General features: G+C 40.3%; 2 protein-coding genes and 1 long non-coding RNA gene across 5 annotated transcripts; 2 read left to right on the forward strand and 1 right to left on the reverse strand.

The window, feature by feature from the left end:
* Positions 1-3379: 3379 nt before the first annotated feature.
* Positions 3380-106384, forward strand: cd2ap (CD2-associated protein). Of its 3 annotated transcripts, none has more exons than XM_080882921.1 (19): positions 3380-3704; positions 29465-29622; positions 43287-43455; positions 46546-46646; positions 47467-47596; positions 49112-49290; positions 50738-50825; positions 57994-58088; positions 59135-59233; positions 60900-60953; positions 65406-65442; positions 66500-66562; positions 73223-73370; positions 90431-90531; positions 99434-99549; positions 100244-100324; positions 102607-102785; positions 103255-103318; positions 105622-106384. In XM_080882921.1, the coding sequence occupies exons 1-19, from the start codon at positions 3701-3703 to the stop codon at positions 105661-105663; spliced, it is 1908 nt and encodes a 635-aa protein (XP_080739047.1). In that variant the 5' UTR covers positions 3380-3700; the 3' UTR covers positions 105664-106384. The 3 variants fall into 3 exon arrangements, with proteins under 3 accessions (XP_080739047.1, XP_080739046.1, XP_080739048.1); XM_080882920.1 differs by having other exon boundaries at positions 3381-3704; positions 100232-100324; XM_080882922.1 differs by lacking the exon at positions 60900-60953 and having other exon boundaries at positions 3381-3704; positions 100232-100324.
* Positions 106385-124091: 17707 nt separating this feature from the next.
* On the forward strand, positions 124092-206390 carry opn5 (opsin 5). Its single transcript, XM_080882748.1, has 8 exons — positions 124092-124240; positions 159891-160029; positions 163672-163818; positions 175203-175322; positions 200823-200993; positions 203031-203365; positions 203466-203701; positions 205135-206390. The coding sequence occupies exons 1-8, from the start codon at positions 124163-124165 to the stop codon at positions 205199-205201; spliced, it is 1293 nt and encodes a 430-aa protein (XP_080738874.1). The 5' UTR covers positions 124092-124162; the 3' UTR covers positions 205202-206390.
* On the reverse strand, positions 156807-157729 carry LOC308397125. The gene is made up of 2 exons (XR_013971692.1): positions 157648-157729; positions 156807-157353 (listed from the first exon to the last, which is right to left on the reverse strand). It is a non-coding gene; the product is annotated as an uncharacterized lncRNA (long non-coding RNA).
* Positions 206391-288358: the final 81968 nt, after the last annotated feature.

Here is a 288358-nt window from a genome sequence, read left to right on the forward strand (position 1 = left end):
ATGAATAACAGGTTTCGCCTCCATCCGTCTCTCTGCTTTGGTTTTCTTTCTCTCTCCTATGTCAGTTGTTATTGTCTGTGCTTGTGGGCGGGATTCATCCTGGATTTCCACCTCTGGCCCGATAGACCTGCAGTAATCACACACCTGTCTCCGATGATCTCATCAAGGCCACTTCGTCAGGCAATGGCTGGCAGCCAGTCTTTTCTAGAAGGTTGAGCTACTGTCAGTGAAACCCTGGTTGCATTGTTGCTATGTAGCCACACTGTTTCTGCGCTCCCTGGATACTCACCATGTGCTTCTTCTGTTAGGATTCCTGAATTCCCTTCCCTGGTGTGTTGCTGGAAAGAGAGTGTTAGTTGTGAATAACTGGATGTTTGGACTCCCTTTCTTCCTGGAGCAGTAGTCTCCGCTTTTGTGTTTTTGTATTAATAACCTCACTTTAAATAAACTGAACTGAACAGGTGCAGTAGAGGGGCAACAATGAGACAACCCCCAAAACAGAAATGGTTTTACAGGTGGAGGCCACCTGACATTTCTGCCCTCCATCTTTAAAGTGTCAATACCAGCACTAGTATAAGTAGTTCAGAGTAATACTAGATGCTAGATACATTGTTACTTTTTGTTTTTCCAAGTGCAGTATTTAGCCCAATGATTTGTGTTAATTAGTTGTTTTGGAAATGGAAAAATATACCTTCAAATATGCACTATGAGAAGTGTCTGAAGCTTAGTGTGTGGACTGTTATGTCTATATTTTCCTACAGTCCATTTAAAAAACAGAGGAGGATCCAAAGTGCTTTAAAGAGAGGCACATTTCCATTCCAGCTCTGCAAAAAAACAACAGTCTCAAGTTGCACAGAAAAACTGAAAAGTGTGCTCTTATTGTGTTATTGTAGAAAGTAAAAATCACAGTGAGTAAGTACTCGTTAAAATGTGTTGAGAAGCATGCATACATTTATATCTTAAGCTTGATAAAAGTGTTTTCCTATTCTGAGAAAGTGTTTTCCATTAATGTGGAAAATAAAACCAAAATGATAAATTATTTACATCAGTGATCACAAAAGAGGACGGCTATGGCTCTCATAATCCCATTCAACTGCAGCCAACAGTGAGATATGCTGTGTGTGTGTGTGTGTGTGTGTGTGTGTGTGTGTGTGTGTGTGTGTGTGTGTGTGTGTGTGTGTGTGTGTGTGTGTGTGTGTGTGTTGTGCTTCTGCGGTCAGACACATTTGCATAGCATTTGTGTTTTGTGCTGCCTTTTGAAAACTTGTTGACATTTTGCTTAAATGGCTCCAGCCAGGATGAATTTACCCTCAAATACTTCCTCTCCTAACAGTTCATTCTCTGGGATCACAGTAAGCCGCAAAAGCCACTGTCCCACTGCAGCCACAGCTGCGGAGCAACAGCTCGGCTCAGAATGGCAAAGGCAATGACTGCAGAGTAGGGCAAACAGTTTTGTCTTCAGAGTTTAAAAAAGAAAGGTAAAAACAAAATCATATGATCAGAAACTGCAGATATGAAACTAAAGTGTTTCCCATTTCCCAGTCTCTGCGGTAAACATTCCTGTCCTTCCCGCACATACTGAAGGTAAAATGATTCCGCACTGATACTTTGTGCCAAGAATGTTTCCTTCATTTCCTTCACTGCATGGTTTGGGTTGTGGTGTGAATCTTTCACATTGCATCCTCAAATGCCAAACCGTGATATTTACAAAACTCCTGCAACACATGGGATCAACGTCAGAAGCATTGATGAGTCGTTGTCGTGCATGTGTAAAGAAACAATGTGTTGAAATAGTGGAAGGAAGTAAATAGTCCTTCCCAACTGTAGTAGGTGTGGAGCAGTTATGTACAAGTTTCAGCAAACACAAGCTGGTTAGTGCTGGTTACTAAAATAACAACTCTGAGTTTCACTCTGACCTACAGACCACCACAGATGCTCATACTGACCTATGTCTCAGACTTCATTACACAACACAATATAATAACCTGTTTTTTCCTTTAACAGTCTTGTGAAGTAGTGTTCACACATAGGCTACACATAGTATATTATACTGTTTTTAATGTCATTCTAATTTTTCCATTTTATCCCAGTGCTTACATTACATTACGGCTTTGCACATGTCTTTAATTGCTGGAGTTAATTGCTGCCCTCATTACTTACTTCCTGTGCTAGCTTTTTGCTCTTTATACATTACAGTGGCAGCCTGTTTGTTTGACCTGCCCTCTAACAACAGTGCTGTTACATTGTGACAAGTCACAGCAAATTTAAATACAACAGACATTAACAAAGTGCTACACTACAAGTAAATCTACCAGCAAACAGTGCTAAACAGAGCAGATAATTAGAGAATAAAAAATAATATAACAAGAAAAGATACAACCTGTTGAAATAAAGTAATAAAAGAGGCCTATTGGGGAAAAATGACACTGTCAGAACCTGAAAATGTTGGGACTTACATACTGTTAGTGAGGGAGATGATCTTTTCTGAAGAGGGAAGAGGTTTGGAGCTGAAAATGAGAATACCCGGTACAGGCAGTGTCAGGAATCTGCATTACTAAAAGATGCTGATCACCAGCAAATGTATGCAAGACTGGTTGAAAGTGGTCTCCAGCTGCTGCTTGTGAAGTTGACTTTGTGATTTCGTTGCCCTTGTTAAAGCATCTGACACAATATTGACGATGAGCCACAGCAGAGTGAGTGATTGAGTTCTTTTATTCTGTTACAGCTTGAGTCCTCGAAGAGTGTCAGAGACCGTGACTCTGTGAATATTATTACTATTCTTAATTTCTGTCAAACACTTTCTCTTGTGTATGGTATCAGAGATGAGTGTAATTAAATGTGTGCACTGTGCAGTCATCTTTATTTAAAAAAACAACAACAAAAAACACCCCTTTATTGCCAGCACTATTGAGACAGCTGAAAACTGTACTGGGTTGTTTAACATTATGTCAACACCGAGTTTCAGCTAAATTAAACAGGAAATGCTACATGTCTTTGTGGCACCTTGCAAACCAATGCACACATACTATAGGGAGACACTATCACAATATTTCACTTTGGTACTTCATTCTGTTCACATAATCTACTAAGTCTCCCAGAATTATACTCAGATCAGACGCGTTTGGGTCTACCAGTGCTACTTTTTGCACTTATTGCTAAGTTATGGCACTGGAAGGTCTGCTATCGTTCAAACGGCCCAAAAATTATGGGCCTGACATTCATAACAGCGTATGTTGTGTAGGTTAGATGTGGTCCCAAATGTCACAAGACATCTGAAATCACAAAGTTAACAGGAGGAGGTGGTGGTTGGGGTGTCAACATTCCATTAACCATTCCTCTCGCGGGAATGAAACATCGCGAAGTTTCCTGCTATGTAGTGTTTTGGTAGCAGCAAGGATCAGGCAATCGGAGTAGCAGCGAGCCGTGGAGGCAAGTCCAAGAAAGGTGGAGACTCCTGGGTAACGTCCTGCACTCAACTCTAGAAGCACTACCGAGAGACACAACCAGGGAGGCTGCTGCCGCTGCTGAAGCGAAGACGAATGGATATACCCCTCATCTGGCTTCTTTTTCATCAGTAACTCGACTAGAAAACTCTTGGCGGTTGGCCGTGCTCATCTACCTGGTTAGTAGTTAGCTAGCAGCGAGGCTGCTGGACGACAGAATCCCAGCATTTGATCGCGAGGCGCCGAGAAGGACAGGAATGGGTGAGTTTCCATGATGTGGCGCTTGTGTGTGTCTGTTTGTGTTCATACGTTAACGGCTTTTTATTTCCCCACCCAGCCCGCAATCGCAACCCAGACTGAGCTTCAAATTAAGGGTCTTAAGTCACGCTGTCAGCGTCCCCCCTCCCCCCTTTTTTATACCAGCAGGGAGTTAAAGTTAGCCAGCCTTGGAAGCTAGCCTAGCCAGCTAGCTGACTGCCTGGCTGGATAACGCCACCTCCATCCCACCAACGGATTTGGCTGTGGTTGTAGCTAATGTTACCAGGAGCTTCGAGTGAGCTCAAGTCCACACGGCCTCCGCGAAAACACTCACTGTGCTGAAAATAGCGTAGCAGCTCGGAATTCCCATTTTATTCCCACCCGGCAGAGGTAATTATCCAAACTGAGGATAGAAGTACGCAGACTGGAAACTTGTGACGTGAACCTGGCGTCTTTGGCTCTGAAAGGGTATTAATAACTTCCTTTTCTGACGTTTGCTCTAAGCCTGATGTGATTTGGAAGTTTTCCGTGGCATACTCTCCTTGACTTCCCACACCCTAATGCATGCCATCCTCCAGTTTCCTCTGCTTCGTCTTGCGTGATCGTACACCAGGGTCTTTTTTTTTTAAGGTGGACTCAATATGATAGAAAAAATGAAGTGGATTCTTCCAGACTTAAACAACTGTGTAACTGCAGCTTTTGATGTTGCACACATCTCTGTCAAGGAGAGTGTGGTGCTGCTGTTGTGACCGTCATGCTGCTTTTGCTGTCAGCATGCAAAGCAAACCTCTGATGTGTGTGTGTGTGTGTGTGTGTGTGTGTGTGTACAGTGCAGACCTCCCCTGTTGTATCATCAGACTGCAGCTCTCTGTAGGCTGTGGTTAGTGTAGCGGTGTGCACTTGTTATCTCTGCGTGAAATTTTACTTATTTACTGTATGCTGTAAAACCGGTTTTAAGCTCAGGCTTTTGCAGCTTTGGGTGTCTGGGACTTTTTGGGATTTTCAAGTGACAGAGATGCTTAAAAAGACCCACAGCCACAGGGCTTTTAACTAGCTTAGAGTTACTGTGTCTGACTTTGCTATGCCTTTGATCAGGTAGCTCATTCATAGCTGCGTTTGAACATGTCCCAGCTATGTGAGTGAGCCCCCTCACTCACACTGTTTGCTTTCCCTTCTCTTAGTTTAGGCTACAAGCAGTCAGCCTCAAGGTGACAGATCTCCTGGTCTTTAACTTTTAGCTTTTTTATGACAAGAAAGAAAGGAAGATGGGTTGCCTGAGATGACAAAGAAAAAGCAGTCCCCAGATATCAGCATAGAACTTTTCATTACACACATAACTGGAGCAGCAGGATGTGAATTCCACAGCAGAGCCTAAATCAGTCTGGACATGGGCCAAACTGTTTGATTTAATATTAAACCCAATCTCTGCTGGCCTCAGCCAGTATTTAACAGTCTGTCGTCAGTGTTGACCTCCCACCCTGGCGTTGGTGGCGTTGGGAACGATCATTTCTCTAGAGCCGTGTCTAGATATGTTGCTGTTTTTGTCAGCCTTTGAAAACATCTAAAGACAGATGTAAATGCTGTCACCTGTCAGCTGATATCTGTCACAAGTAAGGGATTAAGGTAGACTGGATCATTCATGGCCATATGGAGAGCATTGACTATCAGTGCTCTTTAACAACCAGCTTCTAATCCAGTGTTGGGGGTTTCTGATAGAACAAGCTCTCCTACATTGTGTTTAAATAGTCCTTTTTCAGTATGTGTCACTTTAACATCAATAGTTAGCATTGATGTAAGTAGGGCTGGGTATCGTCACTGATTTCTAGAATCGATTCAATTCCGATTCACAAGGTCCCGAATCGATTCGATCCACGATTCGATTTAATTCGATTCGATTCGATTTAAATCTGGGAAATTTTGACAGTCAGAGATATAATTCAGATCAGGACATTTACATATTTTTGTATCTATAAAAAGGAAGCTGACACTCTCAAGACTTTATCCAAGGTGTGAGCATCACAGCAGATGCCTTTGTGTCAAAGTAGCTGAAGATAAAACACAGAAAAACATGTAGGTGATTTTCCTGGCCTGGGATTTTATAAAAATATTCTGCAGTACATCAAAAACGAAAGAAAACGATTAATTAATGAACATTACCTCTGACGTTACAGCGGTTTTATTAGAGACATGGCTAAGCATTTTGCATTTTGAATAATTTTAAAAAGTTTCAATTTGTTCAGTATTGAACAGCAGAAATTAGGTTTTCTTTTCGGAAGAATGTAAAAGGGGAAAAAACAGCGGCCGACAGCGCTGTAAGCAACAGTAGACTTGTGTAACAAGCAAGCGAATAATGAAGAAAGCGAAACTGTTCGAGAGAGAGAGGGGGGGAGAGGGGGAGGGAGAGAGGGAGAGAGAGAGAGCTGCGCATCGCAATGGAAGCAAAACAGTAAAAGAGTGAATTCATGACGATGTTTATGTGAAGCGTTTGGATCTTCTTTTGCTGCTGATTCGGTCAATATTGTTTGGAGAGAGATCAAACTAACAGCTTTAGAATCAGCGCATAAAGGGCGTGAACACAAAGCGCGGACCCGGATCAGCGAGCTGTCGGCTTTCAGCCCCGACTGTGAGAAAGGCGACATCTAACTGATTCTGATCCGCGGGTCGCGCTGTATGTTTAAGTCTATGTGCAGAATCCCTGTACCTGCTCTCATTTACTGTTTGGTGGTTCTTGAAATTTTGTGAGATGTCACCAGAGATTCTGGCATTTCGGACAAAATAAATTTATATTAAAAAATCGATTCAGGATTTTAATGAATCGATTTTACGTTATCCAAGCCAGAATCGATTTTAATCGATGAATCGATTATAAAAACCCACCCCTAGATGTAAGCCATCTCAGACTGCCGGGACCTGTTTGACACGCATACCTGCTGTTTGCTTATAAAGCTACTGGTTAAGTCCCTAGTAGAGCAGGACCTGTTTAAATATTAGCTTAAAATAGGGGTCCCACTGAAGGCGAGTTTGACTAGTTGACTGAAACTTAAACTCCATTTGTGTTTAATGTGTGTTAAGGCGTCAGTAAAACAACCTGTTAAGCTGTTAAATGGGGAGAGAATCCAGGCAGTGAGTGTCTTTTCTCCTAGCAGCACACTGCTCTTTGTATCAGCCACCTCTCAGATCAGGGGGGAAGGAATGCAGTTATGAGTTTCCTCCTTACTGATCGTGTGTGAGTGACTGAGTGAAGCACGCAGCCTGCCTGGCAGTCGGCTCGCTTGCGTGGCCTTGTGTACCCCCCAACACCCTTCGCTCCTTCCTTCCTTTCCCCCCTTTTCTCTCTCCCCTGTAACATCCTCCTCTCTGTCATCAGCTTATATAAGATCCCAAAGTCTTCACCTGCGCCGTGCAAGGCGAGTCAAACCAGTATAGCTCGTCTATTGATTGTGAGCTCACAGACAGGACATATGGTGGGAATTTGCTGCTCTTTGCATTTACGAATTTGATAGCTATGAGTGTAGTTGGGATATGTATATTTAGATTGAATAATATTTTTTCCCCAGCTGAGTTGAATCAGAATGCGCAATGACTAACCAGAGTTGCAGCAGAGGTGGACAGACACTTCACCTGGTCTGGGTTCTTTCCTCTTTTTTTTTTTTTTTTTTTTTTTAAATTGTTCTCTTGGCACAAAGACAATAATCATTCTGACACATGCACATGTGAAAACTATTCAGTCTGTTTTGGCTTCTCTAAAATATACAGGTAACAGTTATCACCTATGTTAAGTTTGGAGGGTTAAGGGATGATTTTCCTTATGTATGTTTTAAAACCTTGTAATGAATGCTTGAAAAAGTATAATGAAGTCGTGTGGTTTAATTTCAGTTAATTAATTTAGTTCAACTTCAAAAATTTTTTTTATCCTGCAAGTCAGTACTTTTACTTGGTAAGCAAAAGGTCACTGGTTCTATTCCAGCCGGAGATGGAAATCCCCTTTGGGGTTGCGTAAGGAAGAACATCCGCCATAAAAACTCTGTCAAACAAAACATGCAGACAATACCTGCTGTGGCCAGTAGCTGCTCCTTCTTCTATAACTGGGAAGAGGTAAAGCAAAATGGACAGCTTCCTGATTGAATAGAAAACAAATATCCTATCTGTGTTAGCTCATGCCATCTGCAGTGTGTCATGGTACAGTTAAATGCAGTTTATCCTACAGCGCTAGACTGGATTTATGGAAGTATTATTGTCATGTGGAGCTTGCAGCAGATCTTCAGAGTAGAATTGTTACTGTTGCCATAGACTTGAGTTGGAATTCATTTGACTGTCTTGATTATGATATTTTCGGGCATTTGCTGATCTGTTCGTCCAATGAACACCACTTTGTTTACCTAATAAAATATTGGTGATGGTAATACAGCCAATCACAAGTCTTCAAACATAGGGAAGATGGTTAAATATAGGCCTAAATGACAGTTGGATGTATCAGTGTCTGGTTCTATAGGCAACCACTTTACAACCAGTAGTAATTGCTTCAGTCATTTTCCTGTGTTGAAGAACTTGAGCTCTGAACCCACCTACTGTGCTTTGCTGCATTTCATTGATATTGCACGGCTCCTGGTTGCTAAATCTGCATTGGTCTGTTCCTGTGTGAACACTCCTTGATAACTTCAGAACACTTCACTGGGGTATCTGGACGTTTAAAGAGCAACACTGGACTAGCTTACAGGACTACTAGTTACTCAGAGCTGACTTGCTGGGACTAAATACTTTAAATGATCAGGCCAGTAACAAAGCAGCCATTCAGTTAGTCCATCAAGAAGTGTTGCTCTTGTCTCTTGATATGAGAAGATTTAAATAGAAGATAGAAACTTAGACATTTTAAAAATTTCTTGTTAACTGCAGTAAAATTCAAGGCCTTTAGATCATCATTGGATTCAGTTTTAAGGTGTCAATATTAGGGCTGCACGATTAATCGTTAGAAAATCGCGATCTCGATTCATACTTATGTGTGATCTCATTTCCAAATGACAACGATTTAAAAAAAAAAAAAAAAAAAGAAAGGGAAAAAAAAGACGACGATTGTACCGCATTTTGATCCGGGACGTAATCTGCAAGAAAACAAGCGCTCACTCTTCCTGCTCAACAAATGACAAGGGCGGAGCCTTATACCACGTGATACAGAAGCTGTGCCGTGTGATGCTAAAATTAGCAGGGAAAAAACAACGGAGAACACGTCAGGGATGACGAGAAAGTGACAGGAGAAAATCCGTCCCGGTCAACCACCCAAACATCAATAACGGGAACCTTATACAGCGCTTCCCTATACCCGTCGAACTCCCGCAGGCACAAAGACATTACAGAGGCTATCACTTATCACCTGACCAAAGATATGGCTCCTATCAACACTGTGCAAAACGAGGGATTTAGGAAAATGATCAACACCCTAGACAAACGCTACACAGTGCCGTCCCACAACTATTTTTCTATTGTTGCACTACCTGCTCTATACACGCAGTGTCGAGCAACGGTGGAGACGGAATTTCAAGCAGTACAACATTTGGCAATGACAAAATGTGAGACATTTGTTGTTTTTATGTTTATTTATTGTTTTTATGTTCAGTTTCAACTGTTACGAAGTTGATGTGCAGTTAATAAGCGCAATAAATATTTATACTGGAAAAGAAAATCGTGAGAGAATCGGGATCTCAATTCTAAGCAAAAAAATCGTGATTCTCATTTTATGCAAAATCGTGCAGCCCTAGTCAATATCCATTAATGCCATTATGGTTGTCCTAAATTTGATCCTCTACATGGGACTGGAACTGAGCTTGGCATCTAGTGGCTATTGGCTCTGTAAACCCTGACCCACTTCAACACTTTGCTGTGCAGATGTACAATTTTTGCATTCCAGTATAACCTCTGAATACACATGACACACAAACAAGAAGCAGCTGTTTGAGTTAATATTCAGATTTTAAAAGAATACATGTTTGTTAATGCAAGTCTAGTTTTAGTGTCCAGCTGGATCAGTTGTTGTAGCAAATGACCCAAATACAGCGGAGCTACATTTGAATGAAGTGGAGTCGTTTCACGTATTAGTGAATATTTAAAGACCCAGATCAGAGCTGAATGCAGTGAATTATAAAGGGGACCTGCTGAGTCAGCGTTTCTTTTATATCGCAGTCCCAAACTCTGTCGTGTGCGTGTTTCCAAAGTGGATCAAGTCCTCAAACATAAGCCGTCTCCCTCTCTCACTAATGTCACAGCAGCAGCAAATATGTCAAGAATCCTTAAGTACCGCTCCACCACGCCTAGGTGTCATCACACTGTTACCGTCACTGTTACTGGTTTTTTTTTTTTTTTTTTAAATTTCTTTCCTAACATTACTTTTGCTAGTTTTTTCACACCCACATCAGAGACGGCTGACTTTGCTTTCCCTGTGTGGCCGTGCTCAGTAGTCAGTAGGGCAGCAGCATGGATGTGTGCATTGTATCCACTCAGAGATGTGGTTGCATCTCCATAGAAATGCCGTCTGTTGGCTGTGAGAGTGAGGCTCCGTGGGTCTGTTGTACAGCCAAGCAGCGTTAAGTGGTTTGTAAATGTTAATGTTTCCAGGCATTCCGTATCATGATCCATATCTATCAGAGACAAGAAAAGGCCTGAGGGAAAGGGGTTTATCACACATGTCCGTAAGTGCGGTGAGTCAGCAGCAGCTGGACCTGCTGTTTTGTCTTGGATTTACACCTGGCTTACCAAGTGCAGTCTGGCTCATTCAGACACATCCTGCTGCATTTACACACTTTGTTTTCACCCACCCAGATAACATACAGAATGCTGAGAGGTGGTGTGACAGTGTGCAGTTGCCCATATCAGTACACACATACAGTTTCCCACACGTAGACTATGCTCGTTGGTTGTCTGTTTTGGAGATGAAATGGATTTGTTTCTTATGGATTTTGATGTGCAGAATCCAAATACGACACTGGTATTGTGGTCACTTTGCAGGGCGTTTGGGATGGACACCCAATTAATGGAAACAGGTTAGGGTTATGGAAATGGTGGTTAAGAGGAGATGAACACTGTTATGAGCTGTGGCACCAAACAGGAGGTGCTCTCTGTCATCAGCTGGAGCTCCTCTGTTTTGACTATTCCTACCATTTAATTGCTGTGCTTCTGGGAGCTCTTGTCTCTCCGTTCCAGTTGTGCATTTAGAGCAAGACAGTAGAAGCACTCCTGCAGCAGGGATGTGGCTGCCGCTGGCCACATTATTGATGTATTCTAAAAACTTGAGGTGCTTTTACCCCCACCACTAGAGCAGGGCGATATGGCCAAAAATATTTATCACGATATATATTTGAAAATTTGCGATAACGATATAACTGACGATATAATTGATGCGAGACAAAATACAACTCCACAACATTACTAGCGCAAAAAGGCAACCTTCCATTTATTTTCACTTAAACAAGAAGCTGGTTTTTATGTACATTAAAGCTTTATAAAAATTTAACAGTGCAAATGCAAATTCCTTGCTGAAAGTTTAACCAAAAGGCATTTCCAGTAGAAATGGGCTGACATATCCTGAGCATAACCATGTATAATATCCACTGAAGTTAAAAAGAGGTGCTTTGCAACATTAAACTGCAGTGTGCAGTACGTATTTTTCGGACCATAAAGTGCACGGGATTATAAGGCACATTAAGCGAAACAAAGCAGTCAGATAAATCAAACTTTATTAAACTAATTCTTCTTGCTTCCTCCACTTCTGTACCATTGATTCATTAATGCTGTATTCTATCACAGCTGCTCTATTCCCATGTTGTTGCAGTATATTAATGACTAACCTCGTATTGTGGATGGATTATCTCAGTTGTTCTCCTGACTGAAGTTTGGTCCGTTTACAGCATCCTGCCATGCGATTGCATTTGTCTCTAACCATGAAGAACCTTCACGTTAACTTTTATCGAGTGGAAAAGTGTTAGTGTTCGTCCTCCAGCTTCACTGTTTATGTTATGCTAACATAGCTGTGTCGCTACCGATCAGGTAGCACATCATTATATACCAGCTAGCCCAACTTCAGTAACCCTATAAACGTCACTGCTGTTTAGTTTCCTGTCTTCATTTATGTTGGAAGTGATAGCAGAGCTGTACGTTTGATTTTTTTTCAGAAATCTCTATATCATGCTTAGGTAACTAGCGAAACTAGCGAGCTAACTTCCGCTAGCTTCCTGCTAACTTCTAACTCCGTTAAATGTAATACATTTTGTTTTCATGGATGCCTGGAAGTTAAACTTCATAGTTACACCTGGTAAAGCAGCAATGCTGATCGTTTTAATAAAGATGAAAGAATTTAGACAGTTTTTAACTCTCAGTGATGCTGCAGTGTTCATTTGACCTGAAGAATACGGAGTTTAGGACCCAGATTACTCCCAGATTTAAGAGCATCTTAGTCCGACAAATACGACAATAACGACGGCCGCTTGCATGTTCTGCAAAAAAAATGTGCTTTGCCGTGTATCTGACGGACAAACACCAAACCAGTTCCACATCACTGAAGTTGCACCATTTTTACAAACCAATTCTGGTTCATCTGTTTCACTCAACAATCGGCCATGTGCGTATGAAAACAAAGGCACTGCGCATGCGAGTTTTACTCATATTCTATCGCGATATTTCATTTTCCTATTGTTGCCTAACAGTATTACCGTGAACAGTATAATATGGCCCAGCCCTACCCACCACCACCACCATCGATACTGTGTTCACATTAGTTTGGTAAATGATTCAAACTAAGGTCCAGTTAATTTCACATCATTGATGCAGTAGGATAGCTGTGCACCAGTAACGGAGCCAATCTATTGTAGTCTGGTGTCACCTGGCCATGAAGGACTAGCAGACCTGCTGACCTACATCTACACAGCAATACAAAGATGGCGAGGCACCTGTAGGCCCGTCAGCTTCCTGCTTCGGTGCTGAAAGTTGTTTGTCAACGCCTAGCAAACAGTGAGTGTATGTTCAGATGTGCTGTATGGCAGAGCCCAGTTATGAGGTGTTATGAATATAAACTGTAAAGCAGTGTAGCTGTTTCTGGGGCAGAGGCCAGGACTAGAGAACTTGAGGATATGCCTTGTCTGTAGGGCTGCCATGATTAGTTGACTAGTCACGATTACGTCGACTATTAAAATCGTCGACGACCAATTTAATAGTTGATGCGCCGTTTGAAGCTTTGTAAGATCCTGAAAGACGCAGGAATAAGTAGTAGGATTTAAGAGTATAATAACGGACTGAAACAGAAGATGGCAGCACTGCATGTCCAGGGATGCCATCTGCCGTTAAACCCTGAAGAAGAAGAAGCAGTGTCCGGTTTCATAGCTGTGACCAGATTTAGCAGCCACATCCTTCGGAGGCTGCATTTGTAGGCGAATTACGTTACAGTGACACGGCGAAGCCTGTCCAAATTCAAAGACTCCCCCAAATGCGGCCGAAAAATGCGTCCTTCATTTCCCCAGATTTGAAGGATGGGTCGGGTGTATCCGTTGTGGCCCAACCTGTCTCAGAGTTCATAGCGCGGCCCAGCCAATTCCAGTTTTCAACAATGGCGGCAGCTACTTAGTTTTAATATTACTCTTATTTCTCTTTCTGGGTCACAAAATAAACTTGTAACATATTTTCAGGCGAGAATGTAGCTGTGTAAACCTCAAATATCTGCTCGGTTTAGCAAGACATCACATATTTGCAAAAGTGCTCCGACGTTTTCGGAGAACCACCAGCTCGATAGCTAGAGGGTTCAAGGCCCACTAGAGCTGGCGAGAACAGCGAACTCCCGGGGCACATCATTTTCAAACCCCCCGCGGTCTTTCACTACTCAGGTTAAACATGATATATAAGTCACTCAGATAATTTAAAAATGTCAAAGGAGCTTGCAAAGAAAAGCGTCTGGACTTCTTTAAGTTGCTTGAAGACGTTTCACCTCTCATCCGAGAAGCTTCTTCAGTTCTAAGGTCAAATGGTGGAGAGTCCCAGATATAAACCTAGTGGGAGTGACCCCCCACGGAGGGACAAAAGGACCCCCTGATGATCCTCTAATCGCCTGAGCCAAGGTGTGAAACTGGGTGTGGGTCCCAATCAGCCAGAGTTTCGGGTGTGTTCATTGTGAAACCTGGCCCCACCTTATCATGCGAATTCCTGAGGTCAGATGGCCCAGGATGTGAGTGGGCGTTAAGGCGTCTGGGAAGGGATCTCAAAACTGGATTATAGATGGCAGAGAGTTGGTGTCGTAAACCCCCGCCTCTGTTCAAAGATGGTCGCTCACAGTGGACATAGATGGCTTCTTTCACTCCTCTTTCAAACCATCTGTCCTCTCTGTCCAAAATGTGAACATTGGCATCCTCGAAAGAGTGTCCTTTATCCTTAAGATGCAGATGGACTGCTGAGTCTGGCTCAGGCGATTAGAGGATCATCAGGGGGTCCTTTTGTCCCCCCGTGGGGGGTCACTCCCATTTAGGGATGGGTACCGGTGTCCGGTGCCATGATGGCACCGGTTCTGACATAAACGGTAGTAACCAGACCGAAAAGCAGCGCACATTTCGGTGCTTTATTTCGGTGCTTTTTTTTCCTGAGCTGTGATACACTTTAGATTCTAGCCAATCATTTTACGTTTCCGAGGATAGTAGGCGGGGCCAGGTACGTACGTTCTGTTAGAGCAGAGCTACAGATTAAAAATGTCCAAGGCAAAGCGGTCAAAAGTCTGGCTGTACTTCACAGCAAAGTATGCAAACTCAGCAGCCTGCAACAAGTGCTTTAAGCCGATACTGTGATACTGTCAAAGGAGGTAACACCTCAAATCCGACGAAACACCTGGCGACGCATAGCGTTTTTTTTAAAAGCCCAGAAATGCGCCGTATTTGATAGCTTGCTGCGAGACCTCACACCGAGCACATCTACTGCGGGTGGGTTGCCTGTTATGCAACATCCCCCAAAAACACGAAGAGGAGAGTCCTGGCCCCTAGCCCTGCCAGTGTAGCAGAAATGATGACGGATGATGGTGGCAGCAGCAGCCGTTCTTCTCTGCGTGAATAGCTAATTTACGTTGAGTAGGCTAACCACGTTATTACATTAATGCATGTAAGGTGAACTAGCAAACATCATCATAGCTACATGCGGCTGTCCTCTTGTTTGATGGCAGATACTCCCTTCACCCTGGCTAAAAAGGCTAAAATGACCAAAGAAAAAGTGGAAAACAGTTAAACATGAGAGGTTTAGGACAAAGTTTGTGTTTTTTCCATTGTTTAAGCACTGCTTCCAGCCAAGAGTGATGCCATATATGCCCCATAGCTGCAGAAAAGGCTAACATTGTTATATTTTTACAAAAAACAGCTGAACATGAGAGGTTTTTGGACCAATTTTGTGTTCTCCATTCTTTAAGCACCGGTTTGAGCACCGTTTGAGCACCGGCACCGTTTCAAAAGTACCGATTTGGCACCGGTATCGGATAAAACCTAAACGATACCCATCCCTACTCCCATTAGGTTTATATCTGGGACTCTCCACCATTTGACCTTAGAACTGAAGAAGCTTCTCGGATGAGAGGTGAAACGTCTTCAAGCAACTTAAAGAAGTCCAGACGCTTTTCTTTGCAAGCTCCTTTGACTACGATGACCTGGATGACTGAGAACCTTCACAGACATAATTTAAAAATGTTATTGTTTGGCTTTTTTCAATGTTTTATTTGTTCCTCAGTAAATTGGTTTGGCTGAGATTAAAGTTACAGTTTTTACACAGCTGAATAAATGTCAAACAGAGAACTGATTAAACAGAAGTGTGAAATGGTAGAGAATTTACTCCAGTATCCTGTTGTTATATTTTACATTTGCATTTACAATCTGCAAATTTCATTAAAAGTTTAATAAACTATCATCTTGTCTTTATTTTTAGTTAGCACATACCTTAAACACTTCAAGCTGTAAGCTAATGATAGTTATATAAGAGCAGGCGCACGCTGGTGCGCTTTACGTCCAATGGATGCATGATCCGATTAGTCGACTAATCGCAAAAATAATCGGTGACTAGTCGACTATCAAAATATCGTTTGTGGCAGCCGTACTTGTCTGAAAGTTGCTGCTTGATCTGAGCTTGTCCAGCTTAGGCTATTAGGAGACTTTTCTTCACTTTCAGTTTTCAGGAAACTCTAACTTTCACCCTCAACGTTACTTCATAGGTTGCAGCTGTTTCAGCCTCAGTCTTGCTGCCCCGTGGCCTGACTCTAGTGACTAGGCAGGAAGTTTGCTGATGCCACGCACACACAGTACCTGTACGCCGTCTTTTAATGCGCCCATGCTTAACATATTTGGAAAGGCATTTCCTCCAAGGAACAAACCAAGAGGACTTTGTCCACTGCTACACCAACAACTAAACAAAAACGCATTCTAAAACAAAGAACCCCCCCCCTCCCCCAGTCCCACACAGATCAACACAACCATCAAACATATTACAGGAATATATAGGGCTGTGCGATATGACCAAAATCTCATATCCCGATATTAAGACATCTATCGTCCGATAACGATATAAATCACAATGATGCAACATTTTCTGTAAATTCTGTGAATCTCAGGCAGTTCGACTTCTGTGAAGTGTTTCCAGCTGGGCGTCATAGACCTAGAGTCGAGTGTTTTAACTGATGCATGAAACTATACATTTTTAGACATAGGTTGTGACGGCTGCCGTTTTCTTTGTGAGTATTTATTATCATTATTATTATTATTATGTTTTAAGAAAAACATGACATCTTTAAGCCACCGGGAAATAGTAGGATATTTAACAGACTTCCAATGCAACAATATTAGACGTCTCGCTAATAGGGATGTGAAGGCTATAATATCCTTTTGTGTGGAATCAAGTGTAAGTGAGCGATCAGGAATCCCGACTACAGCAATCAGAGGACAAGGATGAAGAGTTACCCCAAGAACAGTTGACATAATAGCAAAATACCCTGTCCAGAAACCTTCTAGCTCAGGACACAGAAAAAAACATGTGGCTAAGGTGACAAGGAGAGCCATGGCATTTATCACATTTATTTTCCACTTCTGGATACAATTCAGAAAGTCTAGACTTAGAGAAATGCACCCTGTGTATGACCTTAAATTGAATAAGTCCAAGATGAGCACAGGAGGTGGAAGATCGTACCCTCGCTATAGCCTGTTCCCAAGACTCCTCATGTATTCGAATTCCTAGTTCTCCTTCCCATGTACACTTAAGCTTAACATTAGAGTCCTTACTAAAAGACAAGATAGCATCATAGAGTTTCGAAATGGTTCCTCTGTGATGAGGAATAAATGATAACGTCGTTTCTCACTGCTGTTCTGGAGGTAAAGAGGGGAAATTTGGGAAACACTTGGCAACAAAATTTCGAATTTGAAAATGGCGAAACAAATGGGTAATAGGGAGATTGTAACGAGAAGACAAATTGGGAAAACTATTGAAAACACCATCCACATATAAATGTTTGAACTGTTTTATACCCTTGTCACACCACACGTCTAAACTGAAACCAGATTTTGAGTGTGTTAAGAACCACCTAATTATCCAGAATACTTAAAACAGCAAGGATGGAGCGTACAGGGTCAGTCATATATAATAACAAGTCATCCGCATACAATGATACTTTATGTGCAATTTCATTACGGATGATTCCCCTGAATACAGAAGAAGGTCTCAATGTAATAGACAGAGGCTCGATGGCAATGGCAAAGAGTAAAGCTGACAGAGGGCAACCTTGACGACAACCACGACCCAGCGCAAAATAATCAGAGTAAACATCATTAGTTTGAACACTGGCTTTAGGGGACGAATAAAGAAGCCGAATCCAGGAAATAAATTTATCGCCAAAACCAAATTTCTCTAAAACTGCAAACAAGTACTCCCACTCCACCCTATCGAAAGCCTTTTCAGCATCTAAAGAAATCACAAGTTCAGGAAATTCAGATAGATGCTTTGAGTAAATAGCATTAAAGAGTGTACGGGTATTAAAAAACAATTGTCGTCTCTTTATAAAGCCATTCTGCTCTTCAGATATAATTCGAGGAAGCACATCCTCTAGGTGAGATGCAATTACTTTAGCCAATACCTTTGCATCGGCATTAAGCAGAGATAATGGCCTGTAGGAACCACAGGAGGTTGGGTCCTTGTCATTTTTGAGAAGGAGCGCTATGGTGGCTTGTGTGAAAGTAGGTGGTAATGAACCCGTTTCCAAGGATTCATTAAACACAGACAAAAGCAATGGTGCAAATTTACCAATAAATGTTTTATAAAATTCAATTGGAAACCCATCTGGGCCTGGAGCTTTATTAGGCTGCATAGATGTAATAGCTTTTAATACTTCTTCAACAGATAATGGGGAGTCCAATTGCCCGGCAATATTAGTACCAATAACAGGGTTTAAAAGATTATGAAAAAATTCATTCATTTTAGCTTAACAAAGAGTAAAATGTTTTAAAGGTAGAATTAATTTCCAAGGGATCTGTAGTGATATTGTCATAAGAGATTTTAATACTGGGTATCACACGTGAGGAGGCATGACGTCGTAACTGATGTGCCAACAAGCGACTAGCCTTGTCACCGTATTCATAATATGAACCACGACTGCGTAGTAATAAGTGCTCAGCCTCTTTGGTTGACATAAGATCAAATTCTGCTTGCAAATCAAGCCGCTGCTTCAGTAATTCTGGAGAAGGGTTCAGTGTATAACTTTGATCAAGGTTACTAATTGCAGCTATAAGTTCTTTAAGCCTGGCATTAATCTTTTTATTAGCACGAACAGAGTAAGAAATAATTTGACCTCTCAGGTAGCATTTAAGAGTCTCCCATAGCAGAGAATATCAAACAGAATCATTTTGATTTAAGGACAAGAACTCCTCAATAGAGCTTGAAATAAATTCACAACATTCTTTATCCGCCAGAAGGAGGGAGTTAAATCTCCAAAGTGGAGGACTACGTTTATAGGTAGAAAGTTGAATATCCAATAGCAGAGGTGAATGATCAGATATTATAATACCAGAATAGTCGGAAGAATTAACACACGAATTAAGAGTTCTGTCGATGAAAAAATAATCAATCCTGGAATAAGACTGGTGGACCTGGGAGAAAAACGAAAATTTTTTGATTGAAGGGTTGCGAAATCTCCATGGATCAACAAGATCATTCTGTTTCATAAAATCTGAGAATGTTTTAGACATAGATGATGGAGTCAAATTACGAGGAAGAGATCGATCCAAGATTGGATCAAAAACACAATTCAGATCACCACCAAGGATAAGCAAATGAGTATTCAGAAAGGGGATGTTACTCAACAAACTATTAGCGAATTCAGCACCATCAAAATTCGGGGCATAAACATTTACCAACAAAACCTTTTTCTGCATTAGGGTATCAGCAACAATGATATATCTACCATTCCTATCAGCGATAACATTGGTCGAAGAGAATTGAACTTTCTTATTAATGAGAATGACCACTCCTCTAGCTTTCGAATTAAAATTTGAATGAAAGACCTGACCTACCCAAGGGCAATATAACCTATAATGATCCTTAATGTGAAGATGAGTCTCCTGTAAAAATGCTGTCAGAATTTAGACGTTTCAAGATCTCTTAATGGGGTTACCCATACATATTCCAACTAATGAATCTAAGAGGCATGCCTGACCCAGCAATGCTGGGGTCTATATTGCCATTAACCATTCATAAAAAGGAAGAAGAAAAGAACCAAACCAAAATGCCAGTGGCCATGAAGAGCTGAAATGGGACAGCCTCCCTCCCCAACCCTAAACACAAATACACCCCAAGTCTCCACAGAGCAGAACAAAGGAGACAGCAGTGTACCCCAAAGTAGCAAAAATGATTCACCAATGTGACTGGACTAATTGGAGTCCGAATAAAAATAAAAGCGGTATAACAGTGTGCGCGTAACATTAAACATGTTTTTTTTTGTTTTTTTTTTTTAAAAAGGGAAAAAAGAAAAAGACACCCCCCCCCCCCCCCCCCCACCCAAACAAACAAAAAAAAATCTCACAGTACAAAATATGATTTCCTCAGATGGAGAACTTTACAACACACCAAAAGTGCTTAAAATTAAAAAAAAAATTAATTAATTAATTAAAAAAAAAAAAAAAAACAACCAAAAAAAGATAACAGAAACAAAAAACAACCCAGTCCTGTGCAAATCAATGCAGCAAGCTTGGAGAAGATTGTGCTGGACTGGTCCGAAGTTCAAGAGTATATTATATGATTCAGTTTCATTATATAACAATGAAAATAAAAGGAACCAGCACACCAACAGTACAATAACTAGCACAACGGCCTAAGAAAACAATGCACAGATGGCGTTAAACCTAACGAGAGTGTGAACCCTTATTAGCATTACAGCATCAAACTGAGGGGCTATCGAGGCTCACCCAGAGATCAAAGTTTTGACATAATCACTGGCCTCCTCTGCTGAAACAAAGTCCTTCTCGACACCCTTATATGTGATGCGGAGTTGCGCTGGATGAAGCAGGCCATACCGAACACCTTCAATGCCACGGAGTTGCTGCCTGACAGTGTTGAATGCAGCACAAGCCCGTGCCACCCTGGCGGTATAGTCGGGGCAGACTGAGATGGTCCGGTCTCTAACTTTAATCTGTCGGCGTTCTCTAGCACGTTGTAAAATGTCAACACAGTCAGTGTGGTAATGAAACCTGCATACAATGGCTCGTGGACGGTCGCCAGGCTTCGGTGCGGGTTGGAGGGTCCTTTGCGAACGATCCAAAAGCGGCTCCTTCCCCAGATCAAATGCTTCTTTTAGCAAGGAGGCTACGGCAGCAGTGGTGCACGTGTCAGGGCCCTCCGGTACTCCCACTATCCTAACATTGTTGCGCCGCGACCTGGACTCCAAGTCTTCACACTTATTTTCCAGCTTGGCTACATGAGCTGTGAGGCCCTTGATAGTGTTTTTCATCTCAGCTATATCATCAGAGTAGACAGTAAGTGCGTGCTCCATCTCCTTGACCGTACCTTTTAGCTCGGACATGGTAGAGTCATTGGCAGCTTTATCGATCGCGTCTTCACCGCCTGCAGGTCGAACTTAATGGTAGACAAGGCATCACCCAGAGTGTCCTGAAGTTCCTTTTTAAAGATGTCGGCGATATCTTTCCTCAGCGAAGCCAACAGCTCGACCTTGAGAGCCTCAATATCAGGATTAGCTTGGCACGAGGGTCCATGGTAGTCCATGGTAATATTATGTTGAAGCACAGTACACAGTACGACGGCTCACTCGAGGTATTCAACATACCTCGAGTGAGCCGAGGTATGTTGAATACCTCAACATGGTCGCGGTTTGCAAACTAGGCCTCAGTTGTGTTTGAATCCGGTTGTTCAGTCTGACGTCACTAGCCGTGTCTGGGTCTAAACTCCGCTGCAGGTCCATATATCAAACGATCACTATGGCATTACTGAGAGTTGAAAAACTGTCTTTAGTCTTTCATCTTTAATAAAATGATCAGCGTTCTGCTCTACCAGGTGTAACAACTGAGTTTAACATCCAGGCATCCATGAAAATGGAATTTATGACATTTAACAGAGTTAGAAGTTAGCAGGAAGTTAGCTCGCTAGCTTCCATGTAAATACAATATAGCATGTCCTGACTGCGGGGTTTTGGAAACAAATTAAAACGTACAGCTCTGTTATCACTTCCAGCATAAATGAAGACAGAAAACTAAACAGCAGTGACGTTTGTAGGGTTACTGAAGTTGGGCTAGCTGGTATATAATGATGTGCTACGTGACCGCTAGCGACACAGCTATGTTAGCATAATATAAACAAGCTAACTTTTTTTCCCACTCGATAAAAGTTACCGTGAGTGTTCTCGGTGGTCAGGAACAAATGTAATCGCATGGCAGGATGCTGTAAAAGGACCAAACTTCAGCCAGGAGAACAACTGAGATAATCCATCCATAATACGAGGTTAGTCATTCATATACTGCTGCATGGGCTGGGCTGTAGCTACATCCTAAGGTTTTAAAAACTGAGCTTGGTAAATGATTAGCGGTAATAAAAGCCGAGGGAGGTCAACGGTGATCACTGACTGTTTTAGGAGCTTTTTGAGATCAAATAGAAGAAAATACATAACATTAAACATGTTAACAACACAAAAGCCATATTAAACGCAGACTACTTTAGACCCGGAAGTAGGATTCGTCGCATCATCACTGAACAACCGGATAGAAGTAGTTTTAACATTTTTTGCTGCCATTTTACGCAGGCCCGAGTAAAACTTCTCAACAAAACAATCAACAAACCAAAACAGGACTGGAAATATAGCCGAAAAGCGCGAATGAATAACAATTTAATCGAAATCAGCGGCAGCTCCCAGACTCGCGTCCTACTCCATCAAAGCTCTTCCGGAAGTCCATGGTAATATTATGTTGAAGCACAGTACATATTACTGCTCGAGGCTCTTGACTACGGTAGCCGTAATGCTCCGACAATCGTGGCTATCTGACGGACAAAAACCATACAAGTTCCACATCACTGAAGTTGCACCATTTTTACAAACCAATTCTGGTTCATCTGTTTCATTCGACGATCTGCTTTTGTCCTTCTCATTCTCTGTTGCCGCCATGCTTTTTCCGCCATGTGCCTAATAAAAACAAAGGCACTGCGCATGAGCGTTTTACCCATATTCTATCGCGATGTTTCATTTTTTTATCATTGCCTAACACTGTATTACTGTGAACGGTATAATATGGCCCAACCCTAGACGGTATATTTTAGAAATAGCTGTAATCTTGACTGCAGCGATAGTCCTCCACTATCCTATACTATAGCATTTATATAGATGATATCATTGCCATTTATATGTTGAATACTGCCCTACTTCTCCATCACACCATGTGCATTAGCTCTGAATTCACAGGCTTTAGCTCTAGTTTGTGATGACAGTCATCATTCTGCTGTGTAGTATGATCAACACCTGCTGCAGGGGGTGATCAGAACAAGAGCTAGTATCAGCTGTAGTCAGAGGTGGTGAAGATGGAGGCAGTCTGATTGTAGGATGGCGTCTTCGCTGTACGAGCAGTTGAATGATGGTGGACTGTGAGAAATGGGCTTTGTATTGAAATTTATTGTATTTATTTTATCTGTATTGAAATACAAGGTGGGCAGGGCTGCAGCTAGTTGGACATTAATGGATTAAATGGAATGGATTAAACCTTAGAAATAAAAGCAAGCAAACTGTAGACTAGTAAAACAGTCACACATGGACATTCTTAGACGATTGGAGTAAATTCCTGTATATACTGACTTCAAATGCTGTTTGTGTGTGACTGTTTTGTTGTGTTACAGTTGTCTGACGAAAAAAGGAGTCGGTCTTCTGCGCAGGAAAAACCCTTTAAATTGGGACTCCTGCTGATATTTCCATACTGAGAGGATTCTCAGTGTTTTAGCAGTGCACAGGAACAGCTTGGAAGTGAGTGGTCATTGGTCATCACAGGCTAAATTTATGTTGTACGTGTTTGGTCATCTGACAGAAAAACTTGTATTCTGGGCTTAACTCACAACCTGATAGCCCTGTGTTTTGTTGATCTCACCCTACAGTAACACACATTTTAAAAGAAGATGCAAAATAAAACAGTTTCTTGGTTGCCTTCTCTCCACTGAAGACTATGAAAGCAATAATTATCTTAAGCTGACTTCCGTTGGCATATAAGTGGTGTTCAGAAGAGATTTGAGTCAGACTGATTGAGCTGTGCTGCTCTAAGCCAGGGTCTATTTGTGTGATCTCTGAGGGGCTGTTTTAAAGTCCCTTTGCTCCACATCCAGTCTTGTGCCCTGTGTATTGAATTAACTGAGGGTAGGTTTCTGCCTATCGGAGCTCTCCATTGTTTGTTTACTACCGGAGTTCGTATCTCTTCCTGTGGTTACACAGACAGATATTCCTAAATTATGGTCTGGGGCCTCGGCTAAGCTGTTTATTTTTCTGTTGCTCGGCTTGTGCTTCTTTTATGCATTTAATGTGTTTAGACTGTCGTTTACAGTGTAAATGCAGACTAGATTTCTTATAGGCTTTTGTAAAATTACAAATGTTGATAAAAGCCAACACTGTGTGGTTTATTGTCTAGTTCCATGAAGAGGAAGGAATGTAATTAGCTAACATGTGTGGAAGGATATCAGTTGAATAGCCAACGGTAAACTGCATAAAGTCACAGTTGTGCCAGGGCTCTAGACTAACTTTTTGCCATGGTTGCACTGGTGCACCTAACGTTTTTTTTCTTAGGCACACCAGCACAAAAGTTAGGTGCACCCAAATTTTTCAGCCGCATCGCTTAACACCACAGTTTTATATGTTCACTTTTTTCGTTGTTTTTTTGGGGAGTAATTGCTGACCATACAGACAATATTGATTTGTAAATGATTAACAACACTAAGTTCTTTATTTGGAACCAGAGATGGGCTGTAATCTGATTACTTTTTTCAAGTAACAAGTAAAGTAAGGGATTACTATTGCAAAAACTGTAATTAGATTACCGTTACTTTCCCGTAGGAACGCTGCGTTACTGCGTTACTAAAACCGTGATTTTTTTTTTTTTTTTTTGCGAGAATGTCTCACGACAGTGACGTAAGCAAGTGCGATGTTTGTGACAACAGCTGTGTGCAGATCAACAATGGATAATATATCGAGTGCGGGAGAGAGTATGAGCATGCAGCGTTTAAAGCGTGGAAGTACTGACCTTCCTTTAAGTTTGATTCCATAAAACGTGACAAAAACATTAGCATCCATTGTGCGTGGGAAGAAAACTTCTTTTTACAGCGAACCCCCCCCCCCCCCCCCCAAACTTCCAAGCAAGCACCGAGTGCGCAACGACGTAATGGGAAATTCACGCGATCAGTTCTTCAACTGACCGCGGCATACCTGCACCAGGGTAAACCTCCGCCTACCCTACTCCTGCTTTACAGGTGAAAATAGAGCAAAAGGACCGCTGAGTCTTTGATTTTATTTATTTTCTGCTGTGTTTTACTTGCATCTATTTGAAAGAGTGAGTGTAAACACACACACAAAAAAAATTATGTGCTGGAATGTGCAGAAAATAGGTTTAAATATTAAACAAATTTCTTCCAGTCAGAGAATGTTGCATATAATTAAATTTTTGCTTGATGCATAAAGTTAAAAGATTAAAACTAATAAAAAAAGTTTTAAAAAGGGACCTTTCCATTTGATTATGATGGATTATGTAGAAAAAGTAGAATTGGGCTGAAAGATCTATCGCTTTATCACCTATTCAGGTTGTAAATCGTGTTTTTAAAAAGTAACTAAGTAATTAATTACTTTTGAAAATAAGTAATCAGTAAAGTAACGGGATTACTTTTTTGGGGAATTAATCAGTAATTAGTTACTGATTACTTTTTCAAGTAACTTGACCAAAACTGTTTGGAACACAGTTCTACAAGAAAGATAAGATCGGGCCTTAACATAAAAGTTATCAATCGTTCTTTTCATCTTTTCTCATTACACACAGCTACATCCACTTCTGCAGTTTTGCACAGTTAAATTTTTAAATAGCTTTAATGCACATAAGTATTTTGTCTCGCGCCAATTATATCGTCAGTTATATTGTTATCGCACATTTTCAAATATATGTCGTGATAAATATTTTTGGCCATATTGCCCTGCCCTAGTAGTTACCATTAACTTAGCTTGCAACACGCTGACAGAAACTCTATTCAGTGTAACTGCAATTACACTGAGTCATTATTGTATTTATAAGTAAACAGATTATTCAGTAAAGGTGGTATTTACTTTTAGCTATAGTGAGATGGATGAATATTTTCAAAAAGAATGATCGGTGCCATATTGTTGCTTTTACGGGCAGTCTAAGGCTTTAGATTGTATTTTCTATTATAGCAGGATATGAAGCAGTAATTTTTCTGGTGTAGATTCTGGTTAGAGTAAACCAGTGCAGGCAGAGACAGTGCAGCTGGAGTATGGCAACCACAGTGAGAGATCCTACGTGTAACAGCTGAGTGACTTGAAAGCAATTTGGCCAATGAGCTGGCTAGAGGAAAGAACCCACAGAACATCTGAAATATCAAATTAAAAGGACAGGGATGGTCCCCTAGTAAGTCGTGGATGACGTCGTCGTCCTGAGTAGATTAAAAGATGCTAAAGTTAAAGATGCACATCAGTGTTTCCTGCTCAAGTAAGTTCTATGTGTGGAAAACGCTGATGTGACTCTGGTGTGAGGGTTGATGTTAATCACTCTGACATTTCGGAATGTGGCTCAAAAACTGTGCTGCCATGTAATACAGTGAGAGGTCAGCAGGCAATTGGGGCACTCTAAATGTACAGTAGAAGAATTGTAATGTCAGAAACTTATGATAACAATCCACATGGTTAATGCTGGTAGACACACTTTTGTTAGCCAGCCAATAGGAATGCAGCATGAAGTGATGTGGAAAAAGCAAAACAGACCCACAAGGGGTGCATGGTAGTAAACTATTTGGGTTTTAACAAAGCAGAAAATGCAGTGAGGTAACTGCAGCAGAAATTAGTTTGGGTGGTGTGGCCTACAGCTGTTCTTGTGACTAAAATAAGATGTAGCATGGAGAGATACTGCAGTCTCATGAAACAAATCTCATCAGCCTTTCTAGTGTCATTCTAGCAGTGTCAGCAGAGCAGGCCTAACAGGAAATAAACTTCTTCTAACTGGGGATAGTGAACATAAATCTACCAGTATGGTCCCTGCTGTTTTTAGTCAAATCAGTAGGAGGCTGATGTGAATCTGGTATTTGTCTGACCATTTTCCATAACAGTAAATGGACAACCGAATCATATCTGTTGGTGATCAGCCTTAAAAATTCCTGGTTAGGTTTCTGTGGTGCAATGTAAGTGTTTCCATCAGTGAGGCTGTCCAGCAGGCGTTTAAGGAGATCGTACCTACCTCATTGGTCCTCCTCTTCTGCTTGGTGTTTGATGCTGAGGGGAAAAGCTGCTGTGAGATCATTGGTCAGGAAACTCTACTTATTCTGCATGTTTTTGTTTCTGCTTGGTGCGAACTCAGCCATGTCAGCGGAGCCTTTCCGCTATGAGTCATGAGTTAAAAGGCCACCCTGTGTGGCTGGAATACCTCACAACCTGTCACTCCTCCTAAGACTGTTTATTGTCGGAAGCAGTTCAACCTGCTGTGCTGGATTCAGTCAGGCAGCCTCTCAGTATCTGTTTTTCTGACCTCCTTTTACTTATTGTGCATTTTCGTGTCAGTTTGTTGCTAAATACTGCAATTGGAGGGACCAGTCATAGCATGTACTTAAAAGATAAAAAAAATGTCTGTAACCACTGTGATATCCATCATTGGTTTCTGCAAGGAAACTTGGTATGTTAGTATTAGTGTTTTGGTTGCTGCCATATTGGCATTTTGGGGCCAGAGGTGACTGTATCTTGACAAAAGTTAAATTAGTGACAAGCTATGTCCAAAACTAATACAAAAGTATTGCATACAAACTGTAGAAGTGCTATACACAGACCCACATATCTGCTATTAAGGGCAGTGTAACCTCTTGTACAGTCTGTGCTGCACAGCAAGCCATAGTGTCTGCCATTAAGAGGTCTACTTCAGAGGCTGAAACTAACAGCAGCGTCAGAGTGGCCACACGTCTACCTTTAAACCTTACTGTACACTCATATTTTAATAGAACTTCATTAAAATTCAGTTGCTAGCCCTGGACCTGTTTTTGCCCCCTGGTTGGGTCACTGGCTGTGGTTTTTGTGTACCTGCGTCACTGACGATGTCCTCCTGTGTTCTGATGGACTTGGAGTGGCCCTTCAGCTTGTAGCAGATATCCAGAGGACTAATGTCTCCATCTAACTACTTTCATCACCATCTTTAGCAGATGATTGTGAAGTTGGAGTTAATCAAAGAAACTGAGCTAATTATTTTACTCAGATATTAAATGTTATATAGCCAATAAAATATTTGCGGAGGAGAAACATTAACTGTAACGGTTATGTATGACGTTTTGAACTGACTAGACTGTATATAAAAGATGGGCAAATCTGCATTCTTTCTGTGTGGCAAGAAAGGAGGAGATCCCCCCTGGTTATATAAAGAAGCCTGGTTACATATGAGTGATGGCCTTTGGCTGAGTTATAAATGGCAGGGATAGCTCAGTAGGTAGAGTGGTGGCCCCATGATTGGAAGGTCGGGGGTTCGATTCCCCTGAACAGCTACCCTGAGGTACCCCTGAGCAAGGTACTGTCCTTTCACACTGCTCCCCGGGCGCCCAATGGCTGCCCAATGCTTCACTGAGTGAATGGGTTAAAGGCAGAGAGGAATTTCCCCACGGGGATCAATAAAGTACACTTTCTTTCTTTCTTCTTCTTTCAATCCTGGGTAAATGTTCCTGATGAGTTCATGGGCTCAGTTGCTAGTTTCTGTTCTTAGTGGAAACATTGTGGTGTTTATTTAGTAAAACACAATCCTGTGAGAGTCAATAAGGGGGATGAAGCATTGTATGCTATAGTGGACATACAAGTTACTAAACTATGAGTGTAAAGTATGTCAGATCCACCCCATGAGTGTTGCATCTGCTCTGCTCAAGGCTTCACAACAAGACCTCACTAACCAAAGGGTGACAATGATTGTCTATTTAATCATCTGCCACAACTAGAATATACATCTGTGAAAAACTCTGTTAGCTTAGCTGTGCACAGATGTTGGAAGCTCAGTTGTCAGCACCATATTTTCCATATTTTTATTCCATATTATACAAAGTAATTGCTTTGTAAGGCAAGTTGTTAAAGGTCTTGGTTTTGACTATGAAAGAGCACTCTTTTCACTCAGTCAGTATAATCAAACATGTATTCATGTGTCAGCATAAGTGTGGTTTTTTTTTATTTATTTTTTAAATTTTTTTTATTTCAGTAAATACGCTTCAGTATACGGTAGAAGTCTGTACAGTCTGTGGCTATTGTTTTTTTTTTTCCTTTGTCTTTTTTGTGGTGTGTGGAGCATATTTCATATATTTCAGTTTGGTCTCAGACTAAACTTTTTAATGTGTAGTATTTTTCTGTTGAAAAATCTTGCTTATCCTGCAATTACAGATGTAGATAGAAACATTGAAGTTGCATAAATCATTTAGTTTGCCAATTACACTGATTGTTGGTAGGACCAGACATTCATAGAATCACATTCTTTCTGAATTATTATGGAAGCCCATTTGTGCCAGTGTGGGTGTTTTGCTTTGTTTTTTCTTTTTTTGTTTGTTTGTTTGTCGCCCCCCCCCGCCCCCCCCCCAATTGATGTAAAATCATGAACTTTGGACTCTCTTTTTTTTTTTTCCCTTTTCAAGTGAGAACATTTAGCTAATAATTGTGACTTTTACCATTTTATTTAAACGTTTAAAGAAAAAAAAAACAAGACTAGACTGTTAGCCATCGTTATTTTCGCCACATTTCTCAAAATAAGAATTTTAACTTTTGAGATTAAACGTTTTAGTGTGTGTGTGTGTGTGTGTGTGTGTGTGTGTGTGTGTTTTATGGGATAGTAGTGATATTTTCCTTTAAATCCTTTAAATGTATCAGTTAAATATTTCACTCAAGGGTGTTTAAGAGATTTATGTGTAATAAACAATTTTACAAAAGTATCGAATTTTCAATTTTTCATTAAATTTGGACTTCATCTTGGCTCATCCATTCCCCCCCTGCCTTTCCCCCCTCTTTATCATTTCATCATCCTTGTCTGGAGTAGAGGTTGTGGTGGAGTATGATTATGACGCGCTCCATGATGACGAGCTGACCCTGCGACCTGGCGACATCATCAAAAATGTGCGCTACGTAGAGGAGGATGGTTGGATGGAGGGGGACCTCAATGGGAAAAGGGGCCTCTTTCCCGACAACTTTGTCAAGGTGAGAGATAGATTAGTGTTCATCTATCAACTGGCTTATATCAAATTGCAGCTTGTTTGTTGGAGTAGAGCTAACCGTGTTGTCTATCACACTGTTAGTGATAATCCTATTGAAACTGGGAGCATTATCAGAGTATAGCAGTCTGCTACACAGAAGAATTTTTGTGCTTTATATTTGTGTGGATGCTTTAAGCATCCACACTATTGAGTTCCTCTTGGGACTTCCGTACACTTTTTGGCACTTAACTACTTCCACAATTTTCAGTCGATTTTCACCGTTCAAATTTTAAACTATTCTGCTATTTCTGCTAATGTGTGCTATGTCTTTTGGTATTTTTCACTATTATACTTTTTAAAATATTAAGCTTAATTTGTCCCATTGAAATGAATGGGAAACTTCTGCAATTCTGCTAAAATTTGCTTGTTTTCGAAACTTAACTACTTCCTCATATTTTCACGTAGAACAAGCATTCAAACTTTAAAATGTTCTCAAATTATTGGGCTATTCAGGTATAAATCAGCTTTTTCAAATCTTTTACCGTTTTACTTTTATGCCTCTTAAAGTTTTCAGTTGCAAAATTGTGATTTTTCACAAAATACATGCGTTGTTATGGTTGCTATGCACTTGGCTTCCAGTGTGCCACTGAAGGTTTTGCAGTCTTCTCTTCATGTCCGAACAACTTCTTGCTACTTGCTCAATTTTCACTCAACTTCCACAAATTATACATCAAAACGTAGGTATTTTTGCTGGCTTTCCGAAAATGTCACTATCATTGTTGTGGGATTTATAGAATTTTGGCAAATCTCCTCAGACCAACACAAAGTCGCAAAACTCTCCATAGAAAGTCAATGGAGAGCTTGTTCAAAATCACCGCTTGATTTCTGTAATGAGAGGCATATTCCAATCGTCATATCTCCTTAACGAAGCAAAGTTAAGACATAAGGCTTGTCCCAGTATATCTTCAGACACTCCTGACGCTCACAATTCAAGAATTTTTTTCTCACCTATTGCCGTTCTGAAATGAGTTAGACTTGTTTGAGAGTAGGAAATTTGTCCTTCGCTCAGATTTCTTCAGATTTCAAACTCTGGAAATGAACCACTTTTTTCTCTCGTCATATCTTTTTAATGGATTTCCACAGAGACCTGAAAATTTCCATGATTGTTCACCAAAGCCTGCTGTCTCTTACGGTGAAAGAATGATATCGATACTCCAAATAGATTTAGAGTTAGAAAGCGTTGTTTGAGGGCAAGTCAAGGCAGTTTTTGCTTTGCTCTACTCAGTTATGGTGCATTAGAAGTCAAATATCTTTAATAATTCATATTTTAATGATAAATTGTCAACACTTTAAGATTCCCCCATCTCTTCTGAACAAAACGGTGTAAGAATGACCGTTCTAGCCCCTACGGTTAGGAAATTATGGTCATTTGTTTGAGGGGAGTCGTCATTACGAGAAATAGACTGCAAAAATCCTGTGTCTCTTTGTGCTGCGTGCACCTGTTTTGGCGGGAAAAAGTGCACAGGCTCTCTGATTGGTGGATTCAAATTGAGCAGCTCCCAGGCTGCTTGACTGAGCATGAAACTTGCTTCTCTCTCCCTGTGTGTGTGTGTGTGTGTGTGTGTGTGTGTGTGTGTGTGTGTGTGTGTGTGTGTGTGTGTGTGTGTGTGTGACAGAGAGAGAGAGAAAGCCTTTTTATGGGATGATCTCATTGTAAGATTCAAATTCAATATATTTAGACTGGTTGACTGAATTGGATCTTGTGTGTGAGAGAGAGAGAGAGAAAGAGAGAGAGAGAGAGAGAGAGAGAGAGAGAGAGACCCTCTTTAGGGCAGCATCTCATTGTTGGAAAAAATATAATATATTCAGACTGGTTGACTGGCATAGACCCTCTGTGTGTGTCTCTCTCTCTGTGCATTTGTGTATACATATTTGATTTTGTGTGTATCTGTTGGCTGTTCCTTCTTGTTTTTTAAATTTATTTTTATTTCTTTATTTTTTTTTTTCACAGGTGAATAACAGTTAGTTTTGAGGGAACTTAACCATGTTCCGTTTTTTTTTCAGCTTGTCATCTTACATTTTCCAGTATTTTCACTTAAGTTATTACTATTCTGTTCAATCATAGTATTTGTTCTAAATCATTGTTATTATGCTATATTGTAGTATTTCTGCTAAATCATACTATTTCTACTATATTATATTTTTCTTTCTAAATATAGCATTTCTGCTATATAATTGTATTTCTGCTATGTTATAATATTTGTGCTAAACCAGAGTATTTGTGCTGAAACATGGTATTTCTGCCAAATTATAGTATTTCTGTCAAATTATAGTATTTGTGCTGAAACATAGTATTGATTTAAAATTACAATATTCATAGTTCAACACAGTGTCTCTGGTAAATCACAGTATTTCTGCTCTGTTGTACTATTTTTCTAAATCATAGTGTTTCTGTAATGCTTAAGTATTTTTGGCTAAATACATTCTTTCTGTTATCTTATATTATTTCTCCTAAATTCTTGTATTTTTGAGAAGTTATCATGTTTCTGGTAAGTTACAATATTTCTGCTAAGTTCTGGTATGCTATTGTATTTCTGCCAAGTATTATGTTTCCTCTAAGATATTGCAGTTCTGCTAAGTTATTCCATTTTAGCAAAGTTCCTTTGCTTCTGCAAAGTTTTTACAATTTCTGCAACTTTTCAGCCTTTTCAGCTAGTTTTTGCATACAGCTTCAGCTTTAAAGCATCCACACTGCATTTTCGCAGGAAATGCTAATTTTTCTAGTTAATATTACTTTGATGAATGATGTAAACATTTTAGAATAGAAAGGATAGAACTAAAGATCAGAAAGTGTTTACAGAATTCCTTTTGCGAAGTTAGATTTGTGTTTTGGAAAAGCAGAACCTTTTTATTGGAATAAAGGTTTAAAGGGGTAACTTGACCTGGTATCATTTTGATGGATTATTTTAGAGACATGAGCAATGTTCCCTCTAATTTTTCATGTGTCTGAGCGAACACACAAACTCCCTGAGCGGTCCCTTGGACCACTGTGAGCAACAGCAGACATGTGCACTGTGGTCACGCCAGCATTGAATCCATCCAAGTTACGTGGTTTATTAAAATAATCAAATTACAGCATTTATGATAGACTACTTTTAATTAACTGCTTTAGCCCACTTACAATGAAAATTTAAAAAAAATCTTGTTCATGACCTGTGTAGTATGTTAACTAGTGGTGCAACGGATCAAAAATCTCTCGGTTCAGATCGGATCACGGTTTTAAGTCACGGATCGGATACATTTTTGGATCAGCGAAAAAAGACAAAAATTTAACATTTACTTATTTACTTATTGAAGTATTTTTTGCCTGTTAAAAACATTCAACTCAAGACTCATTCCACGCACTTATAAAAAATAAATAAATTATGGTACAATATAGGGCAGTACAGGTCTTTGTATCTACCACTCAATTCAATTCAATTTTATTTATAAAGCGCCAAATCACAACAACAGTCGCCTCTAGGCACTTTATATTGTAAGATAGACCCTATAATAATACATACCGCTCATTATATCGCACTCTGCTGTGATATAATGAGTTGTCACGGTCACGTAGCTTTCCGTTGCCCTGGAGGTCCACCCATTTGTAGTAGTTGGGGCAACAGTAGATGCCTGGGACAGTTCAGCCACGACTTAAATCTTTTCTAGCTCATACATGCTTGGATCTTGGCACTAAAGTGGACGCGAACACAAACGCATGGCATAAGCACGTTCATCATAGCTTAAGCCCCTTGTTTTGCACAACGGAATACAGCCTTCCATCTGCAGCTAAACACCCCAATAGCTTTTGTAATAGCTTTAGCCCGGTCGGATTGGGCAGCAAAGGGCTGCTTAAATACCGCAAACGCCTCTGCTCCTCCACTTAGACCGCTAGCGCTGGCCATAACTATCGCTTGACAGACCCACCACACGCACCATACACATACTTTTTTTTCTTCTTTTTCGAATCTTCGGATCACGTGCGTACCGAACCGTGGAGTGGGATCGGTTCGGATTACGGATCAACCGTGATCCATTGCACCACTAATGTTAACACTATTGGAAGTTTAAAAAAAACAAAAAACCAAAAAAAAAAACACTTCAACTCCAATTTTGAAAACACAACTTTCTTTCTTTTTTTTTCTTTTTTATAAAGCCCTGACTTGTATTATGAGTATGAGTCTGTGGTCTGGGAGAGTGTCATGTAACTCTGTAATAACCAATGTTGGGCAATTAATTATATAGTTACTTCTTCAACAAAGTAACTGAGTTATGCAAATTACGAAGTTTTTTTGCAGCTGTTTATCTAAAAATGCAGCCAAGGCGGTTTTTTAAATAAACATTTAAAACTATTTACAGAACAATCAGGTGTTCTGCATCAAATTTGATGCCACACAAATTATTTGTGCCACTTCAAAAATAATTTCTGTCCACTATGAGATAAAGGAGAACAACCTGATACCTGCAGGCCTGACAACAGGAGATGTATCACTCCTGTAACACCTGTAATATTCAGTAGTCGCCTCATTGTTCTGACACACACAACAAAACTATTGACCACACTACACACTAACAACACAAGATTTGCGCTAAACGTCGTAAATCGCTCACATCTCAAAACACCGCCGTCACTCCTAAAACTCCCCCCCTTTCCTAAACAACTAAATGCCATGTTGGCATATCATTTTTTGATTGGGCGACATGATACATTTTTCGACCAATAGGAAAGGGTGGGGGTTTTTTGGTTTTGTTTTTGCTCACAGGCGGCGAGTGCTTTCAAGCGCTTTCAAGCGCTTTCCTTATAAAACGCTGTTTTTACTGTTTCTTCCCGCAAATATAAACAACGATAGTATTCAGGAAGCAAACCAAACATTGCATATATTTTTATCATAACTCTGGTTTTACGTAGCCTATCAACACAATTTAAAAACTGGTATAAAGTCCACACTTTTTCCGTCAGTTGTTCCGTCTGTCCTGCTCACATATCTAATGGTTGTACACGTTGTCATTAACGTGGCTTCACTTCACATCAGCCACACTGCTTTGCTAGCTAAAACACTGGTGTCGGCACATAAGGACGCTGTCATAGCTTGTCAACGACGTTGATTAGCTGCATATATACGAATGTGAATCGCATTATTGCCTGGACTATGGGATAAGTTGGCATCGTTGTTATCCCATACGGGAGCAGCCAGTCACTTACTGACTAACACTGCAAAACAGAATTGTTTAAGTTTTAATTTCAATTCAGGTTAAAAAAATTTTTTTTCTTTTTTTTGTGCGCAATGCAGATTTTCTGTGCGCAGAGACCGTGCCAGCAGTGTGCAATTGCGCACGTGCACAGCTTAGAGGGAACATTGGATGTGAGGTATCTTGTATTTAAAAGCACCTCTGTCCTCTCGTGTTACTTCTCTGTCTCTTATGTTAAGCACTTTGGTATACCGCTGGTTTTTAAATGTGCTCTATAAAAAAGTTTGTTGTTGTTGTACCTTATGTGTCTGGCCTTAGCCTCTAAGGAACAGATACCACTGAGCTGAAAGCATTGGTATCGACACTGCAATACTAATTTAAAGATTTGTAACCCTTACAAAGGTTCCTTTTTAGATGAAAAGATAAAAATAAGACTGAGTAGTACTTCAGTCTGTCACCAAACAATCTGATATAGAAACAAATGCAGAGGAGCAGTATCGGGATTGGGGTGTTGACTTTTTTTTTCCTTTTCTGGAGTGAAACTGGTTATTAAACTGTCGTCTGCAGAGCTGTGTCCGGTCTATGATGACCTTTCTTTGAGAGATAATTTTGTGCTGCTTTAACAGTGAAATGTAGGAACTGCCAATTGCAAAGTCATTCTTAAAGCGTAAACACTACTTCAAATCTAAAGCACACACTGATAACACAGTATAACCTGTATATAAAAGATACAATGTAACCAGTTTTTTCAGCCTCAACCATTTTCCAAACCGTTTCTGTAACACAACAATACTTGTCTGTTAATTAGTGGTGTTTATCAGATAGTTGTAATACTGCAATATAAAATAGTATGTAGCCATAATATTTCTAAGATATTGCCAATGGGTCGAACACAGTTAAGTTGTCTAGTGAACAGCTAACTGTTATCTGGGCCTCCACTAGCAATCCTGTAACTCTAAACGGCTCTCCCTTGCCTTTAAGCCTTTTGACAGGATCAAAATTAATCTTAAGGTAAATAATAAATTACAAAATGTACCCATCATACAACTGCTAATGGGGCCAGGGACTCTCCATGGAGGCTAAAACTTGGCTATAAAGATGCTTCGTAATGCAGTAAAACTAGACATTTTAATATAGAAATAAAGCAAAAGTGCTACATAGATAGCTTAAACAAATTGCCACATAATGATCTTACATTTTCTTGACTTGGGTTTTCACAGTGTAGTGTCTGGAAAGTTCCACTAATGTTAATTTATTACATTAATGTCGCATGATAATAGTAAAGCTCACTGAGTATTTCTCCAGTGGTCGGGTAAATCATTCCCACAGTTTGAATGAGCCAATGAATTTACAGCCACCAATAAACAAGTGCTGCTTAGTGCATTTGATAGCACAGCAACTTTCTGGCATTTTGGCAAAGATAAACTCAGAGGCGTTTAAAGAATGGTTGGAGAGCCAAGAGTATTGTTTTCTGCCCACCTACTATGTATTGGGATAACTTGCTTTTTGAGCCAATTTTTGGCACACTTTACATTGCTGAATCAAATTAGGGTGATCAGCCCGGATACAGTTGGTTTCCAATAGAGAATTTCCTATTGTGGCTTGTCATTATGAATGAGCTTGGACTGTGAACGATGAAAGTGGCCTCTGATTTAGCGAGGGCTTAAATTGGTTGATTAATGCTAGTGGTCAACCTTTTGCTGTTGGATTTGGGTGATGCTGCTACTAGTAGTAAATGGCCTGTATTTGTATAGCACTTTACTTAGTCTCTATGGACCCCAAAGCGCTTTACACTACATTCAGTCATTCACACATTCACACACAGCTAATTCACAGCTGTGGATTAGCCGTCAGTCAGCTCTGTGGTTTTAATGTAGCTCACTCACCTTTTATTACTTATTCGTGCTGTCTGCATCTGACTGCTTCTCCTTCTGCACAGCTAATGCACTGAAAATGAGTCCCTGAACTGCTGCCCTCTTCTCTCCTCTCCCCACCATCACACAATCCTATGTAGTGTAGAGCTGGGCGATATGAGATTTTTTTCATATCACGATATGTTTTTTTCATTTCAGGCGATAACAATATATACCACGATATAAGCCAAATAACTATATTTGTAAGATTTAAATGTGCCATTGCTCACAAGTAAAATGTGAAATAATCAGCAGCTTGTTTTTATTTAAATATTTATTTCCCATAATAAGTTCAACAGGGTAGATGTACTTAAGGAACATGAGACTTTTTCAGATAAATAAAGGCAAATATTGCAAACTACACAAAAGGCAGCCGCTAAAGCGTTTAAGTTTCAAAATAGAACAAACGAAACAGACTAAACTGTCAATTCCACTTAGAAACAAAATATTAATTCTAAAAATAAATCTTAGTTTGTTTTACAGAAGAACAGACAAAACTGACTTTTGTCAATATCAAATAAACTGAGAACTAAAAGGAAATTCTCAATCTCTCCTTGTTGTATAGCTGAGCTTTTCAAACAGTTTTAACAGTTACTTCAGTCTGACAAAAGCCGAATGACGAATTAGCGCTTCCAGTCAGAGACTGAGGCTACGTACACGGGTATTTTTGAAAACGGAGATTTTTTGTTTTCGTTTTAAAAAATAATCCCGTCCACACATAAAGGCAGAAATGAAGGAAAACGCTGCTATGAACATGCCAAAGCAGCAGGTGGAGCTAGATTCCTAACCGTGCAGAAATGTTGGCCAATCAGAAGTCTAGAAGCCTCGGTGGGAAAAAGCAAACAAAGCTGGGGCATAGAAGCAGAACAGAGTCGTATGTGTGGAGGGACAGTAACTGTGTGTATATGTAAGCATTTAAACACTGCAGAGAGTAGAATTAACAGTAACAGTATTGTAGAAATTCATTTCACCGAAACAATAACGTGGCGCACAGTGTGACGCATGCACCAGTTTATTGTATTTCCAGACTTGCTTTCGGCACAATTTACAGTGCACGCTACTCTGTTTTTTGTCAGACATGAAATAGCCGAAATACCTTCACACTACGGAACTTCTTTGGCTCTTCCGTTCGACAATCTCTCCGGCATTGGAACCATCATCTGTTTTCTCTTCGGTCACGCTCGGTTGATTTTTCTAGTCGGCACACTCATTTCCTCCATTACGCGCTGGCTCCATTACCCGCTGGCTGCTTCCCAAACAAACACACGTGCGGCTTGGCACTTGTGCTGTACGTAACAAGTCACGCGACGTGACGCTGCGGCTGTGATTGTTTCGGCTCTGCGCTACTTAATTTGGATTGGCTGACCTTTTTTTATTTTTTTATTTATTTATTTTTTTAAGAGGACAAGAGCAGCGAGGTCTATCGCGATACATATCGTTATCGTTCTATCGCCCAGCTCTAATGTAGTGATAGGTAATCTGCTAATCAGCCTGGTCTAGTCACTGTGCTCAGGTATTTAATCCTCTATGGAGCCTGCTGGCTGTTGAACTTTGCTCCTTATGACATAACAGTGGTATGACTTATTGCATTTCTTCTTCCTCCTCCCTTTAATTGGAGTCATACTTGTGTGATCGGAGGGATGTGAAACTGAGGCATGGTAAGGAAGTTGGCTAAATGAAAGACTCTCACAATAATGGGAATGCTTTAAGGAATTTTGTAATTGATCATTTTTTGTGTATGGGTAGTGAAGGGTTTGGAAGCTTCTCTCTTCCAGTTATTCACTTTCTCCTGGTTTTACTGGTTTAAATGTTTCAGGCTCTGAAAGTGTTTGTGTTTTTGTAAATGGAATACAACTGTATGGTCTCAGACTTTTAGGTTACATTGTACTAGCTAGCTGATACCTATCTGTTGGCAGCTTCTCGCAGTATTAACTTTTTTGAAACTCATTGTCTTCATTGGGAAGGACTTATTGACAGTCAATTATGGTCACAAGTGTCTGTAACATTTACTGATAGCAATGGTTTCATTTTGGATAAATGCGTTAAGACTGTCTGATAATGAGCTGAAAGTCATTTAAATTCAGCTCATAGATTAAAAACACTGTTTTCCTGACACAAAAACGATTACTTACAACAAATAGACTCATTGATTCCTTTTTTTTCTTTTTAAAATGTTACCATAATCTATGAATTTCACAATCAGGAAATTCTTTTCTAGTTAAAATCAATCTATGCATTATTTTTGTTTTTAAGTCAATTGTATAAGGAAATGTAAAATATTTGTTGACAGTCTACAGCTGAGAATTAAAGTTCAAAATTCTATGTACACTCATCACAGGCATGAATGCCATGGAAATTTTGGGCTTTCAATGACCTTCGCAGTGGGTTCACAGCTTAGAATTTATTTATTGCAGAGGGTCAAATATATACTTAAATCCCAGTAATATTTGGTTTAATGTCCCTTTGCAAGTTGCAACTTGATCAGATGCCATCGACAAGCTTTTGACACAATGCTGGTTGGATATTTGACTACACGTTTTGGGAAAAATTAACGCAGTTCATTTAAATTGGTTGGTTTGGTGGCATAGGAATATTCAATAGGATTGAGGTTGGGGCTTTTGGACAGCCATTTCAAAGGCATTTTCTAACAACTGCAAGATTATCCGTTGGACACAACTGGACATAAGTAAATGTTTGTTTGGGTCTTCTTGTAGACTTTGGAAAACTGTCATCCTCAGATGAGAGGAAATTGGTTTGCATATTGAGTAAGCTTTTCATAGCCATGGGCTGAGGGTTGCCGTCCAGGAAGGAAGACTCTACTCCAAAATCAACAATTTGCAATTTCCCACATAGACAGACAAATGCCTTCTCGAGAAATGTTTTATATTCAGACAGGACAAAGATTGAGCTATTTGGAAACAATGATAGGAGGGTTTCAGACCTAAGAACACTGTACTTACTGTCAAGCATGGAGGTGGTAGGATTATGCTCTCAGACTGTTTTGCTTTGCACAGAGTGGATGGAATAATGGAGGACTACCTTCCAATTCTTCAACTTTGCTTGAAATTAACAGAGGGGTGGTTGAAACTTGTACATAACTGGGACATTCCAACACATCAATGATTCCAAACGCATGTCAAAACTGGTTTCTGGAATCATCTTCCCAAGGCCCCGACCTCAACCTTTTTCAACATTTGCGTCCTATACTTACAAATTGGGGTCCAGGCCTCCAATTTAATTGAGTGCAGCCAAGGAGAGTGCTCAGATATCCAGCCAGAATTGTGTCAGAAACTTGATGCTTAGCAAAAGCCTTTGGTCAAACTAAATATTTGTGTGGATGTATGCATATTACCAAATCTATGTATAATGTTGAATGGACTGTACTTTTATAGCACTTTTCTACTCTCTACTCGATTTCTGCTACATGCTTCATTCACCCATTCACACATTTATACCAGCACTTCCTTTTAAGCCCGGATGTGTCCTTGAATTGACACATGCACTCACACAATGATTGATTGGGACAACCTAGGGTTTAGTATTTTGAAGTATACTTGGCCATGCAAGACTATGGGAGCCGGAGATCAAACCATCGACCTTCTGATTTGATTGTCTACCTCCTGAGCCACAGCCACCCAATAATTGTGACCCTTTGTGGATTAGAAAAAATCCTAAATAAATTCAAACTTGTGCACTCAGTGCAGCATCTGTAAGAGTTGTTGAGTAGACGAAAGTGCACAGAGACGGCTGCTTGGATGGCTGATTTTGCTGGAGGAAGATGTTTGTTCATACAGTGAATGTAAAAAAAAAAAAAACAAACCCTCAAATTAATACTCTGGCTGTGTGAGGTCACATATTTTAAGTTCTCAGCAGAGGTCAGAGGAGAGGTGTTGTTGAAGCAGCGTACATCGTGTTCATTTCTTCCATTTGTCATATCTCAGCTTGCTGGAGCTGAAACTTTTTTAAAAATGTATATATATTTTGAGGCAGACACACAGCTGGGCTTCCTCTTCTGCAGAATAGTAAAGTGAGTGTCTGTGCACCAGGAAGCATGTGGTGAACTGTTCACTCTTTAACCAGCACAGCTTTAAAGTCCTGTGGGGTGGCGGTCTCCAGATCAGTCCCACCAAGGACAGTCCAAACTCCTCCGAACAGTTAAGTTGCTTTCATTTATGTTAAATGTGGGAAGTTGGTGCATTGAAGCTTTGATGAACTTTAAAAGTGTGATCACACTTAAGCTTCTGTTGCGGGGGTTTTTCTGTGAAAGACTCATTGGTTCAAATTTAAGCACCAAGAGAGAAGAGGAAAAACAGAATTGTTTTCATCAACCGCAGCGCAGAGTCAAATTTTGCAATAATTTAGTCCTCTGTTTGTATTTGCTGCACAATCAACTGGCCTGACATACTTCATGCACAGACTCGATTATATAGAGAAGCTGTGACTGGTGCCCTGCTTTTTAATGCTTTAAAGTTTTAACTTTACTAAGTGTTTGGGAATTGAGCTGCTTTTGGATCCGCTACCTCCTCTCTGCGTTTCTATGCTGGCTTCAGTTTTAAGGCCCAGATGCTGTCATTTGAAATAATGCCACCTGTACACACACTAAGAGGTGGATCAGAGATTCAGTATGCTTTAGTAAAACAAAAGTCTTTGTTGGTGCATTTGTTGTTGGTGTAGTAGTAGTTGTTTGGTGATGATCTGCAGTTGTTGTTAAAACGTTCTGACTCGTTACCAGTTTACACCTCAGTACTTCTTGCGATAAATGGTACAATACATTGAAAACTCTAAGCAATGTTACTCAGCATGCTGGCTAGTGTCCCTTCATCTGTGCACTCGTGACAGTATTTAGTGAAGGTGTGACCGGGACTTCGTGCTGTTGTCAGGGAATTTCCCAGGCAGGCAGAATGTGGCAGCTGTTTTATAGCCCGACTGTGTGGCGTGGTTGGGATCATTAGCAATTGCTACATTCAGCTGTAAGTAGTACAGTCTTACTTTGCAGGCTGATACTGGTTTCCATACTTATGGTTTCACGTTGAACATTTTAGATTACGTTTCAGTTCCCCTTATGTTGTGTGAAACTGACACACTGTTTTTTGTTTGTTTTTTTTCTTCTTTTATTTCCACCTAATGGAACCTAATGTCTTATTGTCCCTTTCGGTGACACTGGAACTGTCTCAGCCGCTTTCATCCTGCGTGGCTCACATCCATGGGTTCTGTATGTTGAGAGTTTTTCAGAACACATTCAGAAGCTGTTTAAATGGCCAAACTGTGATTTTTTTTTTTTTTTTTTTTTTTTTTTTTGCTGCAGTAAGAAGGAGAAGAAAAGAAATTAAGAGAATTCCATTGAGTTCAGATTTTAAACTTCTATTTTAGTAAATAAAATCTTGGCCATGAGTACATTTCCATTTGATTCTCTCTCTCTCTCTCTCTCTCTCTCAAAATCGTTTGAAGCTTTGTAAAATCACATAAGATGCAGGAATAAGTAGTAGGATTTAAGAGTGTAATAATGGACTGAAACAGAAGATGGCAGCATATATTACTGCATAATATTTATGCATACAAATAACCAAACATCAAGGCAAGCTGTGTAGCCACACAATGCACAATTGCATCAAACTGACATTGAGGTATGTCAATTTGTAGTGTTGCTCCATGGTGCAGCCACGACACCGTAGCAAAGTTTACACACTATGTCTACTTAATCCACGTCTGACTCTGCAAACCCATAATGTTTCCACACCACTGAAGTCGTTTTATCTCTCTTTTCAACCAACGGCATTCTTTCTTTAGCAGCCATTATCCTATTCTCTCTAAATAACTTCTACTTAGCTTTCCGAGCTTCCCTCGAGTCCTCTTTATTGTTGTGATGTGTGTTCGAAACGCAGAGAGGCGCGCTTGATTTGCCACACGGAGCAGCGCGAGAGTAAAGCACGAGGGAGGTGCTAATAATCGGCTCAGTCATTTTTAATGATCGTTGAAAGCCGAGATCGTAATTTAGATTAAAATTTGATTAATTGAGCAGCCCTACTTCCTTCATATTTTTTTTTTCCTGATGGCTGCTCCTTGTAAAGTTGTAAACTGATTTGAATAGAACATGGGTGGCACATCTGTGAGGAGATCATATTAGCAATGCCTGCTTCCAATAGCAGGAAAAAAAACTGTGTGAAACTATGTGTTTGACCTGAGGTCTTGTCTCACAGGATTTACTTGTTCATATGCGGACCTCATTATTTGAAACTTTGGCCATCTACAACAACAATGTCTACCAACGTAACAACATTTATGTAACAGGAAATGAAGAAAAGCTCAAGAAGTTCCGTTTAATAAACAGTGGATTGTTGTAAAATTCATAAGCAGACACCTACAAAATGGCTTCAGTTTGTTGATCTCTAAGTAGTGAAGTACTAGATTATTACTTAAACTTGGTGTGAAGAAATGCTTCCCACTTACTACCAACTGCCTTGGTGTGTGATTGTTACTCATTTATGTATATATGTATGTATGTATGTGTTTGTATATGTATTCATAGGAACTGAAAAAGGACCCTAAAGAGGGCAGTCAAACAGCAGATGAGCCAAAGGAAGAGCAGCCTCAGAAGAGAGAGAAGGTGGGGAACGTGGCCGGCCTGGTCCAGAGAATAAGCACTCTTGGCATCCCGACCGGTGCCTTCCAGCCACCAGTGCCCGCAGCTTCAAAGAGTAAGGAGCCCGAGTTTGGTGTTTGAATGTTTGGAGGGAATGAGACTTTAAAGTGCTTGGTGTCCAGGACGTGGACTTCTGGTAAAACTTGTTCATGTAGCATCTGGCAGGTTAAGAGAAGTTGATGCTTCCTTTTATTATTTCAGCTGTACGTTCCACATCTTCACCGTGTCTCGTTTCGCTCAGAGGTCTTTAACTGAATACAGATCTTTGTCTTCTGCATGTATCTATCTATTCTTCTGAGTGGAGAGCTCAAAGTGTCCATGTTACAGTAGAGCTGGGCGATATGAGATTTTTTCATATCACGATATGTTTTTTTTCATTTCAGGCGATAACGATATCTATCACGATATAAGCCAAATAACTATATTTGTAAGATTTAAATGTGCCGTTGCTCACAAGTAAAATGTGAAATAATCAGCAGCTTGTTTTTATTTAAATATTTATTTCCCATAATAAGTTCAACAGGGTAGATGTACTTAAGGAACATGAGACTTTTTCAGATAAATAAAGGCAAATATTGCAAACTACACAAAAGGCAGCCGCTAAAGCGTTTAAGTTTCAAAATAGAACAAATGAAACAGACTACTAAATTGTCAATTCCACTTAGAAACAAAGTATTAATTCTAAAAATAAATCTTAGTTTGTTTTGCAGAAGAACAGACAAAACTGACTAACTTTTGTCAGTATCAAATAAACTGAGAACTAAAAGGAAATTCTCAATCTCTCCTTGTTGTATAGCTGAGCTTTTCAAACAGTTTTAACAGTTACTTTAGTCTGACAAAAGCCGAATGACGAATTAGCGCTTCCAGTCAGAGACTGAGGCTACGTCCACACGTACACGGGTATTTTTGAAAACGGAGATTTTCCGTTTTTGTTTTAAAAAATAATCCCGTCCACACATAAAGGCAGAAATGAAGGAAAACGCTGCTATGAACATGCCAAAGCAGCAGGTGGCGCTAGATTCCTAACCGTGCAGAAATGTTGGCCAATCAGAAGTCTAGAAGCCTCGGTGGGAAAAAGTAAACAAAGCTGGGGCATAGAAGCAGAACAGAGTCGTATGTGTGGACGGACAGTAACTGTGTGTATATGTAAGCATTTAAACACTGCAGAGAGTAGAATTAACAGTAACAGTATTGTAGAAATTCATTTCACCGAAACAATAACGTGGCGCACAGTGTGACGCATGCACCAGTTTATTGTATTTCCAGACTTGCTTTCGGCACAATTTACAGTGCACGCTACTCTGTTTTTTGTCAGACATGAAATAGCCGAAATACCTTCACACTACGGAACTTCTTTGGCTCTTCCGTTCGACAATCTCTCCGGCATTGGAACCATCATCTGTTTTCTCTTCGGTCACGCTCGGTTGATTTTTCTAGTCGGCACACTCATTTCCTCCATTACGCGCTGGCTCCATTACCCGCTGGCTGCTTCCCAAACAAACACACGTGCGGCTTGGCACTTGTGCTGTACGTAACAAGTCACGCGACGTGACGCTGATGGTTCGGCTCTGCGCTACTTAATTTGGATCGGCTGACCTTTTTTTTTAAGAGGACAAGAGCGGCGAGGTCTATCGCGATAGCTTAATTTCTCTATCGAGTAAAAGTTATATCGCGATACATATCGTTATCGTTCTATCGCCCAGCTCTATGTTACAGGCAGGTAAAGGCAGCCTCAGAGCACTAAGAAGAGACTGCGTCGATGCATCCACCTGTTTAGGTCATTCTTTCAAAAAGGCCCTGAGACACTGATATTGAAAACCTTGAAGTAGTTTAAGTAAAGCTGAAATGCTTGTGCCAGCTGACCCATCAAGGTTTCATTTACTGAGTGGTGAATTAAAATGAATTAGAAACAAGCGTAGAGCTCAATCTATTTCCACTTTTTTGTTCTTATTCCGATTTTGATTTATTATAAATTGAAAAACTGTAATAGAAAATAAATCTGTATTCTTTGGGTTCTTTTTGTGACAGAGGGTTGTTTATGTTGTTGGAGTTTATATTGTGCTGCTTGTAGTCCTTGTCCTGCTCTGCAACCACAGTGAACTCAGTGTAACGACATATGAGCCAGAGGGAGATGGCATGCATGGCCTAACTGAATTCATGATATTATTCAGTGTCCAACCACATCGAGCTACACAGAGCAGGCAGGGAGAGCACGAGGTCAGAAAGTAATGTGGTAGAGAATAGGATAGACCCACCTTCTGATTGAGTTGACTAGCTGAGTGTGCCATATCCTTTGGGTTCTCAGTTCTCAGTATGATCCTCCCCTTGTCACGCCTGGAGAAGATGGAGAAGGCTCCAGCTTTAAAAAATAAAACCCAGTGTGTGAGGTCACAGTTGCTACATTGTCTTTGATATACAGTCTTTGGGCTTTATAGTTTTGATACTTTTTGTGATGCCAAGAACACAAATTCATATGAGCTTGACTGATTTCTTTATCCATGGTTGGTTGTTATTAGCCAATATTGGCTGTTTGCTGAGCTGCATTTATAACATATAAATGATGTCACAAACACAGAAGACAGTTGGGCAAGAGTGTAAACAAGTAAATAAAAGCAGAACAAACAAATACAACCGTTATGAGGATAGTCTCATATAAAATATTGGCCAATGTACTGGACTATTTGAATCAATGATTACTTGGTATCTTAAAAGACAGTTAAATGTATAATCATAAACGGTAATTTAAACTCTAAAATGTTGCATACTGTCAGTAAGTTGGTTAAACCATTCGTTTATTAAATAAAGGCTAATGCTACTAGCAGCACCTTTCTATTAGAAGTTATATTTTCTAGGAAAAAAATAAGAATTCTAAGGTTGATTAAAAACATTTCACTAAATGACCTATGTGAATATCCATATTCTTTGAATATTCTGCACAGCTCTGCTTGATCAATAGGGCGGGGCTACTTCATGCTGTATGATCACCTTGTAGAAGAGTTTCTTATGAGCGAGCTTTTCATTAAAGGCCATCCCACTGGCTGGATCCATGCCTTTGTTGCTTTCCTGCATCGCTTACTTTTACGTTGCAGACGTGCAGGTTTACAAACAGCAAACGCAGGTCTGCTTTTTTTCTTCTTCTTCTCAGAGCCTAAGAAGAGACAGTGCAAGGTGCTATTTGAGTATCAACCGCAGAACGAAGACGAGCTGGAGCTGAAAGTTGGAAACATCGTAGAGATCACTGAAGAGGTACTGTGAAAAACCAGGCCGCATTGTCAAAGGAGCTTGCAAAGAAAAGCGTCTGGACTTCTTTAAGTTACTTGAAGACGTTTCACCTCTCATCCGAGAAGCTTCTTCAGTTCTAAGGTCAAATGATGGAGAGTCCCAGATATAAACCTAGTGGGAGTATCCCCCCACAGAGGGACAAAAGGACCCCCTGATGATCCTCTAATCGCCTGAGCCAAGGTGTGAAACTGGGTGTGGGTCCCAATCAGCCAGAGTTTCGGGTGAGTTCATTGTGAAACCTGGCCCCACCTTATCATGCGAATTCCTGGGATCAGATGGCCCAGGATGTGAGTGGGCGTTAAGGCGTCTGGGAAGGGATCTCAAAACTGGATTATAGATGGCAGAGAGTTGGTGTCGTAAACCACCGCCTCTGTTCAAAGATGGTTGCTCACAGTGGACATAGATGGCTTGAAGCCATCTATGTCCAATGAGAGGTGAAACGTCTTCAAGTAACTTAAAGAAGTCCAGACGCTTTTCTTTGCAAGCTCCTTTGACTACGAGGACCTGGATGACTGAGAACCTTCACAGACACCAGGCCCCATTGAAGATATTTTTTAGTCTAACTGCTTCCTTGTGTATAGGTGTAGTGTTACATGAATGTTATGGTTTTGCAGTGCAGACACGTTTTGGCAAGTGAGAGATGTCAGTGGTTGTGCTGTGGGAAAAGTTTTTCACTTTTCCTTTGGACCTTTCTTGTTGCCCTCATGGCATCAGAATGTTCTGACTGAACCTCTCAATCTCTCTACACAATCAGGACTGATTGCTTTATTTGACATGTGCACAGGTAGAAGAGGGCTGGTGGAGCGGCACCTTGAACGGTAAATCAGGCATTTTTCCCTCCAACTTTGTCAAAGAGCTGGAGCCCATGGGAGACATCGGAGAGTCCAATGACACCAGCAGAGCAGATGACACTGGTAAAAATTTTAAAAAAGGGTGCAGCTGAATTTAAAAACATTTGGATTTGAATTTACTAACTTTGTGTAATTTGTCTTTAGTCAGTGTGCTAATCATTTAATAAACCATAAATACCACTTATACAATAGTGTTTATGGAGAAATACCTCAGAGCTGTGGAGGTAGGAGTGTGATATGATTTTAACCACAATAAAATGATCAGAGAAAGTTGGAAGCAACAGGAGATCACTCGGTTTTCACTGTTTTGCACACTGCTACACAGCAAAACACACCGAAGTGTAATGATCCCAGCAGTGAATGAAGGGGCCGTAAAGAAACCAACCAAACAGCTGGCCATCAGCAAACATTCATCAGACACAGTGAACACTGCTAGTTATTTTCTAAATCTAGAGCTTGTTAGTTAAGCTGTGTTGTTTCTGTATTTAAAGGTCATTACTCCATTGTTAGTAGAATTAAGTGCAGTTAATGAAGCCGTTCAGTTTAGAATGCAGTCCGTCTGAAACAAGCCTCAACAAGCCAGTAGGCTAAGTTGTTTAGTCTACAGCTGCATGTTTTTAAGCCTTCTGCCCGGTTCTTCTATGACTGAGAGATACAGAAGCTCTTTAAAAAAAAAGTCAATTTAGGATCCACAGATTGATGGCAGTCAGTAGTAAACAAGTATTTCATATGAGAGCGTATTGGAGGAAAGTTCTATCAGTCAGAGTGTGTGTGTGTGTGTGTGTGTGTGTGTGTGTGTGTGTGTGTGTGTGTGTACTGTAGGACAATGAGAGCAGAGTCAACACGTTTTTTATGAAACTATAAAAGCCAGATATGTTGTGTAGCTAAACCACAGCTAGCTGGGTGACTACCTTTTATGTTGATTGTCACTGTGAAAGGTAAATCTTTGCATTACTGACAGAGCTGCTTAGCTCAACTATCAACACCATTTCATATTGTACAGAATTTAGTAACATGGATCATGTTAGCTGCTGAAGTAATTTGGCAAGCTGATAAACTAGCATTTCTACCGGGATATGACTTTGCTAGTGATAACGTTAGCAATGAAGCCGAACAAATGACTATCCAGCTAGCTATGACTGATCTACACTGCATGCAATTGTTAGATTTGTGACCAGAGAACAGAGAAGAGGTCAGGACCAGTTTTAATCTGAACACTTCCTAAATGAATCATGCTCAGCTGAGACTGATTTTAATCTTCCCTGGCTTTGGATTAGACCATTGATGGATATTTTTGTTTTTATGGTACCGCTTGTCATAGGTGCTTAATTCACTATGAAAGTTGAATGAAAACAGCATTTCCTTGACTTTGTAACTAAGAATTTCACTTTAAAAGTATTATTATTGTGATGGTCAAGCAGAAGCCCCACTATGATTTGAGATGGAATACCCTGTTTAAGAAGTAAATCACAGTTGCAGCACTGACTGGCGGCTGAAAACAGACTCTTCTGGTGTCTTATAAAGTACTACAGTAATAGTAAAATGAACCCCTGTTAACTCAAACTCTGTCTCAATCAGATGGAAATGGAGCGGAAAGCATTGGCACACCCACCTCACCATTGCCCACTCCGGGGAACGGAGGCATTGCCCAGCCCAAGAAGATCAAAGGAGTCGGCTTCGGAGATATTTTCAAAGATGCTTCTTACAAAAAACGGCACTCAGTGCAAACCCCTGACAAAGAGGAGAAGAACGAAAACGTAAGTGTGATTTACACCACAGTAATGGCAGACATCAGGCAAAAGCTCCTTGCCATAAATCGAGCTGCCACACGTTTCTCCCCCCCCATTTTTCCTGCAGTTATAGAAATCACGATATTGTGGATTTCCTTGTATCAAGCATCACAGAATGAGTGTTTGATTAATACCATGCATTACTGAGGGCAGTGTGTCATAATATTATTGTGACATGACAGGATTGTATCTAAGTGGTTTAGTTTTGTATCCTTATGTTATTTGACTTCGTTCTGGTAACCATATCGTAACAACATCAAATCCTTATATTACTGCGATAATATCACATCTTGATATTGTGACAGTATTGTACTGTAATAGTATCATGTCTTATTGTGATAGTATCATGTTGTCACAATATTCTATCCTAAAAGTATCACATTGCGAAAATATTGTGTCATATCTTGACAACATCAGGCCATGATAGGATTATATTAGGACAGTATTATTACATGATCTTAGTGTGCTGTATGTTTCTGTTGGTTGACACCCCATGTGTGATTCAAGTCATATCTGTAATGATTATTTTTATGTTAGCTTGTCAGCTCTTCTGTTCAGTCTGACACTCATGAGGCTCATATATTACTGTGGACACTGAAGGACCATACCTACATTAATGTTTATTTTAATGAACACACTTGTTGCTATCATCACAGTAAGTCCAAGCCGGAACTTTCACCTTCACCTGTCAAGTATAATTTTCTCAAATATGGAAAGAGTAAATCCCAGCCTGCTCCTGATAAACAACTCGATGCATAAGCTCAGTGAATAATTAGTATAGCGTTTATTGTTTTTCTGAAACTTTGCCTCTCTCTCTCTCTTCTTCACAACAGCTTTCACACTCTGTCTTTATCACTAGCTCAGCTTCCCCCACTCTCCTCCACTCCTTACATACCACCACATTTCACATGTTCTCCCACAGTCTTCTTCACAGCTTCAGGTATCTTCATGTGACCTTCATCATCCCTCAAACACTACTGTCTGACTTTGACTTATTGCACCTTTTAGGGACCCCCCCCCCCCCCCCCCCCCCGACCCGACCCGACTCAAATAAACCCCCAAAACCTTAAAAACTGATTCATACCTATTCCTTTTAGCACCTCATTGTTGCTGGCATTCAAACATTTCTCAGGATTCTTTATCCTCATGCTCTGTTTTTCTTGCCTGTGACTGAAGCACTTGTCATTCTTCTTTCCTGCTGCGTCCTATGATCCGTAACTATTAATCTCATAATTAGCAACACAGTCCATCCGATGTCCTTTAAAAAAAAAAAAGAAAAAAAAAGAAAGAAAGCTGTTTGGATTATTCCACTCATTTCAGTTCAGACACACTGTTCAACAGACAACGCGCCTCCAAACACTGTCCACTCATGTCTGATAAATCATTCCCATCTGTATGGTTTGCTTCATTTTAGCCAATCCCATCAATACCCCTTGCTGCAAAGCCCGCCCCTCCCAACACGACAGATTCACAGAAAGCAGATGGAGACAGCAAAGCCAAAGGTAACACACTACAAACATACTTCAGGTGCATTAGTGTAATTTCTGTCACCAGTCTATAGATCTGTATGAGAGTGATGTTTGTCTTTTTGTTTATCTTTTTGTGAGATTTATTGATTTTAAATACTGAAAACCTTGGTTCAAAACAGTCTACAGAGTGGAATTGCAAGCCTTAAAATCTACTGTAAAATCTGAAGTGTGATCTACATGCATCCCTTTTCTGCTAAGGGGTATTGATTATGGAGGAGTATGGAGCAGCACTGACCAATTAGCTGCCACCATGCAAAAAAGAGTCAAAAAAGAGTGTTTATATTAATGAACCTAAATGAAGCATTAGTGCATTACTGGTGATGTTGTTAAAGCGTTCAGCATATCGGTGAGCTACTGATATTTTGGTGGATCTGATGCAGCTTTGCATTTGTTGACAAGATGTAGTTGGAACTATTTCCCACATGCAGTAACCCTCTGTAGATTATTTCAGAAAATTAACAAGCAGCAAACCTGCAACAAATCTGGTAGAGGTGAGTTTTTCTCGGTGGCAGTGGGTTCTTAACTTTCTACAAAAAGGACTATGTGAAATGAATCTAAGTGTACATCATTAAGCCCAGAGTAAACCTGGCCACGTGCAGTACCTGATAGATGTATTAGTCTGCCCCCCAGTGTAGTATTTAGGCCACAGCTGTCCCACATTAACAGTATTGGTAAGAAATCCCTTTTATGCTTCTGTCATGGTCAATCCACCAGTATGCACAGGTGCTTTCATCTGAATTTTTTTAATGCTAAAATATAATAATAAGTATTAGTATTATTATTATCCATGAATTTACAGAGTAAATAATGAAGCACATGATTATTTTTTGATTCAGATGCCAAATTAGCTATTTGCTTGCATTCTTGGACAGAAAGTATAGCCTTTTTGTTTGAATATTCTGTTTGATTAAATGTACTGAAGCTTTAAGTACTAGACACAGAAGGATCAGATCAGTTGTCGGTTCATATAACAATAAGACAATGACCCAAGCAGGCTTCAAAGCTGTGCAGAGACCCAGAAGAAGGAATCTGGAGTGCTGGAACTGATGGGCCAACCAGGTCAAAGTCCGGACTATTAAACAAATCTGGAATTTAGTGGATTCAAAGATAATCAGACAGCTAACCTATGGGATCTAATAAAAGAAACTGTCAAAGTGCATAAAAACAATGCCAGAATACCAGATGTTATCAAGGCCAGAGGAGGTTGCATGAAAATATTTCTATGGTCACACTGTGTGAATAAGGACCATGTTAATTGCCCAAAAATGTCAAAATAGTGTCTATAGTTTTAAACACGTTTTTGGCATTTTTCTAAAATATTTGTGTGTCTAATAAACGTGTTAAATGGTAAATAGTCATGTTGTTTTACAACACTCAAAGCACATTCTATAACATTCATAAGCACTTTTTCTACATGTCAGTGCTTTCTGTCCAATGTTCACACATTTACACTTGGTAGTTTAAGAATATAATCCACCCACTGTTATCATCTTCAATGCCCTGTACCAACATAGAGCAGAGCAGCTATCTGAATACTACTCCAACAGAGGTCGATTATTTTGTTAATAATTTTACCTCTTCACTACGTACGACTAACTCCTAAGCTGAAGAGGAAATGGCGTATCACAAATTTAGAGGATCATCATTTAGCCTGGAGAAATAGTTTGTTGCTTTATAAGAAAGCCCTCCGCAAAGCCAGAACATCTTACTATTTGTCACTGATTGAAGAAAATAAGAACAACCCCAGGTTTCTCTTCAGCACTGTAGCCAGGCTGACAAAAAGTCAGAGCTCTTTTGAGCCAACCATCCCTTTAACGTTAACTAGTAATGACTTCATGAACTTCTTCACAAATAAAATTTTTATCATTAGAGAAAAAAAATTACCAATAATCATCCCACAGATGTAATATTATCTACAGCTACTCTTAGTACCATTGATGTTAAGTTAGACACTTTTTCTCCAATTGATCTTTCTGAGTTAACTTCAATAATTACTTCCTCCAAACCATCGTGTCTTTTAGACCCCATTCCTACAAAACTGCTCAAAGAAGTCCTGCCATTAATTAATTCTTCGATCTTAAATATGATCAACCTATCTCTAATAATCGGCTATGTACCACAGGCCTTCAAGCTAGCTGTAGTTAAACCTTTACTCAAAAAGCCATCTCTAGACCCAGCAGTCTTAGCTAATTATAGGCCAATCTCCAACCTTCCTTTCATATCAAAAATCCTTGAAAGAGTAGTTGTCAAACAGCTAACTGATCATCTGGCTTATTTGAAGAGTTTCAGTCAGGTTTCAGAGTTCATCACAGCACAGAAACAGCTTTAGTGAAGGTTACAAATGATCTTCTTATGGCCTCTGACAGTGGACTCGTCTAGCAGGACAAGCACAGAGATCTTAGTGCAGCATTCGATACTGTCGACCATAATATCCTATTAGAGAGATTAGAACATGCTGTAGGTATTACAGGTACTGTGCTGCAGTGGTTTGTATCATATCTATCTAATAGACTCCAATTTGTGCATGTAAATGGAGAGTCCTCTTCACACACTGAGGTTAATTATGGAGTTCCACAGGGTTCAGTGCTAGGACCAATTCTGTTTACACTATACAGTGGGGCAAAAAAGTATTTAGTCAGCCACCGATTGTGCAAGTTCCCCCACCTAAAATGATGACAGAGGTCAGTAATTTGCACCAGAGGTACACTTCAATTGTGAGAGACAAAATGTGAACAAAAATCCATGAATCCACATGGTAGGATTTGTAAAGAATTTATTCGTAAATCAGGGTGGAAAATAAGTATTTGGTCAATAACAAAAATACAACTCAATACTTTGTAACATAACCTTTGTTGGCAATAACAGAGGTCAAACGTTTACTATAGGTCTTTACCAGGTTTGCACACACAGTAGCTGGTATTTTGGCCCATTCCTCCATGCAGATCTTCTCGAGAGCAGTGATGTTTTGGGGCTGTCGCCGAGCAACACGGACTTTCAACTCCCGCCACAGATTTTCTATGGGGTTGAGGTCTGGAGACTGGCTAGGCCACTCCAGGACTTTCAAATGCTTCTTACGGAGCCACTCCTTTGTTGCCCGGGCGGTGTGTTTTGGATCATTGTCATGTTGGAAGACCCAGCCTCGTTTCATCTTCAAAGTTCTCACTGATGGAAGGAGGTTTTGGCTCAAAATCTCACGATACATGGCCCCATTCATTCTGTCCTTAACAAGGATCAGTCGTCCTGTCCCCTTGGCAGAAAAACAGCCCCATAGCATGATGTTTCCACCCCCATGCTTCACAGTAGGTATGGTGTTCTTGGGATGCAACTCAGTATTCTTCTTCCTCCAAACACGACGAGTTGAGTTTATACCAAAAAGTTCTACTTTGGTTTCATCTGACCACATGACATTCTCCCAATCCTCTGCTGTATCATCCATGTGCTCTCTGGCAAACTTCAGACGGGCCTGGACATGCACTGGCTTCAGCAGCGGAACACGTCTGGCACTGCGGGATTTGATTCCCTGCCGTTGTAGTGTGTTACTGATGGTGACCTTTGTTACTTTGGTCCCAGCTCTCTGCAGGTCATTCACCAGGTCCCCCCGTGTGGTTCTGGGATCTTTGCTCACCGTTCTCATGATCATTTTGACCCCACGGGATGAGATCTTGCGTGGAGCCCCAGATCGAGGGAGATTATCAGTGGTCTTGTATGTCTTCCATTTTCTGATGATTGCTCCCACAGTTGATTTTTTTCACACCAAGCTGCTTGCCTATTGTAGATTCACTCTTCCCAGTCTGGTGCAGGTCTACAATACTTTTCCTGGTGTCCTTCGAAAGCTCTTTGGTCTTGGCCATGGCGGAGTTTGGAGTCTGACTGTTTGAGGCTGTGGACAGGTGTCTTTTATACAGATGATGAGTTCAAACAGGTGCCATTCATACAGGTAACGAGTGGGGGACAGAAAAGCTTCTTACAGAAGACGTTACAGGTCTGTGAGAGCCAGAGATTTTCCTTGTTTGAGGTGACCAAATACTTATTTTCCACCCTAATTTACGAATAAATTCTTTACAAATCCTACCATATGAATTCATGGATTTTTTTTTCACATTCTGTCTCTCACAGTTGAAGTGTACCTCTGGTGCAAATTACTGACCTCTGTCATCATTTTAAGTGGGGGAACTTGCACAATCGGTGGCTGACTAAATACTTTTTTGCCCCACTGTACATGCTTCCCCTAGGCAGCATCATTAGAAGACATAAAGCATAAATTTTCACTGCTATGCAGATGACACCCAGCTCTATCTGTCCATGAAGCCAGATAAAACACAACAATTAGTTAAACTGCAGGAATGTCTTAAAGACATAAAGACCTGGATGGCCGCTAACTTTCTGCTTCTTAATTCAGATAAAACTGAGGTTATTGTACTCGGCCTTGAAAATCTTAGAAATATGGTATCTAACCAGATTCTTACTCTGGATGGCATTACCTTGGCCTCCAGTAATACTGTGAGGAACCTTGGAGTCATTTTTGACCAGGATATGTCCTTCAACGCACATATTAAACAAATATGTAAGACTGCGTTCTTCCATTTGCGCAACATCTCTAAAGTTAGAAATATCCTGTCTCAGAGTGACGCTGAAAAACTAGTTCATGCATTTATTACTTCCAGGCTGGACTACTGTAATTCATTATTATCAGGATGTCCAAAAAACTCGCTGAAAAGTCTTCAGCTAATCCAAAATGCTGCAGCAAGAGTCCTGACAGGGACTAGAAAGAGAGCATATTTCTCCTGTTTTGGCTTCCCTTCACTGGCTTCCTGTTAAATCCAGAATTGAATTCAAAATCCTGCTCCTCACATACAAGATCTTAAATAATCAGGCCCCGTCATATCGTAATGACCTTGTAGTACCATATCACGCTATTAGAGCACTTCGCTCTCGCACTGCAGGCCTACTTGTTGTTCCTAGAGTATTTAAAAGTAGAATGGGAGGGAGAGCCTTCAGTTTTCAGGCCCCTCTTCTGTAGAACCAGCTTCCAGTTTGGATTCGGGAGACAGACACTATCTCTACTTTTAAGATTAGGCTTAAAACTTTCCTTTTTGCTAAAGCATATAGTTAGGGCTGGACCAGGTGACCCTGAATCCTCCCTTAGTTATGCTGCAATAGACGTAGGCTGCCAGGGATTCCCATGATTCATTGAGTTTTTCCTTTCCAGTCACCTTTTTCACTCACTATGTGTTAATAGACCTCTTTGCATTGAATCATATCTGTTATTAACCTCTGTCTCTCTTCCACAGCATGTCTTTTATCCTGTCTTCCTTCTCTCACCCCAACCGGTCGCAGCAGATGGCCGCCCCTCCCTGAGCCTGGTTCTGCCGGAGGTTTCTTCCTGTTAAAAGGGAGTTTTTCCTTCCCACTGTCGCCAAAGTGCTTGCTCATAGGGGGTCATATGATTGTTGGGTTTTTCTCTGTATCTATGAAGCACCTTGACGCAACTTTTGTTGTGATTTGGCGCTATATAAATAAAATTGAATTGAATTGAATTGAATAGTACTCGGCCTTGTCATACACTGCTTTGAAAGTAACAGTAACAGTATTGCTAGTAGCTGCTTGGCCCATTCAGCGTTCTAGTCACTTAGCAATCCTACCAGGTATTCCCCCTGTCATTCAAGTACAAGTTACTGAGTTTCATTGAGGTTCTGTGCTCTCTGCTGTTTTTGTTTTTGTTTTTTCTCTTATTTTGAATGATCTTTAATAGGCTTAAAAGGTGAGCAGGACAGTGACCCTAAATATCTAAGTAAGAGCACTGAATGACATCACCGACAACCTTCGCCGATCGAGGCGATTCAGTTGGAGCCCAAACCCTGTAGAGATCCTCTGGATTGATCTCAGTAGCTGTTTACACTTGATATCCTGAGAATGTGACTGAGCTGAAACAGTTCTTCCAAGAATGGGCTAAACTTCCTTTTCGAGGTTTCTGCTTGCCTGATCTACAGATCAGGCAAGCAGAAAGCAAATTCCCAGGCAAGCTGCTGGGAATTTGTTTGTGCTACAGAAAATGGTTGACAGCTCATTAAAGCCGAGCATCCTTTTACCGTCGGCACTGGGAATGTTTAACGAGTGTGTCCAATAAATGCCAGGAATGATTAGAATCCCATTGTTGAAGAAATAAAGGTAAAAAGAGACTTGCACAAAACCTGAGAAAAGTCCTGCCAAAGGTGATGAATCTCAAATTCAGCTGTTTGTCTTGGCCAGGTCATTCATATACAGCAGACAGGTGCTGGCTTGAGGTCATGGATAAAAGAAGCAGAAATGAGCTTTTTCTGAATTGTGGCTAGGCTCTGCTTTCCTGATGGGCGGCGATCTTGGTCTTTCAGGAGGGGCTTGGAGTGGAGCTGCTACTCCTCCACGTCAAAAAAGAGTGGGATGGGATGGAATGGGATGGGATGGGATGGACGCCTCCAGGCCGAGGTGTTATCCTGCAGGGAGGAGGTCCTAGGACAAACTACAGAGGTTGTAACTGTCAGCTGGCCTGTTAATGTCTGAAAGTTGGAGGAAGCAGGTGGAGAAAGGGAGGTCACTGCTCATCCTTCTGCCCCTGCAGACCTGCCCCAGATATTGTCATAGATTGATTGATGAATGATTAAAAGTCGATTGCCTTTTGGGTGAAGGGTTAGCATATTTGTTGGTCTGAATAAGTGTAAATGAGATTATTGAAAGTTTTTATGTGCTCCTTTTTTACCTTTACGTATTCAACATGTATTCAACATGATGTTTGCTTAGCACCTCACTTTGAATAATATATGAACAAAAATTGACAGTTATTGTTTGCTACTAGCCAATGCATGTTGCTTTTGTTTATAGGTTTATATTTTTTTGTTTTATATGTAACTCACTAGGAGTTAGAAATTGAGTGAGAAATTGATGTAGAACACTGGGCAGGCTCCCCATGCTTCTCACATCACACTATCTGGCTGAGAAACATGAAAACATCCCCGAGGTTGCTCTTTAAATATAGATACTGTTTAATATTTTTCGTCTTTTAGTAAAGAGACAAATGTGGTGACAAGTTGAATAAAGTAGTGTATTGGTGATTTTTCTTTGTGTCTTCAATCTATAATAGAAGCCAATGTTTTGGTTTCCACAGCTAAAGAGTACTGTAAGGTGGCGTACGCTTACAAAGCCACAAACGAGGACGAGCTCACCCTGAATGAAGGCGATATTGTACACGTGCTGAGCAAGGTAAGCCTCCAGGTGACTCATGCTGTAAACTTGTGTAATGAAATACCTTTTCGTCAGTGTCACAACCCAACATGTGAAGCAGAAGAACAGGTGAAGAACAAGGGAACTTTAGCAAAAAGGAAATGTGCAATCCTGTTACATGTCTGTGTGCACCAACTCTTCTCACATGATCAGGAGTTGAGCAGCTAAATGTGTATCATCTGATATCATAATGTTGCCTAGCAGCAATTTAGCAACAGGCTAAAATAGCTTGTGCTTAGCACTTAGGCACATATAACACTATATAAAAGCATTATATCACTGTAATTTAACAATAATAACATTTCATTTCTGCTTGTTGTATGATGATACTGTTATGTTGCCTGGCAAAAAACAAACTGTTCTTTGCTTTTGTTTTCAGCACCTCATACAAGTTATTGCTTCACAGCAACATTATAAAATCATCATGCTGCCTGAAATCACCCATTTTTACCATTTATGCATCTACAACATGAACATTGCTGCTTTCATTTTGCAGCCAACCGCACAAACAATACTGTAGCATGGACTTGTACCAAACCAGTTACACTCTTATAACCTAGCTCTCAGAACTGGATGTAATTATTTATGTGTGGGGAGTTCATAGCAGCCCTATAGCTGCATTGCAAGAGAGAAAAGTGGAAGCAACACGTGGTTTCTTGTAATTCTTGGGAAGCTGCCTCCATCTAGTGGTGAAACGAGAAAAGTGCATTCAAATGAAAACAAGTTTTGACATATTAGTAGAGGGAGTTAAGTTTTGTTTTGTTTTTTAAGCTGGTCTTTTTGTTTTTCCCTGTCCTGTTTTACATATTTTCTTTGACTCCTTTATTGCCAAGACCCCTGATAGCGTAGGGTCAGGGTTCAGGCTATGTAGTTTTCAAAGTAATAAAAAACTTTCTTTCTTTTTTTTTTTTTTTCAAAAAGGAGATTACATTAGTTTTAAATAAAGAAAAAACAACAGCCTTATTGGACATACGTGTGATGTCATGCTAGCCTCCGCTCATTGTTTTCTGTTGCCTCTGTCACAGGACACAGGAGAGCCGGGCTGGTGGCGAGGCGAAGTCGGAGGCAAAGAAGGCGTCTTCCCTGACAACTTCGTTGTCATGATTTCTGAAGCAGAGAAAGAGGTGGGATTGGAAAAAGAACAGAATGAACTCATTATGGTCTACAGTCAACGTTCCCAGTCATTCGTTACTAGATCATCTGTTATAGGTTCTTTAAGTTAACCGAGGGATTCGTGAGACTCAGGAGGGTGTGGTGGGTGGTGTTCATGGTGTAAAATATGAGAGTAAATAGATACAAGGATATGTTCTTTATATTTGCAGTGATGCAAAATTTAGAAACATCCAGAGTGATCCTTAGAGGCTTACTTCCTTCACTTCATGCTGGAGCAGTTAACACTTAGCTATCCCTTAGTAATGCTGCTATTGGCTTAGACTGCTGGGGGACTTCCCATGATGCACTCAGTCCTTTTGCTGAGCTTCCCCATGTGTTTATATACTACTATAAAATCATCTTTCCATTCCCCTCATCCATTAACCAGTCACAGTGGATATACTGTGCGTATAAATTAAAACCAAACGTCAATAAATTAATTCAGTTTTTTAACCTGAACTCAATTTGATTTGGACCAATGAAAAAGAAATTATGCAGTACTATGTTTTAGTCCTGATTTGTTTTCTGTTCACACGGACCAATCAGGAGGAGTAAATATGATGTCATTCAAACTCTCATCTCTTCATCAGCTTATCAGGACACTTAGGAAAATCACATTCTGGTGACTGACAGCACGTTAATGCTGCGCATGAGAATGAGCCCCACAGGGATGTAGCACTGTGGTGGTCTCCGTATCATTTGAGGTAATCTCCATGTGCAACTCTAAAACTGTTTTTAGCTCTTGTGTCCTGAAGTCTTGTTCAGTTCCTTTGCAAAGTCACTATGATGGTTAGATGTATAGATTAAGTCATCTAAACTCCTCTTAAGGAAAACATTGCAGTTTGGTTTCATCCTTTGGATGCCTTTCAGTGGACTCCAGGAGACTTTCCAAAGTGAATTGTTTAATCCACACACATTCTTTTTTTTCTTTTCTTTTTTTTCTTTTTCTTTTTTATAAATTTCCTGGCTTCTAGTTCCTGTTGCTGTGTTTTAATTCTTGCCCTCATCTGCTCAGTTCAGCTTGATGTAGCCTGGGGTAAAACAAAAACTTTGCACTATTTATGCTTCGATTCCTGTACAAACCTACCTTTCAGGCAATCACCACTCCACCTATGCGTAACATCACCACTCTGGCGTTCCACATTGTGTTTCCCACATCTGTCTCTGCATGTCAAAAAATCTCCTGAATGTGCAGTTCAGGATTTGCTCTTTCTACACAGTTTGATCCCCAGCTGTGTAGTAAACTCTGCAGCGTTCTTACATTTTATTTAGTTTTTAGTGTGAAAATCTTTTGGTCTTTCCTACCCATGAAATTAAACGCAGAGGTTTAGATAAGGACTCCCTGCTTCACACTGCTCACTCAATCCCAGTTTTGACATATGGCGTACTGTATCTTACATCTACCAATTAGTTTTATGGAGCTCGAAGTCGGATTAAATTTCCCATGTCCCAAATGCAGCAAGTAACTGTTGGTGTCGTCCAAATGCTTTTTACAGTACAAAGGAGCCTTTTGAGATCAGTGGAGCAGTTTTTAAACAGTCCGTCAGGTTGTGTAAAATAGTGTGAAAGTCTGACTGATTGATCTCATCAGAGAAAGCTGTTGGAGTGACTTTCTAGCAGATTTCTGTTCTTGTTCAGGCTCCCACATCAATAGGGTCCATCAAATCATCACCAAAGCCAGAGGCAGAAGAGGTAAGCATCCAGAGTACCCGAACTATTCACAAGCACTTCTTTTCATCCTTAGCTGCCTGTATGTAAAGGATGGGTGCAGCTATCATAGTTCCTGTGATGGAAAACAGGATTATGTTCCTCCTTTTCTCTTAACTTTCCTCTCACCGTCCCAAACAGTGGCAGCAGGTGACTACTACTGGTCTCTTCTTGTTGAAAGGGTGGGCTTCCTCCCCACTGTTGACAGTCCTTGCTGATGAGAGATTTTTAGATCTGTGTTTCTGTCAAATACTGCAGGGATCAACATTCTGAGATACACTTTCTTGAGGAATTCACATCAAATTTTCTGTTGTTGTGAAAGGATGCTATTTAAGTTACACTACAGGGAGTGCAGAATTATTAGGCAAGTTGTATTTTTGAGGAATAATTTTATTACTGAACAATAACCATGTTCTCAATGAATCCAAAAAACTCATAAATATCAAAGCTGAATGTTTTTGGAAGTAGTTTTTAGTTTGTTTTTAGTTTTAGCTATTTTAGGGGGATATCTGTGTGTGCAGGTGACTATTACTGTGCATAATTATTAGGCAACTTAACAAAAAACAAATATATACCCATTTCAATTATTTATTTTTACCAGTGAAACCAATATAACATCTCCACATTCACAAATATACATTTCTGACATTCAAAAACAAAACAAAAACAAATCAGCGACCAATATAGCCACCTTTCTTTGCAAGGACACTCAAAAGCCTGCCATCCATGGATTCTGTCAGTGTTTTGATCTGTTCACCATCAACATTGCGTGCAGCAGCAACCACAGCCTCCCAGACACTGTTCAGAGAGGTGTACTGTTTTCCCTCCTTGTAAATCTCACATTTGATGATGGACCACAGGTTCTCAATGGGGTTCAGATCAGGTGAACAAGGAGGCCATGTCATTAGTTTTTCTTCTTTTATACTCTTTCTTGCCAGCCATGCTGTGGAGTACTTGGACGCGTGTGATGGAGCATTGTCCTGCATGAAAATCATGTTCATCTTGAAGGATGCAGACTTCTTCCTGTACCACTGCTTGAAGAAGGTGTCTTCTAGAAACTGGCAGTAGGACTGGGAGTTGAGCTTGACTCCATCCTCAACCCGAAAAGGCCCCACAAGCTCATCTTTGATGATACCAGCCCAAACCAGTACTCCACCTCACCTTGCTGGCGTCTGAGTCGGACTGGAGCTCTCTGCCCTTTACCAATCCAGCCACGGGCCCATCCATCTGGCCCATCAAGACTCACTCTCATTTCATCAGTCCATAAAACCTTAGAAAAATCAGTCTTGAGATATTTCTTGGCCCAGTCTTGACGTTTCAGCTTGTGTGTCTTGTTCAGTGGTGGTTGTCTTTCAGCCTTTCTTACCTTGGCCATGAGTATTGCACACCTTGTGCTTTTGGGCACTCCAGTGATGTTGCAGCTCTGAAATATGGCCAAACTGGTGGCAAGTGGCATCTTGCGGCCCTGTTGACTATTTTGAATGAAATGCTTGATTGTTCGATGATCACGCTTCAGAAGCTTTGCAATTTTGAGACTGCTGCATCCCTCTGCAAGATATCTCACTATTTTTGACTTTTCTGAGCCTGTCAAGTCCTTCTTTTGACCCATTTTGCCAAAGGAAAGGACGTTGCCTAATAATTATGCACACCTGATATAGGGTGTTGATGTCATTAGACCACACCCCTTCTCATTACAGAGATGCACATCACCTAATATGCTTAATTGGTAGTAGGCTTTCGAGCCTTTACAGCTTGGAGTAAGACAACATGCATGAAGAGGATGATGTGGACAAAATACTCATTTGCCTAATAATTCTGTACCCCCTGTATGCTTATCATCCATGGCCACATTCAGTGATTACTATAGGAGATCAATCGGTGCAAATTTGATTTGTTTTGAGTCATTTGATTTAATTTTTGCTTTCAGTTTTGGTGTTTTCTCGCTCACAGGTCTGCTGCTCACCTTTATTATTTAATTTTAATTCCTTGTTATTTACGGGTTTCAACTTTTGGCTTTTATTATTCTTTACTGTTTTATTCTTGTATTTTGGTGCTCATTGGTGTTTTGTTGATTTACATTATGCCCTTACATTTTGTGGCCCCACCTTCTGGCTCCTGCTTTGTGGAGCACATTTTAAATTCAAAGTCCCCGCACAACTATTCAAATCTTGAATCGCAGAAACAGAGGAAAGCAGAAGTGAAATAGCAGAACTGCACTGATATATTTAAAACTATTTCTGTTTTACATTTCAAACTGTTGCTGTGTGCTGCTTGTTGCTGCATGATCTGTACCACAAAGCCTGTTTGCTCGGTACAAGTGAAAATGCATATATGCACAGGAAAAAGTCATTGCTATGCGTTGTTGCATTAAAATGACATCTTTACCTTTTTTGTTCACATGAACAACGTTGATCTATAAAAAGATAGACTAGGTTTGTTTGCTTGTTCTTGCAGTCCGGATTTTTTCCCCCACTTAATAGATTATTTTATTGCACTTATGACTCGTGTTTTGTTTTTCTTAAATACACATAAAGGTGAGTTATAATCATGGATCATGCTGATGATTGAACCATATCTTTAGATATACAGTCATGTGAAACAAGAGTGACCAAGAATTACAGCTCAGACTCTACAGGCCTCTGTTACACCTGATTTATGCTTCAGCAGCAAACCTATGACACACACACCAAGAAATGTAATTACATATCGGGTCAACGCAGCCTGCAACAATTAAAAAGATTCCCTAAATCTAAATCAGGCCTTAATGTGTTAAATATTCATGAATGAGTGAGTGAAGTCATCTGACAATTAAAGCTTTGCTATGCACAGGAACAATAATCCCAAGCACAGCAGCAAATCTATAATGGAAAGGAAAGACTCCAGGTGTTGCAGTGGCCCAAAGTCCAGACCTCAATCTGACTGAAATGCTCAGGGTGAGGTTGTGGGTGTGTGTGTCTTCTTTCTTTTTTTTAACATGACTGTATTATAAATCAGACACACACATAAAAGCCTGTTACGTTCACTGAATCTATAAAAATCTTGGGAAAAGAGCCACTGTGTGACTTTTATCATTGACATGTAACATGCGTGCCCTCAAATCCCTCCATAATCCCTTCTCCGCTTCCATATTTGACTCTTACTTTAGATGTGAATTGCTGGGATGAAATCAGTTTTTATTTAATTTGTGGGAGGTAGAATCGTCTTTAACTGCACATGTTGAAATAACACAACAAGAGAAGTCCTGAACATATTTCAGCCACCCGCTCTCACACTTTAATGTCAACTGGAACAATACAATACATATATACACCTTTGTATATAAGATTTACTGTAATGCTGATGAGTAATTAAAAGTGTTTTCCAGAGATGTTGGTGTGTATTTGCAAAAAAAAAGAAAGCGGGGGAAAAAAGATATATACCCCATTCATTTTGAGAACTGCTTTTGTGTTTGTCATGTTAGGGTTATATAACATGACTGGACAGTAAATAACTCACTCAATGAATGCTGTAAGCCCATCACTGCTGACCATAATATTTTTATGGAAATAGATTTTATTAATGGGTATTAGGATACCAGTGCCTAAGCTATTAAATGTCACAAAGCGGCAGTCTAACTAATGCAGCACAAGTCAGCTGGCGAATCTTGTACTGAAATATTGCCCGTACTCAGACATAATCTTTTTGGTTCCCAGGCATTATTGTCATAATTATGCCAAAGTTTATTGTTGGGAACAGTTAGATGAGAGACACAGTATTAATATAAAGAGAAACCTTTTTAAGTCTGTGTCTGTAAACACCAATAACCTTTAGCATTTTGAAAGTAGCAGCCAACACCTACATGTCTGAGCAAGTAAACCTGCTAAGTGCTAAATGCGTCCAGTGTGATACTCCAGTGCCCGGGTTGGTTTCGGGTGACACTCGCTGTACTTTGCCTCTCCTCCCACCCTATTTCACCCCGTTTCATAGCAGATGGAACCTCGTCATTTTTTTTTATTTTATTTTTTTTTAATTAGTGAAATACTTTGTGTACGTCTGTTAATAATGGTTGAAACCAGCATTGTAAGGCCTTTAAAATGTAGGTCTTATATATTGACTTGTGTTGGCGTTAATCATGTTAGACAGTCAGACTCGTGGTTAATCTTCATTGAATTAATATATTGAGTTGTAATCGAAGAGGGCTGTGCTGTAAAATGACAAAATATTTAAACTGCCTGTGTTGCTCTCCTAATATAAGAAGACAATCACAACATTTCACTGCAGGACTGAATCTAGTGCAACAAATTTAATCTTTGTTTAGACCAAACCGAATTTGTACCTTTCTCCTTAACTCCTGCCTTTTTTTTTTTTTGCTTTTTTTTTTTTAAATAAAGTTAATCACTTTGTTGTGTCATCCTCACACTAACATTTATTAACTCTCTACTTTTGTCTTCCTGTCAGAAACCGAAGAAACCGCCTCCACCATCTAAAAGCACGGGTAAGGAGCAGTTTAACCTCTTTGTCTTATTATCTGCTCTCAAGTCAGTGGGAAGTGTGAAAACGGGCTTCTTACTTTAAATGTCTTGCTATTGAGCAGCTCATTTCTTAAGTAGAATTAGTAGGTGTTTACATTTATTCTACACCGCCTCAAAAATATGAAGTGCATTAATATTACTGTTTGGAAAAAATATATAGATTATTGTTAGAATAATCTGTTAATTTTTTGGTTTCAATCCTTCTTTATAGCCAGCGTCTGTGCTGTTTCATTGCTGAAATATCATCAAGGACGCAAAAGAAACAGCTGTGTACTCAGGATATTTCCATCATCATGTCCCATTGAGTGCACCTGTGTACATGCTGGGATCCTGTAACTGTAGCAACTCATAAAAAAAAGAAGTATATATACACATGGTAGAAAGTAGATTAAAATCCAAAAAGGATTGGCTCCTCTGCCATGTACTCTTTGTTTACGTTTAACTGATTGAGGAAACATTCATCAAAGCCCAAAGTGTGTGATCTACTTCTACTTCAAGTAGAAGGCTGTGTGGTGACTGAGTTTGGGTATAGAGACAGCAGTCCCTGGTATCAGCAGCAACATCTACAGTTTGCAAAATGCACATTTGCATAATTTTTTTTACCACAGGGTTTGCATTCATATCCTGCTAGGACTGCACGTGTGTGTGTGTGTGTGTGTGTGTGTGTGTGTGTGTGTGTGTGTGTGTGTGTGTGTGTGTGTGTGTGTGTGTGTGTGTGTGTGTGCGCGCGCATGAGTTCCTGTCAGTGTAGAGATTTTTTTTTTCTTAATGTGTAGATGTTAAACATAACCAAACCACACTGGTGTGCACCCACCAATACATACACAGTGTAATAGTCATCTGGCAATTCTGTGCTAATTTCATACCCGCCTGGAAGTGTCTGGTAGAGGATAGTGTATTTGTGTCAGTGCTTTGTTGTGTTTACTTGAGAAAGTGTCTTCCTATCTGTTGTGTGAGTCTCAAGTCAGTCGCGTCAGACAGACGAGGTGACTCTTGTGCGGACCATGTTTCGTTTTTCAGCTCTTAAGCCGGAGATCCCGAGTGCTGACAAGAAGCCTCATCTGGTCAGGCCAGAGGACAGAGGTACGGTTGCACTCCGTCTTTGCTCGCATCCTTCTTTATGTTCCCATTTCTCCACATTGCTCACAGCTTTGCTCCACATATCAAAATACTTTTTTTTTTTTTTTGGACATTTCCCTCCAAATTTGGCACTGAACACAGATCTCCATCCGATATTACTTTCCTGTTATGGCCTTTTCACTCGGTGCATAAATCCATCCTACTTCTGCCACATGGCATTTTACTCAGCATACTGTTGGATAAGCAGCCTTCCTCTCTGCTTGGTTTAAATTGAAGAAAACACAAGTTAACAGAGGATTTATGAAGTAAGAAGCTAATGTTACTAGGTATGCCTGAAACAGCACCTCACTGTCACCAGCTCCTTCTAGCTCACTTCACTTTGCTGAAAATGTTGGGTAGACTGGAACACAGTCAATAAAAGCTTTAACCACAGGTTTAACTTTAGTGTTCAAAAGTTTAGAAGACATTGATTCATATTCTGATGGCTTTTATGGAAAATTCTAAAAGACAAAAGTCTGAGTTTGTGTCTACCTGAAGCGCCTCTTGTGGTTCCTTCGTCTGTTTTGTTGTTGCTGTTTTTGTCTCGAGTCTTCACTTTCTTCAAAGCCTTTGTTCTCTGACTTAGTGGGGTCTTCTATATTGTGTCTCCCTTCTACGTTTCGCTTACTTTTTTGTTCATTTGAATGTTTTTCCTTCATCGATGGAAATTAGGTTTCAAAATACACTGGTTCTTTTTGTTTTTGTTTTCCCTTCCAAAAAGTACTGCTTCTAGAAAAGGCTAAAACACTTGCACTATTTGAAGATAAACAGAAAGCAGTGATTTGCATTTAATATAAATAAAAACTGCCATACACAAAAAAAACCCAATATGGGTCCAGATTCATTAGGATGTGTATGTAGGTGGAAAACTGTCCCACAGGCTAAAAAAAACCAACAACAAAACAACACTTTCTCGGTTTAATGTCTCTTTTAAATAATATTCAGGTAAGGTTTATAAGATTTTCAAACTTAAATACGTTTATAGTAAAAAATTAGCCAGCTTCACAACTTGTGGGGGAGATGGATGCATTTAATGAGTTTACTTGTGTGGTGGCTGCTGTACACCTGAGGTCAGTTTATTTTTATGGTATAATCACAGCACATGTTGAAGCAAGCTCTAGTGCTGTCAACGCAGTTTCTCTTGCTGAGCCGAATGCAAGGGGTGTGTGTGTGTGTGTGTGTGTGTGTGTGTGTGTGTGTGTGTGTGTGTGTGTGTGTGTGCGTCCCTGCTAGAAGCTGCCCGTACTGCTGAGTTGGTGTCTGTCTTATGTAATCATTTTAGATGTAATTAATTCGGTGTTCAGGATTAAAGCTTTATGGATAGAAGATAATCTTCATTGTGATTGTGTAGAGATTCCAAAATCTGTAATAAAAACCCCAAAGCAAATGCAGTTGGATCTGGAAATGTCTGGATACACATATTAGCTCATTTGGCCTCAGGCATGTTGGTACATTCTCTAAATAAAGAGTGGAATAGTAGAGGACAATAGTGGTAGATGATCACTGGATCCTTTCCATAATAAAGGGAAAAATAGCCTCTAAGGTCCATAGTACATCATCAGTTCAACATGGTAAGGCTTCTTTGGCTTTGTAGCATGCCTCTCAGGAGGTAGACGTCAAAGACAAGTGATACCAAAAGTTAATAATTAATGAATTGTTATGCAATTCTGTTTATATAGACTTGAAGGGCTTTATCTGCAGTACAAGCGGTAAAATGATGCCGACTGAAGTTTCAGCTTCATGTGTGCTAGAAGTATTTATACGATTTTTATCAGTGTGTGACTGAATAACAGCAACAATGATATAAGGGGGTCAGCAGGATCAGCAGTACCTCCTGCTGTCATTTTTTTCAAACTTCTGCATATTTAAATTTCTTCCTCAAATCTTCACTTCACAAAGTATGTGTCTGCTCACTCTAGGTTACTTTCTATGTCTCAAATCCCCCCCCCCCCCCCCCCCCCCACACACACACACACACACACACACACACACACACACACACACACACACACACACACACACACACACACACAAGTTGTAACACTAATCTCTTTTTCCCTCGACATTATTGTCTTTCATCCTAGTGCTTCTTCGTATTTGTTTCTTTTTGTTTTCTTCTCTCCATTTGTGTCCTAGGAGGTCCTTCATGGGAGGTAAAGGAAAAATCTAAGAATCACACAGGGTTATTTATGTTCATAGTAAAGGAACCAGCAGACAAACAGGAAAAGAATGAATCACAGTAGCTGTTGTGGAAGTAAAGCTAATTGGTCTTCCAGAAAACATTGCCGCTTGACAATACAGCTGATACTTTCAATTATGTTGCATTGTCACAGATGATTGCTCACGCAATAAATGCTTTTCCTGGTTAATAGGTAGGTAACATGACACACAATCACATCACTGTTTTCTAATCAGTATGACAACAGATCTGTGGAAAGCAATAACGACAGATCAGGACACATGTCGTGCTATGTGTATTACATTATTTGCCCATCTTTCTATCTGTTATCTATCTGTGTATGTAATCTAGTCTGGTCTATCTTGTGCTTCCCATGTTAGGGTGTTGGGTATGGGCAGAAATCTGTGCCATCAGAAACTTAATTTGAATAAGTTCAATTTGAATTTGAATTGCTCAGATTGAATCTGAATTGTAACTTGAATAAATGCTTTTGAAAACTGAATTTGAATTAGTCTAATTTGAAGTTGAATTTATGGTTTGAAAATGATCATCACTAAATTGAAATTGCATTTTATATTTTGAAAATGAATTCATTTGCTTTGAAACTGCATTTTATCCTTTAAAAATTCAGCTCTCGAATAATTTCAGTTTCACTTCTCACCATTCAGTTTCAGTTCTACAATTCAATTTCAGTTCCAAAATTCAGTTTTTTGGAACTTACATCCGGTTCCGGTTCAAGCGCAGATTAATAGAACTACGTTTTACTAGCGGACCAAAAGTGTTACTGACGGGAATCTACAGCGTCTTGAGCTGAATTAAGACTTCAGAAGTCATTCGTCATGTCGAATGACCAGCGGATAAACTCTCAGGTTGGTAATAAATGTATTACATGTATAAGAACAAGCGTCATGTTAACAAATGATAGCCGTACAGTAGCTGTTATGCTTATTGTAGCTGCTAGCTAAAAACGCTAATTTAGCGTAGTTTGCCCTGAATTCAGCTTTGACAAACAAATATGATCGACTGTTTCTAGTAGATTTCCAAAGTTGTCATCTTGGACCCTCTCAGAGTACCCCCTCTGTATGCTTGCAGAGACCCCTACAGTAGGGAAACATGCAAAACGGTGCCCAAACCTTTGTATTTTAGCTTTATTTATGTCTTACACAGCATCCCAACTCTTTAGCTAACTTAATAACTTTAGCTAAAGTGAATAGTTAGTCTAATTCATTAGTGCAGCATTACTGGGTCACCTCTGTTTGAAGTGATATAATGTGATATACAACTATCACTGTGTTTAACTACCATAATAATTCTTAGGGTACTGAGTGCATGCTTAATTGGGGTTTTTTTTTTTTTTTTTTTTTTTTTTTTGTTTTTTTAAAGCATACTGCTCCATTACTATGTTTGACAGGCTGAAGTTGTCGGGTCACCTCCTAAATCGACCATCTTTTACAGGTGTTTTGTGCCAGAAATGGAGTGTCCACTGAAGACTGAAGATACTGAATCTCTACGCCTTGCCATTGATCCCTCTTGTGCCTTCATCTAGACAAGAGACATTAACTTAACCACTCTCATATGCTCTGTACCTACATCACCTTCCCTGACAGTTGTAGCTTGGCTCATCTTGGTGTTCATCTGAACAATAGACTGGACTGGACTCATAACTCAGACGCCCTCTACAGGAAAGGGCAGAGCAGGCTGTACCTGCTGCGGAGACTCAGGTCGTTTGGAGTGGAGGGCCCACTCCTGAAGAAATTCTATGACTCTGTTGTGGCTTCTGCTATCTTTTATGGCGTGGTCTGCTGGGGCGGCAGCATCTCTGCTGGGGACAGGAAGAGACTGAACAGGGTGATCCGAAGGGCCAGCTCTGTTCTAGGATGCCCTCTGGACCCAGTGGAGGTGGTGAGTGACAGGAGAACGGCGGCTAAGCTGTCATCCCTGATGGACAACATCTCCCACCCCATGCAGCAGACTGTGACAGCACTGAGCAGCTCCTTCAGTGGGAGACTGCGGCACCCACGGTGTGGGACGGAGAGATTTCGCAGGTCTTTCCTCCCCACTGCTGTCAGACTCCATAATAAAGACTTTAACTGATCAAGCACACACATCCATACATATGCAATAATACTAAGTGCAATAATCCTTTCTGTCATCGTTGTATTTTTACTCAGTTGTATATAGTATTTGTATTCTATTTTTATCTTATTGTATATTTATTTTATTTTATTCTACTGTATATAGTATTTTATTTTATTCTATTCTGTACAGTTGTGTACTGTATTTATTCTTATTGTATTCTAATTTTTGCCTCATAACTTTTGCACTGTCCACTTCCTGCTGTGACAAAACAAATTTCCCACGTGTGGGACTAATAAAGGTTATCTTATCTTATCTTATCTTATCTTATCTTATCTTATCTGAGGGTGAAATTATAAGAATGTGTTATTTTGCAAAGTGCTCTCTAGGGTTCCTAAATAAAATATGGCATTGAGGTCATTTTTTTAAAATTAATCCCTTCTTCTGAAATATAAGAACCTCTCCTGGTTTTAATGGCACTTTGGATTTCCTTACTTTCTGTTCCACTTCCAAACCCAAATAGATGCTGGCAAGCTGACACAGTAACATGGAAGAGGGAAAGACGTTGGAAAGGACTACTACAAATAAACCTAATGCCTAACAATGAAAAGTGTAAAATAAGAACAATAATAATAATAATAATAATAATAAGGATAAAAGATGAAGTAACAAGTTGTTAGTTTTTTGTTTATTCCAAATGATCATCCAGATGTCTGTGACATGTGATGACAAACACCATAATGGAAGGCCTTAGTCATCACATGCATGGAAAAGTTGCATGACACTTTGACCGTTGAGGACTGGAGTTTGAGACCCCTGTCATACGGAATATGACAGGTGTGGTTGAACTGCATGAAGACTCTGAAGTTTCTCTTCTCTTCTGGCAGGACAGGAATGTGGCCTTGTCCTGTGAGCCACCGTAAGAATGTACTTAGAGTAGAACTGGACTGTCACCGGCCTCAGGCTCTTCACCCTTTTCAAAGACAAAGCAGTCATTTAGATAAAATATTAGATATTGTTTACCTGTAAATGCACAAAGTAAATTTAGAAATGTTATTATTGTCAAGCGTGAACAAGCACTGATAGTGTAATCTACAGCTTTGGCCAAACGTTTAAAGAATGAGAAGTGTTGTTTGCTTATTTACAAAGTTTGCTGTTTCAGTGATAGTTGTATATCACATTATATCATTTCAAACAGAGGTGATCCAGCAATGCTGCACTAATGAATTAGACTAACTATTCACTTTAGCTAAAGTTATTAAGTTAGCTAAAGAGTTGGGATGCTGTGTAAGACATGGATAAAGCTAAAATACAAAGGTTTGGGCACCGTTTTGCATGTTTCCCTACTGTAGGGGTCTCTGCAAGCATACAGAGGGGGTACTCTGAGAGGGTCCAAGATGACAACTTTGGAAATCTACTAGAAACAGTCGATCATATTTGTTTGTCAAAGCTGAATTCAGGGCAAACTACGCTAAATTAGCGTTTTTAGCTAGCAGCTACAATAAGCATAACAGTTACTGTACGGCTATCATTTGTTAACATGACGCTTGTTCTTATACATGTAGTACATTTATTACCAACCTGAGAGTTTATCCGCTGGTCATTCGACATGACGAATGACTTCTGAAGTCTTAATTCAGCTCAAGACGCTGTAGATTCCCGTCAGTAACACTTTTGGTCCGCTAGTAAAACATAGTTCTATTAATGTGCGCTTGAACCGGATGTAAGTTCCAAAAAACTGAATTTTGGAACTGAAATTGAATTGTAGAACTGAAACTGAATGGTGAGAAGTGAAACTGAAATTATTCGAGAGCTGAATTTTTAAAGGATAAAATGTAGTTTCAAAGCAAATCAATTCATTTTCAAAATATAAAATTCAATTTCAATTTAGTGATGATCATTTTCAAACCATAAATTCAATTTCAAATTAGACTAATTCAAATTCAGTTTTCAAAAGCATTTATTCAAGTTACAATTCAGATTCAATCTGAGCAATTCAAATTGAACTTATTCAGATTCACTTTCTGATGGCACATGCCCAACTATGGGCAGAAATGCCCATAGTTGGGCAGTTTAAAGTTTCTGTCATCAGCATGTTAAAGTTCAGCTGAGGGCAAACAGAATCAGCTGATGAACTGCTGTACACCATTTTGTCCTGCTTCCCAGAAGAACGAGGCTTGAATTTCAATCAGTTACTCTCAGTTACAGTGTGTAATTGTAGAATAGGCAGCATAACATGATGGTAAAATAGTTCATTCAGCCAGTAAATGATCTTTTTTCCCCTCTTGTTTTTTTCTCTGTCCATTTCCTTTCTTTTTGGTTCATATTTCCTGTTTCTAACATCTACCTGACCCCTTCTTTCTCACCAGTTGACAAACCCATACCAGATCTTAAACCTAAACCAGCTGCGCCCTTAGTCCCGCCCAAGAAGCCGGTCCCTCCTCCAGGGAAAGGCCGACCAGGAATGATCCCACCAAAGAGACCTGAGAAGCCTCTTGCTTCCTCACCCAGCTTCAAGTAAGTATCTGTTCATCATTTGACCACCACTGATAAACTCCACTGCAGCTTTGGGTTAAAAAAAAAAGACAATTCAGTTTAATTTACAGTGCTTTATGTCGATACTGAGCAGCATATTGACACCAAATGTAATTTACTAGGATGTAATTGTGTGGATGCCCTCAAAGGCATCCACATTATTGAGTTCCTGTTTCTCTTTATTCTTTATCTTTATTATTCTGCTAGTTGCTTCCGTACGTTTTTTGGACGTTAACTACTCCCTCAGTTTTCAGCCGATTTTCTCAGTTCAAACTTGAAAAAATTCTGCTCTTTCTGCTAATGAGTGCTATGACTTTTGGTGCTCATAACTTCTATACTTTTTGAGATATTGAATTTTTGCAATATTTTTTGCCCATTTCTGCCATATTATCAGTGGCCTCACTGATTTTCCTTGCCGGGTTGACCTGTGTTTTAGCTCAGTGAGATGAGCATCCGTTCTCAGACTGGGAGGCCTGGGTTCAAATCCCGCTTATGGCAAAATTTCTTTCAGTTAACAGTAAAACTTTTTTAACTCTTTTCAACACAAATTTCAGCTTTTTCAACCCTTTTCAGCAGAATTTTCAGTTTTTTCACCACTTTTCAGCACAAATCCAAGCTTTTTCAACTGTTTTCAGCAAAACCCTCTTTTCAGCAGAATTCTGCTCATTCAACGCTTTTCAGCAGAATTCTGCTCATTCAACTGTTTTCAGCAGAATTTTCAGTTTTTTCTGCTGTTTTCAGAAAAAAACTCTTCAGCAGAAATTCTGCTCATTCACCTCTTTTCAGCAGAAATTCTGCTGATTGAATTCTTTTCAGCAGAATTTTCAGTTTTTTCTGCTGTTTTCAGAAAAAAAACTTTTCAGCAGAAATTCTGCTCATTCACCTCTTTTCAGCAGAAATTCTGCTGATTGAACTCTTTTCAGCAGAATTTTCAGAATTTTCACCTCTTTTCTGCCCAAATTCTGCTTATTCACCTCTTCTGAAAAATTTTCAGCCTTTTCACCTCTTATCAGCACAATTCTCAGCAGCTTCCGCTCATTTCAGCAGAATTGTCAGTCTCTCCACCTCTTCTTTGTGAGAATGAGTTTGGCTCAGTGAGATGAGTAGCCGCCTTGAGACCAGAAGGGCCATGTTCGAATCCTGCTCAGGGCAACCTTTTTTCAACTTTTTCAGCTTTTTTCAGCAGAAATCTTCAGCGTTAAGGCATCTACACAGCATTTTCGCAGGAAATGCAAATTTTTCTAGTTGTATCTAGTCTTTTCATAGGTATGTGCTTAACCACAGTTTTAGTTTAGTTACTCTAAGTCCAATGCTTGTTTATTTTTTCTTTTCTTTTCCAAGTTGTGTTGTTTTTTTGAGGGATTTTAACCCTCTGGGTTTGTTCAAAATCAATACCCTTTCAGCTTGTTTCGTGGCCAAAAGTGGCCACCAACAGATTAGGTCTGTAATTTTTATTTTTTGGGGGGGTTTTTTGGGTTTGTTTTCTTTTTTTTGTTTTGTTTTTTTTACCATTTTTTCTGCATAAAGCTTTTAACTAACTTCAGTTCTTTTCATAAATATAAAATAGTTATTACTTTTTACATTTTTAACCCTTTAAACACCAGTTTGTTTGTCCACTGCACTAGCTGTAAAACAACCTCAAATTTCACAATTTTATATAATTACAGTACTACTGGAATTTCTTGTATTATTAATAGTGGAGTCTGGGGCATGTAATTGATTCACATCAACATTGATTATAATGCATTGTTATTTTTGTGCAGGGAGAGCCAAAACATAAAAACTTCCTCTCAGCTTGTTCGTGGCCAAAAAATGGCCTATAAAGACACATCTCCTGGATGCACTGGTACGCATCTTCAGTGATGTATCCTAGGGTCATCAGGTGTTTCGGGTCTCACAACATTATACACCCTCGCCCAGGCGACCCAGCCGGGGGTGATCAGGCCCCGACTTGCGTACCAGTAGCTACCAACGGATCAGCCCTCTTGATCCACAGCCACCTTGTGGCTTTCTCTGCCGCTTCACTCACAGCCTGGATGGCCCTCTTCTTGGCTGCCCCCGCCACGCCCAGTCGGCCTAGGACTTTGCAGAGTGATCGTCCTGCAAAGCCCCTACAACCCACTTCTATGGGCTCATAGAAAGTCTTCTAGCCCCTTCCCCTGCACTCCTGCACTAGTTCCTGGTACTTTCCTCGTTTCCTTTCATTGGCCTCCTCAATCCGTTCTTCCCAGGGTACTGTAAGTTCCAGCATGATCAGCTGTTTTGAGGCCTCAGAAATAATTATCATGTCTGGCCGGAGTGATGTTTTTGCAATGTTCTGAGGGAACTTTAGTTGTTTACCCAGGTAAGCCTGTAGCTGCCAATCAGAGGCTGTATTGAGGAGGCCAGTTGTCAAATGTGGGCGCACCTGGGGTTTCTCTCCAGCCTTAATAAAAGAGATTGCCTTCCTTGGAGCCTGAAGATGCTTGCTGGTGCTGATTGCTGAGACAATCTTTTCAGCAACTACTCTGAGCACCTGGTCGTGCCGCCAACGATACCGACCATCGGCCAGGGCCCTTGGGCAGCTGCTAAGGAGGTGTCCTAGGGTCCCTCTTCCAGAGCACAGGGGACAGGCAGGTGTCTCGCTCTTTCCCCACAGATGGAGGTTTGCTGGGCTTGGCAGAGTGTCGTATACTGCCTGCACTAGGAATCGGATCCGGTGGAAGTCTGCCTGCATGAGGTTTGCCCAGGTGACCTTGCGCTGCAAGGTGCTCTCCCACCTTGTCCATGCTCCCTGCCGCTTAAGGCCTACAGCTCTACTTACTCGCTCCTCCTCCACACCTGCTCGGACCTCTTCCTGGAGTAGCTGGTGTCTCTCCTTTCCCTGTGCCCTGCTGACCTGGGCCTTTGGGAAGTACCCCAAGCCTGCTCCCCCTGTTGCTAAGACCCCCATCAGTGTTTTCTGCCTTAGGCGTGACTCCGCCACCTCAACTGCCTTCTCAGCCTTCCACTTTCTTCCTGTCCTTACCTCAATACCTGCTGATGCCACCTTGCAGTCTTTATAATCTCTGTACTGTAGGGCTTCTCGTGTGCAAGCCACCTTGAACTCTTCTGTGAGACCACTGAAGGGTAACTGCACGCTGTTGCTTGCCCCATACAAGGCAGCGCTGGTGAGACTGCGGGGAAGTCCCAGCCACTTACGAAGAAAGCCACTGATCTTTCTTTCAAGGGATTCCACAGTAGTTATTGGAACTGTATAGACAAGCAAGGGCCACAGGATTCGGGGCAGGATGGAATGCTGGTAGATCCAGGCTTTAAATCTTCCAGGCAGGCCGGACTTATCCACCTTAATGAGCCACGCTCCCAGCTCCTCATTTGCCTTCTGAATAGCAGTAGAGTCTTTCAGGCTGGAGTCAGAGAGTTTCCCCAAGCTCTTAACTGGTTGTTCCGTTATGGATGGAATAATGGTTCCTGAAATTGAGAACCGGAACATGTCCGTCACCTTGCCCTTTTTCACTACCATCGATCTTGATTTAGAAGGTTTAAAACTCATCCTTGCCCATGAGATGAGTCTCTCAAGACCTTGCAAGATCCACCTACACCAGGGAACTGATGATGTCGTAATGGTGAGGTCATCTATATAGGCTCTGATAGGGGGCTGACGAACACCTGACCTTGTCAACGGCCCTCTGCACTCCACCTCCGCACCATGTTCATTGCCAGGGCAAAGAGCGTAACTGAGATGGTACAGCCTGTTATTATAACTTTCCCGAGTCGGTGCCAGTCTGAAGTAACTGTCCTAGAAGGGACCCTAAGCCTGAAATTGGCGTAATAGTTCAGGATCAGGTCCTTGATCTTGCTGGGGACATGGTGGAAGTGTAAAGCATGCTCAACCAGTTTGTGTGGGATCGACCCATACGATCATTGATATAACATTGATTATAATGCATTGTTATTTTTGTGCAGGGAGAGCCAAAACATAAAAACTTCCTCTCAGCTTGTTCGTGGCCAAAAAATGGCCACCCCTTGTTTACGTTTACAAAATGCTATAAAATTCATATATATTAATTAATTTCATTCAAATTCAGAATTTTAATCCTTTAAATACCAGTTCAATCACATAATCCTAGGAAGTCATAAATGGAAAAAATCATGAAACCCCAATTTTTTTCCAAATAATACATGCCATCTGATTTATTTTCTAACCACAATGGAGGTTAGATGTGTAGCAATAATTAACAGTAGTATAGTATGACTTTTATGCATCTTTGTTTTTGTGCAGTGACAGAAAAACAAAAAAACTCCCTCTCAGCTTGTTCGTGGCCAAAAATGGCCACCCCTCGTTTACATTTACAAAATGCTATAAAATATATATATATTAAAACATTTTTCTACTTTCATTGACTTGATTTTTTTAAATTAGTATCAGTGCTGCTCATCCAGACTAAAATTTCATTCAAATTCAGAATTTTAACCCTTTAAATACCAGTTAAATCACATAATTGTAATGATTTACATAGGGATAAAAGCATAAAGTCCCTTTTTTTTTTTTTTTTAAATAATACATGCAAATTGATTTATTATCTAACCATGATGGAGGTTAGATACATAGCAATAATTAAAAGTATCAATGAGTTTTATGTATCTTTGTTTTTTTTGTGCAGTGACAGACAAACAAAAAATCTCCCCCTCAGCTTGTTCGTGGCCAAAAAGGGCCACCCCCTGTTTATGTTTACAAAATGCTATAAAATTCTACTTTCATTGACTTGGTTTTTTAAATTCCTACTCATGAAAACCAAAATATAATTCAAAATCAGAAATTATACCCTTTGAATACCAGATTATTAGGGGTGCAACGATATTCGTATCGATATTGAACCGTTCGATACAGTGCTTTCGGTTCGGTACGCATATGTATCGAACAATACAAAATTTTTAATTTATTTTATCTGAGCGTTCGACTACTCCGCCTAGGCTCGACAATGCAGCCTAGGCGGAGTAGTCGAACGCAGATTCACTGAGCGCTCAACACAGACAGCATCGTCAGAAGGAAGAGCGCAGGGCAAGCTAGCGAGACAGAAGTTAAGCTCTCCTTGCAACATGGACCTTCCCCACCCTCATTCAGATCTGGCGTTTAGAATTATTTTGGTTTTCATGTGACGTATGACCCTGAAGGTAAGCGAGTCATGGACTAAAGTAAAACAGTATGTTGGATGTGCCATGCAATGCTCAATTACATGGGTGGGAGCTAGTGTGTTAGCGCAGTTAGCTCGTTAACGTGTTGGCCGTCTAGCCCCATGCACGGGGCAATCGGCGGTAGCTCGTTAACGGAGATTTGCCGTGTTGTGGCGTTAAGGTCATTTCAACGAGATTAACCTGAAAGCACTAGTGGGAACACAACGAATATGACTGCACATTTACGCCAACATCATCCTAGTGCAAAGACAAGTGGAAGCAGAAAAAAAACAAGCAAGCATGCTACTAACTTTAGCCGAGTCATTTAGACAGCTGTTAGCACATGATTCTCCTTATGTGTTTAATATGCTGCTGAGAATATAGCCCAGAAGAAGCGGATAGTATAGCTTTTATTTTGGAAAGAGACATTTCACTGTAATAAACTCTCTTTTCCAAAGATGAGTGATGAGTGATGATCAATCAGATACAGGGCTCACAATATCGTCCCGGGGCTAGCGATATTTTCAGTCGGGCTACCAAAATCTATCTCTGCCCTGCCCGTCGGGCTATTGTAGGAAGGAAAAATATATGTCAATGCTTTTGCATTCTTTCAGAAATGTAGCTGGGTAATTATGTCATTGGCATCGGTGAGCCATTATCAATATGTGACATATTGAAATCGCGTTTGAATTTGCGCTTGTTTTTTTGCTTTCACTTTGCAATCGCGCGAACTGTGTATAGAGAGCGACAGCACTGATCTGTGAGTGATGATAATTTGTGCACCAATTCCTCTGACATCGTCTTATTAATCGGTAGCTTACTATGCAAACATGACAAGTGAAATCTCCGGCAGCAAGCTTAAACATGTGAGAGGTTGATCGTGCAGAGAATCGCTGAGCTTATGTGAGTGCGTGTGTAAAAGCAGCAGGATATATATTTGACTACGATGACCTTCACAGACAGATATATATTTTAGTTCTGCTGAGCGAAATAAGACAGGTCAGGGTGACAGCCAAAGAAAAGCTTACCACAAAACGGAGAAGTTATGACAAATCAGACTATAAGGCAAAAAGAAAGTGCAGCTTTATGGTTTCATGGACAAAAGAATTTCTGTGGCTGCAATATGACGAGCTAAATAACCAGGGCTGCACATAAGTGGTCCGCAGGTGCGCATTCGCTGTCAAAATAAAAAACACGCACAAGGGTTAGGGTTAAATTTAAAAACTGTACTTTTGAGTTAAAATATATATTTATAATTTTAATAAATGACAAATTAAAAAGGCATGAACATTTTTTTGTATCGAAAAAATATCGAACCGTGACACCAAAGTATCGAACCGAACCGTGAATTTTGGGTATCGTTGCACCCCTACAGATTATGTATTATTACTACGCTTTTGGGGGAAAATAGCAATAAAGTTAACATTTTTTAGAATATGAAAGATGAAACCTAATTTTTTTTTTAATCATCATTGCAGGCACCAATAACAGTAACAATGATTTATTTTTACTTTATTTTATTTTTTGGGGGGGGGGTGAATGGCCAAAAAGAAAATCACACATGGTGTGTTAGTGGCCAGAAAGGCCATTTAATGACCAAATAACCACTGAAATGACCACAAAAATGATCAAATTTTATATTACAGTGTGTGTGCTTCTGTGTGCATCCTCATTAGCAGAAAGATTTGCTAACCACAGTAGAGTGGTTTTTGTAGGCACACTTTCTACACCCGGTGCAAAGGGCTGCTGTTCCAATCCTGGAGGTGCGCCACCCACACTGTGGTTCAGACTACTGTATCTTGAGATCAATGGCAGAAGTGGCTGAGAATCAGGGACAAGGGTGTCTTGCAGTTGTTGAGGTCACCAGCATGTGCCCCAGCTCTTCCAGGATCACTCTTCATTTGTAGGTTGTAGAGGACTCCCCCACTTCAGTGAAGTTGTTTCCGGCGGGCGGGACAAAGGCATCGTATCTCAAGACATCCAGGAGATTGGAGAAAAGAGCCAGCAGCCATCAGTTAGTTTGCCTTCAACAACTCCTCTCTAAGTTATCCAAGCTGTATTTGTGCCTATTGTAGTGCAGGATTGTTTCTTGCTTCCAGGCGTCCTCTATTCCCCATCACTGACTGCTGGTTCCCTGTGAGTTGCTGTCAAAAGAAGCACATTCCTCCGTTGTTTTGGCATGTGGGATATCGGCGTGGTGGTTTAGGTGAAGCCAAAGACAGACAACAAAATCTTCCTCTGTTGCAACTGGAGGAGCTGGGGAGGGAGCTCTGGGTTGTTTCCCCTGTGCCAGTTTTCATGTGAGGGGTTCCTCTGCCAAGGTGACCGAAGGAAAGATGTTGTCCTCGGAGCTCCTCCATCAGCTGGAGTCTGATCTCATGCCATTTTTTTACTTCCTGATACTTCCAGTGTTGTCATCCAACATGCTATGTATTGCTTTATCCTGTTGTTGGCTCACATCTCCACTTCATCTATAATCCTCCAATCCTCACACCTTCACCTCCCGTGCAGGTTTGTAAGGGTGCACAGATCTCCTTTGTTATAAAAATGTCGAAAGTAGATCTCAGACTGCTAATGCAGGGATCTCCATACAGGGTGAGCCCTGGTTTGATACCAGTGGGTACTGGATTGTAGAGCAGTCTCTCTTCAGTAGTGGGACCCACATGGTTTTCCTTTCATGAGGGATCCACTTAGTTGCCTGCTCCTTGGTCTCAGAAAATGCTCCTATGTTGTTTTCCATCAGCTGCTCGGCCTCCACCTCCATGCTCCCCAACCCCAATCCTCCCCCAAAGAAGAGGATTCAGGCACTGGCTAGTACTCTTCATCAGTGGTGACGCAGTCAGCTTCTTTGGAGATTGTCCCCTCATCTTCTGGAGAGGAAGTTTCTTCATCTTGGGCAGGTGTCTTTTCTTCAAGGGCAGAGGACTGCTTGCTGTCCTTGCTCTCTGACCAGATCATATAGACAGTGCTTGAAGCAGTGATGACTTTATTGCCATATTGCCTGAATAAATTATCTGGAAGCTGTTAGGCTTACTTACAGCAGTAGTAGGGTAAAAGTGCTTTTAGCATGTGCTTCAAAGCTAAGTTTGACTGGGAACCTCAAAGCTCAATAGCCTGCATCGACAGAAATTCACTGCAGCCTATGTAATATTTGATGTGTCATTATTTATTTCAGTCTATCTTGCAAATACATGTTTGTGCTGCAATGTCATACACAAACACAAACTATTAGATCCTTAAGATCAAACCTATGTAATAATAATAGTAGTAATGGATTGCATTTATATAGCGCTTTTCGAGACCCTCAAAGCGCTTTACAATTCCACTATTCATTCACTCTCACATTCACACACTGGTGGAGGCAAGCTACAGCTGTAGCCACAGAAGCGAGGCTGCCATATCGGCCCCTCTGGTCATCACCAGTAGGCGGTAGGTGAAGTATCTTGCCCAAGGACACAACGACCAAGACTGTCCGAGCCAGGGCTCGACCTGGCAACCTTCTGATTACAAGACGAACTCTTGAGCCACGATCGCCCCTATATCAAAATTGTTTCATTATTTTGGTCCATTGGAGTGTGGTAAGCCGCTACTAGAAACTAGGAATATTACATGAAATTGCTTGTTTGGCCAAAAATGGGTAAATTTGGTAAAGAACATGAAAAACTACAATTTTCATGTGTTGAGTTTAGAATGAAAGCAATTTTACCTAAATCGCATGATATAGTTCTGTCAATAACAAGGAATCAAAAAAAGGTGGTTATAATGGGTTTCAATTGGCCAAAAATGGCCACGATAGAGCCAAGAGGAACAATTTTTTTTTTTTAAACGTATGTTTATTTGTTTTTGTTTTTTCAACAGTATCAACACCAACATAAAATGAACGTATGGCAGTCATTAAAATAATAATAATAACAACAGTAATAATAATAATAATAATAGTAATAACGATAATTGAAGTGTTAATCCTAAAAGATTCCAAAGAAATGCATAAATGCATAGTTAAATAAATTAAGACAGAAACCATACAAATAAATATAATTTAAAAAAAAATATCATAATATAGATTGCACAGTATATTCCCAACAGCAAGTCAGACATTATTCATTATCTAGTTGTCTTATTCACTCACCCCCCCCCCCCCCCCCACATCCCCACTCCTCAGTAGATCCAAAAATATCTTCCAGATGTTGTACAATTCAGAAGCCTTCTTTCTAACAATATAGTTCAGTTTCTCAAGAGCTAAACTCGATGTTAAGTTATTTAACCAGTGGTTAAAAGAGGGGCAACCAACATTCTTCCAGCATAAGGTGATACAGCGTTTGGCCTGTAGCAAACAAAGATCGACCATTTTTCTTTCCTCACACGACAGAGTACAGTCATCTGGATACAAGCCTAAAATGCATAACTTAGGGCAAAGCGGTACAGGAGAAGTTGTGATCTGAGAGATATATTTTAACACAGAGCTCCAAAATTTTTGGATCTCTTCACATTTCCACAGGCAGTGATATAGTGTACCCTGATGCCTATTACACTTATAGCATAGATCAATTATATTAGGATCAAATTTATTTAATTGTACAGGGGATATGTATGTTCGCATTATCCAATTAAATTGTATCATTCTCAAACGAGTGTTAATGGTTTGAGTGTGTGTTTTTGAACATATTTTACCCCATTCAGTATATGAAATATCTTCTTGTAAGTCACTAATCCACTCCCGTCTTTTACTATCAGAGTTATCCTTATGGTTTTCAACTAAAAGGCTATAAAACTGGGACACCAGTCTTTTACCAAAACAGTTTTTTGTAACATGAGTTTCTAGGATGGAGAGTGGGGGTTGGTGCACTGAATTGTTTAAGTGTGCCAGAATAAAACTTCTAAGTTGCAGATACTTAAAAAAGTGTTTCTGCGGTAAATCAAACTTTGCCCTTAATTCACTGAATGACATTAGAGAATATTCCTCATATACGTCCTGTAGTTTCGCAATGCCCTTGTTCAGCCAAGCTTTAAAGCCCATGTCATTCTTAGCCGGGGCAAAGAGTTCATTACCCCAAATTGGGGAGAAACAGGACAACCCAGGAGAGTCATTCAACATTTTTTGTACTTCATGCCAAACAACAACAGTGTTTTTTACAAAGGGATTAGTAGTAATTTTCTTTAAAGTTTTAAAGGGTGCTGAGTATAAATAGCTATTTACCCTTTGAGGACATTCTTTCAGTTGCTAACCAGGGAAGGGAAATATCGTTTGAAAACCAAAACATAGTGGTCCTCAGCTGAGCAGCCCAATAGTACCATTTTAAATTTGGAAACTGTAGTCCTCCCCTATCATATGGTAAATACAAGAGGGAGAGTCTGAGTCTTGGCTTCCTATTGTTCCAGATGAAATTAGAAAGAAGTTTGCTGGTCTTGGAAAAAAAAGAAGGAGGAGGGGCCAGCAGAATTGACTGAAAGATATATAGGAATTTAGGTAATATAGTCATCTTTACTATGTTTATTCTTCCCAGTAAAGAAAGAGGCAATGATATTAATCTAGTGATCTCATCCGACAACCCTTCCACCAAGGGCTCATAATTGGCTGAACTAAGATTGCTTATCGTTGGGGTTACTCTGATGCCTAAATATTTAAATCCCTCTGCGGCATTCACAAATGGGTGGGATACAACTGGTTTCAACCTCTCGTTCATATTTAAAAACATAATGGATGATTTTTCTTCGTTCACTTTGAACCCAGAGAAACTGCTAAATTGATCGAATAGCTTCAGGAGAGATGGTATTGATTCTGCAAGGTGTGATAGAAACACAACAGTATCGTCAGCGTACATTTCAATTTTGTGTAGCATCTCCCCAATTTTAATACCATGGATCAAGGGATGTGATCTAATTGCTATCGCTAAAGGTTCCATGGCTAGTACAAAAAGCACAGGTGAAATCGGAGACCCTTGCCTGGTGCCTCGAGATGGCTCAAAAGGACTAGAGATGAGATTATTGGTAGATACCATTGCAACCGAATCAGCAAGTAAAATTTCAATCCATCGGCAGAAGTGATCACCAAATCCAAAAAGCTTAAGCACCTCAATTAGACAGGGCCATTCAACTCGATCGAACGCCTTCTCCGCGTCGAGTGATAGTATTGCAGTATCAGGTGACTCTTCACATTCGTGGATTATATTGAGAACTCTCCTCACGTTGTGGAACCCCTGGCGATTTTGAACGAAACCATTTTGATCTCCGTGTATAATGACTGGAAGAGCCCTCTCCAGCCTCATAGCCAGAGCTTTAGCTATGATTTTGGAGTCAGAATTTAACAGCGATATGGGTCTGTAAGAACCGCTTTCGGCTGGCGCTTTGCTCGGTTTTAGAATGAGAGTGATCAGGGCACTACGAAATGTAGCAGGGAGGCGACCTGTTTCATAGGATTCCAAATAAACATCTAATAATGGGGGAATTAATTTTGCTTTAAATAGCTTGTAAATATCTATCGGAAGCCCATCAGGACCCGAAGCCTTACCACCTCTCATGTTCGTAATTGCATCAGAAACGTCATTGAAATTTATTTCTCTCTCCAATTCATTTTTCATATCCTCAGAAATACAGGGAAAGATCAATCTATCCAAGAAAGCATTTTGGCTTACCAGGTCCAGTGGGCTGTCAGATTTATATAGGGTTTTAAGTTTCTTTATCTGCCAAGCTTAGTAGTCTACCCAGCTTTTCACCCTGATCATAAAACGTCTGTTTCAATCTTATTAAACCATCTTCAGCTTTAAGCATAGACAGCTCCTCGTATTTAAGCTTTAAGGTTAATCTATTCGGGAGTGGGATTTAAATACTGCTGAATAGCATGAGAATCCCCTTTTATTGGGGTTTTGAATTCTCCATGGATCAGAGATTCAGATCTTTCAAATATTGTTGTATTTTTTTTCTTGTTTGAGAGTGTGAAGTGTCTATCCCTGATGAGCGGTCAAGCTTCGGGTCCAGAGTACAATTTAAGTCACCTGCCAATATTATCCTACCAGGAAGGGTAGCTATCAATAGTAATAAATTCTCAAAAAATAAAGGGTTATCATCATTAGGGCCATAAACATTAACTAAATTGAAATTCTCTTTCAAGAGAGTTCCTTGAACCACCAAAAATCTGCCAGCTTTATCATAAATAGTGTTATTTACTTGGAAAGGCACTGAATTATGAATTAACACCATAACCCCTCTCGCGTGCGAAGGGCAACAGGATGCTAGCACTTTGCCTGGCCATCTCCTACGTACTTTCACCAGATCCTCTCTGAGTAAATGGGTCTCTTGGATAAACGCTATTGATGACTCAAGTTGTTTAAGCCTGGTAATAACCTGTTTTAGTTTAACCACTTTTACCATTCCTCTCACATTCCAAGAAGTAAATTTAAAAGTCTTATATGAAGTCATCTATTCTTATTAATACAACAGATTGTGCAACATAGTATCTTCATTTGGTTGTTGGTAAACCTTTCAGTATCTCTAACTGTTGTGCTGGGAGTAAACCAGTAAAAAGCAACACGTTGTGAAAAATACAAAAACACAAAGAAATAACACAAAATCTGCCATAAATGAACCCCCTTAGCTGTCAACCTGAACCGGACAGCCCCTCGCCCTACCCCGCCCTCCCCCTGACCTTGGGGTGCAGTTAAGTGCACACGCTGATCCAATGTAAACAAGGGAGCAGCTAGACCAAACCGAGCTGACATGGTCAAACAAAACCAAACCACCTGGACAATTGCGTCTCCTGACGAAAATGTATATCCTACATGAACAAGTATGTATACAATGATCATTACAAACTTTCTTGTAGCATAACTCTCATCCCGGAGAGCCGACTGTATGTCGAACAACCAGTACTCCAAGACACAAATGAAAGCCCAATCAACGAGTGGGCGTGGCTAGTTATCTATAAGGGATAAATAAAATGCCCAATACAACTGAGGAGAACGAAGGAACGGTAAACCAAAGTAAATACAAAAAAGAAAAATACTCTCCCCAAAAAATTCAACAGTAAGGATGAGCGATATTGACCATTAAATCCAACAATTTCAAACTACAGCTGTTATGGGCAGATAGTGAAGGATTCGGCAGTCCCCATCAGATATTCTGCTAGTCCTCTGTATTCTGCAAACCTCGGATGAACTTTTCCGCATCTGCTGGGGTCTCAAAGACATGCGTATGTCAACCAGATGACACTCGTAGCTTCGCCGGGTAAATTAATCCGTAACGTACGTTCATCGCCCTGAGCTGCTGTTTCACCCGGTCGAAGCCCCTCCTCCGTCGGTGGAGATCTGTAGAAAGATCCGGGAAGAACATGACCTCTTGACCCCCGCAAATAACTTTCCCTTTGGCCATAGCCGCCCGCAACACCCGAACCTTGTCTTGGAAGTTTAAAAACTTCACGATGAGGACTCTCGGTGAGGGTGGTCGGTTGGGTTGCGTCCAGCCGGGCAACCGGTGAGCTCTTTCGGTGAGAGGTTGTCTCGGGAATGTTGCTGGTCCCAGCGCTTCGGGGAGCCACTTCTCTAGGAACGCCACCGCGTCATGTCCTTCTATTTTCTCCGGCAAATTAACTAGTCGTAGGTTGGAATGACGAGAGCGATTTTCGAGGTCCTCGAGTTTGTTCGTGAGGAGAGCCACTTGTTTAACTAGCGCATCTATCTTGCCTTTCTCTGAGTTAACGGCGTCCTCCACGCTGCTAATGCGCATCTCTGCCCCATCCATGCGCACCGAAAAGTCCTGCACATCTCTTTTAACATCTTGGATCGCTGACAGGACCACATCAAGTTTTGTGGAAAAGTCATTTCTGATTCCGTCGAGTATTTGAATAACATCCATGTTATGGGCCATTCCAGTACCCACGTCCAGGAGACTCCCAGGGCTAGCATCACCTGCAGAGTTAGCTTGACTGCTAGCATCAGAGATGTCGTCTTCCACACTCAGAGAAGAGTGTGCCTTAGATTTATTTTGTGCTTTCTTAGCCGGCATAATGTCGCGGATATACGATAATAACTCGTTACAAGCAATAGTTATCACTGTTGACGCAGTTAAAGGACAGTTTTCAGGAACTTACTAAAATATCGCCAGGAGCTCACAAAAATATGTGTACCTAGTTCAGCGCCATAACCACGCCCCCCAAGAGGAACAATTTCATGTATAGTGTATACAGTGGCTTGCAAAAGTATTCGGCCCCTACATTTTGTCACATTACCACCACAAACATGAATCAATTTTATTGGAATTCCACGTGAAAGACCAATACAAAGTGGTGTACACTTGAGAAGTGGAACGAAAATCATACATGATTCCAAACATTTTCTACAAATAAATAACTGCAAAGTGGGGTGTGCGTAATTATTCAGCCCCCTTTGGTCTGAGTGCAGTCAGTTGCCCATAGACATTGCCTGATGAGTGCTAATGACTAAATAGAGTGCACCTGTGTGTAATCTAATGTCAGTACAAATATAGCTGCTCTGTGACGGCCTCAAAGGTTGTCTAAGAGAATATTGGGTGGCTGTGGCTCAGGTGGTAGAGCAGATCAGCTACTGATCGAAAGGTTAGTGGTTCGATTTTAGGCTTCGCCAGTCTGCATGTCAAGTGTCCTTGGGCAAGATACTAACCCCAAATTGCCCTTCGATGCGTTCATCGGAGTGTGAATGTGTGTGAATGTAGATTAGGTTTGCACTTGCGTTTAGAAGTGCTTGCATGAGTGGGTGTGAATGGGTGAATGAGGCATGTTGTATAGAGTGCTTTGAGTACTCCGGGAGAGTAGAGAACCGCTATATAAGAATCAGTCTATTACCAATCCGTAGTCCGTAACAACACACCAGACAGGTCAGAGATAAAATTATTGAGAAATTTAAAGCAGGTTTAGGCTACAAAAAGATTTCCCAAGCCTTGAACATCCCACGGAGCACTGTTTAAGTCATCATTCAGAAATGGAAGTGTTTCTGTATGGCACAACTGTAAACCTACCAAGACAAGGCCGTCCACCTAAACTCACAGGCCGAACTAGGAGAGCGCTGATCAGAAATGCAGCCAAGAGGCCCATGGTGACTCTGGACGAGCTGCAGAGATTTACAGCTCAGGTGGGGGAATCTGTCCATAGGACAACTATTAGTCGTGCACTGCACAAAGTTGGCCTTTATGGAAGAGTGGCAAGAAGAAAGCCATTGTTAACAGAAAACCATAAGAAGTCCCGTTTGCAGTTTTCCACAAGCCATGTGGGGGACACAGCAAACATGTGGAAGAAGGTGCTCTGGTCAGATGAGACCAAAATAAGGTTCACCTTCCAGCAGGACAATGACCCTAAACTTAAAGCCAGGGCAACAATGGAATGGTTTAAAACAAAACATATCCATGTGTTAGAATGGCCCAGTCAAAGTCCAGATCTAAATCCAATCGAGAATCTGTGGCAAGATCTGAAAACTGCTGTTCACAAACGCTGACCATCTAATCTGACTTAGCTGGAGCTGTTTTGCAAAGAAGAATGGGCAAGGATTTCAGTCTCTAGATGTGCAAAGCTGGTAGAGACATACCCTAAAAGACTGGCAGCTGTAATTGCAGCAAAAGGTGGTTCTACAAAGTATTTACTCAGGGGGGCTGAATAATTATACACACCCCACTTTGCAGTCATTTATTTTTAAAAAATGTTTGGAATCATGTATGATTTTTGTTCAACTTCTCACGTGTACACCACTTTGTATTGGTCTTTCACGTGGAATTCCAATAAAATTGATTCATGTCTCTGTCAGTGCGCCCCAGGGTGGCTGTGGCTACAATGTAGCTTGCCATCACCAGTGTGTGAATGTGTGTGTGAATGGGTGGATGACTGGATATGTAAAGCGCTTTGGGGTCCTTAGGGACTAGTAAAGCGCTATATAAATACAGGCCATTTACCATGTTTGTGGCTGTAATGTGACAAAATGTGGAAAAGTTCAAGGGGGCCGAATACTTTTGCAAGTCACTGTATTATTGGCATTATTAAGGAGCTGGTGTTGAAAATTAAAAACTGGAAAAAATACACACCTTTGGGAAGTTTCATTCCATTTGCATTAACAGAACAAAAATGGTTGAAAAAACAAAAGTGAAGTGGCCACAAATGGCCAGGATAGAGCTACTACTTTTCATGGCTGTTTTGATATCGCTCTCTCTCTCTTAACTGATCAAATCTCGCTGTGGTAACAGCTTTAAACTCGGTATGACCCAGGTTGATAGAGGGTGCCCAGTCTGGATCGCATTCCAACATTTTGAAGGCTGGTTTTCCTACAAAACACAACAAACATTAGCCCGCAAAGGCACAGTAAACAAATTCAATTCAAATCAATATAAGACTTATTTGTAACCTACATCAACTATTATTATGTTATGATAAATTACTTAACCACAACAAAAGACTTACCTTTGTGGACATGCTTGGAGCAGACTAACATGTGAGCTGGAGTGTGCTGAAATATTTAGTCTTCGAATAGCTGCAATCCAGACCATCCATCGGCTCTTTGTTACTTCGGAAACATGGCTTGAACAGTTTCTCTTCCACGATGGAATCCAATAAAAACCGATCTGTTTACCCGTCAGCTTCCCGTGGCTGTCATGCGAAAGGCTATTGCATACAACAGCTTCTTGCCATTATTTGTGTTTCTTTTTATCGCTGTGTGACTGTTTTCTTGTGAAAGCCTGCATGCGCTAGTACCACTTGCCACTCGTACCTACAATCCTTTGCGGTTTTGATGTCACATTTTCAATCTGTATAAGACTTTTAGAAATCCGATGGGATGATGAGAACAATTAATTTTGTTATTCGTTTAATATAAAATGTAAAATATCAGCTAAATTGTCGCTGATATTGCTAAAGTGAAGTTTTTCTCTTTTAACCACAGGCACAATGGAGAGGTGCCATCCACACGACCAAAGTCTGACTCCGAGCCATTACCTCTCACCAAACCGGTGTCTGCAGACTCTGTGGAGAAGTCGGGTACAGGTATGTCCATACTACTACATGCATGTCAGATTGCTACGATCATAACCCCTGGTATCAAATTATTTCCACTGTAGCCACATTAAAAAAACATTAAAGTGTATCTATAGTTTTTTTTCCTACTTTAATTATTGTCGGTTGCTTATAAGAAGTCAATAAATGACTTCACCAGAAGATTTTTGCTTTGACAGTAAGTCTTTTTTGTGACCGTGGTAAATAACATTTCTGAACACAGATTTTTTTTTTTTTTTTTTAAACGTATGTTTATTTGTTTTTTCAACAGTATCAACACCAACATAAAATGAACGTATGGCAGTCATTAAAATAATAGTAATAATAATAACAACACTAATAATAATAATAATAATAATAATAATAGTAATAGTAATAACGATAATTGAAGTGTTAATCCTAAAAGGTTCCAAATAAATGCATAGTTAAATAAATTAAATTAAACCATACAAATAAATACAATTAAAAATAAATAAATAAATAAATCATAATATAGGTTACATAGTATATTCCCAACAGCAAGTCAGACATTATTCATTATCTAGTTGGCTTATTCACTCACCCCCCCCCCCCCCCCCCCCCACATCCCCACTCCTCAGTAGATCCAAAAATATCTTCCAGATGTTGTACAATTCAGAAGCCTTCTTTCTAACAATATAGTTCAGTTTCTCAAGAGCTAAACTCGGTGTTAAGTTATTTAACCAGTGGTTAAAAGAGGGGCAACCAACATTCTTCCAGCATAAGGCGATACAGCGTTTGGCCTGTAGCAAACAATATCGACCATTTTTCTTTCCTCACAAGACAGAGTACAGTCATCTGGATACAAGCCTAAAATGCATAACTTAGGGCAAAGCGGTACAGGAGAAGTTGTGATCTGAGAGATATATTTTAACACAGAGCTCCAAAATTTTTGGATCTCTTCACATTTCCACAGGCAGTGATATAGTGTACCCTGATGCCTATTACACTTATAGCATAGATCAATTATATTAGGATCAAATTTATTTAATTGTACAGGGGATATGTATGTTCGCATTATCCAATTAAATTGTATCTTTCTCAAACGAGTGTTAATGGTTTGAGTGTGTGTTTTTGAACATATTTTACCCCATTCAGTATATGAAATATCTTCATGTAAGTCACTAATCCACTCCCGTCTTTTACTATCAGAGTTATCCTTATGGTTTTCAACTAAAAGGCTATAAAACTGGGACACCAGTCTTTTACCAAAACAGTTTTTTGTAACATGAGTTTCTAGGATGGAGAGTGGGGGTTGGTGCACTGAATTGTTTAAGTGTGCCAGAATAAAACTTCTAAGTTGCAGATACTTAAAGTGTTTCTGCGGTAAATCAAACTTTGCCCATAATTCACTGAATGACATTAGAGAATATTCCTCATATACGTCCTGTAGTTTCGCAATGCCCTTGTTCAGCCAAGCTTTAAAGCCCATGTCATTCTTAGCCGGGGCAAAGAGTTCATTACCCCAAATTGGGGAGAAACAGGACAACCCAGGAGAGTCATTCAACATTTTTTGTACTTCATGCCAAACAACAACAGTGTTTTTTACAAAGGGATTAGTAGTAATTTTCTTTAAAGTTTTAAAGGGTGCTGAGTATAAATAGCTATTTACCCTTTGAGGACATTCTTTCAGTTGCTAACCAGGGAAGGGAAATATCGTTTGAAAACCAAAACATAGTGGTCCTCAGCTGAGCAGCCCAATAGTACCATTTTAAATTTGGAAACTGTAGTCCTCCCCTATCATATATGGTAAATACAAGAGGGAGAGTCTGAGTCTTGGCTTCCTATTGTTCCAGATGAAATTAGAAAGAAGCTTTCTGATCTTGGAAAAAAAAGAAGGAGGAGGGGCCAGCGGAATTGACTGAAAGATATATAGGAATTTAGGTAATATAGTCATCTTTACTATGTTTATTCTTCCCAGTAAAGAAAGAGGCAATGATATTAATCTAGTGATCTCATCCGACAACCCTACCACCAGGGGCTCATAATTGGCTGAACTAAGATTGCTTATCGTTGGTGTTACTCTGATGCCTAAATATTTAAATCCCTCTGCGGCATTCACAAATGGGTGGGATACAACTGGTTTCAACCTCTCGTTCATATTTAAAAACATAATGGATGATTTTTCTTCGTTCACTTTGAACCCAGAGAAACTGCTAAATTGATCGAATAGCTTCAGGAGAGATGGTATTGATTCTGCAAGGTGTGATAGAAACACAACAGTATCGTCAGCGTACATTGCAATTTTGTGTAGCATCTCCCCGATTTTAATACCATGGATCGAGGGATGTGATCTAATTGCTATCGCTAAAGGTTCCATGGCTAGTACAAAAAGCACAGGTGAAATCGGAGACCCTTGCCTGGTGCCTCGAGATAGCTCAAAAGGACTAGAGATGAGATTATTGGTAGATACCATTGCAACCGAATCAGCAAGTAAAATTTCAATCCATCGGCAGAAGTGATCACCAAATCCAAAACGCTTAAGCACCTCAATTAGATAGGGCCATTCAACTCGATCGAACGCCTTCTCCGCGTCGAGTGATAGTATTGCAGTATCAGGTAACTCTTCACATTCGTGGATTATATTGAGAACTCTCCTCACATTGTGGAACCACTGGCGATTTTGAACGAAACCATTTTGATCTCCGTGTATAATGACTGGAAGAGCCCTCTCCAGCCTCATAGCCAAAGCCTTAGCTATGATTTTGGAGTCAGAATTTAACAGCGATATGGGTCTGTAAGAACCGCTTTCGGCTGGCGCTTTGCTCGGTTTTAGAATGAGAGTGATCAGGGCACTACGAAATGTAGCAGGGAGGCGACCTGTTTCATAGGATTCCAAATAAACATCTAATAATGGGGGAATTAATTTTGCTTTAAATAGCTTGTAAATATCTATCGGAAGCCCATCAGGACCCGAAGCCTTACCACCTCTCATGTTCGTAATTGCATCAGAAACGTCATTGAAATTTATTTCTCTCTCCAATTCATTTTTCACATCCTCAGAAATACAGGGAAAGATCAATCTATCCAAGAAAGCATTTTGGCTTACCAGGTCCAGTGGGCTGTCAGATTTATATAGGGTTTTATAATACGAGACAAAGGTGTTATTAATTTCTGTGGGATCTGTGGATAATTCCCCTTGATCGTTCCTAATTATATTAATGGCTCTGTCAGATTCAAGTTTCTTTATCTGCCAAGCTAGTAGTCTACCCGGCTTTTCACCCTGATCATAAAACGTCTGTTTCAATCTTATTAAACCATCTTCAGCTTTAAGCATAGACAGCTCCTCGTATTTAGCTTTAAGGGTCAATAACTCCTGTTTTTTCTGTGTTGAATCATCTATGTTAACTTCTCTCTCTAATTCTCTAATTTTATTGTCTAATTCGTTCATTGTCTGTTTGAATTTGTTAAATTTAGAACTGGTGAAACTTATCATTTGTCCACTAATATATGCCTTAAAAGCTTCCCACCTAACGGCTGCTGTTGTTTGAATTGTATTAATTGAGAAGTAGAGATCAATGTGTTCTCCTACAAATTTCATAAAGTCAGAATCATGTATCCATTTAGGGTGCAAGCGCCACTTGTTTGAGCGGCTATTCACTTGTTCTACCTCATAAAATAGTGATGTTGGGGCATGATCTGACAACACAATGCTGTCATATATACACTTAGTTATATTGGGTAGCAAAGATGAGGAAATTAAAAAATAATCTATTCGGGAGTGGGATTTAAATACTGCTGAATAGCATGAGAATTCCCTTTTATTGGGGTTTTGAATTCTCCATGGATCAGAGGTTCAGATCTTTCAAATATTGTTGTATTTTTTTTCTTGTTTGAGAGTGTGAAGTGTCTATCCCTGATGAGCGGTCAAGCTTCGGGTCCAGAGTACAATTTAAGTCACCTGCCAATATTATCCTACCAGGAAGGGTAGCTATCAATAGTAATAAATTCTCAAAAAATAAAGGGTTATCATCATTAGGGCCATAAACATTAACTAAATTGAAATTCTCTTTCAAGAGAGTTCCTTGAACCACCAAAAATCTGCCAGCTTTATCATAAATAGTGTTATTTACTTGGAAAGGCACTGAATTATGAATTAACACCATAACCCCTCTCGCGTGCGAAGGGCAACAGGATGCTAGCACTTTGCCTGGCCATCTCCTACGTACTTTCACCAGATCCTCTCTGAGTAAATGGGTCTCTTGGATAAACGCTATTGATGACTCAAGTTGTTTAAGCCTGGTAATAACCTGTTTTAGTTTAACCACTTTTACCATTCCTCTCACATTCCAAGAAGTAAATTTAAAAGTCTTATATGAAGTCATCTATTCTTATTAATACAACAGATTGTGCAACATAGTATCTTCATTTGGTTGTTGGTAAACCTTTCAGTATCTCTAACTGTTGTGCTGGGAGTAAACCAGTAAAAAGCAACACGTTGTGAAAAATACAAAAACACAAAGAAATAACACAAAATCTGCCATAAATGAACCCCCTTAGCTGTCAACCTGAACCGGACAGCCCCTCGCCCTACCCCGCCCTCCCCCTGACCTTGGGGTGCAGTTAAGTGCACACGCTGATCCAATGTAAACAAGGGAGCAGCTAGACCAAACCGAGCTGACATGGTCAAACAAAACCAAACCACCTGGACAATTGCGTCTCCTGACGAAAATGTATATCCTACATGAACAAGTATGTATACAATGATCATTACAAACTTTCTTGTAGCATAACTCTCATCCCGGAGAGCCGACTGTATGTCGAACAACCAGTACTCCAAGACACAAATGAAAGCCCAATCAACGAGTGGGCGTGGCTAGTTATCTATAAGGGATAAATAAAATGCCCAATACAACTGAGGAGAACGAAGGAACGGTAAACCAAAGTAAATACAAAAAAGAAAAATACTCTCCCCAAAAAATTCAACAGTAAGGATGAGCGATATTGACCATTAAATCCAACAATTTCAAACTACAGTTGTTATGGGCAGATAGTGAAGGATTCGGCAGTCCCCATCAGATATTCTGCTAGTCCTCTGTATTCTGCAAACCTCGGATGAACTTTTCCGCATCTGCTGGGGTCTCAAAGACATGCGTATGTCCACCAGATGACACTCGTAGCTTCGCCGGGTAAATTAATCCGTAACGTACGTTCATCGCCCTGAGCTGCTGTTTCACCCGGTCGAAGCCCCTCCTCCGTCGGTGGAGATCTGTAGAAAGATCCGGGAAGAACATGACCTCTTGACCCCCGCAGATAACTTTCCCTTTGGCCATAGCCGCCCATATCACCCGAACCTTGTCTTGGAAGTTTAAAAACTTCATGATGAGGACTCTCGGTGAGGGTGGTCGGTTGGGTTGCGTCCGGCCGGGCAACCGGTGAGCTCTTTCGATGAGAGGTTGTCTCGGGAATGTTGCTGGTCCCAGCGCTTCGGGGAGCCACTTCTCTAGGAAAGCCACCGCGTCATGTCCTTCTATTTTCTCCGGCACATTAACTAGTCGTAGTTTGGAACGACGAGAGCGATTTTCGAGGTCCTCGAGTTTGTTCGTGAGGAGAGCCACTTGTTTAACTAGCGCATCTATCTTGCCTTTCTCTGAGTTAATGGCGTCCTCCACGCTGCTAATGCGCATCTCTGCCCCATCCATGCGCACCGAAAAGTCCTGCACATCTCTTTTAACATCTTGGATCGCTGACAGGACCACATCAAGTTTTGTGGAAAAGTCATTTCTGATTCCGTCGAGTATTTGAATAACATCCATGTTATGGGCCATTCCAGTACTCACGTCCAGGAGACTCCCAGGGCTAGCATCACCTGCAGAGTTAGCTTGACTGCTAGCATCAGAGACGTCGTCTTCCTCACTCAGAGAAGAGTGTGCCTTAGATTTATTTTGTGCTTTCTTAGCCGGCATAATGTCGCGGATACACGATAATAACTCGTTACAAGCAATAGTTATCACTGTTGACGCAGTTAAAGGACAGTTTTCAGGAACTTACTAAAATATCGCCAGGAGCTCACAAAAATACGTGTGCCTAGTTCAGCGCCATAACCACGCCCCTCTGAACACAGATTTTAAATTTTTGGTCAGAAAATCACGACTAATTCGTGAAGAGCACCAAAAAAGTGTCACCAAAATACCAACACCATTTATTAAACCAAAGAAAAATAATAATTTAATTTCAGTTCATTTCTGATTTGTTAGTATAGTGCAAAATTAATTAGCTTAAGCTTAAGCTTGTTAGTCTGTATAAGACTTGAATGCTAGGAGGCCAGTCATAAAGGTTTTCTGTTTTGCTTGCTTTTTCCAGGCTATATATTACCTTTATGAGCTATTTGCCAATATATTGGCCAACCCATAAAAATGTAAAAAAAGAAAAAAGATGAGACTGAAGAAACACCCTTCAGTCACATTCTCTGTGTTGATATTCCATAGTGAATCCGCCAGAGGACGCCTTGCAACAATCAGCTGATCTTAGCAATGTTGGGGAGAGCTTAAACAAGTAATCCACGACTTGCTGTGAGAACAAAATAAGCTTATTTTTAGACTGGGTTGTCCTAGCGTTTTAGTAAGAACTCATAAATACCTGTATATTTCTTGTGTCACATGGGTTAGACATTCACTTGGCAAGGAAAAGGTTGCTGATTCACTTTCAGCCAGAGGCGCAAACGTTCTGTGGAGTAGTAGCAGGAAGGACATCCAGCGTAAAACTGCTAGATCAAACATGCACAGCTACCCACTGTGGTGACCCCCTTGTAGCAAAGCAGCAGCTGAAAGTAGCTTTGATCTAATCAGAGGCTTTTAATCTAAAAACAATTCTTCAGGTCGTTTAGTGACTGCAGCTAAGCAGATCTGGAAACAAAAAAAAAAAGAACACAACACAAACAATGATCTTACAAGCAGTTTTATCAGTAAAAGCCTGATATCCATTTTTAACTGCACGTGTATGTTAACTTGACATGAGGTTGTTTACATACAACACAATGAACTACAGGCCAGGAAGAATGGAGTTATTGCTGCATTTAAAGTGAACGGTGAAAAACAGTGAGTACTGTGTAACAGCACTTTGCACCTACTCAGCGGTAAACTGCTGGCTTGAATTGCAGCTGAGATTGAACTTTCATGTTTCATGGGTGTGCGTGACAGACTGGCTTCTGGAGACTTGTCGACTTTTAGCACCTCAGCTGTAGCAAACAGTACCCCTGAGTGAAAGCCATTCAGGTCTGCTCTATTAAATCTATTTCAGGAGTCCTTTCTCTGAGACCTTTCAGCTTCCCTCACGGTTCCTCTGTTTTAAGGTCAATATTGTGTCAAGCACCCCACGTGTTTCTCCAGGGGCCAGACAGGAGGATCAAACAGGAGTTACTTCATCATCCAAAAATATGAAAGCTGCCCCTTGTGTCAGTAGATTTAAGTGTTTAAAGAAGAAATTTTTTACTGTTTTTATTAGTGCTGTCAAAATTAATGTGTTAACGCACATTAATTTGCTATCACGGTCAACGCAATTACAATTTTTAACGCAATTAACACATCTGGAGTGTAGACTGACTCTAAATCCCTGAAATGCTTCTGTCAACGCATTTCGGGCTGTTTGTCCAAGTAGAGTTACTTTCTCACATGCGCAAATGGACAGTTGATCTGGTAGTGATGGGTAGCTGAACCAATCAACTCAGTTTGGAAGATGATAAACACACATTGGCCCTCTGATGGGAAATTTGAGTATTCCAAAAATAACAAGACAGAACAGTCGACCGACAAAGTATTATGCACATTGTGCAAGAAGGAATTTTCTTTTCACCGAAGCACTTCCAGCTTAAAATGTCACATTGACGCAAAGCATGCGTTAGTCGGGGATGCTGCTAGGACTTTGGCTAACGCGTCACCGAGCTTGCGACAAACCATTCACGGAACATCAGGGACTCAGTGAGTCTACCTCGGAATTATTGACTGACGTAATTGCCAAGTGGACTGCAACAAACTGCAGACCTATTAATATCGTTGAGAACGCGCTTTACATAGCTTTGGTTCCTCGTTTCAAGGACTTGAAGTGCCTCCCCAAGAGTAACAGAGAGAGGGTGGATAAACGTTTACAGAGTTTTTTGTTAACATGAATGTTCAAGATGTTCAGTAAACATGTTAATTGCGTATATTTTCCCTTTTTTCTCGAGTCTGTTTGCTAAAGCAAAATGAATTGTGGTTAATATAGAATAAAAATAAATTATATTTAATCGTGATTAATCAAAATTAATCCACAGTAACCCTGTGATGAATCTGATTAAACATTTTAATTGTTTGACAGCTCTTATATATATTATATAAAAGTGTATACTTACCTATTAGTATATAGGTTTTTTAAAAAGTTGTACGTCACATCAGAAAACCTTTAAAAGATTGAAGAAAACTATTCAAATTATCTGAATATAAGCATACATTATTTGTGTTTATTCTGAATTTACTTCATTATATTGCATAAATGTCAGTTACAAGCTTAAATATAAAGTCCAGGCTATTGATCAAGTATTACGATTAATCGCGATTAATTCCAGAAAATTGTGAGATTAATTAAAATTAAATTTTTTAATCTATTGACAGCACTAGTTTTTATATATTCTTTTTATATTTTAGTTGTTTGTTTACCCTTGTGCCTGTGTTTGGCTGATTTCCTGCTTCTGTGTGTGTATTAATGTTGTTAATGAGGCAGAAAATAAACCAAAAGCCAAACTGTTTGTGAGCAGTTACAGTGCATTCAAAGTGAATCAAAGGAAATTATTGAAAGTGTCAGTTCGCTTGTGGATGTTGGGTTTAATCATAGCTGAAATGTTTTGCTAAAAAATAATTCTATTATTTCTCTCGCCTCTTTCTCTCTCATCTGGCTTCAACAGATCTGATGAGTTTTGATGACTTGTCGTCTACCTCGGAGAAGCTCTCTCACCTCACGACCAACCGACCAAAGATGACTGGAAGGAGGCTGCCCACGCAGTTTGGCGGAGGACAATTGGTGAGGATGTGCTCAAGCGCTAACAATCCCCCGCTCCCTTTAAGTTGACACTGACCTTTTTTCTTTTGATTGTTATTATGAGGAGCTGTCTCTCTTACTCTCATCATTCTTACCATCTCATGTTAAAAGTTAGGCTGACGTCTGGTAATATAGTTTCTGCAAGTTGGTCTCTATATTTGTTCCTACGTATTATTTATGTGACAGAAGAAATCTCTTCTTTTCTCTGACAACTTTAGTATACAAGCCTTCACCTGATAGTTAAAGAGATTTCATGAAAACAAAGACAAATGGCTTTAGAACAGCAGTCCTTGTTTTTGCTCAAAGCTGGTGCCTTACAAAGCAAACTGCTGTAGATAGCAGGTGTTTGGCTTTTCCCACATTTGGACCACATTCTTGAATGCAACCAAATACTGTTATCATTAAATTGCCATCAAGGTCTTTATATCAGTTTATTTTGATTTCGGGTGTACATTTGTATCATAGGTTTGGCGTCTTTTCTTTTAAAAATCTAACTTCTTTATACCTGCAGACTCCTTGCAAATCCTACCATGACACTAGAGCTAATAGTGTAGCTGTTAACTGTCATTGACAGATGCAATCGTTTCAGGACTCTGCAGCTTTTCCTGTTTTCCCTGTTTTCCCTGTCACGAGCAGCACATTTTATCCCAACATGATTCCACAGTTTCCATTACAGCCCAACAAGGAAGTGAGTGTGGAGAAAACCTTTAAGATTGATGAAGAAGATGCCAAACCAAAGCTAACAGAAACCAGAAAGGTAATTTAATTTCATGTCTGTTTAGAGGAAACCTTTAGTTTAGTTACAGGTGCCCGCTTAGTGACATAACTGCCTCATGAAATGAAGCAAATAATGAATGGTCTTAGCAGATCTTTGGGTATAAACCTGTGGAAGTGATGGCAGCTGTTGCCAGCGGCGTTGCTGATGGTAGCACAGCAGTGATGGTTTGTGTTGTGTGAATCTGGTAGGAACTAAACAGTATAGCACACTGCCTGCTTATGTTGAAATCAAGTCAGCATGGTACTCCAGTCCACATTGAGGCTTCTAATGTGACATTGTGGACATTGGTCAAAAGTTGTCCGCCATATTGGATGCGATGCAACTGCTGGTTGTTAGGGAAGCAAGTCGTCGCCATCTCATTGGCAGTAGTTTGAGGTTGCTGAGTAAATCAGTTGCAGAGAAGATGCTGCACCAAAAATGAAATGAAAAGGGATTGTCTTTTTCTTTCTTTAGCTGTTTCATTTTTTAAGGCAGACTGTCTCCGTTCTTGGTTTGTGTCACACTTTTCAGTTTCCCTATACCTCAGAGAGCAGGTGGATAATGTTTATGGACAAATCAAAGACGTCTAATCAAACCACAGCTGCAACAAGATTCTAGGGTCCAAAGCAATCATAAGGAGCTTTCTATATATTTTTCCCTAGGAACTGGTGGTGACCACTCTGTAGGCTTTGGTGACTAGCCTTTTATTCACTATGTTGTCACCATGAATGTCACACATCCAAACTAGCAGATAAGCCAACATCACATGGTTAATGCTGACATGCAAAACCATAACACGGATCTTTCAGCCTGGTACAAAAAGGTGTTTTTCGATGCATCCTATAAACCTTCATACCAAATGGACCTCTCAGTCATGTTTGTGGTATTTGGTTTCTTAGTTCATAGATGCTGCTTCACAATCAAGGTTGCAAACATTAGTTGATAACTTGGAACTCCACTCTGGTCTTGCTCCATTACTGATGCCAGTGTTGAATTAATAATCTGCACCTCTCACTGTGAGTAAGAGAATTGAATGTGTCAGGAATCCTCACAGCTTTGTGTACTTTGTTAGTGTTAGTGAAGTGATAAATGAAAACAGGCCCAGAATAAATACAGTAAAATAAATTTAATGTTTTTCACTTTTCCTGTTTGCACACAGATGTGCAGCTGGCAGTAAAGAGCTGAAGTGAATGATATTCAGTCACAGTGTATTACTATGTGTTATTATTGCTTCTAGCTTCTCAAATAAGATCTCTGACCGAGCATGAGAGTGAAAGCAATCAAGTGCACAATCAAAAGGAAGTGGAACATCATTGTTGTTGGCCCTTTTCAGTCATGTTGGCTCACTTTGACCACAGTTTGCAGTTAGATAAAAAACTTTGGGGGGGGAAAAAACGAGTTGAAGCTGTTTGTGATTGGACCGTGGATCGGCTTGTCGTCACCAATACCCAGTCCAGCTTTTGTGGCTCAGTATCTGACCAATACCCAATGCAAGCCTCACATCAGCACATCTGGAGTACATAGCTACATACAGATTCTTTTAAGTGTAACAGTAAAAACAATGTCTTGATTGTATGGTCAGAATAAACCACCATAGTGGAAGTTGTCACACCCGTGTCAAACAAGCTGTTGCTCAGCCCCTGCTACTCCTATTTCTCACCATCACACATTTACAGTTCACATACTCCGATTATTTCCTGACACATTACCTACAGTCTGTTTGTTCATCTTGAGACTTCCATCTGTTTGGTTCCTTTCAAGTCCTCTGCTTTCAGATTTGTCTAATTAAAAGCTAAAGTTATCCCCAAGTTGGCTTTTTAGGGAAAGTTTGGCATGTCACACAATCCTTTTAGCATTACATCACTTTTTCTGAAAACGCTCACTGAATACAAGTAGCTACAAAAAACAGCACTTTGTTATTTTGCTTTAAGTCAGTGTTGTTTACCTACATGAAGACACGAAGTGCGATGGGGTGATAAAGACTGAATATCCCCCTTCACTGGAAAACACATTGTGTAAATCAGCCCCGTGTTTTTCTTCCTACACTGTAGCATTGGATTTAAATTCCTCATCTGCTCTGCTGTCACAGTGGATTTAATTTGAGAGCCTCACCATTAAATTTGCATCACAGATACTTTTCCCTGAGGGTGCAGGTATTATAATGACAAGATAAAAACATCCAATTAAATTTAGTTTTAGATTGGAGGTCAAAACAGACACACAAAAAAGAATTATTGCAGAAAATTCTTGTCTTACATTTTTCTCCTCTCATGTCTTAATAGCCTTCCACAAACACCTTATTGTCACCGTCATTCCACAAGCCTGACTTCGGAGACTTCGGAGCCTCTCTGGGCAGCAAGGCGAAGGTGGAGCATGAGGAGTCGAGCTCCCAGCTGGAGGAGCTGAGGAGCCAGATGAAGGAGCTGCAGCTCACGGTGGAACTGCTCAAGTCCCAGCAAATGTAAGGACACATGAGCCTGATAAGGTTTGAGGGCAGGACAGGAATGGAAAGCTAAAATTGTTCTTCAAGGTTCTGACCTTATAAAATAATAAAACATTATTATAAATAAAACATACATAAATATATGATTTACATCAAATTATTACGCCACTGCCAAACCCAATACCACTGAAATGGTAATGCGTACTCCTGTATCTCTGAATTAGCAATAGCTACCGTTTCTGTCGAGCTGATTTATCGCCTCAAGCATTTTCCAACCATCATTCTCTTTAAAACCATCCTGGCTTTTTATAATAAGTATTATAATATGTGTCTTTTGGATTCTGACGACATTAACTCAAAGTTCATTTGAGGCACTGAAACTGGTTCTGAGGTGTGTTTAAAGGAAGAAAGTGTTTAGATATTTATGATATTCGCTGCTAAGGTAGCCACATGCTAAGGTTGCACATCTCTGTTCGTTTATTTCCAGGAAAGAGATCACTGAGCTTCGAGGAGAGCTGGATGACGAAAGGCAAAAGCGTGTGTCCCTGCAGGTAGTATAGCTCGCAACTGAAACACAGGCTGAGCTGTCCACATTCATTAGACCCATTAGTTTAGACAAATATTGATGCTTTTTGTGCACACGTGAACAGCATCCAGCTCTGTACACTAGTGACTTTCTACTGACTCAGTAATAGAAGTTCTATGTGATCACAGCTGGGACCGTCTAAATGTAACTTATTACATCCACTAAATAATGAGTGAACACATGAATGCATGCAATAATTAGTCATTGTTCATTAATGTCAAGACCTGCTGACAGCAAAACACCAAAGCACTCCAGTCCGTCCGTCTTCATTAAACTCTTCTCATCTGCTGACATCAGTACCAATTGAATATTTTTGCTCAAAGCACATACTGCCTCAGGGTTGAAAGTGCAAAAACAGCATTGTTTCATTTCGCAGTCTATGCGTTGGCATGTGTTGAGTGTCCTTAGTTTATTACCAGCAGCAGATTATTTCCTCTTCCTTCCTGGTCAACACTCACACGTTAATGAAAATCAAAACAATAATAAAAAAAAAAAAAAAAACTGGCTGCATTTACGAGTTTTAAAGATTTCATCCCCACAGCATCATGCACACATGAAGCCTTCGGTTTTTTCCCTTTACACATGTAAAGAAATGTAACTGTTTAATAACACATTAAGCCCTTAAGGGACACACTGCACCAGCTATACACATAACGGTTACTGTCTGTCCTGAGTTGTCCCATCAGCTCATAAAAGCACGAGTGTTGTGCAATGTGTTTGCTAACTCTAAGCTCAGATTATTCAGAGTTGTGTTTATGATTCTTCTCAGCTCCAGTTTGAGCTTCAGATAATGAAAGTAAAGGAGTTTGGGATGGATCAGCATTATTTGGGCCTTTTTTTTCCTGTGCTAATGACAAAAAGCACCTACAATGGACAATGTTTATCGTTAAAACAGGGCGGTTATTCAGCGAACATGTTTAAGTTGCATCGTAGGAACTGTGGGATCCAGGGTTTTGGAGGTGAAAAGAGAACTGTAGTATAACATCTGTGGTGTTTAATCCCACATATTGTGGAATTAAACACCACAGGAATTCTGGGTTTTTCCCCGATCCTGTCAGGAATTCTGCCTTAAACAGACAGGCTCTCTGAGCATGATGTCTGTGAGAGAGACATTAGTAGAGAGGGTTTTTCTGTTAGCTGGTTTCGTTATAAATTTCAGGCTGATGGTTTCACCAGGTGAGCAGCTACCTGATGGATCCTTTTTTTTCTTTCTTAAAAATCAAGTTCTGTGCAGAACGTCAAGAATGAATATTTAAATCATTCACTTAAAATTAAAGAAAGAAAACTGATGACCGAGGATACGCCTCTAGGCTAACTACACTCCCTGACTGTTGAGAACACATTCAGCGTCCATGTGCTGCTCATGTTAAACTGAGAGATTGAAGGTTGGTCCACTCTGCCCGGCCGACCTTTCTGTCTTCAACAGGGCACCAATATAAATTGCATCACAGGAGGAGGGGTCCCCCGCAGAGAGCCCCACGCAGGGTCAGACTCGCATACAGAGAAACATAACTGCAGATTAGTTTAAGCCCCCCTGCAGTTAACTTCAGCTTCCACCTCAGCTTCCTCATCCTCGTCAAAGACGTTGGCCGTGCCGCTCAGGTTTTCCTCCGGCTTGTGCTTTCATTGTCATTCAATTCTCCTAATCCCCACCAGTGGAAAAGCCCCACAGCAGGATGCCACTGTACCTCACAGAGGGATAATGACAATAACTGACTCACAAGCTCAATCTACTCTGGCAAATCGAATATGGCTGCAGCGCCTTTTCAGTGTGATATGGGGCAAAACATTATGACCAATCACTTAATTTGAAGTTATTTTGAATACCTGCACTCTGCGTGACCTCTGGAGGTCTCTGGCATCGGCTCATTCGCGGCATGTCATGTCCTGCAGAGCATGAGCCATAAAATGGGAGAAATCATTGTGAAAGTTACAAATCTGCTCTAACAGTAAGGAGTGTTCCTGGTAAACGGCTGTGGAATTGAACCAATTTGAAATCAGATGACCCTGCATATAAATCTGTGTTTTATAATTTACACTTTCTTTTGAGGATTTTTTTTTTTACTGCCTCTTTCTCCAACAGTACAAACATTGTGCTACATTTGTAGCCTTGATAACATGTTTTTGGCCTCGTTGGAGAGGTGTGCACAGTGTTGTTCCGTTGTTCCTCTCTCTGCATAGCCAAACAGCTACTTCATTGGACACAGTGTAGCTCCATGCATCCCCACCCTACACACCAACTGTAAGAAGTTTATTTTTTCTTCACAGATGGAGATCGAGAAGCTAAAGCGAACCATCCACTCGACGTGAAACTCCTTGATCTAATCAACGGCAGTCCTCGGGGTCAGCTGCTGGCCTGCCCGTCGATCAACAGGAGAGCAGGAGGGCAGCGATGTATGGATGGTCAAATGGAGGGAGAGAGGGTGGAGAAATCCACCCACCTCAAGCACAATCCTTGTTCAGTGATCTACAAAAACAAACAAACTCACTCTCCATATTTGTAAGATTTACATTTTGCACATAAGATTTTTTTCAAGCTAGGTGTAAGTTACAGATGTATATGTTCCTCTCTCTCTCTTTTCTTTCTTTTTTTTTTTTTTTTAACTTTTGCCAATACAAAAAGAAAAAAAACCCGAGGCCTTACTTCAAACTACTGCGCTGGACTCACAACTCTGCTGCTCTGGCTCTTTTCCAATCACTCTGGCGTTCCTTGAACTCCTCAGGGATGCTCCCAGTACTACTGACTTTGTGTAAAGCAGAGGGTGCTCGTTTTCCTTGCCTAATTTCTTTTTGATTTTTATAATGCACAAAAATTTATTTTAAACAGATTTGATTATTTGAGTTTTCATCTTCAGATTAAAATGCGTTTTTCTTTCTTGCACGGCGCCTGTCAGCACAGCACCACCACATGGCTGCAGCGTGTCAGAGCAAGCTCTCGCGTTTCTTTTTTGTTGTCTTTTGATGTTTTCTAGCATTCCTACCCAGAATAACACTACTGTGCCTGTTTCAGAAAAAAAAAAAAAAAAAACAATCTATTAAATGTTTGTAATGGGATCTGGAATATTTGCAGCATGATATTGTATATCTATATTTTTAAATCTACTGACACGCTTAGTCAAATATTATATAGAGGGCCTCTTCTATGCTGGCTCTTCTATTTTTGTGAGAAAAACACAAAAAACTTAGCCAGAGTCATAAAATGCAAGAAAGGCGCGAGGAAGGAGGGACTACATTCTTCTGAAAAGGCAGCCTCATTACGATCATCTCTGCTACTCGCTTGTCTATTCATAGCTCTCTCCCATCCCTGTCATTTCTACCTCCGCCTTCCTTACTCTCATCCATCTTTGTTTCCTGCTAAATCGTCTGGTGTCTTTTTGCTCAGCCGACTACCCCCTCCCTCTTATGTTTAATCTACAACTCCACATTCCAGACACATGGGTTAAACTAACTGGAAGAACATGATGAAGCGGCGAAATTCACTCACGTCCTTTTTTTTTTCTTCCCCCTTTTAATCGTCTGATGATAAAACACTGCTGAAGAATGAGATTATCCTGGTGGAAACTGGTGCGATATGGGTCAACTAGTGTGTTTTTAGCCATGTTAGCATGGATGATGGGTATAAGTGTCATGCAGCTTGATCCGTAATGTTTCAGCAGACTTAAAGTTACATGCATACATACATCCACCAGATTTGCACTACCATGATTTGAACTAGTAGTTGGTTTGTCATGTTTGTCAGTGTATAGTTACAGCACACTGCACTGCCACACCCTAGGCTAAATTTTGTGTTTCCACATTTCCACTTCAAATGCCTGCACAACTTGCCACAGCCATGTTTATCATGCACCAATTAGCCATAACATTAAAACCATTTTCCCAATATTGTGTCACTTCTGCCTGTGCCACCAAAGTGGCACAGAAGAGCTCAGGAGGAGCTCCAGGAAAGACCTGTGGCATCTGGGAGTTGGCGGTGTTCAACGGGTTTCAGATTGGAGAAGTACTTTGAGCACCTCTCATGTGTTTGGTCTATTACAGTAATGATGCCAGAAATCCAACATTTCTTCATAACATGATGGTCAGTGTCGTTCACGTCACCCAGTAGTGGTTTCAATGCAGTGGCTGATTGCTGTATGAGGCATCAAATGAATCAGTCAATTAACTGACTGATGATTAAATTAAGCTTTATAAAGTGAGCAGGGCTGACCACTAGGAGTCTACAATCTGAAAAATTACACATTAGGGGTTTTAAGATGGAGTTAAATAAAGATTAGAAGTTACTGCTTTTTACTGGACATTGAGCAAACAACTGTCGTTAAATCTCAGGCAGTTTCTATAGCTGGAAGTACTGCTACAGTTAAGAAAGGTAACTGGATTTTTCTCACTTGTCATGATGTTTAGGGGTACAGAAATGTAGAGCATGGTATCACTAACGCAGAAGGCCAAACTCAGTCAGTTCTAACTGGAAGCTGAATATATTTGTTCATAGGAGTATATTTCTGCCATAATTTGGGTCCACTTGTTCCTGCAGGGATCATTATAACAAAACATTTTTGTGGAGTTGGGAGGTGCACCATCCATAGTTTCCATGATTCACTGTATGTTTGAGTACACAAATCATCTGAAACCTTTGCACACAGTGTGAAATGGAAATTAAAAACAAAATGTAGAAGAGCGCAAAAACAGCATCAAATGTTGAAACTGAGAACCTTTTTTAAAAGCACTTTATGTCCATGAGTACTTCTTGTAGTTTTGCCTCTGTACACTATCACAGTGGATTTTAAATCAAACAATGATTTTTTTTTAACAAGAGTTTTGGATTATTTGGAATTTCTATGAAGTAAAATTTACATATACAGCTACTAGCCATGCCAGCTCCCATAAACTGTGCACTGATCAAAGAAGAAGAGGTAATGCAACCTAGTAACAAACATGGCCCTTTCTCAGCTTATTTATAATTCATTGCTGGTATCAAATTTAAAAGGAGCTTGTAATTTAAAAAAACAAAACAAAAAACAGATTTCTCAGTTTTAACATTTCATGTATTATATTGTTTCAACAGTTTGCAGCTGATTGCAAATTGGCTGGGATAAATATTGGCACCTTCAAAGATGGATGCAATGGTTCTCAGCTGGAAAAGGTGGAGGATGTCCAGCTCCAGTTTGGGAATGAATGTGCCTCTGTAATGTATTCATGAATGGAGATTAATAAGTTAGTTGGGATGAGGAGCTCAATCATTTGAGAGGGTGCACTGCTCCAAGTAGAAAGGAGGCAGTTGAGGTGTTTTGAGCAGTCGGGCTGATGTCTGTCTTCATACTGCTTACGCTCTAGCTCCATTCTGTAGCCCTGACTCTCACAATGTTCAACAGCTTAACTGAGAAACTGAGAGCAGCACAGTACCAAGTGCATCCACCTCTGGCTTCACTGCAAGTTACAGGGATGTTTAAATTCTGACACTCATAAGTTTTGTTTCCAGGTTAGATGTTCCACATTGTGCTACCACAAGGACAAAAACCTGTTACTGTTGTTTGTATCTTTGTCTTAATGTTGTTGTACATATCTCACAAATGTCTTAAAAAAACCCCCATCTCTTTGTACTTTGAAGTCTTTGCCGGGCCTGATTCTGTGTGCAAATGCTCGACTGGAACTGTCCATGATTGTGTTGGAGAAGAATCTAAGCCCCACAGTGGCCACTTTGATGCTTTGTGATCTGACCTGAGTGGTCATGCACTCACACAATACATGGATTTCTGGCTTTGAACAAGTGTGGCTCTTAATGCAGTGTGGCCAGGCAATAGGCTAATGTGGGAAACAAGAGAGGGGACGTTTTAGGTGATGGCTATTTACGGAACATCTGTAATATGACTTTTGCATATTTTACATTCCAGATTTTGACACCAAGAAAATAAGAAATGTGTGCACATTTATAACATATTTTCAAGTGATTTTGTTTACAAGAGCTGTATCCTTGCATGAGCTGAGATTCTTTGCAAAAATGAATAAACATCATCTTTATTTACTGTCACAGATGCTTCCTTTTTCTTTTTTGTCTCTGCTTTTGAAATTGTATTTCACTTAAAGGTTTGCATGGACCCACAACAATCCTGAGACCTTTTCATGCTTGAGTTCTTTAAAACATTCAGGGAAATATTGAGTGGAAAATATTGACCGCTGACTGAGAGAGAGTCAGTGAGTTTTCTGAGGAAATGCAGCTCCCAGTGAACTTATCCTCAGCTGACAGATTCTGTCTATAATAGTACGTCTGCTCGTGAGTATGTGCGTTTAAATATGCAAGTGTGAACCTGGTGGGTTTAAATAATAGGATATTGTAGACACAAGTGTGGAGTTTTAGAGACGCAGGATAAAAATTTACATTTCTAATGTTGCCTCAAGACATAGACATGAACTTGTGCCGGAGTTCAGAGTCTATGTTAGTTTACGGCTGCTGTCCTTTTGCTGTTGCGAAAATCTAGAAATCCAGGTGCACACAAACTGACTGTCTTTAATTTATTAAGGCCAGCTTGATTCAGAAAAGTACCAGAAGCTCAAACATTTCCATTACATTTCTTATTTTTGTTCATCCATCCAATCTGACACCAGTATATCACATTTGTCACACAATCATCAGACCAAAACAACAAAAAGGTTTAATTCAGGCCTAGTTTGGTTTGCATTCTTCACACTTCTCCTATATCAGGGCTTATTTGGCCATATTATCTAAGTGGTGATATCTATCATACAGGAGAACACTGCAGTGGCTTCCTGCACCTTAATGACGGATATACATACAAGTAACTGACAAGGTTGCAGTGGTGAGCAAAGCAACCATTATGGCTGGTATACTGTCACCTTTAGTCCATCGCACCTTACTGCAGTATTGCCCTAGAGGTGTCTAGTGGCTGGAACTTGGAGTATGAGGATCAGCACTCCTTTCTGGGTTAATAGAGCAGGTCACCTCCTAATCAGAAGGTTAGTGGTTCAATCCCAGTCTGCATGCAAAATATCTTTGGCCAAGATAATAGCCCGAAGTTGCTCTCCGATGTATTTATTGGAGTATTAAGGTGTGTGAATATTAGATAGAAAGCACTTAGAGCATAGATGAAAGTGGTTATGTTAATTGGAAAATGAGGCAAGTTATGTAAAGCGCTATATAAGAACCAGTCCATTTAACATTCACCGCTGAAACAACAAGGCTGATGTGATATTTTCCTCCCAAACCTGGTGTTTAGTGGAGCAAAGCGATTTTACTTCATCCACCCTTGCTAATGGAATACATTGACAACAACTTGCATGCACCCACGTTTCCCTTTTTGCACTGTCACCACTGTGTGTGCCATTAGAGACACCTGGAATAGGCCGCTCCATTGTTTGCTTCCTCAGCAGGTTGCTAACCACCAGGCAGTCTCCTGGTTTGAAGTCGTGCAGTGCGTGGTCAGCTGGAGCAGCGTGTGCATCCTTCACTTGAACCTTTTGAAAGTGCCCAAAACAGCCAGACTCAATAAGCATTTACATCAAAGCCTCAGCCAAGTTGTGACAAGAAATTTTATAAAACTCAAACTCAGAATCACTGTTTTATTTTTTTCTCAAAATAAGGTTTTTATATCTATTTTTTGAAAGTAAGGAGTTGGAAATAACCCACCCTTTTGTCAACAAGAAAGGTGATTTTCTGGCCATGCACTGTTAGGTCACATTCAACCATTTTCAAAATGGCATCAGCATGATACGTACCCGCAGTGTATGAATTTATCTTCAAAATAGAAAATCACTATGTGAGCGTAGGCTGTGCACTATTATGTGTACTGTAGGTGTGATACCTTCAACCTCAGCAGTCAGAAGGACCTCTCCTGCAAGGTATTACCCATCACCCAGTTATGTTGTCCTTGTTGGGGTGCTCTCTAGTCCAGCGCCCCCTTTGATTGCATGGACTACAAATGTTTGAATTATATTGTCATATTCTGGAGCTACCTCTCCCTCTGCCTGTGTGATTGCATCTTCCGGTGTTTGGGCATCTTCTTCCTGCAGCAAGAACTTGATACATGGTTGCCAGGTGGAATCTATTTGTTGATTTCATTGTTCAGATTCACAGGGCAGTCGGTGCCACTGATGAATATGCCAGTCAAACATTCATAATGTATTTCTGGTTAGACGTATAATCCATGCAGCGTCACTATGTGGAAGAAAAGCCTCCAACTCATTAGGGCCGTTATGGTTTCCTTGTATATCTGACTGTTAACATCTTGATCATAATTTTTTTATGAACCTCTCATGTAGGATATTTCCCAGTAACTTTTGCCATGCTGGTGCTAAAGTTTTACCCTTAATTTTAGCACCAGGCACCCTATTTTTGCCATGACTCTCAGTGTGGTTCGTTGGAATCCAAAAGCCTTAGAAATGGCTTTGACTGATAGATGTCAGTGACTTTGTTTCTCATCTATTCTTGAATTTCTTTATATTGTAAAGAATATAACAATATAGCGTTTGTTATATTCTTACCAAACAATATAACGCTAGAGCTATTGTTACTTTTTTTTGCCAACTGTTGTTGTCAGAAGTTTTTATACATTTAATGTATATATTGAAAATATATATATTGTGGTAATTTTTTACACTTTTAATGATTTCTCTGAACATACATATACATATAGTCTCAAACATATACATATATACATACTCCCCCACTAACATTTAGTTAAATGTCCCTAAGCAAATTGCACATCAGCGAGTCGCTTTTGGTAGCTATCATTAAGATTATATTATAATTCTCGCTGCATAGTTGACCTGTTAAATTGGCAGAATTGTTAAAATTTATTTAAACTGGTTTCCTGGTGTAGAGTCAGTTTAGTCCTAAAATTTTCAATTGGGTTGAAGACAGGGGTTTGGGAAGACTATTCTAGAAGCTTAATGTTAGCCTGCTTTATCTATTCCAGAACAAGTTGTGATTAGGAATCACGGTCCTGTTGGGTCTTGTGTATAACTGTACACAACAATTGTGTATAAATTGTGTATAATAATCTAGCTGTTGCTTTGAGATTAAATGGAAGAATCTGAAGATTGTCGTCCTGTTTTATTATTCACCACATTTTGTGCAAAGTACCAGCACCCTGGTAGCAAAACAGCCTAGAGCATGATGCTACCGCATCCGTGCGTGACAGCTGGACAGTGTTGGGAAGGTTACTTTTGAAATGTATTACACTACAGATTAAAAAATACATGCCCCAAAATATATTTTGTAACGCATTCCGTTATGTTACTCAATGAGAGTAACGTATTTTGAATACTTTGGATTACTTAATATATTGTCATGCTTTTTACAACAACCTGAATGTACTATTGCTGTGTGATTTATTTCTATTACTGAAGGCTATTCGCCATAGCAATACCAACTAGATTTTTAAAGCTTAATATAAAATGAGTAACAGTAGGGTGGACATTGAGTAAGGATGCACTTTTTGCAGTTTAGAAAACTATTCTGCGCGTATATAAAACAGGTCAGTGGCTCCGAACTATAAAGGGACTTACTAGCAACTTTGGTAGTGAGAGACAGAGAAAGGTGTTGAAAGGCTGCTCCAATGGAACTTATTGTTTAGGAAGAAAACGTGAACACAGTGTACAGTCGAGTCTTAATAGCTTACTTACAACTGGGCTCGTCAGGCACTCTTTTTGGCTGCAGTGGTTATTATTATATTTACATGCTTCCATCTCCCGCTTCAGGTCGGTCATTTTTTGAAAAATGATTTTTAAGAAATATTTCTTTACGTCATTATGCGGCTGCAAGTAGAGGTGACATGGGCTGTGAGATTGAGAAACAGACATTAGAGTGTGTGAATGTGTTGATTTAGGAGTGGGGGCTTAGAAAACCCAAGGATATTTGGCATGCAGACTAGAGCAGACTGGGATTGAAACAACAACCTTTCGGTTAGTAGGTGACCCGGTTTACTAGCTGAGCTACAGACACCCCGCTCCATGTTTTGTAACCATTTATAGTAATCTGCCTTAGCTAACATAGCAACAAATGTTATGAATATTCGTGAGTGTAAACAATAAAAGCAGCTTGCAAAAGGAAGGAACTTGAAGTGGGTTGGAGGCAACTGCTTCCCTTTCGTGAGAGAAAACTTGAGCTCTTTGTGATCTCATTCCTGAGTGAGTTTTTGTTTATCCAGCAGTATCAGAGGTGAAACTCTGACATTGTCCAAGCCTGTGACCTGGTGGGGCATCACTGTCAGCAGTTATGCAATCCAATAATTTAAGGACAGTTTTAAACATTTTGCTTATAAACCCTAAGTCATATAAAGTCAGTGAAGTCTTCTATACACTTAACTAAATTGAGTCGCTGATTGTATGACAGTAAAAGTACGTAAAGTCTGGGTCACTTCAGAAATTCAGCTGGGAACTGATGATTTATAAATATTCCAGGATCTCTCTCTGGAAAGATTTAAATACTTACGTACAGCATGTAAATTGTTACATTTGTGACCCCTGGTTACACCAGATGGCTAAAAAGGATGTGCCTGTATTTATGTAAAACCATGACCCAAGCTGAGATCACAGGATACAAATCCATTATGCCTTACTTGATGCATCAGTTGATCCTATTTTAGAACAAAGAACAGTGTTCTACTTGTTTGTACATTCAGTGTCATAAATGAGCAGACAATCACTTGAGGCAGCTCGGCATCTACAAAGAGCTTCTTAGAATAAATGTTCTTTGGACTAGCTTTAATTCTTCAGAGGAAGAAAGGTGGTTGATGATGGTTCGATCACGTGTGATTGTTTCCTTGGCAGGAATTGTTGTCCCTTAAACTCAAAAAGAAATCAATTATATCTTTGATATATAAACAACTTATGGAATTAGATGTCCATTGCATTCAGTGGTTAAAATTAGGTTGGTTTGGGAGCGGGAGTTAGGAGTAATCTTTTCAGATCAACAATGGGAGAAAGCAGTATCCAATGTCCGTTATAGTATGTCCTGTGCTAGGTTACAACTTATCCAGTTCAAGGAGGACTAGAACTGCCTAACTTTCAGCACTACTTCTTAGCCAACAGGCTTCAGTTTATCTCAGGATGGCTAAAACACACCCTCTTAGATGAACCTTGGCTAGATGTAGAACAAGCACTCTGCAATAATCTAGAGATCTCAGACCTACCATTTATCAGCTCAAACATCCAACGACATGAATGCTTTAAAAGCATCAACATCAGCTCTTCTCTGACAGCATGGTGGGAGTTTCTAAAATTGACGGCGTCTTCATTAATCCCATGCAAACGTACACCTATTTGGAACAACCCTGACATATTACAAAACAATAATATGATAAACTTTTCAGATTGGAGTGATAAAGGAATCAAATATTTAGAACATATACTAGAAGGAACAGAATTTATTTCATTTGACGGACTAGTTACACAATATGGGATCAACAAGAAAAGATTTTTAGAATATCAACAAATTAAATCCATAGTAAAAAAGAAATTTAAACCGGGTCAAGTTGAACTACAAACACCACCAAGTGTGGTTCAATTTCTTACTCTTAAACCCCCCAAATTACTATCCAAAATATACAGAATGCTTTCTAAAACAGATGAATCAATATCACTTCCTATTGCAAAATGGGAAGCGGATTTATCAGTTAACTTAGACCTAAACTTCTGGTCTCAGATTTGCTTAAAAACCTTTCATCTAATTAGAAATCCCAGTCTTCAATTAATTCAATACAAAATATTACATAGAGTACACTATACAGGTCATCGGATGTTCAAGATGGGCTTTACGTCTACCAACAACTGCTCACACTGCCAAACCAATTCACCGGACAATTATATCCACGCTCTTTGGTTCTGTCCACCAGTTCAGAAGTTTTGGCGCGAGATATGTGAAGACTTATCGAAGTGTCTGAAATGTAACATTCCAACTTCCCCCTTAGTGTGTTTGTTGGGCAGCTTAGATAATGTCACTTCAGAAAAGAATATAGCCCATATGGTTTTCACTGCCCTATGCATAGCCAAGAAAACAGTCCTCATGAACTGGAAAAATAAAAATAATCTTAATTCTAACCAATATAGAAATTATCTATTAGATTACATTAGTCTTGATACAGCCTCTGCCACCACATCAGATCAATTGCTCTGGGCTCCTTTGATCAGCTCCATCACCTAGTGGGGGTGGGGGGTCATAGTTTGGTCCCGCCTTCACTGTTGTGATTGGTGTGGGGGTAGGGACAGGCTTAGGGCGTCGGGGGGTTCCCCGGAGGCATCTTCCTTGGGGGGCTCAACCCGGGGTAGCGGTCATGTCCGGTTAGGGGCTCTGTTGGCTCTCAGGTGACTGTTTCCTCGCGGTTGCGTGCAGCGGGGCTAGGGGAGGGTCTGTGCTGACGGACGTGGGTGACTGCGGTCTGGAGTGTGGAGCCTTCCTGCTGCTGCGGAGTCGGGGCGGTCTGCCTCCCCCCACCGCAGGGAAAAGGGAAACACCACCTGGGTCTGGGTGCAGTTCCCCCCTCCAGGGGCGGGGGCACCTAGACCCGGTTTGTAGAGTACGCTTGGGGAGTGTGATCGTGTGTACAACGTCTCTTTATGTCTGTCTCCACGTTGGTTGAGTGTGGAGTAAGTGCATATGAGAGCATAAGGGTGGGGATGGATGTTTGTGTCTGTGTGTGCCTGTATGTCTGTGTCTATATGTCAGGTTGGGTGTCAGGCGCCACCTCTCTGGGGACATCTCAGGCCCTCCAAGGTTTGGAGGCCTATCTCCCCCTACCACCACTTCCCCTGCCAGTGGCGGACCCCCTCAGACATCGGTGCGTTGGTGGTTCTTTGTGTCCGGGGATGGGCGTCCAGGTACACACCGGCTCACTCCTTGGCGGCCGCTTATCGGGGCCTGGAGCCTGGGGCTCGCTCGGGCCACTTCGGAGGTGGGGTGCCCCCGGCCTCTCGGCCTGGGGCTCGGTCACTCAGGCGCAGCTGGCTGCCGGTGGAGCTCACGGGCGCGTCACTGCAACTCCCCCTGGCTTCTGCTCCGCGGCTGCTGAGTGAGCCCTCATCTGGGACTCTCCTCAGCTCTTTCCGGGACAGTGGCGCAGCTGCCCCTCTGTTGGTCTTCCTTGGTCTCTTGTGTTCTGGGGGCCTCTGGATGTCTGGAGTTTTGATCTCCTCCACACCTGCTTCATGCCCTGGAGGACGGGGCTGTGCCCCCCCCCCCCCCCCCCCCCCCCCACACCCTCTAGCAGATTATTACATGAAGGAACCTTTTAAAAAACAAAAAACAAGCGCGTCCATGCTCACAGGTGTACACACGGGTGATCACACCCACAAACTACACCCTTTTTGCCTCCTACCTCAAAGCACACTGTGTTCTGTTGATCTTATGTGCTGCACAATAATGTTTAATATTTAGTATTTACTGTCATATTCCCATATATCATTGTGATGTTGTTTATTCTATTACTCTTGTTCTCTTCTGCTTGCTTTCTTTTTTCTTTCTCAGCAGGTGATCCAGGTGATTGATATATGCATTTTTTTTCTCTGCCCGTTCTGTTGGTTTTTGTCTTTTGCCCTTCTCCCCCGTCCCTCTTCTCAGCTGTTTCTCTTTCCCTCTTTCTTTCTCCCCTTCTTTCCCCCAGTCAAGTCTGTCCCGTATTCAGTAAGTGAAAATAAAATAAACAATAAAAGGTGAATCAAATGGACCATTACGGCAAGGCTGGGATGGTCAGTTTGGTAAAGTAAATCCGTTGGGCATCTTTCTTTGCCTTTAGACAACAATTCTGATGGCAAAGAGCCAAACGGGACAGGCCAAAAAAAAAAAAACAACTTATCCAGTTCAAGGCATTGTACAGGGTTTAATATTCGAAGTCTCGTCTGTCTGAGATTTACCCACAAGTGGTGGATCAGTGTGAGAGATGTCATGCAACCCCATGTGACCTGAGTCACATGTTTTTTCTTTGACCTAGACTCCGTGGCTTCTAGAGTCAGTACGGTACTCAGTTATTCTTTCCAAGGCTCTTGGGACTCAGGTCTGCATGGACCCTTTTTTGGCTATTTTGGGGCTTCCAGTTAATACTGGTCTAACTAACCCTACACACTTCAAAATATTAGCCTTTACATCACTTTTTGGCCAGATGTTGTATCTTGCTCCTTTGGAAATCTTCAAAGCCACCTTCAGTTTCTTTTGGGTTTTGAGATGTGATGTCATTTCTTAAATTGAAAAAGATAGGCCTAGCGACAAAGGCCAAATATGGAGAATTTTATCGAATCTGGGGCCCCTTGTAAACCATTGCAAGTCATTAAACGTTTTACCAGCTGATTGATATTATCACACCCCCCCCCCCCCCCCTTTTTTTTATATTTTTTTTGTTTTGTCTTGTTTTGTTTTGGGTTTTTTGTTTTTTAATTTTATTTAAGTGTGTGTGTGTGTGTGTGTGTGTGTGTGTGTGTGTGTGTGTGTGTGTGTGTGTGTGTTTTCCTGATCCTTCTTTTTATTGATTAAACATTCATGATAATATAGATTTAGGTTTAAATGACCTCATTTACATTAAGTTGCACAGGAGGACTGTTATGCAACATTAATAACAACATAGTGCACATTTGCTTTGTAAACCTGGCTTACAGCTACAGAATAAATTGTATGCCATCAGGATTAAAATGCAACTTCCTGAAAAGATGATCCAATCTGCAACCAGAATGATCCATGAGGGATTCCCACCAAGATTTTTTTTTTTTTTTTTACCAAGAAGCCACAAAACACATAGCATTTCAGTTCAAAGTGTCTAGACATTTTAGTTATGCTCTGCCACATGTTTCTATTCACTCTTTAGAAATGAACCGTGAAGTGTAAACACCTGTTGATAACATGGACAGAAAGAGATCCATTAGTCAGTATTGGTGAACTGTCATTCTGGATCATGAGCACTACGGGTCCTGGCTGAAGAAAAGCAGTCAATCCACGTAGCACTTTTTAGTGCCTCTGTTGTATTTAAAAGTATGGTCTACAAAGATTAGTGCTTATAAACATTATTAATTGCATACCAGAGACAATGCCATTCGATTATACCATGAAAATAACATTTTAATTGAGAAACTGGGGGTTTGTATTTACTAGAATACATGTATCAGGTAATAATTATGATAATCCATATAATTATGTTGATAGCTACCAGCTGTAGGATGCAAGCCTGATTAGAAGCTGCAGGAGTGAACCAAAACAGTAAATGGTGAAAGCAAGCTTGGAAACATTCCTTTTATATAGGAATACAACCAGTTGGCAACCAGTTGAGCCAAGTCCAGATTGCAGATTGCCTCCCACCAGGCAACATGTGCAACTGGGTTGTGATCAAAAGTGATGTATTTGGTCGCTGAAGGCAACAAATTAAAAAACAGTGGAATCACTGGATAACCAACAATTTTCTATTAGTTGCAAGGAGGTTGGCATCTTATTTTTTACTATGTGACTGTGCCATTAGGTTTGGTTAACTATTAAAACCTTAATGAACATGTCTGAAGTGGTTTATTGGTTGGAAAATTAGCACCAGCTGTATATCTTAATGTAAAATCGATCTGCCTTTAAAAGCAGGGTTAGATTGACCCTAACTTTTACAATGCTGCCTTCTTGACATTAAACAGTGGATGTCTTTAAATGTTCTAAAGTTAAATGAAAATAAAACTGAAGTTGTCATTTTCGGCAATGTTGACAACGCTCTGGGCCCCCTATCCTCCTACTGCAAGACACGTAGGAAACCTCGGTATCTACCTTGATGGTTCCTTTAAATTAAGTAGGCAGGTGAGGGCAGTAGTCCAATCCTGCTTTTTTTAGTTAAGACAGCTAGCTAAGGCAAAGCCATAACTCCCGACTAACGTCTTCAAAAGTGTCATTCACCTTTTCCATACTTGCAGATTGGACTACTGCAATTCATTGTATTTTGGTCTTGTTACGAACTTGCATTTTCATGTGTTTGTTCTGTGCAGGTAATGTATCTGTTTATGTTAATTCAGCTGTGCCAGGGCCCTGCTCCGATTGGTGCGTGGATATACAGCCCCGTCGTGACTGGTTCCAGCTGGAGGACCCGCCCATTAGAAGGAGGCTGGAGTGCCATGGTGGGAGAGGTCCTCGCGTTTCTCCTCATGACCCAGCAATGTACCTGTGACAGCCGCTGGCTGCAGTGCTGTTTGAAAGTTGTGGAAGTGGAGTGGGTAGGGGTGAGCTGCCGTTTCTTTTGATCACCAGTTTTCTCCTGTTTTGAATTAGTTAAGGAGGTCAGACTCTGTCTTTATTTTTGGACTTTGTTTTGGGAAGGTCGGGGGTGCGGGATTTGTGTAGATTTTATTTTTGTTTATTATTTTGGCCTTGGCTCACCCTGAAGTGTTGACACTCCCGTTTCGTTGTTCCTCTTTTTTCCACTTTATAAATAAATCACATTATTAAGAACAGATTTGTTTCCTGTGGCTGCTTGGGTCTTGGGGGGGGGGGGAGCGAGTGCCTCACTCATGTTATTGCCTGGCCCTAGACGGGTCGTAACAGTCTCGACCAGGCCTCCATTTATTGTCTTCAGATGGTCCAAAATGCAGCTGCTCATCTGCTAGAGAGGATATAACCCCAGTTCTATCTTCTCTACACTGGCTTTCTGTTTCCTACAGGATCCAATACAAACTTTTACTTTTTGTTTTTAAGTCACTCAATGCCCGAGCCCCTTCATACCTGTCTGTGCTCCTATCTGTTTATGCTCCAGGAAAAAACCATGAGGTCCAGCTCAAAATCAATGCTATCCATTCCTTAGACTACACTCATATCTCGTGGTGATAGAGCCTTCTCTGTGGTAGGCCCCAGACTTTGAAATAGTCTTCTCCTAAATATTAGGTCTGCACAAACACTTTTCACTTTTGTTTGGGTTTCCACTGGTGTGGAATTACCAAAAATAGAGAGGGCAGAGCCTAACATATGAAACATGATAAGACCGCCGTGTAATCCCTTTATTTCAACAAAGTAACTGTATTCTGAATACCACCTTTTTAAACGGTAACTGTAACGGAATACAGTTACTCATATTTTGTATTTTAAATACGTTATGCTGGTACATGTATTCCGTTACTCCCCAACACTGTTTGACCTTGACCTTTTTTTTTTTGTTGCCTGTCCCGTTTGGCTCTTTTGCCATCAGAATTATTGTCTAAAGGCAAAGAAAGATGCCCAACGGATTTACTTTACCAAATTGACCATCCCAGCCTTGCCGTAATGGTCCATTTGATTCACCTTTTATTGTTTATTTTATTTTCACTTGCTGAATACGGGACAGACTTGACTGGGGGAAAGAAGGGGAGAAAGAAAGAGGGAAAGAGAAACAGCTGAGAAGAGGGACGGGGGAGAAGGGCAAAAAAAAACCCCAACAGAATGAGCAGAAAAAAAAAGAAAAAAAATGCATATATCAATCACCTGGATCACCTGCTGAGAAAGAAAAAAGAAAACAAGCAGAAGAGAACAAGAGTAATAGAATAAACAACATCACAATGATATATGGGAATATGACAGTAAATACTAAATATTAAACATTATTGTGCAGCACATAAGATCAACAGAACACAGTGTGCTTTGAGGTAGGAGGCAAAAAGGGTGTAGTTTGTGGGTGTGATCACCCGTGTGTACACCTGTGAGCATGGACGCGCTTGTTTTTTTTAAAAGGTTCCTTCATGTAATGATCTGCTAGAGGGTGTGGGGGGGCCACAGCCCCGTCCTCCAGGGCATGAAGCAGGTATGGAGGAGATCAAGACTTCAGACATCCAGATTTCATGATTTTTATGAACAGAATTTTTAGACATAACCAAGTGGCAGAAGGCATCCACCTGGGTGGTGTCAGAATCTCATCTCTGCTTTTTGGAGATGATGTGGTTCTGTTGGCTTCATCAGGTGATGGCCTCCAGCTTGCACTGGAACAGTTTTCAGCCAAGTTTGGAGTGGTGGAAATGACACTCAGCACCTCCAAATCTGAGACCATGGTCCTCAAACAGGAAAAAGGTGGAATGCCCACTCTGGGTGAGGGACAAGTTTCTGCTCCAAGATGAGAAGTTTAGCTTTGGATAGTGACCGAAAGAAAAAGATCACAGACACAAGTGGCAGAAAAGAGCTTCCTTTGAAGGGTGGAAGCTTAGAGCTATCTCTAAGGAGTTCGGCCATCTGGGAGGGGCTCAGAGTAGAGCTGGTGCTCCTCCACATCAAAAGGAGCCAGTTGAGGTGGTTTGGGCATCCAATAAGGATGCCTCCTGGGTACCTTCTAGGTGAGGCATGTCCCGCCGGGACGAGGCTGACCCAGGACACGCTGGTGAGATTATATCTCTTGGCTGCTTTCACTGCAACCCAGGCCCAAATAAGCAGAAGAAGATGGATGGATAATTGGATAGCTTGCAGCTAGTCTGCCCTGTTTGAGAAGATCTCACCTACAGATAGGTGCAGTGCATAACACGCAGGGTGTTATGCATGTCTCTTTAATGGTACTGGGAAAGTTAATGTGAGTACAAGAAAATAATTATTATAATATGATGTGTTAAATTTGTTTAGATCGCAGGAATAAGGAAGGATTGGTCTGTGTTTTAGTTTGGCTTAGCAGTAGCCTGAGAGTGTGTGTAATTGTTCAGAGAGAAAGGAATTTATGGACACTGGGGGTCTGGTGTCATAAAAGGAGTCAGGAAGCTACAGTTGGGGGTTGCTGATGCTGATGCTTATACCTTTAATAAAAGTTCATAATTGCCATAACTTAGAAGTAGGTTTGCAGGAGACTCTCCACATGCTTATCTGTAAATGTAAAACTACAAGAGGCCAATGGCCCAGTGAATGCAGAGTGGGGGTCTCAGTGTTTGTAATATGTTAACTCTGTTTTCTATGTTGTGTAGAGGAATTTGGTTTAGCTTGGGTGAGGAGATTACTTTTATGACCCCCAGGAAGTCACGTATACAGCGACACACACAGGGCTTTAACTGTTACGACACACCCACACCTACATGCACACGCACTCACGTAGACTCACTTCTATAAAGCTGGCTGTAACTAACAAAGAGGTGGAAGATCTGCAGAGGGACACCGGCCTGGCACATCTCCCCTTCTAGAAGATGCATGCTTAAATGAAGATGAATAAAGATGAATAAAGGTTTTGTGAAATAACTACTTTTGAGTTCCGGTGCCGTCTCTGGATGCCCGAGGAATAAAAGAACTGGGGTGAAACTGATTTCGCAACATTAACCAAACATGAAACTATAAAAAAAGAAAACCTGTCTTGAAACATGCTTTTGGTAAATGCATTGGTTCTTATATAGCACATTTCTACTCGAGTACTCAAACCACTCTATACAACGTGCCTCATTCAACTAAACACTTCACCCCCCCCATAGCTAAGTACTTCCTATCCAACATTTATATTCTGACCAACAGTTCAATATGTTGCCCAAGGATGCTTTGGAATACAGACTGAAGTAGCCAGGGATCAAACCACCAACCTTCCGATTAGTAGATGACCCATGACCTGTTCTACCTCCTGAGCTACAACCACCCAGGGGTGGGTTTAAGAGACTCCAAATCAATTTTAATATGAATAATGCGATATTCATTCATTAAATACCGTAATCAATTTTTAAATATAAATGTATTTTGCCAGAATCTTAACTTAAAGCTTACAAAACTATTTCAAGAACAGCCAAGCAGCTAAAACAGCAAATGATTGAAGAGCAGTTTGATGATTGCAAAGAGCAGGTTTTCACAAGAAGATTTGGTTTCATCACTCCCCGACCAAAATTCACTGAACCAGCACCAAAAGAATATCAAAACTACGCTTCATGTTTGAAAAAACATTGTCATCAATTCCCTCATACCTTTGCTGTTTTGCTTCCACTACAATAAAATCACACTTCCTGCACAGCTCTCTCTCAATGTACTTCAATACCACTTTACCATCTCTATTTTCTGCATTATTCGCTTGCACCAGTCCACTGTTGTGTACAGTGTTGTTGGCTGCCAGGTTTTTTTTCTCTAAAAATGACCTTCGACAGCAAATGCTAATACTGAAGAAATTTCAGCTTTTGCAAATTACAAAACACTTGGCTGTGTCAAAGGAGCTTGCAAAGAAAAGCGTCTGGACTTCTTTAAGTTGCTTGAAGACGTTTCACCTCTCATCCGAGAAGCTTCTTCAGTTCTAAGGTCAACAATGTGGTGTATGCTGTACAGTGCAGCGAGGAATGCTCAGACCTCTACATTGGAGAGACCAAACAGCCACTTCACAAGCGCATGGCACAACACAGAAGAGCCACCTCCACAGGACAAGACTCAGCAGTCCATCTGCATCTTAAGAATAAAGGACACTCTTTCGAGGATGCCAATGTTCACATTTTGGACAGAGAGGACAGATGGTTTGAAAGAGGAGTGAAAGAAGCCATCTATGTCCACTGTGAGCGACCATCTTTGAACAGAGGTGGGGGTTTACAACACCAACTCTCTGCCATCTATAATCCAGTTTTGAGATCCCTTCCCAGACGCCTTAACGCCCACTCACATCCTGGGCCATCTGACCTCAGGAATTCGCATGATAAGGTGGGGCCAGGTTTCACAATGAACACACCCGAAACTCTGGCTGATTTGGACCCACGCCCAGTTTCACACCTTGGCTCAGGCGACTAGAGGATCATCAGGGGGTCCTTTTGTCCCTCTGTGGGGGGTTACTCCCACTAGGTTTATATCTGGGACTCTCCACCATTTGACCTTAGAACTGAAGAAGCTTCTCGGATGAGAGGTGAAACGTCTTCAAGCAACTTAAAGAAGTCCAGACGCTTTTCTTTGCAAGCTCCTTTGACTACGATGACCTGGATGACTGAGAACCTTCACAGACACTTGGCTGTGTCTCCAATAAAACCTGCTTCACTTCAGCAGCATCAGGTAATGTTCATATGCTGAGTGATGTTTATGATCTACTGCAGAATAAGGGAATAAGGGGGTTATATGCAATAAAAGACCAGGGCAGGAAAATCTCCTTCATATTTTTCTGTTTTATCATCAGTTACTTTGACACAAAGGCATCTGCTGTGATGCTTTCCCATGTAATGAAGTTTCAGAAGAGTCAGCTTTGTTTTTATACATAGATATAAAAATATGGATATGCACTGACAAATAATTATAATTATAATATTTCTGGCTGTCTGAGTCAAAGTTGAATTGAATCAGTTGTAGTAATTAATGACGATACCCAGCCCTACAACCATCCCATTTGATTTTTGTCGATTGCTGAAGTTTATTTTATGTTATTAGTTTCCAAGGATAAAACAAATACATTCTGGATAAGTTTGCAAAAGGTATTTCTTAAACATGATGATCAGTTGGGTTAAGATCTTTGCAGCACCTTCAGAGACCCTCACTGGGTGCTTTTAGGCACATATTTAAAGTCAATGTATTGTTGGAAGAGAGATGACCTGTGACAGAGGAAGAGTATGACACACACAACACAGAGCTGATGCAACTCATCTTTCATTTTATTTAGTCTGTCTAAAGGATACACTAAAATTGTCTAAAGGATTACACTAAAATTATTTGCTTTGCCAATGTGCGTTTTAGTAAACTCCATGATCCTGAGTCTTCTTTAATGCAGCTCACTTTAAATAAAAAAAACCTAGGTTTTACATGACTACTTGAGTGGTGGGTAGGCTCAAACTCTTCTGAAGTTTCCTTTTTAAACCCCCCTAACCACAGTCACATCTGGGGCCAGTTTTCTTATTGTGGCCAACTTGGAGATGATGATGTTTGACACATGTTGTCTTCCCTTCATTGATGGACATTTCTTTTGCGGTCGTTCTCTTGTCCATGATTACTATGATGGACTTGAGGATATGAAACAATGCTATTCAAATGGAATGGATGCCTGATGGCTCTTTGCACAACATTACAAATAGTCAGGAACACTATAGTCAAATTGATGTAATTTCATATTTGGCAGCATCACTGTTCTGGGACCTCCGAAGAGCAGGAGCAGAATCCAACACAGAACAAACCAGGCATCAGTGACAAGAGATGTGACATTAAATCTACCCAGAATTAAAAGAGAAGTTGGGGTCGAGGAAAATCACAAAGCAGCTTGTATAATGCACAACTGCCATGGCAGACTAATGCAGTTTAATGCTCTGAGGTAAATGGTAAATGGACTGGTTCTTATATAGCGCTTTTCTACTCAGGTCTCTGCAAGTCACTCCCAAAGCATAATGAGTGCACATTTGGGTGTACTAGGTCTGTGCTCAGTGATCAGTTGGCAGCTCAGCTCCTCTTTACCAAAGGATCCAAGGCTGCATGCTGTAATGCAACAATGAAACAATTACAAAAATGATCATCAACCTATAACCTAGCGTCACCCTTATGCTTAAATATGGTGTTTGTTATGGAGAAACTATGGTTAGCACAGAAGTCCAACAACATTACTCTTTTGCAGACTGGGCAGGCTGCTCCTCCCAGTTACACCCCTTGAGGTCACAGTCATTGCCCATGTGAGTGTCGATGTCCCCCAAAAGAACAACTGAGCTCCTGGTCGTCTCTGTCAAACACCATGCCGAGTGATTCCAAGAAAGCTTAGTACCCTGAACTATCACTCAGCACATAAGCATAAACAAAGTTGTCACTGCTTCTCAAACTGAAGCACTAACTCCAAATACAAACATCAACTAGAGAGTTACAGATTGCTCTATAGTGGAAAACTATGCAATATCAACAATCATACTATTTAAAAATTTCATGTATCAGCTGTTATAAATTCCAATACTGAACTATGAGCAAATAGCTAATATGAACTCTAATTACAATAATAACTTATAATAACATAATTGTTATGAGTTATTAGTGAGCAAGTTGTAATGAATTTGGGGACTCTAGTAACTGTGTCTTGAGCAGGAAACCCTTAGATTCAATTTCATTAATGTTTTTTTTCCCCTTTAAAACTCTTTTAATCTGGCCCCTCACCCAGAACCAATTTAGCCTAGGCTACTCTACTAGGGGGAAACTGCTCATGACAGCATGGCTCCAGTGATCACAGAGGCACACACACTCACTCGATATGGTTAATGGAGAGGAACCTGAAAATAATGAATTCCAAGAATCCAGCTCAGAATAATAATAAAAATAATAGAGATATTGCACAGACAGTGTTGGGGAGTAACGGAATGCATGTACCGGCGTTACGTAGTTAAAATACAAAGTATAAGTAACTGTATTCCATTACAGTTACTGTTTAAAAAGGTCATATTCAGAATACAGTTAATATGTTGAAATAAATGGATTACACTGCGGTCTTTTCTTGTTTCATATGTATGGTTATGCCCTATCTACTTTTGGCAGTTCCACGCCGGTGGCCAATAGCCTTTTCTCAGTGTCATTTAAATTAATGCCTAAATGCCTAAATATTAAATATTTAGGTATTAATGTTTCTCCTAAGCTTTCAGACTTAACTAAATTAAACCACATCCCACTTCTAAAGAAAGTAGAAGGCGATCTGACTAGATGGAAATCTTTACCCATATCACTCATGGGAAGGGTCGCCACTATAAAAATGATGATCTTGCCAAAAATAAATTACTTATTTTTGATGATCCCTAACAAACCATAACAAGAATGGTTCAGATCTCTGGATTCATATATTTCCAAATTCCTTTGGAAAGATAAACCCCCGCGTATCAGCTTAAAAACGCTACAAAGAACCAAGGATAGAGGAGGATTAGATCTGCCTAATTTTCACCAATACTTCTTAGCCAACAGGCTTCAGTTCATCTCAGAATGGTCAAAACATACCTTCTTAGATGAGCCCTGGCTAGATGTTGAACAGGCACTATGCAAGGATCTAGAGATTTCAGACCTACCATTTATTAGCTCAAACATCAAAAGACATGAATGCTTTAAAAGTATCAACATCAGCTTCTCTCTGACAGCATGGTGGGAGTTTCTAAAAATAACGGAGTCTTCATTAATCCCATGCAAACGTACACCTATCTGGAATAACCCTGACATATTACAAAACAATAATATGATTAATTTCCCAGAATGGAGTTGTAAAGGAATTAAATACTTAGAACATATATTAGAGGGAACAGAATTTATTCCATTTGACAGACTAGTTGCACAATATGGGATCAACAAGAAAAGATTTTTAGAATATCAACAAATTAAATCCATAGTAAAAAAGAAATTTAACCTCAGTCAAGTTGAATTACAAACACCACCAAGTGCGGCACATTTCTTTACTCTTAAATCCCCCAAATTATTATCTAAAATATACAGAACACTTTCTAAATTAGATGAATCAATATCCCTTCCTATTGCAAAGTGGGAAGCAGATTTATCAGTCAGTTTAGACCAAAGCTTCTGGTCTCAGGTATGCTTAAAAACCTTTAAATTGATTAAAAATCCCAGTCTGCAATTAATACAATACAAAATATTACATAGAGTGCACTATACAGGTTATCGGATGTTCAAGATGGGCTTTACATTTTCCAACAACTGCTCACACTGTCAAGGCAATACACCAGACAATTACATTCACGCTCTTTGGTTCTGTCCACCAGTGCAGAAGTTTTGGCGCGAGATATGTGAAGACTTATCAAAGTGTCTGAAATGTAACATTCCAACTTCCCCCTTAGTGTGTTTGTTGGGCAGCTTAGATAATGTCACTTCAGAAAAGAATATAGCCCATATGGTTTTCACTGCCCTATGCATAGCCAAGAAAACTGTCCTCATGAACTGGAAAAATAAAAACAAACTTAATTCTAACCAATATAGAAATTATCTATTAGATTACATTAGTCTTGATACAGCCTCTGCCACCACATCAGATCAATTGCTCTTGGCTCCTTTGATCAGCTCCATCACCTAGTGGGGGGTCATAGTTTGGTCCCGCCTTCACTGTTGTGATTGGTGTGGGGGTAGGGACAGGCTTAGGGCGTCGGGGGGTTCCCCGGAGGCATCTTCCTTGGGGGGCTCAACCCGGGGTAGAGGTCATGTCCGGTTGGGGGCTCTTTTGGCTCTCGGGTGACTGTTTCCTCGTGGCTGCGTGCAGTGGGGTTAGGGGAGGGTCTGTGCTGACGGACGTGGGTTACTGACCTGGTAGCCTGTCTGCCCCTGGGTGGGTCCGGGATGGGCGTGAGATTCTGGGGGTGCTCCGTCTCTGGGCTGGGGCCCTGGCCGGGCCTCGGGTCCTGGTTGGTGTGTTGCCGGGGTTGTGGGCGGGTGGGTGCATGGGGGCCCATCCCTGGTGCAGGGTGCCGCCGGTGCATCGAGCCACCTGGGGGGCTCTTCAACTGGTGGGGATTGTCACACCTTACAGGAGCTTTCCTCTCCTCAGGAACTCCCTGCAGGAGGGGGAGATACAGGAGAGGTGGAGGAAGATCTCAGCCTGGGCGTCTATTGTGTCACGGATTGCCGGGGCAAGCCGTGTGGAGTAGTAGAAAGGACCCAAAAGGTGGCAGCTCTGGTGCAGGTGAATATTTATTTACAAGGGTGGGTACAAACAGCAATGGTGGGAAAACATGAAACCGGAAACCTAAACTGGGTAAACTAACAACACAAACCAGAAATGAAGATGCAGGGAGGTCCGGGGAAATACATACGGAGAGACGCAGGGAGACCGAGGGGAAACAACACAGACAAACCAGCAACTACCATGACAGAAGACACAACTTAAATACACTCAGAGAACACAGGGAGATTACACACAGGTGGGGAACACAGCTGGGAGTGATTACGTGACGAGAGTAGGGAGACAAACTGAAAACACTCACATAAGACGCAGACCTTCACAATAAAACAGGAAACACATACACGCAATGACATAACACACCAACTTAACACAGACTGGGGGACACAGAACATAGGAACATGAACCATGAAACAGAAGAGTATAAACACCCAAGGTAACCAAAACTACAGAATACTAATAAACTAAACATAAACACGGAGTCGCAGACTCCGGATCATGACATATTGTCTCATGTAGTCTGGAAGATGAGTGGATGGTGGGGTGGGTGCAGTTTTCTCTGTGGTGGGGTTGGGTGGACTGTCCTGGGCTCTGTGGGGCCGGGGGGCGCCGCTGCGCTGGCCCCCGGTCTGGATGGGCCTGGGCCCCCTTTCCCTGGCGGGTCGCGGAGTATGGGAGTGCCTACTGGGGTCAGCGGGGGAGCTGGCCCCAGGGAGGGGTCACCTGCCCCTCCCTTCCTTCCCTCCCCATCTCCAGCTGCCTCCCTCTTCCTGCTCCACCACAACCACCCACACATGCAGGGCCTTGGAGTAGGGGTATGTCACCAGGGTGCAGAGGAGGCTACCCCCCCCTCTGTCCCCTTCTGGCTGCCTCTGCCTCAATTTTATCCCACAACTTAGACATTCACATTACTCACACTCTCATTACACATACATATAGGATCTTGGGGGTGGGCACGATACAGGGAGTCCAAATTACCATCAGGGTGTACACCTCACCCCTGGCGTCGTTGCCCACCTCTCAATACACGTAGACATTGAGGGCTAGCAGGAGGGACTATGCGCTTACCTGCTGCTCTCTGGCAGGTAGCTCCATGCCCTCCTGGGTTTTAAATGCACCTTAGAACACACATGCATCAACACTACAATGAGCGGGTGGAGGGAGGTTTGGAGTCTTCTCTCACCCCCATTCTCTGCGGCCTGCTGGAGCGGGGGGGGCTAGGAGGAGTTGGCCGTCCGACTGCGGTCTGGAGTGTGGGGCCTCCCTGCTGCTGCGGAGTCGGGGCGGTCTGCCTCTCCCCACCGCAGGGAAAAGGGTAACACCACCTGGGTCTGGGTGCAGTTTCCCCCTCCAGGGGCAAGGGTACCTAGACCCGGTTCGTAGAGTATGCTTGGGGAGTGTGATCGTGTGTACAGCGTCTCTTTATGTCTGTCTCCACGTTGGTTGAGTGTGGAGTAAGTGCATATGAGAGCATGAGGGTGGGAATGGATGTTTGTGTCTGTGTGTGCCTGTATGTCTGTGTCTATATGTCAGGTTGGGTATCAGACGCCACCTCTCTGGGGACATCCAAGGTTTGGAGGCCTATCTCCACCCACCACCACTTCCCCTGCCAGTGGCGGACTCCCTCAGGTGTCGGTGCGTTGGTGGTTCTTTGTGTCTGGGGGTGGGCGTCCGGGTACACACCGGCTCACTCCTTGGCCGCCGCTTATCGGGGCCTGGAGCCTGGGGCTCGCTCGGGCCACTTCGGAGGTGGGGTGCCCCCGGCCTCTCGGCCTGGGGCTCGGTCACTCAGGCACAGCTGGCTGCCGGCGGAGCTCACGGGCGCGTCACTGCAACTCCCCCTGGCTTCTGCTCCGCAGCTGCTGAGTGAGCCCTCATCTGGGACTCTCCTCAGCTCTTACTGGGACAGTGGCACGGCTGCCCCTCTGTTGGTCTTCCTTGGTCTCTTGTGTTCTGGGGACCTCTGGATGTCTGGAGTTTTGATCTCCTCCATACCTGCTTCATACCCTGGAGGACGGGGCTGTGGCTCCCCACATTCCCTAGCAGATCGTTACATGGAGAAACCTTTGGAATGCAAACATGCTGATCCACACAGGTATGCACACAGGTGTACACACGGGTATTCACAGACGCGGACTACAGCTTTCTTGGCTGCTGCCTCAAAGCACATTGTGCGCTGTCTATCTTGCGTGCTGCACAATATCGTTTATTATTTAGTATCTACTGATATCTACTGCTAGCTAGTTTATTGTGATGGTGCTGTTTTTTTTTATTATGTTGCTCTTTGTTGCTTGCTTTCTCTTCTGTTTTTTTTCTCCATACAGGTGACCCAGGTGTTTTGTTTTTTTTGTTTGTTTGTTTTTTTCTTTCTTCCCCCCCTTCTCACCGTCTCTTCTCCCCTTTGGTTTTCTTTCTCTCCTTCTCTTTCTTTCATTCTTTCTCCCTGTCCTATCCCCCAGTCATGTCTGTCCCGTTTGTAGCAACTGAAAATAAAATAAATTCATAATTATAATAAAGGTCAATCAAATGGACCAATATGGCAAGGCCATGATGATCCACTTGGTAAAATAAATCCGCTTGGCATCTTTCTTGGCCTTAAGACAACAATTCTGATGGCTAAAGATCCAAACGGGACACCAAAAAAAATAAAATAAAATAAAATAAAATAAAATATTTGAGTATATTTATACATTTGAGCCTGTATGTATACCATGTGTGGACTATAGAAAATCCCAAATAAATGTAAAATTGTACCGTCAAAAAATAAAAAATAAAAAATAAAAAAAATTAATGCCTAAATGGACAAATGTAAAATATTGCGTGGAGCATTGTTTATACATTAAGAAGATAATATAATATAACTATATTTCATATTTCAGCGTCTTTTAACCTCCTAACACCCACCAAGTCAATTGGGGTAAGGTTGCTATCCACTTTTGTAATTTAAGGGCAATAGTTGGGAAATCTTATAACAGAGAAAGTCAACTTGTAAAAGCTAATATCCTCCTTTTATTTTAAATATGGCAAATTTACAGGAAAAATTATGTAAGTAAGGCACTACTGCTCAAAAAGCAGTGTCCATAAGAACAAAGAAGTGTCCAAAAGTTGATTCTGTTGATTCTGGACGTAGCTTTTTCAGTGGGAGAAACGTTTCGTCACTCATCCAAGTGACTTCTTCAGTCTCAGCTGACTGCAGTTTTCCCCAATCTTATAAACAGTTGAGACACATTTTTTCTAAACACTGGGTCTCTGTGGCTTTTAAACCCCAAAACACGCTGCGGCAAAAATTGGTCCACCCCAAGGATCGGGTCCCCTGACACAAACTGAGTAACATAGTGTATGCTGTTAAATGCCAGGAGGATTGCCAGGACTTATACATCGGGGAAACCAAACACCCTTTAGTGAAGGGGATGGCACAACACAGAAGAGCTACCTCGTCAGGCCAGGACTCTGCAGTCTATTCACACCTACAGGCCAGTGGACACTCTTTCAATGATGAGGATGTACACATCCTGGACAGGGAGGAACGCTGGTTTGAGCGCGGTGTCGAGGAGGCCATTTACGTGAAAAGGGAAATAATAATAATAATGGATTGGATTTATATAGTGCTTTTCAAGGCACCCAAAGCGCTTTACAATGCCACTATTCATTCACTCTCACATTCACACACTGGTAGAGGCAAGCTATGGTTGTAGCTACAGCTGCCCTGGGGCAGACTGACAGAAGCAAGGCTGCCATATCGCGCCATCGGCCCCTCTGGCCAACACCAGTAGGCGGAAGGGTAAAGTGTCTTGCCCAAGGACACAACGACCAGGACAGAGAGCCTGGGGATCGAACCGGCGACCTTCCGGTTACAGATACGCTTCCCAACCCCCTGAGCCACAGTTGCCGAAAAGGCCACCTCTGAATAGAGGAGGGCACCTAAGGGTACATCTTTCGCCATCTTACAATGCTGTGATTGGAGCCATTCCCCAACTCTCTGTGAATGGTACTAATGGCCATTTATCAGTGGTCGTGATTAGTGGTTGTTGATCAATGGTCATGAGAAATTACATAATTATGATGAAGGAACTGACCTTCCAGCCCGTTGTTCCTTCACTGGGCTGGTTTCCGTCATTATGCAATGTACTGTTTATAAGACTGGGGAAACCTGCAGTCAGCTGAGACTGAAGAAGTCACTTGGATGAGTGACGAAATGTTTCTTCCACTGAAAAGGCTACATCCAGATGAACAGAATCAACTTTTGGAAATTTACTTAACTGGATGATTGAGCATGCATCAAGGCGAACAAAGAACTGGTTAAAAACAGTAGGGGTTGGCATTTGGTTAAAAGTTGGAGTTCAACGTGTTTGTAATTATCCTCATTTGTGTGCAGGGAGGGCAAATGGTTTCCTTTCTCACTCTCTCAAGGGCTGCAGCTCCTGCACACTTGTAGTTCGATAAACTGTCAAGACAAACACAGAGACTCACAATACACAGGAAATACTACTCCTCTTCAAAATAACATTTTAGTGCCTCTTGAGAAGTGACTGCAATCAATGGTTTTCCTTATTTTTACTATCATAGAACAGTAGTGAAGATGTCAGACTATTAACATGTGTGAAATTACATCAAAAAATGAACAAAAACAAAACAAAAATTTAAATTTGAGGAGCAGCTTATTTCATCAAGTAGCAATTAAAGACCCTGGTGAACTGTTTAGAGCGGGGGTCGGCAACCCTGGGCACAGTGCAACAGCTGGCACATGAAGAGTTAACTGATGGCATGACCATAGCTGGACTGGCCATCGGGCATACAGGGCATGTACCCAATGGCCGATGGTGATTTTTCGTTTTTATGGGCTGATGATTTTTTCTTTTCTTTTTAGTAACAGTATAAACAATGAAAGCTGGTGGATTGGCCAGGTGCTGGCAGATGTGTAAAAATAACTCTGGCGGTGGCTATGGCGGAGTTTCCACAGAGTGGATGAGGGAAAGGGGAGGCAGGAGGAGGAGAGACCTGAGGCGGCCGTGGGTCCGAGTATCAAGTGAACTGAACTTCAGGTGAGAAGTTATGACCTGCAGTCTATCTGGGTCAGATATAAACCAAGTTTAGGTGGAGTTTATTTTCGTTGTGCTGACTTTTTACAGTCAGTTACAATAACTCATACCGCCTACTAGCTAGCATGACAAAGTTTCTGCTGGGTGGGTGATATGATGTTACTGATAGTGAACTTTATTTTATTCATAAGGTTAGTTAGTAGAGAACCTTAGTTCTCTTAGTGAGGAGAACCTTAGTTAGTCATAAGCTCTCCTCAAGGGTGCGTCCATCGCCCTTATTATTCACTCTCTATACAAATATGTGTCAGGGCAGACATGAAAACAGGGTCATTATTAAATATGCAGATGACTCTGTTATTGTCAGCTTACTGAAAGAGGGTGAAATTAACCACGGTCCAGTCATTGATGACTTTGTTCAGTGGTGTGAGGAGTCTTATCTCCAGCTGAACATATCTAAAACAAAAGATATGGTTGTTGATTTTAGGAAACAACAAAATGGGCACGGAGTCACTTTAATTAAAGGTCAGAAAATAGAGCAAGTACAATCATATAAATATCTTGGGACCATAATAAATGAAAAACTGAACTTTGATCAAAATTGCAAATCAGTTTGTAAAAAGGGTCACCAGCACCTTTATTGCCTTAGGAAACTTGTTCATTTCCACATTGACCAAAAATTTTTAACTTTGTTTTATCGTTCTTTTATTGAGTCTGTTTTATCCTTTTGTTTGGTGGCATGGTTTGGTCAGACCTCTGTCACAGATAAAAACTCTCTAAATCAGATAGTGAGATGGTCCAGTCGTCTGATAGGTGAGCCACAGTCTTGTTTAGCCTCCCTGTACTCTAAGCAGGTACAGAGGATGGCTTTATCAATCCTTAAAAATGGTTCCCATCCTCTAAGGGGTAAATTTCAGCTTCTTCCCTCAGGACGGAGGTTTCTATTTCCGAGATGCAGGACAAAGCGTTATAAAAATAGCTTTGTCCCCGTTGCTGTCACTGAATTAAATAAGAACTGTTTTTGATTCGAAATATTAAAATCACTATATATGTGCCACAGTGAGCTTTATATATTTACTAGGTATGTGTGTTTTTAAAGGGATGGCAAATGCTGTCATTTTTCTGTAAAGCAAATTTACCTTGCCCTTGGGTATAAATAAAGTTACCTTGACCTTGACCTTGAGAGTTGCCGACCGTCCCGTAAAAAACAGAATCATCAGAGAAAATATTACACATTTTGTATTGAGCTGAAAAGGAACAGTTTGTCCCGTACTTCAGCTACAATGAAAAAGACACAAAGCTGGAGTTATTCTGCATCTTTAACCTGCAGCTGCTTCTTCTTCTCTCATTCTCTCCCTCTCCTGTTTTTACTTCAATTATGAAACTGATCAATGATAAGCTAATCAACTTTTCTGTCGCAAGTCCCATCTCTCTTGTTTATCTCCCACAAGAAGAAACCAGCGGATGTCGTGCTAAACAACAGCAGCACGTTTAAGCTTGATCAGCTGTTGTTAGAATTTATTTAATATTAATTTCTAGTATCAGCTGATGTTTGCTGGAGCCACAGCTGTAGAAGCTGCTGGTCATGATATTGGTTTGGTTATCTGGTGAGAGGGAAACATGAAGATGAAACCAGGAGATGTCCTTACTGAATCATCAGAGCTGAACAGGTGATGGAGAAACAGGTTTACTTTTTAGGTGACATGAATGAGTTGAAGGGAAGTTATGAACTATTTCTGAGAGACAAATAACACCAGGATCCTTTCCTAAGTAGCTGACAGTTGGTAACTGTCAGATCTTCAATTCAATTCAATTCAATTCAATTCAATTCAATTCAATTCAATTTTATTTATATAGCGCCAAATCACAACAAAAGTCGCCTCAAGGTGCTTCATAGATACAGAGAAAAACCCAACAATCATATGACCCCCTATGAGCAAGCACTTTGGCGACAGTGGGAAGGAAAAACTCCCTTTTAACAAGAAGAAACCTCCGGCAGAAGCAGGCTCAGGGAGGGGCGGCCATCTGCTGCGACCGGTTGGGGTGAGAGAAGGAAGACAGGATGAAAGACATGCTGTGGAAGAGAGACAGAGGTTAATAACAGATATGATTCAATGCACAGAGGTCTGTTAATACATAGTGAGTGAGAAAGGTGACTGGAAAGGAAAAACTCAATGCATCATGGGAATCCCCCGGCAGCCTATGTCTATTGCAGCATAACTAAGGGAGGATTCAGGGTCACCTGGTCCAGCCCTAACTATATGCTTTAGCAAAAAGGAAAGTTTTAAGCCTAATCTTAAAAGTAGAGATAGTGTCTGTCTCCAAACTGGAAGCTGGTTCCACAGAAGAGGGGCCTGAAAACTGAAGGCTCTCCCTCCCATACTACTTTTAAATACTCTAGGAACAACAAGTAGGCCTGCAGAGCGAGAGCGAAGTGCTCTAATAGGGTGATATGGTACTACAAGGTCATTAAGATAAGATGGGACCTGATTATTTAAGACCTTGTATGTGAGGAGCATGATTTTGAATTCAATTCTGGATTTAACAGGAAGACAATGAAGGGAAGCCAAAACAGGAGAAATATGCTCTCTCTGTCTAGTCCCTGTCAGTACTCTTGCTGCAGCATTTTGGATTAGCTGAAGGCTTTTCAGTGAGTTTTTTGGACATCCTGATAATAATGAATTACAGTAGTCCAGCCTGGAAGTAATAAATGCATGAACTAGTTTTTCAGCGTCACTCTGAGACAGGATATTTCTAACTTTAGAGATGTTGCGCAAATGGAAGAACGCAGTCTTACATATTTGTTTAATATGTGCGTTGAAGGACATATCCTGGTCAAAAATGACTCCAAGGTTCCTCACAGCGTTACTGGAGGCCAAGGTAATGCCATCCAGAGTAAGAATCTGGTTAGATACCATATTTCTAAGCTTTTCAGGGCCGAGTACAATAACCTCAGTTTTATCTGAATTAAGAAGCAGAAAGTTAGCGGCCATCCAGGTCTTTATGTCTTTAAGACATCCCTGCAGTTTAACTAATTGGTGTGTGTTATCTGGCTTCATGGACAGATAGAGCTGGGTGTCATCTGCATAGCAGTGAAAATGTATGCTATGTCTTCTAATGATGCTGCCTAAGGGAAGCATGTATAATGTAAGCAGAATTGGTCCTAGCACTGAACCCTGTGGAACACCATAATTGACCTTAGTGTGTGAAGAGGACTCTCCATTTACATGCACAAATTGGAGTCTATTAGATAGATATGATACAAACCACTGCAGTGCAGTACCTGTAATACCTACAGCATGTTCTAATCGCTCTAATAGGATATTATGGTCGACAGTATCAAACACTGCACTGAGGTCTAGCAGGACAAGCACAGAGATGAGTCCACTGTCAGAGGCCATAAGAAGATCATTTGTAACCTTCACTAAAGCTGTTTCTGTGCTGTGATGAACTCTGCAACCTGACTGAAACTCTTCAAATAAACCATTCCTCTGCAGATGATCAGTTAGCTGTTTGACAACTACTCTTTCAAGGATTTTTGATATGAAAGGAAGGTTGGAGATTGGCCTATAATTAGCTAAGACTGCTGGGTCTAGAGATGGCTTTTTGAGTAAAGGTTTAACTACAGCCAGCTTGAAGGCCTGTGGTACATAGCCGATTATTAGAGATAGGTTGATCATATTTAAGATCGAAGAATTAATTAATGGCAGGACTTCTTTGAGCAGTTTTGTTGGAATGGGGTCTAAAAGACACGTTGATGGTTTTGGAGGAAGTAATTATTGAAGTTAACTCAGAAATTTCAATTGGAGAAAAAGAGTCTAACTTAACATCACAATGAACAATGAAAGACGCCTTAACGCCCACTCACATCCTGGGCCAGCTGACCTCAGGAATTCGCATGATAAGGTGGGGCCAGGTTTCACAATGAACACACCCGAAACTCTGGCTGATTGGGACCCACGCCCAGTTTCACACCTTGGCTCAGGCGATTAAAGGATCATCAGGGGGTCCTTTTGTCCCTCTGTGGGGGGTCACTCCCAATAGGTTTATATCTGGGACTCTCCACCATTTGACCTTAGAACTGAAGAAGCTTCTCGGATGAGAGGTGAAACGTCTTCAAGCAACTTAAAGAAGTCCAGACGCTTTTCTTTGCAAGCTCCTTTGACTTTTCTTTCTTATTCTCATTTAAAATGTCTAGCTTTTAATAGATAATTATCTGAATCTTACAGCCAAAGTTTTTATCTGATGTAAAATGTATAGAAATTATACATATACCAACAAGACATGCATTTTCTGTTGTACAGTTCATTTGCTGTTATGGAGTTCTTGTTATGGAAAAAAAGTGTCTTTTTTTGTTTCAAAATAGCTGATAACTGTTCGCTGATAGCTGCCAACATCTGCGAACAAATATAATTCTATAAAGTTGTTCTATATAGTGTGTAACTGTTGATATAGAGGGTTATTATATTTATTGCTAATGCAATTATATGGCACATTGACTTCTGAGGAAATTTTAGATGGCACTCATCATCAAAAAGGTTGCCTACCACTGGTTTAGAGTCTACTGCTGAAAATTTAATAATGATTAAATGATGAACACAACATGCTCAGATCCCATGACTGTCATCTTTTGATATTTGTTCTTTTCTGCAAAGGCATTTTGCTACTTCTCCTCCTCCTTTTGACTAATAAAGTAGTAGCAGAAAATACAGATGGAAAAAAGTAGACATTTGGTTGATAGTAAGAAGTTCCATTAGTCTAGTCATTCTGTTTCTTGGTTCAAGCAACTCTCTTCCCCTAAGTGTCCTAGAAGAGTCATTGCATGTCTGACAGCTGCCACATCATCCTACCACTGATACTTGCTCTCCTTTGTGGTCCCAGAAATAGGTGATCCATTTACCCCCAAGAAAATAAAATCAGTATGATTTGCAAAAATCTGACATTTATGAGTTCAGTGGTACATAAATAAAAGTGAATTCAAGACAATAGCGCTCCCCGATTCCCAGTTCAAAATATTCATTTTTCAATAGTAGGCTTTAGTACTTCACTAGGCTTTAGATCATCACTTCATTTACTGTCTAACTCATGTGTTTTTAGCTCCTATCCCACCCTGAGGAGTTTACAGCCCTTTCTACCTGCACAGTCATTCCTTTGTGCCTGGGGATATTAGGCATAACCCTGGTCTATGAAATTATATAGAGTCAGGGCTGACGTTTTTTTTTTTTCACATACACTGGAGTCAGGCAGGAGATGGGCTAGTCCATATTAAAAAAAAAGAAAGAAAAAAAGGTGGTGAAAAAAACCTCTTGTGTTTTATTTTGAAAGTCGTGAACGGAACTTGAGTTGGCTGAACGCGCTTGTTAAAGCTGGGCTGCTTCCCTGACTTAAAGCTGCTGCTCGGCAGTGGAGCTTCAGAGCGCCTTTGCAGCTCAGGAAAGTGGAAGCAGCTTCACGGGAATTTTTCTGTTTACAGCCCCAGCAGCCGAGCGGTTTCTTTTCTAACACTGAAATTGAAACGTGGGACCGTGGGAAATACACTGACTTCGGAATGACTGATGACTGATGATCAAAGAGTGAGTAAAAAGCCAACCCTTTAACACCGTTTTTCTGTTAAACGCACGTGCTTCATGTAAAGCATGTTTTCTGAAAAGGATTTTTTTTACTTTACTAATTTTTTATTTTTCTATCATTCGTTTTAGTCACAGGGAATTCCCAGGATGAAATAAATAAAAAAAAAAAAAATCTAATATTAATAACAAATGCATAAAGCTTTAAAGTCTCAGTTAAAAATGTTTTAGAACTTAAAAAAAGCATTTTACAAATCATTTTAAATGAATATTCCTGTAATTACAGCAATTCTTTTTCTCATTCATTTAAAAAAAAAGTTTTATTTATTTCTCTTTTTTTATTTTTTTATTTTAGGCCTCCACAAATAAGTAGGTAAGTACATATCTGCAATCAGCTGGGTCTATTTTACTATTTTTTTTCTTGCCTTAGTTTTTACCTTTTAAAACAAGACACCACTAGACACCTTTCTGAATAATTTTGTTACATTTATTTTTTAAATGAACAACAGCTCTTTTGTTAATTGCTTTTGTTTCTTTCTCTTTATTTGCTCATCATTGAGTCTGGGACCACAGGTTCCACCCCCTTAAAGACACAGGTTTTTCTTGTCACTTGGCATGACCACTACATACAGTGGCGGAGCGGGGAGGGGGGCTTACTGGGCTTAAGCCCGGGGTCTTTTGGAGTGTAATTTTTTCATAGTTAGATGCCTGGCTGACAACTGTATAAAGAAAAAAACTACACACAATATTCGAAGCACATTTACGACTGTGCGTAAATCCCCCCTAATATTGGTATGATCCGAGCTCAGGCACTAAGCGGGGCGGGGCAGCTGCTGCCTGCGAGTCCGCTGTTGGAGAAACGGAGCTAGGCAGACAGAGGAGAACTGAAGTTTGACCAGGTACCAAAGCAAAGCATTCGTACTGTACAAATAATGTAAATATGACGGTGTATCACGAAAGATTGATATCAAACTGATCACTTGACCCATATTATGTTACTCGCTCTTCAAGTGAATCAACAAATGGCGAAATGAAAAGCCGAACAACAACAATGCTGTTTCTTTAGAGAGTCTCAGCTTACATGTGTGTTTATTTCATATTTTCAGTTGTTACCCTCCACGGCTAAATAAATCAGTTTCAGTAATGTACTGATATACAAGAATGGACATAAGGAGCGTCTTTCAAAGAAAAAACTCTGGTAGTATTTTATATATTATGCTTTGAATGTTGTTCAGTATATTTCTATGCAAAACATGAGGAACTTCATTACACAGCAGTATATTCACAGTTTAAACCAGATACTTACCTACACTTTATGGAAAACACAAGAACATTTTTTTACTGTACAACATTAATTTAGAGTAAACTTGTTTTGTTTTGGATAAATAAATATTGAAATATCTTTTGAATTAGTTAAATGTCAGAATAAAGAGAGACAGAGCTGTCTATTTTTATCACTTTCATCAAATTTAGCAGTACATGTACACTAAGTTTGTTAATTAATAAGAAAACTCCAGACGATTCCATTCTGAGCTGAAGAAGCTTCTGATAAGTTAGTAGAGTCCATGTGAGTAAATTGGTGGCACACCTGTGGATGCATATAAGGCAAAACACAGAGCCTGTTTCTTTGAAATGGGAAAATCAAGAGATGTCAACCAAACACCAGAAACAGAACTGTGGAGCTCCATAAGTGTGGCTCAATTTTGAATACAATTTGGTGCCATTTACAATTAAGAAATACAGATAGTTTCTCTCTTTACTCTTAAAGTTAACAAATATGTTTTTTATATTTATCAATCTAAAAAAATAAACATTTAGTCCAATTTGATGTTAAAATTAAAATTTGATCTGAAGAGTGTGTAAATATCTGGTTTCAACTGTATATTTGATTATTGTAAGCACAAAGAGGAACAGAGAGGGAGAGAGAGGGGAGATGGAGAATGAGGACAGAACAGAGATGGAACAAGAGCAGGTGAGACACACATGTTAGTCAAATGGTTGTTTACCAAAAGTATCACCGTATCATAGGTCCTCATGTATCTCGTACCTAGTGTTTCTTTTTAGGTTTGCAATTTTTCAAATTCTACATTTATTAAGTTATGCAGGCTTGTTTGCACAACAAGGCTAAATAATTATATAAACTTTTCTCAATCTAAATAGTGTACTTTGGTAGAATTAAAAAGTGCAGGTCTACGATGATTTTCAGTGCTACTATCATCTAGTTCTAGTTCTGATTCTGTCTTGGTTAAATCCCAAGTAGTCCTGATTTTGAACTGTTGTAGTCCTGTTTTAATTCCGGATCAGTTCAGGGTCTGGTTGAATTGGGGTTTAGTCCTCGTGTCTTGATACAGCCCCGACTTTGTTCTGCCTTGCTGCTTAATTAAAAAACTAGTTTAAGGTGTCCTGCATATGTGATATATTTTTTTCCCTATATGAAGTCATCTTTGAACAAAGCTGTTGGTCAGCTACTGTAGACCCCAGAGAGGTCTGTCTCCTTGTTAAACATAAACAGATGGTCATGCAACTCTAGTAATATTCTCATCTGGGATTTGGTGGAAGTGGTGCATCACAGTCACTGAGCAGATGAAAATCCATTCACTATAGCTGTGTGTTACAGCTGGGATCATTACATTGCAAAATTAAGTTCTTTCCCCCATAACTTAATTTTTTTAGAATAATAAAATATTAAGTGATTGTATTAAAATGAGCAGAAGTGTGGTATAGCCTAGGTGTCTGTGAAGGTTCTCAGTCATCCAGGTCATCGTAGTCAAAGGAGCTTGCAAAGAATATAGCCTAGGGTTTAAGGTGGGATTTGGCAGGTGTAGGAGATGTGCAGTGGAGCATGGGAAAAGGAATCTCTTACAAATGACAGATGTAAAAATGTATGTTTTTAGTTCCAGTAGATTTTTCTTTGTGCGCAGGCTGTGATCAGCTGATCTGTGTCACAAAGAGCCATTATTTCCTTTGATAATAATGTCTTATCTTCCTCTCCCGTCCTCTCATTCTTACATTTTTTTTTTTTTCATTTTTGGGTGTCACACTTTAATGTTTTTTTTCCTTTCCCTGATATGTACAGCATTTTTACACAGCAAAATTTCGCTTTTAAGACATCATGTGTGGCATATTGCACAGAACTAGAGATACACTGATTTAATTTCTCTGAAAGTGTGACCCACTGATACGTATTTTTGCTAATTTTCTATCTAACAATTATAACTGACAACCTATAGAAGCACAAATAAACTTGTTTTCATAATAACATAAATGATTAAACTACAATACAAAACAAAAACCAGTATGTTACTTGAAAGAAATATAGAAAATTTACTGAAAATTAGTTGCTTGGGCGATATGACCCGAAATTCATATGTCGATATTTTTTAGCTGGATGGCTTATATACGATATATATCTCGACATTTTGTTTTTAAGCCATAAGTTAAGAACAAAAAGAGTTCTTAGTCAAAGCTGTGTCCCAGATGTCACACAGGCACTTTTATTAACATACAGCTCGGGGCGGTCTGCCTCTCCCCACCGCAGGGAAAAGGGTAACACCACCTGGGTCTGGGTGCAGTTCCCCCCTCCAGGGGCAAGGGTACCTAGACCCGGTTCGTAGAGTACGCTTGGGGAGTGTGATCGTGTGTACAGCGTCTCTTTATGTCTGTCTCCATGTTGGTTGAGTGTGGAGTAAGTGCATATGAGAGCATAAGGGTGGGGATGGATGTTTGTGTCTGTGTGTGCCTGTATGTCTGTGTCTATATGTCAGGTTGGGTATCAGACGTCACCTCTCTGGGGACATCTTAGGCCCTCCAAGGTTTGGAGGCCTATCTCCACCCACCACTTCCCCTGCCGGTGGCGGACTCCCTCAGGTGTCGGTGCGTTGGTGGTTCTTTGTGTCTGGGGGTGGGCGTCCGGGTACACACCGGCTCACTCCTTGGCGGCCGCTTATCGGGGCCTGGAGCCTGGGGCTCGCTCGGGCCACTTCGGAGGTGGGGTGCCCCCGGCCTCTCGGCCTGGGGCTCGGTCAGTCGGGCACAGCTGGCTGCCGGCGGAGCTCACGGGCGCGTCACTGCAACTCCCCCTGGCTTCTGCTCCGCGGCTGCTGAGTGAGCCCTCATCTGGGACTCTCCTCAGCTCTTACTGGGACAGTGGCGCGGCTGCCCCTCTGTTGGTCTTCCTTGGTCTCTTGTGTTCTGGGGACCTCTGGATGTCTGGAGTTTTGATCTCCTCCATACCTGCTTCATACCCTGGAGGACGGGGCTGTGGCTCCCCACACTCCCTAGCAGATTGTTACATGGAGAAACCTTTGGAATGCAAGCATGCTGATCCACACAGGTATGCACACAGGTGTACACACGGGTATTCACAGACGCGGACTACAGCTTTCTTGGCTGCTGCCTCAAAGCACATTGTACGCTGTCTATCTTGCGTGCTGCACAATATCGTTTATTATTTAGTATCTACTGATATCTACTGCTAGCTAGTTTGTGATGGTGCCCTTTTTTTATTATGTTGCTCTTTGTTGTTTGCTTTCTCTTCTGTTTTTTTTCTCCATACAGGTGACCCAGGTGTTTTTTTTGTTTTTTTTGTTTGTTTTTCTTTCTTTCTTCTCCCCCTTCTCACCGTCTCTTCTCCCCTTTGGTTTTCTTTCTCTCCTTCTCTTTCTTTCATTCTCTCTCCCTGTCCTATCCCCCAGTCATGTCTGTCCCGTTTGTAGCAACTGAATAATAAAATAAATTCATAATTATAATAAAGGTCAATCAAATGGACCAATATGGCAAGGCCATGATGATCCACTTGGTAAAATAAATCCGCTTGGCATCTTTCTTGGCCTTAAGACAACAATTCTGATGGCTAAAGATCCAAACGGGACACAAAAAACAAAAAAACCCAAAAAAAAACATACAGCGTAGATGTACATGAAGAAATTACTCAAAAATAAATTATCAGCATTTATTAAATAATAATGCTCCATAAATAAAAGAAAACAATGTTGTCTTTGTGCATAAAAAAAAAAAAGCTCACAATTGTGCAGTCAAAATGTAAACTAAAAGACGCTGAGCATAATAACAAAGACAGATTTCACAGCTGCTCTATTCCCAAGTTCTACTGCGTGACTGACAGGCTGGAGTTTGAAATCTGCTTCATAACCGTGTCTCTTAACAGGTGCCATTTATGGTCCTTATACACACAATACGGTAATATTACGTTGAAGCACAGTACGTATTACTCCGCGAGGCTCCTGACTATGGTAGCCATAATGCTTCAACAATGCATTAAGCAGTGCGACTTCGTAGCTTACCAAAGTCGAACTAAAGCATTTATTGACAGATTGCTGAGCGCTGTGTACCACATAAAATCGGTTCGCGGTCAGTAAGCACAACCAGAATTCATACATAAGGCACACTGTCGATTTTTGAGAAAATGAAAGGATTTTAGGCCATGCATGTCGTTAGCGCGGTTAGCTGTCGACGATGAACAGCCGCACGCACGGGGCGGTCCGCGGTAAGTCGTTAATGGAGATTTGCTGTGTCCATCTTGTCGTTGCCTGCAGGTGAAGCAATGGGGGAGGGGGAGTTGTGTTCAGTGAAGGAGAGGCGAGGCCCAGTAACGTTGCATAGTGACAAAAGTGGATGAAAGAGAGGCAAACTTGCGGCTCCACAAGTATAATTATAACGTAACATATACTATATCGATATAAACGATATTGTCACATCTTATATCTCGTATGAAAATATATCGATATTTTTAAAAAACTCGATATATCGCCCAGTCCTACTTTACCCCCATATGACATATTTTACCTCGCTAAACTTAAGCAGGTGCAGGAGATTTCTATAACAAAACAAGTATCAGTTACATCATTTTTCAGTATGTTTATAACTTCACCAGATAAGAGGATTTGTCTCTATGTCTCCATAATTGTTCTCATAACTGCTTTGAACATTTGCTTATACCAAGGCTGTTGGCTTGTAGCTTGTTTGCTGATTTTGGATAGCTTTACCTTTAGCTACTTTCCTTTTTTTTTTTAGCTTCTTTAAAGTGTCAATGTTCATGTGGGTGAGGTCAATTTAAGAGTCTGGTTAGATTTGTTGTAGGGCTGCTCAATTAATCGAATTTTAATCACGATTACGATCTGGGCTTTCAACGATCATTAAAAATGACTGAGCCGATTATTAGCCCCTCCCTCGTTTATCCGCGACACCTTAAAGGCCGGTCCGTGAAAATATTGTCGGGCATAAACCGGTCGTGGCGCAAAAAAGGTTGGAGACCGCTGATTAAGAGGACCCGAGGGAAGCTCGGAAAGCTAAGCAGGAGTTATTTGGAGAGGAGAGTGACTGCCGTTGGTTGAAAAGAGAGGTAAAAAAAAAAAAACTTCAGTGGTGTTGCACACTATTTTATATTATTTTTTAAAGTCATTGTTAACCCTTTAAAGCCGGTCAGAGCAGCACGCTCCGTTTTGTGTAACTATTTTTAAATCCCTGTAGAACCGGAACCGCGTAAGCTAGCGCAATAATTTGTTTTGCATATGAAACCGGAGGAGTTGTACTTACATCTGATGCCATCAGCTTGTCCTCGGTCACGGTTTCCTTCCACAAAAAGCTTTGCAAAAATTGCATAAAAAGCGCTTGCAGGAACAAAAGCATAATATTCCAGAAACACGCTTCGCCGATCAGCTGTTCTTAACACTTCCCACCGTGAAACAGACGTCAGCGCGAACTATCACATGTCCGCCATTTCCTGGCCGAAACCGGAAGTGACGTCATTTTCGCGGAAATGTAGTTTTTTACTTGTAGGCCTTAAAAGCCTATACTGGTCATGTTTGACTTTTCTGAATAGTTGCTGGGATGCTTAGAACTCGAATTGCACTGCTGGAAATAGTTTATTTTGATGCACATGCTGTTTTCTTTGCAAATTTGCATCATAGGATTGTTTTTTGTTTTTCCTGCAGTATATAAAAATTGGTGTATCTCCAAAATAAAACTATGAACACACTCAAAATAAATTTCCTGTTGTAAACTATTTTTTGCAACTTTTTTGTATTTAAAGTTTTGAGGGATAAACCTCTTAAATTTCTCCAAGTAATATATGTAAAAAAACAAACAAAAACGATTTTAAATTTTTTTTTGTAGTTTATTGCACTTTTTTGCAATTAATGTAGTTACTATGGACTTAATGCATACATATTATTAAAATATGGGCTATAACAGTTGTATAGCAACTTGAAATGCTCCCATAAATGGCACTACAACATGTAAAAAAATAATATAAGCTCTGGCGGACTTGGTTCTATAGTAGGTCTTAAAGGGTTAAATAAATATCGTCAAATAATCGAGATCTCAATTTCAGTGAAAATAATCGTGATTATCATTTTTGCCATAATCGAGCAGCCCTAATTTGTTGTTATGAATACTTTTGTGGCATTCCCCATATGGTTTAATTAGGAAAAGTTTGTATTTTCTCACAGTAATGGTGTGTGCACACCGAACGCGATTGACGCGAACAAAAACGTGCCAGACGCCCCTAATTTGACGCGTGCACATTCGCACCTTAACGCGTGTCCAACACAAATCAATCGCGCGTCAAAATATGCAATTTTGACGCGCGTGAACTGGAAATGTCGGAGGAATGTGGGAGGAAGTTGTGCCATCGAGTAAAACGTTATCAGTGCTTGCTGTACATACAGTGGGGCAAAAAAGTATTTAGTCAGCCACCGATTGTGCAAGTTCCCCCACTTAAAATGATGACAGAGGTCAGTAATTTGCACCAGAGGTACACTTCAACTGTGAGAGACAGAATGTGAAAAAAAAATCCATGAATTCACATGGTAGGATTTGTAAAGAATTTATTCGTAAATTAGGGTGGAAAATAAGTATTTGGTCACCTCAAACAAGGAAAATCTCTGGCTCTCACAGACCTGTAACGTCTTCTGTAAGAAGCTTTTCTGTCCCCCACTCGTTACCTGTATGAATGGCACCTGTTTGAACTCATCATCTGTATAAAAGACACCTGTCCACAGCCGCAAACAGTCAGACTCCAAACTCCGCCATGGCCAAGACCAAAGAGCTTTCGAAGGACACCAGGAAAAGTATTGTAGACCTGCACCAGACTGGGAAGAGTGAATCTACAATAGGCAAACAGCTTGGTGTGAAAAAATCAACTGTGGGAGCAATCATCAGAAAATGGAAGACATACAAGACCACTGATAATCTCCCTCGATCTGGGGCTCCACGCAAGATCTCATCCCGTGGGGTCAAAATGATCATGAGAACGGTGAGCAAAGATCCCAGAACCAGGTGAATGACCTGCAGAGAGCTGGGACCAAAGTAACAAAGGTCACCATCAGTAACACACTACAACGGCAGGGAATCAAATCCCGCAGTGCCAGACGTGTTCCGCTGCTGAAGCCAGTGCATGTCCAGGCCCGTCTGAAGTTTGCCAGAGAGCACATGGATGATACAGCAGAGGATTGGGAGAATGTCATGTGGTCAGATGAAACCAAAGTAGAACTTTTTGGTATAAACTCAACTCGTCGTGTTTGGAGGAAGAAGAATACTGAGTTGCATCCCAAGAACACCATACCTACTGTGAAGCATGGGGGTGGAAACATCATGCTATGGGGCTGTTTTTCTGCCAAGGGGACAGGACGACTGATCCTTGTTAAGGACAGAATGAATGGGGCCATGTATCGTGAGATTTTGAGCCAAAACCTCCTTCCATCAGTGAGAACTTTGAAGATGAAACGAGGCTGGGTCTTCCAACATGACAATGATCCAAAACACACCGCCCGGGCAACAAAGGAGTGGCTCCGTAAGAAGCATTTGAAAGTCCTGGAGTGGCCTAGCCAGTCTCCAGACCTCAACCCCATAGAAAATCTGTGGCGGGAGTTGAAAGTCCGTGTTGCTCGGCGACAGCCCCAAAACATCACTGCTCTCGAGAAGATCTGCATGGAGGAATGGGCCAAAATACCAGCTACTGTGTGTGCAAACCTGGTAAAGACCTATAGTAAACGTTTGACCTCTGTTATTGCCAACAAAGGTTATGTTACAAAGTATTGAGTTGTATTTTTGTTATTGACCAAATACTTATTTTCCACCCGGATTTACGAATAAATTCTTTACAAATCCTACCATGTGGATTCATGGATTTTTTTTTTTCACATTCTGTCTCTCACAGTTGAAGTGTACCTCTGGTGCAAATTACTGACCTCTGTCATCATTTTAGGTGGGGGAACTTGCACAATCGGTGGCTGACTAAATACTTTTTTGCCCCACTGTACCTGTGGGTGCAGCAGCAGGAGCTCAGGGAGCCAGGAGAAGCAATTGGGGATGGCTCTGCTGCAGAATAAGTTGGTTCTATCAAGAAAATATTAAATGTTAACAGGTTGAATACAATAATCATAGAGAAAGTATATACAGTGGTCCCTCATTTATTGCAGCAGGGGTTCTCAGAATAACTAGCCCCTCGCCACACACTTTATACACTGTTTTCCCCACACACGAACATTAGTCACAGTTCTCACAAGTTGTTTGTCAAAGTACAAACCTTTGTAGATTGCAAAATGTTAAAGTATTATTATGTCACGTTTTGCGACGAAATGATCACCAAATTCATTGCAACTTGGTCACAAAATTCATAATAATGTTGTTTATTTATAATAACAATTCTGTTATAAGTTAATATTGTAATTAGAGTTGATATCAGCTATTTGCTAATAGGTCAGTATTGGACTGTATAACAGCCGAAATATGAAAATTTAAAACAGTAGTGTTCTGAGTTTTGAGCTTTTCCACTAGAGAGCAGTGTGCAACTTTCCAGTTGACAACACTTATTCGGAATGACCAAAAACAGAACAGCTAGCTAATCTGATTCGAATCGTGCAGAGTGTAAGCAAGTAATCTATGAACTGTTCTGATAATCAAACAAGATTATTTTTAAATTGAATTGTGTTAGTAAAGACTCATAAATAACTACATGTAACAAATGTTGGGCAAATCTGTTTATGGTTCGTGTGTCTAAAAGAAAAAAAAATTGCCTGACATATTGGATTTTTGATATCACCAAGTATCAGTGTTGGGATTGGTTTTAAATCTCATACATCAGTCATGTTCTAATTGGTATTAAGTCCAGTCCATTCCCAGTGATCACGAGAGGAAACACGAGACTGAGAATATTTGGGAAATTAATTTATCTAATTTGTCAGAAAATAAATTATCTATCTATCTAAATGTCTATATTACAAGTTACACTGAAATGCTTTTTGAAATAGAAGAACTAAGGGCAAGGAAAATGTAATTATTTTTACATTTTTACATTTTTTGCTTTAGAAAGACTTATCTGTAGACAGTGCTGCACCAGAAGGAAGAAGAATTGAACTTTGTTTTAGAAAGTACTTGAAAAGAGGGAGCATGCAATGGACACGTGATGAACTATTTTTTATCTCATAAGAAGCCTGTTTGTGTGCTCTGCAGTTGATTTTATTTTAGGCAAAGATTTTGCAAACAAATGTCAGTTAAATGTAATAACTGGGTAGTGTAAGTTGCACAAACCCCTAGTACTCAGTTACAGTAAATGTAGTTCGCAGCTGTGTTTAAATACATAAGTACTTGTGTAAATATATTGTAGTTAGTTACAAGTAGTTGTTTACCTTTTCAAACGTATGTATGGAAACTTAAATTGTTGTTGCTAGCCTCCTGAACTCATCTAAAGTGTACGGGTCTAAAATTAAGTGTGAGGCATGAGTTCTTTGGTACTTTTTTTCACCGGAAATGACCCTAAATATCAGTTTTCTGAGAAAAGGAGTCTTTCAAAGAATTTCAGAGAAGATTTGATGTCACACATGAAGTGCTACTGAAGTTACTGTCGCCGATGAAAATTATGACGCCATTATGATCAGTTGGGCATTCACAAAGATTCCTTGTATGAAGAATTGCTCCTAGAGCTGAAATTCTTAGAAATTCTTGGAGTTATAAGATTTTCTAAGAATTTGACCTTAAAGCTGAGACTGTTTCTTGTAGCAGAAATTATTTGCAAACCATCTTAGCCCTTGGGAGAAACCGTTTGGTGAGAAAATGATGACTTGTTGGAGGCTTAGGATTTTGTTTTAAACATTTTAGAGGACTATTTTTTTATTTTTATTTTTTTTGCTTGTTTGTTAAGCCACTTAACACTGACCTATGAATTATTCAGGTGTAAAAGCTATCAAACTCAAGGGATCAACTAGTTTTGTGTCTACACAAAACAAAACGTAGTAGAGATTTTTATTTTAAATTGTATTTTTAGACACGTTGTTACTAGTCTTGAGAGCATTTCTTTAGTTAAATCTACAAAAAAATGCCCTCAAAGTAACACCGTTTGACAGGCATAAAAAATTATTATTTTTGTACCAGCAAGGTGATTCCCAAAGAGCTGTTAGCCAAAAACATGGCATATGTCAGCATGGTGTGCAGTGCAAAATGGAAAAATTGAAAAATCCTAACAAATGACATGGGACCTGGGAGATGTATCTTGCCCTTCAGTTGAGGCTGTAGTTTTAGAAATGGTCTCAATGGGAGGTTTGCTGCCAAGAAGCCAATCTGAGGTAATCTGAGACCAAATTACTCACCAACTGGACTTGAAATCAATGGTAACAGCTTTTATGGGGTTATGAATCCAAATTTGGAATTTTTCGTTCAAGTCGTCATTATGTATGGAAGATGTCAGGAGAGAGGTACAACAGTGAGTATCTACGCCCATCTGTAAAGCATGGGTGTAGCAGCTCGAACCCTATATCACACAAGAATGACACAATGTTCCTCTCCCAAAAGTCAAACTTTTTCTCAGTTTAAACATTTGATATGTTTTCTATGTTCTATTTTGAATGAAAAATGGCTTTATGAGATTTGCAAATCATGGCATTCGGTTTTGTTTTTACATGTTACACAGCGTCTCAACGTTTTCCAAATTGGGTTTGTAGATAGCTAATGACGTTAACATTAAGTTGTTTAACAGTTGTGACTTGTGTCTAAAAAAACATCCTAAAAATACATCATGTGCAGATGTTTTGACCCAGCGGGGGTCATTTTAGGTCAGGAATAATTTAATAATAATAATTCAACTCTGCTCCAGGGAGAGGGATTTATACTATGAGCTGTATTAGGAAATACTTGAGATTTTAGTAAGGAGACACTGACTAAATAGATTGTGCAGAAGCCTTAAGGAAAAACAGTAGTCTTAATCATGCCATCAGGTACCTGCACTGTGTGAAGCTTTTTTTTTTTTTTAAACTTATATGCCCCACTGTGAATAGTAGTTGATATGCTCCCAAATGTCTGCTCTCTTTGCTGCAATTCAGTCTATTTCTAGGCTTTTGTTTTTTTAGATTTGCTAATTTCTTCTAATCTAATGCATCTAACAAATCTAATCTACCACATCATGTTTTGTCATTATACTCCTATAGATATATGGAGGGTCGATTAATCTTTGTTCCCAGTTCAGGTAGAAGATCAAATACCCAAACTGGCAGTGGAAAATTAAAAATGAGTTAAACCTTATTAAATTTGGGCTTAATTATCTGGAAAGCTATTTCAGCAGTATTTCCGTATTTCAGCAGCTAGCATGCACCAAACAAAGGATGTGGGTTTTAAGAAAGTATTATTTTCTAAGTGACAGAAAAATGCTAACGTTCTAACAGCTCAAAGAACACATAAGCTGTTATTGTGTAGTTTCCCTTGGAGAGAAAACTTCTTCACTAAGAGATGGAAAAAAGACATAATGTAAAGTAACAAAAGGACTGACCAACTGTAAATTTAATGCTTAGATGTAAGGTCCTTGTTCATTTTAACATCTTGCAGTACAAGTTGAAGTATAAGAATATTTTGTTGTTCACATGTTCACTGAAAGAAATTTGGTGAAATTTGCAATGAAGCCCTGTGTTTGACTGGAGCAGAGCAGGTGTGATGTTCATGATCAATATTAGGGTATAAATGTAAGGTAATGAAGCTGTATAGAAAGTAGACCTACTTTTTAGATTCCCTTTGGTTTTTCTGGTTTTTGTAACAGATATTTAAGCATTATTATGGCATAATATGAGGTTCATTTAGCTTGACAAAAAAAATTACCTGGTATAAATGTCCTCCAAAGACCTACTTTTATCTTTTACTTCAGCATTTACCAGAAAATGTTTTAACATTAGTATCTATACTTAGGCTTAAGTGACTAATGTGTATACTTATGCTTACTTTTCTTTGGTTATAATGTGAAACAGTGAAACAAAGAACAGTTCTGACTGCTCTGCTTGTGTTTTGCCAGTTTGATTTTTGTCAGAAAAAAATAACCCTAGGATTTTTTCAGCATTATTATATAAAACATTCTTAACATAGAAGCCATATCCCAACATTTGAGACTGGAAAAAACAAAGCAGATGCACCATAAAAGACAAATACTCGCATCACACTAAAAGACCCTTTATAGCAGGCACGTGCGGGGGGGGGCTTGAGCACCCGCCCCTTTCCTGATGGGTGCCCAAAGTGCCCTTTTGTTGAGGCAACTTATAAAATTTTTTTTTTTTTTTATGTGTGTGTGCGTGCGTGCGGAGTCCTGTCTGTGCCCCTCAGCAATAATATTTAACTATTAATCACAGTTTTGCTAAATAAAAGGATCTGGCTTGCATCAGCCACATGATCACATTTAACCAATGATCGCCCTTGACGGCAGAACGCGCTGGTTACGAGCCGGGAACGAGCTCACAAAAAGCACGCGCATTTTTAGCGGTCCGGAGCTGTAGGAGAAGCTAACACAGCAGAGTGAAGCTGACCCCCCACCCACTTGAAACGTAAAGGCAAATAGGCGGAGCGGTTAGTGCTACGTTTGTGCAGATTTGTGCAGGTAAAATTAGCGTTCGTGCTGCTACGGTTTCCGAGATATTAAACTTTATTTTATAGGTCATTCAAAGGTCACCATCCCCCCAGACTGCTCCAAAACAAACCAAAATGGTCTACTTTTTTAGTGCTACGTTTGTGCTGATTTGTGCAGGTAAAATTAGCGTTTGTGCTGCTACGGTTTCCGAGATATTAAACTTTATTTTATAGGTCATTCAAAGGTCACCATCCCCCCAGACTGCTCCAAAACGGGCCAAAATGGTCTACTTTTTTAGTGCTACGTTTGTGCTGGTTTGTGCAGGTAAAATTAGCGTTTGTGCTGCTTCTGTTTTAAAGATATTAATGAAAATGTAAAGGTCAACCAGCCCCCCCACATTACCCAAATCCAACAAAAGTGGTATCAAACGTTTGTGCTACGTTTGTGCTGGTTTGTGCTGCAAAGATTTTCGTTTGTGCTGCTATCATTTTAAAGATATTAATAACAATTTCTAGAGGTCATCAGAGGTCAACCAGCCCCCCCACATTAATTAAATCAAACAAAATGGGTGTCAATCAACTGTGCTACGTTTGTGCTGGTTTGTGCTGCTAAAATTTTCGTTTGTGCTGCTTCTGTTTTAAAGATATTAATGAAAATGTAAAGGTCAAAAGGTCAACCAGGCCCCCCACATTACCCAAATCCAACAAAAGTGGTATCAAACGTTTGTGCTACGTTTGTGCTGGTTTGTGCTGCAGAAATTTTTGTTTGTGCCGTTATTATTTTAAAGATATTAACAAAAATTTCTAGAGGTCAACCAGCCCCCCCATATTAATGGAATCAAACAAAATGGATGTCAAACGTTTGTGCTGGTTTGTGCTGCAAAAATGTTTGTTTGTGCTGCTAACATTTTAAAATGTTTAATAAAATAACGTCTTGATGCGTGCTTAATCATCCAGGTAAGTAAATCCCAAAAGGTTGATTCTGTTCATCTGGACATTTTCAGTTGGAGAAACGTTTCGTCACTCATCCAAGTGACTTCTTCAGTCTCAGCTGACTGCAGGTTTCCCCAACCTTATAAACACCCGTGAGTGAAGTTGCCCCCCCTACCTTCTTCAAATCGAACAAAATTGATGTCAAACATTTGTCCTGCAAATTATTTTGTTTGTGCAGGTTATGTTTCCCTAATTTTATAAACAGTACATGTACAGTGAGAGAGAGATGTTACATCTGTCTTCACTTGCATCCCAGTCATAGAAGCGTTGGAGGTCGTTCATAAGAGATTACAGGATCATCCCAACCTCAGCAACAGGACCACTCTCAGCACTGATCAGTTGTGTTTGCTTTTGGAACTGTCTTAATTCCACCTATTTTGCATAAGGGTCAGTACAGGCAGAAATCTAGGTGTGCCATGGGTTCCCACAGGCCCCTGGTCAAAGTCACCAAACCAGTTCGTAAGCAGGTACAGGTGTGGCCAGAAGGGTCCTCAGAGGCACTGCTTTTCCACCACAGGCCGCCACACACGACAACACCACAGACTTTCAGGAATATACAGAAACTGTCACTGCCTACATCCCAAAATGCATCGATGATGTCACAGAGACCAGGACTATCACTGTCTGGGCCAATCAGAAACCATGGCTCACAGGTCAGGTTTAAATGCTCCTAAAGTTGAAAAATGCAAGCCTTCAGAGCCGGGAATTAGGTGAGTCTAAGAACAGCAAGGGCAAACCTGTCACGTGGCATCAGCTACAGCAAAGCTTCAGCGACAGCAGAGATACTTGGAGGCAGTGGCAAGGAATACAAACCATCACAGACTACAAACCCACTCTACAGACCGTGGTGACACAATCCCCAGACAGTGTGTGGAGATCTCTCCACCATCATTACTGAACCCAAGAAGTCATCTATCTCCTGCTTTAAGGACTACCGTCCTGTCAAACTCACCTCCATCATTATTAAGTTAAGTGCTTTGAACGGTTAGTCATGCATCAAATCAAATTATTGCTTTCCCCCAACCTGGATCCATTTCAGTTCGCATACCGGTCAAAACGCTCAACCGATGATGGAATTTCAACTGCCCCTCACTCAGCCCTCACACATCTGAACACTAGAGACTCATATGTCAGAGTGCTGTTCATAGACTTCAGTTCAGCATTCAACACCATCATTCCCCAGCAACTCATTCACAAACTGGATCTGCTGGGGATCAGCACCTTGCTGTATAACGGGCTGCTAGATTTCTTGACAGGAAGACAGCAGACAGTACGGGTCAACAGCAACACCTCTAGCCCAAGAACACGGAATACGGGGGCTCCCCAAGGATGTGTGTTGAGCTCCCTTCTCTTCACTCTGCTGACCCACGACGAGATCTACTACAGGGGTGAAGTTAACCATCTGCCAGAGTGGTACAGCAACAACAACCTGTCCCTGAATGTGGAGAAGACCAACAGTGACTCTACTTCCTCTGCAAACTGAGAAGCACAAGAGATTCAACCCCCATTATGAGCACCTTTTACAGAGGCACAGTTGAGAGTATCCTCACCAGCTGCATCACTGTGTGGTATGACTCCTGCATTGGGTTCTGCAGGAAAAAATGACAACGGGTAGTGAGAGCAGCCGAGAGCATTGTGGGGACCTCTCTTGCCTCCCTCCCCAGGAGATCTACTGCACCTGCCTCATCTGGAAGGTCGTCTCCATTACAGGTGACTCCACTCATCCCTTCAACAGCGTCTTCAGTTTGCTGCCATCAGGAAGGATACTGAAGAGCCTCCGGGGCAGAACCAGCAGACTGAGAGACAGCTTCGTCCATCGGGCTGTCAGGATGCTGACCATCTCTGGATCGAGAAGGGGGGCCCAAGGGTACATCTTTCGCCATCCTACAATGCTGTGATTGTAGCCATTCCCCACTTTCTGTGAATGGTACTCACTGCCATTGATCAATAGGCTTTGATTAGTTGTCATTGATCAATGGTCATAAGAATTTGCATACTAACAATCATGGAATTAACCCCCCGGCACATTGTTCATTCAGTGGCGCTAGTTTCCTTCACTATGCAAATGTACTGTTTATAAGGTTGGGGAAACCTGCAGTCAGCTGAGACTGAAGAAGTCACTTGGATGAGTGACGAAACGTTTCTCCAACTGAAAATGTCCAGATGAACAGAATCAACCTTTTGGGATTTACTTACCTGGATGATTAAGCACGCATCAAGACGTTATTTTATTAAACATTTTAAAATGTTAGCAGCACAAACAAACATTTTTGCAGCACAAACCAGCACAAACGTTTGACATCCATTTTGTTTGATTCCATTAATATGGGGGGGCTGGTTGACCTCTAGAAATTTTTGTTAATATCTTTAAAATAATAACGGCACAAACAAAAATTTCTGCAGCACAAACCAGCACAAACGTAGCACAAACGTTTGATACCACTTTTGTTGGATTTGGGTAATGTGGGGGGGCTGGTTGACCTTTTGACCTTTACATTTTCATTAATATCTTTAAAACAGAAGCAGCACAAACGAAAATTTTAGCAGCACAAACCAGCACAAACGTAGCACAGTTGATTGACACCCATTTTGTTTGATTTAATTAATGTGGGGGGGCTGGTTGACCTCTGATGACCTCTAGAAATTGTTATTAATATCTTTAAAATGATAGCAGCACAAACGAAAATCTTTGCAGCACAAACCAGCACAAACGTAGCACAAACGTTTGATACCACTTTTGTTGGATTTGGGTAATGTGGGGGGGCTGGTTGACCTTTACATTTTCATTAATATCTTTAAAACAGAAGCAGCACAAACGCTAATTTTACCTGCACAAACCAGCACAAACGTAGCACTAAAAAAGTAGACCATTTTGGCCCGTTTTGGAGCAGTCTGGGGGGATGGTGACCTTTGAATGACCTATAAAATAAAGTTTAATATCTCGGAAACCGTAGCAGCACAAACGCTAATTTTACCTGCACAAATCAGCACAAACGTAGCACTAAAAAAGTAGACCATTTTGGTTTGTTTTGGAGCAGTCTGGGGGGATGGTGATGTCATCAGCAAAAAATATAACTTTTAATATCTCAGATACTGTAGCAGCACAAACGCTAATTTTACCTGCACAAATCAGCACAAACGTAGCACTAAAAAAGTAGACCATTTTGGCCTGTTTTGGAGCAGTCTGGGGGGATGGTGACCTTTGAATGACCTATAAAATAAAGTTTAATATCTCGGAAACCGTAGCAGCACAAACGCTGATTTTACCTGCACAAACCAGCACAAACGTAGCACTAAAAAAGTAGACCATTTTGGCCTGTTTTGGAGCAGTCTGGGGGGATGGTGACCTTTGAATGACCTATAAAATAAAGTTTAATATCTCGGAAACCGTAGCAGCACAAACGCTAATTTTACCTGCACAAATCTGCACAAACGTAGCACTAACCGCTCCGCCTATTTGCCTTTACGTTTCAAGTGGGTGGGGGGTCAGCTTCACTCTGCTATAAAAGCATTAGGGTTAGGGTTACCCACTGTGGTTTATGCCACAGGTGCCCTGAATTAACAGCATTATACCAAAATCATTTTTATATGTCTGTAATGGGTTAATTTATTAGTATATTTAAGCTCTTTAAGCAAAATAATATTTAACTGCTTAAATGTAATTGTTGTCATAAAAATAGAAGAAAATAGCAGAGCACATTATTATTTTTTGATGAAGATGAACCATTATTTACTTGCATTCCAGAACAGAAACATTTAGAGGTTGAATGTTATGCTTGAGTCGTTTCTGATTCACAGAGAAGACCCATGTATCTGCTGAAATTTAGGTATAAAAACATTAATTAATTATGTTATTTGCCTAATAAATAACAATACATTTTTTGTTTTAAACAAGTTTTATATTTCTATTATTATATTTCTATTTTTTCCTCTATGTTCTTATGGTAGGTGCTGTAAAAAAATTGTTAAGCACTGTACAGTACTTGTATGTAACACATAAAACTTAACATTTTTCATTTCATTTAGCTTACAAATCGATACACTTATGCATTTTTCTGATGACTGTCCTCCTATAGATGATTGAACAGTATCTAAAGCTCATAGAGGCCCCCAAAACGCACTTAATTAATTTCAGTCATGCTTCATACAGCAACAGGTTACACTAAAAAGCGTAACACTTTTAGCTTCAGCTTTTGAATTAATACTGCACATAACAGTTTGAGTCAGAGCTTGGTCACCTGGAGACGGTCAGAAACAGCCAAAGTCAGGCTGTATAGATAATGAAACTGGACTGAGTAAAAACATAACCAAGAGATTAAAAGAAGCTTGCAATTTTAGCATAGTAGTATTTGTTCACAGTGTTTTTTTTTTAAACACTGTGTTTTAAGGCAAATGCATTTTATAATAGTGTTGTTTGAATGAAATAAAATTGGGTCTTGATTCAGATCAGTTCAAATTAATTTTGGGCTATATAACAAAACTTGAACTGTATTATAGCCCTAATATGCGTATCTATGAAGCTTTGTGCTTATAACAACATGACTTTCAGGTTTGTATATTTTTTTTTTTAAGGCAACAAAAACTATGACCTCCAGTCAAGACTTTTCCATCAGTGGCATTGTCTAAAATGCTTCCTTTTATTACATCTCTCATGGTATTGTCATTGTACTTGAATGGCCGTTAAGACTTTTGACTGACAAACATGCTCATATCTTTGGCTACGTTCACACTGCATCAAATCCGATTTTTTTGACCCTATGCGATTCATATCCGATCATGGTATGACAGTGTGAATGGCACAAATCCAATATTTTCAAATCCGATCTGGGTCACTTTCGTATGTGGTACTGAATCTGATACATATCTGATGTTTTAGAAAGCGACTGCTGTTTGAACGGTCATGTCGCATTAAATCCGTCTTTTACGTCACTGACACAAGACAGACACCAATTATCAGCTCCGGAGAAGCGCCCGAGAAGACATCGCGAACGCTTCTTGGCCATCCAGCGTAGATGTCAGTGAAACTGTTGGGAAGACAACGTTGGAGAAACGTGAACATTGTATTTATACTGTATAATCTGCAGATTCTGGCAGAAATCTGCAACTATCCTTTGAAGCACCGCTCCTCTAAAACAGCAATAAGGATAATTATTAGGTTATCTACATTATTATGTAAATAACAAAATAACTTAAAGCAAAAATTGGGAAACGTAAAGTCGAAGTCTTTATATTAAGGTCCATCAGTCAAACAATATTGTTTGCTCTGGGTCTAAACAGAGCGCGTTGTGTGTGACATCTTCTTTTGCGAATGCGGGCCGCTTTAAGCGTTCACACTAGAGAGCGTTTGCATATCGCATTTTATTTGTAGTGTGAACAAGCAGACAAGAAAATCGGATTTGATCAAAAAATCGGAATTGAGCATTAACACCTGCAGTGTGAACGTAGCCTAAGTAGATGTTCATGAGACATGAACCTCAGCATTCCCATGTCATGGTCCGTGGGGGTACCTGGAGGGTGTCTCCTTCTGTGGCTGATGTACCATCCCTTTGGGGCGGGGACTTCGGTGCTTCAACTGAGCCTAGTAAATGACGTTTCCCTTTGTGGTTTTCCTTGTGTGACTTAGCTCTCGGAGTAATTTCTGTCTTCCCTTCGTACAGCGGAGTTCCTATCCTGGTTTTCACCTTACGGGGACAGTCCCCGCCTCCCAGCCAACCCCCACGCTTCTGCTTGGGACCCTCCAGACGCTTTCCACGGACCTCTCCCCTCCCCTCAGTGATTCCAACCCGGACTGGCACAGTAAGGCGAACAATTCTCCAGTTCCTAGTTATCTATGCTCCAGTTTTCCCTTCAGATTATAACTACCTCCTCCTCTGTTACAGAATATTTCCGCGGCTTACTGACCTCCTCCCCGTCCCTACAACTAGCCTGATTGGCCCCCCCCCTTGTCGCGTTAGGTCGCTTTTACGATTAAAATTCATTGTAAGCATTCCTCGCCCGTGTTTGTCTGCATTTTTGGGTCCACTTTCCTGATCGAACCTGATGGTTCATGACATCCCACTTAATCTCAGAGGCTTATTGGCAACCCACACATACTGAACATTATTGGCTGATTTAAGAAAGAGTTTTTTTTTAACCATCTGTTGTACCAAGGTCGATGTTGTTATTTGCTAAGACAGCATAACATTTTTCATTTTTACATTATAGCTGTAATGAATATTTGACAGTAAGGTATTAAATTTTACAAATTCAAGTTTTCAAGTAGTGCCTACACAACCTATTCTACCTCCAAAAGTGCAAGTGTATAATCTAATGTAACTTTTGGAATTAAGTGAGCTATTTTGCATGTCTTTTTGCCATTTGGTTTATTGGTTTCCCAACTGCTATAGTAATTTTGGCTTACTTGGCTGCTTCCCATTGCCATTGGTTAACAACATTAAGGGAGTTCTTCTCTGTAACTGCTATATTTCATTTTTGGATTGCTGATATCATGTCTTACTTCGGGATAAATAGAATGGGCTTCCATGAAGGTTGTGCCAGCCATAAGCATATGACGGGAAAGCCTAATTAATTTAAATTTTTTGTCAGCTGATTATATTTTTCAATTTTTTATTATTATTTTTTTTAACAAAAGAAGCTTTTGCTATCAAGCTTCCCCGCAGAATGGCTTTCATTGAATCCCAAAGAATTAGAGGGTTCACTTCTCCGTTGTCATTTTCTTTAATGAATGTATCTATTTCTTGTTTAATATGTTCATTTGTAATAGATTCATTCAGATTTGGTTTATATTGTTTTTCATGCAGCCACACGATGAGGTTCCGTGCAGGTCATGTTCGTGTCTGTTTTCGTCACGCCATTTGGTTCACAGTTTCCATGCATCTGCACAGCACTCTGTTCATAGTTATTCCTTTCAGTCAGGTTAGTGTTTTTCCAGTTTAGGTTTTTTGTTAGTTGCAGTCTCTGTCCCTGTTATGTTTTGTCTACTCCCTTTTGCATCAGCCCAAATAAAGGCTCACTTTCAGTTTAAGTTCACTCCCGTCTCTTCGCCTGTGTTCGCGCCTGGGTCCACCACACACACTCTCCACACGCTGGCCGTGACAGAAGCCCTACATTAAGGCGCCAAACAGTTTTCCTTGGAAGTGAGTCCAACTGAATTGTCAGAAAAATCGTGTTATGATCTGAGACATCCGCTACCCCAATTCTACAGTCTAACACTCTATGACATTCTTCCTTTTGCATTCTTGTTTAATTTTTGCTAATACTCTGGCTCTTTTGATTGGATTTCCCAGGCCGTTAAGCAACATCAATTCCAGACACTGTGACATAGTATACTGTTGTGGAAATAAAATGATCCTCCACCACTGACCTCAAAAACAAACAAAACCTAAACCAAAACATGGTAGAACAAATAGATGAACAATTAAAGAGAACTGTAGAATTCAAAACTCGAACAACATTGCAATATGACTCCCAATATGAGGTAAATGACACACCCCCACACAATGATGAGAGGGAGAGCCTCACTGGAAGTGAGGGCCCTCTCTTAGAATCCGTGAGAACCCCGATCTGAGTCACACTCATCCTATCTTAAGTTGTTGGCTACCTCAAGGTATAGCAATTATACACAACTTGAACTATGAAGAACATATTAATTATTCAAGAGAGCCAGATACATATTTGGAGTGATTACGTTATCTGCCCCTACACTGAAATAGTTTCTATAAAGTCAAACCCTTCTCTGTTTCCTTGTAGTTTGTCGCGCACTCTCTGAATGGCTCCGTTGTTGCTTCTCCGGGTCGCGGGTTGCCATGGTGACGCTTGCTCCAGTAGAGACATAGGGTCAAATCCTCCTCTTTCGTGTGGCTCCTCCACCGTAAATCCTCTCCGCTGCATCTCTCGTACCGCCTCCGCCGGACTGTGGTACACCTGAGGGCCTGTGTCCCAGTGGTTCCAGAGTTTTGTAAATGGAGATTGCCCTTTTGTTTAAGTGTGCTTTTCACTTCTCTATGTGCACGGCGCTGTTGTACTACCGTAGCAGTAAAGTCATGGTCGAAACCAATGGGTTTGTCTTTGACAAGGATCTTCTTCTGCCATGCGTTTCTGAGGACAGTTTCCTTTGCTTTGAACTGAAGAAAACAGACGACAATGGAACGGGGAGCAGCATCAGCACCTGGCTTAGGACCAAGGGATCGGTGAGCCTGTTGTATTTGTGGGTCAGTGCCATCAGCCATTAGCCTCTTTCTTCTGATCACATTTTCAACAAAGCTTATTACCGAGCTGCCCTCTTCTCCTTTGGGGACTCTGTAGATTCGCAGGTTATTTCTTCTCGATCTAGACTAAAGGTTTTCTAGCCTTTCGGTTAGTTTCCTCTGCCCCATTAGCGATTGTCTCAGCGCGTTGTAGGCCACCGCTGACCAGCTTTCAAGCCCCGCCACTCGTGTTTCAGCTTCCTCAAGCTTCTCGTCGTATTCTTGGACTGCTAGCTTATCAGCCGTTAGCTGTTAGTTCATATCTTCTTTGAATTTCTTCAGGTTGTCTTTCAACTCACGCCTGAAGACTTCTTTGAATGCGTTGAAGTCAGCTTTCATCTCCGTCCGGAGGTCAAAGATTTGTTGGCTAATATTTTATATGACCTCTTGCAAAGAATTGAGATTGGTCCCCTCGCCATTTTCTTCATCGGAGTTTGCCATATCAGCGTGCGTGTCCTCTCGTTCTTCTGGAAAATACTGTTCAGTTGGTTCATGTATCTTCTTGTTCTTTTTCTTTGCCTCCCCCCCCCGGCATTGTTTTAAACATAGAAGTAGTCAGAAAACTTGAAATTAAGGGAGAATTCGCTCGACCCTGAGGAGCTCAGAAATTACGCCGCCATTCTGCTCGCTGCCAGCCGGAAGTCCGCTATTTTTATTACTTTGAATTATCCAAATTAATCAGGGAGTGGACTGTGGACAACTTTCATGTTGGCAACCACAGCAAACACCAGAGCACTCAAAAACCAAAAACTCTGAATTTTCAGCATGTTGTCACAATGCTTTATCAAGGTTCTTGCCCTGTTTGTAACCCATGCGAGCACACTACAACTGTTATCGATTTTTCCCCTATTTTTTTTAAAATTTGATTTCTTTTGGTAGGCACTAGAACTGATTTAATGGAAGTTGATGTTTTCTTCTTCTTTGTGGGAGAGTTTTAATTTTGTTCTTTCTCTGGCAGTCAGGAAAAATGTGCAGTGAGTTTTCCTTGACTGCTACATTAATGTCGAACAGAAATGTTGACACTTGTGACATGTGCAGCTGACTTAGGCGCATATGGAGCATTCAGGTTTGCATAATGCAGTACGGAAATGTAGATTATGTGTCCTTACCTGATGTCTACATGTTTGCTTGTGAACAATTTTCAACTTAAGGAAACAGCTCCATTGTTTTAGCCTTTTCCTGTATTTCACAGGACATTCTCTGCTGATGGCAGTGATGGAGAACGCAACGTGGCCACATCCCTCATACCTCCCACATTATCTCCTCCGTGGTGACCCTTTCGCCTCAAGACTCTCCAGGGAGGCGGACGTTGTTGCAGCCCTTTACGTCTGTATCATAGGTGAGTCTTTTGTTAAGAAGAATCATCATGTTTGCATAAATGTCTGATTTTCTACCATTCTGCTCTATGTCCTACTTCTATTGGACGAGAAAACAGACTCAAGTTTGCTTTAACTAACTTTAACAAACGTAAAAAGATGCAACATACAGTTTGATTTTCTTGTCCTGTACAACAAAATGTGGTCCAAAAGGTTAGGGTTTACTTTAACTGACTCAGATGGAGGTGTACAATGGTCCCGTAGGGAAAATGGGAAATTCCATAACACTTGGACATGGTGTCAGTGTGACGTATATGATGAAAAATATTATGCTCTGCTGAACATAGTGTTGTAACTGAGATTACACAATGAAAACAATAAATAAAAACTCTGAGGTCTGAGGCATGATCGTGATGACCTAAATCCTAACCCTAACTCAAACCCTCTACCTAAAAATCAGAAGTTTTTGGTTTTATGAAATTGGTCAAAATTATTGTTCTACCTGAGACATAAAAAAACTGTAGCATGAGGGTAGGGTTAGGGTGATGCATCATACTTCATGGAGATTTCAATTACTGATGGAAACCATTATTCAGCAGGAATAAACTCGGGGCAGATATCTATTTATAATTAAAACTGAATTACATTTACTGGGGGTACGGCATTATCAGAAGGAGCACGTGATTGGTGCATTAGGATGTCTCTAAGATCTAAACACTGCTCTTACAGTTTGGCTTTTCACTTCAGGTTTCCTCATTTCAGTCACATTTATACACATACAGGGAGTACAAAAGCCTTTGAGTGTCTCTACTTAAACCTACGGATGCTCCTTTTTGAGTTTGTTAGATTGCATGAGTCATTATTGTAATGAAATGGTTGCCTCTGTGTCTATAAATTTGTGTCATGTGAGTGGACCATTGGCACTCTTATATGTGCTTGATTGCAGTATAACGATGAGTCGTCCCAGCTAGTAAATCTGCACTGTGTATTTTCTCCAGGTACACATACCGTATGAGAAACGAGTAGCACAGCAATTGGAAAGTATGCAGACTGTAAATTGTATCATTTCCGTGTAATGTTAAAGGCTGGTCTCCTGGTCTTTTTTTCCCAAAGAATGTTTTCTTAATGTGAAGATGAGTGACTGCAATTTCTTAAGCCCAACAGAATATCAGATTCCTGACTTTTTTCTGAGAAAATCAAAGACCTTCTGGAGACGCTTCAAGCAGGCAGAAGTACAAAAAGTCATTGTTAAGATCACACTTGGTCACGGTAAAAGTTGTGAACTGACATACTGTTTGTCCCTTCGTTTTTTTTAATTATGTAACCATGTTTTCGCAGAAGTACAAATTCAGGTTTGTAATGGAGGCCATTTGTGCTAAATAGGGTTCATTGTAAGCAGCAAACTAAAAGAATACATTTCAGACTTTGAGGTAAATGACGCAAGCAAATGAATTTTCTGAGAAAGCTGCTGCCCTTTGATTACCTTCAACATGTGATCCATTACCATGGAATCCTAACTTTTGAATTATCTTCTCTTTTCTTTCCTATTTCCATCCTTATGGACTGGTGTAGACAGTATGAAAAAAAAAAAACGTAACATTTTACGGGGCGATCGTGGGTCAAGAGTTGGGAGTTCGCCTTGTAATCGGAAGGTTGCCGGTTCGAGCCCCGGCTCGGACAGTCTCGGTCGTTGTGTCCTTGGGCAAGACACTTCACCTACCGCCTACTGGTGTTGGCCAGACGGGCCGATGGCGCGATATGCCAGCCTCGCTTCTGTCAGTCTGCCCCAGGGCAGCTGTGGCTACAACTGTAGCTCGCTTCCACCAGTGTGTGAATGTGTGTGTGAATGGGTGGATGACTGGATGTGTAAAGCGCTTTGGGGTCCCTAGGGAGGACTTTTTCAAATCTCTGCTATAATTTTTGCTGCAGTATTCCCTAAATAAGAATTGGTATGTTTCAATTAGTTTTCTAGAAACTACAATACATAACATAAGTCAGACGTTCCCAGTTACAAGGATAGTGTAAGGTAGGAAGACTTTAGGACTAACGTGTGGCCCTGATGCTTAGTACTTTGCATTTGTTAAATGACCCATGTGTAGCTATTATGTTATTACCTTTTTACTGCTTTTTAAAAAAAACAAACTTGCTCAGCTTCTATTAGAGGCCTGAGAGTTTGAGAGTTCTGTGCAGTATCCTAGCTGTTCGAAGCACTGTTTTGGAGAACTTTGCGTTGCAGGGGGGCTTGCTGGTCACACAAAATGAGTTTAGTTGAAAATAACAAGAACACTACAACACTATTGTTTGTAGTGAAAACCATTTCACTAAAATTCACATTTTGAGTGAAATGAATGTTGTTGTAATGTCAAATTTTGCAATGGGAGTAAATTGGATATGATCTAATTAACAGGCCACCAAATTAAAATGTCAGCAGAAGACTAGTTTAGTTGCTGATACACATTTTACACAATCTTACATATCACACACACTGACTCATTTAATGACATGTCATTAAGTCACATGTCTGACAAAAAAAAAATGTAGTCAGCTTATTAGTGTGTGTTAAAATGGGTTGTCTGTAAACCTGAATATCACTGACAGACAGGGTCTGCTCTCTGTGAAAAATGTATACGGCAGGCATCCATGAAAGGGTCTCCTGCATGAAGGATTGGGCAGCACCAGGCCCCGACACGGCTACTGGTTGAAGACGCTCACTGCATCCCATGAGCGTCTGGCAGCACAAACGAACCTACCAGCCAATAACCTGGCTCAGTACCGCATGGAAGCTTAGAGCAGCTAAGATGAACAGGCACATGGCTCAATACATGAGTGGGGCACAGAAAGAAATAGCCCATAGCACAAGTCACCATCAAGTGTGGGATCTACCAAGGAGATGCGCGGTCCCCACTGATGTTTTGCATAATTATTGACAAGACTTACTACAGATACCGACTACAGAATGGAGCAGTTGTCAGCCACCTCCAATACATAGATAACATTAAGCTGTATGTCAAGAGTGAATGACACATCGATTCACTGATCCACAGCACCACTCTATATACACTACACTTGGAATGTCATTTGGATGTTTGGATTGGAGAAGTGTAGTGGGTTGGTAACAGAGAGGGAAGTTAGTCACAACTGAGGGGATCGAAGGGCGGCTACAAGTACCTGGGGATCCTGCAGGCAAATGGGAACAACGAAGAGGCTGCTAGAAAAGCTGCAACCACTAAGTACACCGAAATTTCTCATCCGTGGGATAATGAGGGTTTATTCTATTCAGTCCCGAGGAGTCCAGCTTGAACGGTAAGAACCAGATCCAGGCTATCAAACCTATGCCCTGCCCTGATCAGTTACACTGCTGGGATAATAAGCTGGCCAAAGGAGGTGAAAGAAGCCACTGACATCAAGACCGGGAAGCTCCTGATACCACATGGAGGGTTTCACCCCAAGTCAAGCACCCAGATGCTGTATGCTAAGCGGAAGGAAGGGGGCATGGACTAGTGAGTGTCAGAACCATGGTCCAGGATGAGACACAGGATGAGAAACGAACATTGATGAGTACATCAGGAAAATAGCTCCATCGTACGTCGTGCTCAGTGAATACCTCAGGCAGCAGAAACCCAAGAAAGAAGAGCAAGAGGAGGAACTATCATGGAAGGATAGGCCCCTGCACGGTATGTACCACTGGGAGATAGAGGAAGTGGCTGACATCCAGAAATCCTGCCAGTGGCTGGACAGAATACTAACAAACTTCTATCGATGCACCATTGAGAGTATTCTTACTGGCTGCATCACCACCTGGTATGGCAGCTGTAATGCTCTGGACCGCAAAGCTCTAGAGAGGGTGGTGAGATCTGCCAGCCATGCAGGATCTCTATAGACGGTGCTGCATGAGGAAGACGCAGTGGATCCTCTCTGATTCCAGCCACAGACTTTTCACACTCCTACTGTTCGGCAGGCGGTTCAGGAGTATTCAGACCCGCACTAGCAGACACAGAGACATTTTTTACCCACAAGCCGTCAGGCTTTTGAACTGCTGACATTCTATACACACGATTACACACTCACTACAATTACAGGACTACACACTATCACTTAAACAAATGCCAATTAAATGCTCATTGCACAAGTTATGCACAACCTGTAAATACTCTTGCACAAACTGTAAATACCAACTTGTCTTAAATTCTCTAAATATTTAATTTTTCTTCTCTCTGTTTCTCTTTTATCATTGTTATTATTATTACTGCTATTTTCTGTTATTTTCTTCTTAATATAACTGCACACTTTCTATATGCTTATGTAAAGCTGAGGAGCACGAGCCAAAGAATTTCATTATGGGTAAATGTGGCTACACTGTTTATCTGTACATGACAATGAAACTTGAAACTTGAAACAATGATGCAACATGTGAAATAACACAAGAAAGTGTTTTCTGTGGCACCCTGTCGATGAAGCAAGCAGCTGTTATATGTGATATTGTGATCTGGTACCTGGAAGTTTTGAAACAGTCTTGCTTTGCATTATTATTTTTATTTTCTTGCTACATATTCCAAATATTAGTAATAACAACTCATATTTTATTTTTGCTTTGAGATTGACTCATCTCACTTCAACATGTAACATGTGGTAGGTTTTGTGAAAGGGATTATTTGTACATTAGAAAAGTCCTTTTCTTAATCTGTCATGTACTACTCATTAGTGTAGTGAATATAAAAAGTACTGCAGACTTGTTCTTGTTTCTACTTTTTCTTGTTGTACTGTACCATACATTTTTGTTCAGTGTCTAGTGGGATGGGCAGGCACTTTATATTAGACATATTAGAAGTACATGTTTGGGGGATGTTTTTGAACCATATTATGGGCGGTATGATTACACTTCAAGTGTTTGTTTGTTTGTTTTTCTTATCAGATTTCACTGGCAATTCTACATTGCACTGATCATTAGATTTGAATTTGTAGCTCTCTCCTGATTGATGTAGATTGGGGGGATTCAAAGTAACCACCCAGATTTGTTATGAGGTCACGAGGCTTGCTTCTAGAAGTCTTTGCCTAAATCTAGCCAAACAGCAAGGGAAATTCGTAAGTGAAACTCGGCCTGACAACTACAGAACAAACCACAGTCTCCTCAGTAAAATTCCTGTCATCGTCTACATGCTGTGAGTGCATATTGTCACCCGGGGGAAAGTGTCAAAAAAATGTTAAAGAAATAGAATATTGGCAACTGTTGTTGCTCTTTTAGCTTAATCCCTACTTTGGAAAATGCAGACATTAGAGACATTTGAGCCGCATAATATTTGAGCCGCATAATGAAGATGCACAGTCTATTAAGTATTAATGGGCATATCAAAAGCACTAATAGCTGTAATTAAATTCTTGTACTACACATAATTCTTTCTTTAACGTTACATTTTTATTATATGAAAAAAAGTTTTAATTGCAGGTATTAAATGAAAGAACTGGAATAAAATGGAACAAATAGCAAGTGAAGAACAAAAGTATGCCCTAGACGTTTTTGCCTAAACAGTCTAGCCAAGCAGCAAGTGAGAGTAACAGTAAGGTTGTAATTAGTCCCCAGAGGGTTACACACAAAATTGTCAGACTAAAGTGTATGAGACTTAATTAGAAATTTAACATCTTCTAGTTTTGATGGAAAAATGCCTATTTAGCATGTGCCTTTAAGTCCAGCTCTAACTTGAGATGTTAAAGAGAAAACATGGGACTACAGAATATAAGTGAAATAAACTTCTCACTGTCTGTTTTCTTTCTCATCCCCCACTGTGTATTTAGAGATGCACAATTAGTCCATCTGTGGTTTCCTATTAGCAATGTAATTACTTGAGTGTGAATTTAAATCTTTCAGCCACCCACATCTTCCCTGTCCTGTTCTAAGCTACAAGGGTTAATGAGGAAGAAACCTTGTGTTTGTCATTAACAGAGACAAATCTCATAATTCGGATAACATGTTTCAATGCTTCAAAGACCCACTTATAGTCAAAGAAGTTTTAATACACAGAAAAGAGTTGTCCTTGCTTTGCAGCAGTGACAGCAGCTCAAACTGATGATTTCTTCAAACAATGACAGACTTACACACATGCTGCCCTATAACAAGGATGGGAAACTAATTTTCCAAAGAGGCCATATTAGAAACTAGGACTGGGGATGTTGTGGAGGGCTGCACGAGGAAGCTCGCAATTCACTTCATCTTATGCCGTGGCCCTCCACAACAGTCCCAGTTTCTCATGTGGCCCCTTGGGAAAATTAACTGCTTACTCTTGTTCTTGTGAGATTTTCATTGTTTACAAGCTGAAAATAGCAAAAGGGTAATGTGCACAGAAGCAGTTTGCACAGCCAGTGCCTGGAACTCCCCACAAAAGCAAAATGTGTTCTGATAACATCAGCTGGAAGTCACATGAGACCTTCAGGCTCACATATTTTCAATCACACCAGTGTCTGTAGATTTCACTGTACTCTTAATCTGCAAAACACATGCACATGATAAAAACATCTTCACCAAATTTACAACACACGTGTAGGATTTTAAAGGACATGGAAAGATGGAAAACAACCAAGCACAGAATGCCCTAATACATAGTGGAAACAAATAATGACATCAGTGCCAGCACAGAACACAGTTGCTAACACAAACCACAACCCAAATCTAAAACGCATGGCAAATATAGCCTGTTATCGGACAAAGTGAAGATAAAAACAGAGTGTAATAAGTTAATGTCTGTTTGCTCTCCCTTTGGCTCATTTCCATGAAGTAGGAGATTTGATTTCCCCAAACCATTTACTAGAGGTAAATCTGTCTGCCTGAATCCAACAGTAAATTCAGAACTGTAAGACCAAAATATATGTGTGAAACCTTAACTGAAAAGTAACCACTTGTAGTTTCTAAAAATGTTCCTGTTGAGCCTGTGGCTGAAACACAGCCAGACTCTGATGTTTCTGTAATTAATTTCAGGTTGCTGTGCTCTTTGATTTCAGGAATGTGCAGTTTTTTTCTGTATTTTGTTGTTTTTACACTTTTCAGCTTATGTGTTGCCAGCTTGATGGTTTTCCCCCATCTTTATCTATTTAGAGGTATTTTCTTAAGTTGGACTCTGTTGAACTGTCAGGGTTCAGGTACTGCTGTCAGCTTGTCATGATATGATTTCATTAAGGAAAAAGTAAAAAAAAAAAAAAAACAGCTGCAAAGTGAAACCAAATGAGTAACGCATGTTTAGATACATTTTTGGAAATGTAAACATTTCTTGTTCTTTATATGTCAGGCCCATGCTGATAGTGTTCACTTTGAGTTCTGCAGTGTTTGTAATTATACGTTAATGACATTAACATACATTACCCGAGTTTGTGGCTGTCTGTGGCTGTTAATTTTTTTTAATTGCTAGCTAATTTCTCTTGACAGCCTCTGTCATTAAATGATAACAACTCACACAAACATAACTCCTCGTGAATAGAAGGAGCATTAAGCACAAGGATGGCAACTAATAACAGAATTAAAGTTTATGTTGGCATTTATGTACTCCAAGTGACTTGAGGACCAAAGAGGTCTGGAGACTCTCTGACAGATTCTTCCAGGTATGTAACTTCAGCACCTTTAAAGGCTTTCTCGAACTGCATGTGCATGTGCACTGCCATTGCCAGTAGAAATACAATTAGCAAACTGGCTGCAACAAGAAGGAGGAAATTGTTATTGGAGCTGTGTGATTGTTGTGTGTTACTGTTTTTTATAATGACAGAGTAGCAAGAAATGTTGTTTACCCTCTGAGGTCTAAGTCATCATCAGTGATGACCCCAACCCTTAGCTCTGAACCCTAACTTCTTGTTAAGTAGATTTCTTTTTAATGTAAATAGGTTTTTCACATTACTGTGAAGGCCCTGGAGAATAATGTAAAAACGGTAATCAGAATGGGAGGAGGAAGATCGGGTTGCGTGTAGAACACTTGATGGACACTGGAGCAGCTCTTTGCACTCACAGTCAGAGTGAACTTGTACTTTCTTGCAACCCTATTTCTGTTTATTCTTTTTCTATTAATTCTTTGCTCTGTGTCAATGCCTCAATAGCAGTTTGAAATAGCGCAGTGAAAATGTTGCTGTATTTCTTCAATAACATAATCAAGTCTGAATGTCACTGTTGCTCCATTAACTTGCTTAGACACCAACATCCACACTGATCTAGATCAGTCACTGTACAATTAAGTCACTCAGAGGTTCCTCTTACAGTGGAGGTAGTACTACAGCAGTACTACAAATTACCCAAAAACTGGTTTTAAAACCGCCCTGCGACAGACTGGCGACCTGTCCAGGGTGTACCCTGCCTCTCGCCCTATGACAGCTGGGATAGGCTCCAGCGCCCCCCGCGACCCTGAAAAGGAGAAGCAGAAGCGAATGGATGGATGGATGGTTTTAAAACCTTTGATATTTCATAGTTCAGTGCTAAAACACAAAATAAGGAGAAAATCCCTCCTTACAGGAATTTATAGGGTTATAGAAGCTGTGAGTTTGATATGTCGTCCATGTACCATATTCAGGAAATATAATTTTCCATTGGTTTTAAATTTGCCTTTAATGTGGGATGTCAAGTGTTGGCTGTGTGACAGGCAGGTCGTGGACCCAAATGCACCACTTGGGAAACCGGTATGACTCAAAATATCAGTTTAAGTGCCATCATTCACAATAATACAGGAAAACCAGATTATACACAGGGCAGGGACTCAGAATATCAGTAGATTGTGGGAACAGTGAACAAGGAAACACAACCACGAGGGATGACATGACAAAAGACAATAGTATACTATCAATAGTAATTATGAATGGAAGAAAGGAGGAAGTGAGAACTAGAAAGATAATCTGGAGTCAACAAAATATTTGACTTAACAAGTAGGGTCCCCGTTTAACCAATGATAATTAGATAACCTTAACCACATGATTATTATTGCAACTTTGAATACGAAGGTCCTCTTTTCATACACATATTTCTTCTCACAGATGCTGTCTGCCTTGTCTTTGTATTCTGCAGCTTATAATAGTAGATACTCATTTGTTTTTGTAGACTTTAATCTAGTTTGTGTAACAGACACGGCCACTACTTCATCTTGGAGATAAATTTTTTAAACACGAGAAGTAGATAATCTTTTTTACCTGGCACTGATGAGTTACTGTATATGCTTGTAAATTCAGTAAGACAGGTGGCCTAATTTGATTTTCATCTATCTTACAATGTGACTGAGATACCGGAGAATAGAGCAGCTTAATGTATGATGACAGAAACAGATGTACAGAGCAAAAGGCAGCGTGGGGGATTCATGTTCTGTTTGTTGTGGTTTTCCATTGTTCCTTTTATTCTTGTGGGAATCCTCTTACAGCCCCTTCTTGGCACTGTGTCTTTGCTATTATATTTTTTCCTGGTGCTGTGCATCAAATGAGTACATGGAAATGTGGACTCATTGTGCTATTAGTTAAATTATTTTTCCTTCAAGTGCCCTTATAAATAAACCCTCATAAATGAATCTGGTTTATTCAGCAGTGAACAGAATGTGTGTGCAAAACAAACATGCTGAATAGGAAGCAGCTGACGGGGTGGCCGCTTTATCCCACACAATCTCTGCCATTTCAGTGGGGAGATGGAGTGTTACTAAACTGTGGTTTCTGCATGTCTTTGACACTTCTTCTGATTCACTATTTTCATTAATTATAAAATTAATGAAAATAGTGAGTTAATGTCTGTTTGTGAATCTTTTTCATTTGATTAAAATGGTGGAGCTTTTAAGTGGAGGAGTAGATTTGCATTATCACATTGTATTCAGGCCTGGTTAATATTAAGAAAATGACAGTTTTCTTTGTCTTTTTTTTGTTTTACTTTTTTTTTTTTTTTAATTAGATTTTCATAAACAAAACACACACACACACACACACACACACACACACACACACACACACACACACACACACACACACACACACACACTTTCACACAAACAAACCCATAAATCTTCTTGCTATCAGATTCTATGTAACATACTGAACTGCATTCCCTCTCAGGAGAGATCTCGCTATGTCTCCATCAATACATAGGCATTCCAGAGAGTGAATAAAGCTGCATTTGGCTTATCTTATTTAACCTTATCTACATGTTCCTGTTTCATCTTGTGATATCATCCATATCATTGGGAAAATGTTGTACAAGACATGGATAGGGAAGAAAGTACCGAGTGTCTCTGTCAAAGACAGAGAGTGTGAGAGAGTAATGTGTTCTGAATTCCCAACTCATTTCCTGTAGCTGTATCATGCACTGGTCAATTTGACACACAGCAGATTAAAATGACCCTCAGACCACTGGGAAATACCCCAATGCCTTTGAGACGCTGTTTTATTTTGAAATAAACCTGCATGCAAATAACCTATGCATGCAAACAGCTTCTACAAACATTTGAGAAAGAATCGGTGGCTCTCAGGAGCTCAGTGAATTCCAGCTCAGTACCATAATAGGATGGCGCCTAAAAATTTCTTTGCTGCTAAAAATTGAAAATTCAGCTGTTAGTTCTATAACTCTAAGCTTCATGTGGCCTTCAGATTAACTCAAGGACAGTGTGCTTATGGCTGAGTTTACTGCTGTAGTATTTCACCATCGTCTGAGATCAGTTGTAATGCTGTTATTTCAGGGGGAATTGAATGTTACATTGTGACATAGTTTGTGAGGAATAAAAAATGGGTTATTATGCCTTCTATTAATAGACAAACATATGTCTTTACGCTTGGCATCCAAACCCATGAATAAAATGGAACTGAAATTATGTAACATTATATAAAATATTTGATATTAACCATAAAGAGTGCTGGTGGTGCCGGATCCAATTTTAAAGCACATGTCAATGTAGATATGTTTAGTAGATGCATTTAAGTCTAAATGAGTCCATAATTCTTCAATATTTAAATCCAAACAGTGAGCCACCTCTTTGGACTTTTTCAGTTTCATATTAAAGAAAATCCAAAATTTAAGCAAGAGGGAATAACATTTCTCAGGAGAGAACTTAGCCTGTCCTGCTGCTCTGAACATGTTGAAATAATGAACATCAACACTCTGTTTTAGGTCTAATTTTGGGCTCTAAAACTAGGAACAACAAACTCATTGTTTGAGTCTCAGTGTTCCTGTTGAAAATCATACTCACAAACTAACTTGTGGGGTAACTAACAAGCTAGATTAGTTAGCCGTTTGTGAAACACAGAGGCTCTGTCAAGATTTGGGCCTGCAGTTTAAATAGTGGTATTGAGCATCTGGTCAAAACTGATGGAAAGTACTAAAAAATACTCTCTTGATTTTGATCTACCATGAAGAATGATGGGAAAGAATCTGAACTAATGGATAATTGGTATGATTGCAGTCTTTCTTTCTCTTTTTCAGGAATCATGTCTGCAACAGGGAATGGATATGTCATTTATATGACCATGAAACGGAAGACCAAGTTAAAGCCTCCTGAGCTCATGACTGTTAACCTAGCCATCTTTGATTTTGGCATATCAGGTACTACATCTCTCAACGCAGCTATATTTGTCTACAGGAGATATAGACTGTGTGGTAGCTATTAGTATCACATATTATTTTTCAACTAGGAGAACTACTGTTCATTACTTGATTATAAACTGTTTGCATCAAGTCAACTCATGTGTCTTTACTCCTTAATTTGTACTTATTGTCATTATACAATGCATGTAATTTCATTGAGTAATAAATACAATTATTATATTGCTTTCAAGTAACAGTACTACAAAAACTGTGATTGTGCTTGACACTGTTTAGGAATTTAAAATCTTCAGTATTAATTATGCAATATCATTTGCTACTTATAATTTGAGTCCAAAGCAAAAAGGTAACTTGTATTTAATACAAGCGTTAAAAGCAGCATCTAAACTTGGTGAAGCATATAAGTCACTGCTCTCTCATCTACACAGATCGTACAGTGGTTGATTGATTAGGAGCTGCTGTGTTCCTGTGTCTTTAAGGTGGCAGATATTTTACACTTTAAATTGCAATTGCTCTAGAAAGTTGCTTTAACCTGTGTTAATGCACTTAAAATGAAAAGAAAACTATATTTTTTAACAATATGCAGTATTCCAGTTAAGTTTTGTCCTACATGTTTTTAGTGTCTACTGTAAGTTATATTGTAGTTACACTGAGTGAGCCAGATCAGTCTGGAGATAAGCAGTAGTGTGTCATGTGACTTATTACATTTTGACATGTGTTTCCAAACAGACATGTTTCGTACTTAAAGAGTTTTGATAGCTTTGAAACGTGTCCTATCATTTCAGGCTTTCCATATGGAAAAGAAATAGTAAAAACTTATATGTGATTACTCATGAAAATGGCCACTTTCTCATTACTTTCATACATTGCTTTAGTAAGTATCCAAAACATACAAGTTTCATTACATAATTTTTCAAGGGATCTTATATCTGTTTTCACTCTTATATGCTTTTCATACAAGTTTCACACAAGACAGATACAGACTTTATAAAATTTATATATATCTTTTCCATATGGGTTACCTCGTGCCTAACTAAGTTGACTGTCAGGTCTGTGTTGCACTGCAGTTCATTCATGGCTACCATCATCAGGCGAAAGGCTCTGCAAGAGACCTGAAGGCAGAAATGAGATTCAAGTCCTACTCCCCACTTGTTACATGCTGTAATTCTATTTGTTTAAAAAAAGACTAAAAGAGAAGAGCTGAATAAATCAAAGCATAAACATGATAGAATAAGAATCTTATATCTAAAATGATTACAGACACCACATTCAGCTGCCAAAAGAGTAAGGAAAGACACCAATAGATATGATAAAATACAACATTTAGTATTTTTTCATATACAGATTAGTCCAGTAGAGTCTAACATGACTTTTTCAATGTCCATTTCACACATAATGAGACTGTAGTCAAAAGTGCTCCGCTGTTAACCCTTTTAAATGTGATGAAGAGGGTGATGGATGTACTGAATGCAGTTCCTTGTTTTGCAGGAACCTTGTATGCTGAGGCTTTTCGTAGTGAGCAGCATTGTTCCTAATCTCAGTTTTATGATGAACGCTTTTACACTCTTAAATGCCACATTGACTTGTTTGTTTGAACCCCGCATGTTCTAAATGAACATGTCACACCTCTGTATAGTGTCAACTAAAAAAAGATTTTGACCCACTTTGATTCAGTGAGTTGTGAAACATGTGTCCTCCTACATGAAAGCTTTGATTTCCTCTCTCAAGCGCTGCCCCTGCTCAGCCAGCTCAGTGAAGAACAGGACATCCCTTTATGCTGCTTCAATTTCCTGACAAGAGGGCAGGAAAAAAACAACACTTCATGACTCCTGACCTGATGTCGCACATCCATTTCACTGTCTGCTAGGGCTATAGTTGGTGTATTCTGGTCCTAATCAGTGGATGAGTTTGTAAACATATAGCTTTTCCCTGTGGTTGAGTTTGTTTTCATGCTGCCAAATTATATTTGTGGTGTTAATTTCTTTATTAGAGTTATTTTTACCCTACAGTTAAAGGTTTAATTAATTAAAAAGAGAAGATATAAAAACCCCATCTCCCTGATGAAGTCAATGGAACCACATCATCTGCAAAAAGCAGAGATGAGATCCTGAGACCACTTAAGCCTTCAGCCACTTGCCACCAAAATATCCTGTCCATAAACATTATGAAATTTTTTGTCTGCAGTGCGATTCCCCCCCCCCCCCCCCCCCCCACTTCTTTAAGTTGGCAAAATACATAATACTAAATACAAATAGACTGGTTGGGCAAAGTCCCACACATACTCAGATATCCTGGAGAGAAAAAGGAGGCGGACCAACGAGTGGAATGAAAACCACATTATTCCTCCTAAATCTGACATTTGACTAGCAGACTCTGTTCTGGAATTTCTTCTCGAGTACTGTGATGAAGAACTTTCCAGTCACTGGGATTGAAATGCTTGATCCTTCCTTCCACAACCCGACTATATCCTCAGTTGAAGCCAGCAGCACCACAAAACCACTATAAAGTGTGAGCAGGACAGTGTTTACACCCCTGAGTTGCCAGATAAAAGGGTGATGGAAAGTCTTGTTCCATGGTTAAAAAAATATAAAGCAATATTGAAGTATCAGATACGCACAATAGATTTCAGCCTTAACTATTCGAGGGAAAAAATGACAGCATATTACTGTGAAAATGTTAGGAAATGTTGAGAACTGGTATAACTAACTGATGAGAACTAACAAACAACAAGCAACCTTGAAAACCATTAGAAAGTCAATCAGCTATCTTCAGTGGAAAGGAAGGTGATCCTAGTGTGTTACAAAATGTAACTGGTCCTTAATGTCAATGTATTTCTCATGCTCCTCCTCTCTACAACATTCCTTGTAATTTGGGCTGGCCAGAGTAATGATATTAAATATTAGGTGTGGACGTGTATCTAATGTCCAACAACCCCTTAAGCAAGAAGTAAGGTGGAATTTTTATCGTGTTTCTTACTGCTTCCCTAACCCGATCTGAATATAAATTGCCCAGCATCAGTCAGCTCCTTTCCCCACCTCACTCAGGCCACCTTCACTAAAGCTGTATTAGCTCACCCTTAGCATTTTCATTGATTCATTTATTCACAGACACAGGATAAATTAAATAATTTCCATCCCAATAGCTCTTTCCTCTCCTGGTGAGATTGGGCTGTCTGTCTGTTTCCTGGCTTTACATTTCATTTTAAGATTTTAGGCCTTTTTGTTGCACTGCATCCCATATGTTGTTGTCCAGACTGAAATAGTTTCAGATCAGGTTTAGTTTAAATCCCTTCAGAACATTTAGGAACTAGTGTTTTTTCTTTCCAGATGAGTGACTTGTTTTCCAATGAAAACTGATGTGAGATGCCAGACGAATATGTCTGACATTTAGAATTTTATTAGGGGTCTTCTAAACATTGGGGACCGTCACATTATGTTGCAGATTAACACTTGTTGGGCTGGTAGAAGGTGATGGAAAGGTCATGTGTCTTGAGGAATACTTGTCAGAATTTGAAAACAATTGGGAGCGGAGTGGGGGGGGGGGGGTGCATCGTTAAACTCATCTTATCGCTTTCCCTGCCAGATGCCAGTCACTGGCAGCATTTTTAATGATATTCTCTAAAGTTTCGATACTGCCTATTTTGGAATATGAAGACAGTTATTCTCTGTCAGAAGACAGAGAATAACTTCTACTTTCAAAAACAATTTATTCTATATTCATTCTTTCATTTCTTTTCTTTCTTTTGAATCATTTTCATTTTTAATGAAAAAAAGATTTTGGACCAAAACGTAATTAATTTGAACATAAAACTAAAATTAAAACATATTTACATGTTTGTTTGTTTGTTTTGTCTAGTGTCCATAGAGTAATTTCAGTCGTCTAGCAAACAACCCTAAACAAATAATAATGATAATAATAATAATAATAATAATAATAATAATAATACTAGCAGTACAGGGTGCGCCATTTATATGGATACACCGTAATAACATGGGAATGGTTGGTGATATTAAAGTCCTGTTTGTGGCACATTAGTATATGTGAGGGGGCAAACTCCTCAAGATGGGTGGTGACCATGGTGGCCATTTAGAAGTCGGCCATCTTGGATACAACTTTTTTTTTCCAATAGGAAGAGTGCCATGTGACACATCAAACTTATTGGTAATGTCACAAGAAAAACAATGGTGCGCTTGCTTTCAATGTAACTTTATTCTTTCATGAGTTATTTACAAGTTTCTCTTTGTTCACAGCCATTGACATGTCGAAGAGTTTAACATGTGAGGAGCAGATCGAAATTGTGTTGATATCTGGTGAACGCAGTAACGGGGTCATTGCAGCAGATTTCAATGCAAGACACCCTGCGAGACCACCCATCTCCCATGCTACAGTTCAGTGTTGAATTTGCCAAAATGTGGACACAAGAAAACTGTCACTAATGAAGAAACATCAGTGGCTGTCCTAGCTTCATTCAGCAAAAGCCCACAGCGTAGCACTCGGCACATGTCACTGGAGAGTGGCATTAGCCGAACATCCCTTCGGCGGATATTAGCTACTCACAAATGGCACCCTTACAAACTCCAGCTACTGCAGCATCTCAACGAGGATGACCCAGATCGGTGCACAGAATTTGCAGAATAAGCAAAACAAAAATTGGAACAGGGCTGTCAGTTCACGAAGGTTTCAAATAATTGCTCTGTCTGAAACATGGTTAGATGAGAATAGGGGTTGTAATTTCTGTATTGAAGGGTACGATTTATACTTTGTAAATAGAACTAAGAAGAAGGCAGGAGGGGTGGCACTTTTTGTTAATTGCGATTTGAAATGTAAAAAAGTTGAATGTGTGTCTGTGGCTATAGACGATTTAATGGAGTCTGTGACAGTGGAATTGGATATAGAAAGAAGAAGTAATATAATTGTAACGTGCATATATAGGAAACCGGGGTCACAGATTGAGTTATTTACAGAAGCAGTAGAAGACTTATTGAGTAAGGCTAAGGGAAATAAGACTGTATGTTTATGTGGTGATTACAACATTGATCTTTGTAAAGAGGCAAATGATAAGGCTTCGTCAGATTTTTTTGAATTATTATTTGGTAAAGGATTTTATCCTTTAATCATAAAGCCGAGTAGAATAACGGATAAATCAGAAACACTAATTGATCATATTTTAATTAATAGTTTGGAGAGTAATATTATGAGTGGCCTCATCATGAATGATATAAGCGATCATCTACCAGTCTTTTTTACTTTTGATTTAAATATGAAAAGAAAGGAAGAAGTTGGTTTCATGAGTCATAGAAGGGTAAGAAATAACGAGGCAATTAACAAGTTTAGACAAGATCTCATGGAAGTGGACTGGAAGGAGGTTTATGTTAATGAGGTCGACGTTGCATACGGAGCATTTTTAAATACATATTTGGCCTTGTATGATAAACATTGTCCATTGGGATCATTTAAGTATAAGAAAAAGAATAAGAATATGAACCCTTGGATAACTAAGGGTCTTGCAAATGCGTGTAAAAAGAAAAATAATTTATATAGGGATTATATAACAGAGAACTAAGAATGCGGAAATGAAATACAAAGTTTATAAAAATAAGTTGGTATTAATATTGAGGAAAGCCAAGAAAGACTACTATAATAAACTTTTTCAGGAAAACAAGAATATAATTAAGGGCATTTGGAATATTTTTAGGGAGGTATTGGGTAACAAGAACACACCCTTAGATCGGCCTAATTATTTTATTAAGAATAATCAAGTTGTCGAAGACAAGACTGAAGTAGTAAACGAATTCAATTCCTTTTTTGTAAATGTTGGACCTACTTTAGCAAATTTAATTAGGAAAAATGACGATCCAGAATATGAGGAAGCCTGGAAAGGAGATAATAGAATGGTTAATTCCACATTCTTGGCCGATATTACCATAAAAGAAATAGTAGCAATTGTAGAAAATTTTAAAAATAAAAAATCTACTGACTGTGATGGTATAGACATGGTTATAATTAAAAAGACTTTAGATTGTATAAGTATTCCTCTTTGCTATATTTTTAATCTTTCGCTACAATCAGGAGTATTTCCTGATCGAATGAAAGTGGCAAAAGTGATACCCTTATATAAATCAGGAGATAAGCATAGTTTTAACAATTATAGGCCAGTGTCTCTTTTGTCACAGTTTTCAAAAGTGCTTGAAAAACTCTTTGCGCAAAGACTTGATAGTTTTATTGAAAAATATCAACTAATAAATGAAAATCAATTTGGATTTCGTAAAAATAGATCAATGGCATTAGCATTGTTGACTTTCATTGACGATATTTCATCTGCAACCCATAATAATAAATATACAGTGGGGGTATTTGTTGATTTAAAAAAAGCTTTTGATACGTTACAACATTCTATTTTGATTTCTAAATTGTATAACTATGGTGTGAGAGGAGTGGCATTGAATTGGTTAAGGAGTTATTTAGAAAATAGGTTGCAATATGTACATTATCTCGGCAATACTTCTGAAAGATTGAAGATTGTATGTGGCGTTCCTCAAGGTTCTATTTTGGGACCTAAACTTTTTAATTTATATATTAATGATATCTGTGATATATCAAAAAGTTTAAATTATATTTTATTTGCAGATGACACAAATTTTTATTGCTCTGGAGAGAATTTGGAAGATTTGGTTGAAATTATGACTTCTGAGATGTTAAGATTAAAAAAATGGTTAGATGTAAATAAATAATCTTTGAAACTGACAAAAACTAAATTCATGATATTTGGCAATCGTGTAAAGGAGGATGAAGTCATTATGTCCATTGATGGAGAAGTGATTGAAAGAGTTACTGAATTTCGTTTTTTGGGTGTAATAGTAGATGAAAATTTGACGTGGAAATCTCATATTGAGTATATTAGAAAGAAGATGGTTAAAAGCATTTATATTTTGGGAAATGTAAGAGATTTATTAGATTATAAAACAATGCGCATTTTATATTTTTCATTGTTTTTCTCATACTTTAGTTACTGTGTTGAAGTTTGGGGGAATACATATGAGAATACTATAAAACCTCTAAACTTATTACAGAAGAAAGTGATACGAATGATTCATAACGTTACATATAGAGAACATACAAATAAATTATTTATAAAATCAAAATTATTAAAATTAGGAGATTTAGTGAAATTACGGACACTATTAATTATGTTTAAGGCTAAAAATAATATTTTGCCCTTTAAGTTACAAAGAGTATTTTTAATGTGTTCAGGGGGAGAAGATAGTAGAAGGAAATTTTATTTTAAGCATCAGTTAGCTAGGACAACACAAAGATTAATGAGTACAACGGTTAGGGGTATACGACTGTGGAACTCTCTTCATTATAATTTAAAGAATTGTATAAGTTTACATTGTTTTAAAAAGTGTTACATGCTTAAAACGATAACTCAATATGAAGAATGCGAATGAAATTGGAGTTCATTGAAAAAGGATCCTTTATAATTTTTTGTTTTATTTATTTTAATTTTATTTTTCTCCTTGTTACTATGTGGAGTGGTATATTCTGATTGTAAATTTGTTGTTTGGTTTGGGTTAGGACCGGAGAGAAATGTTAATATTAGTTTGTTCCCTGATTTTTGGTGCCCACTTGTAATATAAGTTGGATTGTAGATAGGGGGCAGGGTTTAATAAGAATATTTTCTTCTTCCTGCTCCTTTTCACACATGGTTGTAGTGCTTTATTGATAGAAAGTGTGGTTGGTTTGTTTGATCTGTTGTACCAAGTGTGAAATAAATAAATAAATGAAAATGAAATGAAAGAAGATCTTGTTCAGCGATGAGGCAAACTTTTATGTGAATGGTGAAGTTAAACAAACAAAACCGCCGCTATTGGTCTGACACTAACCCACATTGGATGGATCCCTCCAAGACTGTTGGAACAACAAAAGTGATGGTTTGGTGTGGTATATGGGGTACAACGATAGTGGGTCCATTCTTCATCAATGGAAACCTCAAGGCCACTGGATATTTGAAATTGCTACATGATGATGCGTTTCCCTCTTTATGCACTGAAGCTGGCACGTTCCCTGAGTTTCTCCAGCAAGATGGTGCACCACCACATTATGGGTGCCAGGTCCGAGCATTCCTAGATGAACAGTTTCCTGGAAAGTGAATTGGTCGTCGTGGGCCAGTTGAATGGCCCCCAAGGTCTCCCGATCTGACCCCCTTAGACTTTTATCTTTGGGGTCATCTGAAGGCAATTGTCTATGGTGTGAAGATACGAGATGTGCAGCACCTGAAACTACGGATACTGGATGCCTGTGCTGGCATTTCTCCTGCGATGTTGCTATCAGTGTGTGAAGAGTGGGAGAAGAGGGTTGCATTGACAATCCAACACAATGGGCAGCACATTGAACACATTTTATAAGTGGTCAGAAACTTGTAAATAACTCATGAAAGAATAAAGTTACGTTGAAACCAAACACATCATTGTTTTTCTTGTGTCATTACCAATAAGTTTGATGTGTCACATTGTATCCAAGATGGCCGACTTCTAAATGGCCACCATGGTCACCACCCATCTTGAGGAGTTTGCCCCCTCACATATACTAATGTGCCACAAATAGGTCTTTAATATCACCAACCATTCCCATGTTATTACGGTGTATCCATATAAATGGCCCACCCTGTAGTTTTGTACAGTAAAAATGTAAAATGTTATGGGAAACCCCAGCCTTTAGAACACTAAAACAATTGCCTTCTTGCAAACTTTACTTATAGCTGTATGTTTATATATTGTTTTGCTTGTTTGGAGTTAGAGGGATCCATACATTGAGATTTCAAGCTATTCTCTTTAATTCAAACACTTAAAAATTTGTCATTTTGAATGAAAACTTGAGATAAGTGCATGTTTGATTTTTATCTTCACACATGATTTCTTCAACAACTAGACGTAGACTGTATAAACTGCAACGAATAAATAAAAGAACAAAACAAAAAAGTTATATCTTTGAGTGGTGCATTGGGTAGCATTCCCCAAAATGCAAGGGGACACTAGATGCTTTACAGTAGTAAGATGTTTCTTTCTATACCCTCTTTCTAGCACAAACCATCCATCTGCAGCTTGGGTCTTGCTTTTTGGGTGTTAGCAGGATTGGCGTAAGTGCTACAAAATTTGCATCGAGGTTGGTAGACTGATTCGCCCAGCTACTCCAGCTTGCATGCCAAATTATCCTTGGACAATATACTGAACCCTGACATGCTCCGCGCGCGCGTGTTTGTGTGTGTGTGTGTGAATATTGCACAAGTGCATCAAAGGTGCTTAGAAAGAAGCTCTTGTATGAATGTGCGTGAAACTGGATGAATGATTCTTGTAGTCAAAAGCTTATTGAGTGCTTATTTAGAGTAGAAAAGCACTATATAAGTACCAGCCCATTACCATCCAGTTGTGATTGTAGAATGCCTGTAAAGTACTGACATTGATGAAATGGCATACACCTTCAGTGTGCTTTTTATATGATGAATTTTGATCATCATCTGCCTGCTGTGCATGGATTCTGTTTGCACATATTAGCGTGGGATGCTGACCTGTGTGCCCCACGCTGTGCAGACAGTCTGTAGTTAAACCAAAAAAGACCATGTGCACACCGAAAGTGAACAGAGCCAGCTTATCAACCCATGTGTTTCCCCTCTAGCTACTTGTGCAGTTGTCCTGCCTCACAGTAAGTGTTTTTCAAACCATCCTGCTGTCCTCTGCTGCCTTGTGATATGAATGATGACATCGCTCTATTGAGAAAAACTTAAGACTTTTATTCAAAATTGGGTCAGTTGAGTACTCGCTTAAAGGTCAGAATGTCTTGCTACACTTATGAACCATATCAGCCAAGAATTCTGAATCATGCTGCAGTGATTCGCAGTGTTTTGGAAGACTTAATATTACATCTTTATTAGGTGTACATTTAATTAAATTTGATTATTCCTGAAAGTGTGTTTGCCAAAAGCCACAACACTGGGGACTAAAAGAATGAAGTCAAATTCACCTGTTATTTTACTGACTGGTTGAGGCTAGCTTCTCTTTGACTAAGAGGGCAATATGAAGCTTTATTCCATTATAGAAATGTAATTGATAGCTGTCTGCAAGGCCTCAACTCCACTAACTGGACCTCTCAACTGTGTTTGTGCTGTTGTTGCCTTTAGAAGATTTCAGTGGAGATACCTGACAAATAAGCTGCTTTGTAAATGGTAAATGGAGTAGTTCTTATATAGCGCTTCCCTACTTTATCTGAGCACTCAAGGCGCTTTACACATCTTGCCACATTCGCCAAAGCACTCTGTTCTAACATTCACACGCCAATGGATGCATCGCTAGTATCTTGGATATTTGGCATGCAGACTATAGCAGACAGGGATCAAATAAAAACCACCGGCCTTCTAGTTGGTAGGTGACATCCTCTATCACCCAACTTAGCCCCAGTGAGACTGATCTCACAACCCCTGGTTTAGAAAACCAGTGTTCTAACCACTGAGCTATGGAGGTTTTTCAGTTCAGTCTATAAGTTTAGTACTTAGAAGTGTGTCTATGTACTGCAGCTTTTATGAAGTAAGCTAGCTGGCATTAGCCAATAGCATCACAGTCTAGTTCAAATATCTATATCCAAAAAGCTAACACAGTTTTCAAAGTACTAACTCTGAAAAGTTCAGAAATCAATGGCTGATGCCACGGTGGTTAAAACATCAATTTAAAAATATGTATATTTTTTGTAGGTATTAATTTTTGAAAGGAATATCATACACCACATTAAACTATGGTCAATTTAAAGGCCACTATTTTTACTGCTGCAACTACTACAAGGATAATTTACAGTATGTGCTTTGCAGATCAGGGTTGTGTCCCTCACCTCAGGCATCGATTATTATGATATCTTGCTAATTGAGATAATATTATGCATATATTATATAGTATATAGTTTCACTGCATCTTTGTAGATAGCTAAGATGTAAGTGTGTGTTTATGGTGATCAGTTTTTTTCTTTTTGCAGCGACTGAAGTTAATCTCAAGTTGTTGTTTAATCGTGTGTGTGTGTGTGTGTGAAAGTGTGTATAGTGGAGGGCATGCTCAAGAGTGGAGAAGAGACTTATGAAAACAGCCTTAACTAGCTTATTAGTTGAACTATAGGTCCACAAAAAAGAACCAGGCAGATTTTATGACATTATAAAGTTTAGCTGTTAAGACCTGTCACCGTATGGTCACTACTTAAATTTGTTCATTGCTGTAGGTGCACGCTAACCCTACTTTCGAACATACTTAATTGCAGTTATATTGGCTAATCTAACAATCTAACAGCGAGTTGATAGGTGGTGTCCAAAACAGTACAGGTGGATGTTCAGTTCAATTCATTTTTATTTCAAACATATACATTCACCAACATTCCATAATATCATTCCATTCAGTTGTTTGAAAAGGAGTAGGCAGAAGTATCTACTTTTGTTAGGATGCCTGGGTCGTTGACCCAGGGTTTTGAGTTTATATATTATTTATCATTTCTGTGCTTTGGTTTCTTTGTTAGAGTTATGTCTTATGGTTTGTCTCTGTGTAATCCTTAGTTGCTGTCTCCCCTGTCCGCTATATCCCCGTGTCCAGTCAGTGTCTGTGTCTGCCCTGGTCCCACGTCTCTGTTCCCTCTGTTGTAGTGCCTGCATGTGAGTCTGTGTCTTTGGTTCAGTCTGTGTTATGTGTTTCCTGTTTTACTTTGAAAGTCCATGTCTGATGTTAATGTATCTGGTTTCGCTTCCCCTTGTCTCGTTAGGCCTGATTTGCCCCAGCTGTGTTTCCCTCCTGTTACCCATTCCCTGATTGCTCCCTCTGTGTATTTAAGCCCTGTGTTTCTCTGTGTCTGTGTCGCGATCTACCGTTTATTTAGCTGTGTGTTCTGTCAGTCCTCTGGTTTAAGTTTAGTTTGATTTCCCCCCCCCCCAAGTTATGTTATATTTTGAGTTTTACATTAAAGCTGTTTTGAGTTCACGACTGTCTCCGGAGTCTGCACCTTGGGTCCTATTCCTGTCTGCACGCAGCCACACGTAACAACTTTATTTACCCCCTTATTTCTTTTTTTGAGTTTTATTTTAAACTGGTTTAAACTGTTTATGCTTCTGCCGTTAAGAATATCCATTAAAAAGTCAATCTATAATATGAAGTCTTATTTTTGCCACTGTCAATTGAGCTTTTTTTAAAATTTCAGTCACAGTGGTTGATAACCAATAAGTACCTAAACCGTTACACATGAATGGGAACAAAATGGGGGTCTTTGGGAACTTCTCAACTGATTTTGATTCTAATTCCAATATGTATATTCAAAACCATCTATTCATTGATGCAGTAAATAGAAAGGGGCTTCGGTTTGCTTTGAGAGTCTCTTGCACCAGTGAAATGCTAAATGAAGCATTATTTATAGATTTAATTTTGAGGGTGACTTCAGATTGATTCCAGAAAGACCTGAAAATAAGCAATCTTTTAGATGCAAGGGAAGTGTTAGGGCAGTATGACAAGACAAAATATGTGTAACTGAGTTTGGACATTAATTCAACTTAGTTAACCCTAACTGAACAATGGTTTTACAGTTTAGAAAAGACAGGCATCCTTGACGTGACCCAAACAGTGAAGGTTGCCTCATACGACACGAGTGCATACGCCCTGAGCGGCTCTTCCACGGTGTGACTCCTGGACCTTTTGCTTCATGTCAGTCCTCTTTTTCTGTGCTTCTCGTGATTCTTTCAATTTTGAGTCAGATGTCAAGATTCAAGATCCTTTTATTTGTCACGTACATGTCAATATTTTAAATTATGATTTTAGTCTCAAGCCACATTCTTAAGTATTTTTGTAACAAAGAAATATGGCAAAATGGAAACTTTAATAGCAGGATGGTTGGGTGAGTGAGAATTGCATAGTTTAAAAGTGATTAGAAGGAAACCTGGGGCCAAAAAAATAACTTGTTCAGCTTTATTTCTGCCACCAGCAGCTGTTATCATTGAATCAGCTCTGATAAACTCACTGTAATGTTACTACATATGTATTGGATCTGGGAAAGAATGCTAAATATTGGTACCACGATGCATCAGTGAAAATTAACAACATTTAATATTTAGATGGAACAGTTGAGATCATCGCTAAGATAACATGGATAGATGTGTTAATTGTTGGTTTTTTGGTCTACAACTGCAACTATATCTTTTCTTATTTCAGGAGCTGCTTCAGATGCTTTCACATCTTCACTTTATTTCGTTTTGCATGTGGAATCATTCAGTTGATTGCAGTGAGGTGCCTTTTATAAAAAGCCCCTTTTATTCAGTAGTGAGTTCACGATGTTTGTTGGTCTGAGGGTGTCTTTTTAATGTAATTGATGAAAATTGTCTCAGAAAAGGCACAGAATACATTTTCACTAGACAAGATCTACATTTTTGTTTGTAAAACACTCCCCTATCGAGGCAATTTTACTTGAATCACTGAAAAAATGGTTATTAATATGTGTAAGTGTAGAGATAGAGTTTTAGACTCAAGATCGATAGTGTTAGTTTAGTCAGGCCAGAAAGTCAGGCTTGGATGTAGTCACAGCAGGTCATCATCATCAGCTGATAGCTTAATTAATCGCCTGCTACACATTTTGTTGACTGCTACATATAGTGCATCTTAAATCAGCTACTTTAGCTTGCCTACAATTCCTGCACAGCTGCAAGCCACTTTGCAACCCACCTCTATCTCAGCTGTAAGCTCATGAGACATTATAATGTTTAAATTTACACTGTGCAAATTTCAGTGTTAAGCATAAATTTAATCTAATTTGTTCATCAGTATTTATTTTTTCCTGATAGTTATCAAGTGATTTTTGTACTGTTACCTAAGATAGGGTGACCATATTTTGATTTCCAAAAAAGAGGACACTTGGCCCAGTCATGAAGAACTTTAATAATACTGTTTGCCTAAAGAAAATTTTAACATATTTAAGCTATGCCGTCTCTGTGCAGTTAATGAATGGTGAAATAAAAAAATGTGATATAGGCTGTTACAAGTCAACAAGGGCAAAAAAAATAACTTAAAAACTTCTGGAATTAAATAATGGTACAGAAATAAGGCCTCATCTCTATAAGAGAAATTACCAGTACCGGGATGGTACAAGGGAAATGTTTTTTGCAGTTCATCTGAAAAGCTGCAGTTGTGCTTTGACATCTTTTAAACATCACTAGGCGCTGCTGCACACTGTCTGTCCCGTCTGTGAGCACAGAACAGCCACTCACAAAGCAGCTGCTCGGAGATGACGTCACACATATGGGTCCTCTGTAGGAAAATCTGGACATTTTCATTAATCTCGAAAATCCCCCCCGGACGCCCCGGACAGAACGTGAAAAGTGGATGGTTGGTCACCCTACCTAAGAATGTAAATAAGAAACTGACAAAGCTTCTGAGTCTGCTAGTGAAAACAATGCTTAAGTGTCTTAAACCTATTCTGTCTAATGGCCATTAGGGGGAGACTCTTCTGGTTGCAAGAACACACACAATTCTATAAAAGTCTATGAAAAATGGCCTTTAAATTCAATATAATATTGATTTTCTAAATTATGGTAAAAAAAAAAATGATATGAAAGGTGTGCCTTAGGGTGGGCCTACTATTTCATTAACAAATCAGTACTGTAGGGCTGGGCCTATCATACCGTTCACGGTAATACCGGTATAATGTTGGGCAACGATAAGAAAAGGAAATATCGCGATAGAATATGGGTAAAATGCGCATGCGCAGTGCCTTTGTTTTCATACGCACATGGCGGAAAAAGCATGGAACGACGGAGAATGAGAAGGGCGAAAGCGGATCGTTGAATGAAACAGATGAACCAGAATTGGTTTGTAAGAATGCTGCAACTTCAGTGGTATTCAACTGATTTGGCTTTCGTCCGTCAGATACACAACAAAACACTATTTTTGGTAGAGCATGCTAGCGAGCCGTCGTTATTACCGTGTTTTTTGGAAAATACAGCGCACTTAAAATCAATCCTTTGATTTTTCTGAAAATTGACAGTGCCCCTTATAATCCCGTGTGCCTTTTGTATGAATTCTGGTTGTGTTTACTGACCTTGAAACGATTTTATGTGGTACACGGTGCTCGAAAATCTGTCAAATGTTTTAGTACGACTTTGCTAAGCTACAAACCCGCACCGCTTGATGGATTGTCGGAGCATTACGGCTATCGTAGGCAGAAGCCTCGCGGAGTGATACGTACTGTGCTTCAACATAATATTACCGTATTGTGTGTGTATAACCTCTTTTTAAGTTTTGTGGATATGTTACGTGGTTATGCTGAGGATATGTCGGCCAATTTCCACTAGAAATGCCTTTTGGTTAAACTGTCAGCAAGGAATTTGCATTTGCACTGTTAAATTTTTATATAACTTTAATGCACATAAAAAACAGCTGCTTGTTTAAGTGAAAATACATTGATTTTTTTTTGCACTAATAAAGTTGTGGAGTTGTAAAGTATTTTGTCTAGTGTCAATTATATCGTCAGTTATATCGTTATCGCAAATTTTCAAATGTATATCGTGATAAATATTTTTGGTCATATCGCCCTGCTCTACAGTACTGTATAAGCAGGAAGGTCCCTCACTGATCACATCCAGTTTCCAAACATCATGACAGTGCAACTACTCAGCTTAAAACCTCACAACTAGGGCTGTTCGATATAACCATATATATCGGATGACGATCTGCAAACGTCTATTGTTTCATATTACGCTATCGTTTGTTTCGCGGTTTCGCAAAATAAACGACAAGAATTTTTCATCATTTTTATGGTCACTGTAGTATTAATTTCTAAAAGTTCTCTCTTTCTCTTATATTTAATATATACACTACGGACGGACAAGTGACTGCTTTTATCCCCTATCATTAGCAACAACGACGGTAAAACCATCGCATGGCTCCGTTGTCCGCTTGTTTATTTTCCACATAAACCTTTCACAATAAAGCTGAAGATCCTGTTGAGATTTTTCAAAATAAACTGAATCACGTGAAAGAGTGTGCAGAGTGTTTACAGATCAGAAGCAAAAAAGAGCCGTCAGGTGCTAAAAAAATAAACCTTAGACTCAAACATTAGAACAGGCTTTTTCCCGCAGCACGCCATGTAATACATACTCACAAAGAAAATGGCGGGCGTTTCAACTGTCTAAAAATGTATAGCTTTGTGCATCAGTCAAAACACTTGACTCCAGGTACATGATGCCCAGCTGAAAACACTTCACACAAACCGAGTTGCCCGAGATTCACAGAAGTTACAGAAAATGTAAAATTTTTGTGACATATATCATTGTCGGGACGATAAATGTCTTATATCGGGATATGAGATTTTGGTCATATTGCACAGCCCTACTCATAACTATTGTGCAAAGTCACTGTGGCTAAGTATATACTTTAGTATATACAGTATATGTACAACCAAAATGCAGAAGCCCTTTTGTTCTAAACTAATTAACCATTACCTCCCAATATATTCCCCGCTCCTTTGTGCATTTTTAATTCATCTTAAAAGGAACTTTCTGTCAGTATATATACTATTTAAATATACTATCAGCAGAAGACCTCAGTGCCCTCAGAGTGTTTTTTGTTTTTGATTTGACTGTTGGCTTTTAATTACTTTCCTGTCAGCTTACACAACTATGGATCAATACATGCATAATTATTAAAATTTGGAAAATGAGTGAAAATAATTCATTATCAGACACCATTTGTGGTGATGGAGGTGATATAATTTTATTACATCACCTCCATCACCATCATATACATTCATTTAAACATCGTTACATATTTATACCTTCCATAATGCTCCATCCTCTGTGTTGTAATCTTGACTATTCCTCTTTGGTTTACTGGCTTTCTCACTAAGCCTTTTTCACTGGGCCTTACAAGGACATGCTGTGGTCTCCCTGATCATTGTAAAAACAATACACCATAAACAAAAGCTAGTACAGTTATGCTTTTGGCATTTGAAAGATAACACAATGGTCAGTATAAATATAAAACAGAAAGCTTTACATTTAGTCATATTCATAACGGAAGAAGAGTCCAGGACCAGTTTCTCTAGATTAGAGGACACATACATTAACATTATGAATAATCTCCATTATTGAAATTATTTTTTTTGCAGTGCAAGAAATAAAGATTATGAGGTCATTTAGACGTGCTTGTAATCTAGGATGGATAGTAGCATCAAAAACTGGTTGCCGTAATGAATTACAATTAAAAGATATTCAGTATATTCATGAGCAACACTTAGACCTCCCATTAATTTAATAAAGGAAAAATCATGTTATCTGGTAGTTGCCACGAGGAGTGTGATCAGAACCAGTGCACAGGGGTTTTGGGATGTCTGCTCCGAAGTCCAAGTGCAACGTCAGAGTTTTATCCCTGTCTTCACCCTGACTGTTGAGAGCCTGGCCTGAAATAATTTTGGTCTTCACTCTGCTCTGATGTAAGAGAGCAACTTTTAAATGAGCTGACCTTAATGTGGAGTGCTGGAGGGAGGACAAGAATCCTATGGATTGCATACAAAACATGAATCTTGAATTGGTTATCCCGGATGGCTGAGTATGGGAGAGCTCTGTAAAGTTTGCGATTTCCAGTTTGCATCACATTTTTTCCAAGTTTCATACAGCTTGGAGAGTAAATGGTGAGTGAAGACACTGACTTGCTACGGGGGAGTCAGTGTCTTCCATGCAAACTGAATGTGGCAGTCTGCTAAAGACTTAACCAATCACAGATTTTCACCTAATGACAGCCAGCAGCCTCCAAATACCACTCACCACCACTCACACCACCAGAATGAAAATCCCCCATTAGATACTAGAGGTTGACTGGAGGTTGTTAACCAGCTTCTAGGCTTATTTGACTGAGGTCTTAATAAATCTGGCCCTTAATCAACCGATTGTTTCATTTCAGCAGAATTTTAGAATGTAAAGCTTTGAGAGATAACTTTTGTTATTGTCCTTATGCTGTCTTACCATGCCACAGCCTTGCTGCTATATCTCTGAATAGAATAACAATTTACATATTAATCCTTTCCTTGTGACCTAGGACAGCAATGGTCAACATTACACAAACCAAAGAGCAAACAAAAATGTTATTTGTTTATGGGGGTAGAAATCATGTCATGACTGAGAAATATATGTAAGTCTTGTTAAGGCTAGAAGCAAGTGAACAGGGGTGTGGAAGTGTGTGTATAACCCCTGCTGGTTTTCAGTGATTCCAAGAGAATATTTGGGTTATCATGTCTGGAATCCCGACTAGAGATTCTTGGAACGCTGTGGCTTTTTGCCCATCCAGCTATCTAGGAAGAGGGCCCAAATCTGACACAACAGTCAGGAAGTCAGTGTGGTGTGAGCGATACAGTGGATCTTTGTGTTGAGCTCTGTAGCCCTTGTGGTGTGTGAAGGATATTTTGATCTCAAATCCCAAGACAATTATCTGTCCACCATAACCTTCACATAAACTGTCTGCATTTTACGGAAGATTCATTACAAGAATTACTCCTAATGCTAAAGTCAGTATTATCATATTTTCCTTATTGCTGTTCAGTAATGAGAAACTAAAGTGAGTTGTTACAAGAACTGTCTCATGTGTGATACAGGACATGGAGGGAAAAGTCACGTTTAACTTTTATCTCCTGTTGCTTAAACATGCAGCACTCATAACTGTTGTTAAGGCTGCAATCAAAATTATTTTCCCTTGCTGGGTATATGATGAAAAAAATATAATGGCTTTCTTTTTTTAGTAGTATGTTAGATTGCTGTATTATAATTAAAACCCATATTAGGATGTGAGGTTAGCATATGTGGAAAAATTCAATTATCCTTCTGGGAACTTTATAATGACTGTATCTAAGCAATATTAATGCAAATATTGCTTAGGTTTGTGCTAGCCGTAAAGAGAAAAACTCACAGTCACAGCATAAAGAAAGTATGAGGCTTTATGCATTAGGACATAATGAGAAAATCATCAACTTTTAGCAGGTCTCAAAATTAGGTAAATACAACCTCAGATGAACAACAATACATGATATGTACTGGGCCATAGCAACACATCCTGTTGTGTCAATGTGCTGACACAACAACAGCACGTCGTTATTTATTTGACAGAAATTGAACCAAAATACAGAAACAGTGAGTGAAAGTCCCCCCTTACTGCTTCCATAAGAATTAAGAGAGTAAGTAGAAGCCAGATGCTGCTAATCAAATGCACTTGATTAGATCATTACATCAGTGACTGTGAGCACCTCTGTAAAAGCAAAGCAGACAGTTTGGCAGTTTGTTGGTCTAGGGCAGTGCTTCCCAAACTTTTTCCAGCCACGTACCCCTTGAGACATGTCACCCTCAGCCGCATACCCCCTACTACGAACGACTCTTAATTAGTGTCTATAAATACATTGCAATATCGCATGCATAAAGATAAATACTGCACAGTCGATTATTTCTCACCACCAAATGAATTTATCAATATTTTTTAGTAATGACAGAGTTTTAATAACAAACTTTACTACTTAATACTAGCAGTGTATCAAAGGATTTATTAGAATTCACTTTTTTGTCGAGAGCATAAAGGTCATGAACTTTCATTAAACAGAACTTTATTTAATGTGATGGATGTGCTTGAGCAGAGGCACACAGCGCTTCAATGTTTGGCTCAATTTGGGAAAGGCTGAGTCTTAAATCGTTTTCCACACAAAGTCTTGCTCTGTATTTTGTTTTCATGTTTGTTAAAGCAGAAAATCCCTTTTCGCATAAGTATGTGGTGGCGAAAGGCATCAGAGTCTTGACAGCGCGCTTAGCCAGCGCGGGCTGTTCAGTGCGCAGCCCTATCCAGAAATCCGCCAGGTTCTTTTGAGCGTGTTCAACTTTTAGAGATCCATCTGTGGCGATTTCAATTAGGCTCTCCTGGTCAGACGGTGATAACGAAGTAGGCACGGCGGTGAACGGGTGACGTATCCAATCATTTGAGCCGTCCGTCTCTGGGAAGTATCGGCGTAACTGCACCGCCAGCTCCTCAAGGTGCACGTTACATTCGCGCTTTACACTTTTAGATAGTGTGAGATCATTAGAGCACAGAAAATCATGCAGCACAGGAAAGACTTCAGTGTTGTTTGTATCCAAGCAGTTCTTCCAAAGGTTTAACTTCTTTATCATGGCCTCAACTTTATCTTGAACATTGAATATAGTTGCAGAAACGCCTTGTAATCCGAGATTGAGCTCGTTCAGACGAGAAAATATATCACACAGATAAGCCAGGCAGGTAAGGTACTCTTCATCATGCAAATGTTCAGACAGCTCAAAGGGATGGTTACTGAAGAAAACTTTAAGTTCATCCCTCAACTCAAAGAAACGGGTCAGCACTTTCCCTCTAGATAGCCAGCGAACCTCTGTGTGGAGTAATAATGTCTCATGCTCGCTGCCCATCTCATTGCACAACGCAGCAAATAAGCGGGAGTTCAGCGGCCTGGCTTTCACAAAGTTAACCATTTTTACACTCGTGTCCAAAACATGTTTCAAACGGACAGGTATTCCCTTTGCAGCAAGAGCCTCTCGGTGGATGCTGCAGTGTACCCAGGAGGCATCTGGCGCGACTGCTTGCACACGCGAAACCACACCTCCGTGTCTCCCAGTCATGGCCCGTGCGCCATCAGTACAGATGCCAACACATCTGTCCCACACGAGTCCATGTGTGTTCATGAATGTGTCCAGCTTTTGAAAAATATCTGCGGCAGTTGTCCTTTGTTCCAGCGGTTTACAGAACAGCATGTCCTCCTTGATGGTTCCTTCATGAATGTAGCGCACATATACGAGAAGATGCGCCAGGCCAGCCACATCCGTGGACTCATCTAGCTGTATTGCATAACATTCACTGTGGCGTATGCGCAGAAGTAGCTGCTGTAAAACATTTTCTGACATTGCATTGATGCGCCGTAAGACAGTATTGTTTGATGATGGAATGGACTGTATCGTCTTTTTTGCCTTTTCCCCCAACATTGTCCCTACCATATCTAAAGCAGCAGGGAGAATGAGGTCCTCCACAATAGTGTGGGGTTTGTTGTTTTTAGCCACTCTGTAACTGACCATGTAAGATGCTTGTAGTCTGTTTTTATTCATAAGATCTGGCACCTGAATGCAGGTTTTACTTGTTGAAAGTGATTTTAGCTGTCGCTCAAAATATTCCCTTGGTTTATTTTTCAAATGGGGATGATTTGTCTCTAAATGTCTGCGCAAAAGTGAAGGTTTCATTGAGTTCTGAGACAATACTTTTGCACAAATAACACACTGTGGCCGGGGAAATCCACCAATATTTATACACGTAAACCCCAGCGAAATATAATTGTCATCATATTTGCGCTTCTTTGATGAGGTTGTGTTACAGTCCGTGCTGTCATGCTTTCTCCCACTTTGACGCTCCGCATCAGACACTTCATCACTTTCCACATGGCTGGCTCCAGCTATGCTAGCCACTTGGCTAGTAACCACAGATACATCCCTGCTAGCACTGCTAGCATCCAAATCTGACGAACACATTGTTGTTGAACAATCACCTGTGCGGTCACTGGAAAATGCATCTTCAGATATGAGCTTATTGGTTGTTGTGGCCGGTGTCTCTGTGGTAGGGCCTTTTTTTCTTGTTAACCACTTGTCCATTTTCGCGCTGCACTGAATGCTTGGAGGCAACTTCAACTGTTAGGTGTCAGTCATTTGGGCAAATCACGCCCATGTATTTTGTCAGAGCTATTTTTTTGCTGAACACCAGAGGGTGGTATATAGTCATGTATTTGACAGGCAAAAAAAACTGCATTAGCGCAAATTTCGGCTTTTAAAACTTTTGATCCCCACTCCAACCCCAACCCACGCGTACCCCCTACAGCCACTTGCGTACCCCCGAGGGTACGCGTACGGTAGTTTGGGAACTACTGGTCTAGGGTTTTTAGATGTGGAAGACACGAAGAACGACACGAGCGGTGTTCCTAAAGAAGCCAATAGAAAAAGCCATCAATCTCTGAAGGATTATAAGGCCAGCTCCAAACTATTTGAAGTCCATCTTTATAGAGCTGAAAAGATTATTCACAGATGATTGCCAGTGTTTCCAGAAGTGGAAATCCCAGGAAATTCACCACAAGGGCAGACTGTTGACACAATTAAAACACACACACAAAACAAAAACAAGATCCATGTCTGTCAGCCTCAGTTAGTGCTTAACATTTAACATGCTATTAGAATAATACTGAACAAATATGGCTTGTTTTCATGCAGCCATGCTGTTCTCTCTAACAAGGACAGCATGGCTGCATGACTTAGATTTGTAAAGTTAGATTTGTAAAGTTAGATTTGTAAAGTTGCATTTGACCTCTTTTTACCAAAATATTCTTAAGTCAAATGTGAGACTATCTATACAACAGCTAGTGCTTTGGCCAAATTGGACCATGCAACAGGACAGTGATCCCAACCAGAGCAGCAATCTGCAACAGAATTACTGAAAAACAAATGAATCAGCGTGGTGCAGTGGCCCAGTCAAAGTCCATATCTCAATCCAACTTGGACCTTAAATAGAAGCCTCAATGTAGCAACGTTGTAAAAAAGAGTTAGCTAAAAGTCATACAGGAATCTATTACTTCAAGTCATTGATGCTAAAGTTGCACTGCCCAATTAACCATGGGGTGTACTTAGTTTTTCACACACTGCTTCTGGCTTAGTTTTTGTCAAATAAATAATTCCATGGTGTCATGTGCTGTTGCTCATTTCTGGTTGTATTGACTTAATTGTAAGACCCGGTAAGGACTAGATATTTTTTATTATGCCCTGATACATAAAAGCTTAGAACTAACAGACGGTGTACTTTCTTTTTTTTTACCATGACCAGTGTTAGGAAGGTTACTTTCAAAATGTATTCCACTACAGATTACAGAATACATGCCGCAAAATGTATTACGTTACTCAATGACAGTAACGTATTCTGAATACATAATATATTATCAAGCTTTTTATAAAATACATAATAATAATAATGGATTGCATTTATATAGTGCTTTTCTAGACACTCAAAGCACTTTACAATTCCACTATTCATTCACTCTCACACTCTCAAATCTTAATATAAAATGAGTAACAGTAGGGTGGAGATTGAGTAAGGCTGCACTTTTTATAGCGATCTCGTATAGAAAACTATTCCGCGCTTTTATAAATGGCTCTGAACCGTAGTAAAGGGAAGTCTGGCTAATATGTCGGGTTCCGTGTCGTGCTCATAACCAAGCTCATAAACTAGCATTACTTTGTTGTCTGGGTTAACTTTGCTAGTGAGAGACAGAGAGAGGCATTGAAAGGCCGCTCCAACAGAACTTATTGTTTCGGGGAGAACTCGAACACAGTGCAGTCGAGACTTAATAGCTTACTTACAACTGGGCTATGCACAGGGCTATGCCTGTCACACCCTGCCTATTAAATTAAAAAAATTTAATAATTATTTGAACAATAATTTTAAAAAATATTTTGTCACATCATTATGCGGGCTGAAAGTAGAGGTGACATGGACCGCAAGATTGAGACACAGCCTCTTAATGCATGCTTTCTTTGGGTTTCCACCAGTGTGGAATTACCAAAAATTCCACGCCTAACATATGAAACAGGAAAAACTGCCATGTAATCCATTTATTTCAACAAAGTACTGTATTCTGAATACCACCTTTTTAAATGGTAACGGAATACAGTTACTCATGTTTTGTATTTTAAATACGTAACGCCGGTACATTTATGCCGTTACTCCCTAACACTGACCGTGACTGTATCTTAATGGTAAGGCTCTGTTAAAAAAAGATTACAAAGACAGTTACAATTATTAAATTATGTAAATAAAGAATAACATATTGAATTTTAGGTTTAGGAATTGAGTCATTTAACTTTTGAGCATTTAAGCATTGCAGAAGGAATAGAGTGTCGAACATAAAGGGTTTGCCAACCTTTAGCTACAGTTCAACACCAACAAACACAGCAATGTTAAATGCATTACTTCAGAATCAGAATCAGAATCGTGTTTATTGGCCAAGTATATGTGCAGACACATACAGGGAATTTGGTTCCGGTAGATGGTGGCTCTCAAGCACAGCAATGTAAATCACACACACACACACACACACACACACACACACACACACACACACACACACACACACACACACACACACGTGTCTATATATACACATTACACATACATACACAAAGCTGTGTAAACCAACTATAAATAACAAATCTAACTTATATACATAAAATACAGAAATGAATGAGGTGGAATGAATACTACAAAATGTACATAAGCTGCAGTTGCAGTCTGGCAGTGGGAGCAGTGTGACAGGTCAACTGTTAAGAAGGGAGATGGCGAGGGGAAAGAAACTGTTCCTGTGTCGGGTGGTCCTGCAGGCTTCTGTACCGTCTGCCAGAGGGCAGCAGATCAAAAAGTCTGTGTGCAGGGTGTGAGGGGTCTGTGATGATTTTCCCTGCCCGTTTCCTGGTTCTTGAGAGGTACAGATCCTGGATGGAGGGCAGGGGGGTGCCGCTGATCCTTTCTGCTGCCCTTACAGTCCGCTGCAGTCTGCTCCTGTCCTGTTTAGTGGCTGCTCCATACCAGACTGTGATGGAGGAGCACAGGACAGACTCAATGACCGCAGTGTAGAACTGGATCAGCAGCTCCTGTGGAAGACTGTACTTCCCCAGTTGTCTCAGGAAGTACATCCTCTGCTGGGTCTTTTTGAGGATGGAGTTGATGTTGGTCTCCCACTTCAGGTCCTGGGAGATGGTTGTACCCAGGAACTTGAAGGTCTTCACAGTTGACACAGGGCTGTCTGATATGGTCAGGGGGAGCAGAGTTGAGGGATGTCTCCTGAAGTCCACTGTCATCTCTACAGTCTTAAGAGTGTTCAGCTCCAGATTGTGCTGACTGCACCAGAGTACCAGCCGCTCAACTTCTTGCCGGTATGCAGACTCATCACCATCTTGAATGAGGCCAATGACAGTGGTGTCATCTGCAAACTTTAGGAGTTTGACAGCCGAGTTCTTGGAGGTGCAGTCGTTAGTGTAGAGGGAGAACAGTAGTGGTGAGAGGACACATCCTTGAGGGGCACCAATACTACTTGCATTCAACATTGCTTCAAGCAGTTTCTTCTATCTTTTGCTCTCCTACATCCAGTCATGTTTCTGATCTGCAGCTATTTAGCTCTGTTGTGATATGTTCCACAAGGTTTTCTCCCTGAAAAAATAGAATGTATGTTTCAATATGCTACATGTTGTCTGTTTACCATTTTCAACCAAATATTTCTCTTTGTCCCATCCCACTCCAACACTACCTTCTTTTATGATCTTTGTCTTCATCCTTTTTCTCTGCCCACACACTCTCTTTTTCTGTTCCATTTCCCTTTCCCTTTCACTTCTCCTTCTACTCTGTCTCCTATTTTTTTTCCTCACAGTGACAGGAAAGCCCTTTTTCATTGTGTCTAGTTTATCCCACCGCTGGCTGTTTGGCTGGGAGGGATGTCGATTCTATGGCTGGGCAGGCTTCTTCTTTGGATGTGGGAGCCTCATCACAATGACTGTGGTCAGCCTGGACCGGTATCTCAAGATTTGCCATCTCCGATATGGTGCGTAACTAACAACTCAGCAAATTTTCATAAACATCAGATGTTCATATACACTTACATACTTTAAAGGGAACCAAAGTATTTTGCCAGTATCTCAGAATTAAAAATACCCTGACTGGGAGAGCAACATGGGGTTAGTATCTTGCCCAAGGATATTTGGCATGCAGACTAGGGGTAAGCCAGGAATCGAACCACCAAACTTCCGAGCAGTGGGTGACCTGCTCTGCCGCCTGAGCTACAGCCACCCCTGTAAACATACAAAAAGACGTACAAAAAAAAAAAATGAACAGAAAATGAGTGGCTGTTGCTTGAATCTTATTCGACAGATTTTACCTAACCAAACAAAAGCAGATGCAACCACCAGGTACTTACTTAATTTTCCAGTATGCTTATAAATTCACCAGTATGCTTATAAATTCACCACATAACAAGACATCCATCCTTTTTTCTCCGTTTTATCTCTGTAATTTTTTTTTAGAATTGATCTTTTTCTCATACTGAGGCTGCTGGCTTGTGACTAGCTCTGAGCTTTAGCCTCTTAAAATGTAAATTTTTAGATGGTTGAGGTAATATAAGTTTCTGATTAGGTTTATTGTTGAATGTGTTTATGATGGACCCCCTGCAAATAACTGTAATAAATGCTTTCAGTCACAGTTACAATGCTAATTTCATTTAACATGTACAGATGTTGCAAACCTGGAATATGTACAGTGGTCCCTCGCTATAACACGGTTCACCTTTCGCGGCCTCGTTGTTTCGCAGATTTTTTTTGTGCAATTATGCATGTTGTTTTTGTTTGTTTGTTTTACAGCGCATGGTGTTCTGGGTACTGATTGGCTGTAGACCATTGTCAATCAATCTCGTGCTGTGTCTCCTGTACAGTACAGAATGTGTTCAGCTTGTCAAATTTACATAAATATTTGATCGCTAGCAGTGTGTTTCTGAAGTGCTGTACTGTATGTTTGTAAGTTTTATGTCCAACAAACACAACGTCAACGAAACGTTTTTCACCGTCAAAGGCACCTGGGGTGAAAAGTGTGAACATTTCCATGCCTGTCTGAGAAAAGTGTATAAAGTGTGTAGTGAGGAATTTTACAGCCTTAAAACATCTATAATAATTGTAAAAAAATGGCTCTACTTCGCGGATTTCACTTGTCGCGGGTTATTTTTTAGAACGTAACTCCTGTGATAAACAAGGGACCACTGAATTTGTTGATTTTCATGTAAAAAAGATATGAATAGGTCTGCAGTCTAGATCCAAACCTGTGACTATAACTACGTATTTAAATGATCACAATTTAATAAAAGGAGTTATTCCTGAATCACTGGCCATTTCTTGACAAGGTTTAGATTTACCTTCACATGAGTTATAGGCCATAAATGATGCTCTAACAAAACATCTGTAAGCCTGTATTGCACAAATATCTAGGTTCATGATCTACTGTAAGTGCTCCCGTTACTTTTTAATTTCCATTCAGTTCCCACACCATTATAGTGTACATTACTATAATGGTGTGGGAACCCCCCATCATAAACATCAGATTAAGGGGGGCTCCCCATCATCTGATCCCTGCAGTGTTTTGTGAAACAAAACAGTGCAGCACTCCACTGCACTGTTTTGTGAAGGGATGGGGCTTTTAGCCTCCAGAGTATAGTATTTGTTATTAGCCTATAACCACAGCTAAGCCGTTATAACACTGTATTGTAATTCTTTTAAATTAAATTCCTTTTCAGTCATTCATAGTCAAACACAATAATACAAATGTGTAAGATCCCAGAATTAAAATATTCCACTACAGTAGTTTAATACTTTTTTTTTGTTTACTGATGTCAACAACATACCTTTTGATGTGAAGAGTCATTGACTACAGATGATTATTTTTTTTAATACTCAGTATTTTTCTAGGAATTTTTGTAAGTCTCTTACTACATCTAATGCTCTGAATCCTTTTCACTTGTGGCATAGAAAATTAGTCTGGCAGTCAAAATGTACCATTTAACCAACATTAGTCTTGGGGTTTCTTTCTCCAATCCTAGGTGCATGGCTAAAACGCCACCACGCGTTCCTGTGCCTGGCCTTTGTATGGGTGTATGCAGCCTTCTGGGCCACAATGCCCCTGGTGGGCTGGGGAAATTATGCTCCGGAGCCCTTTGGGACCTCTTGTACCCTGGACTGGTGGTTGGCTCAAGCCTCAGTGTCTGGCCAGAGCTTCGTCATGGCCATTTTGTTCTTCTGTCTTATACTCCCTGCAGGGATGATTGTCTTCTCTTATGTTATGATCATCTTCAAGGTCAAGTCATCTGCTAAAGAAATTTCACATTATGATGCACGCATCAAAAACAGCCACACCCTTGAGATGAAACTCACAAAGGTAGGTCCAACATTAGTGATCATGGAAGTGGAACAAAGAGCAAAGATTTTTGAGTGCTACTCAGTCCAAATTTATGATCAGAATATAATTTTGTGTCCAGGTGGCAATGGTGATCTGCACAGGCTTCTTGATAGCCTGGATCCCTTATGCAGTGGTGTCAGTGGTGTCAGCATTTGGTGAGCCAGACTCAGTGCCCATCCCTGTGTCTGTTGTTCCTACGTTGCTGGCCAAATCCTCCGCAATGTACAATCCCATTATCTACCAGCTTGTGGACCTGAAAATCTCAGCCTCCTGTTTTAAGGTTATGAAGAAACAAAGGCATTTTAGAAAGTCAAGGTAAAACTAGCCTTTATACATACATAAAGACATTTTCTGAAATGTTTTAGCAGTGGGAAAATTTTTCCTTGATGCTTTCTGCTAGAAAACAATCTTTAGCCCAGAACAGATCATGGTTATAGGATTTCACCCTTTCAAAAACCTCTTTTGGAGTCGAACAAAGCCTTGGCAATCAGGATTCAAAGAAAATAATCTGTGCTCAAAACTATTTCCAGAAAAGTGTTTAGCACAAAATATAGGATTAATGCTGAGGCCTTGAGATTAGTCAGCAACCCTCTGGCAACCTCCGGTCACTGGGAGAGAATGTGTATTCATTGACTGGGAGAAATCCCAGATCCCAAATCAAAGAGTATGGTGCACCTGAAATCTCCTTGCAATTGCTTTGGTGACTAGCGGATTGCTGTCAATGATAGTTTGCATGGCACATACCAGCCTGTCTGCCATGCCATGCCAGCCTGTCTGTAAAACTTAGTAACTAATCAGCAAGCAGCAGCAAGAAACTTGGAAATATGTGATGAAAACTGGAAACAAAAGACCATGAAGACCATTTACCATGAAAGTCAATGTTGGACCTTATGAAATTTGTTGGTTACAGCGGTAAGGGTACAAGCAACTATGGGCAACCTCAGCAACCTACTACTAGTGATCAAAACAATCACAGGGAGATTTTTGCAATGTATTCTGTTTTTGACCAGTTTCACGTAGTGACAGTATGGAACCGCCCCCAGTCACCTGCCAGCTGGCCACATCTGGAACATTAGATTTTTCCCTAGTAATCAGTGTTTATTAGAGGGCCAGTGACTGGTTTCTAGGCCTGAGTGACTAGGTCATAGCAATCTATTTCACAGCACTACACAGAAAAGCAACCTTTAGCAACAACTTACAGTTGGTCAGGGAATACTCATTTTTCTCTTGTGACCTGTGGTTTCTAGGTGGTCTGGTTGCCCACTGACCTCTAGGTTTGTGTGATTGGGGCCTTAGGTTTTGGAGCAACCTCTATAAGGTTAGGAATGAGTTTTATTTTAGCCACATGCTAAATAGGTACATTTCATAAAGTAGAGACGCAAGCCTTTAGGGATTGCGTCAGGAAGGGCATCTGGTGTAAAAAATCAGATCATATATGTGGAACTACCTGTTTAGCTGCCCCCCTTATGTACTTGGGGGCAGCTAAAAGAAGCTAGTTAAACTTTCAGATAATATCCCAAATCTTTTGATTATAGTTTTTATTGTTGAAACCTTTTGCATTTGGGTGTTTCAAATTGACAGAAAAGTGGACATTAACCAAACCGAAGCCAACTCTACTGGTAAACAATGACCTTAGATAGTTTAAAAGTTTTATACTTAAAGGTTTGCTTCCCAATTTTTATTTTTTGCTTGTATATTGGTGAGCTTTTTTGGTCTGACTATTCTATCATATGTTCACATCTCTGCAGGTTCTATGCCATCTCTGGCTCATTAAAAGAAACACCACCAGCCAAAGAAGTCCACATTGAAGTGTGAGACAAATGTGAAGCTACATGACTTCTTTTTACCGCTTGTATTTTGGACAGTTGGACTTGTTCCCTGTCCTATGTGCTCTACCAATCACTCTCGACATTTTCTGTCACATTATGGACTGCATACATTTGTTCCCAAGTATCACAGCTTGGTTTTGCACCCACACCGGATATCCATGTAACCCTCAGCTCCCAACTTCTTACTTGGAAAACATCTTTCCTATGTGGTGTTCTTCCCATGTGGTCACTTGAATGGTGTTGTTTTACATTGGCAGTGTGCATGTGATAAACCCACTCTTTCAGCTTCCCCCCCCATTATTACAGACACATTGTTTGTCAATGTTATTAGCAAACAATGCACATCTTACTGACTTACCAGCATTTTTGCTACCAGCTCTTCGCCACTGTCAACCCAAAACTTAAGATATACCTTTTTTGGTGGAGAAAAAAAAGGTAAAACTATTACAAATATTTCAAAGGTTTAATTTAAGCATATTTCAAATGCTCAACTGCAATTTAACACTGCAACAACCTTAGCACATGTAAGTCATGTGCCAGTGTGGCCTCAAGCTCAAAGTATCTTTACTGTTGTCCTTCGTACTCTTACACGTGTGGCTTCTATACTGTAAATATATATCAAAAGCAAAAGGTACTGGATCACCTTACTTTCTATGTTTTCTTCAGCTTTTTACTACACAGAACCGGTTATGTCACTTTGATTCATAAAAGTAGTTAAACTAACATTGTTACTTTTAAAACAAAGCCAATTTATCTAATTGTAGTGAATTTTTGCAGAAACCAATCATTTAAAGTGACAACACCTAAAGTTTTTTTTAGTTCTATTTTTCAATATTGTGGTAATGGGCACAGAAATAATAATAGTTAAATCAGGGACCATTTTTATTGTGTTCATTGTTGGGTGTCTTTTTTGCTAATGCAAGAAATAACAGGATTCATTAAAGAGTAATGCTGAGAATCAGATTTTAAAAAAAATCTTGTACATGTGTAATAAGTATGAAATTATAGCTCAGAGGCAATGGGCTTTATCTTAGCAGATCAACAAGTAACACTACTACTACTTGTTTAATCCAGGTACCAGTTCATAAGTCAAAGGTGATAAATTATTGTTTCTTGGGCAGTTGTGTACTAAAACCAATTGTAACATTTGTTAAAGATGTAGTTTGAGATTTCAATTAGTCAGCTTTTGATTTCTCTGTAGACTAGATTTTCAACTTTTAGACTTTTCATCTAGCCTTTTCTCCTTGACTGCATTTTTTGTACATTTGTGTTAAGCTAATTTTGTTTCTCAATTGTAGCTTCATACTTATAGATAAACGAGAGTGACATCTCTCAGTTGACTGAGAAGACGTCTAATTTAAGCATCGTGTGAGACAGTGCTATTGCTGGCAGTTAATTGGCTAGCTAGCAATTGCTTGCTTGCCATTGCTACTTATATGCTAATGGAATTGCATCCAAGCATTGGGAAGTCATTTATATCTAACTCTGTGAGTTCTAAGTCATTATCAGTGATGACCTTAGTCATGCTTGTGTATTCCTTCCCTTAGCATAGCCAAATACCTAATAGAGGGTGAAAAACTGTCTATGCGTTTTTCAAAAATTATGACTAGAAGCATGTTGCTATCAGCAATCTTCTCAACTTGGGTGTATTTGGTTTATTATTTTATGTTTCTGCACATACTTGAGGTCTCTCATTTATGAAAATGTTTATGGAATTTATGTTTAAAGGTCACATGTATGTTTCAGGATGGAATATAACCAATGGTTAGAAATGTGCTTTACTTGTTTTAGCATTAATAGCTTACACAGCTTAACTCCACAATAGCTACTTTGTTATGGGTGAAGGAATGAGACTGAAATGGTCGATTCTCCACTGGCAAACACAGGATCTCTTTGATGCTCTGAACATTCAACGGCAGAGTCACCTGGAAATGAAATAGATCGAGTGGGTGGAATCAGATCTGCTTGCATCATTAGAGTAAATCAAATTTCACTGTGCTGGCAAACAAAGATGGAGACAAAGTGGTTGATCGATTGATAATATGAGTCTTACACCTGATGAAAGTCCTCATAATGAAGTGTTAATTATCTTTTGAGATGGGCTGAGGTATCATTTCTGATTAAATAAATCTAATAATTATGATAAATAGATTACTAATTCGCAGATTGTTGCTAAAGTCTTGCATGTCAGGCATACTTGAAGTCTGTATCTTCATATTTTGACATATTTTAACATTTGTTAATTTTTTAGAATGAAGATTATAGTTATGGCTAATGACCTTTACATTTTTTGCGTTAAAAAAGTACTATAGCAGTTAGGGCTGGGCCATATTACAGGGAGTGCAGAATTATTAGGCAAGTTGTATTTTTGAGGAATAATTTTATTATTGAACAACAACCATGTTTTCAATGAACCCAAAAAACTCATTAATATCAAAGCTGAATGTTTTTGGAAGTAGTTTTTAGTTTGTTTTTACTTTTAGCTATTTTAGGGGGATATCTGTGTGTGCAGGTGACTATTACTGTGCATAATTATTAGGCAACTCAACAAAAAACAAATATATACCCATTTCAATTATTTATTTTTACCAGTGAAACCAATATAACATCTCCACATTCACAAATATACATTTCTGACATTCAAAAACAAAACAAAAACAAATCAGCGACCAATATAGCCACCTTTCTTTGCAAGGACACTCAAAAGCCTGCCATCCATGGATTCTGTCAGTGTTTTGATCTGTTCACCATCAACATTGCGTGCAGCAGCAACCACAGCCTCCCAGACACTGTTCAGAGAGGTGTACTGTTTTCCCTCCTTGTAAATTTGATGATGGACCACAGGTTCTTAATGGGGTTCAGATCAGGTGAAAAAGGAGGCCATGTCATTAGTTTTTCTTCTTTTATACCCTTTCTTGCCAGGCACGCTGTGGAGTACTTGGACGCGTGTGATGGAGCATTGTCCTGTATGAAAATCATGTTTTTCTTGAAGGATGCAGACTTCTTCCTGTACCACTGCTTGAAGAAGGTGTCTTCCAGAAACTGGCAGTAGGACTGGGAGTTGAGCTTGACTCCATCCTCAACCCGAAAAGGCCTCACAAGCTCATCTTTGATGATACCAGCCCAAACCAGTACTCCACCTCCACCTTGCTGGCGTCTGAGTCGGACTGGAGCTCTCTGCCCTTTACCAATCCAGCCACGGGCCCATCCATCTGGCCCATCAAGACTCACTCTCATTTCATCAGTCCATAAAACCTTAGAAAAATCAGTCTTGAGATATTTCTTGGCCCAGTCTTGACGTTTCAGCTTGTGTGTCTTGTTCAGTGGTGGTCGTCTTTCAGCCTTTCTTACCTTGGCCATGTCTCTGAGTATTGCACACCTTGTGCTTTTGGGCACTCCAGTGATGTTGCAGCTCTGAAATATGGCCAAACTGGTGGCAAGTGGCATCTTGGCAGCTGCACGCTTGACTTTTCTCAGTTCATGGGCAGTTATTTTGCGCCTTGGTTTTTCCACACGCTTCTTGCGACCCTGTTGACTATTTTGAATGAAACGCTTGATTGTTCGATGATCACGCTTCAGAAGCTTTGCAATTTTGAGACTGCTGCATCCCTCTGCAAGATATCTCACTATTTTTGACTTTTCTGAGCCTGTCAAGTCCTTCTTTTGACCCATTTTGCCAAAGGAAAGGACGTTACTTAATAATTATGCACACCTGATATAGGGTGTTGATGTCATTAGACCACACCCCTTCTCATTACAGAGATGCACATCACCTAATATGCTTAATTGGCTTTCGAGCCTATACAGCTTGGAGTAAGACAACATGCATGAAGAGGATGATGTGGACAAAATACTCATTTGCCTAATAATTCTGCACTCCCTGTATACCGTTCACGGTAATACCGGTACAATGTTAGGCAACGATAAGAAAATAAAATATCGCGATAGAATATGGGTAAAAGGCGCATGCGCAGTGCTTTTGTTTTCATACACATGGCTGAAAAAGCATGGCGGAAACGGAGAATAAGAAGGGAGAAAGCGGATCGTTGAGTGAAACGGATGAATCAGAATTGGTTTGTAAAAATGGTGCAACTTCAGTGGTGTGGAACTGGTTTGGTGTTTGTCCGTCAAATACACACCTAAGCACTTTTTTTTTTGTAGAACATGCAAGCGGGCAGTCGTTATTGCCGTATTTGTCGGACTAAGGTGCTCGTAAATCTGGGAGTAATCTGGGTCCTAAACTCCGTCAAACGAACACTGCAGCATCACTGAGAGTTAAAAACTGTCTAAATTCTTTCATCTTTAATAAAACGATCAGCATTGCTGCTTTACCAGACGTAACTATGAAGTTTAACATCCAGGCATCCATGAAAACAGAATTTATTACATTTAACGGAGTTAGAAGTTAGCAGGAAGTTAGCAGAAGTTAGCTTGCTAGTTTTGCTAGTTACCTAAGCATGATATAGCATGTTCTGACTGAGAGATTTCTGAAAAAATTCAAACGTACAGCTCTGCTATCATTTCCAACATAAATGAAGACAGGAAACTAAACAGCAGTGACATTTGTAAGGTTACTGAAGTTGGGCTAGCTGGTATATAATGATGTGCTACGTGATCGCTAGCGACACAGCTATGTTAGCATAACATAAACAGTGAAGCTGGAGGATGAACGCTCACTTTTCCACTCGATAAAAGTTAACGTGAAGGTTCCTGATAGTTAGAGACAAATGCAATCGCATGGCAGGATGCTGTAAACGGACCAAACTTCAGTCAGGAATCAATGGTACAGAAGTGGAGGAAGCAAGAAGAATGAGTTGAATTAAGTTTGATTTATCTGACTGCTTTGTTCCGCTTAATGTGTCTTATAATCCTGTGCACTTTATGGTCCGAAAAATATGTATTTGACTTTTTTATTTGGCACACTGCAGTTTAATGTTGCAAAGCACCTGTTTTTAACTTCAGTGGATATTATACATGGTTATGCTCAGGATATGTCAGCCCATTTCTACTGGAAATGTTTTTTGGTTAAACTTTCAGCAAAGAATTTGCATTTGCACTGTTAAATTTTTATATAGGTTTAATGCACATAAAAAACAGCTGCTTGTTTAAGTGAAAATAAATGGATGGGCTTTTTTTTGCGCTAGTAACGTTGTGGAGTTGTATTTTGTCTCGCATCAATTATATTGTCAGTTATATCGTTATCGCAAATTTTCAAATCTATATCGTGATAAATATTTTTGGCCATATCGCTCTGCTCTACTAGCAGTTTTGAAAAGGACTTGTCTTGGCTTATTTACATTGACATGTTACAAAATGGCATTTACTATTTTGTTGTTTTTACCTTTAATGTATGACTTTAAGAGCTAATTATGTATGTCTCTTATCGTGGTTAATGTAGCAGATTCCTGAGCAAAATAGCAAAAAAAAAAAAAAAGTTATAGATCAGTTGCTGGATTCTGGAACCTCGCTTTGACTTATAGGTACCTTTTAGTTTTTAGGGCTTTAATTTAACAGATCACCAAAAGTTGGATTGTGGTAAAAATAAATAAATAAAAATGTTTATTAAAGCAAAAATGTCTTACATCAAAAATAAAGGGATGCGGGTGGTATGGGACACCATGCAGAGACTCAGCAGCCACTTTCTCTTCCAGTCTAGAATTAAATGCACATAGTGTTTTTAACGCTGGTTTCTTGCTTTGAGAAACTTACATTCTTGGATTCATTTTCTGTGTTTCCTCTTTAGCCACATAAATGTTATTTACCTTACATTGCAAGATGTAATGTGGAGTTTTCCTTTATAGAACAGCTTTATCTTTAAAGCTACTGATTCTAAATGTATGTATTTTAATAAGGTTTTAAAATTTGCTAAAGAGATTTTAAAGAAATTTATTTTTACTCAATAGAATTTGAAGAAATAAGCTGCTCTGACTTAATGTTCGAAACATCTGTGTATTCTATCAACACAATAGTCAATCATCTGAAGTTGAACTAGAGCTGGGCCATATTTCAGTGTAAAAGCCAATTTTACCACAAGATTTTGCAGTTTGTGAGGTGAGTCAAAGCAAGTTGTTAAGACATATTATTTAGAATGGGCTAGGAAAAGTCAAAGCCCCTCAATGAACTGGGAGAAGAATTAAAAAGAAACATGTAAAGTTAAAAGAACAGCCGCACACGTCCGTTGGTGGTAAACATTTTTGTCAGAATTTGCAGATGATGGTTACAAAAAGGACCTTTAAAGGTGGTTAGTTTCACCCATAACCAATATGCTGGTCACGTTTAGGAGCTAAAAAAAAACGATCACAAGTTCACTTAACCTTTGGTCAAATTGTGTCACTTCAGCAAAGGAAAAAAATCAATTTTAACATGGATTTATAAATGTTTAAATGCAGTTTTATAAAATCTGTAAAACTGAGCCGGTTTGTTTTTTAACAGGCAGAGATGACTTTGACTGTATAAGACACTTCTGAAAGCACTGGGTTTTTTATGTGTGTGTACATGTTTACTGTTGTTCAAGTGACATACAGGAAGTGCAGAATTATTAGGCAAGTTATATTTTTGAGGAATAATTTTATTATTGAACAACAACCATGTTCTCAACGAACCCAAAAAACTCATAAATATCAAAGCTGAATGTTTTTGGAAGTAGTTTTTAGTTTGTTTTTACTTTTAGCTATTTTAGGGGGATATCTGTGTGTGCAGGTGACTATTACTGTGCATAATTATTAGGCAACTTAACAAAAAACAAATATATACCCATTTCAATTATTTATTTTTACCAGTGAAACCAATATAACATCTCCACATTCACAAATATACATTTCTGACATTCAAAAACAAAACAAGAACAAATCAGCGACCAATATAGCCACCTTTCTTTGCAAGGACACTCAAAAGCCTGCCATCCATGGATTCTGTCAGTGTTTTGATCTGTTCACCATCAACATTGCGTGCAGCAGCAACCACAGCCCACTGTTCAGAGAGGTTTACTGTTTTCCCTCCTTGTAAATCTCACATTTGATGATGGACCACAGGTTCTCAATGGGGTTCAGATCAGGTGAACAAGGTGGCCATGTCATTAGTTTTTCTTCTTTTATACCCTTTCTTGCCAGGCACGCTGTGGAGTACTTGGACGCGTGTGATGGAGCATTGTCCTGCATGAAAATCATGTTTTTCTTGAAGGATGCAGACTTCTTCCTGTACCACTGCTTGAAGAAGGTGTCTTCCAGAAACTGGCAGTAGGACTGGGAGTTGAGCTTGACTCCATCCTCAACCCGAAAAGGCCCCACAAGCTCATCTTTGATGATACCAGCCCAAACCAGTACTCCACCTCCACCTTGCTGGCGTCTGAGTCGGACTGGAGCTCTCTGCCCTTTACCAATCCAGCCACGGGCCCATCCATCTGGCCCATCAAGACTCACTCTCATTTCATCAGTCCATAAAACCTTAGAAAAATCAGTCTTGAGATATTTCTTGGCCCAGTCTTGACGTTTCAGCTTGTGTGTCTTGTTCAGTGGTGGTCGTCTTTCAGCCTTTCTTACCTTGGCCATGTCTCTGAGTATTGCACACCTTGTGCTTTTGGGCACTCCAGTGATGTTGCAGCTCTGAAATATGGCCAAACTGGTGGCAAGTGGCATCTTGGCAGCTGCACGCTTGACTTTTCTCAGTTCATGGGCAGTTATTTTGCGCCTTGGTTTTTCCACACACTTCTTGCGACCCTGTTGACTATTTTGAATGAAACGCTTGATTGTTCGATGATCACGCTTCAGAAGCTTTGCAATTTTGAGACTGCTGCATCCCTCTGCAAGATATCTCACTATTTTTGACTTTTCTGAGCCTGTCAAGTCCTTCTTTTGACCCATTTTGCCAAAGGAAAGGAAGTTGCCTAATAATTATGCACACCTGATATAGGGTGTTGATGTCATTAGACCACACCCCTTCTCATTACAGAGATGCACATCACCTAATATGCTTAATTGGTAGTAGGCTTTCGAGCCTATACAGCTTGGAGTAAGACAACATGCATGAAGAGGATGATGTGGACAAAATACTCATTTGCCTAATAATTCTGCACCCCCTGTATTTGACCCTTTTGTTTCACAATGTTCAGTCCAATGTTGTGCTCAACAAAAACACGCCAGTGTCAATCACAGTTAGCTTCTCTACAAGTCATCTAAATATGGCACATGTAGAGCTAGAAAGCTGAAAGCCAATAAATGAGGTTTACCACTCACAGAATGTACCTATTTTATTACTTATTTTCTTTTTAATCAAGTCTTTATAACTAGACCATTTTTAAGTTCAGAACACAGAGAAAACTAGTATAATTAAGCCAGTCGGCAACAATTTTACAGTTTGAGCAACCCAATCCGGTCAAATCCAATCAAGGCGTTCTTTTATACGATTGGATGTAGGGTACTGCATTGTATTTTTGTATTTTAATGTATTTTTATATTGTGCATAACCAGCTGCACTTTACAATATATATTCTTGATAAAATCTTCACAGAGGTATTCAAAACGTGGTGTATATTGCAGGCTGTTGTATTAGATTACCTTTGGTTCTCCTTTGTTCTCAGTTTCCTTGGTATGTTTTTAGCTCCCTACCTGCATCTATAAATGCTTGTTGACGTATTTATGAATTATTTGACTTATAGTGTACATATTACATTGGCTTAAATTTATTTAAATACTTTTGAGAGAACTGTTCTATTTCTTCATTCCTCTTTTTGTTTTTGAAAAGATGTTGTGATTTCAGTTGTGTCTGCATGGGTGAGTTTTCTTTAAGAGTCAGGAATGATCCAGCTGATGATTATGCACAGAGAAAAATTCGAACACAGGTTGTCATCTGGTTGCCCCTCAGTTCATGTGTAAAATCTTTCGCATCCATTACGAAGTTTGCAAATGAATTATTTGAAATCCTGAATGCCTGGCCTGTCGGATAATGATGACTGTATTGGTGTCTTGTTTGGCTTAGAGATAAATCTCAGGTATTGGCTGTTAGTTGTTTTAGTGTTTTGCTAGACTTTTCAGAATGAGGTCAAAATGTGTAAATTGTATTGCAGAAAGAACAGGGAATTTGAAACGTTTGAATGTTTGTAATGCAGTTTATTGGCACACAGTAAAATATAGATGTAATGTGGTTTTGAGCAAGTAACAGAACTAAAACTACATTAAAAAGTCAAAACAACATTAAATCAATTGATAAAGATGAAAAACGGTTATCAGTATTACTACTACTACTAATAATGATAATACCAGAGCAAAATATTTAGAAATTGAGATATTTTTGGCAGTAATGAGACACCATACATAAGGCACATGTGGTTATTTTGTTTGTGTGGTTTGACTACCTTCAAAACTCTACAGTGGGAAAGATTACCTTTATCTTATGCCAATGTCAGTAGAATTTGTAGGTTTACTATATTCATTTTTAGTCTAACTTAAATTTAAAAGCCCAACTTAAATTATTTTTATTTCTTTTATTTTTCTGTCTCAAATTGTGATTCTAATGATTCATTTCAAAAGCTCTTTAAGGTGTCAGTCACACAGACCTACAGTATAGATCATTTGGCAACCATATGGCAACCTGGGGTTCAGATGTAGATTTCACAGCGACAGTGAGCAACCTCTTGCAACTGGTTGGCAAATACTTATTTTTCTCTTGTGCAGTTTCCAACTGGTCTCTAGGTCTGTTAGTCTAATACAAACACTGTATGCACATGACACTGTCCTCCAAAGAAAATCAAACGTGATATAAAATGTTGCTTTTATATACATTTCTATGTCTTGTCGAAAGGCTCACATATAGTGCCCAAAAAGTTGATTCCATTGATCTGAACATCAGTGGAAGAAATGTTTCAGTCATTGTGCAAATGTACTGTTTATAAGGTTGGGAAAACCTGCAGTCAGCTGAGACTGAAGAAGTCACTTGGATGAGTGACGAAACGTTTCTCCCACTGTAAACGATGTCCAGATGAACAGAATCAACTTTTGGAAATTTCCGTACCTGGATGATTGAGCATGCATCAAGACTAGGGATGGGTACCGGTATCCGGTGCCATTATGGCACCGGTTCTGACATAAACGGTAGTAACCAGACCGAAAAGCAGTGCACATTTCGGTGCTTTATTTCGGTGTTTTTTTTTCCTGAGATGTCACACACTTTGGATTCTAGCCAATCATTTTACCTTTGTGAGCGTAGTAGGCGGGCCCCGGTTCGTACGTTCTTTTAGAGCAGAGCTACAGATTAAAAATGCCCAAAGCGAAGCGGTCAAAAGTCTGGCTGTACTTCACAGCAAAAGATGCAAACTCAGCAGCCTGCAACAAGTGCTTTAAGCTGATACTGTGCAAAGGAGGTAACACCTGCGCCGTATTTGATGACTTGCTGCGAGACCGAGCACCGAGCACATCTACTGCGGGTCGGTTGCCTGTTATCGACCCGGAGTTAGCAACATCCCCCAAAAACCTGAAGATTAGAGTCCTGGCCCCTAGCCTGCCCTGGATGATGATGGCATGGCATGTTTTTGGACAAAGTTGGTGTTTTTTCCCATTGTTTAAGCACTGCTTCCAGCCAAGAGTGATGCCATAAATCCCCTATAGCTGCAGAAAAGGCTAACATTGTTATCTTTTTACAAGAAACAGCTGAACATGAGAGGTTTTTGGACCAATTTTGTGTTCTCCATTCTTTAAGCACCGGTTCAAGCACCGGTTCGAGCACCGTTTAAGCACCAGCACCGGTTCAAAAGTACCAGTTTGGTATTGGTATCGGATAAAACCTAAACGATACCCATCCCTAATCAAGACTCACATGTAGTGATGAGACTGTATAACAAATGTGTGTCGATAGTTCTGTGCCATTCCAGTGAGTAACAATTGTGTGTTTCAAGTGTATTGCACACTGAGTACCTTGTTTTGATTACCTGTTATATATTGCAATCATGCAGTAACTTGCAACTCTCTTGTGTTATGTGATTTCTTGAAAGATGGTGCAAATAAAGGTGGAACAGTGTATTGTGATGAAAATGTTTTTTTCCCCTCACTGTGTATATCTTTCAGCACTGCTCCCTCAGTCAAATACATTCTCTCTGCTTTGAGCGTTGACTAATGTGTGTTGAATTGTTACATTTAACAAATGACCTGCTTTGCATTCTGAAGATGCGAGAAGTTTCAGATGAACAGAGTAGATGATTTCAGTTTTCCAATATCTATGAGCAGCTATCAAATCCAAGTTCAGCTCTTTAAACGATATCCAGATCTCATGAAATATTGAGGGAACATTTGGCTATGAAACTCCTTTTTAGTCAATTGTCCAATTACATCTGAACATAGAGGACTATGTACAGTGGCTTGCAAAAGTATTCAGCCCCCTTGAATTTTTCCACATTGTGTCACATTACAGCCACAAACATGAATCAATTTTATTGGAATTCCACGTGAAAGACCAATACAAAGTGGTGTACACGTTAGTAGTGGAATGAAAATCATACATGATTCCAAATATATTTTACAAATAACTGAAAAGTGGGATGTGCATAATTATTTAGCCCCCTTTGGTCTGAGTGCAGTCAGTTGCCCATAGATATTGCCTGATGAGTGCTAATGACTAAATAGAGTGCACCTGTGTGTAATCTAATGTCAGTACAAATACAGCTGCTCTGTGACAGCCTCAGAGGTTGTCTAAGAAAATATTGGGAGCAACAACACCATGAAGTCCAAAGAACTCACAGGACAGGCTTAGGCTACAAAAGCAGGCTTAGGCTACAAAAAGATTTCCCAAGCCTTGAACATTAGTGATGGGCAGATGAAGCCCCATGAAGCACTGAAGCTTTTCATCCAATTGGTTCACCCCAACGCGAAGCTTCATGAAGCTTCATTTGCTCTAGCAGGACACCTACTGGACGTAAAAATAATAGCTGGCATGAATTTGAAGAGTGTGGCATTTTGCACACAGCCTGTAAATGTCAACAACAAAAGGAGTGTGTAAAACACCTATAGTGTAGTGATGGCAGTATACTGTGTATATTTATGCTGGCAGTATGGAAAATGATTATTTGCGGCAAAGTTCGAACCGCTTCATGAACCAGTCACGTGGTACAGCCGGGCAGCGAGGCTTCGGACGTCATCATTTTCAGCTCCTCCCATAAATGAAGCAAGCCTCGATACGCGCTTCGCGGAAACGCCCCCTCCATTACTCGACACACGCTCCGAAGCCTCGATACAGAACGTCCCATCACTATTGAACATCCCACGGAGCACTGTTCAAGTGCTCATTCAGAAATGGAAGGAGTATGGTACAACTGTAAACCTACCAAGACAAGGCTGTCCACCTAAACTCACAGGCCGAACAAGGAGAGCGCTGATCAGAAATGCAGCCAAGAAGCCCATGGTGAGCTCTCTGTTATTGTTATTGAGTGGACCATGTCTGATCAATAACCCTCTATAACTCACTGGTGATTTGTGAACATAAATCTTCCTGAAATGGACTACTTGGCAGACTTAACTCTAAAAGCTTCTGCCATTGACCTGATGACACCAGTGAGAAATGCTGTGTACAAAATCAAAATTAGGTCAAAGGAATTAGAGCTAGCTAAACGAAGGAATGTGTGCTTGTCTAAAAACCAAGGAAACCAATCAGGGCAAAGAAGTTCATACTGTACCACTTGGGATTGAGAGTCTTATGGTCAGCATAAGTCTCCTGCTAATACTCGTGTTACTGCATGACTGAATTTGACATAAACCAAATCTAAATGACATCTGCAGTATGTGTCTTGGTGATGCAAAATATACTGCTCTGAGCTTAAGGAGGGATAGTTTCCTACAACTTGAGCATACTGAGCACAATGTGACTTTAAGAAACATACAGTCCTGTGAAAAACTCATAAATCTCCACTGGCTCCTGGTCAAGCCACACATTACTTACAAGATCCTACTTGTTACTTATAAATCCCTCAATGCTCTGGCTCCTCAATAGCTGTCTGACCTGCTGCATCCACACAGGCTCTGACACTATGGTCCTCAGCTATGGGTTTGGTACCTGTCCCTTGGACCAACATCTATACCTTTTGAGGACAGAGCTTTCACTGTGGCAGACCCCACCCTCTACACCTCTCTCCTATTTGAATCTGTAACCTTTTGTTTTTATATACTCTTTTGTAAAAAAATTATTGGGTTTCTTGAAAGGTGCGTTACAAATCTAAATCATCATCATCATCATAATAATTGGTAGATTTGTGCCAAGTTTTAACTGTCAGTAGATGGCCATAGAAGTGACTTTGACCTGGTGTAGTTCATGATAAACTCTGTGACTGCAAGATGCTCTGGTCCTCTGGCTGCAAAACAGATTCCATCACTCCGTTATCACCGTGCTTGACAGTAAGAGGTATTTGTGCTAACATTCTGTGTTTGGTTTTCTCCAAGTGTGGTACTGTGCATTAAGGCCAAACATCTCCGCTTTGGTCCAAAGGAAATTTTTCAAGTGGTGTGGTTTGTTCAGATGCAACTTTGCAAACCTAAATCATGCCGCCATCATCTTTTCGGATGGAAGTGACTTTCACAAACTTGAATACTCTAGTCATTTTCTCTGATTTGGTGATTAGTGATTTAGTATATGTGATATGTTGAATTAAGGGGCAATTTTACCATTTATGCCTCAGATGGCAAAGGACACATTATACATTTCTCTGAGACCTCAGTGGTTAACTGGGAAAATCCTCAGAGGTAAACTCATTGATTTTGGAATTTCTGACTAATTCTGTATTCTCATGAAGTAATTTAACCATATCCAAATCAAAGCCCTCCGCACCCCTTGTTCTCTGAGCAAACAAACATGTCCATTTTTTCCAGCTCGGCCTCTGGCTTGATTCTTTAATATCTATATCTTGAGAAAAAGTAACCTGTTTTCTGTGCACTCTCATTATAATTCTACCATAACCTCTGAAAACATAATGCTACCTGCAATACAGTTGTTGTGTGGCAATAGTGTGCAGAATGTCTGTGTTTGAGCAAAAGTTATTTAGTGTGTAAACTAAAGAAAATAATGGGGTGCTACCCCTCAGCCTCCCAGTAGATGCACCTATGGCATCATTTGGAAAATCCTCGGTCTTTCCTGATTCATTGTGTTCACAAAATTTCAGAAAACCTGACCTTTGACCTTGAGATCAGGGTCAGAGTCAAAGTTGTCTGAGATTTTTAGTAGATTTGTCTGTGATAAGAATGTTACAATCCCACATTGCCTTTTTCTTGCGTTAACATATTCACAAGATGTTCAGAATTGTGATGGGTTTTGAACTCATCTGAGATTTTGTAGATGCACCTATCACTACATCGTGTTGTTCTCAAGTTATCAATTTCACAAACGTGAGCGTCCAGGACAACACCCTATCAGCCTATTACGGATGAGGGGTAAAAAAGGTCCAACAAATTGTTGTACACACAGAGAAAAAAACAACAACAATTATATGCAAGCACTTTGGTGACAGTGGGAAGGAAAAACTCCCTTTCAACAGTAAGAAACCTCCGGCAGAACCAGGCTCAGGGAGGGGCGGCCATCTGCCGTAACCGGTCAGGGTATAACAAGGTAGACAGGATAAAAGACATGCTGTGGAAGAGAAGCGGAGATTAATACCAAGTATGATTCAATACAGAGAGGTCTATTAACATATAGTGAGTGAGAAAGGTGGCAAAGAAGAAATACTCAGGGCATTATGGGAATCCCCCAGCAGCCTACACCTATAGCAGCATATCTAAGGGACGATTCAGGGTCACATGATACAGCCCCAACTATAAGTTTTAAGCCTAATCTTAATAGTAGAGATAGTGTCTGCCTCTCAAATCCAAACTGGAAGCTGGTTCCATAGAAGAGGAGCCTGAAAACTAAAGGCTTTGCTGCCCATTATACTTTTAAATACTCTAGAAACAACAAGTAAGCTGCAGTGAGAGCAAAGTGTTCTAATGGGATGATATGGTACTATAAGGTCATTAAGATAAGATGGGCCCTGATTATTTAAGACCTTGTATGTGAGGAGCAGGATTTTGAATTCTGGATTTAACAGGGAGCCAATGAAGAAAAGCCAATATAGTAATATGCTCTCTCTTTCTAGTCCCTGTCAGTATTCTTGTTGCAGCATTTTGGATTAACTGAAAGCTTTTCAGTTTTTAGGAGTTTTTAGGACATCCTGGTAATAATGAATTACAGTACAGCCTAGAAGTAATAAATGCATGAACTAGTTTTCAGCACAACTCTGAGGCAGAAATACAAATAATATATAAAACAAGTCATGTCAGAGTGCTAGTTGCATTGTAAGAGGCGCAGAGTAATGATTATGAGCACAAATGTTTAAAATTCAAAGGTCTTACAACAGTCAACTTACTGGACAAAGAAAGGCCCTCTTGTGGCCACCCAGGAGAACAACATGACCTTGTTGAGACAACAAACATTTAAATAACATGTGAGGTTGTTGTTTTTTTTTACAGCTCTTTTTGGACAAATGAGCTCTGCTATCAGTGCTTGTCAGAGAAAGTCATTGTCCACTGAGCTTCCAAGAACGGTAATGCCGTGTGGCGTTTACTCTCAATGTGCCATGTTCTCTGGATCCTCCCACACTTCAAAGACATGCATATTAGGTTAACTGGTGATTCTAAAAGGATCAAATTGCACAGAATAAAATGCTGTCTGAATGCATTTCAATAAGGAGAGAATTGTTGTGTGGCCATTCTGGATATATGATAAACAGATTTGATGCATTTGTGATGTCTTACTGAAGACTCCATAGCTTTTCTTCCAATGTAGTTTAAAAAGTTAGCTGCTTATCCACATTCCTCAAAACTTTTCACTCCCTTCTCAAAACCTGAATGAAAAAACTAAAGTGAGAAAAACTGCAAAGGGACTAATTTGGTCCATGAACCCCAGGTTTGTTAAACTAAGCATTTACAAAATGTCATAAAATTAATTGCACTTTCAAATAACCTTTACTGCTTACTAAAAATTATCATTTCATATTTGTCAACAGGACAATGATTCCTTAATAATTAACTTTAACTGTCTAATTACTGTTTATTAATGATGGTTATTATACAGCCCTTTAAAAGGTTAGAGGTGGCCCTTTAATCGAGTCAAATTAAAGGGCCACCTCTTTAATTTACAAAACTGCTGACTAAGAGCTCGATATTTGAAGATAATCTCTTCCTTTTGTGTACAGTGCTTTGTGACTGCCTGCCAATGAAAAGTGCTTATTAAATAAACTTTACTTACTTACAACTGGTTAATCTACTGTCATTAAAATGAATCGATCAGAGTGGATCTGTCTTCACCTGTCTTGTTTTTGGAAATAAAACTAATTTCAAACCTGACAACCTAAGATCCAGAAAATCTTCATGTATAGTACTGCTGGTTTGCCAGCAGTACTATACATGAAATGCAATTTTCATATTTGGTGAAGCCATCCAGTGGGCTGGACTGGATGTTGTGGCAGCCCTGATTTGTTCCTTCACATCTGAGCCTTAGTGAACAGTTGACATACTGACCAGGTAGTGTGCAGAGGATCCACTAGGTGGTGTGATTGCTCTTCCTCTCTGAGCTCAAAAGCTGCTGATGCTCAGAAGAAGCAACTTCAGCTTCCCCAGCATGATGTCACGGTCTGGCTGGGGCAGACCGTATGTGTTGCAGAGGAGGACTCAAACGCAGACCAAAACGTGGTGTGGATTAACAAAACAAGCCGTTTATTGAGACTAGCAACGAGGGTACAAAATAATAGGGCATCGGTGAAAACTAAACAATAACCTAAACTGGGTGAACTAATAACAAAACATGAAAAACCTTAACCATAGTGAACTGACATGGGTACCTGGAGATGAGACATGGATGAGCAGACGACCTGACAACAAATGACTGAAAGCACACGGACTAAATACACACAGGATGATGAGGGAAGTGGGAACACATGGGGAAACAGCTGGCACACATGAACATAATGACGTCACCGTGGGAGAGTAAAACTGAACACGATGAACACAGAAACACCAGACCTCTTCACAATAAAACAGGAAACATAAAGAGACATAGACATGACAACCCGAACTTGACAACGTAAGACACAGACATGAAACGCATGAAGAGCAGGGGAGATTTAACATAGTTGGAAACACAAGGGGAAAATAATAAGAACTAGAAACACCTAGGCATGATAACAAATGAACTTAGGAAACCTGATGGGCTTACATAAACTAAAACTCAAAACGCTGGGTCAACAGACCCAGGATCATGACACATGACTGATAGAAAAATCTCTGTATTTCTTTAAAAGAGCTCTGAAAATGGAGCAGGAGTGTTCTCTCCGTCTAGTGATTGAATATTTTTCCATATTTTCTCTGCTGGGAGGAAAAAAAACACGAGCTGCTGTGATTTTAGGAGATATAACAGTCACATAACGGTGCTCTTCCCACAGCACCATGTGCAGTATCCTTATTCTCCACCCTTATCTCATCCGTCCCGCCTTCCAATTTCTGTGATATTGGCTCCCAGCAAGAAACCCTCCACACACCCCAACATGTTTATTATTTCATTATTTGGCTTTTCTTAAGTTGGGGGTGAAAGAAAGTAAAAGGGGAAGGAGGCCTACCCTAGAATGAATGAATGAATGTGAACCTACAGGTAGCAGTTATACTGCCTGTCTCCAATGTTGTTTTGAAGTGGCGATTGCAGCAGTACCAGCTGAAGCAGGAAGCTGGCGAGATGATAAGGAGATAAAATCCAGGGCTTCCATGAATATTTTATTTTGGGAGAGATGGGAGAGGGTGAGAAGCAGTTTGGACAAAAAAGAAAAAATTGTCAAATTGAGGTGCTTCAGCTGGCTTCAGCTGCTGTCTGTCTCTTTCTCTCTTCTCATCTGCTTGTCTCCTTTCCCCCAACCAGATGGACTAGCTTCATTATCTAACTGCTTTTTAAAAAGCATAGACCCCTAGCATAGACCCTACTGTAGCACATGGACACAAGCAAGCAGGTGGTGTAAACCTAATGGTAAATAGAGCCTCCAGAAAAAGCTCAGAGCTCCCTTGCAGTTCATTTCTTCTGCTTGAACAACATTCTTCCACAAATGTGTTCCTTGATTTGATGTTTGGATGGTGGTGCTCAGCTGAGCTGACTTGTAGTGGCTGTGAAGGCTACAGCTGTGTGATTTGTACAGTCACCAACCATTCAGTTACCTGAAGGTCTATGTGGAAGCATCTCAATTATTTTATTTATCTCGATTATTTATTTTTTTCCTAACTATAACCTACCTAAACCCAGTTAAACTAAACTTAAGAGTGTATGAAACCATTTCTGAGACTTCTTAATGTCTTCTTAATGGGTGAGTTATACTGGAGAAGAAATAGGACAGTATCCTCCTTGTGGCCAGGAAAAAAAAATCTCCAGTGTACCTACTATTGTAATTCTGATCCAGTATCATATATAATTCTTTGTCTTTCTGATGTTTTTAACAGAAGAGTTTTTATTTATTTACCCTTGCATATATTATTTTTTGCCATAACTGCTCATCTTTATAGACTAAGAACAGATCAGTTTCACTGAAATCCAGTCTGTAGATGTGAAGATGTGCCTCAGGAGGTAAATGAAAGGAAAAACTAATTCTCTCTTACTGTGATTATAGAGGCACAAATTAGACATATTTTTATAGTTTATTTGAAGCAGATTGAACAAACTAATTCTCCATATTGCTCAACAATGTTCCATATTTTCATATTTTTATCCTTACCCAGATGCATTATATGCATGCCTTTAACTTTGATTTATGATGGGAAGCTTTGCTGAGTATACACATACCATGTGTTTCAGCAGTGTTCAACTTCCCAATTTAATCATTTCGCATTTTCACACACAAGGAAGGTGCCCAGTAAAACTTCAGCTTTTATCCATTTGTTAAAAGGTGGCAACGCTAAAGCAGTTGGTTAATTTGCTAAATGATCTCTTTATGGTTACAGTCTGATGAAGTCAGCAGCAGCTAGCTTTTGTTTCACTGCACTTCTCAAAAGATGTCAAATTTTATTTTGCCAAATTTTAGTCTTGCAATAAATTAAGTAATTGATATTGGTTGCATTTTCTGCTTCTTGTTGACGACAGTACAGCACCAGTAGTTGAGATGTGATTCCACAGGCTTGGCTGTAGAAGGTAGCATCTGTATGAAGAAAGCAGTAAAACAGAGAAGCTTACTGGCAGTCTGACTGCAGCTTACTTTTGATGGCATTAGCTTAGCCTGCAGTAACACTGTGATGTTGGTCGTTTTTGACCAGGATATATCCTTTAGTGCACACATTAAGAAAATATGTCAGACTGCATTCTTGCATTTAGGCAATGTCTCTAAAATTGGAAACATCCTGTCTCAGAGTGACACTGAAAAACTAGTTCAGGCATTTATTACTTCTAGGCTTGACTATTGTAATTTAGGTTGTTCTAGTAGTTCCTTAAAAAGCCTAAAGTTGCTAAAACTTTGAATGTGTCCCCAAGTGCGGTCACAAAACCATCAAGCGCGACAATGAAACTGGCTCACATGATGACTGCCCTCTTCCGAGTCACCAGCCTCCAAATTTGAGATCTTTCGTTTCACCCACATGTAACAGGTATTACAATTAAATAACATGAGATATGAATTAAATTATTGTCTCGACAACTTTGGACCAGTATCAGAAAGTTCTAGGTAAGACTATAAAGCCTTGAAAGGATCAGCAGAGAAGGAACCACACGATGATATTGATTTGATTTTATGTGATTTGAATAGAAACTGTATTGAAAGTTGTAAAGTTTACAAACCCTGCCTGTCTAAAGCCGGCTTCCTACAGTGCACAAACGCACATTAAAGGGCTCAAAAATAAAATCAAAACAACATCCTCTTAAAGGAAATTCTCCAAAGAGTTTCAATTAAAGAGCTTCCGCTCCTGTTGCTCAGTCCACTTCTCTTTGGAAAGAGAAATTAGAGTTCCTTGTGTGTGTGTGTGTGTGTGTTTCTGTCCATTGGTTCTAACACTACCCGGGTAGATTTTTAAAGTGTTAGTCTTATCTGTGTCAAGGAATGTAGTAATAGTCCTGAGGTTCGCTGAAGATGGATCCCACGGCTGGCCACACCGTACTCTAGTCCGTCTACAGTCACTCTCTTGGGATTGGCTCGCCACATTGGTCTTCTCGGTGTTAAGCAGTAGGTTGTTTCTGTCGCACCAATCAGCCAGACGATCCACCTCCTCCCTGTAGGCGGCCTCATCATTGTCACTGATGAGGCCAATCACCGTGGTGTCATCTGCAAACTTAATGATGGTGTTGGAACCATCATCAGGTCTGCAGTCGTGGGTGAAAAGGGAGTAGAGGAAAGGGCTCATCACACAGCCTTGTGGTACACCGGTGTTCATCGTGATTGTAGATGAACAGTGGTTATCCAGCCGGACATGTTGGGGGCAGTTGGTCAGTCAAGTATTGCTCAAGTATAACAAATTATTTTAGTTATACAATGTCTCAACCATCATGAAATAACTTGAGTTACATCACACAAGGTCTTAGTGCAACAGAAAATATACCTTATATTTACCCTTTTGGGAATAAATAAACTTATAAGATTCACTCTCCCATATTTATCCTTTTAACAGCTTGCTTTTAACTGTTCTTCTTTTTTCAGATATTTCAACCTGAATTATTTCTCAGAAAAATACATCAACTTCTTTAAACATTAATACATCAACAGGGTAATGAGATCCCTCACATTTTATAATCACATTTTATGAACTTTTTGCATCTTTATTAAATGAATTAACTTCTAAGTCAACAAAACTGAAAGGGTGCATTTAAGCACTACATGACAATATTACTGCTTCTCCAACGTTTTGGAAAGCTAACAAACTCAGATGAATCACAGTAATGTTAGAACACAGAGAAATTGCTAAGCAGTAGCTTAATACTAGCGGTTAGCTGGGCACATTTTAATGTATACTTTAGCACTTAAAATTAAACATCTGCACATCAGTGATGTTACAGTACTTTAAACATAAATATCACAACTCCGACTGGTTTTGTTTTTTAAAGCAGAAAATATATTAACAGCAGTCAACTACATGTCTTTATGGTGCTAACATTCATGTAGCATCCCTTACCGGAGCTCGTGGTGAAATAGCTCGTCCGGCTGACGCAGCTTCCCACGGCCGTATTTCACAGATCTTAGATCCTAATAAATAGCCATCTGTTAACAGCTAGTATGTGAAGATAAATTGCGAATTTAACTTTTATTTCAGCTTTTCTTACCAGGATCTTTCAGCTAATTTGGCGGTTGCCTCGTGAGTAATGGCTTCCACAACAGGAAATGTTGACTAACAGAAAGTCATCTCAAGGCATACTCGCCTCCTAGCGGCGGGGAGGGAATATTACACCTCCAACCTTATGCAGCAGCACAACCCACAAATCTGATGTGGGTTACACACACAAATCTACATGCATGATTCCCACTGTAAAGCATGGAGGAGGTGTTGATGGTGTGGGGGTGCTTTGCTGGTGACACTGTTGGGGATTCTTTCAAAATTGAAGGCACACTGAACTAGCATGGCTACCCAGCATCCTGACCAAGAAGGAGGGTGATAGAGTGCTGTGCCAGATGGATTGGCCTCCACAGTCACCTGACTAAAAACCCTTTCGAGATGGTTTAGGATGAGATGGAGAGCAGAGTGAAGACAAAATGGCCAACATTTGCTCATCTCTGGGAACTCCTTCAAGACTGTTGGAAAACCATTTCAGGTTTGATCCCCGGCTCCTCCAATCTGCATGTCAAGGATCCTTGGGCAAGATACTAACCCCAACTTGCTCTCCGATGCATCCATCAGAGTATGAATGTGTATGAATGTCATTAGAAAGCACTAAGTGTAGATAAAGTGCTTATGAGAATGGGTGTGATTGGGTGAATGAGGCATGTTGTATAGAGCGCTTTGAGTACTCCGTGAGAGTAGAAAAGTGCTATATAAGAATCAGTCCATTTACCATATAGTTTTGATGCCTTCAGTGAGAATCTACAATGTAAACAGTCATAAAAATAAAGAAAAAACATTAAATGAGAAGGTGTGTCCAAACTTTTGACTGGTAGTGTAGTGACTCTTCACTTGGGATATGTCATCCTGAAAGTAAACTTGAACCAGTTGTGTTTTAAAACTGTTTAAAACCTGATGTTTTTCTAGAAATAACAGTCATTAGGGTACCTAGACCCGGTTTGTAGAGTACGCTTGGGGAGTGTGATTTTGTGTACAGCGTCTCTTTATGTCTGTCTCCACGTTGGTTGAGTGTGGAGTAAGTGCATATGAGAGCATGAGGGTGGGAATGGATGGATGGTATATGTGTGTGCCTGTATTTCTGTGTCTATATGTCAGGTTGGGTGTCAGGCGCCACCTCTCTGGGGACATCTTAGGCCCTCCAAGGTTTGGAGGCCTATCTCCCCCTACCACCACTTCCCTGCCAGTGGCGGACTCCCTCAGACATCGGTGCGTTGGTGGTTCTTTGTGTCCAGGGATGGGCGTCCGGGTACACACCGGCTCACTCCTTGGCGGCCGCTTATCGGGGCCTGGAGCCTGGGGCTCGCTCGGGCCACTTCGGAGGTGGGGTGCCCCCGGCCTCTTGGCCTGGGGCTCGGTCACTCAGGCACGGCTGGCTGCCGGCGGAGCGCACGGGCGCGTCACTGCAACTGCCCCTGGCTTCTGCTCCGCGGCTGCTGAGTGAGCCCTCATCTGGGACTCTCCTCAGCTCTTCCTGGGACAGTGGCGCGGCTGCCCCTCTGTTGGTCTTCCTTGGTCTGTTGTGTTCTGGGGGCCTCTGGATGTCTGGAGTTTTGATCTCCTCCATACCTGCTTCATGCCCTGGAGGACGGGGCTGTGGCCCCCCCACACCCTCTAGCAGATCATTACATGAAGGAACCTTTAAAAAAAAAAAACAAGCGCGTCCATGCTCACAGGTGTACACACGGGCGATCACACCCACAAACTACACCCTTTTTGGCTTCTACCTCAAAGCACACTGTGTTCTGTTGATCTTATGTGCTGCACAATAATGTTTAATATTTAGTATTTACTGTCATATTCCCATATATCATTGTGATGTTGTTTATTCTATTACTCTTGTTCTCTTCTGCTTGTTTTCTTTTTTCTTTCTCAGCAGGTGATCCAGGTGATTGATATATGCATTTTTTATTTCTTTTTTTTTTCTGCTCATTCTGTTGGTTTTTGTTTTTTGCCCTTCTCCCCCGTCCCTCTTCTCAGCTGTTTCTCTTTCCCTCTTTCTTTCTCCCCTTCTTTCCCCCAGTCAAGTCTGTCCCGTATTCAGTAAATGAAAATAAAATAAACAATAAAAGGTGAATCAAATGGACCATTATGGCAAGGCTGGGATGGTCAATTTGGTAAAGTAAATCCGTTGGGCATCTTTCTTTGCCTTTAGACAACAATTCTGATGGCAAAAGAGCCAAACGGGACAGGCAAAAAAAATAAAATAAATAACAGTCATTTTTTAATACTGAAACCTAACCAAGTCATTGTAATTATAATTAATAAGATATTTTATATTAATAACATATTAAAAGTAATTAAAAGTAATACAGATGGAGTGTAAAACTGTCGCATGTATGATATAAATTATGGTCTGTGGTGGTGTGAGGCATCAATGTGAGACCCTTTGTTACGCAAGTAACAACATAATTGTAACTGTAATGTAATTACTGAATTCATAGATAGATAATTTCATGGATAGATGAAAAGATGCAGTGGAATGACTTTATATTATTTTGACATGAATCAAGATTTTAAGCTTCAAATGTATTGATAATTTAGCTGGTCTCATGTGTTCCCAGGCATCAAAGAGAAGAAAGTGACAGCACAAACAATAATGCTCCAAACAAAACAAGCAAACAAACAAACAAACCAACAACTTCTATCACACACATGAGTGAGCCCTGGCTTAACTTCAGCTCCCAGTGATCATTCTGTTCCATGTTGCAGTTTACGCTTTGATTGGGGTCTTATATCATTGTGTTAACGAGATCTCTCTTCTCCGTTTTTCTGACCTCATTATGAAGCATTTGAGTCCTGAGGGATGATCGCTTCAAGCAAAACGAAAAGAAGTGCTAACCATTGTTGGGTCTGCGCTTCCACAGGCCCCGCTGGTTTAGAAACTTATTTCTGTTAATGACAAGGAAGCAAGACGAACAGCGATTTTACTTGCGCAAGGGAAGGATCTCAGACCAGCCCTTCTGCCCTCGGTCAGACCACTTCGACTCCGGTCTCCGCTTGCAGCCTTTTATTGAAAGCAGTTACAGTACACACAAGCACCACCCATTGTAAAAAACCCCTATGGTTATAAAAGATAAGGTACCATGTGTTTTATGTGTGTGCACGTGTAAGCATGTGTGTGTATGAGTGTGTGTATGCCTGTGAGAGAGAGAGAGTGTGTGTGTGTGTGTGTGTGTGTGTGTGTGTGTGTGTGTGTGTGTGTGTGTGTGTGCGCGTGCGTGCGTGCACTGAGTGTTTGTGTTTGGGAGTGCGTTTGTGTGATCTCGTGCCCACAAAAGGGTCATAAAAGCAGAAAGCTTACTAAACAAGAAAACAGAACCCTCACATAGTATGTGCCTATAATAAAACACTACTGGGGAGGCTGGGGAGGTCAACAGAAGCAAAAGAATGTCTTTGATCCTATAGTTTGAACCAAGACTTACAAATTTAAGTAACACAATGACAACATTTAACAGTTTGACTCAGGGGCGATTCTAGGATTAGAGCTTTGGGGTAGAGATGGCACGATACCACTTTTTTATGTCCAATACCGATATCATAAATTTGGATATCTGCTGATACCGATATGAATCCGATATAGTGTGTTTTAATCAACAAAACTGTTTTTTAAATATCTTGCTGCATTTTGTATAAGTTCATACTCAAGTTTAAAACAACAACTACACTAAAGCTATTCTGTTATACCTGTATGCAAAAAAAAATATTTCATAGTTCAGCAATACTGATCAATCGAATAAACCTAAACCTACACCATCCTCCCTATTCTGGTATTTTAAAGAGTACTTAGCGTAAATATTAAGCAACCTAACTAATAGGGTTCCAACTCCCAGCAACAACAAAAATAAATAAATAGAAAATAGGGAACCACCCCTCACGCTCCACCTCTTGATGCTTAATCGATGTAATCAACCTTAATTTGATGCAGTGTGAAAAAAAAATGCACAGAAATCAATTATTTTTCAAGAAATATTAAATAGATTCAACATCTTTCTTCAACAAAATTGCAGACTGCACAGATGGTACCTTCCCAAAGGAAAAAGTACTATAGCTTACTAGGGTATATATATTAGACTTAATAGTCACTATATACAGTAATTGACTTCTATTCCTTTTACATCAAATTAAAACTTTGGGTGTCAGATAATTATTTATTAAAAGCTAGACATTTTAAATGAGAACAAGAAAGAAAAGTATGTCTTTGTGCCCCCTTTTCCCTGTTAATGCCCTATCGGCCCCCCTGGCTAAACTTTGCTAGATCCGCCCCTGTACAGTTACCAGCCGCCAGCTACGTAGAAAAAGATCCTGGTGTAGAAAGTAATATTAAATAAATTCTAACAACAGCTTATCAAGCTTAAACGTGCTGCTGTTGTTCAGCCGCTGGTTTCCTCTTTCTGGTGCAAAGTGGGCCAAAAACAAACAAGAGAGACGGACTCGCTACAGAAAAGCCGATCAGCTGATCACTAAACATTTTCATGATTGAAGTAGCAGCAAGAAGAGGCAGTCGCTCCACATATCGCTTGTTAAGCTTAACGCAGGAATGCTTTACAAACATTCAGAGATGGACTTACACACTTGCTTTACTTCTCTCGGGGATAACTTTGTCGGAGATGAAATGCTGGGTTGCTAGCGAAGCTCCAAATGCTATCCAGACCACGACAGGTCCCGCATGCCACAGCTGCTCTATCACATGATGCATACTGCTCCGACGTGCTAACGTTCTGAGGTGAGTTACGGCGTGTTGCAAGTTTTGTGAGGTGCTTTCGTGATATTTAATGGATCGGATTACATTTTTTATTTTTCTCCGATATCCGATCCAGTAATTTAGGTCAGTATCGGACCGATACCGATACGTAATATCGGATCGGTCCATCTCTACTTTGGGGGTGCTGAGCACCCAGAGAGCTGCCCAGCCAGGCAAGATAAACTTTAAACGTCACGATGAGACGTCTTCCCTGTCTCTGTCAGTCCCTGCATCCTTAAATGTCTCCAATTGTCCTGAGTTCTCTATAACTGTCTCCTTGGTGCATTTAAACCCCTGTTCCTCCCTGTCCTCATCGTCTGTTGTCTTCGTCTCTGTTATCAGTCATCATAATTTTACCATCTCTGTGCAAGTCTGCAAATTTCTTTATTAAATCATAAGATTCTTAAATTCATCAAGTCTCTCTGTGCCTGGGTCCTCATCTCAAAACATGACATCATTGTTTTATACATTTTAATACAATTTAATCCCCACATTTGTGAAAGAAAAACAAAACACTTTTTTGAAATGTCTGTAACAAAATCATCAAATCTGATAAAGGTTATTTAAATGCTGCAAAAGAAGAATGGATTGGAATAAAAAAAAATACATATACATAAATACATATCCTAACCTTAATTACTGGGGGAGAATAATGAACAATGTTCCCTCTAATTTCTCATGTGTCTGAGCGAACACACAAACTCCCTCAGCGATCCCTTGGACCACTGTGAGCGACATCAGACGTGTGCACTGTGGTGATGCCAGCATCGAATCCATCCAAGTTACATGGTTTATTAAAATCAAATCAAATTACAGCAGTTACATTTATGTTAGGCTACCTTTAATTAACTACTTTTAGCCCACTTACAATGAAAATGTAAAAATTGGAAGTAAAAATAACTTGAACTAAAATTTCGAAAACACAACTTTCTTTCTTTTTTCTTTTTATAAAGCTCTGACTTGTATTATGAGTATGAGTCTGTGGTCTGGGAGAGAGTCCTGTAACTCTCTGTCTGCAAAATACAGTATATAATGACCAATGTTGGGCAATTAATTATATAGTTACTTCTTCAAAAAAGTTACTGAGTTTAGCAAACAACGTTTGTTGCAGCTATTTTTTTTAAATGCAGCCAATGCATTTTTAAATAGACATTTAAAACTATTTACAGAACAATCAGCTGTTCTGCATCAAATTTGATGCCACACAAATTATTTGTGCCACTCCAAAAAATTATTTCTGTTCACTATGAGATAAAGGAGAACAACAGCCTGATACCTGCAGGCCTGACAACAGGAGATGTATCACTCCTGTAACACCTGTAACATTCAGCAGTCGCCTCATTGTTCTGACACACACAACAAAACTATTGACTACATTACACACTAACTACACAAGATTTGCGCTAAATGTCTCAAATCTCTCACATCTCAAAACACCGCCGTCACTCCTAAAACTTCCCCCCGTTTCTTAACAACTAGATGCCAAGTTGCCATATCATTTTTTGATTGGTCGACATGGTACTTTTTTGGACGAATAGGAAAGGGGCAGCGGAGAAGAGGGGGCGGGGTTGTTTTCTGCTCACAGGCGGAGAGAGCTTTTTTTTTCTTATAAAACGCCGTTTTTACCGTTTCTTCCCGCAGTAAATATAAACAACGATAGTATTCGCATTTCTTTTTATCACAACTCCAGTTTTACGTGGCCTATCAACACAATTTAAAAACTGTTATAAAGTCCACACTTTTCCCGTCAATTGTTCTGTCTGTCCTGCTCACATCTCCAATGGTTGTACACGTTGTCATTAACGTGGCTTCACTCCACATCAGCCACGCCGCTTTGCTAGCTAAAACACCGGTGTTGGCACATAAGGACGCTGTCATAGCCTGTCAGCGACGTTGATTGGCTTCGTATATACGAATCACATTATTGGCTGGGCTATGGGATATGGTGGCATCGTTCTAATCCCATAAGGAGCAGCCAGTCACTTATTGACTAACACTGCAACACAGAATTGTTAAAGTATTAATTTCAATTCAGGTTAGTTTTTTTTTTTTGTGCGCAACGCAGATTTGCCAGCAGTGCGCAATTGTGCACGTGCGCATCTAAGACTATGTTCACACTGCAGGCGATTTTTTTGACCCTATGCGACCCATATACGATCATGGTATGACAGTGTGAATGGCACAAATCCGATATTTTCACATCCGATCTGGGTCACTTTCGTATGTGGTACTGAATCCGATACATATCTGATGTTTTAGAAAGCGACTGCTGTTTGAACGGTCATGTCGCATTAAATCCGTCTTTTACGTCACTAACACAAGACAGACGCCAATTATCAGCACCGGAGAAGTGCCCGAGAAGACATTGCGAACGCTTCCTGGCCATCCGGTGAAACTGCTGGGAAGACAACGTTGGAGAAACGTTAACATTTTATTTGTACTATATAATCTGAAGATTCTGACAAATATCTGCAACTATCCTTTGAAGCACCGCTCCTCTCCATTAGAGATGTCAAATATAAGACCTGGGGGCCAGAAAAGACTCCAATCTGGCCCAGTGGATGTCTTGGGAAATTTTGTACTTTAACTGTATTTTCAAAAGTTTGATAGCTTTCTACCCATTAAACCACAGGTGTCGAACTCCAGGCCTCGAGTGCCTGGTTTTTGATGTGTCCTTGATCCAACACAGCTGATTTCAATGGCTAAATGACCTCCTCAACATGTCTTGAAGTTCTCCAGAGGCCTGGTAATGAACTAATCATTTGATTCAGGTGTGTAGACCCAGGGTGAGATCTAAAACCTGCAGGACACCGGCCCTCGAGGCCTGGAGTTTGACACCCCTGCATTAAACCCTTCCTCAGGGCTATTCACAATGAACCACAGTAATTCATTTACAGATGTCTGTAATTTTACACACATTCTTACATTTTAAGCTCAAGAGTCATGCTGACAGATTTCTTTCATTTACTACAGCAGCATTTGTTTACCATGTAGAAACAAATGATTTACATAAATAGTATAATTTGCTTTTTTTCAATGCCGCTTTATGGCCATCTGGCAACATAAATCTTGTATGTGTAAAAAAACAGACACAAAAGGCAACAGTTAATTTATCAATAAGTAGGCTAAAATTTTCTAGAGAGATTATCAGTGTATCTCAGTCTGCAAATTTAATAGTCTTCAATACTCTTAGTACAACCCCAATTCCGAAAAACCCATAACTTAGTCACAAGTGAATACTTGTGAAAACGTCAAAATTTCTACAGTGAGAAATGTACCTTTTTGAAAAAAAGAAAGTCATTTTAAATTTGATGGGAACAACATGTGTCAAAAAAGTTGGGACAGGGCCATGTCAGCAGCTCCAGCAAACAGAATCATGCTCTGATTACACCCGGTTGTACCAAATGTATTTGCTTTGCTAAAAGGAGCTCTATTAACTCTCTATAGGTCATTTTGGTAATCAATTTCTTTTAATCATATTCATTTTTATAACAAGGCTTGAAATTACAAGTAAGAAGAAAGGAGAAGAAAGCAAAAAAATAGAAAAAAAATAAAAGGTCCAAGATTCATTTCCTGCATCCGAATCAGTACAACGGGTCATCAGCTGCTACATCTGTACATTATTTCAGTGCTGTGATTAGGTGTGCCCACGTGTGCGTGTGTTTTGCCAGCTACTTGATAATCAGCCCCCAGAAAGAGAAAGGTCCAGGAGGCCCAGGCCATCCAAAGCTCCCCAACACCTCCCAATGTCACCTCCCAACCTGTATGCAGCAATCATGCACCTATGAAGTACGCACATCCTGGGTGAAGCAGCAACCAGCAGTTTACTGTCCTCCAGAGTGCTGAAGTTAGTGGAAGGACCTGAGATATATTTTCATGACCTTTAATACTGTCTAGAGAGTAACTTGCAAAGAAAACTGATCAGTGAAATGTTTGTAATCAATGATTCGTTATTAAGTGATTATTGAGAATTCAGTTTTGAGAATTCAGACTGCAAGCTAGGGGTCAACTGCCAAGACTCTCATTTAAGTCCCATACAGCATAGAGTACCATATCACACTCTCTTGTTTTTTTCAAACAGGAAATCCCCATTTCTCTTAAGAACAGCTGCTAAATGTCTGGGAACACTGGAGACCAGTTACTGGACTTTTGGAAGACATATTTAAGTTGGTGAAAGGTTTGGACTGCAGGCAGGCTAATTCAGCAGCCAGACTCTTGTACTACAAAGCCAAGCTGTTGAATAGACATAATAGATAGAATAGGTTTAGCGTCAAGCATTCAGTGTTGGGATGGGAGCATGTGCTGCTTTAAAACCTGCATATATCTTTCAGTACTTTCTACTATACTATATATAGTATATATGTATATATTGTGTGTGTGTGTGTGTACACACACACACACACACACACACACACACACACACACACACACACACACACACACACACACACACACACAATAAATAGATATATAGATATATAGATATCTGAAATGCTATAGACCTGAAGGTGCTAATACTCTACGAATAGCCCTAGTGTAAGTTAGAGGACTGGATCTTCCTCAAAAAGCAGAGAAGATGTTTATTATTATGGATGTCATTTTAGAAAAAGCATTGCATGATTATTAGATAAATTGAAATCATTCAGCCTATAGCACAGAAACGAGCAAATATCATGGGTAATAACATACAATAAAAGTCAATAATAAAGACAGTTTTAGTATAGTATGTAAATGTATTTAAGGTATAAAAACTTAAATGAAATGGGACCACTGAGAGATCATGATTATGACTTGGCTTTCATGGGAACACCTCTGTTTCTGTGTTGCATGACACAAAAACATGGACTACGTCCACACTAATGCGTTTTCGTTTGAAGAGACATACCCTAAAAGACTGCCAGCTGTAATTGCAGCAAAAGGTGGTTCTATAAAGTATTGACTCAGGGGGCTGAATAATTACGCACACCCCACTTTTCAGTTATTTATTTGTAAAGAATGTTTGGAATCATGTATAATTTTCATTCCACTTCTCACGTGTACACCACTTTGCATTGGTCTTTCACGTGGAAATCCAATAAAAGTGATTCATGTTTGTGGCTATAATGTGACAAAATGTGGAAAAGTTCGAGGTGGGCGAATACTTTTGCAAGCCACTGTAAATAGAAGCAAAAAAACACAGATATGTCTGTGAAGGTTCTCAGTCATCCAGGTCATCAAAGGAGCTTGCAAAGAAAGCTTGCAAAAAAACACAGACAGTTATCACCTAATTCTGTCGTTCCAGGGAGCTGTGTGAAACTTTTGGGCCTATTTGTATTTCATAGTTTCAGGTCTCTTGCCTACAGCCAAAATGCTTCTGAGGAGAATGTAAAAAATATGTTTTGGCCCAAATGGTGTTAGGCGCTAATTTTCAGATAGCAAATCTCACTAAACTATTCGTATAGTTTTGATGTAACTGGATTTGTATAAACAGGACTTGTATCAATTATGAGAAAAAATTTCAATTTATTTAACGAGAATTTGACCTTCCTAGAAGTGGGGAACTTAAAATGCTACAAAGTTAGATGTTATTTCTTTAAGCAGATTAAAATGTCCCTCAATTATTTTTTTTTCATTTTCTTCCCTTACTTACTGATACTTACTTGATACTTACTTCCCTTCCCTTATTGAAAGTACTGTAAAAGTATTCAATTCAATTCAATTTTATTTATATAGCGCCAAATCACAACAAAAGTCGCCTCAAGGCGCTTCATAGATACAGAGAAAAACCCAACAATCATATGACCCCCTATGAGCAAGCACTTTGGTAACAGTGGGAAGGATAAACTCCCTTTTAACAGGAAGAAACCTCCAGCAGAACCAGGCTCAGGGATGGGCGGCCATCTGCTGCGACCGGTTGGGGTGAGAGAAGGAAGACAGGATAAAAGACATGCTGTGGAAGAGAGACAGAGGTTAATAACAGATATGATTCAATGCAGAGAGGTCTGTAACACATAGTGAGTGAGAAAGGTGACTGGAAAGGAAAAACTCAATGCATCATGGGAATCCCCGGCAGCCTACGTCTATTGCAGCATAACTAAGGGAGGATTCAGGGTCACCTGGTGCAGCCCTAACTATATGCTTTAGCAAAAAGGAAAGTTTTAAGCCTAGTCTTGAAAGTAGAGATAGTGTCTGTCTCCCGAATCCAAACTGGAAGCTGGTTCCACAAAGAACTTTCACCACTGTAATCAAACAAAGTTATCGTAAACAGATGAGAAGATAAAAGCTTAAAATTTATATCAAAATGAGTCTAAATACCAAAAATTAAATATCTTGGAAATGGTAACAGCAGGGGCAGCACGGTGGCACGGTGGTTAGCACTGTTGCCGCACAGCAAGAAGGTCCTGAGTTCAATTCCACCATCAGGCCGGGGTCTTTCTGTGTGGAGTTTGCATGTTCTTCCCGTGTTTGCGTGGTTTCCCTCCGGGTACTCTGGCTTCCTCCCACCGTCCAAAGACATGCAGCTTGTGGGGATAGGTTGATTGGATAATCCAAATTGCCACTCGGTGTGAATGTGTGAGTGAATGTGAATGCGAATGGTTGTCTGTCTCTGTGTGTTGGCCCTGCGACAGACTGGCGACCTGTCCAGGGTGTACCCCGCCTCTCGCCCTATGACAGCTGGGATAGGCTCCAGCGCCCCCCGTGACCCTGAAAAGGATAAGCGAATGGATGGATGGATGGTAACAACGATAGTTTGTCATATGGAATAACACATTTTGTCTCTAAACCAGACAATTTCTGAAATATTGTTAACCAGTCATCGGCCTGCTGAGGAGTCTTTCACTAAAAAGAAGCATATAAATTTTCACACCAACTCTGGACTAAATCACAGAGAAATGTTAGCAGTTAGCATTTTACAGTTAAGTTTTACAATCATAATATCAACTTAATAATTCAACTAGGTACTATTAGTGTGAAACACTATTATTTTTGTGCTAAGAATTATTTGCACCAAAAACTAATGACTGCTAAATGCTTACTAATATCTTAGCTAGATTAAATTTTTTTATTCAGTTTATTTGTTTTTATTATCTAGTCTTTTCTTGTTTGCAACTTTTTGTTGTTGTCTTATTGTAGATGGACCCTAAAGCTAACAACCAAAGTCAGTGTTTATAGTTTTGAGGCACCAAGACCATTAAGAGGGTTTCTAAAGAGTTGTGGGGAACCATGGAGTCCTTTTTAAACATATGCCTTCTTTCATCTGTGCAATACCTCTAAAATGAAATACGAATCTCAAAATGATGCGAAAAAAGTAGCTTATCCATTTGTGACCTCCTGAACTATTCTAACTTTTTATTAGCATGCTGTTATTCCGCTGTAAGCCCCTAGTCTTACAATTCCCCATACCAGTTTTATGTCAGCATTTTCAGTAGGTGTTGTTTCTCAGTTAATGAGTAAATTGCCATTTTATCCAATATACCTTCATGCATCGTGATTCTACTGCCCGCTGTCATCATCAGTCCTCTTCATTGCTTTGTCTGTCTCACTTTCAGGTTTGCCATCACACAAAAATGAAGAGGCAAAACATCTATTGTGATAATTACTATTAACTAAACCTAAGTAATAAAGATAACGCCACAAGAAGAAGTCCCTGTATAGTTATTATTTTTATCTAAAACTGGGAAAAATTAGAGTTTATTCAATATTGTTTACATTTTTAAAAACTAATTTTGAGCAAAAAACTCACACATAAAGCTAAAGTGTTTCTTGATTAAAATGTTGCCATTTACATCATTAAGTCTGACAGCAAACAGGTCACATGTTTTGGGGTTCTGTTGTGTGTTGTGACAAAACCCATTTAAAAACAGTCAGGTGCTCTCTGTTCACAGATGTATCCACTTTTACATCAGTCTCTCCTCCTGCAGCAGTACTATTTTTGCTGGTGGAAGCCGACATGCTGCTGAGCTGCACAGTCAGTGAGTGTGTTTACATGTATTGTTAAGAGGCCTGTCATGTTTTTTCTTATTCATTGTTGAAGATATGATGTAACCTTTATGAAACACAGACACATTTGCCCTGGATGTCCATGCATCATGAGTTTTCTACGAACAAAGCAGTAGTTTTAAAATCGGTAACACTTTAGAATAATCTCACACTAATAAGCATCAGTCAGGTACTAGTAAGGAGCATTACTCCTCCTTAGTATGTAATTCATAAATATAGATATAAATATCTCTTCTTTTTTAATAAACTGTTATATAACTGTACCATTGTATTATTTATAAAGTCTAAATGAGTATTTAGATGCACATTTACATATACTGTATAATGATTAAGATATGAGCAAATTTTGAGTGTCTTAATAGAGATTTTATTAATATTCATTTTAATAGTGAAATTCATGATTAATAAGGCAGTTACTAGCAGGGCTGGACTGGGACAAAAAAATCGGCCCGGGCATTTTGACTAGAAACCGGCCCACCAGGTATTATAGGAAAAACCATAAAGCCTTTGAATGAAAACAAACGTCGTTGTGACAGTGATGTACACTGTCTTGCTGGTACATATGTATCAATCTAATAAACTTAAACCTACACCATCCTCCCTATTCTGGTATTCTAAACAGTACTTAGCCGAAACCCAAAGACTGCTTGGTTGAGTTAACTTCCTGAACTATCTACAACATATGGTGGAAACCTGAAATTAAGACAGAGAAGACTAGACGTGAGACATGACCATTACTGAATATTAAAAATAATAAATGACAGACAACGGGACAAATCGCGTTTATTTTCAGCTCAATACGAAATGCGTAATATTAACTCTGAATACCAGAGGATTCCGTTTTTTACGGGACGGTAGGCAACTCTACTAACTAACCATATGAATAACATAAAGTTCACCAGTAACATCATAGCACCCACCCAACTGTATAGAAACTCCGTCATGCTAGCTAGTACGCAGCACGAGTTATTGTAACTGACTGTAAAAAGTTAGCACAACGAAGTCAAAGGAGCTTGCAAAGAAAAGTGTCTGGACTTCTTTAAGTTACTTGAAGACGTTTCACCTCTCATCCGAGAAGCTTCTTCAGTTCTAAGGTCAAATGGTGGAGAGTCCCAGATATAAACCTAGTGGGAGTATCCCCCCACAGAGGGACAAAAGGACCCCCTGATGATCCTCTAATCGCCTGAGCCAAGGTGGCTCAGGGGGTTTAGAGGATCATCAGGGGGTCCTTTTGTCCCTCTGTGGGGGGATACTCCCACTAGGTTTATATCTGGGACTCTCCACCATTTGACCTTAGAACTGAAGAAGCTTCTCGGATGAGAGGTGAAACGTCTTCAAGTAACTTAAAGAAGTCCAGACGCTTTTCTTTGCAAGCTCCTTTGACTACGATGACCTGGATGACTGAGAACCTTCACAGACACAACGAAAATAAACTCCACCTAAACTTGGTTTATATCTGACCCAGATAGACTGCAGGTCATAACTTCTTAGCTGAAGCTCATTTCACCTGACAGTTGGACCGGCAGCCGCCTTGGGTCTCTCCACCTCCCCTTTCCCCCATCCACCTGCTGCCCTCCACCACTTGCCAATTTTACTGAATCTTTGAAAGCTCCACCATAGCTACTACCAAACAATTGAGTTACTTTTACACATCTGCCAGCATCTGTCCAATCCGCCACCTTTCACTGTTTACACGGTTACGGAAAAAAAGACAACAACAAAACGTCAGCCCATTTAAAACAAAAAATTACCATCGGCCCACCGGGCAAATGCCCAGTATGCCCGATGGCCAGTCCAGCTATGGTTACTAGTTGTTAGTTAAGCAAGCCATCTAAAGTGGGGACTTTGCCTTATAAAGCCTTTATAAGCATTTAATAAAAATGAAAGTGCCTCAAGACTCAGCTACAGTCATAACAGAAAAATGACACAGACCACCCATAAAGAGGGAAATATTTATTTCCAAATGCAAACATATTGCATTTGAGTTTGCAGATAACATAATGATATAGTTTGTGTAGTGTGAAGTCAGGAAGAATGCCAGGGTTGCACTTCAAAGCAAAAGGATACACACTCGGAGGGCGTAAGTTATATTTACTGCTGCTATGGTTGTTTTAAATGTTCAGATAATGTAGTTTATTTCTGCCTTTCTTTGTTCTTGATGCTAGGTTGCTTCATTCATGTGTTACACCTTTTACAGCTACAGGGTCTTCCTGATGCAAACATCCTGATATCTACCAAACCACAGGACAGCTAAACCTCAGGAATGAACTAAGGAATACCCAGAGACATTTTCCTGCATTATCAGTTTAAGAGTTATCAAGTCTATCACACCAGTATTAATCCAACACCATTAGTAACGTTGGTGTCCATGTTTGGAATGATCCGCAAACCCATTTTTCACATCACACATGTGCTTCTGACAAATATGCAGCAACTGAATTAAGTTTTCTTGTCAATACAAACCAAAATGCTTCCGTATAAGTAGCTTCTTGAATCTATGCCACACAGAATTAAAGCAAATCTGACAGCAGAATTGAACCCAGTACTAACAAGGTGTATCTAATGAAGTGGCCAGTGAGATTCATTGCTTTCTTTTACATAGGGATGCATTACGATTTTTAAAAATGTCTCACATTGCCCCATAAATACAGGTTTGCTTTGAAGTTGCCTTATAGCAGTCTTCCTCTAGAGCTGTAATCAGAACAAACTACTTAGCTTGACTAAATTTTGTAGATGCTAATATACTTTTATACTTGTTCAGACCTATATGTGCATAAGCTTTATGCGAAAATGACATGCAAACATGTAAACAAACTGAATGCTAGTATTGAGTTAAAATTCTGCAGTCAGTACTCTATTACCATTATTCAACAATTTTGCATTTAAATATCCAAGCTTTAGTCATAAGAAAATGATCAATAAAAGCAAACTGTGCAAACAATTTGTTTTGTTTTTTACTCATGGATTGTCCTATAATTAGCTAAATTTTAAATAGGCCCTTTGCTTCCTATTTCAAACATTCTAATTTTGGAATGGATGATGGACTTGGTGGACAGAAATAGATGGCAGGCAGACTTTTTTTTGTCACTGCATTATCCTCTTCTTTCTTCATAAAACACCAAGCGATAAAGTATACAGTCAGCTGTACGCCCAAGACAGGGACATAGCAGGGGAGCTGCGGCATGAGGAACGATAGAGACTGTGTGATAAAATAAGTCATGAGAGAAAATATCTCAGAGGGATCCATCATTCTTGTCTTTGCTTTTTCTTGAATTGGGATGTTTTAATGCCGTCACTGAGAGTTTGTTTTAAAAAAAAAGCTTGGAAGAATAATGAAAGGCTCAGAACAAATTTGGCTCTGTGATATTCATTACTGATGTCATTATGCACAAAAAACTGAAGTATTTTAATTTTGAATACGTTAATAAGTCGTTTAGATTGGGTTTGCTCGGGATCTATAGCACACATAAATCAAATATTTTGATAGCAGTTGGGAACAACTGCAGTTAACCCTAAAAGGCTAACCTCAAGTGTTTACTCTCCATCTACAGTAGTGGCTGTGGGAACTATTGCACTGTTATTTCATATGAATGCATATGATACTATTATTATCTTCATATTACAGTTGACAATGGCATGATTTAAAATTATAATATTTTTTGCAGAATTGTACAAATACGTTATTAATCAAATTATCAACACATATTAGTTATTAGTTTGATTCCCAGTTTTCACATACATAGGAGAAATAATAAGAAAATATATATGAAAGGACTTGTATGGAATGATATTTATGTCATAACATATGCACGAGCAAAAATATCTGACCAAATAATTTCATTTCACAGGCGCAATTAAATTCCTTGCACATAACTTCAGCAAACCGCTCCTGTAGAACTCGGCAGCCACGTGCACAAAGAAGCCAGCGCACACGTGAGGATGTGATTGGTCACTTTGACGGACAGTTAAACTGCATTACATTGTGGCAGCGACAGAAATGCTGTTTTTAAACTGTATTTGTTTATATTTTGAAAAATAAAGTTTGCCGTTTGAATTATCAACAGTTATGGTTTGCTGTACGGCAGTGGAAATACTGACTACTGTCACAGGATTACTTCACTGCTCAAGAAATCCTTTAAACAAGATGATTCTAAGGCAGTGGTTCCCAAAATGTTTTTGCTGGGCCCCCCTTTGTTTTACATGAAAAATGTTGCCCCCCCCCCCCCGCGCGCACACAAACACATCCTCCAGCCACACACACCCATATTTTGCTCCATTGTGGTTTATTTCACACCTCAAACATTCAGTAAACAATTAAGCAAATACAAGTAATCTGCAATAAATTACAGATAGTAAGAAAATAAACTACTAACTCTTTTACGCTACGTCCACACCTACACGGGTATTTTTGAAAACGCAGCTGTTTTGTCCACACGTAAACGGCGTTTCGAATCAGCGAAAACAGAAAATTCCATTTTTGCATTTACGTGTGGATGAGGAATACAGAGTTCGTCACGCAACGTCAAAGGTATGTGCCTTTTTTCACGTCACGCTGTGCGCCACGTTATTGTTTACATGAGATGAATTGCAGAATGGCAGATAGTCAGATTAACAGTATTTTGTCTCTGAGTCATTCCAAGAGAATGGTTAAAATTGGACTTGGATGTTTTCACATTTTTTACCAAAATGTATTATTTATATGTATATCCCACATCATTAAGGATATATTTAACTATCAGAAAAATGCATTTTCCCATCTCAGGCATTAGTTTTCTTTTATTATTGATCATATTTTCAAGATGTAGTGACTGTAAAAATGTAAAAATGTCCATAACCCCGTTATGGACATTTTGGAGGCTCTCTGAATATTATCTTAAAATGTATTTCTAAAGAAATCAATATGTTTACATTAATTAGATGTCACCCATACCAATTCAATAATTTTAAATAGAAAAATGACATAAAATCACACATTTTTACTCTCTTAAATCCTGAAATGTAACTAATGAGTGAACGCAATCTTGTCATTTTTCATCAAAAATTTAGTTTAACTAAGAATTGTAATCAAAATCAATGATCAGATGATAGCACTCAATATTTTAGACAGAAATCCCCAAACATTAAATTATTTTTTCAACATTTTAACAAAATAATATATGAAAATGTAGGTGTGACGGGGTTGAGACTAGCACAACAGGGTTGAAGAGACAAATACAGCTTTACATATAAACAGTTGTTTACTCTTAAATTCAATGTATAGGGCTTACCATTAGCATTATATCTCACTTTGTAACCATAGGAAGGACACCAGATACAAATTGCAGTAGAATTAAGTTTTATTAATCTAAAGTAAAAACAACCACAACAGCACATTAACAACTAACAAACATTGTAAAGTGAATTGCTCAAATGTAACATAATGCGTGTGTGTGTGTGTGTATCAGGGCTCTAGAGTGCGACCAATTTGGTCGCAAATGCGACCAAACTTTTTAGTGGTGCGACTAAAAAAAATATTTGGTTGCACCTGTGCGACCAAATGTTCGGGTAGCAAAAAAAAATAAAAATAAAAATCTGCAACCTTCCCTGTGGTCAACAACAGACACACATTATGCCCCTATTGTGGACTAAACCAATCAGAGATAGTAAGGGGCGGGACCTCTCTGATTGGCCGTGGTCCAGTTGAAAGTGCAGGTGGAAGTGGGAGGTGAGTAGCTTGAATAAAGCGATATCAATTCATTAAATCCTGAATCGACTTTTAAATATAACTGTGTTTTGCCAGAAATGCCAGATTCTCAGATTAAAGCTCACAAAACCATTTCAACAACAACCAAACAGCAGATGAGAGCAGGTACACGGATTCCACACAAAGACGTAAACGCAGAACGGACCCGACGCATCAGAATCAACTTTGTCTTTCTCGGCTTTCTCACCCGACGGCCCGTAGAAGGACACGCTGTCGGAGCTTAGCGATTCTGATGCGTCCGGTCCGCGCTGTGATTACGTCTTTTTGCGCTGATTCTGAGCTGCAGGTTTTGTCTCTCCAACCAAAATTCACCAAGCCAGCACCAAAAGAAGCAGCAAACTGCGCTTCACATTTGATCAATGTCGTCATGAATTTTGCTGTTTTGCTTCCACGACTATTAAAATCACACTTCATGCACAGCTAGCTCTCTCTATCTCTCTCTGTACTTCAAGAACAGTTTCCCGTCTCCAATCTCTGTTTTCTGTATTATTCATTTGCTTATTACCCACCAGTCTACCGTTGTTTACAGCGCTGTTGGCTGCTGTCTTTTTCTTTTCTTTTTTCACTTAAATGACCTCGGACAAGAAATTTAAACTTTATATGCAGAACATTGTAGAATATTTTTAAGGTTATCTGCTATAAAAAGCCAGACCAGGAAAATCTCCTTCATGTTTTTCTGTGTTTTATTCTCAGTTACTTTCACACAAAGGCATCTGCTGTGATGCTCACAATTCTGATGAAGTCTCACATGTATCAGTGCTGATATGAAGCCCCAAAGTGGACCACCTGAACTTGAAAACTGTATTTACAGCTGTAGTTTTCTGAGAATTCAACATGTATCAAAGTCTCCTCCCCTGACATGTTGTTCTTCAGCTCACGGCAGAAGGCATACTGCTGCTTGATATTAAAGTGATGCATTTTAAATTTCTTTACAAAGCTGAGGAAGAGCTCAATGAAGTCCTCTTGTGTGCCCTCCAAAGATTTCTTGACTGTCACCTTGACAGTTGCCTCCATCTCTCACGCTCACTCTGCAGGTATCTCTCCCTTCTTTCAGGATCAGCTTTAAGGCGTTCCCGATACTTCCTTTGCCTTTCTGCTGCTGTTGTTGGTGCCATCTTTAACATGGAACATAAATCACATTCAGCATGCATGCAGTATAAGAAGGGTGATTGAATATAATAATAATTAATTTAAATAATTGGATAACTTAACAACCAAAGTATTAAAATCTCAACCCCATCACGATCTCACAACACCGTTACAATCAAAAACATAACAGGGTTGAGTGTGACTGGGTTGAGATTTTTGCACAAACTGGCCGCTGCTCAATATAGTGAATACCAGACAGAGAACACATGGCATGCATGAAATTCAAAATCACTATATATTCATGAACTAAGAAAGAACTTTTTCATAAGTTATAGTTTTATATCTTTTTTTCATGTTACGGTGTTGAGTCATTGAGGTTGACGACCACAATATCACAAGATAAATGACTAAAATAAAGGAAAAGATGGGAGCAACTTGCCTGTCTCTGTGGTCCTGTTGTCCAAAAGACTTCAGTGATGTCACTTCCTGATGTATATGAAATTCTGGATCACACCATTGTATTTATGGGGGTGGGATCATTCATGTAACGGGGTTGAAAGGTTAGTCAGGTACAGGAATAATTGTGATTTTAATGAATAATTAACAATTAAATTTGAAAAAAAGAAATATTAACAGCAAAATAGCACAAATAGATGTTTAGGTTGATACCAAAATTTATTGACTTTTTAAATAATTTTATTTGGTATTTTCAAAGTAAACTTTCATCAAGGCCATGAGGGACATGACAAAATAGATGGTGTCAAATGAAAAAACTGTATTAAAGGGTACATTTCAATATATATGTAAAGCTGTTTAAATAGAAAGTTTGGTGACCCAATAGATGAAATACACCATAAGAGGTGAGAGGGACTCAAATTGTGCCATTTTCATGGAATGACTCCTCTATCTTCAGGTTTTACACGCTTACATATAAACACGCAGTTACTGTCCCTCTATTTAGAAAGGCAGAGGCTTCACGGTGTAATTATTTTACATGCAGTTGTTTTTTCCCTGCGTAATAATGTTCAACATTGCTATCAATACATTTTTCAAAAAATGCCTCTCTGTGCAAAATGGGTTTAAAAACATAAACAACTGTGGGATACTGTTTGTCCGTGATTTAGACAGGGGGAACAAATCATGGCAGGATCAGCCTGATGTTATTTGTATCCCACTGTAACTTTACTGTATAAAGAGCTAACATCTCCAAAATGTCAGGAGTAGTTAGTCATTACAACAAGTGTTTGTGAACTGAAAATCAAGAATGTGGAACACTGTTTGTCCGTGATTTGGAGAGCCCAGCGCTGCTCCCGAGGAAGGGAAAACCAATTCTGCAGGGGAGACCTACCTTGGCACTTGCGCAGGTGAAACCAAAGGGAAGACATGCTTCATTATATTTTCTAGTCTTTGGCTTAAAATGAAGTTGTTTTGTAAACATATTCAGCAATGCTTCATCTCCTGCTTTGCGTTTGTGTTTGTGTTTGTTTGTTTTTTCACACCGCGCCCCCCCCTGCAATGGTTCTGCGCCCCCCCTAGGGGGCCGGCCCCACACTTTGGGAAGGTCTGTTCTAAGGCAAGTTGTGAACCCTCTGCACTGCTGTCCCTTTAACCTGTTATACGGTATTACGTAACTTCTAGGATTTAGAAAACAAACAAACAAAAAACTCATAACAACTGTGCATTAATGTTCGCAGAGAGCTACCTGCGAGAGCTGACACTCGAGTGTGACTTCTACGCGCACGGGTTGTTAAATTTACGTGCAAGGAATTTAATTAAGCCTGTGAAATAAACTAAGTTGCTCAGATTATGTTTTTGCTTGTGCATACTTATGACATAAATGTCATTCCATAGATTTTGATGCCTGTGTGCTATCTACAGTACACTGGTATGACCTTAGGAAGTGGCAATGCAGCAGATTGTGATTTTGTTTTGATGAGCTGCCAAAGGATGGCAATGCCTATCTCATCCCTGCAGCCTGTTAAATTAGAACATATTTCTTTCTTCTCTTTTTTTTTACTACTAATATCCACAAAGGGAATCTCAGCTCTCGCTGCTTCTCTTTGATCTCTGAATAGTGTGGGAGGAAGCTTGGCGATACAGCTTATTCCTTTACATGGAGTGGTGGATTTAATATATTCTGTTACTCCTTTTTAAATTCACCCAAGTTGGTCCCTGATTTATTTTTTTATTTTTTTAATGAACTACACCATCTGGGAAGCAGTGTTGTATGGGAGCCTCTGGGAAAGCTGCTCTGTGCATCAAGAAACATCCAGCTTACCACAGGTTGGTCTATGGGAGAGTTCAAGGACCAAATCAAGGTGGAAGACACAGCCAGAGGAAAAACCAATAACCATGAAATTGCCTTACACTCAGGTGTGTCCCAGTGGAGGATCACTTAACTCGTGGCTTCATACAACTATCAATTTGTATTTGCGGCATTCCGCACACTGCTTGGGAGTGATCTGGTTGTCACAATAAAACACAAGCACAGGCTCAAATTACTGCATGGTACAATAAGCAAGTTTAATTCAAAAGCTCTGCAAAATGACATATTGACCAGCCATTAATTCATCTTTAGAATTATTAATAAAGTGTGTCTTCTCTATAAATATATTTTGTTCTCTCAGCAAAGAACTGCTCATTATGATTCTAATTTTCCCTTCCCCATCACCTTCATTCACACAATTTATTCATATTCGGCTACAATCCAGATTTCCCCTGAAGCAGGTTTCTATTACCTTGTTAACAAGATTAGTCTCTTGTTCTCCTGTTGAATTTATTTCTGACTTAGGAACCGTCAGACCCAGCTGAATACATGGAAGTATTACATTTTTAAAGTAAGGTGTTGGGGATGAAGGTGTTGTTACTTTTTGAAAGCTTATCTAACAAAGGTGTCACGTAGGGGAGTGTGATCTCACACATTGCATGTAGTTATTTAAGTTTGCAGAGTGTTGCCCGAGCTTTTAAGAAAACATTTTATATAAAAGATGGAAAAATCCACTTTAACTTCACCCATTGATTTCTGGACTCTGCAACATTAGCATTTTGACTGCCACCATAACAGAATTTAAATACAGAATTGACCCTATGCAGAGGAGAAGATGGCGCAAATGCTAGCAAGCTTTTTTAGAAGAGCTGGCAACCCACAGTGGTTGTTTTTGTCCAAAAAACAAACAAAAATGGTCGTTGACGAAAACTATGGGGAAATACGAATTCATATGTGAGTAACAATACGAAATTCAAGCCTTATTTATTAGATGACTCACTTAAAATAAAATACAGTAAAAGCGTAGCTTTTGAAATACCCAAATGAAAACCTTATATGAGAAGAAATGGACAAATTGAATACAATACAAGACAAGACGATTAAAAAGGTAAAATCTTCTAATATCTGAAAATATGCTTGTTAACATGTGGCTAAAATGCAGCAAAGCTCTTAATAATTCATTAGTGACCTGCTGGATGCTAAGTCTAAGGAACAACTGAATGAAGCGGCTACAAATTTGAACTAAATAAAGTGATTTTCATTAGCAAGGTGATACATTAGTCCCACTTCTACTCTCTGTTTTTATTAATGATTAATTGATTATTGAATAGCACTTTGACTCCATTAGAATCAAGCTTTCTCTGCTTGAGGTATTTTGTTGTGTTTGCTTTGGCTGCACATCATACTGTGGATGCAATTCATGCAGAAGTAATCAAGGTAACAAGGGCAATTATTTATTGAAAATCCATCAGCTGCAAGTTATTAACGTTGAAATACAATGTATGCTTTCCCCTGAGTCTGAAAAATTACACTGGCTCTAGGGAAATATTAGAGAAGAAATGCTACAATTAAAGTCTTTCTCTTTAAGCACATGTGTGTAAAAGTTGGGATGTGGAATTGGTGGTGGAGTGTGCATGTGAGCCTCAGACAAGCACAGATTGAGAGCGATTTCCCTTGTTTGACTTCTTAACCAGGAGATAAATGTGCTCATGTATGTTAATGCACATGTGAACACGTTTAAATTACTTGGTAAATAAGATATGGACAGGTAAGGAGAAAAAAAATGGCACGAGTAAAGTGTTTATATGTAATCACACACAAAACACCCCCCAGTTAAACTAACACCAAGCCGGCGACCCACATCCATCCCTCCACAACACATTCAGATTTGTCACTGTCAAACATGTAATTTCAGCAGCAGTCAAAATAAATTGCACAGCCTCCCACAGTACTGTATTAATAATTTACAAATCACAGTGGAGCAGAAAATAGGTGCACATAGCCCCACCAGTGTGTGATCAGGCTGGGATGTGTGCCATTTCTCAGCAAGCCTCTCACACACTGCTCCCCACCTATGAAAAATGTGACATGTCAGTGGTGTAATTGTGTATGTACGGCATATTTGAGTGTGCACATGTCAGTAAATATGTGTTAAATTAATATGTGCATTTCATTGCATGTGAATTATATGTGAGTGTGTTTGTGTGTATTTTTAGAGATTTGGCCTTCATGTGTTATTCATATGATATTAGTTAAGAAATAATATATGTGGACATGTTACACATAGCCACTAAGAATCAATGGTGAAACTATTTTAAACTGCAGGTAACCATAGCAACCACTCCCTGTCACTTGTCACTAAACAGGCAGCCAACTGACAACAAATATGCAGGTTTAAAAATAGAACTGGCCAATACAGGCGCCAAATTCCAGAGCTGAAATATAAAGTGTTTGTACTACAAACTGCATTTTCTCGAATGGCCATTTAAGGCTGGGTCTAAAAATGAGCTTGTCTCCATAGAATTCTCCTCTAAAATATCAAACCTTCAAAAAGAAAATATTAAAAACAAGTAAGTGAACCAGGCTTGCCACTGTGTTTGTACTGCTCTGGGCTCTGTACAGCTCTTTTAAGGTCTTGATGTTGACTTTTTTCTTTTTCACTCATTCAGAATCATTGTCCTGTTGCATGAGCCAGACTTGTCTAAGCTGTAGCTGTTGAACAGATGGTCTCACCTTTGATTTATTGGTCTACAGAGGATTTTGTGATTGACTCCATGACTCCAAGGTGTTCAGGTCCTGTGGCTGTAAAAAAAAAAAAAAAAGCCCACGTCATCACTCCTCCACCACCGTGCTTGGCAGTTGTTATGAGGTATTTGTTCTCATATGCTGTATTTGTTTGTTTATTAACAAACGTGGGACTGTCTATTATAGCCAGACATCTTACTTTGGTCTCATTTGTCCAAAGGAACTTTTAGAAAGAAGCGGCTTCCTTAAGGCAATTCTTTTCAGACTTTTCTGATTGTACTCTGATGAACTTTAACATTTAATCTGCTAACTGAGGCTTGTAGACTCTGAGATGTAGTACTAGCCTTTTTTGCAGTTTCTCTGAGCACTGGGATGATTTTACTGCTGAGCCATAAAAACCAGGTAGATGTAATAATTAACACACACTTCCTAAGGGCATGATAGCGAACCTGGATAAAAAGAATGAAAAGGCAAAGGTACCACCTATAGATGCTTTTCGTTACTGATTAAAGCCAAAATATTAATTTAAGGATCACAAAGTATCACCATCTATCCATGCAGATTCAATGGTCAACAAACATCCATAATACAGGCTTATTAAAAAAAACATTAAGACAGATTGAAGGATTTGTCTTCACATTACTCTCAGCTGTCCTTCAAACCCACCCATAACAGTCTTTGTGCTCACTGAAGGGCTTGGTTGCATTTCTAAACTCCTGGTTGTTTGGCAGCGGGTCGGTTTGAGGCTCACTAAACCTTTCCAGAGAAACCTGAAAAGTCCATATTTGTTTGAACATCTGCAACAAATACATTGTTAAGCAGTGCAACCTTCTTAATGTAAGTCTGACTGGAAAACAGCATTCGTGTTTTATTTACTAAAAGAAGAAAACATTCCAAACCTTTACTGTTTATATTTATATGTGTGTATATATATATATATATATATATATATATATATATATATATATATATATATATATATATATATATATATACCTACTGGTTCACGCCTACTGGCTAAAGAAGCTGACTGCACTCCACGAGCGTCTGGCAGCACAAATGAACCAGCTGCTAGTTAACGAGAGACACCCGGAATGGCTAACCGAAGGTCGGACGGTCCTGATCCCCAAGGACCCCAAGAAGGGACCGGTCCCCTCCAACTACCGACCAATAACCTGCCTCAGTACTACATGGAAGCTCCTGTCAGGCATCATATCGGCTAAGATGAACAGGCACATGGGTCAATACATGAGCGGGACACAGAAAGGGATTGGCAAGAATACCAGAGGCGCAAAACACCAGCTACTGGTAGACAGAACAGTCAGCCGAGACTGCAAGACCAGACTGACCAACCTGTGCACTGCCTGGATTGATTACAAGAAGGCCTATGACTCAATGCCCCACAGCTGGATACTGGAATGCCTAGAATTGTACAAGATCAATTGGACCCTAAGAGCCTTCATCAGGAACTCAATGGGGATGTGGCGTACAACACTAGAGGCCAACTCCAAGCCCATAGCACCATCAAGTGCGGGATCTACCAAGGAGATGCTCTGTCCCCACTGCTGTTCTGCATAGGCCTGAACCCCCTCAGTGAGATCATTAACAAGACTGGCTACGGATACCAACTACGGAACGGAGCAGTTGTCAGCCACCTCCTGTACATGGATGACATCAAGCTGTATGCCAAGAGTGAACGAGACATCGATTCACTGATCCACACTACCAGGCTATACAGCAATGACATTGGAATGTCGTTCGGACTGGAGAAGTGTAGTCGGATGGTAACAAAGAGAGGGAAGGTAGTCAGAACTGAGGGGATTGAACTACCAGAAGGAAACATTGCAGACATAGAGGACAGTTACAAGTACTTGGGGATCCCGCAGGTGAATGGGAACCATGAAGAGGCTGCTAGAAAGGCTGCAACCACCAAGTACCTGCAGAGGGTCAGGCAAGTCCTGAGGAGTCAGCTGAATGGTAAGAACAAGATCCGGGCCATCAACACGTACGCCCTGCCCGTGATCAGGTACCCTGCTGGGGTAATAGGCTGGCCAAAGGAGGAGATAGAAGCCACTGACATAAAGACAAGAAAGCTCCTTACCATGCATGGAGGGTTTCACCCCAAGTCCAGCACCCTGAGGCTGTACGCTAAGCGGAAGGAAGGGGGCCGGGGACTGGTGAGTGTCAGCACCACAGTCCAGGATGAGACAACGAACATCCAAGAATACATTGGGAAGATGGCCCCAACTGACCGAGTGCTCAGTGAATACCTCAGGCAGCAGAAACCCAAGAAAGAGGAGGGAGACGAGGAACCATCATGGAAGGACAGGCCCCTGCACGGTATGTACCACCGGCAGATAGAGGAGGTGGCTGATATCCAGAAATCCTACCAGTGGCTGGACAAAGCTGGACTGAAAGACAGCACAGAGGCACTAATCATGGCAGCACAAGAACAAGCTCTGAGCACAAGATCCATAGAGGCTGGGGTCTATCACACCAGGCAAGACCCCAGGTGCAGGCTGTGTAAAGATGCCCCAGAGACAATCCAGCACATAACAGCAGGGTGCAAGATGCTAGCAGGCAAGGCATACATGGAACGCCATAACCAAGTGGCCGGCATAGTGTACAGGAACATCTGTGCCGAGTATAACCTGGAAGTCCCGAGGTCAAAATGGGAGATGCCCCCAAGGGTGGTGGAGAATGACCGAGCTAAGATCCTGTGGGACTTCCAGATACAGACGGACAAAATGGTGGTGGCTAACCAACCGGACATAGTGGTGGTAGACAAACAGAAGAAGACGGCCGTAGTGATCGATGTAGCGGTTCCGAATGACAGCAATATCAGGAAGAAGGAACACGAGAAGCTGGAGAAATACCAAGGGCTCAGAGAAGAGCTCGAGAGGATGTGGAGGGTGAAGGTAACGGTGGTCCCCGTGGTAATTGGAGCACTAGGTGCGGTGACTCCCAAGCTAGGCGAGTGGCTCCAGCAGATCCCGGGAACAACATCGGAGATCTCTGTCCAGAAGAGCGCAGTCCTGGGAACAGCTAAGATACTGCGCAGGACCCTCAAGCTCCCAGGCCTCTGGTAGAGGACCCGAGCTTGAAGGATAAACCGCCCGCAGGGGCGTGCTGGGTGTTTTTTTTTTATATATGACAGATATATATATATATATATATATATATATATATATATATATATATATATATATATATATGTGTGTGTGTGTATATATATATATATGTGTGTGTGTGTATATATATGTATATGTGTGTATATATGTGTGTATATGTATATGTGTGTGTGTTACAGTCCATATGGCTTTCAAAAATGCAACCATTGATTTAAGTAAACGATTCTGTTAATGCACTAGATTATTAAGAAACACTGTCTTTTACTCTAAATTCCCAGGCCTGCTCTGTGATTAATGATGGACTGTTGTCGGCTGTCTTCCTCCCAGGGGAAACATCTTGGAAAAACCTCTCACTGAACTCCATTAGTTCCAAAAGCTCTCTGCTTAGTGTCAGCTTGGTTATATAGAGGGTGATGTGGATGGTTTTTTTTTTTATGTTTATATGTAATCGATGAGTGTAGTTTATGTGACATCTCTGTTTTTTTTTTCTTTTCTTTTTTTTTTTATCAGACACAAGCACAGCCTCTCCGGGAAATTAAACATGGGTACTGTTTGCCTGACTGCTGTTAGTGGTTACAGGTATTTAATGTTACTCACATATGAATTTTGTAACATGCCAGTTTAAAATATATCAAGAGTAAAGACTAAACTTGTCCTTACACAACGAATAACTTCACCACATGCAATGAGAAAAATTGTGGTTTTTAGATGTTAGTTGAAATAATAATAATAATAATAATAATGATAATGGATTTTTAATTCTGTCAGGTTCAAGTTATCAGCACCGAAAACCCCTACACTAGCCCCTAATCCTTTGGAGAAAAGCAGGAAGTGCTTTCTTGGAAATAATGAAACATGTTTTCAGTATTTTTATAATGTCAAATATAACTTGTCCCTTGATTGCAAAAAAATTTGACAACATCCATCCATCCATCCTTGTCCACTTACAGATACAGCCACTCAAAACTGAGGTCAGCCGGCTGGGAGACCACCCTCCTTTCTTTGGGGCGTAGCTACTTTCCACTATAAACACAACACTTTTACTCAATTGAGTGTCACCAAGAGATGGCGGTTTCTTCAAATAAATTGGACTTGGATAGTTAGCTACACATGATTTTTTCAGTATTATTGTCGGCTCTTTACTTTAAAACAGGGGTCTCAAACTTGTGGCCCGGGGCCATTTGTGGCCCACGTTACCCCTACTTGACGTGAAGAAATATAATGCAATTTGGCCCTTTTTTGTCTTTTGTTTAGTGCAATGTTAAAATAAGTTCTTTAAAAAGCAAAAAAAAATTTAATATGAAGGCAACATGAGCAGAGAGTACAAGTATGTTGAGGGATTGGCTGTGTTAGTTCAGTGAGAGAGTTATTTATTAAAAAAAAAAACTCAGCATTGTGCTTTGACTCAAGAAAGATGGCGCCTGTCACGATCCTGGGTCTTTTGAGCCTGCTGAACCTCGTCTACCTCTGGTTTGGCGTTGGCGGCCACCTTCCAGGACTTGCCCAATCGCCACCGCTGGCTCCACGGCTTGCCTCCTGAAGTGCTTCGTCACCACCGCTGGCTCTGTGGCCGGCCTCCTGAAAGTGCTTCGTCGCCTCCGCTGGCTTCGCAGCCGGCCTCCTAAAGTGCTTCACCACCCCACCGAAGGAAATGGTCTGGAATACTGGTCAAGCTCAAAAATTGTGTGGCGACATGAACGGCTACATTCCCAGCTCAAGAACCTTGCCCTGGACAACAAGCGGTTTATTTCCTGGCGTTCCCTGGAATCAACTCCCCGTTGGATCATACCAGTGATTCCACATCTTAATATCCAGTGCCTACGGCATCGGTCCCCACGTTTTGCAGGGGTGGAGTGGATTATCAAAACCTATGTCGATCATCTCAGCTGGCAGGGAATCATGTGCTAGCTAAACTGGCCCTGGTTAACCCTAGGTCGCTAGCCAATAAAACCTTCATTTTTTCATCTCTCGTAACTTGGATTTTCTCTTGGTGACTGAAACTTGGCTGAACTTGTGTGAGTTGAGTCCATTTTCTGAACTTGTCACCCCAGACTGCAACTACCTCAACTCACCCCGAATGACCGGTCGAGGCAGAGGATTAGCCACTGTTTATAAAAACTGCTTTAACTGTCGACACTTAACAGCTGACGCTTGAACTGCAGCTATTTGAATTGCACCTGCGAACACTGGTGCTATGTGCACTGGTGTATCAACCTCATAAATATAATAAGAACTTTATACAAGATTTTTTGAATTCTTGGCAGGAATTTTACCAAAGTATGACAGTGTTTTAATCACAAGGGATTTTAATATTCATGTTTGCTTCGCTGCTCTGCTGACTGATGATTTTTTAAATCTTAGACTCTTTTAATCTTGTTCAGGCCCATTGCATAAACGCGGTCATACCCTGAAACTTGTACCTTCTTGCGGCCTGTCACTCTCTGACTTTTGAAATTTGTAACATAAATTTTTCGGACCATATGCCTGTACTATTTGCAGCGTTGGGGAGTAAGGGAATACATGTACCGTCGTTACGTATTTAAAATACAAAATATGAGTAACTGTATTCCATTACAGTTACCGTTTTAAAAGGTGGTATTCAGAATACAGTTACTTTGTTGAAATGAATGGATTACACGGCGGTATTTCCCTGTTTCATGAGGCTATGAACTCTATATTTTTGGTCTCCACGTAGGTGGAAACCCAAACAAAACACATATTAAGAGGCTCTCATGTCTGTGTCTCAATCTCGCGGTCCATGTCACTTCTACTTGCAGCCCGCATAATGACGTGAAGAAATATTTTTAAAAATTATTCACAAAAATGATTTAATATGAAGGCAATAGGCAGAGTGTTACAGGCATAGCCCTAAAGAATGTAGCCTCATGGGCAGTGTAGTCCGTGCTGCAGGGAGAATGGACTGCCATACCCGTTATGTGTCTGTGAGCACCAGGGAGGGAGAAAAAGAGTCGAAAAGTAAGAGATGTCACTGACCAGAAACGGAGATGGAAGCCGACACAGAACCCGACGTATTAGCCAGAGGTCTCTTTACGGTTTTATGCCTTTACGGTTCGAAGCCGCGGATAGTTTTCTATATAAGATCGCTGCAAAAAGTGCAGCCTTACCTATTGTCCACCCTACTGTTACTCATTTTATATTAAGATTTAAAAATCTAGTTGCTATTGGTATGGTGAATAATGTTCAGTAAAAGTAATAAATCACACAGCAATAGTACATTCATGTAGTTGTAAAAAAGCATGATAATATATTAAGTAATCCAAAGTATTCAGAATACGTTACTCTCATTGAGTAATGTAACGGAATACGTTACAAAATACATTTTGGGGCATGTATTCTGTAATCTGTAGTGGAATACATTTTAAAAGTAACCTTCCCAACACTGACTATTTGAGTTTCCTCTTCAGGTCAGTCAAGTAGATCAGCAATGCCCAAACTCCGATCTCGTATGATCAATTCAAATACAGCAGATCACTTCGCCTGCTTCTATAAAAATCTAAATCATGCATTACCTGCTAAGTGGCCCACTTACTTGACCACTGATAGCCTACTTTCCCAATTTAACTCAGCTTGTTAGGAAATACTATGGTACCTAAAACCAAAAACCCAACGTGGTTGAATAATGATACCAGAAAATACAGACAGGCATGTAGAAAAGCGGAATGAAAGTGGAAAAAGGACCGACTCAAAGTTTTGTTTGAGGCACTTCGAGAATCCTTGTCAAGTTGCCAGAAAGCAGTAAGAGCAGCAAAAACAAAGTGTTTTTCTAAGGTTGTGTCTAACAACTATCATAAACCTCATATTTTATTTGGTATTATAAATTCATTTCTTAATCTTCCCACTAGTGATTCTCATATAGCAGCGAACATAACATGCGAGAATCTAATGAAATTCTTCAAAATTGTAGACATTAGGTCTCCCATTATCCCTCCCATTTATGACCCATGTGTTTATACTCCAACTTCAGCCATTTTTGATTACTTCGAGCCAGTGTCTCTTTCATTACTTGATGAAGTAGTCAGTAACTTGAAGCCTTCAAATTGTACTATGGATATCATTCCACCTAGCTTACTGAAAGAAGTTTTTGATTCTGTTGGTATATGTTTGCTTTCCATTGTTAATAGCAGTCTTCAGTCTGGGTCCGTCCCCTCTGATTTTAAACATGCTGTGGTGGAACTCATCCCAAAAAAGCAGAATCTGGACGCAACAGTCGTATCAAATTACAGACAATCTCTAAATTGCCTTTTTGTCAAAAGTTCTGGAGAAAATTGTCCTTCTACAGCTCCAGACCTTTTTAAATCAACATGACATTGGCGAAGTATTCCAGTCTGGTTTAAAAATGCACCACAGCACTGAAACTGCTTTTTTTTTATTTTTTATTTTTTTAAAGGTTTTAATGACCTTTTAACTTTTAACCTCAAGTTCTGTAATAGCCTTTATTGCGGTATTACTTCTACATTAATTGGCCGACTGCAGCTAGTCCAAATTGCTGCAGCACAGCTCCTAACTGGCACGTGCAAGTGGGATATCATGTCTTCCATACTTGCATAATTACATTGGCTGCCAGTCAGCTTTCGAATTGATTTTAAGATTTTAATACTTGTTTTTAGTGTTAAATGGAACTTTAGTGTTAAACACCTGGACTTGTTGTCCGGGTGTTACATGGACTAGCTCCTATATATCTTGCTGGGCCCTATTTCAGGAAGACGGTTTAGAAAACTCAGAGTGAAAAACGATACTCAGGGTTGAGTAACCCCGAACTGTCCAACTCGGAATATTCGGTTTCAGAAAGGCTGATAACAATTAGTTCAAGTTAAACGCGCGCACGAGGATACATAAAGCCCTGATTAGTGGAGCACAGATTAAGCGAGTCACCATGGAGATGGAGGGAAAGAAGGCGCGGTCAATGTATTTTACAGCACTTGAGGCCGAAATTCTGATGGCAGTATATGCCGATAACATGCAAATTTTGCGGACAAAAAGTAACACAGCCTCAGCTGCAAAAGAAAGGGAGCATGCATGGCAAAACATAGCCGACAGAGTCAATGCGTGAGTGTTAATTTAAACATTGATCTAGGGATTTCCACCCATTTAACACGTTATTTTATTTTATTTTATATTTTATACATTTTATTTTGTGATGTGACGTGAGCGCAGGTGCAACCCAACAGGCCCCAAACGTTCCTGGCAGCAAGTAAAAATGAAATATAAAAATATAGTCCAAACAGGTAAGGTGTAATTGTATCATGGGCCATAGTGCTTGGTCTGTTTGTCCGATGTAAATCAATTGCAGTTAGAGGCTACATTAATTTCCCCTCTGTAAGCACTTATTGAAATTATCTGAGCACATTACAAGTACATATTTGCTTACTCTGTATGCTCGAATGTGACCCGTTATAGCCAACAGAAAAAAAGCGGAGGCCCGAAAAACAGGTGGAGGTCCTCCACCACCACCACTCACAGAGCCTGGCCACTTGGCTTCCACATTTGTGATAATGTTGGCAGCATCACATATGATCTTCACAGTGCAGAGAACACAAATTAGCATCCATTACTATAATGGAATTATTTGTTAGTTTGAAATGCTACAGGGAACTATGTACCTGTACATTAATGCTGTGGAAAGACTTCCTGTTCACATAGTCTCCTTCCTTTACTGAAGGAGAAATGATTGGAATGTGAGTGCCATCTATACAGCCAATCACGCCTGGGAACCGTGAAAATAAATGTAAAATTTAAGTAGTAGTTCAAGTAGTAGTTCAAGTATCATCATGAATTAAGTTTTGTTCATCCTGATACCTGCAATTTTGTGGAATCCCTCTTTGATAAATCTTGTGGGTCTATGACCAGGGAACACCACAGACGAGTACAGGAGACGTTTCAGTGTAACTGTAACATTCCTGACTGCCCGACAGACGGTAGCCTTGGAAACGTGCTCAGCGTCACCAATATTATACAGAAAGCTCCCGTTTGCAACAAACCGAAGTGCAATACAAATAATATGTACAGAACTGAGAGAATGTCCGCGATGTGTCACATGAGCAATATTAGGCCTGAGGATGTTATTCAAATAAATTATAGATTGTGCTGAAAAACGATGACATTCACACAAAAAATCATCAGGAAATGATAAAATGTCCAAACACGCTCTAATCACTCTCTCCCGGCGGAGAGCTCTGCGGAGAATTTGGGCTTCAACATCTACTGGCTCTTCAAGCAAGGGACACGCCATGTCTGACACTTCCTACAGTCAGGTTTCTGACAAAGAGGCGGAGAAGGTCAGGGTTAGTTGAAGTAAACCTGCTAGGGGGCAGGTTAGCTTCACGGAGTGTGTCGTCATAGTAACTCACTCAGAATTAATCTAAACTCGCTTTGTGAAACCGAAAACCCAGAGTTTCCGTTAACTCAGGGTATACTTACTCAGAGTTTGCACTAAACCGGCTTCCTGAAATAGGGCCCTGATCTCCTAACCTGGGCCCTATTTCAGGAAGCCGGTTTAGAAAACTCAGAGTTAAAAATGATACACGGGGTTAAGTAACCCCGAACTGTCCAACTCGGAATATTCGGTTTCAGAAAGGCTGATAACAATTAGTTCAATCAACGTGGAGTTGCTTTAACCCCAAGTTAAGCGCACGCACAAGGATACATAAAGCCCTGATTAGTGGAGCACAGATTAAGTGAGTCACCATGGAGACGGAGGGAAAGAAGGCGCGGTCAAAGTATTTTACAGCGCTTGAGGCCGAAATTCTGATGGCAGTATAGGGCTTTGGAGCGTGATGTCACGGGGCTGGGCGATAACATGCAAATTTTGCGGAAAAAAAGTAACACAGCCTCAGCTGCAAAAGAAAGGGAGCATGCATGGCAAAACATAGCCGACAGAGTCAATGTGTGAGTGTTAATTTAAACATTGATCTAGGGATTTCCACCCATTTAACACGTTATTTTATTATTTTTTATTTTATTTTTTATTTCATACATTTTATTTTGTGATGTGATGTGAGCGCAGGTGCAACCCAACAGGCCCCAAACGTTCCTGGCAGCAAGTAAAAATGAAATATAAAAATATAGTCCAAACAGGTAAGGTGTAATTGTATTATGAGCCATAGTGCTTGGTCTGTTTGTCCGATGTAAATCAATTGCAGTTAGAGGCTACATTAATTTCCCCTCTGTAAGCACTTATTGAAATTATCTGAGCACATTACAAGTACATATTTGCTTACTCTGTATGCTCAAATGCGACCCGTTATAGCCACTAGAAAAAAAGCAGAGGCCCGAAAAACAGGTGGAGGTCCTCCACCACCACCACTCACAGAGGCTGAGCAGTTGGCTTCCACATTTGTGATAATGTTGATCTTCACAGTGCAGAGAACACAAATTAGCATCCATTACTATAATGAAATAATTTGTTAGTTTGAAATGCTACAGGGAAATATGTACCTGTACATTAATGCTGTGGAAAGACTTCCTGTTCACATAGTCTCCTTCATTTACTGAAGGAGCAATGATTGGAATGTGAGTGCCATCTATACAGCCAATCACGCCTGGGAACCGTGAGAATAAATGTAAAATTTAAGTAGTAGTTCAAGTATCACCACATCATGAATTAAGTTTTGTTCATCCTGATACCTGCAATTTTGTGGAATCCCTCTTTGATAAATCTTGTGGGTCTATGACCGGGGAACACCACAAACAAGTACAGGAGACGTTTCAGTGCAACTGTAACATTCCTGACTGCCCGACAGACGGTAGCCTTGGAAACTTGCTCAGCGTCACCAATATTATACAGAAAGCTCCCGTTTGCAAAAAAACCGAAGTGCAATACAAATAATATGTACAGAACTGAGAGAATGTCCGCGATGTGTCACATGAGCAATATTAGGCCTGAGGATGTTATTCAAATAAATTATAGATTGTGCTGAAAAACGATAACGTTCACACAGAAAATCATCAGGAAATGATAAAATGTCCAAACGCGCTCTAATCACTCTCTCCCAGCGGAGAGCTCTGCGGAGAATTTGGGCTTCAACATCTACTGGCTCTTCAAGGAAGGGGCACGCCATGTCTGACACTTCCTACAGTCAGGTTTCCGACAAAGAGGCGGAGAAAGTTAGGGTTAGTTGAAGTAAACCTGCTAGGGGGCAGGTTAGCTTCACGGAGTGTGTCGTCATAGTAACTCACTCAGAATTAATCTAAACTCGCTTTGTGAAACTGAAAACCCAGAGTTTTCGTTGACTCAGGGTATACTTACTCAGAGTTTGCACTAAACCGGCTTCCTGAAATAGGGCCCTGGTATTCTCCCCCAAGATCCTTGAGGTCTGCGGACCAAATGTTTTTGGTTTTCCCAAGGTCCAGATTACAACACAGAGGAGACCGGGCATTTGTTGTGACTGCACCTAAATTATGGAACACGCTGCCCCTGCATATCAGGACCTCCCCAACACTGGATACTTTTAAAACCTGTCTAAAGGCCAACTTTTATTCTCTGGCCTTTAAATCAATATGAGTCTTTTACTATTGTTCTTTCCATGATTCTATTTTCTCTTAATCTATATTTTATTTTATCTGGTATGTCTTCTGATTTTACTATTTTATTGTACAGTACCTTGGTCAACAGCTGTTGTTTTTAAAAGTGCTATATAAATAAATAAACTTGAAAAAAAAAACCTAATGTGTACACTTATGTCTGCATTTTTATTTTGTTAAATACAAAAAAAATATAGCAGAAGTGTAGTAGGTTGCAACTTCATATTTTCATTTATTTCTTTAAACTCCTATGTGTCAGGGCTCTGTGTGCGGGCAGGTGGAGATGTGGATCCAAGTGCAGGACTCTCAGACGGAAATATAACTGAAAACCACAGCTTTATTGCTGGCACCAACAAAACAGAAATCAAACATGAAAACACTAACTGGAACACACAGTCAGGATCTGAGGGTACAACACAACACTGGGTTGAGGACAACACAGGGTGGTAATCAGGGAATGGGTAACAGAAGGGAGACACAGCTGGGGGAGATCAGGGCTAACGAGACGGGGGAGCTAAGCTGTACACACTAACATAAGACAAAGACTTTCACAATAAGACAGGAAACAACTTGATATTCAGCTTTTGTTGTTTCTGTTAAAACCTTCAACTTTTTCAAGCATAAAGCTCTCACAGTTATCCCAGAATTTTTAAAAAAGACTGATATCTGATGTCGGAGTTTTCATGAACGCAGCTTTGTGTTTAAAACTGTTTCTTGACATAAACTAGACACTAGAAACTAGTCCCTAAGGACCCCAAAGCGCTTTACATATCCAGTCATCGACCCATTCACACACACATTCACACACTGGTGATGGCAAGCTACATTGTAGCCACAGCCACCCTGGGGCGCACTGACAGAGGCGAGGCTGCCGGACACTGGCGCCACTGGGCCCTCTGACCACCACCAGTAGGCAACGGGTGAAGTGTCTTGCCCAAGGACACAATGACCGAGACTGTCCAAGCCGGGGCTCGAACCGGCAACCTTCCGATCACAAGGCGAACTCCCAACTCTTGAGCCACGATCGCCCCGGTCATTAAATCAAGTGGAAATTACTTAAGCATATTTTAAGTTACTCTCTGTTATAAATTCAACATGATGTTAACAAGTTTGCAGATGTATTAACAACAGTTTTATTAACATACTCTGGACTGCATACTAACAGTAATGTAAAAATCTAAAAAAAATCCTTTGTGAATATTTTTTTAAAGAACAAAAACCATTAATGGCATTCACTAAGAAGGTTTCACAGACAGGCAGAGATGGACGGTTGCTGCTTGTCTGTAGAAGGTATTTAGGTATTTAGGTATTTATTTATTTATTGTCATTGTCAAGAACAATGAAATTGCGTTTGGGGCTTCCATACAACCCAAAAAAAAGAAGAAAATAATAAATACCCCTTAAAACCCAAGTGTACATATTTAACCCAGTGTGACTCCAATGCAATAAGACAATCCTTAGCAATAATGTTCGTAGAAATTCAGACAAAGACCTGAGAAACATGACAAAATACAACAATGCAACCCATTCAATATTATTGTACTGTGAGATATGATATCAGATATGATAGTTATCTATTTAAGAAAGGGGGGGGGGGGGCAGGAGGGGGAAGAGAATAAAGATATGATGCACCAATGCAGACCAGTTCATTGCTATTAAGAAGTTGGATATGGTTATTGTCCGTGAGAGGGGGGCAGAGAGTTCAGGAGCCTCACAGCCTGTGGATACAGGCTGTTGGCCAGTCTGGATGTTCTGGCCTGTATAGACCTGTACCTTCTCCCTGAGGGCAGCAGATGGAAAAGGTGGCGCGCAGGGTGATGTTGGTCCCGCAGGATACTGTGCACCCTCCTCAGACAGCGAGTGGGGAAGATATTACTGATCTCTGGCAGACTTGTTCCAATAATTCTGCCAGCTTCTTTCACCACCCGCTGGAGTGCTTGCTGATCGGCCTTGGTGCAGCTGGGGAACCACACTAGAAATCCATACGTCAGAACGCTGCTGATGGCACAGTTGTAGAAGTTCAATATCAGAGATCTGGGAATGTGTGCGCTCCGCAGTCTCCTCAGGTAGTAGAGGCGCTGTTGGGCCTTCCGTACAACTGAGGTGATATGGTTGCCCCAGGACAGGTCCTCGGTCACAGTTACCCCCAAGAATTTAAAACTGCTCACCCTCTCCACCGCCTCACTGCCAATGAAGAGAGGCAGATGGTTGTTATGACCCCTCTTCCGGAAATCTACAATGATCTCCTTGGTCTTTTTGGTGTTTAAGACCAAGTTATTGTCGTGGCACCATGACTCTAGTTGTTGCACCTCTGTCCTATAGTTTGTCTCATCATTGTTGGATATAAGTCCGAGCACTGTAGTGTCATCTGCAAACTTAACAATGAGATTGGACGCGCAGGAGGAAATACAGTCATGGGTGAAGAGAGTGTATAGCAGAGGGCTCAGAACACACCCCTGAGGGGCACCGGTGTTGACCACAAGGGTGGAAGAGGTGTTCTTACCCACTCTGACACTCTGTCTACGGTTAGTGAGGAAGTCCACAATCCAGTTGCACAGAGAGGAGTTAAGTCCCAGTTGGTGGAGTTTGGGACGGAGTTTGTATGGCCGGATGGTATTAAAAGCCGAGCTGTAGTCTACAAAGAGGAGCCGTGCATAGGTGTTCCTGTGTTCCAAGTGCTTCAGTAATGTGTGCAGCACTGTGGCGATCGCATCCTCGGTTGACCGGTTCTCCCTGTATGCAAACTGGTGCGAGTCCAGGGATGGTGGAAAAGCAGCTCTGATGTGTTTAATGACCAGTCTCTCCAGGTATTTGGCGGGAATGGGGGTGAGTGCCACAGGTCTGAAATCGTTCAGACATGTGACATTTGACTGTTTTGGGATGGGAACGATGGTTGCTGCTTTGAAACAGGATGGTACCAGTGAACAGGACAACGAGGTGTTATATATAGAGGTGAAGACGTCCGCCAGGTCCGCAGCACAGTCTTTTAGCACCCGGCCCAGCACTCCATCCGGCCCGGCCGCCTTCCTGGTGTTAATGCTCCGGAACACACGCCTCAGCTCATGAGTGCTCAGGACCGGAGCAGGGTCGGTTGAGGGGAGAGGGGACAGGACAGGGTCGGTGTTCTCCCTGTCAAAACGGGCATAAAAGAGATTTAGATCCTCAGCCAGAGTAGAACTGTCGGCTGAGGGTGATGGTGTTCTTCTTTTGTAGTCCGTGATAGCCCTGATGCCCTCCCAGACCTGCCTTGGGTTTGTGTTGTTCTCAAACCTGGCCTCGATACGCCTCCTGTGCTGCTGCTTGGCAGTCTTGATGCCTCTTCTCAGGTTGGCCCTGGCAGCACTGTATGCCTCCTGGTCCCCGGATTTGAAAGCGTTGTTCCTTGTTCGAATAAGTTGTTGAACTCCGTGTGTCATCCAGGGTGGATTATTAGGGAACACACGGAATCGTTTCCAAGTTGTTACATTGTCCACACAGAAACAGATGTAGTCCAAGACAGTGGAGGTGTAACTGTCCAATGCGACACGATTGTCAGTGTCCTGCACCTTGAATACATCCCAGTCTGTGCAGTGGAAACAGTCCTGAAGCATCGGAATAGCATCCTGCGGCCATGTTCTCACGGTTTTGGTTGTAATCCCAGTGCTCTTGATCTTTTGTGTGTATATTGGGTGTAGCAGAAGGGAGAGATGGTCTGACAGACCCAGGTGGGGATAAGCCTGGGCTCTGTACGCATTCGGCATGTTGGTGTACACCTGGTCCAACGTTCTATCTCCTCTGGTAGCACACTTCACATTACGGTGGAAATTGTGAAGTACAGATTTCAGGTCCGCGTGGTTAAAATCCCCAGCCGCAATAAAGACACTGTCCGGGTGTGCTACCAGGCTGTTATTGATGCTGCTGCTCAATTGTGCTAACGCTAGCTTAGCATTAGCATCTGGTGGAATGTAAACAGCGCAGATGTAAACGGCAGAAAATTCCCGAGGGAGATAGAATGGACGGCACTTTAACACCAACAGTTCTACCTCTGTACTGCACAGTTTTTCCGTTACCGTGACGTTCGTGCACCAAAGGTTGTTAATATAGATGCACAGCCCCCCGCCAGTCTTCTTACCCGAGTCCGCAGACCTGTCGGCTCGATAGGCGGTGCGGCCTGCTAGATCGATAGCCGCATCGGGAATGGCGCTGTCCAGCCAGGTTTCAGTGAAAATCATGCACGAACAGTTATTAAAAGTCCGTCGAGTGGCGATCTGCAGTCGTATTTCATCCAGTTTGATCGGGAGTGGTGGTTTAAACGGACTAGTCTTTAGCCGTGCCCACAGGCCTCCCCGCTTGCCTCTCTTCTGCCTCCGCTCGCAATGTCTCCTCCTGCGGCTTGCTGTTGCGGGTAGCCCCGGGGGTTGCTTAACGATCTCCGGGGGGATGAGATACTCGGATGTTAGTTGAAGATCTCCACGGCTTAGTTGTAGTAGATCATCTCTGTTGTATTGAAGTAACCCCAGACTGTGTGAAATAATACACAGTACCACCAAAAGTGCAAAAGTGTAGGAGCTCCGGGCCGCTGCGTCTGTGCGCGCCGCCATCTTGGTTCTTATTTCACATCATTAAGAGGTGACAATATGCAAATGAAGCGCGGCAGCTGAACAACAAGCACCAAAATGAGAAACTCAAAAATCCCTCATTTGAACTTTGTTATAAAGTTGGGGAAAATACAAAGTGTAAAAAATAACTGTGTTCCTTAAATACATTCTGTCAGTGATTCCTGGAATACTGTTTACATGTGTCAAAATCACAGAGAGGATACTTGGGCCTGGGTTTGGCAATCATTGACCTGCTGTGGATGGTTGGAGAGCCTTTTGAATGGTCACCTAATGTGTGACAAAGGAATCAACTGTGATGCTAATGACAGTCTGCGCTCTCTTATCCATCTGCAAAAGTTGGAATATTACTGTTATTACTACTGTTAAGACATCTACGTAATATATTTAACAAATTGTGTTATTAAAGTTTGTAATTATATATTCACCGATTCAGACGGGTCCTTCCACGCTCTGCATGTCTCTGACACAAAGGGAATTGTCAGGAAAGAGATGGCTGTTTGGAGATACACCCCTTTTATTAATATTTTGAAAAACAAGTTATGGGTACATATTTGCATAACTTTTTAGGTATATGTACAAGTAGCGGTAATTACAAGTACGAAACATGTACTGTGCTTCATAAATGAGTAACAAATGTAGTACATAACAATAACCTACAGCACACCAGAAAAATAGATTCGGACTACCTTTTAGGCTCAGGTGCAGTGACACGGCTTTAACAAGAAGAAAAGTCAGTCATTCACCACCATCTTTCTCTTCTTCCTGCAAACTAAAACCACCGAAGTCCTCTTCTCCAGTGTCGGAAACGAATAGGCTCAGGGTGGCTTCATCATCCACTCTCAGCTTCTTTCCTTAGTTGTCACTTTCAAAACCAAACAAATCCTCGTTGTCAGTGTCAGAGTCGAACACCCTCTGAAGGGCCGTGGCGGTGTCCTCCTCTCCATCATGCAGCAGTCCAGCCCTTCGAAATCCGTTGGTGATCGTGGATGTTTTCACACTTTTCCATGCTGTCAGATTCCACCGGTGCAGTTGAGCATAACTTGCTTTTCACAAGTTTATCGGCGCTCGTCATCCACGCCTTCCCGCTGAACGCGTAGCGCTATTTTGAAGTTTGTTTTCCGCGCTACTTGTACGGCAATATGTTCCCTGGTGAATGGACATGTGACCAACACACCACTCTTGAACCCCGATACTGTGTGTCTGATCATATGCCCTTCCGCCAGGCAACGTAGTGCCGTACAACAGCGGAACAAACAAAACAAATAGTCTTACGATATGACAAAAATCATGGACAATCCATAGAAAAGCCGCACCTGACTAAAAGCCGCAGGGTTCAAAAGTAGAAGCTTATAGCCCGACAATTACGCTAAATGAAATTTGTATGTTTTGGATACTTACTAAAACAATATATGAAAGTAATGAGAAAGTGGCCACTTTCATGAGTAAATCATGTAAGCCTTATATGATTTACTCATGAAAGTGGCCACTCATGAAAGTGGCCACTTTCATGAGTTTTTACTATTTCTTTTCCATATGGGTTACCCATGGATGCAAATGTGAGTGTGAATGGTTGCCTATTTCTCCGTGATAGACTGGTGACCCATCCAGGATGTACTTATGACTGCCAATAGCAGCTGGGATAGGCTTCTTGTGCTCCTAAATTGGATACATGGAAGAAAATGGATGGCTGGATGGATGTTGCCAGGTGCTTGCTCACAGGAGATTGTGTGATTGGTTTCTATTATTGTAGGATCTTTAGCTTACAATATAAAGCACCTTGAGGCAACCGTTGTTGTGAATTGGTGCTATATAAATAAAACTGAATTGAATTGAACAAACGAACACCTTGTTCGAACATAAGAGTGTCCATAAGTGGACGTGGCACCAGGACGCTCTAGGCCGTAGGTCGATGATCGATTTTGTAATCGTATCACCAGACCTGCGACCATATGTTCTGGACACTCGGATAAAGAGAGGGGCTGAGCTGTCAACTGATCACCACCTGGTGGTGAGCTGGATCAGGTGGCGGGGGAGGACGCTGGACAGACCTGGTGCACCTAAAGGCGTAGTGAGGGTGTGCTGGGAACGTCTAGCAGAGGCCCCAGTCCGCAAGATCTTCAACGCACACCTCCGGCAGAGCTTCAACAGCATTCCGAGGGAGACTGGGGACATTGAATCCGAATGGACCATGCTCAGCGTCTCCATTACCGAAACCGCTGCATTGAGCTGCGGCTGCAAGGTGGTTGGTGCCTGCCGTGGTGGTAATCCCCGAACCAAATGGTGGACACCAGAGGTGAAGGGAGCCACCAGGCTGAAGAAGGAGTCCTATCGGGCTTGGTTAGCCTGTGGGACTCCGGAGGCAGCCGACAGGTATCGACAGGCCAAGCGGAATGCAGCTCGGGCAGTGGCTGAAGCAAAAACTCGGGTGTGGGAGGAGTTCGGAGAGGCCATGGAAAAAGACTCTCGGACTGCCTCGAAGAGATTCTGGCAAACCGTCAGGGGTCTCAGGAGGGGAAAGCGGTGCTCTACCTGCACTGTAGTGCTGGCGGAGCGCTGCTGACATCGACTGAGAAAATTGTCAGGCGGTGGAAGGAATACTTCGAGGACCTCCTTAATCCCACTGACACGTCTTCCGAGGAGGAAGCAGAGTCTGGGGATGAGGGGAATGACCCGCCAATTTCCGGGTCATTTCCCCATTGCTACGGGCCATTCGATCCCTATACAACCGTTGCAAGAGCTTGGTTCGCATTGCCGGCAATAAGTCGGACTCGTTCCCGGTGGGTGATGGGCTCCGCCAGGGCTGCCCTTTGTCTCCGGTTCTGTTCATAATTTTTATGGACAGGATTTCTAGGCGCAGCCAAGTGGCGGAGGGCTTTCGCTTTGGTGGCCTCAGAATCTCGTCTCTGATTTTCAAATCAAATCAAATCACTTTTATTGTCACATCACATGTGCAGGTACATTGGTACAGCACATGTGAGTGAAATTCTTGTGTGCGAGCTTCACAAGCAACAGAGTCGTGCAAAATACAATAATGTAAACAAGCAAAATACAAGAATGGCTACATCTGAAACTAATAAATATATGTACAATATATAATAGTATATGCATTTCTGGATGTGTATACTAAATATTTTTCTACGTGTGTGTGTGTGTACACATATTTTACAAATTAAATAGAGTCAACAATAAATAAAATATATAAAAATATACATTAAGAAAAATATATGATTTTTGCGGATGATGTGGTTCTGTTGGCTTCATCGGGTGAGGGCCTCCAGCTCGCACTGGAACGGTTCGCAGCCGAGTGTGAAGCAGCGGGAATGAGGATCAGTACCTCCAAATCTGAGGCCATGGTTCTCAGCCAGAAAAGGGTGGAGTGCCCACTCCGGGTCGGGGATGAGTTCCTGCCCCAAGTGGAGGAGTTCAAGTATCTCGGGGTCTTGTTCGCGAGTGATGGGAGAAGGGAGACGGATTGGGGCTGCAGCTGCAGTAATGCGGACGCTGCACTGGTCCGTCGTGGTGAAGAGGGAGCTGAGTGTAAAAGCGAAGCTCTCAATTTACCGGTCGATCTACGTCCCTACCCTCACCTATGGCCACGAACTGTGGGTAGTGACCGAAAGAACGAGATCGCAGATACAAGCAGCAGAAATGAGCTTCCTCCGAAGGGTGGCTGGCCTCTCCCTTAGAGATAGGGTGAGAAGTTCGGCCATCCGGAAGGGGCTCAGAGTAGAGCCGCTGCTGCTCCACATCGAAAGGAGCCCCCTGGGCGCCTCCTGGGTGAGGTGTTCTGGGCATGTCCCACCGGGAGGAGGCCCCGGGGCAGACCCAGGACACGCTGGAGAGATTATATCTCTCGGCTGGCCTGGGAACGGCTTGGTATTCCCCCGGATAAGCTGGAGGAGGTGGCTGGGGAGAGGGAGGTCTGGGCCTCTTTGCTTAGGCTGCTGCCCCCGCGACCCGGCCTCGGATAAAGCGGATGAAGATGGATGGATGGATGGATGGATGGATGGATGGATGGATGGATGAATTGAACAATAACCTAGAGGAGGTCTGAGTCATCACCGATGATGACCCCAACTCTACCTCTGAAGACATACTGCATGCTGCATCTGTTACAACAGCATGGCCTGTCTGCAGCAGTTTGCAGTTGGGCCTGGGCCCCCTTTCCCTGGCGGGTCGCGGAGTATGGGAGTGCCTACTGGGGTCAGCGGGGGAGCTGGCCCCAGGGAGGGGTCACCTGCCCCTCCCTTCCTTCCCTCCCCATCTCCAGCTGCCTCCCTCTTCCCGCTCCACCACAACCACCCACACATGCAGGGCCTTGGAGTAGGGGTATGTCACCAGGGTGCAGAGGAGGCTACCCCCCCCTCTGTCCCCTTCTGGCTGCCTCTGCCTCAATTTTATCCCACAACTTAGACATTCACATTACTCACACTCTCATTACACATACATATAGGATCTTGGGGGTGGGCACGCTACACGGAGTCCAAATTACCATCAGGGTGTACACCTCACCCCTGGCGTCGTTGCCCACCTCTCAATTTTGAATACACGTAGACATTGAGGGCTAGCAGGAGGGACTATGCGCTTACCTGCTGCTCTCTGGCAGGTAGCTCCATGCCCTCCTGGGTTTTAATTGCACCTTAGAACACACATGCATCAACACTACAATGAGCGGGTGGAGGGAGGTTTGGAGTCTTCTCTCACCCCCGTTCTCTGCGGCCTGCTGGAGCGGGGGGACTAGGAGGAGTTGGCTGTCTGACTGCGGTCTGGAGTGTCGGGCCTCCCTGCTGCTGCGGAGTCGGGGCGGTCTGCCTCTCCCCACCGCAGGGAAAAGGGTAACACCACCTGGGTCTGGGTGCAGTTTCCCCCTCCAGGGGCAAGGGTACCTAGACCCGGTTCGTAGAGTACGCTTGGGGAGTGTGATCGTGTGTACAGCGTCTCTTTATGTCTGTCTCCACGTTGGTTGAGTGTGGAGTAAGTGCATATGAGAGCATGAGGGTTGGAATGGATGTTTGTGTCTGTGTGTGCCTGTATGTCCGTGTCTATATGTCAGGTTGGGTATCAGACACCACCTCTCTGGGGACATCTCAGGCCCTCCAAGGTTTGGAGGCCTATCTCCACCCACCACCACTTCCCCTGCCAGTGGCGGACTCCCTCAGGTGTCGGTGCGTTGGTGGTTCTTTGTGTCTGGGGATGGGCGTCCGGGTACACACCGGCTCACTCCTTGGCCGCCGCTTATCAGGGCCTGGAGCCTGGGGCTCGCTCGGGCCACTTCGGAGGTGGGGTGCCCCCGGCCTCTCGGCCTGGGGCTCGGTCACTCAGGCACAGCTGGCTGCCGGCGGAGCTCACGGGCGCGTCACTGCAACTCCCCCTGGCTTCTGCTCCGCGGCTGCTGAGTGAGCCCTCATCTGGGACTCTCCTCAGCTCTTACTGGGACAGTGGCGCGGCTGCCCCTCTGTTGGTCTTCCTTGGTCTCTTGTGTTCTGGGGGCCTCTGGATGTCTGGAGGTTTGATCTCCTCCATACCTGCTTCATACCCTGGAGGACGGGGCTGTGGCTCCCCACACTCCCTAGCAGATCGTTACATGGAGAAACCTTTGGAATGCAAGCATGCTGATCCACACAGGTATGCACACAGGTGTACACACGGGTATTCACAGACGCGGACTACAGCTTTCTTGGCTGCTGCCTCAAAGCACATTGTGCGCTGTCTATCTTGCGTGCTGCACAATATCGTTTATTATTTAGTATCTATTGATATCTACTGCTAGCTAGTTTATTGTGATGGTGCCGTTTTTTTTTATTATGTTGCTCTTTGTTGTTTGCTTTCTCTTCTGTTTTTTTTTCTCCATACAGGTGACCCAGGTGTTTTTTTTTCTTTCTTCCCCCCCTTCTCACCGTCTCTTCTCCCCTTTGGTTCTCTTTCTCTCCCTCTCTTTCTTTCATTCTTTCTCCCTGTCCTATCCCCCAGTCATGTCTGTCCCGTTTGTAGCAACTGAAAATAAAATAAATTCATAATTATAATAAAGGTCAATCAAATGGACCAATATGGCAAGGCCATGATGATCCACTTGGTAAAATAAATCCTTTCTTCTTGCTTCCTCCACTTCTGTACCATTGTTTCCTGACTGAAGTTTGGTCCGTTTACAGCATCCTGCCATGCGATTGCATTTGTCTCTAACTATCAGGAACCTTCACGTTAACTTTTATCGAGTGGAAAAGTGAGCGTTCATCCTCCAGCTTCACTGTTTATGTTATGCTAACATAGCTGTGTCGCTAGCGATCACGTAGCACATCATTATATACCAGCTAGCCCAACTTCAGTAACCTTACAAATGTCACTGCTGTTTAGTTTCCTGTCTTCATTTATGTTGGAAATGATAGCAGAGCTGTACGTTTGAATTTTTTCAGAAATCTCTCAGTCAGAACATGCTATATCATGCTTAGGTAACTAGCAAAACTAGCGAGCTAACTTCTGCTAACTTCCTGCTAACTTCTAACTCTGTTAAATGTAATAAATTCTGTTTTCATGGATGCCTGGATGTTAAACTTCATAGTTACGTCTGGTAAAGCAGCAATGCTGATCGTTTTATTAAAGATGAAAGAATTTAGACAGTTTTTAACTCTCAGTGATGCTGCAGTGTTCGTTTGACGGAGTTTAGGACCCAGATTACTCCCAGATTTACGAGCACCTTAGTCCGACAAATACGGCAATAACGACTGCCCGCTTGCATGTTCTACAAAAAAAAAAGTGCTTAGGTGTGTATTTGACGGACAAACACCAAACCAGTTCCACACCACTGAAGTTGCACCATTTTTACAAACCAATTCTGATTCATCCGTTTCACTCAACGATCCGCTTTCTCCCTTCTTATTCTCTGTTTCCGTCATGCTTTTTCAGCCATGTGTATGAAAACAAAAGCACTGCGCATGCGCCTTTTACCCATATTCTATCGCGATATTTTATTTTCTTATCGTTGCCTAACATTGTACCGGTATTACCGTGAACGGTATACAGGGAGTGCAGAATTATTAGGCAAATGAGTATTTTGTCCACATCATCCTCTTCATGCATGTTGTCTTACTCCAAGCTGTATAGGCTCGAAAGCCAATTAAGCATATTAGGTGATGTGCATCTCTGTAATGAGAAGGGGTGTGGTCTAATGACATCAACACCCTATATCAGGTGTGCATAATTATTAAGTAACGTCCTTTCCTTTGGCAAAATGGGTCAAAAGAAGGACTTGACAGGCTCAGAAAAGTCAAAAATAGTGAGATACCTTGCAGAGGGATGCAGTAGTCTCAAAATTGCAAAGCTTCTGAAGCGTGATCATCGAACAATCAAACGTTTCATTCAAAATAGTCAACAGGGTCGCAAGAAGCGTGTGGAAAAACCAAGGCGCAAAATAACTGCCCATGAACTGAGAAAAGTCAAGCGTGCAGCTGCCAAGATGCCACTTGCCACCAGTTTGGCCATATTTCAGAGCTGCAACATCACTGGAGTGCCCAAAAGCACAAGGTGTGCAATACTCAGAGACATGGCCAAGGTAAGAAAGGCTGAAAGACGACCACCACTGAACAAGACACACAAGCTGAAACGTCAAGACTGGGCCAAGAAATATCTCAAGACTGATTTTTCTAAGGTTTTATGGACTGATGAAATAAGAGTGAGTCTTGATGGGCCAGATGGATGAGCCCATGGCTGGATTGGTAAAGGGCAGAGAGCTCCAGTCCGACTCAAACGCCAGCAAGGTGGAGGTGGAGTACTGGTTTGGGCTGGTATCATCAAAGATGAGCTTGTGGGGCCTTTTCGGGTTGAGGATGGAGTCAAGCTCAACTCCCAGTCCTACTGCCAGTTTCTGGAAGACACCTTCTTCAAGCAGTGGTACAGGAAGAAGTCTGCATCTGATAGGTTTGTAGCTTGAACCTATTCGCTGGAACGTTGAAGGCAATATAATTACACAGCAAGCAAGACACGAAGTAGGCAAAGTTCTTCTTGTTACTCATGCATGAGGGAGACCTGCCTGGAGCCAAGTGTCGTTCCACCACTTGACCTCCATCAGACTCTCAGCCAGGTTCCCCATAGCACTCCTTTTATTGTGGTTACATGAATATGCATAGGGTCATTAACATATAGCATATTACATAGGTATACATGTGAACAAAGAATACTCTGTGTGTGTGTGTGTGTGTGTGTGTGTGTGTGTGTGTGTGTGTGTGTGTGGGGTACTGCTGATCAAAGGGTCATATAACATGAAAGCACAAAAGCAAACATCCTTGGTCAGGAAGAGGGTAGTCTCCCCCTCACCCTAGATGGTTCACCCTAGATAACATGGTGAGGAAGTCCAGCAGTTCATCTAAACAAAAAGCACTTAGACTAGAACAGACGTAGCTACGTTAATCCTACTGTAAAACAATAAGACAAGGTACGACCTCTCTCGTGCTCCCAGAGTGCTCTCTAATGCACACAAAGTTTGCAGACTATTAAGGATCAAAACTCTACCAATCTACAACTAATTATAAAACTCTAAGCATATATAAGTAGATATTTCTAAGCATAAATGACAATCAACAATACAAAACCTAACAGCATCCTTCAAGAAAAACACGATTTTCATACAGGACAATGCTCCATCACACGCGTCCAAGTACTCCACAGCGTGGCTGGCAAGAAAGGGTATAAAAGAAGAAAAACTAATGACATGGCCACCTTGTTCACCTGATCTGAACCCCATTGAGAACCTGTGGTCCATCATCAAATGTGAGATTTACAAGGAGGGAAAACAGTACACCTCTCTGAACAGTGTCTGGGAGGCTGTGGTTGCTGCTGCACGCAATGTTGATGGTGAACAGATCAAAACACTGACAGAATCCATGGATGGCAGGCTTTTGAGTGTCCTTGCAAAGAAAGGTGGCTATAATGGTCGCTGATTTGTTTTTGAATGTCAGAAATGTATATTTGTGAATGTGGAGATGTTATATTGGTTTCACTGGTAAAAATAAATAATTGAAATGGGTATATATTTGTTTTTTGTTAAGTTGCCTAATAATTATGCACAGTAATAGTCACGTGCACACACAGATATCCCCCTAAAATAGCTAAAACTAAAAACAAACTAAAAACTACTTCCAAAAACATTCAGCTTTGATATTAATGAGTCTTTTGGGTTCATTGAGAACATGGTTGTTGTTCAATAATAAAATTATTCCTCAAAAATACAACTTGCCTAATAATTCTGCACTCCCTGTATGTGTATCCCAGTCCTTTAAGTATAGCAATCAAGGTCCCCTTGCTTTAGAATTTTAGACTCATGTGCACATGTACCATTGTTTCACAAAAACACGTTGAAACCAATTTACAGAAGTCCCTGAGTGAGCCTTGTAAAACATTTGCCTGCACAAATATCTCATAATTATCCACAAACCTCACTCTACCTGAGGCAGCAAATGAGAGAAAGCCATTCTAGCAGCGCCATTAATGGCTTCACACTCTCCGAACATATCCACCTGCACTTCATATCATCCAAAAGCCAATTTTATAAAACATCTTTCATAATTTATGTGAATGTAACAACACCTCTGTAAACTGTGTCACATTTCCACAGCCTCAGAAAGGCTCTGGCAGATGTAGGGCCAGTCTTTCTAACTGAAGTCAATACATTTAATGTCCACTGATAGTGTTATCAAAAAAAAAAAAAGATTAGGAGAACCATTCAGTTAATTTCTAAATGTGTGGGCTCCTTAGAGGAAAGAAAGGTCCGAAATGTAAAGAACAGATAAAACAGGCTAGTGAAGTGGGGCTTCATTGTAGGCAGGAAAATAAGTAAATGTATTTATTGGCCTTTTCCAGTAGTGTCCCTCCTTCCCCCAGAAACATCTCCCCTTCGTCCTTTCCCTACGTTTCCTTCCACATCCATGCTTTCTGTACCCAATCAATTATTCAACATGCAGGTTTCACAAGCTCTACCTCCCACTTTGCCAACTGCACGGCTTGTTGTATGCTCAGATAAACACAGCTACTGTAGGCTGCAGACACCAGCCAAGCTACGACCTGCACCTCCACTCACAGACCTGCAGGACTATTGCCAAGGGTGTATACTGTCTGCAAAACCACTATTTATTCCCAGCATCTCTGTTTGATCTGGAAACTTTAAAAACAGTTTCTCAGGGGACCAATAAAGTCTGGCTCCAAATTCCCATAGAGCCCCATGTTAATATACTTTTTCATTTTTAATATTGTACAGTTGAGTATAACTGTACAATATTAAAAATGAAAAAATATTACTGCTGAGAAGTAATGAAATATAAAGTATAAAGTATAAATATTTAGTATAAATACCATACTTCCACAATAAAACTAAAATAAAAATGTCAGATATCTGCGCTTTACTTTTGTATTTATAGCTATAGGATATAGCTGATTTGGAGCTTGAACTTTGAATTTGAAATTAAGGTAAAAATGAAACATAACAGACGACTCTTGTTTTCACCCGTAGTCTCTTCATTCCTATTGCAAACGAAGAGATGAAAGTGGAAAAAACAGATATTTTATGGATCATGTATAGCACGATCTGGAATGATCTGGAATAATGCTTTTGAGACAGATTACTTGTGTTTTTTTAACAGCTCAGCAAATCCCAGCAAACACAAAATGTTTCTGGTGCAGTTGCTATTTTTTCCAATGTGAGATGCAGAAAGATCTAAGACAGATAGGAGAGGACGAAGAGAGATTAGTTTTAGTGGTGAGGAATGCTCGCTGACAGTTTTTCATTTGGTTCCACCTTTTCTAGCTTTATACTATTGTAGGGTTTGGAAATCAGTCGTCGTAGCTTATGTAGCATCTTCTCACAAAAGAGCAGCATCCCAGCTCAGCAGATGAACGGAGATCACAGTAGAAATTATTATTATTATTAGAATCAGAAATCAAGTTAAGATAAAGTTTGTATTTGCTTTTATCAATATTATTTTATCAACATTAATATGACCCACAGTTAAATTACCATGCAGTTTCAGAGGCTCTACTAAGTTGAATCAGTAGCCTACTTCAGCTTTTACCAGAATACTTCTTAAAACTATGTGTACTTCACCTCAACCAAAACACACATATGTATATATAAACATCACATAAAGGGAAAAAATCCCCTCGGAAAAGCCATTACAGTTTTCTGCCAAACAAAATAAAACTGCAGTAATGGCTTTTCTGAGGGGAATTTTTTTCCTTTCTTTGATTTATTTTTTTGGTAACTCTGCATATAATGAGAAAAATAATTATTTGCGGAATTCACTACTGAATTTGTAACTTTCCTTACAAAGAAATAAAGTCTTGAATTTTTATGGTAATTCAATTTTAACGGAGAGAAAATTTCAGCCAAAATTCCAGAAAAAAACTAAATTCCATAAAAGTTATAAACCCTCAAAATATGATTAGAAAACCAAACAAAAAACAAAGCAAAATGGGGGTTTATAAATCCAATTGAGATGCTGAGGGACCTTAAACAGGTCATTCAAGCTTGAAAATCCTCCAATGTGGCTGAATTAAAACAATTCTGCATAGAAGAGTCGGCCAAAACTCCTCCACAAAGATGTTATAGCAAATACTTGATTTCAGCTCTTGGGTGGGTCGGTTTTTTTCTCTTAATAAATAAATTATCTTTTAAAATATGAATCTTGTATTTATTCCATTTTTATTTGTCTAATTTGTTTGATAATCTGAAACGTTTAAGTGTGACACAGCACTATGCATAACCCTGTGCAGAAAGAATCTTTTCTGCTCCCAGTTTTGGATTTTAACCACATGCACTGCTGCAATATATATTTATCAGCCCTCTTGGTTGGGGCTGTCACTTTTACAAAGGCTAATTCCAAAAGGCGGAAATAATGAATGCTAAGGCAGATGATCCAGCCCACAATAAGAACACAGTGCTACATGCCACTATTGCTCTCAACCTCCTGTTTGCATCAGCCTGTACTCACTTCAAATGTGGGGAGGTAAAAATAGCAGCAGAAAGATAAAAGAAGACAGAATGTGTGTAAAAATGGAATACAAGAGGCGTGCCTCCAATCCCAGAAATAGAAGCCAAATCAAAATAATAGTGATCACAGTCTCCTGTGGCTGCGGCTGAACATTTCAAAAGCACTAGCAATACTTTGTCGTTCACTTTAAGCAGTCACATTACTATGTGCTTTTAATGTGTGTGCCTATTGTCTTAGGAAACAGCTCACAGCTTAAAGAACACTAATGATAATTAGACCATATGACAACTAAAATGAGCGGCTAAAAAGGTTACAGTGCATCTCTGTTATAGTAATGATAAAATGGTCCACCAGTATCAAACACACTGCAGAGGAAAAATTAAGCTAATTACCGTATTTCCCGGACTACAAAGCGCACCTGAATATTAGCCGCACAAGCTAAAATCAGGGGAAAATCCTGTTTTGTACATACATTAGCCGCACCTGACCAAAAGCCGCAGGGTTCAAAGCTTGTGCAAAAAGTAGCGGCTTATAGCCCGACAATTATGGTAGTCATTGCAGGCACGATGGCCATGAGTAGTTTTCTCTGTGAAACCTCCCATTACCAGCATCGTGTCCACAACTGTCAGTAGAAACCACACTCTTTTTGTTCCTGATCAGCCAGAGCAGGAAACTCTTGGCCTCGGTCTGTTCATCAATACAGGAATTTTAGTATCCTCTTTGCAGTTGTTGAATTTGTTTTGGCATGTTATAGGAAGTAAGTAAATGTGGCACACAGGTATTGAGGTCTGAGATCGTACTATAGAATCAATAAAGTAACTCTCTGTCTGAGAAATAAACACAACAGCCTGTTCATTCTGTTTAATAGCAAATTAAATAAATGTATTTACTTTTAAAGGTATAGTATTGTATTTTATATATATTCATTTTGTTTTCTTTGTTCTTTTTAAATGTACTTCAGGAAGTTTGTACTGCAGTAAAATAACATATTTTGGGGTCAACTTGAAAGAAAGGCACATGTGAAACGTAAAAGTGAGGTCAGAGGTCAAATGTAACATGATGTTTGGATACAAACAGGCATAACCAGGCTGAGGGAGGGGCAGCCATCTGCCACGACCAGTTGAGGTGAGAGAAGGAAGACAGGAAAAAAGACATGCTGTGGAAGAGAGCCAGAGATTAATAACAAGTATGATTCAGTGCAGAGGTCTATTAACACATGTTGAGTGAGAAGAACTGACTGAAAAAGAAATACTCAATGCATCATGGGAATCCCCCAGCAGCCTACACCTACAGCAGCATAATTAAGGGAGGATTCAGGGTCACCTGATCTAGCCCTAACTATAAGCTTTAGCAAAAAAGAAAAGTTTGAAGCCTAATCTCTAAAAAAGAGGGGCCTGACAACTGAAGGCTCTGCCTCCCATTCTACTTTTAAATACTCTAGGAACAACAAGTAAGCCTCCAGTGTGAGAGCAAAGTGCTCTAACAGTGTGATATGGTACTATAAGGTCATTAAAATAAGATGGGGCCTGATTGTATGTGAGGAGCTGGATTTTGAATCAAATTATAATAATTATTGTTGTTATTGTTATTACTGACTTAGACCTCAGATGTTTGCTCTGAGGTTGAAGTAATCATGGGTGGTTACCCTTAACCCTCAACCCTACCCTAACAGGTGAGTTAGACTGTGATAAGTTTTGTATCCTCAGAGGATAAAAAACAAACATTTTACCTTCCCTGCTCGGTGCTCAGAGAATTCCTTAATCCAAATGGCTGTGAAAGTTAAAAATATTATTCTGCTGGTATTTACATAAAATCCAAATGTAACAGTCCAGAGTAAAATTGTTGCTCGGCACAAAAACCCCTTTTGAGATCGTGCATCGAGCATTATCTTGACTCTGGTCCTTTACGGTCTACTAATCTATTCATACATTTATTTTGTACAAAATATGATGCAGATTTCACGATTCTTCACATTAGCCTGCAGTGGCCCCACACTTCCATTTGCCTCTTACTGAGGCTTGTCATTTGCCTGCAACAGTATCTGCAATATCCATACACACTCTCTCTTCTTCCCTCTCTTTATGCAGAGGGGTTTCCCAGGCATTCCCTCACTCTCTTATCTCTCCTCTGCTGCTGATACAGCGTGACCAGGATTACGCTTTTAACCCAGTCCAAGATGGCTGCCTCTATCTGCGAGCTCACTTGCTTGCTTTTTCTCCCTTGCCCCTCTCTTTCCCTATGCGCTTTCTGGAAGGCCTGAAAGAGAGAGAAAGACTTTAAAAAATGCATGACCCTGGAGACAAAATGTTACTCCAGTCAGCGTTTCTTTACCGCAACCTGTGCAGAGAGCTTAAGTATCATCCACTATGTGACAGCTGAACATGCTAATTAAGTCAGCCCTTCCATCTGTCACTTTAGTTAAGAAAAAGTGCTGATCATTTTGGAGGGAACCTTTCAGACCCAAAGCAAATCAGTGATTCAGTGTTTTCATATATTCCTTCTTTCTTAAAGAAAGAAGGAGTGTTTCAGTGGATTGTTCTGTATGATCCTTGTCTAAAAATGTAAAACTTTACCGACAAACAAATAAATAAAAGGTTTACATTGATAATAATTCGATGTATTTGGAAGTCAGGAGGTCCTTTGTGAGCAGGTTTGCTTTTAAGTTCATATGTGCACACTGCAGACCAGACATATTGTTCCAGCGTCAAAGAAATTCCTGCTAAGGCCTGGTAAAATCAATAATTTACTGCAGTTCTAGTGCATGTAAAATTACTTTTTTCATTATTTAGCATTTCATGGACTGGAGTAACCCATATTCGCAGAATTCTTAGCAGCCTTTTCATTCAAGCTGCGAAACAAGAGTAGATATTTTTGCTCACCCTGGACTATGGCGCTGGAAATTGTTCATTAATTATCTGTTTTTTATCGATTTGTATCAATAACTCCTGGTGATTAATACACCAATAAGATTGCCTTTACTGTTTAGTCTCAGATGGGTTTGATATTTAAAGGAGCGCAGTGACTTGAAATAATAAGACTCCTTAAATGTCCTAAACCCAAAGTAACCAGGCTGTTTTAAAAATGTCAGAAGAAAAAAGTGTTTTTCAAAATATAGAGAGTAAAAGTAAACATGGGTAATTCCTCTTAAGTACAGTAAATAATTTATTTGTTATTTTCCACCTCAGACTTTAAAAAGAACAAAAGTTTCATATTTGGATAGGATGGTGTTAAGGTTCAGATCATCTCCTGTAATAGTGTCAGGATATTTTATGGGCACACTTTGGGCCCTTTAGTTTAAATGCCATTATCTAACTGAGAACTGCTGCTGTCCATGCCTTTATGACTGCAGTTGTAACAGCGGTCTGGCGAGGAAGGAGAGGCTAGCAGGTCGAGCGGTCCGGAGGTTAGACGGAAAGATTGGAGGCCAGTCAGTTAGATCAGCAGTCCCCAACCTTTTTTGCGCCGCAGACCGGTTTATGTCTAAAAATATTTTCATTCCCTCATTCCTTTCAAGGTGTTGCGGATGAACACAACAAAATAAAATCAGTACCAGTATAAAAAAAAAAGATTTATTCATAACACACGGGAAAAGACCCAGTGAAACCGAGTTAACGATAAAAATGACAAAAAAATAACGATAAAAAAATGATAAAACCCCTGAAAACCATCAATTTCACACCCGAGCATCAACTCTCATGGACCGGTACCGGTCCGTGGCCTAGGGTTGGGGATCGCTGAGTTAGATAGAATAACAGGCATTTATTTGGTGTTAACAGAACAAGACCATACAAGCCAGGTCTTCATGGCTCTACCCTATTCACGTGTGCTGGAGTTTGGTAGTCGCCGTTGCCAGGCCGTTATATTGGTACGGTCTCTTTAAACACATGCACGGAGAGCAGCATGCTTGGCTGTAATGGCTATTGCTGCACTCATACTAGGAGTGCATACTCATACTCTAACTACTACAATAATAGAATGACACCCCCTAGCGGTGCTATGCCATAATAAGGGTTGTTACACAATGTACCAATCTTCCAATTACTTATCCCAGGAGGATAAAACTCAAAGCTAAAGCCATCTGGTTTCAAACTGGTTTCTTGGATCATCATGGATGTGCAGCCGAAAAAAAAGTTATAGTTGAATCTGACTGATAGCATTATTGATATTCCCTTTTTCCTTTTTTGATTATTCGATTTCTTTCTTTCTTTCTTTCTTTCTTTTTTCTCTTTTCTTTGCAGATTGGATGCTACACTGACCCTACAGCATGTTGTTATCAAGTGTGCTGTGTGCGACTGCCAGAAAGGACCCCAAATGCAGGCTCGAGGAGGCAAAGATAAACTCAAAAAACACAGCTTTATTGCTGGAGAAGAGGCAGACACTATATACAAGAGGACAACAGGGCAAAGAGGAAACACCTGGTAAACACAGCTGACACTAATTGCACAGATGAGATGGGGGAGAGCAAAAAACAACATGACACACAACGACTGGAGACTATCAAAGTAAAACAGGAAGTACACAGGGTCATAACTAGGGGGAACAGACAGATGCACAGGAAGACAAGACTGCCCTAACAGGGGAGGAAACAGGCAAAACCTAGACTAGAAATACAGAATAAACTCAAGAATATACACATACTGGACTAGGAAATATAAAACACACAGAGAACCTAATAAATAAACAAGACTCAAAGAACCAAACGGCACAAAACACTGGGTCAAAGACCCAGGTATCCTAACAGTTGTGGTACAAGCTGATATTATATGAAGGCACAAAGGCAGACTGTTAAAGTCAATCTGTATGAAACATCTATCTTTTGGGTTGTAGAATGAAAGTCATTACCATTTGCATTAGCAGATTTTGAAAGGGTTGAATATGCAATGAGTATCACAGCGATTATGGAGTCAACATCAGATGTTGTAGAAGTCCTCTACAAAGTAAATGTTTACAATCATTATGTTAATGAAATGATTATATTTTGTAAACTTTTTTCCACCTGTTTTTTAGAGGTGGGAATCACAATACATTCCACGATACGATATTATTGCAATTTTTTAAAAAAATATCTAATATCAAAGTCTCACACTCAGTCTTTCTCTCATTTCAGTTAGTTTTATTGTTGACAAACTGAACGGTTTGTATTACAGTCTAGTCCAACTTAACTGAATGCAACCATCTGGTACAATTATAGCTATTCTGAACTATGCAATTTATGAAAACTATGCAGCCCCTTCAGCAACTAAAGAATTTGAAAGTAAATTAAAACAAAATATAATTTTACATTAAATAAAAAAGTTTTAAACTTAATTAAAATAAAACACGTCTTAAATTAAAATAAGTAAACTGTCATGTTTATTGCTGCCAAAAAAAAGTTAAACACATTTGGACAATGAAGGAATGTCAGGATTCTTGCTCAGAAAAAGGATCAACATGCTCTGAAGTCAGAGCACAAAAACCGTTTTTGTAACAAAATATCAATTTCTGCTGTCCCTGTATCGATACATTATTAGCAAACAAAATATCACGATACTACACAGTATCGATTTTTTCCCCTACTGTTTTTACAGATAAGTGTTGTGGACATATCAGACATCAGTTCTGACTAAAGAGCTGTTAAGTATTACTGCTCCACCTGCAACCCTGTTCTTAAAAGTTGTTTGCTGTTTAAAGCGGAGGCCTTCATCCACTCTCATTATAGAGACAACTAACGGCTTTTTAAAGTGACCTTCACCCACACCTGTCTATGACTGCATTCTCTATCAGACTCATGCTCAAAGAATCCTTCTCTCCTCGATTCATAATAGTTTTTGCTGTGTCTACATGTAATACAGTAGCTAAGCATGGGCACAGCACAAAAGCATGGCCACATTCACCCACATAAACACGAGCAGACGGCATGTGAATGCGTGTTTGCATACTGTCTGTGAATATCTGCAAGATTATGCACGGGTTACCATGGTGACACATCGCCCTCATTGCTCTCCAACTCGGTCCTGATGTTGAGAATCAGTCTGACACTTAAAGGAACACTCAGTGCTAAATGACGATCGAGGACAGTGGTGAGGATGAGTGTGAGGAAGCAAGAAAACAAACAGCAGTTGTAGAGTTGAGGAAGATTTCTGTAAGGATATAAAAACAATCATTTTCTTCATTTCTAAGTATTTTGCAAATGGTAACATAGACTACCTGCAGCCAAATTCTCAGCTGTGCTAATGATTATTTATTAAGCTTTATTTGTAGCAGGTAATCTATTATCCACGAAGCATCACAGTGCAACATTTTCTCTAACCTGGTGTTTGTCAAAGTGGAGATCAAAGGACCGCCAAAAAGGGAATTTAAGTAGGCTGTTTATGGCATTAAAGAGAAGAAGCTCACTACAAGTCAGAGCTTAACACACCCAGTCGGGATGCTGACAGCTCTTGTCACTGCGGATCTCAGAGAAAAGCTGCGCATTTGTAAGCAGCAGGTTAAACTAAGGCAGGGATAAAAACACCTGTGCAAAAAACTCCAGTTCAAAAACATAAAACAACACATTAAAGAATGAAGAGGTAAAGTACTGCATTATAGTGTCTGATTTAATTAGTAATAAACAGTGTTTTTTCAATGTACTGGTAATACAAGTGAGTATGAAAGGTACCTGATAATATATAAAGTTTTAGGAGTTCCACGTTAGCTTGGACCTGTTGGTAACATGGATTATTCATGAATACGTATGAAATGATCTCCTGGCCAGAGGTGCAAAACTCCTAAAAAAGATGGAAACCAGGTGGACTAAAGTAACAACAACTTAACAACAAAGACAACTATGAAACACATAAACTATACAAGTAAAGACAAGTAAAACAACCAGAAATAGACACAGAAAGAACACAAATTATACAAAACAACCAAAAACATGACAACAACATGACACACACAAACAAAGAAACTACAGGGATTTGCAAAGGCATCACACAAAGCAAACTCCAAATAAGAGACTGTATATAAAAGATGGACCATAATATTACCTGTTAGTTTCTGGACTCTTGTGTTTTGAAGCCTCATTATTTTGTGTCACGGTCGGACGGTCCTCCTCGGATGACCTGCTTGTTTATTTGTGATGTGTGTGCGCCTTCCCTTCTTTCTCTCTCCCTCCCTATTCTGCGGGTCGGGCTATGCCTAGGAGCGGCGTCTCCGAGAGAGTGAGAAAGGCCGACCTCTGACCCGGAAGTGTAATCTTCAGCTCCAGCTGCCGCTAATCATTCCTCACTAAACGGAGGTATTTAACGGTGTGTCGAGACAGCAGTCGACGCTGGATTGTACTCGGAGCTCGGTGGAGAAGTACGGGACGCAGGAGTGGAAAAAAAGGATTCACTGGTGTTTTCGGGAGAAGGAATTCACACGGAAGTAGTGCACACCAACCTTACGGGGAAACTCACCTTCACCACTTTTGGGAATTGAGAGAAAGGACATTGTTGGATATCTCGCTGTTTAAAGACTATATTTCAAGCACTGTAAATAAACGCACTGTCTGCTTCAACCCAGAGCTCCGTGCCTGAGTCCATACCGTCCATTAGCCCTGACAATTTTGGGTGCTCTCAAATGTGAAGTTGGACTACTAAGTCATCAGCTAAAGCTAACTAGCTTTGTTCACAAGCTACATTAATAAACTGCATGGATTTTTTCTGATTTATGAGTTGAGCTTGAGACATATCAATAAAGTGGTTCTCATGAGAACTGTTCACAACAGTCTTTGAATTGTACTGGATTTAGAAAAGTATCAACTTTTATTTACAGGGCTGGGACATTTTTCCCATATATCACTCCTAGTATATTATCTCTCACATAACATGTTGATCAAACAAAAATTAATAAAATCTTTTGACACTGTTATGACAGTATGACAAATCAGGGAGAAGCAATATCTTTAATAATATTTATTTGCAAGCCAAATCATCCTAATGGCTTTTGTTCATTTATTTATCCATGCTTTAATTAATGGCTCAGTGACTTCTCTGATGTATTGGGCAGTGCTGAGTTGGCAGCTCAGATCCATTACCCATCTACTAATGCAGGTCTGTCTCTTTTTATGCAGCCATTTATCTCAGCCCTCTTCTTCTACTGTATAAGTCAGCAGCATCCGCTGCCACTTTCGATGAGCAAGAGAGTGCATATAATCTGACACAAAAGCAGACAAATGGGCACATTATGAAGAAACGGGGCCAATTTTACCAACTTTGCAATGTGTAGAGACCTGTCATTTTTGACAACATTCATTAATCAAAAAATTTTGTACTTCTAATAGCAATGCACAAGTGTTCAAGAACCCTTCAGCATGCCCTGCTTTATCTATAATTCGCAAGAGATCATCTTGGAAATTGGTGTTTGTATTTGTTACCGCCCACAAACAGTTTTTCTGAAACAGGGACCCCCTTTTTTTTTAAAGAAAAAAAGTTTGACACAAATAAAGAACATATCCTCCTTCACAGAGTATATTGTTTGAAATGATTCCAGAAACAGCTGTACCTGCTGCCTGACATCCCTATGAAACATCTCACCATACATGCATAGTCGATTGTGTAATTAGGGCCCGAGCACCGAGAGTGCGAAGGCCCTATTGTATCTGCTTTGTTTCTTATTATTATTATTAGGGCCCGAGCACTGAGAGTGCGAAGGCCCTATTGTATCTGCTCTGTTTCTTATTAGGGCCCGAGCACTGACAGTGCGAAGGCCCTATTGTAATTGCTCTGTTTATTATTATTATTATTATTATTATTATTATTAGGGCCCGAGCATTGACTGTGCGAAGGCCCTATTGTATCTGCTCTGTTTCTTATTATTATTAGGGCCCGAGCACCGAGAGTGCGAAGGCCCTATTGTATCTGCTCCGTTTCTTATTATTAGGGCCCGAGCACCGAGAGTGCGAAGGCCCTATTGTATCTGCTCCGTTTCTTATTATTATTATTATTAGGGCCCGAGCACTGAGAGTGCGAAGGCCCTATTGTATCTGCTCCGTTTCTTATTATTAGGGCCCGAGCACTGAGAGTGCGAAGGCCCTATTGTATCTGCTC

Source organism: Rhamphochromis sp. 'chilingali', assembly GCF_963969265.1.
Source record: "Rhamphochromis sp. 'chilingali' genome assembly, chromosome: 5".
Taxonomy (NCBI): domain Eukaryota; kingdom Metazoa; phylum Chordata; class Actinopteri; order Cichliformes; family Cichlidae; genus Rhamphochromis; species Rhamphochromis sp. 'chilingali'.

What these genes read in the sequence shown, in the direction of transcription:
- cd2ap (XM_080882920.1), top strand. An exon ending in GCTTCCTCACCCAGCTTCAA is followed by an intron (nt 73,371 to 90,430) that starts GTAAGTATCTGT and finishes TTTTAACCACAG; the next exon opens with GCACAATGGAGAGGTGCCAT. An exon ending in CTGCTCAAGTCCCAGCAAAT is followed by an intron (nt 102,786 to 103,254) that starts GTAAGGACACAT and finishes GTTTATTTCCAG; the next exon opens with GAAAGAGATCACTGAGCTTC.
- opn5 (XM_080882748.1), top strand. Translation starts at nt 124,163, where the DNA reads ATGACCTGGATGACTGAGAACCTTCACAGACACTTGGCTGTGTCTCCA. An exon ending in TTGAGATGAAACTCACAAAG is followed by an intron (nt 203,366 to 203,465) that starts GTAGGTCCAACA and finishes TTTTGTGTCCAG; the next exon opens with GTGGCAATGGTGATCTGCAC. An exon ending in AGGCATTTTAGAAAGTCAAG is followed by an intron (nt 203,702 to 205,134) that starts GTAAAACTAGCC and finishes ACATCTCTGCAG; the next exon opens with GTTCTATGCCATCTCTGGCT.